The 288358-nt window shown below is 37.3% G+C and overlaps 3 protein-coding genes across 10 annotated transcripts; 2 read left to right on the top strand and 1 right to left on the bottom strand.

Moving 5' to 3' along the window:
* Positions 1–68749: 68749 nt before the first annotated feature.
* On the top strand, positions 68750–146841 carry PBK (PDZ binding kinase). Of its 3 annotated transcripts, XM_077152870.1 has the most exons (10): positions 68750–68953; positions 87352–87429; positions 90395–90488; positions 116571–116713; positions 117303–117472; positions 119108–119237; positions 135544–135720; positions 140471–140570; positions 143429–143515; positions 146474–146841. In XM_077152870.1, exons 2-9 carry the CDS (start codon positions 87372–87374, stop codon positions 143484–143486), a joined length of 930 nt encoding a protein of 309 aa, XP_077008985.1. In that variant the 5' UTR covers positions 68750–68953; positions 87352–87371; the 3' UTR covers positions 143487–143515; positions 146474–146841. The 3 variants fall into 3 exon arrangements, with proteins under 3 accessions (XP_077008985.1, XP_077008987.1, XP_077008984.1); XM_077152872.1 differs by lacking the exon at positions 143429–143515 and having other exon boundaries at positions 146474–146754; XM_077152869.1 differs by lacking the exons at positions 140471–140570; positions 143429–143515; positions 146474–146841 and adding an exon at positions 136522–137520.
* Positions 144474–175862, bottom strand: ESCO2 (establishment of sister chromatid cohesion N-acetyltransferase 2). Of its 2 annotated transcripts, none has more exons than XM_077152868.1 (11): positions 175460–175862; positions 172625–172690; positions 171064–171910; positions 168160–168247; positions 160171–160228; positions 157104–157224; positions 155938–156069; positions 152331–152420; positions 151577–151720; positions 148945–149120; positions 144474–145949 (listed from the first exon to the last, which is right to left on the bottom strand). In XM_077152868.1, the coding sequence occupies exons 2-11, from the start codon at positions 172672–172674 to the stop codon at positions 145817–145819; spliced, it is 1839 nt and encodes a 612-aa protein (XP_077008983.1). In that variant the 5' UTR covers positions 172675–172690; positions 175460–175862; the 3' UTR covers positions 144474–145816. The 2 variants fall into 2 exon arrangements, with proteins under 2 accessions (XP_077008983.1, XP_077008982.1); XM_077152867.1 differs by lacking the exon at positions 175460–175862 and adding an exon at positions 174418–175442.
* Positions 175863–175906: 44 nt separating this feature from the next.
* On the top strand, positions 175907–236851 carry CCDC25 (coiled-coil domain containing 25). Of its 5 annotated transcripts, XM_077152873.1 has the most exons (10): positions 175907–176059; positions 197522–197609; positions 201184–201200; positions 202192–202231; positions 216502–216553; positions 221902–221977; positions 226039–226142; positions 226366–226568; positions 229510–229555; positions 235882–236851. In XM_077152873.1, exons 1-10 carry the CDS (start codon positions 176032–176034, stop codon positions 235909–235911), a joined length of 684 nt encoding a protein of 227 aa, XP_077008988.1. In that variant the 5' UTR covers positions 175907–176031; the 3' UTR covers positions 235912–236851. The 5 variants fall into 5 exon arrangements, with proteins under 5 accessions (XP_077008988.1, XP_077008989.1, XP_077008991.1 ...); XM_077152874.1 differs by lacking the exon at positions 201184–201200 and having other exon boundaries at positions 197522–197569; XM_077152875.1 differs by lacking the exon at positions 201184–201200 and having other exon boundaries at positions 175910–176059.
* The last annotated feature ends 51507 nt before the right edge of the window (positions 236852–288358 follow it).

Raw genomic sequence — 288358 nt, 5'->3', positions numbered from 1 at the left:
CAAATTCTAGTAACTTGGTAAAAATGCAAATAATTTTTAGACTCCAGTCCATACTTTCTGAATCAGAAACTCTGGGTTTTTACCAGCTTTCCAGGTGATTCTAAAACACACTAAAGTTTGAGAACCACTGTGGACGTGAATATTGCACATCTGGAATATGAAAGTCTAAAAATGATGGAATTTTTTAAAGAAGTTTTAAAAAATGGCATGAAAGGAATTAAGAACTGAGACAAGAGAATGTCAAAGAGAACAGTTGAAAGAAAGGAGTATCCTAAACGTAATAAGAGCTTAAAAATTGGCTAGGTTAAGCCATTGTAGTAAGAATTCACAAAGGAGAATGAAGTTAGCAGTATATAAGAATGCAATAACAAAAATTATTTGGTAAATAGGATGGTAGGTAAGATGTAAGAGGCCATTGTAGCAGTCCAGGAGAGGGGATGGCCGCACAGAGAAAGAAGGTGGCAGTAGAAGTAGACAATGTGGGCCAGAATCTAAAGATATTTAAAAGGTAAAATTGATAGGAGTTGATAATTAGTTGAAGGTGGGAAGTGCAGGAGAGGTTTCTGGACACATCAACAGAAAACATCAGAGCAAGATGGTTTTTTGTTTTTGTTTTTGTTTTGGATATAGTATGGAGTGGGGGTGGGAGGGAAATCACAGATTCCGTCTGGGGTATGTTGAATTTGAGGCGCTCCTGAAACATCCAATCAGAGGAGTCAATAAGGCATTCCAATACTTAAGTCTTGAGGCAGAGCAATAGACTTAACAGTTGTTAGTACTCCATGTATTTAGATAGCACCAAAGCCATGGGTAAGGATGATATTGCCACAGGAGATAGGGTAGAATGAAAAGGTAAAATGACCTAAGACCTAAAACCAAGTATTTGGCTTGAAGTAACATTTTAGCTTTGTTTAAAAGTCCCATTTAAACACTTTTAAAGAATGGTTTGAATTGGGGAGTGCAAAAATTGCAGGTAGCTAGAAGCAACAAGCTGTGGAGAAATATACTGTGTTTAAGTGATACTTTGGTAACTGTTTTTGGTTTGTTAACACTGCTGGAATGCAACATACCAGACATGGAACAATTTTTTTTGTTTATTTTTTGTTTTTGTCTTTTTGTTTTCCACAGACAGGCACCGGGAATTGAACCCAGGTCTCTGGCATGGCAGGTGAGAATTCCGCTTACTAAGCCACCATTGCACCACCCTGGAACGGGTTTTATAAAGGGAGTTTATTATGTTATGAGTTTATAGGTCTAAGGCCAGGAAAATGTCCAAACTAAGGCATCCATGAAAAAAAATACCTTGACTCAAGAAAGGCTGATGTCTGTCTCATGGGAAGACACATGGCTGGCATCTGCTGTTCCTTGTTCCATTGCCTCCAGCTTCTTATGCCAGTGGTTTCCTCTCTAAGCATCTGGGGCCATCACTTAGCTTCTCCAGGATACAGCTCCGGGTTCTGGCTTCTCATCTCACGAGAAGGCACATGGCAACATCTGCCGAGCTCTGTTTGTTGTCTAGGCATCTGCTCTCTCTGTCAGCACTGCAAGCATCATCACCAAACATCCAGTTCTATATCAGCTCTGAAGCAACTGTTCTCCAAGCATCTGCACCTGAGGTTTCCCCAAAACATTTCCCCTTTTAAAGGACTCACATAAGTAATCAAGTCCCACCTTGAATGCGTGGAGTCACATCTCCATGGAAGAAATCCAATCAAAGTTTCCCACCATAAACAATAGGTCTGGCCCCACAAAATTGGATCGGGATTAAAACATGGCTTCTCTGGGGTACATAATAACTTCAAACTGGAACAGTAACTAACATTGGAAATACTTGCTAAGAAAAATGGAAAATTGTTAACCTCGCTGAACAAAAGTATGTTCCAAAGTTTTTTTTACTATCAGGAATATCATATTCCTATTTATGCCTCTTAAAAGTAACCCACAAGAAGTAGGAAATTGGAGAAGCAATGTTTTCCTCCTAGGAAATATTTCTTTATTAGTTAAAAAGGGGCGCTAGAAGGGGAAAAGTCAGAAACCTAACATATGTTAAGGAAACTAAGAAAACTTTGACAACAAAATCTGCAGAATCCATTTCTGACAGAATTGACCAGCAGTGCATCCAAATTTGACTCCAGGGTAGAATTTATGACCTATTAGAAGAATGTAAACCAGCATAACCCAAAGTTTGTTCAAGGTTCTGAGAAATAACAAAATCTTAGTTTTATCTAGGCCATTGTTTTTTTAACTTTTTAAAAAATCTATTTTTAAAAAGTCTATTTACTGGTGCCATTGGAACCCAGAAGCCAGAAAAGAAGGCAAGCAGATGTCATCATCCTTCACATTGACAGAGAAACTCAGATGGAAACTAGCTGCCTTTCTTCTGAAGAACTATACATTTGTGATTAAATAACCCTCCTTATTAAAAGCAAAAAAAAAAAATCTATTTTACCGATCTCTGCCTTTCGATTGGAGTGTGTTTTAGTTTCCTTGGCTGCTCAAGAAAATACCATGCAATGGGCTGGCTTAAACAATGGGAATTTAATGGCTCAAGGTCTTGAAATTAGGAAAAAGTCCAAATCAAGGCATCATCAAGATGATGCTTTCTTCGTGAAGACTGTCATACCAAGGCTGGTGGTGGAGATTCTTGGTCCTGGGCTCCTGTGTTAAGTGGCAATGCACAAGGCAGCCTCTCCTATCCTCTCTCCTTCTCTTATGGATTCTGCTGATGTTAAGCTTCTGGCTGCTCCCTCCCATACGCTTTCTATCTCTGTCTGAATTTCTCTATAAATGCAATTTTATTGAGATATATTATATATTCATATGTTATATAATCATCCAAATTTTACAATCAATGGCTCACAGTATCATCATATAGCTGTGCATTCATCATCACGATCAATGTTTGAACATTTTCATTACTCAAAAATAAATAAACAAAAATAAAAGTGAAAAAGAACACCCAAAACTTCCCATATCCCCTTTACCTATATTATCTATTTATTTGTTATCTTTCTTTTCTTACTCATCTATCCATACATTGGATAAAGGGAGTGTCAGTCACAAGGTTTTCACAATCACATGGTCCCATATTAAAGGCTCTATAGTTATTCAGTCATCTTCAAGAATCAAGGCTATTGGATTACAGTTTAAAAGTTTTAGATATTTCTCTCTAGCTACTCTAAAACACCAAAAACTGAAAAGGGATATCTATATATTGTTTAAGAGTAACCTCCAGAATGACCTCTCGACTTTATTTGAAATCTCTCAGCCACTGTAACTTTATTTTGTTTCATTTCTCTTCCCCCTTTTGGTCAAGAAGTCTTTCTTAATCCCATGAAGCCAGGGCAAGACTCATCCCTGGGAGTTATGTCTTACTTTGTCAAGAAGATTTACACCCTTAGGAGTCATGTCCTATAAAGGTGAGGGCAGTGAGTTCACTGATGGAGTTGGCTTAGAAAGAGGCCATATCTGAGCAACAAAAGAAGTTCTCTGGGGGTAACTCAGGCATAATCATAAGTAGATTTAGCTTCTCCTTGTCAGGAGTAAGTTTCATAAGGAAAAACTCCAAGACTGAGGGCCATCAAACTGACAGTCCCCAATGACTGCAAGAATATCAAGTCTTCTCCAAGTGGGGAAGTTTAATATTTCCACATTTCCCTACTCCCTCAAGGGAACTTTGCAAATTATTTTTAATCTTCTGCGTAGATTACTCTGGATGTGTCAAGGCATCACATCAACCTATACAAACCAACAACATCTCACTCCCTATTCAAGGTTTCCTATAGTTATGGTGTTCAAATAAGCTGACCACACAAGTTAAATTAGATAGGGTGCCACAGAAAATATAAATTTTCCACCATATGAGCATCTCTTCCTTTAGTCTCACACAGAAGTTGAAGTTTTAAAATACAGTCAATATCATCCTTTACCCTTAGTCTGATTTACTTAGTCCGACACAGATCAGCTTCATTCATATCTCTAACTGAACTCTAATCACTTTTTCAACTTTTTAAACAGTTGCTACATGGAGTAATGCTGACCTTCATAGCTGCAGAATTCTAGCTCTGAGCCTCAGGCATCACACAAATACCCAAAGTTCCAGGGGACAACCAGGTTATACACAAAGAGCTTAGCATCTCAGGATTTTAAAATAATAGCTACCACTCTGCAATAGATGTGACTGCTGTAGGAGCTTACATTCTAGGAACCTTTACAATAGAACTTCACCTGATAACCTGTGCTCTCAGATTAAATTCTCAGTTTGAAAATTACAGTTAGTCCGTATTAATGAGGCATTTGTAGTTTCTAAAACTAATATTTGTAGTTTCATTTCTGGATTATTTCATTCAACATACTGTTCTCAAGCCATCCATTCACCTAGTTGCATGCCTCACAACTTCATTCCTTCTGGTAGCTGCTCAATAATCCATCGTATATATACACCACAGTTCCATCTTCCATTCCTCAGTCATTGGACCTTTAGGCCACCTCCATCCATTGCAAAACATGAACACTGCCACCTTAAGCACCAGTGTGCAAATGTCCATTCGTGTCCCCACTCTCAGTTTCTCCAAGTATACACGTAACTACGGGGTTGCAGGATCACATGGCAACCTCACCTCTAGCTTTCTGCAGAGCTAACACACTGCACTCCAGAGGGACTGCACCATTCTACTTCCTTACCAATAGTTAATAGCTACATCTCTCTCTCCACATTTTCTCCAGTATTTGTATCTTTCTGCTCATTTTTAAACAGTTTTATTCCCATATCATACAATCCAACCTAAGTAAAAAATCAATGTTTCCCAGTATAATCACATAGCTATGACTTCACCACCACAATCTAAATGAAGACATTTCCTTTTCTTCTGTGAAGAATCCCATATCTTTTCTCCATATCCCTTGCTTATTGACATTTAGCTTTGGCATATTCTTTGTTACAGTCAATGGAAGCATATTACAATGTTACTGTTAACTATAGACCTAGTTTGCATTAATTGTATTTTTATATATGTGCCATTCCATTTTCAACACCATGCAATGTTGATACTCATTTGTTCTCCTTCATGCAAAAACATTCTTATATCTGCACATCTAATCATCAATATTGTCCATTCCAGGCATCACTAAGTTATGTCATTCCAGTCCTTAGCCTCTGTCTTTCCTTCTGGTGTCATACATGCCCCAGCCCTCCTCCCTCAACCATACTCAAACTCAGTTTCATTCAGTGTACTTACATATTGTGTTACAATCAGATAATATTGTGCTGTCCATTTCAGGATCTTTACAATAAGTCCTATTGAACATTTTGTACTCCTTCAACATCAAATGTCCAATCTCTACCTCCTTTCTATCTCCTGAAAACCTGTGTTCCTAACTTTGACCCTCAAAGTTCACTCATTAATGTTCGTTCCTATTAGTGAGACCATACGGTATTTATCCTTTTTTTTTTATCCTTTTGTTTCTGGTTATTTCACTCAGCATAATGTCCTCAAGTTTCATCCACATTGTTACATGCTTCATGACTTTATTCTCTCTTAAAGCTGCATAATATTCCATTGCATATATACATATGCATGCCACAGTTTGTTTAGCCACTCATCCGTTGATAGACATTTGAACTGTTTCCATCTCTTGGCAGTTGTAATGCCACAATAAACAATGGTGTGCAAATGTCTGTGTCCTTGCCTTCTGTTCTTCTGAATATATACCAATGGGATTGCTGGATCATACAGCAATTCTTATACTTAGCTTCCTGAGAAACATCCAAACTGCCTTCCAGAGCAGTTGCACCATTCTACATCCCCACTAACAGTAAATAAATGTGCCTCTTTCTCATCCTCTCCAGCACTTGTAGTTTTCTGGGTGTTTTGATAATTATTCAAGTGGGTATGAGATGATATCTCATTGTGGTTTTAATTTGCATTTCCCTAGTAGCCAGTGAGGTTGAGCATCTTTTCATATGTTTTTGAATCATTTGTATCTCCTCTTCTGAAAAATGTCTGTCCATGTCTTTTCCCCATTTTTTAATTGGGTTGTCTTTTTGTTGTTGATTTATAGAATCTCTTTATATATTCTGGATATTAAACCCTTATATGATATGTGATTTCCAAATATTGTCTCCCATCATGTAAGCTGCCTTTTTACTTTCCTAACAAAGTTCTTTGATGCACAAAAATGTTGAATTTTGAGGAGATCCCATTTATCTATTTCTTTACTCATTGCTCGTGCTTTGGGTGTAAGAGCTAGGAGACCATCTTCTATCAGAAGAGCTTTAAGATTTTCCCAAAATTTTCTTCTAAAGGTTTTATGATCTTAGCACTAATGTTTAGGTTTTTGATCCATTTTGAGTTAATTTTTGTATAAGGTGTGAGATATGGGTTCTCTTTCATTCTTTTGGATGTGTATATCCAGTTCTCCAAGCACCATTTATTGAAGAGGCTACTCTGTCCCTGTTGAGTTGGCTTGACTGCCTTGTCAAAGATCAATTGTCTGCAGGTGAGAAGGCCTATTTCTGAACACTTACTTTGATTCCATTGGTCAGTTTATATATCTTCATGCCAGTACCTTGCTGTTTTGACAACTGTACCTTTGTAATATGCTTTAAAGTCAGGTAGTGTGAGACCTCTCATTTCATTCCTTTTTCTCAAGATATTTTTGGCTATTCAGGGCAACTTCCCTTCCAAATAAATTTGGATATTGGTTTTCCTATTTTTGCAAAGTAAGTTGTTGGGGCTGTAATTGTATTGCATTGAATCTATAAATTAATTTGGGTAGATTTGATATCTTACCCATATTTTGTCTTCCAGTACATGAACGCAGTATGTCCTTTCATTTATTTAGGTCTTTGAAGTATTTTAGCAATTTCTTATAGTTGTCTGTGCATAGGTCTTTTCTGGCCTCTGTTAAATTTATTCCTAAATATTTGACTATTTTGACTGTTATTATAAATGGAATTTTTTCTTGATTCCCTCCTCAGATTGCTCATTACACTGTATAGAAACAGTATTATTTTGAGGTGTTGATCTTCTACACTGTCATATTAGCTCTAGTACCTTTGCTATACATTTGTTGGGATTTTTGACATACAGTATCATGTCATCTGCAAACAATGAGAGTTTTATTTCTTCCTTTCCAATTTGGATGACTTTTATTTCTTTTTCTTGTCTAATTGCTCTGGCTAGAACTTCCAGGACAATGTTGAACAACAATGGTGACAGTGGGCATCCTTGTCTTGTTCCTGATCTCAGAGGGAAAGCTTTCATTCTTTTCCCATGAGAATGACATTAGCTGTGAGTTTTCATATATTCCCTTTACCATGTTGAGAAAATTCCCTTCATTCCTATCCTTTGAAGTATTTTCATCAAGAAAGGATGTTGAATTTTGTTAAATGCCTTTTCTGCATCAATTGAAATGATCATGTGGTTTTTCTGCTTTGATTTACTGATGTGATGTATTACATTAATTGATTTTCTTGGGTTGAACCAGCATTATTGCATATCTGGAATAAATCCCACTTGGTCATCGTGTATAATTATTTTCATGTGCTCCTGGATTCAATTTGTGAGCATTTTATTGAGGATTTTTGCATCTATATTCATTAAAGAGATTGGTCTGTAATTTTCTTCTCTTGTAGTATCTTTGGCTTTGGTATTAAGGTGATGTTGGCTTCATAGACTGAGTTAGGTAGTGTTCCCTCCTTTTCAATTTGTTTGAAGAGTTGGAGAGGTTGGTACTAATTCTTTCTTGAATGCTTGATAGAATTCACATGTGATACCATCTGGCCTTGGACTTTTCTTTCTGGGGAGTTTCTTGATGACTGATTTAATTTCCTTACTTGTGATTAGTTTGTTATGGTTGTCTATTTCTTCTTGAGTCAATGTTGGTTGCTCTTGCTTTTCTAGGAAGCTGTCCATTTTGTCTACATCGTCTAGTTTATTAGCATATAGTTGATCATTGTATCCTCTCATTATCTCCTTTATTTCTATGGGGTCAATAGTATGTCCCCTCTTTCATTTCTGATTTTATTTTCTGCATCTTCTCTCTCTCTCTCTCTCTTTCTCTCTTTGCCAGCCTAGCTAAGACTTGATCAATTTTACTGATTTTCTCAAAGAACCAACTTCTGGTTTTGTTGATTCTCCTTATCATCTTCATGTTCTCAATTTTATTTATTTCTGCTCTAATCTTTGTTATTTCTTTTCTTCTGTTTGCTTTGGGATTAGTTTGCTGTTATTTCTCTAGTTCCTCCAGATGAACAGTTAATTCCTCAATTTTTTCTTTTTTAATATAGGCATTTAGGGCAATAAATTTCCCTCTCAGCACTGCTTTTGCTGTATCCATAAGTTTTGATGTGTTACATTTTCATTTTCATTTGCCTCAAGATATTTACTGATTTCTCTTGTAATTTCTTCCTTGATCCACTGGTTGTTTAAGAGTGTGTCGATATATAACCTCGATATACTTGTGAATTTTTCAGCCTTCCACCTGTTATTAATTTCCACCTTCATTCCATTATGATCTGAAAAAGTATTTTGTATAATTTCAATCTTTTTAAATTTATTGAAACTTGCTTTGTGATCCAACATATAGTCTATCTTGGAGAATGATCCTTGAGCACTTGAGAAAAATGTATTCTGCTGTCGTGGGGTGTAATGTTTCGTTAATGTCTGTTAAGTCTACTTCATTTATCATACCTTTCAAAATCTTTGTTTCCTCATTGAACCTCTGTCTAGATGTTCTATCCATTGATGAGAGTGGTATATTAGAGTCTCCAACTATTATTGTAGAGCTGTCTACTTCTCCCTTCAGTGCTGTCAGTGTGTGCCTCATGTACTTTGGGGCACTCTGGCTCAGTGCATAAAATACGTATGATTGTTATGTCTTCCTCATGAATTGTTCCTTTTATTAGCATATATTATCCTTCTTTGTTTCTTTTCATTGTTTTACCTTTGAAGTCTAATTTGTTGGATATTAGTATAGCTCTTTTCTGATTGTTGGCATGAAGTATCTTTTTCCAATTCTTCAGTTTCAATCTGTTTTTGCCCTTGGTTCTAAAGCGAGTCTTTTGTAAATAGCATATAGATGGGTCCTGTTTTTCAATCCATTCTGCCAATCTATGTCTTTTGATAGAGGAGTTTAATCCATTAACATCTCAAATATTACTGTAAAGACAATACTTTCTTCTGCCATTTTGCCTTTTGGTTTTTTATGTCATTTCTTTTTTTTTTTTTTTTTTTTGCTTTTCTCATTTTACCCTTACTGATAGTCTTCATTTCTACACTCTTCTCCAGACCTCTCTCACCTGTCTTTTCCTATCTACCTGTAGTACTTTCCTTAGCATTTCTTACAAAGTCAGACTCTTAGTCACAAACTCTCTTTGTGTCTGTGTGCATAGGAATATTTTAAACTCTCCCTCATTTTAAAAAATTCTTTATTGTAAACAACAAACAAACATACAAACGTTCTTGACATACAAACATTCTTGACATGTTACAATCAAGGGCTCACAAAATTATCACATACTTCATTCATATGTATTCATTTCCATGATCATTTTTTTTTGAACATTTGCATCTCTCCAGCAAAAGAAAGAAAAAACTCATACATGCCATACCCTTTACCCCTCCCTCTCATTGACCAGTAGTATTTCAATCTACTCAATTTATTTTAACCTTTGTTCCCCTTATTATTTGTTTATTCTTATTCATATTATTTTTTACTCATCTGTCCATACCATTGATAGAAGAAGCACCGGACACAAGGTTTTCACAATCATACAGTCACATTGCAAAAGCTATACCGTTACACAATCAACATCAAGAAACATGGCTACTGGAACACAGCTCTACAGTTTCAGATACTTCCCTCTAGCTACTCTAATACACCATAAACTAAAAAGGGGATATCTATGTAATGTGTAAGAATAACCTGCAGGATAACCTCTTGACTCTGTTTGAAATCTCTCGGCCACTGAAACCTTATTTTGCCTCATTTCTCTCTTTCCCTTTTTGGTTGAGAAGTTTTTCTCTCAATCCCTTGATGCCAACTCCCAGTTCATCATAGGATTTCTGTCCCACATTGGCAGGGAGATTTACACCCCTGGAAGTCATGACCCACATAGGCGAGGGGAGGGTAGTGAGTTTGCTTGTCATGTTGGCTGAGAGAATCTCCCTCATTTTTGAAGGACAATTTTGCCAGGTATAGAATTCTTGGTTGGCAGGTTTTCTCTTTCAGAATCTTAAATATATTATACCATTGCCTTCTTGCTTCCATGGTTTCTGCTGAGAAATCCACACATATTCTTCTTGAGCTTCCATTGTATGTGATGGATTGATTTTCTCTTGCTTCATTCAGAATTCTCTCTTTGTCTTTGACATTTGACAGTCTGATTAATGAGTGTCTTGAGGTAGGTCTATGTGGATCTATTCTATCTGGGATATGCTACACTTCTTGGATCTGTAAATTTTTTAACTTTTTAAACTTTTTGTTGTGCAGTATAATGTATATACAAAGCAAAGAAATAAAAAAAAAAAGCAACAGTTTTCAAAGCACTTCCCAAAAAGTAGTTACAGGACAGATCCCAGAGTTTGTCATGGGCTACCATACAATCCTCTCAGACTTTTTCCTTCTAGCTGCTCCAGAATATTGGAGGCTAGAAGTAAATATTTTTTTATCATCACAATCAACTTTTTTGTGAAAAAATAGCATATTACAAAAAAAGCTATAAATTTCAAAGTACAGCACCACAATTATTTGTAGAACATATTTCAGATTTTGACATGGGTTACAATTCTACAATTTTAGGTTTTTACTTCTAGATGCTGTAAAATACTGGTGACTAAAAGATATCAATATAATGATTCAGCATTCATATTCATCTGTTAAATCCTATCTTCTCTGTTTTACTCCACCATCACCTTTAATTTTTCCATCCCTCTCTTTAAGGGTGTTTGGACTATGGCCATTCTAAATTTTTGATATTGGAAGGATCTGTCACTAATATGGGGTAGGGAGATGGTACTATCTGATGTTCTGGAGAGGCTGGGCTAGGTTTCAGGACTTGTCTGGACCAGGAACCCATCTGGAGGTTGTAGGTCTCTGGAAAGTTACTCTAGTGCCTGGAACCCTTGTGGAATCTTATATATTGCCCTAGGTGTTCTTTAGGATTGGCTGGAATGGTCCTGGTTGGGGTTTGGAGGGTTATAGTGGGTAGCAAGGTCTAACTGAAGCATGTGTAAGAGCAACCTCCAGAGTAGCCTCTTGACTCTATTTGAACTCTCTCTGCCACTGATACATTATTAGTTACACTTCTTTTCCCCCTTTTGGTCAGGAAGGAATTGTTGATCTCACAGTGCCAAGGCTGGATTCATCCCTGGGAGTCATTGGATCTATAATTTTATCTCTTTCATAAGGGATGGGAAATTTTCAGTGATTATTTCCTTCATTATTCTTTCTGCCCCCTTTTCCTTCTCTATTCCTTCTGGGACACTCATGACTTGTATATTCATGTGCTTCATGTTGTCATTTAATTCTCTGAGACTCTGCTCATATTTTCCATTCTTTTCCCTATTTCTTCTTTTATGTGTAGGATTTCAGATGTCCTGTCCTCTAGTTCACTAATCCTTTCTTCTGCCTCTTCAAATCTGCTGTTGTAGGTCTCCATTGTTTTATACCTCTTCTATTGTGCCTTTCATTTCTGTAAGTTCTGCCATTTGTTTGTTTCAAGCTTCTAGTTCTTCTTCATGGTAGTCCAATGTCTTCTTTACATCCTTCATCTCTTTTGCCATAACTTCCCTCACCTCATTGATTTGATTTTTGACTTGATTCAGCATGTTTGAATGAACATTAATTAGTTGTTTCAACTCCTGTATCTCATTTGAAGTGTTAGTTTGATCCTTTGATGAGGCCCTATCTTTGTTTTAGCTTGCCTCATAATTTTTTGTTGGTATCTCAGCATCTGATTTCCTTGATTAGTTTATTCTGGAATTTGCTTTTGCTCTTTTACCTAGGGGTTTTTTTATTGGTTAGCTTAGTTCTCTATCTGTTTTTGTTTTGGTGTTCAGTTTAACTTATTTTCTCCAACACAACTCCTAGTTAACTGCCCAGAATTTTTCACCTCTCATTTTTCTGGTTCTTCCCTGCCTAAATGGGCCTTTTTATTCTTTTTGGATGGTCTCCCCAGATATCATTGGCCCCAATCAAATTTTCTCAGACTAAACAGACCCAGGTCTCAGGAGGAGGGTGTAAACAGTATCACGTTTCCCTGGGGATGAGACCCAACAGGTTATAAGAGACTCCTGTGAGGTTTCTAGATTCTGTGCTTTTCCTATTCTTACCAGTAGGTGGTGCTTGTCAGCCTGTAGCTCTCCACCAATGTAAACTGGTGCAGTGACTTTAATTCTAAGCTGACCCTGTAGCTACCAGGTGTGTGGTTGAAACAGAGGCTGAGATAGAAGGCAGTCTCAGGGCTTAGCTCCTGAGGTCTGCATTCTCTGTTTGAAGATTGGCTGCCACTTGAGCTAGAGCCTGTCCCCCATGCCTTTTTTCTGGTGAAGACATGCCCTTGAGGGAATTATGTCCTTCACTTGACTTGTTTATTTGACTCTCAGACCTATCTTAGCACTGTCCTTCCCCCAGTCAGGGCTAATTGAAAATTCCTGAGGCTTTCTCTAATGAGCTACTTAGAATATTTTTTTAATCCCTTTTCAGAGCCAGTTCCCAGCCCCCAAAGTTTGCCTGTCAAGAGATGGAGTTGGTACCTGGCTCTACGTGCCTTGGGGCACAGCCCTTTTCCAGTATTCTTAGCTGGGCCTACTCCAAAAGCCTCCATTTCTTTTTTCTGACAGCCCTGCCTCCTGTTTGCTTGTAGCCCCATGATTCCTTCTCTGCTTGCTCTCTGTTTATCTGTGCTTGGAACTTGTATTCAGTAGACCATATTTATTCATTAAAACTGCGATTGAAGCTTGGTTGGGCTGCCCTCCCTTGCTCTCAGCAGAGACCACTTCTTTTTCCCATGGGAAAGTGTCTCTTACTGAGCCTCCCATGCCAGTGGGAGAGGGGTGTCAGCCTCTGCATTTTAGGGGCTTTACTCACAGTTCCGTGGTGTGATCTTTGCCCTTTCACCCATTCCAGCCCTGTGTACAATGTGTGTCCATCACAGATGTCCCCCAAACATGAGTTCCAGACTGTTCTTTGCTATTTTCTAGCTGCCCTAGAGGATGAACTAAATTCCACTCCTCCCTATGCAGCCATCTTGCACTGTTTGAATTTAATTCTGCTTATAAAGGACTCCAATAATAGGATTAAGACCTATCAGTTACTTAAATGAAGTAACCCCACAAAAAGGCCCTAAGTGCAATGGGTTCAACCTAAGGAGTGGATTAAGTTTAAGAACATGCTTTTCTGGGGTATATACAGCTCCAAATCACTAAAAAGTGTTTAATCCATTTACATTTAATATAATTACTGATAAGGTAGGATTTATGTCTGCCATTTGGCTATTTGCTTTCTACATGTCATGTCTTCCTTGTTACTCTATCCCTTCATTACTGCCTTCTTTTATGTTAAATAGATATTTTCTAGTGTATCATATTAATTCTCTTGTCTTTCTTTTTTTTTTTTTTTAAGGTATTTTACTAGTGGTTTCCCTGGGGATTACAACTAACATCTTAACTTATAGCCATCTAGTTTAGATTAAGAACAATGTAAATTTCAATAATAATAAAAAAATCTTACTCCTATTTAGCTCAATTACTTCCATCCTCTTTTGTATTGGTATTGTCATACAAATTGAAACTTTTACATTATGTGCCCACAAACAGATATTTGTAATTATTTTTATGCAGCTGTCTCTTAAATAAAATAGAATGAAAGAATTACAAGGAAATATATTTATTCCACTGTACTGAGTTGAATTGTGTCGTCCACCACCCCCCCAAAAATATATTCAAGCCCTAACTCTTAGTACTTGTAAATGTCACCTTATTTGGACATAGGATCTTGAGATGAAATCATACTGGATTTGGGATTGGCCCTAAATTCAATGACTAGTGTCCTTATAAGAAGAGAAGACAAAAAGAGGCACATGTAGAGAAGAAGCTATGTAAAAATGGAGGCAGAGATTGGAGTTATACTGCCATGGGTAAAAGCATTCCAAGAATTGCTGCATACCAGAAGCTAGAAAAGGCAAGGAAGGAGTCTTCCTAGAACTTTCAGAGGGAGCATGGCCCTGCTGACACCTTGATTTCAGACTTCTACTGTCCAGAACTGTGACGAAATAAATTTCTGCTACCAAGTTTGTGATAACTTGTTGTGGCAACCCTAGGAAACTAATATAGATTTTGTAATGGGAAGTGGGGTCATATACCTAAAAATTTAGAAGTGGCTTTGAAAACAGGTAATGGATAGAGGCTGGAAGAATTTTGAGGTACATCATAGAAAAAGCCTATTTGGTAAAATATGAATGTTAAAGGTGCTTCTGATGAGCTCACATATGGGAATGAAGAGCACATTATTAGATACAGGAGAAAAGGCAATCCTTGTTAAGAGGTGACAGAAAACTTGGATAACTCTCATTTTAGTGTTGGGTGGAAAATAGAACTTGTAAGCAATGGACTTGGATATTTACCTGATGCTTCCAAGCACAATGTGAAAGGTTTGGCCTGGTTTCTTCTTGCTGCTCATAGTAAAATGCATGAGAAAGGAGATAAATTGAGGAAGAAACTGTTAAGCAAAAGGAACTAAAACTCAGTGATTTGGAAAATTCTTATCCTATCCATATTGCAAAAAAAGATGTTAAGGCATGCTTTGGAGAGAGCACCAAGTGTGTGGCTGGACAAACTTCTGTGAGGGAGATTAATAATGTCATGCATGGATCCAGTCAACCACACTGGCAGAAGCCAGGAATAGAGATAGTGTTATCCAGAAAAGATCAATGGAGAACCGTCATGTCTAATTACATGTATCCCTTGAGATAGATAGATAGACAGACAGACAGACAGACAGACAGACAGACAGACAGACAGATAGATAGATAGATAGATAGATAGATAGATAGATAGATAGATAGATAAACCCAAGAGGAGTTTAAGAATGTTATAATGTCCCAAATACTGCCAACTTGGACTGAAAGGGCACAGAGACAGGCCTAAGTGAAGGACAGCTGTCAGACTTCTGGGATTTAAAACCAGGAAACAGGCCATTTGAGTTACTTTCTGTGTACATGTGTTATCCTCCAAGAAGAAGGAAGAATAACTCTAGTCTGAGAGGTGGCCTCCACCAACACCTGAGCCAAGAGGGCAGGACCACCACTGCCACATACTAAGAAGGGTGAAACACCACCACCACAGGCTGAGAGAATGGAGTATAGAGCCACAGAAAATCATTCTCAGGTCTTGAAACCTAATGGAATTTGGCTTGCTGAGTTTCAAAATTGCCTAGGACAAGTGATCCCTTTACTCCTTCCACTTTCTTCCTTTCAGAATGGGAAAATTTCTGTTTTATGATTGTCCTGTCATTGTATTCTGGAAGCAGTTAACTTGTTTTCTAGTTTCACAGGTTCACATATGGAAAGGAATTTTGCCCCAGTATGGTTCATACCTGATTTAGCTAATGATATTTGGGACTTTTTGAGTTGACAATATTTAAATGACATTTTGAACTTAAAGTTGATGCTGGAATGGGTTAAGATTTTTGAGGATGTTCCAATGGGATGAATGGACTTTGTAAATGAGAAGGACATGAATTTGGAAGGAGGATGTGCAGAAAATAGGTTGTACTGGAAATTAATGCAACTGTCTTTTATATTTGCCTATGTAATAAGCTTTACCAGTGTTTTTTATTTCTTTATGTGGATTCAAGTTACTGTGTAGTGTCCTTTCATTTCAGCCTATACGGTTCCCTTTAGTATTTCTTGAAGGACAGGTTGCTGGCAACAGAGTTTGGTTTTTGTTTATCTGGGAATGTATTAATTTCTGCATCTCTTTGGGTTGTTTTGCTGGATATATAATTCTTAGTCAACAATTTTTATCTTTCAGCACTTTGAATATGAAGTTCTCTGCTTGCTGGTCTCCTTGGTTTTTGATAAAAAATCAGCTGTTAATCTTATTGAGGAGCATTTTTATATGATAAATCACTTCTTCCTTGCTGCTTTTAAGATTATCTCTGTCTTTGGCCTCCAAGAGTTTCTCTTTGAGTTTATCCTACTTTGAGTTCAATGAACTTCTTGGATATTTAGGTTAATATTTTTCATCAACTATGAAAAGTTTCTCACCATTATTTCTTCAAATAATCATTCTTCTGCTTTCTCTCTCCTCTCCTATTAAGTATATGCTGGTATGCTTAATGGTATATCACAGGTCTCCGAGGCTCTGTTTATTTGTCTTCTTTCTTTTTTATACTTTATATTGCTATATTGATATTTTCTATTTGGTTAAATATCATTGTCATACTCTCTTTTAATTATTTAAATATAATTTTTAGTTCTTTGAAAACGTTTATTTAAGTGATTTAAATCATTTGTCTAAAAATTCCAATGTCTGGGCTTCTTCAGGGGCAGTTTCTATTGTCTCTTATTTTTCTGAGTATGGGCCATACTTTTCTGATTCTTTACATGTCTTGTAATTTTTGTTGAAAATTGGACATTTAAATAATATAATTGGCAACTCTGTAAAAAATATTTCCCCCCACTCCTCAGAGATTTTTGTTAAAGCTGTTTGTTGTTGTTGTTGTTGCTATTTGTTTATTTAGACTTTACTGAACTAATTCTGTAAAGTCTATATTCAATGTGTGGTTCTAAAGTCTCTGCTTGGTTAGCTCAGTGATGAGATAGTGATTAGGTAGAGATTTCTTTAAATTCCCGTACCGGTAAGTCCATCCTTTGCCAAGAGGCTTTGTGGGTGAGTTAAGGAGTGCCTTCAATGCTCTGGAAGGTGGTTTCCTCACTCCCTTAGCTTTCAGTTCCTTTTCGCACAGAGCCTCTAGGTCAGTCAGAAGTGAGAGATTAGAGATATGTTAGCTTTTCAAAGCCACAATGGACATCTCATTCCCTAGCTTTTCTTCTTCTTCTTCATTTTTTTTTCTAACATGGGCAGGCACCGGGAATTGAACCCAGGTCTCAGGCATGGCAGGTGAGAACTCCGCCACTGAGCCACCATTGCCTGTCCTCCCTTGCTTTTCTTAGTTATTTGGTCAGCTACTTGTTTGTCTCAACTCTTATTGCTGCCTCAGGCAGCTGTGTTATTAAGCAATTGCCTCCAAGAAAAATCTTTTCACATTGAGCAAACTCTAAGTCAGGTCAAATAAAGGCAAGCCCTGCAAGTTGTTGTCTCTTGGGAATGGCCAATCAAGTCAAAGAGTAAGAGTTTTATGGCAGTGGGGCTTTGAGGGCAGCTCCAAACACAATTTTTCCACTTCAGAGACTACTAGACTACTGATTTCATATCAAGCATGATTGTGAGACTATTGGTTTTCAAGACTACCATTGAGCTGGGGAGAGAAGCATGGGAATAGAGCAATTTAAAATGCCATAAAGTTAATTCTTCTTACCAAGAGTCAGCCATTTTTCCTTGACTAAACACACCTTAAATGTTATAAGCCTTTGTTTAATTTCTAGAATTCTGAAAAATTTGTTTTGACAATTTTTGCCAGTCTTTTCATTGCTTTTATGGAGGTCCCTACTCTGTCTTTCCAGAAGTGGGTACACTGGAAACTATTTTTTAATCATAGAACTCTTCAGTTCTCTTTATTTAGTTGATTAGCAGATGAACATCTGCTAATATCATGTGCCCATTATTATGCCATCAGCTAACATTTATTGATCAGATTTGAAGAGCCAGTTACATACGCGCTACCTCCTTTGATTTTTATGATAACCATAATAACAAATACTGTTATTATCATTATGATTTTCTAATGAAAGAGATAAAACTTAGGTTACAAAATTTATTCAAAATCACAAAAGCTGGTTAGTCTTAGTTTAATGCCTTTGCCCTAAGTTGTTAAACATGCAAAAACTGCACTTTGGCGACAACAAAAACAAGTTCATGTAAACTTGGAACAAAAGAGAAATTTTTACAATATTTTGATGCTCAAAAATATCAAAGGCAGAAATGGAGGCTTCTCGGACAGACACTACTAGAACGAGTGTCTTTTTATTTCTTTCTGTAGACCTGTTCCCTTTGCTTCTCTGATCCACAAAATAGAAAGTATTCCCCATCACTCATAACCGTATTGTTGCAGGTCGAGCAAGGCAAAGAGAGAGTAACTGTATCTCTTACAATCCTAACTCACAAGGAAGAGAAATGCATACCTCAGCTGTAGGTAATCAACTGTGGCAGGACCTGTAAGATGCATAAAATGGCTGCTGAGGGCTTGCTGTTATGGTTCATGGGAGACATTAAGGGGATTAATATGAATTGGGTAAGGAAATCAATCAATTTTTGCTATTTCAAGATGTGGGAGGCAAAATTCTAAGTTGGTCTCCAAGAGTCCCACCCCTTGGTGTACACACTGTTTATAATCACCTCTCCTTGAGTGGGGGTGGGACATATGAATATGATGGAATATTTCTCCCACGATGAGGTAACATTATATGACAAAGGTGAAGGGATTCTGCAGATGCAATCAAAGTCTCTAATTAGTTAAATTTAAGAAAATTGAAAGGTAGATTATCCTGAGTGACCTGACTTAATCTGGTAAACCCTTTAAAAGAAGGTCTAGGGCCAAGAATTTGAAGCAGTTCTCTCCTGTTGGATTTAATGAAACAAACTTCTCTATTGTGAAGAGGGCCATGGCTGTGTCTCAGCCATACAATTGCAAAGAACTGAATGATACATCATTCAGTGAAATTACAAGAGGATCCCAGCCTCAGATAAAATCTCAGCCCTGCCCAACACTTAAGTACAGCCTTTGAGACATTGAGTAGAGGACTCATTTCTGAACTTCTGGTCCACAGAAAATGTGAGATAATAAATGTTAGATCATTTTAGGGAGTGGGTTTTCTAACACATTTGTTGAGGTATAAGTCACATATTATAGTATTCACTTATTTAAAATTTCTGATTCAATGGTTCTTAGTGTATTTACAATATTGTACAACCAACTTCACGATCATTCTTGGAAATTTTTACGACTCCAAAGAGAAACTTGGAAACTTTTAGCAGTCAACTTCCAGGATCCACTAACCCTAAGCAAACACTAATATACTTTCTATCTCTATCAATTCACCTATTCTGGACATTTCATTTATATTTCTTTTCTGACTAGCTTCTTTCACTTAGCATAGAATTTGCAAGGTTCATTCATGTTGTTGCATTTATGAGTACTTCATTTCTTTCTATTTATGAATAATATTCTATTATATGTATATACCACATTTTATTTATCCATTCATCAGTTGATGGACATTTGGGTTGTTTTCATCTGTGGTTATTGTGAATTTTCTTGTATAAGTTTTTGTGTGGACATACATCCATTTCTTGTGAGTATACATATATATATATATATATGAGTGGAATTCTGGGCCATATGGTGTATTAGTCAGGGTTCCCTACAGAAACAGAACCAACAGGAGAGATCTGTAAACATGAGATTTATAAGGGTGTCTCATGCAACCATGGGAATGGAAAAGTCCAAAATCCATAGGGAAGGCTGTGAAGCTGACATCGCTGATGAAGGGCCTAGCAAACTCCACAGGAGAGGCTCACTGGCTGAAGTAGTGAAAGAGTCTTTCTCCCTTAAAAGCCTTCAGCTGATTGGATTATCTCATTGTAGAAATCACACCTTAGTTGATTGCCTGTGTAATCAACCACAGATGCTATCAATTGACATGATTTAATATACCAGCCTTCCAGTTTATCAGCCAGCCATGAAATATCCTTGCAGCAGCTGTCAGGCCAGTACTTGCTTGACCAGACAACTGGCCATCATCATTTGGCCAAGTTGATACTAGAACCTAACCATCACGGTCCACCCCTTGTCAATTTGACAGCTAAAACACATCACCTTGAAGCACACTTAATTCCCAAATAGAGCACAATAACAGACATATATTTCACCTAATAATACTCAACTGTCCTGCATACAATCAGAAATGCACTACATCTCTCCAGAATAGGGTGTAAGTCCTTGGGTAACATTCACTCTTAAACTTCATATCCTATGATTTAAATACTATAACATGAACAATACAACTTATGTCATATGATAAGAGGAAAACAAGATATTTGCTTATGTAAAAATGCAAACATATTCATAACAAAACAGGGAGAAATTATTCATACAATCACAGCCCTGTTTCCAAAACTTGTTGTAGTTCATTTTATCTCTACCTTCTTCTACTATCCATTCCATGTTCCCTTTACCCTCAACAAACACTTCAGCTGGCTGTGATTCATTGCCAGGTAGGGTGACCCAGACCTTCATTCCTCAAGTTTATAGCCATTGGTAGCCCTGCCTGGATTGGATCATTGCAATTTTCCATTGACTTTAATCACAGGGCAAGATAGTACTAAGAGATGGCTTAGGGGATTGCCTATATTCCAGGAAAATTCTTCTTTACTTCCACTGTCTAGATGCAGTCCTATTTTCCCTTGATAGTCAGGACCAATCACCCCCTTTTGTGCCTGTTGATTCCATGGCATGAGAAGCCCAAAATGGCCAGGTGGCAGTTTTAACTTCCAGGTTCAATACCCCTATATTTTTGTTGGATTTAACTCCCATCCCCTGACCCACAAATGCCTTACCAATAAGTCTAGAGTAGTTGCTAATTCTTCCTCATTAGGTCCAATCAACTTGATATCATCAATATAATGGACCAGGGAGGGAGAAATACAATGTGGGAGGGAGAAATGATCAAGGTCCCTGCGGACAACATTATGACATAGGACTGGAGAGATGATATACCCCTGAGACAGGACAGGGAATGTATACTATTGGCCTTCCCAGCTGAATGCAAACTATTTCTAGTAGTCCTTACTGACAGCTACTGAGAAAAAAAGCATTTGCCATATCAATAGCTGCATATCAGGTACCAGGCGATGTATTGATTTGCTCAAGCAATGATACCACATCTGGAACAGCTGCTGCAATTGGAATCACCACTTGGTTAAGTTTATGATAATCCATCATCATCCTGCAAGTCTCATCTGTTTTCTGCACAGGCCAGATAGGAGAGTTGAGTGAGGATGTGGTGTGGAAATCACCACCCCTGCATCCTTCAAATCCTTAAGACAGGCAGTAATCTCTGCAATTCCTCCAGGAATATGGTATTACTTCTGATTCACTATTTTGCTAGGCAGGGGAAGTTCTAGTGGTTTCCACTTAGCCTTTCCTACCATAATGGCCCTCGTTCTATGAGTCAGAGAACAAATGTGGGGATTCTGCCAGTTGCTGAGTACACTGATTCCAATTATGCATTCTGGAACTGAGAAAATGACCATAGAATGGGTCCAGAGACCCACTGGACACACTGTGAGGTGAACTTGAGTTAAAATTCCATCGATCACCTGACCTCCATAAATCCCTACTCTGACAGATGGACCAGAGTGACATTTTGGGTCTCCTGGAATTACTGTCACGTCTGAGCCAGTGGACACAGGCTTAGGCGTGCACTGAATCACACTGGATGACAGTGTTTTTTGCAGGCTCTCTTTGACTATCTCTTTCCCTGATCACTTCAAACTGTCAGGATCCACTAATTTCCAGATGATAGCTCTATTATTTTTGACAATGACCTGGGAATAAATTGCTCTACCCTCTGATAGAATGAACTTTGGGCCATCTTACATGGGTAGTTTTTGATGCAAATATTTGCGATTTACTTTAACCAAAGAAGGGCTCTTTTTAAAATTTTTTACCTTAAACATTTTCTTTTTGAAATAATTTCAATCTTACAGAATTGTTGGGAAAATAATACAAACTCTGTACAGAGAATTCCAACATACTGCCATGCCATTCCTCCAGATACCCAAATTCACCAATTTTAAAATTTTGCCATGTTTAATGTCTAATTCTACCTGCCTCTCCATGTATCTGCCTGTCTGTCTATCAGCCTATCTCTATCATTTATCTGGTTTCTGAACACTTTAGAATAGATTATATATGTCCTGCTCCTGAACACTTAACATTTTCATTCACATTTCCTAAGAACAAAGGTGTTCACTTATATCATCATTTAAGTGCAGTTATCAAGTTCAAAAATTTAACATTGATATAAAGCTTACAGTCCATATTTCAATTTTTCTTATTTCCTAATAATGTCATTTTCAATCATTTCTCCTCCCTCATTTTATCTTTTCCAATATCATGTATTGCATTTAATTGTTGTTGTCCTTTCTGTTTTTTTAATTGTGGAAACATGTATACATAAAAACATGTATGTTATACAAACAGCATAAACTTTCTCATCTCAAGCACTCCCTATCATACCATTAAGTAGTATTAGTCAGAGTCACAATGTTGTGCTACCCTCAATCTTTAGAGCTTTCCTATCATTCCAAACAGAAAACCTATACCAATTCTGTATTAACTCCCAACTCCCCCTGTCTCTTGCCCCTGGTAACCTATATTCTAATTTCTGTCTCTGTGAGTTTGCATATTCTCTGATATTTATTTGTGATTACGATGGGGCTTAAGTTTAACATACTAAATTTATAAAACCTCATTTACTTTGATACCACCTTAACTTCAATAGCATACACAAACTATAGTCACATAATCCTCTGTCCCCCCACCTTTATGCAGTTCTTGTCAGAAATTATATATTTATACATTATAAGTCCCATCCCATTGGCTTATCATTACATTTTATGCATTTGCTTTTTAGATCCTCTAGAAAGTAAAAATGGAATTAAAAACCAAAAAATACAATACTTTTGATGTTTATATTTACCCATGTCATTATCTTTACTGGAGATCTTTATACGGATTCATTACATTGTCTAGTTCCTTTCCCTTCAACTTGCAGATCTCCTTTTAGCATTTCTTGTAATGCTATTCTAGTGGTAACAAAGTCCCTCAGCTTTTGCTGATCTGGGAATGTCTTAATTTCTCCCTCATTTAAAAAAATATATTTTTATTGATAAATCTTAACACATCAACATTCCATACATGGTGTACAATCACTGGCTCACAATATCATCACATAGTTGTGTATTCATAACAATTATGTATCCATACTTAGTTGTGTAGTCATCACATCATCTGGAAAAAAAAATAAAAAGAAAAAGTTCATACATACCATACCCCATACCCCTCCCTCATTGACCACTTGTATTTCTATCTACCTGATTTATTTTAATCTTTGTTCCCCCTATTATTTATTTATTTTTTATCAATATTTTTTACTCATCTGTCCATACCCTGGATAAAGGGAGTATCAGACACAAGGTTTTCACAATCACATAGTCACATTGTAAAAGCTATATCATTACACAGTCATCCTCAAGAATCAAGTCTACTGGAACACAGATCAACAGTTTCAGGTACTTCCCTCTAGACACTCCAAAACACCATCAACTAAAAAGGGATATCTATGTAATGCATAAGAATAACCTCCAGGATATCCTCTCAACTGTGTTTGAAATCTCTCAGCCATTGAAACCTTACTTTGTCTTATTTCTCTCTTCCTCCGTTTGGTCAAGAAGGCTTTCTTAATCCCTTGATGCTAAGTCCAAGCTCATCCTGGGATTTCCAAAATCCTGGGATTTCTGTCTCACATTGCCAGGGATACTTGCAATGCTTAAACATACAGTGAGTTTAGCTTGAGGCAAAAGTGTAGGGTGCTCCCTGGTTCTTTCTGTGTATGCATCTTATCCTGGCATGTGTGTGGGGGCCCTAGTATTTCCCCACTTACACATATCTGAAACTTCCCTCTTCCTTAGGAAACACTGTTTCTTCACATTCCTGGGAACTTCACTTTATGTCCCATAGTCATGAAACCTTTGTCTGAAAAGCTGCAATTTGACTGTTCTCTTACAGCATTCTGTAGGAGAGTTCTCTAATCTGCTTTCTATATGAAGAGTAAGTCATGGGACAAATGAGCCTATATCAAGTATCCTAATTCAGTCCTTTATTCTGCCTCAAGAGAGAGAGGCACAAACATACATGCTGTCAGTATGCACATGAGGGTTATTCTTCTCTGTCTGGAATCAGGACCAGGGGCCCCACACTGGGAGTGTGGGCTGGCTTTACCAAGTGGGTGAAGTGATGGGAGAGGGGCCAGCAAAAATACTGGAGAGCCAACCAGTTTTTTTTTTATTAATTAAAAAAAGAATTAACAAAACAATTAGAAATCATTCCATTCTACATGTACAATCAGTAATTCTTAATAACATCACATAGTTGCATATTCATCTTTTCTTAGTACATTTGCATCGATTTAGAAAAAGAAATAAAAAGACAACAGAATAAGAATTAAAACATTAATAGAAAGAAAAAAAAAACAAAACAAAAAACCTATACCTCACATGCAGCTTCATTCAGTGTTTTAACATAATTGCATTACAATTGGGTAGTATTGTGCTGTCCATTTCTGAGTTTTTATATCCAGTCCCGTTGTACAGTCTGTATCCCTTCAGCTCCAATTACCCCTTCTCTTTTTTTTTTTTAATTAACGGAAAAAAAGAAATTAACCCAACATTTAGAAATCATACCATTTCTACATATGCAATCAGTAATTCTTAACATCATCACATAGATGCATGATCATCATTTCTTAGTACATTTGCATCGGTTTAGAAAAACTAGCAACATAACCGAAAAAGATATAGAATGTTAATATAGAGACAAAAATAAAAGTAATAATAGTAAAGTCAAAACAAAACAAAAACCTATAGCTCAGATGCAGCTTCATTCAGTGTTTTAACAAGATTACTTTACAATTAGGTATTATTGTGTTGTACATTTTTGAGTTTTTGTATCTAGTCCTGTTGCACAGTCTGTATCCCTTCAACTCCACTTGCCCATTATCTTACCCTGTTTCTACCTCCTGCTGGACTCTGTTACCAATGACATATTCCAAATTTATTCTCGAATGTCCGTTCACATCAGTGGGACCATACAGTATTTGTCCTTTAGTTTTTGGCTAGACTCACTCAGCATAATGTTCTCTAGGTCCATCCATGTTATTACATGCTTCATAAGCTTATCCTGTCTTAAAGCTGCATAGTATTCCATCGTATGTATATACCACAGTTTGTTTAGCCACTCTTCTGTTGATGGAGATTTCGGCTGTTTCCATCTCTTTGCAATTGTAAATAACGCTGCTATAAACATTGGTGTGCAAATGTCCGTTTGTGTCTTTGCCCTTAAGTCCTTTGAGTATATTCCCAGCAATGGTATTGCTGGGTCGTATGGCAATTCTATATTCAGCTTTTTGAGGAACCGCCAAACTGCCTTCCACAGTGGTTGCACCCTTTGACATTCCCACCAACAGTGGATAAGTGTGCCTCTTTCTCCGCATCCTCTCCAGCACTTGTCATTTTCTGTTTTGTTGATAATGGCCATTCTGGTGGGTGTGAGATGATATCTCATTGTGGTTTTGATTTGCATTTCTCTAATGGCCAGGGACATTGAGCATCTCTTCATGTGCCTTTTGGCCATTTGTATTTCCTCTTCTGGTAGGTGTCTGTTCAAGTCTTTTTCCCATTTTGTAATTGGGTTGGCTGTCTTTTTGTTGTTGAGATGAACAATCTCTTTATAAATTCTGGATACTAGACCTTTATCTGATATATCATTTCCAAATATTGTCTCCCATTGTGTAGGCTGTCTTTCTACTTTCTTGATGAAGTTCTTTGATGCACAAAAGTGTTTAATTTTGAGGAGCCCCCATTTATTTATTTCCTTCTTCAGTGTTCTTGCTTTAGGTTTAAGGTCCATAAAACCGCCTCCAGTTGTAAGATCCATAAGATATCTCCCAACATTTTCCTCTAATTGTTTTATGGTCTTAGACCTAATGTTTAGATCTTTGATCCATTTTGAGTTAACTTTTGTATAGGGTGTGAGAGATGGGTCTTCTTTCATTCTTTTGCATATGGATATCCAGTTCTCTAGGCACCATTTATTGAAGAGACTGTTCTGTCCCAGGTGAGTTGGCTTGACTGCCTTATCAAAGATCAAATGTCCATAGATGAGAGGGTCTATATCTGAGCACTCTATTCGATTCCATTGGTCGATATATCTATCTTTATGCCAATACCATGCTGTTTTGACCACTGTGGCTTCATAATATGCCTTAAAGTCAGGCAGCGCTAGACCTCCAGCTTCGTTTTTTTTCCTCAAGATGTTTTTAGCAATTCGGGACACCCTGCCCTTCCAGATAAATTTGCTTATTGGTTTTTCTATTTCTGAAAAATAAGTTGTTGGGATTTTGATTGGTATTGCATTGAATCTGTAAATCAATTTAGGTAGGATTGACATCTTAACTATATTTAGTCTTCCAATCCATGAACACGGTATGCCCTTCCATCTATTTAGATCTTCTGTGATTTCTTTTAACAGTTTTTTGTAGTTTTCTTTATATAGGTTTATTGTCTCTTTAGTTAAATTTATTCCTAGGTATTTTATTCTTTTAGTTGCAATTGTAAATGGGATTCGTTTCTTGATTTCCCCCTCAGCTTGTTCGTTACTAGTGTATAGAAATGCTACAGATTTTTGAATGTTGATCTTGTAACCTGCTACTTTGCTGTACTCATTTATTAGCTCTAGTAGTTTTGTTGTGGATTTTTCCGGGTTTTCGATGTATAGTATCATATCGTCTGCAAACAGTGATAATTTTACTTCTTCCTTTCCAATTTTGATGCCTTGTATTTCTTTTTCTTGTCTAATTGCTCTGGCTAGAACCTCCAACACAATGTTGAATAATAGTGGTGATAGTGGACATCCTTGTCTTGTTCCTGATCTTAGGGGAAAGTTTTCAATTTTTCCCCATTGAGGATGATATTAGCTGTGGGTTTTTCATATATTCCCTCTATCATTTTAAGGAAGTTCCCTTGTATTCCTATCCTTTGAAGTGTTTTCAACAGGAAAGGATGTTGAATCTTGTCGAATGCCTTCTCTGCATCAATTGAGATGATCATGTGATTTTTCTGCTTTGATTTGTTGATATGGTGTATTACATTAATTGATTTTCTTATGTTGAACCATCCTTGCATACCTGGGATGAATCCTACTTGGTCATGATGTATAATTCTTTTAATGTGTTGTTGGATACGATTTGCTAGAATTTTATTGAGGATTTTTGCATCTATATTCATTAGAGAGATTGGTCTGTAGTTTTCTTTTTTTGTAATATCTTTGCCTGGTTTTGGTATGAGGGTGATGTTGGCTTCATAGAATGAACTAGGTAGTTTTCCCTCCACTTCGATTTTTTTGAAGAGTTTGAGGAGAATTGGTACTAATTCTTTCTGGAACGTTTGGTAGAATTCACATGTGAAGCCATCTGGTCCTGGACTTTTCTTTTTAGGAAGCTTTTGAATGACTAATTCAATTTCTTTACTTGTGATTGGTTTGTTGAGGTCATCTATTTCTTCTTGAGTCAAAGTTGGTTGTTCATGTCTTTCCAGGAACCCGTCCATTTCATCTAAATTGTTGTATTTATTAGCGTAAAGTTGTTCATAGTATCCTGTTATTACCTCCTTTATTTCTGTGAGGTCAGTAGTTATGTCTCCTCTTCCATTTCTGATCTTATTTATTTGCATCCTCTCTCTTCTTCTTTTTGTCAATCTTGATAAGGGCCCATCAATCTTATTGATTTTCTCATAGAACCAACTTCTGGTCTTATTGATTTTCTCTATTGTTTTCATGTTTTCAATTTCATTTATTTCTGCTCTGATCTTTGTTATTTCTTTCCTTTTGCTTGCTTTGGGATTAGTTTGCTCTTCTTTCTCCAGTTCTTCCAAGTGAACAGTTAATTCCTGCATTTTTGCCTTTTCTTCTTTTCTGATATAGGCATTTAGGGCAATAAATTTCCCTCTTAGCACTGCCTTTGCTGCGTCCCATAAGTTTTGATATGTTGTGTTTTCATTTTCATTTGCCTCTAGGTATTTACTAATTTCTCTTGCAATTTCTTCTTTGACCCACTCGTTGTTTAAGAGTGTGTTGTTGAGCCTCCATGTATTTGTGAATTTTCTGGCATTCCGCCTATTATTGATTTCCAACTTCATTCCTTTATGATCCGAGAAAGTGTTGTGTATGATTTCAATCTTTTTAAATTTGTTAAGACTTGCTTTGTGACCCAGCATATGGTCTATCTTTGAGAATGATCCATGAGCACTTGAGAAAAAGGTGTATCCTGCTGTTGTGGGATGTAATGTCCTATAAATGTCTGTTAAGTCTAGCTCCTTTATAGTAATATTCAGATTCTCTATTTCTTTATTGATCCTCTGTCTAGATGTTCTGTCCATTGATGAGAGTGGTGAATTGAAGTCTCCAACTATTATGGTATTTGTGTCTATTTCCCTTTTCAGTGTTTGCAGTGTATTCCTCACGTATTTTGGGGCATTCTGGCTCGGTGCATAAATATTTATGATTGCTATGTCTTCTTGTTTAATTGTTCCTTTTATTAGTATATAGTGTCCTTCCTTGTCTCTTTTAACTGTTTTACATTTGAAGTCTAACTTGTTGGATATTAGTATAGCCACTCCTGCTATTTTCTGGTTGTTATTTGCATGAAATATCTTTTCCCAACCTTTCACTTTCAACCTATGTTTATCTTTGGGTCTAAGATGTGTTTCCTGTAGACAGCATATAGAAGGATCCTGTTTTTTAATCCATTCTGCCATTCTATGTCTTTTGATTGGGGAATTCAGTCCATTAACATTTAGTGTTATTATTGTTTGGATAATATTTTCCTCTGCCATTTTGCCTTTTGTATTATATATATCATATCTGACTTTCCTTCTTTCTACACTCTTCTCCATACCTCTCTCTTCTGTCTTTTTGGTTCTGACTCTAGTGCTCCCTTTAGTATTTCTTGCAGAGCTGGTCTCTTGGTCACAAATTCTCTCAGTGACTTTTTGTCTGAGAATGTTTTAATTTCTCCCTCATTTTTGAAGGACAATTTTGCTGGATATAGGAGTCTTGGTTGGCAGTTTTTCTCTTTAGTAATTTAAATATATCATCCCACTGTCCTAGCTTCCATGGTTTCTGCTGAGAAATCTACACATAGTCTTATTGGGTTTCCCTTGTATGTGATGGATTGTTTTTCTCTTGCTGCTTTCAAGATCCTCTCTTTCTCTTTGACCTCTGACATTCTAACTAGTAAGTGTCTTGGAGAACGCCTATTTGGGTCTAATCTCTTTGGGGTGCGCTGCACTTCTTGGATCTGTAATTTTAGGTCTTTCATAAGAGTTGGGAAATTTTCAGTCAAAATTTCTTCCATTAGTTTTTCTCCTCCTTTTCCCTTCTCTTCTCCTTCTGGGACACCCACAACACGTATATTTGTGCGGTTCATATTGTCCTTGAGTTCCCTGATACCCTGTTCAAATTTTTCCATTCTTTTCCCGATAGTTTGTGTTTGCTTTTGGAATTCAGATGTTCCATCCTCCAGATCACTAATTCTATCTTCTGTCTCTTTGAATCTATCATTGTAGGAATCCATTGTTTTTTCTATCTTTTCTACTTTGTCCTTCACTTCCATAAGTTCTGTGATTTGTTTTTTCAGTTTTTCTATTTCTTCTTTATGTTCAGCCCATGTCTTCTTCATGTCCACCCTCAATTTATCAATTTCGTTTTTGAAGAGGTTTTCCATTTCTGTTCGTATATTCAGCATTGGTTGTCTCAGCTCCTGTATCTCATTTGAACTATTGGTTTGTTCCTTTGACTGGGCCATATTTTCAATTATTTGAGCGTGATCCATTATCTTCTGTTGGCGTCTGCGCATTTAGACAGATTTCCCTGGGTATTGGATCCAAAAGTTTGGAATATTTTTCTGTGAAATCTCTGGGTTCTGTTTTTCTTATCCTGCCCAGTATTGGCGCTCATGGCACACGTTTGTCTGCGGGTCCCACCAGTAAAAGGTTCTGTGGGACCTTTAACTTTGGAAAACTCTCGCCGTCCGGGAGGTTCACTAGCCGAAGCGGCTTGGAAGGGTTCGAGCCGGCCCGGGGTCCTAATGCGGGGAGGGTTGCTGGCCGCCGCAGCCCAGGAAAGCGCCCGTCAGAATTTCCTAGTCGCCCAGGCGACAAGCGTGGCGGGAGGGCACCAGCGGCAGCGGCCCACCCGGGAGAGTGCACGTTCCCGGGGAGTCACGGGTTTGGAAGGGGCCTCCCCCACCCGTCACCATTCTCCGCGGCCTGGGGATTTCCGATCCAATTCTCTCAATTGGTCCGGGGGGCCGCGCGTGGTGTGGGCGCCTGCCGCCACGGTTCAGGGGACCGCCTCTCCAATTCTCCCAGTCGGCCCAGGAAGGGGGAAGGGAGTGACTCCGGCCGCTTGCCGTCCCGCCCGGTGAAGCCCGCGCGCCTTGGCAATCTCACCCGAGCGGCTTCTCTCAGCCAGCCAGCCATTCCAGGATGGGGTACGCTGTCTTTTTTATCTCTGTTGTGGCTTTGGGCACTGTTCTGTATCGTTTCTACTCCCCTAGTAGCTGTCCTGGAGAAGAAACTAAGATCCGCGTGTCTTACTAAGCCGCCATCTTCTCCGGAAGTTGCCAACCAGTTTTAAGTTGATTTTTACATGATTCATGCTCACCTTGTTACTGCAATCCTTTATTTTATGGCACTTTGAGAAAGATGCTGTTCTTGCTGGTTGCTCAGAGCCTCTTTATGGGAACAGAACCCTGGAGTGGCTCACTCTACCATCTTGATCAGCAGAGCTCATCTTAGCATTTCCTTCCTTGTTCTCTCCAGTAAATGAGCTGGCCTATGGTTTAGTTCTTTGCACTCATGGAGCTACCAGCTTCCTCTTAACTGCATATGATCAATTTCTCCATTGTCTTTTTTTTTCACTTTTTAAATTATATAATATAACATATATACAAAGCAAAGAAAGAAAAAAGCAATGGTTTTCAAAGCACTCTTCAACAAGTAGTTACAGGACAGATCCCAGTTTGTCATGGGCTACCATACCATCATCTCAGATTTTTCCTTCTAGCTGCTCCAAAATATAGTCTAAAGGAATAAATATTTTTTTAATCACAATTGAGATTTTTTTCTTTTTTGTGAAAAATAACATATATACAAAAAAGCAATACATTTCAAAGCACATTGCAACAATTAGTTGTAGAACATATTTCAGTTTGGTATGTGTTACAAGTCCACAATTTTAGGTTTTTACTTCTAGCTACTCTAGGATACTGGAGACTAAAAGAAATATCAGTTTGATGATTCAGCAATCATATCCATTTGTTAAACCCTACCTTCTCTGTATAACCTCACCATCACCTTTGATCTTTCTATCCCACTCATTAGGGGTATTTGGGCTATGGCCCTTCTAACTTTTTTGTGTTGGAAGGGGTTGTCAGTAATATGGGGTAGGGAAGTGGAACTAGCTGATGTTCTGTAAAGGCTGGGGCCTTTAAGTTTTAGGACTTATATGGTCCAGGGACCCATATGGAGGTTGTAAGTTTCTGGAAAACTACCCTAGTACATAGGACGTTTGTAGAATCGTATATATCACCCTAGGTGTTCTTTAGGATTGGCTGGAATGGTTTTGGTTGGGGTTTGGCAAATTATGATAGGTAGCAATGTCTAACTGGAACTTGCATAAGAGTGACCTCCAGAGTAGTCTCTCAACTTTATTTGCACTCTCTCAGCCACTGATACCCTATCTGCCACACTTCCCCACCCCCTTCTGGTTAGGATGACATTGTTGGTCCCACAGTGCCAGGGTCGGACTCATCCCTGGGAGTCGTTTGCCACACTGCCAGGGAGACTTTCAGCCCTGGATGTCATGCCCCATGTAGGTGGGAAGGGTGATGATTTCTCCATTGTTTTTGAGAGTTCTCCTAGGCTTTAGAATTCCCACACTCTGTTTAGAATAAAGTCATTATTCAAAATGACTTTGGGGAGAGCTTCAGACTCAGTTCTTAAGGCCTCCTTCTCCTGGACAAAAATCTCTGAGCTACAATCCTGGAGCTGGTGCCAGGGACAGTGACCTGCCTCTTTCTGAGTAACACCTTTGCTTTAGGAGCAGGGCACTATGTGGGGGCAGAGTCTTTGATATTCTTAGCTTGCCTCTGCCCCAAAAAGGTGCTGGGGAAAGGGCAATTGGTGTCCCAGTATTCTCAGCATTATGCATCTGAGTAGAGTCTATACCCTGGAGTGGGGACTGGATGAAGGAAGGGAGGCCCTGGCCTCTTGACTGTACTCACCTGGAATTTAGCTGCTGTAAAACAGAACTGGGGGTGATGAAAAATTCTTGTGACATGTCCCTCTTAACTTATATCATGGTCCTCAAATGGGACTAGGGTAAGATTGAGCCATTTATTCTTGGCCTCACCTACCTAGAATAGAGTTTCTGTCACATGGAGCTGGGAGGAGGAAGGGAGGGAGCAGGTTGTAGTTTAAATTTCACAGACTCTGGCTGTTCTTACCACGTTTTACTAGACTTTCTCGAATAAATGCTCCTTCATTTGCTTTGTGTCCTTAGGGAGATTTCCAGAAACCTAAAATATTTTAAGTAATTTTCATCAGTTATGCTTGTTTTGCTGGATTATGCAGAGAAATTCATGCTGTCATTCTGGAATAGAATTTTAAGTGTTTGTTTACAGCTGCTAAAATTGTGGTAATTTGTTATACAACACAGAAAACTATTACACACAGAACTAGTGTCCTGGAAAATTTACTTTGTGAAGCACTGATGTAGGCCAATCAAGCCCTGGAATAAATTGTGAATTAGATTAAGTTAAAAATGATACAGTTTAGTGGAAAAAATACTTAATGTACTTATTTCAATAGTGAAATTTATACTAATTCCAAAGAGAAAGAACATACTTATGTCTTTCAGTAAATTGTGCCATGGTCAAATTTTACCACCACCACCTTATGACAGTATGCATTACAAGAAAATACATTTTGAAAGCTTAAATAAGTTGGTGCATTCCATTTAACCAATTAATTTCCAAAAAAAATTATTAGGAAACTGTTGTAGAGTTGTCTGCTTTAAATGTTTGCCACCTAAGAACATCTTTGAAAAACCACTCACACAAATCACTCTTCTAGATCAGAGAGGGAATTTAATCATCAATAAAGGAAGAAGATTATAAGCTCAAAGTTATGAAGGACAAATCTTTATTTCTTCTTTATGTTCAGCCCATGTCCTCTTCATGTCCTCCCTCAATTTATCAATTTCATTTTTGAAGAGGTTTTCCATTTCTGTTCGTATATTCAGCATTAGTTGTCTGAGCTCTTGTATCTCATTTGAACTATTGGTTTGTTCCTTTGACTGGGCCATATTCTCAATCTTCTGAGCGTGGACAGTTATCTTCTGCTGCTGGCGTCTGGGCATTTAGTCAGATTTCCCTGGGTGTCGGACCCAACAAGGTTGTAAGATTTTTCTGTGAAATCTCTGGGTTCTGTTTTTCTTATCCTTCCCAGTAGGTGGCTCTCATGGCACACATTTGTCTGCGGGTCCCACCAGTAAAAGGTGCTGTGGGTCCTTTAACTTTGGAAAACTCTCGCCGTCCGGGAGGTTCGCTAGCCGAAGCAGCTTGGAAGAGTGCCAGCCGGCCCAGGGTCCGAACGCGGGGAGGGTCGCTGGCCGCCGCCGCCCAGGAAAGCGCCCGTCCGAATTTCCTAGTCGGCCCGGGGCGCCAAGCGTGGCGGGAGGGTGCCAGCCGCAGCGGCCCACCTGGGAGAGTGCACGTTCCCGGGGAGTCATGGGTTTGGAAGGGCCCCTCCCCCGTCGCCGTTCTCCGCGGCCTGGGGATTTCCGATCCAATTCTCTCAGTTGGTCCAGGGGGCCGCGCGTGGTGTGGGCGCCAGCCGCCGCGGTTTGAGGGGACCACCTGTCCAATTCTCCCAGCCGGCCCGGGGAGGGGGAAGGGAGTGACTCCGGCTGCTTGCCGCCCCGCCCGGTGAAGCCCGCGCCCCTCGGCGATCTCACCAGAGCGGGTTCTCTCAGCCAGCCAGCCGTTCCAGGATGGGGTACGCTGTCTTTTTTATCTCTGTCGTGGCTTTGGGAGCTGTTCTGTATCATTTCTACTCCCCTAGTAGCTGTCCTGGCGGAGAAACTAAGATCCGCGTGCCTTACTAAGCCGCCATCTTCTCCGGAAGTTGAGGACAAATCTTTAAACCAAATATATCTAGCCTTATAAAAAATCATTTATCCCCAATATTTTACGATGGACCTGTGAAAGCTTTCTTACAAAGTGGTCTCATACAGTCTGTTACAGAGTGGTCTGGCATCTTGGGACACTAAATTTGCCAATTAAACAAATGAAAATGGCAACTTAATAATGAGCCATTTTTGGCAATACATGTCTCTCCCATATGTACTTTTTGGTTGAAACTGAAACTTAATCCTGTCAACATATCAAAGTAAAAATACTGATTAAACATTCACTTTACCAAAATATTTTTAAAACCATTCCTTTAAGTAGATAGCTATCCTATTATATTTACATTTTATACACAAGAACTTGCCAAAGGAATTTGGAAATGCAGAAGAAGGAGAGGAATTGAAAGATGAGAGTATGTACATTGACATTAAGCCATAAATGGAAATAAAGCATTTTTGAAATTATAATTATTGCATATAGAAGTAGGAATGGGTACGAGAAGTCAAATTTACACAACAATCTTTGGTAATACAGCTACTTTGTGAAATAAAAAACACCTATATTCATAAATAACCTAACTTAGGAGTAAAATCCCTGGATACTTTTATGTAGCATAGTATATCTCAGAAATTTTCCTGAGCTTGAAGAGCAGTACAGCTGCTCTGGATTTCATCCAACTTAGGCTAATATCTGTATAATTCTTTATACAGCTAATAAAGTCTCTGGAGCCTTCTTACTGTGATTAAATGCTAGCAAAGGCCTTGCCAGAGCCACTTGGCCAAGAACTGGCATGGTAGGTTTCCAGTAACTGAGTGGCCACTACAAAAGACCAGAACCAAGTTCTGTGGAAAATATTTCACATTTGAAAAAAGACTCAGCACTCATTTCTGGCATTGAGGGTTCTGTAGTCAAGGAATCCCCAGACACAGTGTTTGCTGGACGTAATGGAATGCATCATTGGTGCATTTTAATTCCATGTTGCTCCTCCAGAGAATTATAAGAGTTTTAATTTTGCTCTTCCTGTTTCCCCCTTTACAGGAGTAATCAAACTCATTTGAGACACAAATTATTTGGAATATGAGAAATAACTGGGGAAAAGCAAAAGATCTTCCAAAACAAATCATGTAAATGTCTTTATTTTTTTCTTTTCCTTATAACATACAATGTTTCGAAGTAAAACAATTCTGGCAAAATCTCTTCATCTGGACTTTAGGGTGGAGAGTAAAACTTAGATTTCAGCAAGCCAAAGGGAGATCTGGTTTGATTATATTTCCATGCTTTACAGACAGGTCAGATGGTTCTTTCCCAAAGTTTTCTTCCCATTTGAGAAGGCCCATTCACTTTTTAAAAATCAGCACATCCATGGCTAACTCAGCTATGAGGTTTTCTGTTTCAGTTTGGAGCTGACCAGTGTTATCATCTAGGAATCGGAGCTCTAGGTCTAATTTTGGTAACTACTCAGTCAGAGGCAAGACTAATAGCCAAAGAAGGACATTAACTCTGACAGGGTCAGAAAGTCCAGGTCAACCAGACAGGTATAAAATTAAGTAAAGCACAGGCTCAGAATCCAAAATTTAAATGATGAAATGATTGTCAAGAATACTCAAGCAAAGTCACAAACTGCTGGAATGAAAAGGATAGCACTTAAAAACACTTTTCCCAGCATCACCTGGTCTAACTAATCTCATCACAAGCAAAGCCAAGAGAAGGTACTTTCTTCCATGTATTAAAGAGTAACAAACCTGATACCTGGTACCAAGAATACAAAGATAAAGGAGAAATGGAGTGACCAAAGGCCCACAGAGCAACATGCCCAAGTTTTATTGTGACTTCTGTGATACGTATCTCATCCATGACTTCATCTGTGAGAAAGACACACGGCAGTGGTAGGAAGCACCAAGAGAATATGAAAGACTACTGTGTTAGTTTGCAGTTTGCCAGAATGCAATATACCTGAAATGGAATGACTTTTTAAAAGGGGAATTTATGAAGTTGCAAGTTTATAGTTCTAAGGCTGTGAAAATGTCCAAATTAAGGCAAGGCTATGAAAATGTCCAAATTAAGGCATCCGGGGAAAGATTCCTTGGTTCAAGAAAGCCAGTGATGTTCAGGGTTTCTCTCTCAGCTGGAAAGGTTCATGATGACATCTTCTAGCTTTCTCTCTAGGAATCTCCAATGGCTTCCCCAGGGCTCTTTCCATTCTGTTGGCTCTGTTGGTCTAAAACATTTTTCAAAAATGATTCCCTCTTAAAGGGCTCCAGTGAGCAACCCCACATTGAATGGGTAGAGAGACATCTCCATGGAAACCATCTAATCAAAAGTTACCGCCCACAATTGAGTGGGCCATGGAAACAATCAGAAGGCTTCCACCCAGCAATATTGAATGAGGATTAAACAATTTGGCTTTTTGGGGGTTTCTTTTCGAAACCAGAAAGCTGCTGGACAACTGGTTATTGACTTACGGACGTGAAAAAGTTGAATGATGAGCATGAAGTGAAGAAAGCTACATTATTCCTAAAAGGCTCATGACTTGGTGACATTAGCTTCTTTTGGAAGTGGGGGTGAGGGTATGGCTAAACCTAGAGGTTTTGATGATTCTACATAAGAAACAGGACTTGAAACAGTGGCCAAACTAATAGCAAAGATCAGCCCTAGCCCCTAGATAGTGATCTTGAAGTACCATTTTCCACTTACCACAAAAACATGGGTTTTTTGAAGAGAACTGATACCAAGTCTGGGTGTAAAATGTACAAGCCCAAAACATCTTGTCATATCCATTAAAAAGGACGCTATCAAAACCTATTAAAGTCATATAAAAAGACTAGGGAGTCAACTTGAAGAGACCCTCAGTAGCCAAGATGTTATAGTATGGGTATGAACAGAATAAAAGAATAATAGTTCCAAATGATTAAAAACATCATATCTGTTGGAATCCATATGCACAAAATGACATTAAAAAAATCCTTATTAGTCATCTTTGGAGGATGATGGGAGTATCAAATTCAAAATCTGATAAATAAATGGACAGAATGAAGTATTTATTCTGCTTCTTTTTATATGAACTGTGTAACTGGAAAATAAAATAGTTGAGAAGAAAATAAAATAAAAGGAAAAGCAATGACAGAATTAAAATATTATTTTGCAACCTCTAATAAATTAATGGATTTATGCTTTGAGCATCAGTAGTACTAACCTCGTAAAAAGAGACAGTCGGACATTATGTGCATCCTGATGAAGAAACACACAACTCCTTAGTTTAATTCATGAATCCATAAAAATATAAGGGTGTTCACTGCACACTTTTCAACTTCTCTGTATATTTAAATTTTTTAATTAAAAATTCACTGCTTATTTTGTCAAAAGCATTCACAACTGAACTTTGTAGTGAAATATAATTACTTTTACTTCCCTGCATACTTTTTTGCTCACCCTTGAATTAATAAATTATCTCTTTTTATTTTCTGCACATCTACTATTATTCAACTCCAAACCCTTTGCCACTGTCTAAATATCCTTGCAAACATTTGGATTCATCATGCATCTTATCTATTTCATTTATCATTGTTATCTACTGAATTTTCATATTTTTGTCATTCTCTTTTGAAACATTCCACTAAAGAGAGGAGGAGTTCATGCTTTCTCTGTCATCCAACTATACACATGTACCCTTCCAAATCAGTCTTTTCCAAGTATTTATGTTCAGAGAAGGAGGATTCTTTAGAGCAAGGTGACACTTTAGGACTAAGGACAAAAAGAAATCTAGACCTGCCCTAACAAAGCATAATACCAAGCCTAAGAGGACCAAGGGGATCCACCAGTAGTTGAACAGTTTGCCCCCCCCAAAATTTAGCATACTTTAAGAAAAGAAAATATAATCTAGACTCCTTACAAAAATATATCATCCATGGTGTAGGCAATAAAAATTACTAGACATATGTCAAAGCAGAAAAAATGGCCTATAATCAAAATAAAGAAGTCCCCAGATGAGTCAGTTATTGGAATTGGCAAAGTCTTCAAAACAGGTAATATAAGTGAGAAGAGGGGACAGTAAATGGATTTATATAGTTGAAAATTTTTATATATTATGTGGCGACAAAATATCAATTCTTAGTAGGCTTTGATAAGTTAAGGATGCATAGTCTAATTCCTATAGTAGCCACTTAAAAAGTGGAAGGGTATAGCTAAAAGAGCCAAAGGTGAAATTAAAATGGTATACTAAATGTACTTGTTTAACCCAAAATAAATCAGAAAGGATGGAACAGGGGAACAAAAAACTCACGGGATAAATTGAAAACAGCTAGACTTAAATTATAAATGTGAATGGATTACACATTCCAATTAAAAGTCAGAAATTTCCAAATAAAGTAGAAAAGCTAAGCCCAACTATGTGTGGTCTAAAAGAGAAACACTTTTAAAATATAACATGGATAGGTTGAAAGTTATCATACAAATATTAAGCATAGTAGACTTAAAAAAAAAGGAGTATTACCAGAGATAATGACAGGCATGCCATAATGCTAAACAGAAAAAAAAAGTTAATTCATCAGATAATCATAACAATCCTAAATGTGTGTACACCTAAAATTATAGCCATAAAACACATAAAGCAAAAATTATCAGAAATAAAAAAGAATATACAAATCAAAATCATTGTTAGAGATTTTAACACCCTTCTTTAATTGATATAAAAAGCATGGTGCGATGGTGGCTCAGTGACACAGTTCTCACAGGTTTGATTCCTGGTGCCTGCCCAAGCAAAAAAAGAAAAAGAAAAAAAACGTATAGAAAATCAATAATGATATAGAAGTTGAAAGATATTATCAGATAATTGATATTTAGTCTAATTGAATTCATAAAGCAATCCACCCCAGATTGCGGAATATATCTTTTCAACAAGTGCACCTGAAAATTTCCTTAATATAGACCAAATAAAATGGGATATAAAATAAGTTAATAAAGGTTGAAATTTTATAGAGTATGTCTTCTGACCAAAATGGAATTAAATTAGAAATCAGTAATACTAAGATATCAAGAAACCCTAAAATATTTGCAAATTAGACATCATGTTTCTAAGTAATTTTGTATTAAAGACATTACGAGGGAAATTGGAATATATTTTGAGCTGAAAGAAAATGAAAACATAATGTCAAAATTTGTTTGATGCAGCTAAAGCAATGCTTACAGAAAATATATATTATATTTTGATGCATATATTGTAAAAGAAAAAAGTTTATATTTAATGATCTGAATTTCTAGCATAAGAAATTTAAAAAGGAAAGCAAAGTAAATAAAACTCAACTAGAAAGAAGGAAACAGTAAAATTATAAGTAAAGATATATATATAATCAATGAAACATAAGATGGACAAACAATAAAGAAATTAACAAAGTCAGAAGTTGATTCTTTGAGAAGATTAATAAAATGTATTAACTTATAAAAAACTAGTCAATAAAAAAGACTAGTGATTGGTCATTGACAAAATAAGGAATGAGTAAGGAGACATCACTGCAGATCCTACAGACATTAAAGTGATAATAAAGAATATGATGAATAACATTATGTTAATAAATTTGAAATAGACACATTTCTTGAAAAATACAGCTTCCCAAAGCAGACCTAGGAAGAAATAGATAATCTGAGTATACTTATTCTATTTAAAATTTAATTTATGATTGTAAGTCATTAATGAATTTTATTAAAATTTTAAGAAAGAAATACCAATCTTATACAAACTCTTTCAGAAAATAGAGGAGGGGTTACTTCCCAAATCACCATAATACTGATATGAAAACCTGGCAGGGATCTTATAGGACAATTTTGTTCATGAACATTGTATTGGTTAGGGTTTTCTAACAGAATCATTAGTTGGGGTTTTTCTAAAAGAGAAACAGAATCAACAGGAAATATTTATAAACACAAAATTTATAAAAGTGTCTCACATAACCATGGGACCGTAGAGTCCAAAATCTGTAGGGCAGGCTGTGAAGCTGACGATTCCAATGGAGGGGCTGGATGAACTCCACAAAAGAGGCTCATCGGCCAAAGCAGGAAGAGTACCTGTGTCTTCTAAATCCTCCTTAAAAAGCTTCCAGTGATTAGATTAAGCATCACTCATTAAAGAAGACACTCCCCTTGGCTGATTACAAATGGAATCAGCTGTGGATGTAGCTGACGTGATCATGATTTAATTCTATGAAATGTCCTCATAGCAAAAGACAGGCCAGAACTTGCCCAACCAGACAAACAGGTATCACCACCTGGCCAAGTTGACACATGAACCTGACCATGACAAACATATATACAAAAATCCTTAATAAAATATTGTAAAAATGAATCCAGTAATATATAAAAAGGATAATACATCATGACCAAGTAGGGAATGCAATGTTGTTTTAATATTTAAAACAAATCAGTATAATTCACCACTTTCTCAGTGTAAAGACAGAAGACTATATGATCATCTCAATAGATGTTCTATTCCTGGTGCCTGCCCAAGGAAAAATATATATGAATAATTGAAACCTTCTTCTATCAGATAAGAGCCATCTACAAAAACTAAACTTACATCATTATTAATGGTGAAATATTGAACAGTCTCCTTTAGAGATTAGGAGAAAGACAAGGATACCTGATCTAACCACTTCTATTCAAAACTGTTTTGGAGGTCATAATTGTGCACATATAAGCAGTACCAATGCCTAAATGGATAGTCAGGTGCAGCAAGGATAAGTGATACCAGAGACGTATGGAAGAAAAGTTTATTAGCACTCACAGGTCTTAAAACAGAGAAGGGAGTCACATCTCACAGGGTCACATGGGGAAATATGTCAGGAGCAGACTCAATAGAGGAGGTGGCGAGCAAACTGATACAGTTGACTTTATAATGCTACATAAGTGGAACTGTAGTAGTTGGTCAAAGAAGAGTGGGAAATGGGGAGTTTGCATTTGACTTTCATGGAGCGTGAACCCAGGGAGGATGAGGGAAGGAAAGAGGGAAGTTACTTATCTTGAAATGCAGATGTCAGGTGGATGCTGAGGGACCTAACAACAGGGTCTGAGATGCTGAAGCATCATGATAGTAAGGAAGCCCCTATTTTATTTTAATTTACTACAAAATAAGAAGTCTGAAGTGATAAATGAATTTATCTAGCAACAGGATATAGGCTGAACATACAAAAATTGATTATATTGTTTACACCAGCCACAAAAAAATGGATGATAAAATGGAAAACAGGGCCATTTACAATAATATCAAAACCATGAAATACTTAGGTGTAAATTTTACAAAATGCATGCAAGTCCTCTACACTAAAAACTATGAAGCATTGCTGAAAAGAGCCAAATAAATGGAGAGATGTACAAATATGCTCAAAAATATGAAGACTCAATATTAAATCTTCAATTTTTCCTAGAGTGATCTATAGATTTAATGAAAGCCCTATCAAAACACCAACAGACATTTTTGTATAAATTGGTAAGTGATTCTGAAATTTATATGAAAAATCAAATAGCCAAAAGAGCAGTGAAAAAGAACAAAAAAACACTTTTGGGAGACTTTAAAAACCTGATTTAACGATGTACTATGATGTTAAAATAAGACAATATGACCCTCAAATATGGACAAGCAAAAAGATCCATGGAACAGGTTAGAGAGTTCAGAAATAGATCCATACATATATTGTCAATTGATTCGCAATAAAGTCACCAAGATAATTCAATGTGGAAAGCCTGTTCAATAAACAGTGCTGGCACTGGTGTTTATGTCAGCAGTGTTCAGTGATTAGCAATGGATGGAGGTGGCCTAAGGGTACAACTGAGGAAAGGATGGGGAAACTACTATGTATACATATAACTACTGAGTGACTGCAAGAAGAAATAAAGTTGTGAGGCATGCAGATGTGAATGAACCTTGAGGGCAATACGTTGAATGAAATGTCAGAAACAGAAAAACAAATATCATGAAAAAGTTAGAATGGGAATAGCCCAAATACCCCTAAAGAGTAGGAGAAAGATCAAAGGTGATGGTGGAGTTATTAGAGAAGGACAGATTTAACAAATGACTATGACTGCTGACTCATACTGATTTTTTTTTTAACTTCCATTACCTTAGAGCAGATAGAAATAAAAATCTAAAAATGTGGAATTTTAACCAATACCAAACTCTGAAATCTGTTCTACAACTAATTATTGCGATATACTTTGAAATTTATTGCTTTTATATATACATATTATTTAAAGAGAAGGAGGAGTATAACAGAGAAGATAGGATTTAACAAATAATTATGACTACTGAATCATTATATTGATATTTCTGCTGGTCTCCAATGTCTTGGAGCAGAAAGAAGAAAAAATGAAAAATCATGGAACTGTAACCCATACCAAACTTTAAAATCTGTTTTATAACTACGTGTTAAAATATACTTGGAAATTTATCGCTTTTTTGTATATATGTTATATTTCACAATAAAAAAAGATTTTGATATTCAGGAGTTGTAACTGTTATTTCTAAATTCTGAGATACTGAGCTATTTATGTATAACCAGGTCATTCTCTGAAACTTCAGGTATTTATGTGACACCTGAGACTCAGAGTTCGAGCTCCGAAGCTATGAAAGTCAGCATTACCCCAAACAGGAACTCTTTTTTTTTTTTTTTTAATGTTTTTTAAATTGTGAAAAGGTAACATACTAACAAAAAAGCAATAAATTTCCAAGTACATTTTAACAAGTAGTTATACAACAGATTTTAAAGTTTGGTGTGGGTCATGCTTTCACAATTTTTCATTTTTTCTTTTAGCTGCTCCAAGAAAATGAAGACCGAAAGAAATATATATAATGATTCAGCAGTCATATTCATTTGTTAAATCCTACCTTCCCTTTTTTTGTGAAAAATAATATATCTATACAAAAAAGCAATAAATTTCAAAGTACATTGCAATAATTCATTGTAGAATAAATTAAGAGTTTAGTATAGGCTACAACTCCATAATTTTAGGTTTTTATTTATAGCTGCTCTAAGGTACTGGAGACTAAAAGAAATAGCAATATACTGATTCAGCACTCATACTCATTTGTTAAACCCAACCTTTTCTGTATAATTCCACCACCATCTTGACCTTTCACTCACTCTTTAGGAGTATTTGGGCTATAGCCATTCTAACTTTTCATATTGGAAGGGGCTGTTGATAATATGGGGAATGGAACTAGTTGATGCTCTGGAGAGGCTGGCCCCTCGACAGTTCAGGACTTATCTGGTCCAGAGATTCATCTGGATGTTGTAGGTTTCTGGAAAGTTACCCTAGTGCATGGAGCCTTGGTAAAATCTTACAAAATGTCCTAGATATTCTTTTGGATTGGCAGGAATGGTTTTAGTTGGGGGTTGGCAAGTTATGATTGCAGCAATGTCTAACTGAAGCTTGCATAAGTATCCTCTTGACTCTATTTGAACTCTCCCACCACTGGTGCCTTATTTGTTACACTTTTTCCCCCTTTTGGTCAGGATGGAATTGTTGATCCCATGGTGCCAGGGCCAGACTTATCCCTGGGGTCATTTCCCATGCCACCAGGGAGACTTTTATCATTGGATGTCATGTCCCATGTAAAAGAGAGGGCTATGATTTTGCTTACAGAATTGGGGTTAGAAAGAGAAAGGCCATGTATGAGCGACAAAAGAGGTACTCCAGAGGTGACTCTTAGGCATACGTATATGTAGGCTAAGCTTCTCTGCTACATGTATAAACTTCATAAGAGTGAGCCTCAAGACCAAGGGCTTGACCTATTGGTTTGGTTTGTCCCTAATGTTTGACACAGTATCAGGAATTTCCCTGGTGGTAAAATTTAATAGTTGCATATTGTTTCTCCCATCCCTCAAGGAACTTTGCCAATACTTTTTGATTATCTGCTTAATGTACTCTGGGATGTATCAAGGCATTACATTAAACTATACAAGATTAAAGACTCTCATTCTTATTCTGGGCTCCCTGTGTTTGGATTGTTTAAATGATCTATCAAGATAGGTTGAATTAGATTATGTGCTACTGAAAATTTAGGTTCTGGACAAAATAACCCTTTTTCTCCTTTGGTCTCCAATAGTAGTGAAGTTCTAAAATCAGGCAATGTCTTCCTTACCCCTGTATTCTGAATTACCTTAATCTTGACCTGATCGGCTTTGTTCTTATTTCTAAATACCAGATTATACATATATAAAACAGTTGGTCAGGATCCAGAAATAACAATTACACCCCAGACTAAATGTGACTGCTATAAGAGCTTACAGTCTAGGCCCCAGTTTTCTTATATGTATTTTCTAAATGAGATCAAACAATATTTGCTCTTTTGTTTCTGGCTTATTTTGCCTCAACAAATGTTCCACATGTTCATTCACATCGTTGCATGCCTCACAACTTCATTCCTTTTTGTAGCAGCACAATGTTCGATCATATGTATACCCCCTCGTTTGTCAATCTACTTCTCAGTCAGTGTGTCTTTCAGCCATCTCCATCTGCTGGACCTCATGTATAATGTCCAAAGCCAACAGCCCAACAATTTTAGACAATTTCATTGTTCCCAAGAGAAAGGTAGCCAATGAACATACCCTCACCAAATAGAAAATCCAAACCTCCTCCTAACTCTTGTCCCTACTCCCATTATGTACCTCTGGTATTGCTGTGGTATTGTTGATGTTTTCCTATTAAACATAGCCCATAACATGCAATAACATTTTTCCACCTATACCCCGAAATTATACACTCTTTGTACAAGATTCATTCCTTTGAAGTAGCTCATGCAGGAACTTGTAGTGTTAATCAATGGGACACATGAGTCTATATAATCCCTTTCAATTATGTTCACCTTCAATATGGTAGTGTTACTTATAGACCCACTAGTGAATCACCTTCACATCAATCAATTCACTTATGATTAAGTTCAACCTCATTAGCTAACTCAAGTTTCTGTGTATCTTTAGGTCCCCTATATTCTATATTGTAAGCCTCTGATTTTACCTTTACCCTATTCATAAAAGCAGAATCATACAGTATTGATCCTTTTGTGTCTGGCTTATTTCACTCAGCTTTATGTCCTCAAGGCTTATCTGTCATGTGCTTCAGGACCTCGTTTCATCTTACTGCTGCATAATATTCCATTGTATGTATATACCATAGTTGGTTGATCCACTCATCTTTGATGGGCACTTGGATTTTTCCCATTTTGGTGATCGTGAATAGTGCTGCTATGAACAATCAGTGTGCAAATCTCTGTTTGTGTCACTGCTTTTGACTCTTCTGAGTATATGCCAAGTAGCGGTATTGTCAGGTCATAGGGCAACTTGATATTTAGTTTCCTAAGGAACCATCAAACTGTCTTCCATAGCAGCTGTACCATTGTACATTCCCACCAACAGTGCATAAGTTTCCCAATTTCTCCACATCCTCTCCAACATTTTTTGTTTCCTGTTTGTTTAATTCCAGCCGTTCTTATAGGTGTGGGTGGTATCACATTGTAGTCTTGATCTGCATTTCCTTTATAGCTAATGAGAATAAGCATCTCTTCATGTGCTTTTTTAGCCATCTGTATTTGCTCTTCAGGAAAATGTCTATTCATATCTTTAGCCCACTTTAAAATTGGGTTAATTGTTCTTCTGTTGTTGAGTTGCATGATTTCTTTATGTATAAGGATATCAAACTTTTAGCCAATGTGTGATTTCCAAATATTTTCTCCCATTGTGTTGGCTGCCTCTTCACCTATTTTGACAAAGGTGCAAAAGCATTTGATTTTGAGGAGTTCCCATTTATCTATTTTTTCTTTTGTTGCTTATGCTTTGGGTGTAAAGTTTAGGAAACTACCTCCTATTACTACGTCTTGAAGATGTTTCTCTACATTTTCTTCTAAGAGCTTTAGTTCTTATATTTAGGTGTTTGATCCACTTTGAGTTAATTTTTGTATGGATGTACAATAAGGGCCCTCTTTCATTCTTTTGGCTTTTGATATCCAGTTCTTCCATACCCATTTACTGAAAGGACTATGTTGTCCCAGTTCAGTGGATTTGGGAGCCTTGTCAAAAATTAGTTGGCCATAGACTTGGTGATCTATTTCTCCACTCTCAATTCAATTACATTGGTCAATACTTCTATCTTTGTGCCAGTACCATGCTGTTTTAACTACTGTGGCTTTATAATAATTTCAAATATCGGAAAATGTTAATCCTCCCACTTCATTCTTCTTTTTTTAGGGTACTTTTAGCTATTTGGGGTCTCTTTCCCTTCCAGATGAATTTGGAGCTAGTTTTTTCAAGTCTTCAAAGTAGATTGTTGGAATTTTTATTGGTATTGCATTGAATCTGTAGATCAATTTGCATAGAATTGCCATCTTAATTGTATTTAACCTTTCTATCCATTAGTAAGGAATATCTTTCCACCTATTTAGATCTTTGATTTCTTTTAACAATGTTATGTAGCTTTTTGTATACAAGTCCTTTACATCCCAAGTTAAATTCATTCCAGATACTTGATTCTATTAGTTGCTATTTTGAATGGAATTTTTTCTTTAACTGACTATTCAGTTAGGTTGTTGCTCATGTATAGAAACTTTACTGAGTTTTGCACATTAATTTTATATCCTGCCACCTTGCTAAATTTGTTTATTGGCTCAAGTAACTTTATTGTAGATTTCTCAGGATTTTCCAAGTATAATATCATGTCATCTGCAAATAATGAAAGTTTTACTTCCTCCTTTCCAATTTGGATGCCTTTTATTTCTTTTTCCTGTCTGATTGCTCTAGCTAGGGCTTCTAGTACAGTATTGAATAATAATGGTGACAGAGGGTATCCTTGTCTTGTTCCCGATCTTAAGGGGAAAACTTTCAGTCTCTCTGCATTGAATACGATGCTGGTTATGGGTCTTTCATATATGCCCTTCATCATATTGAGGAAGTTGCTTTTGATTCCTACCTTTTGAACTGTTTTTATCAGAAAAGGATGCTGAATTTTGTTGAATGCTTTTTCAGCATCAATTGAGATGATCGTGTGATTTTTTCCCTTTCATTTTGTTAATGTGTGGTATTACATTAATTGATTTTCTTATGCTGAACCATCCTGGCATTCCTGGTATAAACCCCACTTGATTGTGGTGTATAATTCTTTGAATGTGTTGTTGGATTTGATTTGCTAGTATTTTGTTGAGAACTTTTGCATCTAGGTTCATTAGGGAGAGTAGCCCATAGTTTTCCTTTCTTATAGCATCTTTACCCAGTTTTTGTATTAAAGTGATGTTAGCTTCATAAAATGAGTTAGGATAGTGTTCCTTTTTCCTCGATTTTTTTGAAAAGCTTGAGCAGGATTGTTGTTAGTTCTTTTTGGAATGTTTGAGAAAATTCCCTTGTGAAGCCATATGGCCCTGGATTTTTCTTTGTGGAGAGATTTTTTTTAATGACTGTTTGACTCTCTTTATTAGTGATTGGTTTGTTGAGATCTGTTTCTTCTCAGGAAAATGTAGCTTGTTTGTGTGTTTCCTGGAATTAGTTCATTTCATCTAAGTTGTCTAATTTGTTGGCATATAGTTGTTCATAGTATTCTCATGTTTTTTTTATATCTTCAGTGTCTGTTGTAATGACCCCCCCTCTCATTTCTAGTTTTATTTGCATCCTCTCTCTTTTTTCTTTTGTCAATCTTGCTCATGGTCCATTGATTTTATTAATTTTCTCAAAGAACCAACTTTTGGGTTTATTGATTCTTCCTATTGTTCTTTTGTTCTCCCATCCACCTAACTTTGCTTTAATCTTTATTTCTCTTCTTCTTTTTGCTTTGGGGTTAGTTTGCTGTTCTTTCTCAAGTTCCTCTGGGTGAGCATTTAGGACCTCGATTTTTGCTCTTTCTTCTCTTTAATATGGGTATTCAAGGCAATAAATTTCCCTCTCAGAACAGCCTTGCTGCATCCCATAAGTTCTGATATGTTGTGTTCTCATTTTCATTCATCTCTAGAAAGATACTGATTTCTCTAGCAATTTCTTCTTTCACCCACTGGTTGCTTAAGAGTATGTTATTTAATCTCTGTAGATTTGTGAAAGTACTCATTCTTCGGTGGTTATTGATTTTCAGCTTCATTCCATTGTGGCCAGAGAAAGTGCTTTGAATAATTTCAATGTTTTTAAATTTATAAAGATCTGTTTTGTGTCCCAGCATACAATCTATCTTGGAAAATGTTCAATGAGCACTGGAGAAGAATGTATATCTTGGTGTTTTGGGGGTGTAATGACCTATATATGTCTGTTAGGTCTAATTCATTTATCAAATTGTTTAAGTGCTCTATTTCCTTGCTGATCCTCTGTCTGGTTTTTTATCTATAGAGGAAAGTCATGTATTGAAATCTACTATTATTGTTGAGACATCTATTGCTCCCTTCAATTTTTTTTAATTTTTAAAATTAAAAAAAGATATGACGACAAACACAAACATTCTTAACATATGACCATTCCATTCTACATATATAATCAGTAATTCACATCATCACATATTTGCATATTCATCATCATGATCATTTCTTAGAACATTTGCATCAATTCAGAAAAAGAAATAAAAAGACAACAGAGGTGGACTTCCGGAGAAGATGGCGGCTTAGTAAGACGCGCGGGTCTTAGTTCCTCCTCCAGAAAAGCAACTAAAGAAACAGAAACAATACGAAACAGCTCCCGGAGTCACGACAGAGACCAAAAAGACAGCGTACCCCATTCTGGAACGGCTGAACAGGCAGGGAGAATCTGCTGCGGTGAGCTACCCGAGGGGCGCGCATTTTCCCGGCTGGGGCGGCTGGCGACTGGGGTCCCCTCCACGCACGTGGCTCCCCGGTCTGACTGGGAACGTTGGATAGTGGGGCCCTCCCGTCACGCTTGGCGTTTCGGGCCAGCTGGGCAATTAGGACCGGCACTCTCCCAAGCCGCAGCGGCCAGCGACCCCCACCTCCACGCGCGGTTTCCCGGGCCGACTCCCGTGCAGACAGACGAGCGCCACGAGCGCCACCTACTGGGCAGGAAAAGAAAAACAGAGCCCAGAGATTTCACAGAAAAAGCTTTCAACCAGCTGGGTCCCACACCCAGGGAAATCTGATCAAATGCCCAGACACCAGCAGAAAATAATGGATGACGCTCGGAAAATTGAAGATATGGCCCAGTCAAAGGAACAAACCAATAGTTCAAATGAGATACAGGAGCTGAGGCAACTAATGCTGAATATACGAACAGAAATGGAAAAATTCTTCAAAAACCAAATCAATAAATTGAGGGAGGACATGAAGAAGACATGGGCTGAACAAAAAGAAGAAATAGAAAATCTGAAAAAACAAATCACAGAACTTATGGGAGTGAAGGACAAAGAAGAAAAAATGGAAAAAACAATGGATACCTACAATGGTAGATCTAAAGAGACAGAAGCTACAATTAGTGAACTGGAGGATGGAACATCTGAATTCCAAAAAGAAACAGAAACTATAGGGAAAAGAATGGAAAAACTTGAGCAGGGGATCAGGGAACTGAATGACAATATGAAGCGCACAAATATACGTGTTGTGGGTGTCCCAGAAGGAGAAGAGAAGGGAAAAGGAGGAGAAAAACTAATGGAAGAAATTATCACTGAAAATTTCCCAACTCTTATGAAAGACCTAAATTTACAGATCCAAGAAGTGCAGCGCACCCCAAAGAGAATAGACCCAAATAGGCGTTCTCCAAGACACTTACTAGTTAGAATGTCAGAGGTCAAAGAGAAAGAGAGGATCTTGAAAGCAGCAAGAGAAAAACAATCCGTCACATACAAGGGAAACCCAATAAGACTATGTGTAGATTTCTCAGCAGAAACCATGGAAGCTAGAAGACAGTGGGATGATATATTTAAATTACTAAAAGAGAAAAACTGCCAACCAAAACTCCTATATCCAGCAAAATTGTCCTTCAAAAATGAAGGAGAAATTAAAACATTTATAGACAAAAAGTCACTGAGAGAATTTGTGACCAAGAGACCAGCTCTGCAAGAAATACTAAAGGGAGCACTAGAGTCAGATACGAAAAGACAGAAGAGAGAGGTATGGAGTAAAGTGTAGAAAGAAGGAAAATCAGATATGATATATATAATACAAAAGCCAAAATGGTAGAGGAAAATATTATCCAAACAGTAATAACACTAAAAGTTAATGGACTGAATTTCCCAATCAAAAGACATAGAATGGCAGAATGGATTACGACCCAGCAATACCACTGCTAGGTATCTACTCAAGGGACTTAAGGGCAAAGACACAGACAGACATTTGCACACCAGTGTTTATAGCAGCATTATCTACAATTGCAAAGAGATGGAAACAGCCAAAATGTTCATCAACAGACGAGTGGCTAAACAAACTGTGGCGTATACCTACGATGGAATATTATGCAGCTTTAAGACAGACTAAACTTATGAAGCATGTAATAACACGGATGGACCTAGAGAACATTATGCTGAGTGAGTCTAGCCAAAAACTAAAGGACAAATACTGTATGGTCCCACTGATGTGAACCGACATTCGAGAATCAGCTTGGAATATATCATTGGTAACAGAGACCAGCAGGAGTTAGAAACAGGGTAAGATAATGGGTAATTGGAGCTGAAGGGATACAGACTGTGCAACAGGACTAGATACAAAAACTCAAAAATGGACAGCACAATAATACCTAAGTGTAATGTAACTATGTTGGAACATCGAATGAAGCTGCACCTGAAATATGGTTTTTTGTTTGTTTGTGTGTTTGTATCTTTTGTTTTTGTTTTTTTTCTTTTTCCTTTATATATATATATATATATTATTAGTATTATTATTTTAATTCTCTTCTCTATATTAACATTCTATATTTTTTTCTGCTGTTTTGCTAGTTCTTTTCCTAAATCGATGCAAATGTACTAAGAAATGATGATCATACATCTATGTGATGATACTAAGAATTACTGAGTGCATTTGTAGAATGGAATGATTTCTAAATGTTGTGTTAATTTCTTTTCTTTTTTTTTGATTAATAAAAAAATAAAAAAAAAAAAGACAACAGAAAAAATCCATATATACCATACCCCTTACCCCTCCTTTTCTTTTTTAATTAATTTATTTTTTATTTATGATACATAACCCCATACAAACACAAACACTCTTATCATATGATCATTCCGTCCTTGTTATATAATCAATAACTCACACTATCATCACATAGTTGTATAGTCATCATAATGATCCTTTCTTAGAACATCTTCAATTCAGAAAAAGCAATAAAAAGAAAACAGAAAAAAGCCATACATACCATACCCCTTACCCCTCCCCTTCACTGATCACCAACATTTCAATCTACTAAATTTATTCTAACATTTGTTCCCCCTATTATTTATTTATTTTTAATCCATATGTTTTACTTGTCCGTCGATAAGGTAGACAAAAGCTCCCTTCAGTTTTCCCAGTGTTTGTCTCATGTACTTTGTAGCTCCTTGATTGGGAGCATAGACACTTATATTGTTATTTCTTCTTGGTGAATTGTCCCTTTTATTAATATATAGTGTCCTTTTTCCCTTATGATGTCTTTACATTTAAAGTCTATTTTGCCTGATATTAGTATAGCTACTTCTGCTTTCTTTTGGTTACAACTTGAGTGGAAAATCTTTTTCCATCCTTTCACTTTCAATCTATTTGTATCCTTGTTTCTAAGACATCTCTCTTGTAAGCAGCATATAGATAGATTATATTTCTTAATCCATTCTGCCACTCTGTATCTTTTAAGTGGTAAATTTATTCCGTTAATATTCAAATTATTACTATAAAAGCATTTCTTGAATCCACCATCTTATCTTTTGAATTTTGCTTGTCAGGTCTATATATTCTTTTCCCTCTTTCTTGTTTTATCCTTTAAGTTACCCTTACTGGTACTCTTCAATTCTGTGCTGTCCTCCAGACCTCCCTCTCCTGTCTCTTTTTCTTTTCAGCCAGCTTAGTATTTCTTGTAGGGCTGGTCTCTTGTTGACAACTTCTTTCAGCATTTGTTTGTCTTTGAAAATTTTAATCTCCCCCTCAGTTTTGAAGGACAACTTGACAGAGTAGAAAATTCTTGACTGGAAGTTTTCTCTTTCAAGATTTTAAATGTATCTTACCACATATATTAAATATGACATATTTAAGATCTGGGTTTTATAATGCCAGTTGAGTAGTCTGAACTCAGTCTTATGTGATTTTCCTCATACGTAGGATATCGTTTTTCTCTTGTTGCTTTCAGGATTTTGTGCTTCTCTTCAACATTTGACAGACTGATTAGTATGTGTTTTGGGGAAGGCGTACTTGAATTTATTCTATTTGGAATTCAATGGACTTCTTTGATTTGCATATTTATGTCCTTTATAAAGGCTGGGAAGTTTTCCCCCAGTATATTATCAACTAATCTTCTTAGCTCTTTACTCTTCTCTTCTTCTGGGACACTGATGATTCTTATATTTGTATGTTTTGTTTTGTCCATCATTTCCCTGAGATCCAATTCAGAATTTTCCATCTTTTTTTGCCATTTGCCCTTTTGTGCGTTTGAAATCAGTTTCTTGTCCTCTAGTTCATTTATTCCTCTTCAAATCTGCTGTTGTGTGTCTCTAGTATATTTTTTATTTGGTGTACAGCATCTTTAATCTCGTGATATCTATTATTTTTCTATTTATTTTTTCAAATTCATCTTTATGCTCTTCTATTGTTTTTTTTTTTTGTCTCCTTTATGTCATTAGCCATCCCACTGATTATGTAGTTTAGTATAGTTATATGAGCATCTTTGATTAGTTGTTCCAAAGTTTGGTTTTCTTCCAGAGTTTTACTGTGGTCATTAGGTTGGGCTATATCTGTCTGCATCATGATATGCTTAATGAGCTTCTGTTGCCTTCAAGGCATGTAAATATCTTAATAGGGTTACTTTGGAGGTTGATTTCCTTCAGTAGTCTAAAGTTTTGTGTTTGCCAGAAGGGTGTGGAGCAGGATGTGGGGCCTGGGGCACAAGAGTGCAGTGATGGGTTGCAGCGCAGGTGTAGGCAGGAGTCAGGAAGCTACACTGGCACTCGTGAGCCTGGGGTGCAGGGCATAGAGTTGTGGAGATGTGGTGTAGGGGTCCTGGGGGCAGGGTGCACCTCAGGCAGGCCTTGGAGCACAGGAACAGGGTGCGGTATGGGGGAAACAGAGGTAGGGTGCAGCAGGAGGCAGATGTGGGGCTAAGTGGATGCATGGGAGCTGGTGCACAGGCAAGATGTGGGTGAGTGCGTGGAGCATGGGGTTTTTTGGTATCAGGTTATGGGGTAGGTGGCACAGAGGTCAGGGCACAGGAAGGGCAGGGTGCAGGTGTGTCCTAGCACAGGTGGAGGGGTTCTGGGGGCTTGGGATGCAGATGTGTGAGTGTAGGGGCAGGTCACACTTCACGGGGTTTGCAGGACATGGGTCAGGAATGGGTGATGTTTGGTGGGTGGGGCCTGGCATAGGTGTGCCGGTGTGTGGGAGGTGTTGGGGCAGGGATGCATGTGTGTGCAGTGGGGGCTATGTAGCACAGATGCACATATGAGCACCTGCCAGGTATAGCAGCAGGGCACTTGTGCCAGGGGGTGGGGCAAGGGTGTGCACGTGTGCAGGGCAAGGAATCGGGATGCAGGTGTCAAGAGTTTGGTGCACAGATGCATGGGCATCTGGTGGGGAGGATGTGGCTGTAAGCATGTACGGATCTGTGGGGCAGCCCTAGGGTGCACAGGTCTAGGGACAGAGACCTGGTGTGGTCTGTAGCATGCGCAGACCTCAGGGGCAGCTGGCTAGGGTTGAGTCTGCTTGGGCAGGGGGGATGGATGGGGGGGGGGGGCGCATGTGCATCCCAGATGCGCAAGTCAGCGCTTGCCCGGAGCTGGGGAGCATGGCTTGGGTATGTGCATGCTTGTGTGTGTATGTGAGAGGTCCTTACACTGATGTACAAATGAACAGAGCTTAGGGGGGGACTAGGGCGGGGTTCCGCAAGTGAATGGGCTAGGGGCAGATGTGGCCTTGGTTTGAAGGTGAATGTAAGTGGCCTGGATTTGCAAGCGACAGCCTGCAAGGGGCAGGGAGTGGGAGGTGGGGGTCAAGGGGCTGGGCATGGCTGCATGAGTCTCTGGAAGGGCGCGGCAAGGCTGCACACTTGCTCAGGAGAAGTGGGTCAGGCTGGGGCAGGCATGCGCACAGGGCAGGGTGTGGGCTGGGGAACCTGTGGGGGTCAGGTAGGCAGGCAGGTGACAGGGTTCAGGTGCATGGGATGTGGGAGGAGTTGTGGGATGTGGGGTGGGGGCAGCACAAATGAAGGCAGCATTCAAGGAACACGGCTTGGCTTGTCCCCATCTCCCTGTCTGTGCATTCCTGATGGGTCCAGTCTCCATTTGGCTGTTTGCACTGGCTGAATGGTCCCTGATTCTCTGTATCTCAATTCTTTGGCTTTTGCAACCAGGGCTTCCCTATGTGATGTAGAAGATCCTCCCAGTTCACCTGCACCCTGGAATCACTATCCCAATCACTTTTCCATCCCTTCTCTAGCTGTTCCTTGAAGCAGGGGTGAACTCAACCTATCTATTCTATTCTACCATCTTCCCATACAGCAACTCTTTAAAAAGTTGAGAAAGGAATCAGACTTTGGCTAGAGATATGAATGAAACTGTTCTGGATAGGACTAACGTAAATCAGAATACAGGGTAAAGGATGAAATGGTCTATATTTTTAAACTTCAATTTCTGTGTGAAACAAAGAAAGAGATGTTTATTTAGTGTAAAATATATTTTTGGGGTAGTGCATTATCTAATTTAACTTGTATGGTCAGTTTATTTGAACTCCATAATTACATAAAATCTTGAATAGGGTGTGAGATCTTGTTGGTTTGACAGGTTAGTGTGATGTACCGATACATCCCAGAGTAATTTGGGTAGAGAATAAAAAAGTATTTGCAATGTTCCCTTGGGGAACTGAGTAGAAAGGAGGATATATTCAACTTCCCCATTTGGGGAATTCATGAGATTCTCATAAGTTGTGGGGACAAACAATTCAATAGCCTGAGCCCTCGATCTTGGGGTTCACCCCTATGAAACTTATTCCTGCAAAGGAGGAGCTAAATTTACTTATGATTATGCCTATAACTCACCCTCAGAGAACCTCTTTTGTTGCTCAGCTATGGCCTCTCTCTCTAAGCCAACTCAGCAGGTGAACTCACTGCCCTCCCCACTATGTGGGACATGACTCCCAAGGGTATAAATCTCCCTGGCAATATGGGACAGAAATCCCCAGGATAAGGCTGGGATTTTCTCAATCATGGGATTGAGAAAGTTTTCTTAACCAAAAGGGGGAAGAGAAAATGAGACAAAATAAAAGTTTCAGCGACTGAGAGATTTCAAATGGAGTTGAGAGGTTATCCTGGAGGTTATTCTTAAGCATTATATTTTATATATATAATATAAAATACACTTTTTAGTTTATAGTGTATTAGAGTGGCTAAAAGGAAGTACCTGGGACTGTTGAACTGTATTCCAGTAGCCTTGATTCCTGAAGACGGTTTGTAACTAACTATATAACTTTTATAATGTGACTGTGTGATTGTGAAATCCTTGTGTCTGGTGCTCCTTTTATCTAGGGTATGGATAGATAAGTAAAAAAATATGGATAAAAATAAATAAATAATAGAGGGGTGATAAGGGGTAAAAAAAAAAAAAAAGTAGATTGAAAGCCTAGTGGTTAATGAGAGGGAGGGGCAAGGGGTATGGGATGTGTCATGATCAGGTTCATGTGTCAACTTGGCCAGGTTGTGGTGCCCAATAGTCTGGTCAGGCAAGCTCCGGTTTATTTATTGCTAGGTGGACATTTCATGGACTGAAATCATGATTACTTTGGTTGCATCCACAGCTGATTGCACTTGTAGTCAGCTAAGGGGAGTGCCTTCTGCAATGAGTGATGCTTAATCTAGTCATGGAAGGCTTTTAAGAAGGATTCAGAAGAGACAGTCCTTCTTCCTGCTTTAGCCGGTGAGCTCCTCCTGTGGAGTTTGTCCAGACCCTTCATTAGAGTGGCCAGCTTCACAACCTGCCCTACAGATTTTGGACTTTTCCATTCCCACGGTTGCCCAGCCAGCCTCTTCTGAGAGTTCGTTGAGGACCTTCATCAGAGTTACCAGCTTGTGGCCTACCCTACAAACCTTGGACATGAGACACTTATAAATTTTATATCTACAGATATCTTCTACTAATTCTGCTCCTCTAGAGAACCCTAGCTAATACAGGATGTATGAGTTTTTATTTTTTTTCTGGAGTGATGCAAATGTTCTAAAAATGATCATGGTGATGAATACATAATTATGTGATGATATTGTGAGTCACTGATTTTATACTTTGGATGGACTATATATGTGCAGATATGTCAATAAAAATATTTTTAGAAAAACAGTACTGGAAGAACTGGATAAATACATGGGAACTAATGATATGTGACCCCCTACTTCATGCCATACACAAAATTTGAGATGATCATAGACCTAGATTTAAAACTTCAGTCTTTTAGAAGGATGTGAAAACACTAACCATAAAAAAAAAGTTGTTAAACTGAATTGTATCAAAATGTCAAACTTCTCATCAAAACGCATTGTCAAAAAAAATCAAAAGGTAAGCCACAGACTGGGAGAATATATTTGCAATATATGTGTCTAACAATGGACTTGTCTGGTATAAATGACTCCTACAACTTAAAAGACAAACAACCCAATCAATAATTGAGCAAAAGACTAGAAGACACTTCATGAAAGAAGAAACATGATTGATCAATAGGTACCCGGAAGGATGCTCACAGCATTAGTCTCAGGGAAATATAAATTAAAACCACAATAAGGTACCATTTTACACCCACTAGAAATAAACTTTCATACATTCTGAATGGAAGTGTAAAATGGTAAATTTTTGGAAAATAGTTAAGGATAATTGCAAACAGCATTCAGTAAGCAGAAGGACATTCCCTTTTCTCTAAGGTCCCCAGCCACCCTTTACATTCCAGGGAGGTACTGTGCAGTTAAAATGAAATTCCCCACCCCAAATATCTTTCCTTATTCACTGTATTGATTCACCCTAAGAAACTGAGAATCAAGAGAATAATTCTGGTTGAGTTAGAAAGCACAAAACAAAGACGTCGGGGTGCTGAAATTGCAGCCAGATGTCAGGGTTAGCCCAGAAATCTTACCCAATTACAGAGAATGTAAAACTTCTTCCTTAAGCAGTAAGTAGGTATTTTCCCTTAGAGAGGGTTTGAATTCCCTGTCACATCTCAGTTTGTTGGACCACAATAGACCAAGGAACTCATTAATCACAGGCAACTCAGATCCCACCCCATTTTCCAAAGCAGTTCTTGTTTTTCAAGCCCCATATTCCCAGAACCAGCAGATTTCACTCCTTAAGAGGAGGTAGGAAAAATCAGAAGGCAGCAAGTGGAAACCCATAACCATGAAGGATGGACAAAGCCTGGTGGATTCCAGCCTTCCCAGCACGCAGCTGTGTGGAGGTTTCCCAGCCACTGCTTTGCTCCAAGCCTGCAGCTGCACTTCTCTCCCAGACTCCCGGCACTTAGGAAGATACCTATTGCAAACAGAATTCACAAATATTCCCCATTCTTGTTTTCTGTTTGTCTCCAAACGTTTTCATCTCATCATCACCACTCCATCAAACCAATCTTTCTTCCACACACCCTAATGAGGTTGTTGAGAGTAGAACACACTCGAGTCCTTCTATAGAACCTGATTACCTCTCTTCATTTCCACTTCTCCAGCCCTTATCTGTTGCATGAGAGTGTAGCCTCTGAGGTCAGTCTTCTTGGGTTCAAATCTAAACTGTGTGAGCTATGTGACTTTGGACTTTGGTTCAACCTCTTAGTGCCACAATGTCTTCTCTGTAAAAAGGAATTATGATAATAGTAGGATCTACCTAATAACACTGTTGTTTAAACAACATAAAGCACACAGAACCCCTGATTATCATTACTACCATAGTCTTCTAACAGATCTTTGCATTTTCACTCATGTTTGTTTTGTGGATTTTGATTTTGAGTTAATTTTAGATTCACATGCAGTTGGAAGAAATAATGCAGAGAAATTCTTTTCACCCAGTTTCCCCCAACGGTAACATCTTGCACAACTATAGCACATATCACAACCAGGAAATTGACATTGATAAAACCAACCGAGCTAATTCAGATTTCACCAGTTTTGCATGCACTTATTTGTGTTTGTGTGCATTTGTGTTGCATGTATTTAATTCTATGCAATGTTATCGTGTGTGCATAGTTGTGTACCCACCACCACATGTGACAGAACAATTCCATTTGTATTACCCTTTAAGGTCATAACCACCTACCTTCCACCATCATCCCCAGCCCTCAGCCACAACTAATCTGTTCCCTGTCTCTACAGTTTTGTTATATCAATAATGCTATATAAATAAAATCATAGAGTATTAACCTTTTGAGACTGATTTTATCGCTCAGCATAATTCCCTTGGAATCCATCCAAGTTGGTGTGTCTATCAATAGTTTTTTTCTTTTTTTCCTTTTATTGCTTAATAATATTCCATGATATGGATGTACCACAGTTTGTTTAATCATGCACCCACTGAAGGATATTTGACTTCTTTTCAGTTTAGGGCTCTTACAAATAAAGCTGCCAAGAACATTTGCAAACAGATTTTTGGGTGAACATAAATTTCCTTTTATCTGAGACAAATGCCCAGAAGAATAATTGCTATGTCATATGGTAAGTGCATGTTTAGTTTTCTAAGAAATTACCAAGTGCTTTTCCAAAGTGGCTGTACTATTTTACATTCCCACCAGCAATGTATGTGTGATCGGTCCAGTTTCTCCACATCCTCATGAACATTTGGTGTTATCATTATTTTTTATCTTAGCCACTCTGACAGGTAGGTAATGGTGTCCCATGGTGGATTTTTTCGTTATTTCTTTTTAATTAGAGAAGTTATGAAAATTATGCTTAAAAGAAAAGGGTTCGGGTGCACGGATGGTTCAGTGGTAGAATGCTCACCCTCCATGCAGGAAATCCAGGTTTGATTCCCGAACCATGCACCCTCCCACCCCCGCCAAAAAAAAGAAAGACAGGGTTCTCACATACCACCCTATTAACACCTCACTCACCGAGTTGGTTTTTTTTTTTAAACTTTTAAAATTGTATAATATAACACATACACAAAACAAAGAAAGAAAAAAGCAATAGTTTTCAAAGCACTCTTCAACAAGTAGTTACAGGACAGATCCCAGAGTTTGTCATGGGTTACCATACCATCATCTCAGATTTTTCCTTCTAGCTGCTCCAGAATATGGGAGGCTAGAAGTAACATATATGTAGTATGCTGTATGGTGGGGTCACATTTCATTATTATTTCCATGTGAATAGCCTGTTATTGCAGCATCATTTGTTGAATTTTGGTCGTTTGTTTTGTTGGTTTCTTTGTTTTGTTTGTTTGGGAAGTGCATGGGCTGGGAATCGAACCCAGGTCTCCCACATGGCAGGCAAGAATTCCACCACTGAACCACCTTCGCACCCCTGGAATATATGTTTTTTTAATCATCACTTTTTTTTTTACTTTTTTTGCGAAAATAACGTATATACAAAAAAAAAGGCAATAAATTTCAACACACAGTGCAACAATTAGTTGTAGAACAGATTCCAGAGTTTGGTATGGGTTACAATTCCACAGTTTTAGATTTTTACTTCTAGCTGCTCTAAGATACTGGAGACTAAAATAAATATCAATATAATGATTCAGCAATTCTATTAGTTTGCTAAGCTGTACCTTCTCTGTATAACTCCTCTGATCTTTCTCCCACTCTTTAGGGGTATTGGACTATGCCCATTCTAACTACATGTTGGAAGGACTGTCAAGAACAAGGGATAGGGAGATGAAACTAGCTGATGTTCTGGAAAGGCTGGCCCTCCTTGGTTTTAAGAGCTCACTGTGGTTTTAATTTGCTTTTCCCTAATGGCAAATGATGTTGAACATCTTTTCATATACTTATTTGTCATCCATATCTCCTCTTTGGCAAAATATCTGTTCATGTCTTTTGTCCATTTTCTAATTTTTTTTTTTTTTTTTTGCTGTTGCATTTTGAAGGTTCTTTATATATTATAGATACAAAATCTTTATTGGGTATGTGGTTTGCAAACATTTTCTCCTGGTCTGTAGATTGTCTTTTCATCTTTCATTCTCTTCACAGGGTCTTTTGCAGAACAAAAGGTTTTTAAATTGTTAAGTTCCAATGTAGCAATTTTCCTTTTATGTGTCATACCTTTAGTGTCAATTCTAACAACTCCAAACCAGGCAAAACAAAACTATTAAGTTATGAATGCATGCTTACCATGTAAAACTATGTATATATTTTAAGAACACCAAAGTGATTACTATAAAAATAAAGTTTGTGTTCACTTTGGAGGAATGGAGAGAGAAGCGATAGACAAGAGAAGGAAAGTGGCTTGTGGAATGCTGACCTCATTCTTCTCCTGGGCAATGCTAGTGAGGGTTTGCATTGATATATCATTGAGCTGTACATATTCATTTTGCGTACTGTTCTGTATTTTTGTTCTATTTCACAAAAGAGGAGGTTTAAAAAAGTGAAGGAGAGTTATTGTATGGTGGTAGGTAAGCCTGGAGGACTCCAAATACTTAAGAGTTGCACAGTAGATATAGTGACTAGGGGTCTGGTTGTGAATTAGATTCTGCCAGTGTGATGTACTTGGTGCAGATTGTAAGGGGGAGAGAGAAAGAGGCTCCCTTCCTGCGCCTCCACCTACTCCACCGGTCAGCACAGATTTGGAGCTTGGGGAATTTTAGTTGTAATATTCCAGTGCTTGTCTAGTCACTAACTTCACTGAGTATAGGAAGACACTTCCAGTGCCTATGATGGCTTCCTGATCCCTGGAGCACAGCTCTGGTGGGATGTTCTTGAGCCTGACAGTTCCAGTATCAATCTCCTGCCAGGCAATGGGCACGTATGTATAATCCTCTTAAAGAAATGGGAAAAAATTAATAATTGTGAACAACAATACATTCTACTACAGTATCTAGATATCTTACATACACATGTAGCAACATTCATCATGGCAAACACCAGGAAAAAAATTGGGTTACAGACTTAAATGTAAAACATAATACAATAAAATTGTTAGAAAAAATATGGGAGAAAATCTTTGGAAGCTATGGATGGTTGACATTTTTTGAAAAGCCATGACAGTTAGTATGTAGCAGCCAGAGTGATTTTTCTGAACTAAAAATGAAAATGTGTCATTCCCTTGCTTAAATACTTCAATGGCGTCTAACTGAACTTAGATGAAAAGCTATAGCCGTCATTACAGCCTGGAAGGTCACCTACCTTTTCAGCCTCATCTTGTTCCACTCTCACCCACCCCAACAATACTCCAGCCACATTAGCTTCTTCTCCATGCCCCAGACATTCCAAAGACTTTGGAATTGCCTTTCCCACCATTTGGAAGGCCCTTCCCTTGGTTCCTCACTAAGCTGGCTCCTTGTCATCCTGAAATCTCATTTAAACATCCTCAGATCTTTTCGGATGACTCTGTGAAAGTAGGACCTTCACACAACCACCCATCCTTCTTTATCACAGCAGCCTGCAAATGTCATATGTCCTTCACAGCCTTTATCACTTTTTGTAATTACTTTACTTACTTATTTATCATCTACCTCTTCCAGTTTATGGTAATCTCACAAAATAAAAAGGGCCTATTTGATCTTGTTCATGTTGCCTCTCCTGTGTTTAGCACAATGTCTGGCACAGAGTAGATACGTCAAAATATTAGTTAAATGTTGTTGTTGGGGCTAGAGTTTGTGATGGTGTATTAAATTTTGTCTCAGCTTTAGGAAGAATTTCCTAAAACTAGAACTGTGTGGAAAGAAATGACTACTTGGAATGTCTGGAGCTCTGTCCTTGGAGCAGGATGACATAGAAGCATATCAAGACCTTCAAAAAGCCTGACAAAGCAATGTAGGGTTCCTTTCAACTCTAAAATGTGTGATGAAATGAGAGAAGAAAAGCTGCAGAATGGTTCTTGTGCCAGTTTGAAAGGATGCTTGTACCCTAGAAAAGCCATATTTTAATTCTAATACCATTTTGTAAAGGCAGCCTTTTCTTCTAATCCCTATTCAGTACTGTATGTTTGAAACTATAATTAGGTCATATCCTTGGAGAAGTGACTCAATCAAGAGTGGTTGCTAAGCTGGATTATGTGGAGATGTGTCTCCACCCATTTGGGTAGGTCTTGATTAGTTTACTGCAATCCTATAAAAGAGGAAACATTTTGGAGAATGCGAGAGATTCAGAGAGAGCAGAGCAGAATGACATAGCCGCGAGAAGCAGAGTCCACCAGCCAGTGCCCTTTGGAGATGAAGAAGGAAAACACCTCCTGGGGACCTTCATGAAACAGGAAGCCAGGAGAGAAAGCTAGTAGATTATGCCATGTTCACCATGTGCCTTTCCAGATGAGAGAGAAACTCTGTGTTCACCATGTGCCTTCTCACTTGAGAGAGAAATCTTGAACCAAGGTGTCTTTTCCTGGATGCCTTTCATTGGACATTTCTATAAACTTATTTTAATTGGGACATTTTCTCGGGCTTAGAACTGTAAACTAGCAACTTATTAAGTTCCCCTTTTTAAAAGCCATTCCATTCCTGGTATATTGCATTCTGGCAGCTAGCAAACTAGAACAGTGCTATAAGTGGCAAGTTCAAAGTTTTGGACAAATCCACTAATGTTCATTTGGAGTCTGGCCTGTCCTTCTAATCAGTATCAGCCCAGAATGTCCAAAAGCAGGAGCAGAGGGAAAACATACTAAAGAAGCAATGATGAGATTTTGATAATTGGGGGGTTAAGTAATCAAAAGAGAAGCTATAGGGAAAACAGGTAATACAAAAATGGGAGAGTGTTAGGGAGCCAAAACTAAACAATTTCCATCTTATTATTTCCTTTCTCTTCCCATGCTGGACTTAACCACTTCCGTAGTTGGTCAGCAGACAGTGATTCAAGGATCACTGTAAGTTGTCAGCTTGGTGCTTATGTCATATCTGGGTTATTAAAGGACAGATAAAATTCTATATTCAGCAATATTTATCTGTCTTGTCATTCACCTGTTTATTCACCAAATATTACTGAGCACTCCTTGAGGCATGTGGGGGAGGGCTATAGAACTAAAGAGAAAATTCCAATGCACAGTGATATGTGCTGGGTAGGGAGACTCAAAAGTCACTCTAGGAGCGTGGAGGAGAGTAACCTAGACTGGGGGAGATTAGGAAGGTGACCTGGAGCAGGTAGCACCTGAGCTGAGCATTGAAGGATGAGGAAATGCTGAACCAGTAAAAAAAGGAGTGTGAAGGGTTTTTCTGGCAGAGAGGAAAGCATGTACAAAGGCTGGAGATGTGAGTTAATATGGCATGCTCTGGGAACCAACACTGATGAAGAATAATCGGAAGCTAGATTTGTGGCTGGAAGGACCTGAGACAGAGATTCTGAGGGACAGATCATTGGAGCCCTTTTGTGTCAACTAAGGGGATTTGTAGTTTATTCCGAAATTAATAAGAAATGCTGAAAGATGTCAAGCAGGGCAGTAAATCGGAAAAATATACCTGTCAGCTATATGGAAAATGCTTTGGAGGGAAGGAGCTAATAGAAGCAAGTTTAGGAGACTGTTGGAATAATAAATAGTGAGAAGTGAGGATTTATGGTCCCTGATAAAGGAAGTCGGGGTGGGAGGGAGGGGAAAGATTTTGAAGATGCATTAGAATGAGTGGTCTGAACTTAGACGGGTGAAGGAAAGAGAAGCTCCCAGCTCAGGCCTTAGGAATGAATGGAGGTGCCCTGAACTAAGATCCAGAGGAAGAGCACTGTGGGGCCACTGCTTTGGACCTAAAGGTTTGGAAGTGCCTGAGCAGCACCCTAGGAACGTGTCACACTCATGGGTTGGAATATTTAGATGTGACAAAATAGTCTTGAAATTTTAGTATTTTTTCCTTCTTCTTTCTTGACCCTCCCCACCATTCTCCGAGTCATTCAGCACTATCCACGTGGCCTCAAGGAGAATGAATAACAAGAAAGAAATGGGAAAAAAATGTTAATACTCTTCTTCTTCTTTTTTTAAATGTCCAGTCTAGGCTCTCCAAAGTCAAAAAGAGAGGCCTGAGTGGAGCAGGATTTAGAGTTTATGCCATAAAAAGGTGACGATGCAGATGTTCTTTTGGACCTTACCAACCAAGAGTCAAACACAGAGTTCTAGGCTCTTGCTGAGTCAAGGAATCCAGGCTATTTATATACTGAAAGAAATACCTGATTTGGGTTGGAAGCTGCATCCCATGACAATTCACTAGTACATGAAGTTTTGAGATTAATGGTTACATTTCACAGGTGGTAACATTAAACATGTACAGTTTAGATGTTTCTGCAGATAATCTCTGGAGATACTTTTATAATTACAAGATGGGGAACAGCACAGTTGAGTACAAATCTTTACACAAGGGCCTTCAGTCTATGAAGACTTATGGCCTCTTCTTACACCTGTGTCAATAGCGTCATCTCTCTAGAGTTTCTTTTCACAAGTAATGCTTAATTAATAAGCTTTTGGGCTCTGGCTGTAGGCAGGTTTTTATGGCCAATATGAATGGAAAATAGAGTTAATAAACAGCATACAAATTTATAGATAGGTCAAGAAAAGATGGTGAGATCTATAATATTATGCCTCCACACATACACAAAATTAGACTGTGAATAGAAGGAAGGTGAGATAGGACACTGTTCTTCTATCCTTGGGAGAAGGTGACCAAGGCTGCAAAGGCCCCAGAGGTGGAGGAGGTGTCTGTGTGTGTGTGTGTACGCATGTGCGGAAGATGGAAGAAATTTTGAGCACATTCATTAAAACATTCTAAGCTCCATGTGGGTTCAAATCCTGGGTCAGCCATTTATTAGCTTTGTGACTTCAAGCAAGTTACTTAACCTCTCTGTGCTTCAGCTTCCTCATCTGAAAAATGAGGAAATTAGGGCTGACAATAATAGTAGCAGACATCACAGATTTGTTGTGAGAATTAAATGAGTTAATATCATATAAAGCCCTTGAAACAATACCTGGCACGTTAAACTAAACAAAGAGTTTACTATTATTTTTTTTGTTTGAAAAAAGACCCACCAGAGGGAGTGGAGAAGACTGATTTGTATGGGAGTTGGGAGGTGGGATGTGGAAAGTGGATTCCAGAACATAGTGTACAGATTACTTAAAACAAGAGGAAGAACATTTCCCCCTAAACCAGGGGATATATGTTAAGGAAAGCTGCGGATGTTGATGGATTCAATTTTTTTTTTGGATTTGATTTTGAAGGGTTGGAGGTTGAACAAGATTCTGTCCAATGACCCCTATTTTACTATGAATAGCTGAGGTGCACAGGGAGATGGTATAATTGAGAAATTAGGATTTAAGGGATGATTTTGATTACTGAATCATATTCCTTTCTGCTTTCTGGGATATTGGAATAGACAGGGGAATAACTGAAATCCCTAAACTATACTTCAGCTGCCCTGATATCTGAAATGAATGTAAAACCCCTTATCCTGTGCCTTTGTGACTATAAGAGCTGCTATGCCCTTTATCTGAGCATGTTCTTGTAGGACAAAGGCCCTAATGCTAATGAAGTAGACACTAACTAGCCTCAGCCCTGGACATATGTAAATCATATCAGCTAGATTCTGCTATTTAAAGATAACTTATCTTCCTTCCTTTTGCCTTACACCTTCAGAACTGAAATGATAGCTCTGTCTCCCCTCCTTTCAGCTTATGTTCTATTGAAGTGAACTCCTTTACTGCTTTGAACTTGCTATTCGAAATGAACTCATCTCCCCTTGCTAAAATCATTAAAAATCTCGAATCCTCTAAACTCGGGGAGACAGATTTTGGGCTGCTAGGCCATCTGCTCTCCTCCTATGTGCCTAGTAATAAACTCGTTCTCTCTTTGAAACCCCAGTGTCTCAAGAATTGGTTATTGAGCACGTGGGGAAGAAGAATCCATGGCCTTTGTCTGGCAACAATGAACTAAGGCACCTCTTACTGTCTAGTTACGACTTTAGCTCCTGATTGGTCTTCTTGCTGCCTCTTTCTTCCCTTTCCAGATTTCCAACAACCGTTTAACACAATATAGAACCCCGAACAACCCATAAATTCTTGCTGATTAATCTGGTGGTACATAGCTAAAAGCCCAAAACTCTCTCTTTTCAAAAAAAATTGTACAGTAGGACCTCATTTTACATGAACTCAACACATGCAAAATCAGGTTTACGCATTTGGCAACTGGAGAAAATAAATGCAGAGAGAGAGAGAGAATTAAGATTTTAAACATTATTTCTATGTTTAATTTTGTTTGCATATTGTCACTAGAGTGTTTGTCAGCCTTATTTGTTAAAAAAATAGGTGATAGGTATGTTCGTATAAGAAATTCTTGTTCCACTACATAGTGGAGTTTGTTATTATGCACCTCTTATATAGAGCTGGGCAGCACAGTAGCCTCAGGGTGGTGGTGGGAAGTGAGGGGCAAGGAATACTGACCCAGCCAAGGTCTCCAGGCAATACAGTCCCCCAGCTCACCGATGTTGGGCACATTCCCTGCCTCCCATTGGCGGTCACCAATTTTCTTCCTCTGGTGGGGAGGGCAGAGAGGACTTGGGATGGTACAAACTGCTGGGCATACTTGAGAGAGAGAGAATTAAGTTTAAAAAATAACATTTCTATGATAAATCTTGTTTACTTACTGTTTATTTGCCTTATTTATATAAAAATGTAAGGTATATTTATATAAGAAATACTTATTAATTATAGGGTTCCCTATTGTGCACAATTTTCAACTTAGGCAAAGCGTCTTGGAATGTATTGGTGGTGTAAAATGAGGTCGTACTGTATTTCATGATTGCACTATACAGGCAAGAGCACCCATTTGCTTCATAGGCCTGAAGACAAAAGTGGCCAATGCATGTACAAAACCTGCCCATTGATAGGCTGAGAAACTTTCTGCTTCTTATAAGTAAAATAGGCAGCAATGTCAATGAAATTTCAGAAGAACAGTACAATGAGTAAGTATGTGTGTGTATGAATGTGGATATGTACACTTGTGCATAAATAAATGTGAGCCGTCACTATGTGATAAAAATTCTTATTAAACAAACAGAAAAACACGGTCTTTTAAGGCCTAGATTGAGTGTTGATTTTCTCCAAACTGTTGACAAGGTCACCCTGTTCTGAATGTCTACTACCTTGCTTATACTCATCTTAGGGAAGCACCCCAATTGATTCTGTGTGTGTGTGTGTGTGTGTGTGTATGTGTGTGTGTGTGTTCTTTTCTTAAGGCCCTTCCCCATCTCTCCCCGCCCCTTAGATCTAAGTTCCTCCTGAGGAGATGGGGGAACAGGGGGGCTCTGACTTAATCTTCTTGGCGCTTCTTTTACTATTATAATGTATCATACTCAGTGGGCATTCAGTGCATGCCTGGCACACAGTAGGTGCTTTATAAGTATTTATTGAATAAATAAATGAATGCTGAACTGAATGTGGAAGTTACATGAGTTAGCAACATTTCTAAATATCTGTTTTTCTTCTCAGTCAAAAATGTTAGTCTAAAAAAAATAATGTTAGTCTAGGCTACTGCATTTGCGGTTACAGTGCTTCAAAGTCAAATAAATCTGTAATATTTTCGTTTCCTAGGCTGCTCAAAGCAGATACCATGAAATGGGTTGGCTTAAGCAATGGGAATTTATCAGCCTACAGTTTTGAGGCCATGAAAATATCCAAATCCAGGCATCAGCAGGGTGATGCTTTCTTCCCACAGACCTGCCAGGGACTCTTGGCTCCTCTGCCATGGGGCAAGGCCTATGGCCTCCTCTGCTGATCTCTCCCTTCTCTTCTGGGTTTTGTTGCTTCCATCTTCTTGCTTCCGTGGCATTCTCTCTCTCTCTCTCACTCTCTGTATTCATTACATTTATAAAGGACTCCTGTAAGAGGATTAAGACCCATCCTGAATAACCTTAACTGAAGTAACCCCATCCAAAGGTCCTACTTAAAATGGGCCCACACCTACCGGCATGGATTAGCTTTAAGAACATGTTTTCTGGAGTACATACAGCTTCAAACTACTACAAATAACATTTATCTTAAACAGAACTACACATTCTGACCACAGATCTAGGTGCTTGCAAGTGGGAAAGAGCTTCAGCTTTAAATACCGCATCTATATACAGTCCTGTAATCAGAATTTGTTCCTCTAAAAGGCTGACAATAGTTATATAAAAAATATCAGTTTGTCTTTTCCCGAGCTTCTTTTCCTTTTATTTATCTCCTATTTGGCAATAAGAAGGAGCCAGTTAAATCCCCAAGCGCCTGAAGGAATTGGCGGTGAGTTTACGGATATATTGTGTCCCTCGCGCCACGCCGTAGTGTGGAGCCGGCCAAGGGGTGGCGCGCGCGCTTTTGAAATCAAGGTTCCGTCTCAACGGCTGTTGCTGAATCCAGGTGCCGTTCCTTTGGGCGTTAAGTTAGCCCCGGCCTTATTTGGAGCCATTCGGGACCCAGTTTACTAAACGGCCTTGGCCTCGAACTCTCCTCACCTCGGCTTTTTCTACCTCAGGGTTTGACTTCGTCGCGACGCTTGTCTGTGGTAAGAGGACTTTTTTTTAGCTGTTTGAGTTCCGACGCGGCGCGCGGGGTGGGGGGCGCACAGCGCCGCTTGGCTAAAGGCCCTGTGTTTGCTTTGGTGCTACTCGGGACCTGGAAGGAAATTTTAAGATGTGGGGAAAATGACGTGCAACTGAAAAGCGTCTTAGGAATCATCTTTGTTTATTGAGATGCATAAGGAGTGCACATCTCACGGGATAGGGTGGGAGGAATCATCTTTGTTTATTGAGATGCATAAGGAGTGCACATCTCACGGGATAGGGTGGGGAGGAATCATCTTTGTTTATTGAGATGCATAAGGAGTGCACATCTCACGGGATAGGGTGGGGGTTGCATTTTTCTCGTAGCGAAGCCTGGGATTCTGTGCTTTCAATAGAAGCTAAATAAGGAAATATGGAATTTAGATCGATTGGGACCACTGATCTAGAAAGCTGCCGTTGTTTTACACATGTCTACAGCGAGGCCCAGGAAAGGCTCCCCTGAAGTGAGGCCTCAATCTTTTGCTTTAGGGACGTCTTTATTATGCACCAGATCCACTAGGCCTTGTGCCTGGTGGAAACAGCTCATTATCTCTACCCAGTGAGTTTCAATTCCTACGCGCTGGACAAAGTGAAGAATTTCCCGTAGAAATCAAGGGGGTAGGGCGAGAAAAAGTAGAGAGCACATTTACACCTTTACAGTCTTCTTTGATTCCCTCAACTACATTGCTTCTGTTTTATCAGGTGAGGTAACTGGGCATTATTTGGGAGGATTTTAAGCTCGTGGGCCAGGGAATAAAACAGTCTGGCTTTACCCCCTAAGAATCCTAATAGACAGTTGGGGGTGTAAGGTGTAGAAGACTTTAGAAGCAATCTGGCCCAGTTTTTCTCTGATTCTTTTATTTTTCCTTTTTCTTCTACCCATGTGCACCTAGGAGGTATCCAATGGTATCCACATATTTGCCTAGTCCCAGGATGGAGTAAAAAAAACTATTGATCCATTCAGATCTGTTTATTAGCTTGTTGAGCTCTGTTAACTTTTCAGAACTGCTTCTTAAATAGTACTACATGATTTAAAATACATACATATGTGTGTACGTGTATATACATATATATTCACGTGGAGTACTCCACAGAGCATTTATGCAATTCAGCTCACAGTTATATTACTATTAATTTCTAAGGAATCTTCATCTAAAATGTTCAAATTAATGCTACTATCTATTATTTAACAGTTAGTGTCTATAAAATGTATATGTAATGTATAAAGAATCCAAGACAGTTTGGACTAGTGGCCAGAAGTCCACTTAACACAGTTGAATATTTGAAGTCCACTAAACAGTTGAATATTTGACCCTGAAAAAAGTTGCCTTCAGATACCTGTGAAATGGATAGTATGTTTAGGTGAAAATAGCTTGGAGTAGAGCATAGGATCAAGTTCTGTCGTGCCCTAAAGTGTAATAGAATGGTAAAAGATTTCTATTTAAATCATGGTGTTTTTAATTGGAGGAAGAATTTTGAAAAAGAAGTACTTAGGCTGCTTCTGAACATCAAATCCTCTTTATGCTGAGTGGGAAAAGGCAGTGAGACATACAAGGCAATAAGATTTTCAGGACACCATACTTGCAGGCTCCCCCCCCACTTCTTTATTTAGAGAAGTTGTGGGTTTACAGAAAAATCATGCATAAAATACAGAATCCCCATATACCACCCTATTAACACCTTCATTGGTATGAAATGTTTGTTACAATTGATGGAAGCACAGTTTTTTAATTGTACCATTAACTGTAGTCCATGGTTTAATTAGGGTTCACTGAATAGTATAGTTCTTTGGATTATTTCATTTTTGTTGTATTACTATAAATACAATGTAACATTTCTCCTTTGTACCACATTCGGGTATGTATTTCATTGTTTTTAATTATGTTCACAGTGTTGTAGTACCATAACCACCATCCACTATCAAAACATTTCTATTGTTCCAGAGAGGAACCCTGTACATTTTAAGCCTTAACTTCCCTTATCCTGTCCCCACCCTGTCCCCTGGTAACCTGTATTCTCCATTCTGACTCTAGAGTTTGTTCCAATTATTTCATTTCAGTGAGATCATAAAATATTTGATCTTGTATCTGGCCTCTTTCACTCAACATGATGTCTTCAAGGTTCTTCCATGTTGTTGCATGTGATAGGACTTCATTTTTATGGCTGAATAACATTTCATTGTATGTGTATATGACATCAGTTGATGAATTGGGTTGCTTCCATCTTTTGGCATTTGTGAATAATGCTGCTATAACATTGGTGTGTGTTCTTGTTTGCTAGCTGCCAGAATGCAATATACCAGAAACGGAATGACTTTTAAAAAGGGGAATTTAATGAGTTGCTAATTTATAGTTCTAAGGCCGAGAAAATGTCCCAATTAAAACAAGTCTATAGAAATGTCCAGTCTAAGGCATCCAGGGAAAGACACCTTGGTTCAAGAAGGCCGATGAAGTTCAGGGTTTCTCAAGTGAGAAGGCACATGGCGAACACAGTCACAGATTTTCTCTCCGCTGGAAGGGCACATGGCAAGCAAGGTGTCATCTGCTAGCTTTCTCTCCTGGCTTCCTGTTTCATGAAGCTCCCTGGGAGGTGTTTTCCTTCTTCATCTCCAAAGGTTGCTGGCTTGTGGACTCTCTGCTTCTTGTGGCCTTGTCGTTCTTCTCTGCTCTCTCTGAATCTCCTTCATTCTGCAGAATGTTTCCTCTTTTATAGGACTCCAGAAACTTATCAAGACCCACACAAATGGGTGGAGACATGTCATCACCTAATCCAGCTTAGCAACCACTCTTGATTAAGTCACATCTCCGGGGAGATGATCTGATTACAGTTTCAAGCATACAGTATTGAATAGGGATTAGTCTACCTTTATGAAATGGGATTTAGATTAAAACATGGCTTTTCTAGGGTACATACATCCTTTCAGACCAGCACAGCGTGCTAATATCTGTTTGAATCCCTGCTTTCAATTCTTTTGGGCATATACCTAGTAGTGGAATTGCCAGGTCATATGGTAATTCTACACCTAACTTTCTGAGAAACTGCTAAACTGTCTCCAACAGTGACTTCTCCATTTTACATTGTCATCAGCAATGAATGAGTGTTCCTATTTCTTCTCATCCTAATACTTGTAAGTTTCCTTTTATTAATAGCAGTCATTCTAATAGATATGAAATGGTATTTTATTGTGGCTTTGATTTGCATTTCCCTAATGGCTAATGATATTGAGCATCATTTTGTATGCTTTCTGCCCTTTGTATATTTTCTTTGTAGGGGTGTCTAGTCAACTCCTTTTGTCCATTTTTACATTGATTGTCATTTTAAGTTGAAGGATTTCTTTATATATTCTGGATACTAAACCCTTATCAGGTATGTGATTTCCAAATATTTTCTCCCATTGTATAGGCTATGATTTTAGTTAAATGAAAAAGTCCTTTGAGGCATATAAGCATTTAATTTTTTAAAAAATATTTTTACTGACAGATCTTCACACACATACATTCCATACATGGTATGCAATCAGTTGGCTCACAGTATCATTGTGTAGTTATGTATTCATCACCATGATCATTTTTTAGAACATTTGCATCACTCCAGAAAGAGAAATAAAAAGAAAAAACTCATACATACCATACCCCTTCACCCTCTCTCTCATTGACCACTATATTTCCATCTAATTTAAAAAGTATTAATTTTGATGAGATCTCATTTTTCTGATTTTTTTTTTGTTGTTGTTGCTTGTGCTTTGTGTGTAAACTCTAAGAAATTATTGCCTAACACAATGTCCTGAAGAAGCTTCCCTACATTTTCTTCTAGGAATTTGATAGCTCCGGCTCCTATATCTGGTCTTTGATTCATTTCAGGTTGATGTTTATATAAGGGGTGTGGTAGGGGTCCTCCTTTTTTCTTGCAAATAAAAATCCAATTCCAAGAACCATTTGTTAAAGAGATGGTTCTTTCCCAATTAAGTGGTCTTTGCCCCCATGTCAAAAATTAGTTGGCCATAAATATGAGGGTTGATTTCTGAGGTCGCAATTTTATTTCATTGTTCTATGTGTCTGTCCTGTGTCAGTACCATGTTGTTTTGATTACTGTGACTTTGTAATAAGTTTTAAAATTGAGAAGAGTGAGTCTTCCAGCTTCATTCTACTTTATCAGGATGGTTTGGCCATTTGGTTCCCCTTACCCTTCCATATAAATTTGATGGTTGACTTTTCCATTTCTGAAAGAAGATTGTTGGAATTTTGATTGATATTGTATTGAACCTATAAATCACTTTGGGTAGGATCAAAATCTTAACATTATTTAATCTTCCAATCCATGCACACAGAATGTCCTTCCATTTATTTAGGTGGTCTTTGATTTCTTTTAGTAATACTTTGTATTTTTCTGTGTACAAGTCCTTTACATCCTCGGTTAGTATTATTCCTAGGTATTTGATTTTTTTAGTTGTAAGTGGAGTTTTTTTCGTGATATCTTCTTATTGTTCATTGATTGTATACAGAAACACTACTGATTTTGGGGCATTGATCTTGTACCCTACCATTTTGCTAAAGCTTGAGGAGTTTTGGTGTGGGTTTTTCAGGATTTTCTGTTTATAGAATCATATCATCTGCAACAAAGAAAATTTTACTTCTTCCTTTCTAATTTGGATGGCTTTTATTTCTTTTTCTTGCCTAATTGATCTGTTAAGAATTTCCAGTTCACTGTTGAATAACAGTGGTATAGTGGGCATCTTTGTCTTTGTTCCGGATCTTAGAGGAAAAGCTTTTAGTTTTTTACTATTAAGGAGAATGTTAGCTATGCGTTTTTCATATACGCCATTTATCATGTGAACAATTTCCTTCTATTTCTGGTGTTCTGTTGTTATTGAGAAAGGTTGCTGGATTTTGTAAAATACCTTTTCTGTTGCAATCAAGATGATCTTGTGTTTTTTCCTCTTCATTCTGTTAATGTGGTGTATTACATTAATCGATTTTCTTATGTTGAGCCACACTTACGTAACAGGGATAACTCCTACTTGATCGTGGTATATAATTCTTTTAATGTGCTGTTTGATTCAGTTTGCTAGTATTTTGTTGAGGATTTTTGCATCCTATTCATAAGATATATTGGTCTGTATTTTCTTTTCTTGTGGTATCTTTATTGGACTATGGATATGGGAGTAATGTTGACCTCATACAATGAATTAGGGAGAGTTCCGTCTTCAATTTTTTGGAAGAGTTTGGGCAGAATTGGAATTCAGCCTTGAAATGTTTTGTAAAATTCCCTAGTAAAACCATCTGGTGGTGGGCTTTACTTTGTTGGGAGGTTTTTTTTTTTAGAAATCATTCCATTCTACATATGCAATCAGTAATTCTTAACACAATCACATAGATGTATGATCATCATTTCTTAGTACATTTACATTGATTGAGGAAAAGAACTAGCAAAACAACAGAAAAAGATATAGAATGTTAATATGGAAAAAATAATAATAATAATAATAATAAAAAAGAAAAGGAAAAAGAAAAAAAACATAAGACACAAACAAACAAACAAACAAACAAAAACTATAGCTCAGATGCAGCTTCATTCAGTGTTTTAACATAATTACATTACAATTAGGTATTATTGTGCTGTCCATTTTTGGGTTTTTGTATCTAGTCCTGTTGCACAGTCTGTATCCCTTCAGCTCCAATTACCCATTATCTTACCCTGTTTCTAACTCCTGCTGGTCTCTGTTACCACTGACATATTCCAAGTTTATTCTCGAATGTCGGTTCACATCAGTGGGACCATACAGTATTTGTCCTTTAGTTTTTGGCTAGACTCACTCAGCATAATGTTCTCTAGGTTCATCCATGTTATTACATGCTTCATAAGTTTATTCTGTCTTAAAGCTGCATAATATTCCATCGTATGTATATACCACAGTTTGTTTAGCCACTCGTCTGTTGATGGACATTTTGGCTGTTTCCATCTCTTTCCAATTGTAAATAATGCTGCTATAAACATTGGTGTGCAAATGTCCGTTTGTGTCTTTGCCCTTAAGTCCTTTGAGTAGATACCTAGCAATGGTATTGCTGGGTTGTACGGCAATTCTATATTCAGTTTTTTGAGGAACCGCCAAACTGCCTTCCACAGTGGTTGCACCATTTGACATTCCCACCAACAGTGGATAAGTGTGCCTCTTTCTCCGCATCCTCTCCAGCACTTGTCATTTTCTGTTTTGTTGATAATGGCCATTCTGGTGGGTGTGAGATGATATCTCATTGTGGTTTTTTGTTTGTTTGTTTGTTTTTTATGTGCTGCAAATACACACACACACACACACACATATATATATATATATATATATATATTTATTAATTAACGGAAAAAAAGAAATTAACCCAACATTTAGAAATCATACCATTCTACATATGCAATCAGTAATTCTTAACATCATCACATAGATGTATGATCATTGTTTCTTAGTACATTTGCATCGGTTTAGAAGAACTAGCAACACAACAGAAAAAGGTATAGAATGTTAATATAGAAAAAGAAATAAAAGTAATAATAATAGTTAAAAACAAACAAACAAACAAACAAAAAAACCTATAGCTCAGATGCAGCTTCATTCAGTGTTTTAACATGATTACTTTACAATTAGGTATTATTGTGCTGTCCATTTTTGAGTTTTTGTATCTAGTACTGTTGCACAGTCTGTATCCCTTCAGCTCCAATTACCCATTATCTTACCCTGTTTCTAACTCCTGCTGGACTCTGTTACCAATGACATATTCCAAGTTTATTCTCGAATGTCTGTTCACATCAGTGGAACCATACAGTATTTGTCCTTTAGTTTTTGGCTGGACTCACTCAGCATAATGTTCTCTAGGTCCATCCATGTTATTACATGCTTCATAAGTTTATCCTGTCTTAAAGCTGCATAATATTCCATCGTATGTATATACCACAGTTTGTTTAGCCATTCTTCTGTTGATGGACATTTTGGCTGTTTCCATCTCTTTGCAATTGTAAATAACGCTGCTATAAACATTGGTGTGCAAATGTCCGTTTGTGTCTTTGCCCTTAAGTCCTTTGAGTAGATACCCAGCAATGGTATTGCTGGGTATATGGCAATTCTATATTCAGCTTTTTGAGGAACCGCCAAACTGCCTTCCACAGTGGTTTCACCATTTGTCATTCCCACCAACAGTGGATAAGTGTGCCTGTTTCTCCGCATCCTCTCCAGCACTTGTCATTTTCTGTTTTGTTGATAATGGCCATTCTGGTGGCTGTGAGATGATATCTCATTGTGGTTTTGATTTGCATTTCTCTAATGGCCAGGGACATTGAGCATCTCTTCATGTGCCTTTTGGCCATTTGTATTTCCTCTTCTGAGAGGTGTCTGTTCAAGTCTTTTTCCCATTTTGTAATTGGGTTGGCTGTCTTTTTGTTGTTGAGTTGAACAATCTCTTTATAAATTCTGGATACTAGACCTTTATCTGATATGTCGTTTCCAAATATTGTCTCCCATTGTGTAGGCTGTCTTTCTACTTTCTTGATGAAGTTCTTTGATGCACAAAAGTGTTTAATTTTGAGGAGCCCCCATTTATTTCTTTCTTTCTTCAGTGCTCTTGCTTTAGGTTTAAGGTCCATAAAACCGCCTCCAATTGTAAGTTTCATAAGATATCTCCCTACATTTTCCTCTAACTGTTTTATGGTCTTAGACCTAATGTTTAGATCTTTGATCCATTTTGAGTTAACTTTTGTATAGGGTGTGAGATACGGGTCCTTTTTCATTTTTTTGCATATGGATATCCAGTTCTCTAGGCACCATTTATTGAAGAGACTGTTCTGTCCCAGGTGAGTTGGCTTGACTGCCTTATCAAAGATCAAATGTCCATAGATGAGAGGGTCTATATCTGAGCACTCTATTCGATTCCATTGGTTGATATATCTATCTTTATGCCAATACCATGCTGTTTTGACCACTGTGGTTTCATAATATGCCTTAAAGTCCGACAGCGTGAGACCTCCAGCTTCGTTTTTTTTCCTCAAGACATTTTTAGCAATTCGGGGCACCCTGCCCTTCCAGATAAATTTGCTTATTGGTTTTTCTATTTCTGAAAAATAAGTTGTTGGGATTTTGATTGGTATTGCATTGAATCTGTAAATCAATTTAGGTAGGATTGACATCTTAACTATATTTAGTCTTCCAATCCATGAACACGGTATGCCCTTCCATCTATTTAGGTCTTCTGTGATTTCTTTTAACAGTTTTTTGTAGTTTTCTTTATATAGGTTTTTTGTCTCTTTAGTTAAATTTATTCCTAGGTATTTTATTCTTTTAGTTGCAATTGTAAATGGAATTCGTTTCTTGATTTCCCCCTCAGCTTGTTCATTGCTAGTGTATAGAAATGCTACAGATTTTTGAATGTTGATCTTGTAACCTGCTACTTTGCTGTACTCATTTATTAGCTCTAGTAGTTTTGTTGTGGATTTTTCCGGGTTTTCAACGTATAATATCATATCGTCTGCAAACAGTGATAGTTTTACTTCTTCCTTTCCAATTTTGATGCCTTGTATTTCTTTTTCTTATCTAATTGCTCTGGCTAGAACCTCCAACACGATGTTGAATAATAGTGGTGATAGTGGACATCCTTGTCTTGTTCCTGATCTTAGGGGGAAAGTTTTCAATTTTCCCCATTGAGGATGATATTAGCTGTGGGTTTTTCATATATTCCCTCTATCATTTTAAGGAAGTTCCCTTGTATTCCTATCTTTTGAAGTGTTTTCAACAGGAAAGGATGTTGAATCTTGTCAAATGCCTTCTCTGCATCAATTGAGATGATCATGTGATTTTTCGGCTTTGATTGGTTGATATGGTGTATTACATTAATTGATTTTCTTATGTTGAACCATCCTTGCATACCTGTGATGAATCCTACTTGGTCATGATGTATAATTCTTTTAATGTGTTGTTGGATACGATTTGCTAGAATTTTATTGAGGATTTTTGCATCTATATTCATTAGAGAGATTGGTCTGTAGTTTTCTTTTTTTGTAATATCTTTGCCTGGTTTTGGTATGAGGGTGATGTTGGCTTCATAGAATGAATTAGGTAGCTTTCCCTCCACTTCGATTTTTTTGAAGAGTTTGAGGAGAGTTGGTACTAATTCTTTCTGGAATGTTTGGTAGAATTCACATGTGAAGCCGTCTGGTCCTGGATTTTTCTTTTTAGGAAACTTTTGAATGACTGATTCAATTTCTTTACTTGTGATTGGTTTGTTGAGGTCATCTATTTCTTCTTGAGTCAAAGTTGGTTGTTCATGTCTTTCCAGGAACCCATCCATTTCATCTAAATTGTTGTATTTATTAGCATAAAGCTGTTCATAGTATCCTGTTATTACCTCCTTTATTTCTATGAGGTCAGTGGTTATGTCTCCTCTTCCATTTCTGAAATTATTTATTTGCATCTTCTCTCTTTTTCTTTTTGTCAATCTTGGTAAGGGCCCATCAATCTTATTGATTTTCTCATAGAACCAACTTCTGGTCTTATTGATTTTCTCTATTGTTTTCATGTTTTCAATTTCATTTATTTCAGCTCTAATCTTTGTTATTTCTTTCCTTTTGCTTGCTTTGGGGTTAGTTTGCTGTTCTTTCTCCAGTTCTTCCAAGTGGACAGTTAATTCCTGCATTTTTGCCTTTTCTTCTTTTCTGATATAGGCATTTAGGGCAATAAATTTCCCTCTTACCACCGCCTTTGCTGCGTCCCATAGGTTTTGATATGTTGTGTTTTCGTTTTCATTCGCCTCGAGATATTTACTAATTTCTCTTGCAATTTCTTCCTTGACCCACTTGTTGTTTAAGAGTGTGTTGTTGAGCCTCCATGTGTTTGTGAATTTTCTGGCACTCCGCCCATTATTGATTTCCAACTTCATTCCTTTATGATCCGAGAAAGTGTTGTGTATGATTTCAGTCTTTTCAAATTTGTTAAGACTTGCTTTGTGACCTAGCATATGGTCTATCTTTGAGAATGATCCATGAGCACTTGAGAAAAAGGTGTATCCTGCTGTTGTGGGATGTAATGTCCTATAAATGTCTGTTAAGTCTAGCTCATTTATAGTAATATTCAGATTCTCTATTTCTTTATTGATCCTCTGTCTAGGTGTTCTGTCCATTGATGAGAGTGGTGAGTTGAAATCTCCAACTATTATGGTATGTGTGTTTATTTCCCTTTTCAGTGTTTGCAGTGTATTCCTCACGTATTTTGGGGCATTCTGGTTCGGTGCATAAATATTTATGATTGTTAAGTCTTCTTGTTTAATTGTTCCTTTTATTAGTAGATAGTGTCCTTCTTTGTCTCTTTTAACTGTTTTACATTTGAAGTCTAATTTATTGGATATTAGTATAGCCACTCCTGCTCTTTTCTGGTTATTATTTGCATGAAATATCTTTTCCCAACCTTTCACTTTTAACCTATGTGTATCTTTGGATCTAAGATGTGTTTCCTGTAGACAGCATATAGAAGGATCCTGTTTTTTAATCCATTCTGCCATTCTATGTCTTTTGATTGGGGAATTCAGTCCATTAACATTTAGTGTTATTACTGTTTGGGTAATATTTTCCTCTACCATTTTGCCTTTTGTATTATATATATCGTATCTGACTTTCCTTCTTTCTACACTCTTCTCCATACCTCTCTCTTCTGTCTTTTTGTATCTGACTCTAGTGCTCCCTTTAGTATTTGTTGCAGAGCTGGTCTCTTGGTCACAAATTCTCTCAGTGACTTTTTGTCTATAAATGTTTTAATTTCTCCCTCATTTTTGAAGGACAGTTTTGCTGGATATAGAAGTCTTGGTTGGCAGTTTTTCTCTTTTAGTAATTTAAATATATCATCCCACTGTCTTCTAGCTTCCATGGTTTCTGCTGAGAAATCTACACATAGTCTTATTGGGTTTCCCTTGTATGTGATGGATTGTTTTTCTCTTGCTTCTTTCAAGATCCTCTCTTTCTCTTTGATCTCTGATGTTCTAACTAGTAAGTGTCTTGGAGAACGCCTATTTGGGTCTAATCTCTTTGGGGTGCGCTGCACTTCTTGGATCTGTAATTTTAGGTCTTTCATAAGAGTTGGGAAATTTTCAGTGATAATTTCTTCCATTAGTTTTTCTCCTCCTTTTCCCTTCTCTTCTCCTTCTGGGACACCCACAACACGTATATTTGTGCGCTTCATATTGTCATTCAGTTCCCCGATCCCGTGCTCAAATTTTTCCATTCTTTTCCCGATAGTTTCTGTTTCTTTTTGAAATTCAGATGTTCCATCCTCCAGTTCACTATTTCTAGCTTCTGTCTCTTTAAATCTACCATTGTAGGTATCCATTGTTGTTTCCATCTTTTCTACTTTGTCCTTCACTCCCATAAGTTCTGTGATTTGTTTTTTCAGTTTTTCTGTTTCTTCATTTTGTTCAGCCCATGTCTTCTTCGTGTACTCCCTAAATTTATTGATTTGGTTTTTGAAGAGGTTTTCCATTTCTGTTCATATATTCAGCATTAGTTGTCTCAGCTCCTGTATCTCATTTGAACTATTGGTTTGTTCCTTTGACTGGGCCATATCTTCAATTTTCCCAGCGTGATCTGTTATTTTCTGTTGGTGTCTGGGCATTTGATCAGATTTCCCTGGGTGTGGGACCCAGCAGGTTGAAAGATTTTTCTGTGAAATCTCTGGGCTCTGTTTTTCTTATCCTGCCCAGTAGGTGGCGCTCATGGCGCTCGTCTGTCTGCTGGTCCCACCAGTAAAAGATGCTGTGGCTCCTTTAACTTTGGAAAACTCTCGCTGTGGGGGAGGGTTGTCAGCCGAAGCGGCTTGGGGGAGTGCCAGTCCAAATCTCCCAGCTGGCCCAGGAATCCGCGCGTGAGTAGGGTCGCCGGCCTCTGCGGCTTCGAGGAGCGCCTGTCCAAATTTCCCAGCCTGCCCGGGGCGCCAAGCGTGGTGGGGGGGCGCCAGCCTCCGCAGCTTGGGGGAGCGCCTGTCCAAATTCCCCAGCCGGCCCGGGGCGCCAAGCGTGGCGGGGGGCGCCGGCCGCCGCGGCTTGGGGGAGTGCCTATCCACCCTTCCCAGCCGGACCGCGAAGCCACATGTTTGGAAGGGACCCCGGTCGCCGGTCTCCGCGGTTTGGGGGATTTCCGATCCAATTCTCCCAGCTGTTTCGTGTGGCCGCGCATGGTGGGGGGGGGCGCCAGCCACTGCGGCTTGAGGGAATTGCCTGTCCAATTCTCCCAGCCGGCTGGGGAAGGAGGGAGGGAGTGACTCTGGCCGCCTGCCACCCCGACCCGGGGAAGCACGCGCCCCTCAGTGATCTTACCACAGCGGGTTCTCCCAGCCAGTCAGTCTTTCCAGAATTTGTTGGGAGGTTTTTGATAACTGATACAATCTTTTATTAGTTACTGGTTTGTAGAGATCTTTTATTCTTTTTTTTTTTTTTTTTTTGTATGCTGTTCAGTGGGGGTCACATTTCATTCTTTTCTGTGTGATTATCTCATTTGCAGCACTACTGGTTGAATTTATTTTTCTTTTGGAGTGCATGGGCTGGGGATGGTTCTCCTGTGTGGCAGGTGAGAATTCTACCACTGAACTACCTGTGCACCTCTCTTAGTTCTTAAGTCAGTGTAGATAGTGTGTGTTTCTAGGAATGTATCTGTTTTGTCTATGTTATCTAATATTGACATACATTTTTTCTTAGTATCCTCTTATAGTCCTTTTCATTTCGGCAGGGTTGGTAGCAATGTCCCTCTTTTCATCTCTGATTTTTGTTATTTGAATCTTCTTTTTTTTTCTTTGTCAGTCCAGCTAAAGATTTATCAATTTTATTAATCTTTTCAAAGAATAAACTTTAGTTTTTTTTATTCTATTTTTTTTTAACAGGGTATATTTTCATCATGTTTATCCTGTTTGACATTCTCCAGGCTTCTTGGATATGCATATTCATATCTTCTGATAAGCTTGGGTAGTTCTCTGCCATTATTTCTTTGAATATTCCTTCTGCTCCTTTCTCTCTTCTCCTTTTAGGACTCCCATAATATTGGTATGCTTGCTGGTGTCCTAGATGTGTCTTAGGCCATTTTTGCTTTTTATAATTCTTTTTTCTTTCTGCTCCTTAGCCTGTCCCATTTCAGTTTTCTTGTCTTCAGGTTTGCTGTTTCTTTCTTCAGTAACCATTCTGCTGTTGAAATCCTCATGGGAATTTTTCATTTTAGTTATTGTAGTCTTCAACTCTGGTAGTTCTGTTTGGTGCCTTTTTAAAACTTCTGTCTCTTTATTAATATTCTCATACTGCTTCTTCATTGTTTTTTTGATATCCTTTAGTTCTTTCTCTGTATTTTCCTTCATCTCCTTGAGCATTTTTTTAAGAGCAATGAGACTAACTTTTTTTACTTTCTGTTGAAGTATAATAGATATATAGAGAAATGTACACCACTTGGTGAATTTTCAAAAACTGAACACACCCATGTAACCAGCACTCAAGTCAAGAAACAAAACTTGGCCAGCACCCCAGGAACCTCCTTTATATTCTCTTTCAGTCACTGCTCTGCCAAGGGTAATCACTATCCTGACATCCAATGACGTGGAGTTGCTTTCTCTCTTTTTTTTTTTTTTTTTTTTAACATGGGTAGGCACCGGGAATCGAACCCGGGCCCTCAGGCATGGCAGGCAAGCATTCTTACCTGCTGAGCCACCGTGGCCCACCCTCCCTTTCTTTTTATACCTCATATAATGGGTCTTGCCCTCTGGTGTCTAACTTCTTTAATTAGACATTATGTTTGTGAAATTCTTCCAGATGGTCACTATGGTAGATCGTTCATTCTTATTGTTGTAGAGTAGTCCGTTATATGATATATTATAGTTTATTTAATCTTCTGTTGACAGGTGTATGTTGTTTCTATTTTGGGGCTTTAGTACTCTTATGAACATATTTGAATATGTACAGTGTACAATTATTCTCCACTTGTTTAATTTGAAAATTTTCAAACATATAGAAAAGTTGAAATACTTGTGCAGTGAAGACCCATATATCCACCATCTAGATTGTAAATTAACATTTTAGTATATTTGCTTCATCACTTAGTTATTCCTCTACCTATCCATCAGTCTAAATATTTTTTTAATGCATTTAAAAGTAACTCACTGATATTGGTATACTTGGCTTCCAAAATATTTCAGTATACATATCATTGATGATAATATTTGTTTATGAATTTTTCTTTGAAGAAAAATGTACAAAAGTGAAATTCATAAATGTCAACTGTGCCATTCAGTGAGTTTGAGGAATGCATATACCTGTGTAACCCAAACCCGTATCAAAATATAAATCATCACCTCAGAAATTTCCCTCATGCCCCTTCCAATCAACTTCCCCCATTCCTTCTCATAACCTTTGTTTTCTTGTTCTCTCTTCCTCTCTTTTTTCACTGTAGATCAATTTCACCTCATTTGGAACTTCATATGAATGTAGTCACAGAGTATGCAGTCTTTTATCTAAGGCTTCTATCACTCATGATGTTTTTGAATTTCATCCTTGGCGTTGCATAAATAAATAATTTCTTCCTTTTTATTGCAGAGTAGTATTCCATTTATATGAATATACCACAATTTGTTTATCTAGACTCTTGTTGACAGCATAAGGGATGTTTCCAGTTTGGGGCTTTATGAACAAAAAATGCTATTAACACTCTTGTTTTGGATTTTTTGTGGACATATGCTTTTATTCCTCTTGGGTTCATACCTAGGACTGAAATTGCTAGGTCATATGTGCGTGCTTGGTTTCATACAAAACTGCCTGCCCTTTGTTTCAAAGTGGTTCTAATGATTTACACTCGTGGTACGATATTGAAAGTTAATGATTTTCATCATACTTGCCAGCATTTGATGTTGTCAGTCTTTTTAATTTAAGCTATTCTGGTGGATGTGTAATGATATCTCATATGTAGTGATAGAAAATTTCCATTACTCTAATAATTAATGATGTTGACACTTTTTTTCAAGTGTTTATTGATGATTCATATATCTTGTTCACAAGCAAGTGCTTGTTCAGATTTATGCCCATTTTTCAATTGTTTGTCTTTTTGTTATTGAGTTATTGGAGTTCTTTCTAAGTCTCAAATACCAGTTCTTTGTCAGATAAATGCTTTACAAATAATATGTGACAGTTTGAATCTGTTGGGTACCCCAGAAAAACCATGTCTTTTAATTTCCATTCAGTATTGCTGGGTGGTATATTTTTTATTGTTTCTGTGGAGAAATTGTGGGTGGAAATTTTTTATTAGATAGTTTCCATGGAGAGGTGTTTCTACCCATTCAAAGTGGGGTTGCTTACTGGAGCCCTTTAAGAGGAAACCATTTTGGAAATAAACACAGAACCTACAGAGCCCACGCAGCCAGAGACCTTTGGAGATGTATAAAGAAAACACCCCTGGGGAAGCTGTTGAAGAAGCCTGGAGAGAAAGCTAGCAGGTGTCACCATGTGACTTTCCAGCTGAGAGAAAAACTCTGAAGGTCATGGGCCTCCGTTGAGTGAAGGTAACCTCTTGTTGGTGCCTTAATTTGGACAATTTCACGGGCTTAGAACTGTAAACTTGCAACTTAATGAATTCCCCCTTTTAAAAGCCATTCTATTTCTGGTATATTGTGTTCCAGCAGCTTACAAACTAAAACATAGTGTCTTAAAGTCTGTGGCTTGCCTGTTTATTTTCTTGAATGTCTAAAAAAATTTTCCTTGAGCATTTTAAAGTTTTTTGTTTGTGTGTTTGTTTTTTAAGTTTTTCTTTGGCATGTCTATATTCTGGTTTTCTTAAAACCAGAATATTTTTTTATCCTCTTCTTTTGGATGAGCCATCATTTCCTATTTCTGTTTGCCTCGTAATCTTTTGTTGCACACTGTACATCTTAATATTTAAGAATGTTAACTCTTGGTTTATCCCCTGATAAAGTTTAGCTTTCATACAAAGTGGCGTGGAATGGGAGGAATGAAACTTACTAAACAGAAGGCTGCAAAGCCAGCTCAGACCTGTCTCCCGGACAGTGGAAGGAGAGGCTTTCTGATGTAAGCCTAGAATTGGTGCCAGTTCCTTTTATGGGTAAAACAAGTTTAAACAAGTAATCACCAGGATGTAAAACATGATAAAAAACGGGAGCTCTTGGTGGAAAATTTGAATTAATTAGACTACTCAGAGAAGCTGTAATCTCTAAAGTATCCAATCAGTGGAGAAAGTGGCAGTCTGTCACTTGGCACACCAGCCACTACATTTTGGTTGTGCACCCGTTCTTGTAAGAGTGTAAGTAAATTTTTTTCTTCTCCACAATTGGGTGAGCATTTTTACTCTTTCAGTATGCAGCTTTTTTTTTTTTTAACTTTTGTATTGTAATATATAACATTTACAAAGCAGAGAAAAGAAAAGAGCAATAATTTTCAAAGCACTCTTTCAACAAGTAGTTATAAGACAGATCCCAGAGTTTGTCATGGGTTACCATACCATCCTCTCAGATTTTTCCTTCTGGCTGCTCCAGAACGTAGGAGGCTAGAAAGAATAAATATTTTTTAATCATCAAAATCAATACTTTCTTTTTGGTGAAAAATAGCATATATACAAAAAAAAAATAAATTTCAAAGCACAGCCCCACAATTAGTTGTAGAACATATTCCAGAGTTTGGCATGGATTACAATTCTGCAATTTTAGGTTTTTACTTCTAGCTGCTCTAAGATACTGGAGATTAAAAGAAATATCAATTTAATGATTCAGCAATCATATTCATTTGTTAAAACCTATCTTCTCTGTATAACTCCGCCATCACCTTTGATCTTTCTATTCTTCTCTTTTGGGATGTTTGGGCTATGCCCACACACGCAGAATGTTTAAGAACCAGATCACACATTACCTGTACTCCCCAGTGACTTCCCTGATGTAAGACTGCTAATATTTCCCTCATTATTTGCTTATTCAACATCTACCATTTGAGGACCCATCTCCCATGACTATCTAAGCTTGCTCCCAAATGGTCCAGCTCCTTCACTTCCTTCTCAGAAAATACAAGGACTTCACATTCTCTGGGAATGGAAGGTATTAAGACCATTAACCTTGACGGGGATAAAGGGAGGGTTCCTTAGCCTTTTCATCTGCCAACCTGTTGCCCTTCGCCTCAAGGGTATGGCCTCTTCTGGTGTCTATTTACATGCACCACCGATATTTCCATTGGTAAGAGTAGATTAGTTGGTACTTGTTTTATTAATTCCCTGTGGGCCAATTCCTTCCCCTTGCTGTTAATTAATCCCCTTTCTTCCCAAATTTTTCCAAAGGTGTGGACCATCCCAAAGGCATACTTAGAGTCAGTGTAGACTGTACTATCTTTTCCTTCTGATAATTTGAGAGCTTGGTTTATTGTATACAATTCACAAGTTTGACCTGACCAATCATTGGGCAATTGTCTAGCCTATTATGTCACAAGTTAGCCTGTCCACAATTGCATAACCATTGTTCTTCTTTCCCTCCAGGACTCTAGAGAACCCATCTATGAACAATTTTTCCCCTTAGTCTAAGGGGAGATCTGCTAGGTCGGGCCGAACTTGGGTTTGATTCTCAATTAATTCCAAGCAGTCATGTTCAAGAGCTTCCACTTAGTCAAACCCTTTCCAAAGAAAGGAGACCGGGTTTAAGCTGTTGTCTGTGGTTAAAACCAAATCATCCTTTTCCATTAAGATTGCCTCATACTTCAGGATTCACTAATCTATTTTCTGTCTCCGTGGTTATGCCTATTCTGGATATTTCATACAGATAGATCACATAATATGTGGCCTTTTTGTGTCTGGTTTATTTCACGCAACATGATGTCTTCAAGGTTCATTCACGTTGTGGTATATATTAATACTGTTTAAATTCATGTGTCAATTCTTTTTTATTGCTGCGTAATATTCCATTGCATGGATATACCACTCTTTTATAAAACAAAAACAAAAACAAAACAGAATATGAGAGACCTGTTGACTATCACTGGGTAGTGGGAGTGGATAGTCAGTGTGAGGAAATATACTTTTAACTTTTTTGTATGAGGAGACATATGTTTTACTTTTTTTAGAAAATGCATATATAGCTTTCTAATTAAAAAATAAGACAACTCTCAATCACTAGCAGTATGACCTGAGTAAGTAATTTTACCTTTCTGGGTTTCAGTTTTCTCATTATAAATACAGTTGGACTAAATATTTGTCATAGTCTCTTTTAGTTCTCATGTTTTATCTTTATCTAATTAAATGAATGATAACATTAAGGGAATATTTTTTCATGAGTGAGAGTTGTGTTCTTTGTAAATGCAGTATAACTTTCAATTTATTTTCATCATAGGACGTAGAGTGGTTATTACAATGGAAGGAGCAAATAATTTCAAGACACCAAGCAAATTATCTGAAAAAAAGAAATCTGGTAAGATTGTTGTTTTCTATTAGAAATGTCTTGACGCTTTAATTATCATGCACAAACAATTTTAGCATATGTTCCTTTTATGGTATTGGTCTTGACAAATGAGACTAATTTTATAGGCTAGGGTTTTGTCATATATAATCTAATTTTATTAACATTCTAATAGGTTTGGGGGTTTTCTCTGGTGAAGAATGAACCTAATGTAAACTTTTAGAGAAGGGTTTCTACCCTTCCCTCTCTTATTTGTGCATTGCTCTTGTAAGAGGAAGATATTTTTCTAAGGCAATTCAACGGAAAGGAATAATCTTCAAAATACAGAACTGAAAATTTTATGTATATGTACATGCAGAAAATGTCAACCTTTAGCTTCAAAAGGGCAAAAAGAAAAAAATGTAGAAAAGTCAACAGAACCTGAGGAACCTGTGAGATATCATCAAACATACCAATTATACATATTGTGGGCGTTCCAGAAAGAGAGAAAGGGGTAGAGGGAATATTCAAGGGACTAATGACTGCATACTTCCCAGATTTAATGAAAGATATGACTATACACATCTAAGACACTCAACAGACTCTAAAAAGGATAAACCCATATAGACCCACGTGTGGCATATTATAATCAGAGTGTTAAATACCAGATGAAAAGAGAGAAGCAACATCATGTACAAAAAAGCTCAATAAGATTAACTGCCAATTTCTCATCAAAACCATGGAGACAAGAAGGCAGTGGGATTTCATATTTAAAGTGCTGAAAGCAAAAAAAAAGCTGGTGAGTTTGCTTGCTGTGCTGGCTTTGACAGAGAGATAGGCCACATCTGAGCAACAAAAGATGTTCTCTGGGGGTGACTCTTAGGCCTAATTTTGAATATGCTTAGTCTATCCTTTGCAGGAATAAGTTTCATAGGAACAAACCCAAGATTGAGGGCTCGGCCTATTGATTTGTTTGTCCCCATTGCTTGCTAGAATATCAAGAGTTTTCCAGATGGAGAAATTGAATTTTTCCCCTTTCTTGCCATTCCCACAAGGGAACTTTGCAAATACATTTTTATTCACTGTTCAAATCACTCTGCGATTTATTGGGGCATCCCTCTGGACAAACCTATAAAGTCTCATGCCCATTTCAAGGTTCCATGTACTTATGATGTTCAGTTAAACTGTCACATAAGTTATATTAGGAAATGCACTAGTCAAAATACGAATTTTGTACCAAATAAACATTTTTTGCTTTAGTCTCACACATAGGTTAAAGTTTTAAAATATGAATTACCATCTGTTTTCAACACCCCGCTATATTGATATTCCTTAGTTCTTCCTCATCCAAAAACATTTTTTAATTTGTACATTTAGTCACTATCATTGTCCACTCTAGGCATTCCTAGATTATACCATTCAGTCTTTATCGTCTATCTTTCCTTCTGGTTTCATTGTGCCCCCAGCCCTCCTCCCTCTATCATTCTCACATTCAGCTTCATTCGGTGTACTGACATTATTGTAATTTCACCACATTTTATGACTATATGTTTCTACTGACTTATTTTTCTCATGTTTATGAGTCATATTTTCTTCTTTCATACCCGATAACTTTTGATTGGATGCTGGACCCTTTTTTTTTCTCTCTATCTGTCATGTTCTTTATTTCCCATAGCATATTTATTTATTTATTTTAAAATAGCATTTGAGCAGAATGCCGAATCTTTATCAAAGTGCTATCTGAAATGGCTAAATAAAGCAGTCTACTTATAATGGAGTAATGCCCCATTTGGCTTGCTATCTGCATGGCTCTTATGGTTCTGTTTTATTTAAGTAACAGAGTCCTGAAGCCACTATTTAAATTTCTCCTACTTTAGAGGTAGAGCAGAATTGCTGTAGCCTGGGTGAAAGGTCTGGGAAAACATTGCCCCAAGCTACCCATGGTGATGACTCTGAAGGCTTTACCCGAGAGGATCCCATAAGTTTTTTTGTTTTTTATTAATTTTTTAATGTTTAAAAATATAGCAACAAGCAAACACAAACATTCTTAACATAGGATCATTCCGTTTTACATATTTAATCCGTAATTCACAATATCATCACATAATTGTACATTCATCATCATGATCATTTCTTAGAACATTTGAATGCTGGACATTTTGAGTCATTGAGTACTGGATTTTGTTATTCCTTTAAGGAGTATTGATTGACTTTGTTATGGTCTGCAGTTATTTTAAGATCAGCTTGATCCTTTTGAACCTTGCTTATTTTAGGCTTTGTTATGGCAGAGTCATAGAAACTTTTTTCTTGGGCTAAAAATTATCTGTACTATTAAGTTGCGATCCGTTAGAGGACTTTACCCAGTACTCTGTGTTACAAGGTTACCACACTCTGGTTCATGGTAATGTGCACTATTTCTAGACATGTGATGTGATGGTCTTCAAGCAGTAAGTTAGGGCAATGATAGGGCTTGCCTCATCTTTTCTTTTTTCTCAGCAGTCTGAGTCCTGCTTTGCCTGTTGTCAACTGTCTGAAAACCATTATGCTTTGTCAAGATTTTCAGTAGTTTATGGTGGAATGGCAATTCTAGGAACAGCTAATTCTTTATGAGCAGAAGCAGGAATCTTCTATTTTAACTTTTTTTATGGCTGTATAATGCTGTGTAGTACAGATATACTATTAATTTGCTTCTAATGACGATCACTTGGGATTTTTATTTTTTGCAACTACAAAGGCAAATCCCAGTATTCAAACATATATGCATGTATGACAGAAACAGGCTGTTTGCCTATCCTGCTTCAGTATACTATAGGATAGAACTCCAAAAGTAGAATTGTTGAAAGAGTATCCATTTAAAATTAGATAAATATATCAAATTGCTCTCCAAAGACTACACATAGTACTCTTAATATTTGGTATATTGAGAATGTTAGAATGCATTTGTAGAGGTTCTTTTAAATACTGATTTTTTTTTTTAATTTCTTTTTCTGATATTTAGTATTTTGCTCAACTCCATGTATAGCAATTCCTGCCTCTCCATTTATGCAGAAACTTGGCTTTGGTACTGGGGTAAATGTTTACCTTATGAAAAGGTGAGTATAAGATTTCAGATTAACCTTTTTACATGAACCATAGTTCCATTGTACTTCGAGATAAAAAGGAATATGAAAACTCAAATATTTATATTTGGGTATGTTCCTGATCCTACCTGTCTGCTATATTCCGGTCCCCAGAACCATTTATCACTTTGTCCTGATAGATTATTAAAAGGGAACTAATTAATGTCATATTTTTTCCTTGGCTTATGTGGTAAAGGTAAGAGGTAAGTGAAACAGGTATTTGTATGGTGATAACACAGGATTCTCAATAAGAAAAACCTTAGAGGAAGTCAGTATTGGGGGATGTCAATGACTGTTCTCTATTCTATTTGCAGTTGCCTTCTCAACATAGGTTGTTGGTGTTTTTCATCCTGGTATTGAGGTTAAATGAGAAGGGTAAAATGAATAATTTTAATGTAGGAAAATTGAGTTAAAAGAAAAATAAATAATATTGTAAATGTCAGGTCCTTTTTTTTTTTTATTTTTTTAAGTTTTTTTTTAGGGCCACGGTGGCTCAGCTGGCTGACTTCTCACCTGCCATGTGGGAGACCCAGGATCACTTCCTGGTGCTTGCCCATGTGAAAAAAAAAATGTTTCTTTTAATCTTTGCTCTTTACCTAGCTTCATGGTTAACTAAGTGGCAATCAACTCAGTCAGTATGTATTCCATATGCATTCTTAGAATAAGCCTGAGTAGTCCAATACTGCATATCATTAGCTTGGTCTAGATTTATACTGTTTTCAACTAGAATTTCTTTCTTTGTAAAAGGTTAATGAATTGAAAATAGTGTAGCAATTGTGTATAAGTGGGTATTTCTAAAGCATTTTTACAGTTTAAAACCCCCCTTTGTGTTTTTGTATGCTATTATTTTGTAAACATTCTTTTTTTTTTTTTTTAGTGCTTTTCTTAAATTTTTTGTTTGTTTGTTTTGGCATGGGCAGGCTCCGGGAATCGAACCTGGGTTCCGGCATGTCCAGCCAAATTCTGCTGCTGAGCCACCGTTGTACTGCCCTTATCTTAAATTTTGAAAGAAAAACTTCTAAAAGTTTCTTGCGGCTGTCTTAATTTTTTCTGCTCTTAAAATTTTTTAATGATTGTAACTATTATTAGCAAAGTTATATTGTCATGACTTAGTCAAAAAGCTTATCTATGTTGGGGTGGTGACCTGATCAAGATGGCACAGAGAAAGGCATCAGGGCTCTGTCCCCAACAGGAGCTTTAAATAATTAGTAAGGACTAGCAGAAACATACTTTTTAGGGCCCCAGAAAACAACTGAAGTTCTGCAGTAACAGAGCTACTGCTGAATCAAAAAAGAGTCTTAAAAGCAGTACAATCTCTTGACACTCTTGCTGGCCCCTCCGCCACACCCTTCACCAGCCCATGGCAGAACTGGCCCGCACTTCCAGTATGGACCCTGGTCCTAGTTCCAGAGGCAGTAAAGTGGCCCTTGTGTACACTTGCTAGCAGCATGTATGTTTGAACCAGTTTGTCTGATGATGGCATGAGGGACTTGTCCCAAAATTTGCCCAGTGTGTAAAAGGCAACTCAGAGAGCTTTCCTACAGAACACTGTAGGAGAACAAGTCTAGTGGTGCTGCCTGGGGCAAATGATTACTAACTATAATTGTAGTGCCCTGGACTGTGAGGGTCTGTGAGGAAACTTTCTTATGGAAGAGGAGACATTTATAATTGTGTAAATGGGTGAATTCCTAGGGCCCCATATTTATGCCTCAGACATATGTGCATGTGGGCATAAGCCTAGCCATCTCCAAACTTTGGGGTTATAGCATTTTCCATGAGTAATGGCTCAAGGCCCACTCCCTCCAAGTCCAGGTTTTGATCGCCCTTTCCACAAATGTGAATGGGCCTGCTGTCTCGGCCCAAGGAGATCTCTTCAGTCCAGGCCTTGGCTTCCATATTCTTGCCCTTGGAGTCATTCTTTCTTCACTTTGTCCCTTCTTTTTTCCTTTCAGTCCAGATTGGCAGTGGTTCGGCGCATACAAATTTTGTAGTTTTGTTGTTTTTGTGTACAGTTCAAGGAGCTCCAAACCATGACACAGTTGTACTTTTTGCAAATCTTTTCTGGTTAATTGCATTTCCAATCTTAACTTCTGACTGGATCAGTATTGAGGCATACCTCCTTTAGCAAAGGGTCGTTTGGTTAAATCCTCACATGGAGCTCTGTTGTCTGAAGATGCAGTTCCCCAAAGCTCAGGAAGGTCCCTTATAGAGCTGCTTCTGCATAGACTTAGAATTTTCCATACCATTGATATCTGGTTTCTTAGTGCTTGTGAGTTGAATCTGCAATCTGTCTTTCCCCTCTTGCATTTCACTGTAAGCTTCAAGGAGAAACCAGGCTGTACCTTTTACACTTTGTTTGGAGAGCTCCTCAGCTAAATATCCAAGTTCTGCTTACAAGTTCTGCCCTCCATCTGCTGTCAGAAAACAATTTTGCCAAGTACTCTGCCATTTTATAACAAGGATTGTCTTTGCTCCAGTTTCCAATAACACATTCATAATTTCCTTCTAAGGCCTCTTCAGAAGTAGCTTTCATGCCCATATTTCTACTTATAGTCTCTTCAAAGTAGCCTGTCACCCATCTTCCAGTTCATACAGCTCCTACACATTACCCAATTCCAAAGCTGTTTCCACATTTTGAGGTATATGTTATAGCAGCACCCCACTTTCTGGTACTGTTATTTTATTATAATTATTTTGTAAATTATTTTCCTAACTGTTAACATACCATACAATGGGTTGACCTAACAACAGAATTTATTGGCTTATGGTTTCAGAGGCTAGAAGGCTTGCTTCCTCCCTGGATTGGGTCTGGCTGGCCAGCAATCTTGGGATTCCTTGGCTTTTCCATCACATGACAGAACACATGGCAAAGTCTTCTCCTTTTACTTCTGGATTCTGTTGACTTTTCCAGTTTACTGTGGCTGCTTCTCCCATGTCTAATTTCCTTTGCTATAAGGACTGTATTAGATTACGTTGGGGTACATCTTATCTAATAACATCTTCGGTGGCCCTATTTACAAATGGATTCACACTCACAGGCCCAGGGATTGGGACCTGAACATGCCTTTTCAGGAGGACATGATGTAATCCATTGATTGCCCTATTCCTGTATACTTCATAAATTCTCAACTGTGGCAGTAAACGTCAGTCTAAAGATCCTCCTTTCCAAAGCCAAAGTCTCTATTCTTCAGAAGCTAGAGGGTGGAGGATGGGTACCTGTCCAGGGGTGAAGAATCAGGGAGGGTATGTAGGTACCCACCTGGTTTTTATTTTTATTTATTTTTTTTTAAATTTTTTTTATTAATCAAAAAAAAGAAAAGAAATTAACACAACATTTAGAAATCATTCCATTCTACACATGCACTCAGTAATTCTTAGTATCATCACATAGATGTATGATCATCATTTCTTAGTACATTTGCATCGATTTAGGAAAAGAACTAGCAAAACAGCAGAAAAAGATATAGAATGTTAATATAGAGAAGAGAATTAAAATAATAATACTAATAAAAATATATATATATAAAAAGGAAAAAGAAAAAAAACAAAAACAAAAGATACAAACACACCAACAAACAAACAAAAAACCATATTTCAGGTGCAGCTTCATTCAGTGTTCCAACCTAGTTACATTACACTTAGGTATTATTGTGCTGTCCATTTTTGAGTTTTTGTATCTAGTCCTGTTGCACAGTCTGTATCCCTTCAGCTCCAATTACCCATTATCTTACCCTGTTTCTAACTCCTGCTGGTCTCTGTTACCAATGATATATTCCAAGCTGATTCTCGAATGTCGGTTCACATCAGTGGGACCATACAGTATTTGTCCTTTAGTTTTTGGCTAGACTCACTCAGCATAATGTTCTCTAGGTCCATCCATGTTATTACATGCTTCATAAGTTTAGTCTGTCTTAAAGCTGCATAATATTCCATCGTAGGTATACGCCACAGTTTGTTTAGCCACTCATCTGTTGATGGACATTTTGGCTGTTTCCATCTCTTTCCAATTGTAGATAATGCTGCTATAAACACTGGTGTGCAAATGTCCGTCTGTGTCTTTGCCCTTAAGTCCTTTGAGTAGATACCTAGCAGTGGTATTGCTGGGTCGTAATCCATTCTGCCATTCTATGTCTTTTGATTGGGAAATTCAGTCCATTAACTTTTAGTGTTATTACTGTTTGGATAATATTTTCCTCTACCATTTTGGCTTTTGTATTATATATATCATATCTGATTTTTCTTCTTTCTACACTTTACTCCATACCTCTCTCTTCTGTCTTTTCGTATCTGACTCTAGTGCTCCCTTTAGTATTTCTTGCAGAGCTGGTCTCTTGGTCACAAATTCTCTCAGTGACTTTTTGTCTATAAATGTTTTAATTTCTCCTTCATTTTTGAAGGACAATTTTGCTGGATATAGGAGTCTTGGTTGGCAGTTTTTCTCTTTTAGTGATTTAAATATATCATCCCACTGTCTTCTAGCTTCCATGGTTTCTGCTGAGAAATCTACACATAGTCTTATTGGGTTTCCCTTGTATGTGACAGATTGTTTTTCTCTTGCTGCTTTCAAGATCCTCTCTTTCTCTTTGACCTCTGACATTCTAACTAGTAAGTGTCTTGGAGAACGCCTATTTGGGTCTAATCTCTTTGGGGTGCGCTGCACTTCTTGGATCTGTAAATTTAGGTCTTTCATAAGAGTTGGGAAATTTTCAGTGATAATTTCTTCCATTAGTTTTTCTCCTCCTTTTCCCTTCTCTTCTCCTTCTGGGACCCCCACAACACGTATATTTGTGCGGTTCATATTGTCCTTGAGTTCCCTGATCCCCTGCTCAAGTTTTTCCATTCTTTTCCCTATAGTTTCTGTTTCTTTTTGGAATTCAGATGTTCCATCCTCCAGTTCACTAATTGTAGCTTCTGTCTCTTTAGATCTACCATTGTAGGTATCCATTGTTTTTTCCATTTTTTCTTCTTTGTCCTTCACTCCCATAAGTTCTGTGATTTGTTTTTTCAGATTTTCTATTTCTTCTTTTTGTTCAGCCCATGTCTTCTCCATGTCCTCCCTCAATTTATTGATTTGGTTTCTGAAGAGTTTTTCCATTTCTGTTCGTATATTCAGCATTAGTTGTCTCAGCTCCTGTATCTCATTTGAACTATTGGTTTGTTCCTTTGACTGGGCCATATCTTCAGTTTTCCGAGCGTCATCCATTATTTTCTGCTGGTGTCTGGGCATTTGATCAGATTTCCCTGGGTGTGGGACCCAGCTGGTTGAAAGCTTTTTCTGTGAAATCTCTGGGCTGTTTTTCTTTTCCTGCCCAGTAGGTGGCGCTTGTCTGTCTGCGGGGCAGTCGGCCCGGGAAACCGCGCGTGGAGGTGGGGGTCGCTGGCCGCCGTGGCTTGGGGGAGTGCCGGTCCAAATTGCCCAGCTGGCCCGAGACACCAAGCGTGACGGGAGGGCCCCGCTATCCAACGTTCCCAGTCAGACCAGGGAGCCACGTGCGTGGAACGGACCCCAGTCGCCAGCCGCCCCGGCCAGGAAAACGCACGCCCCTCGGGTATCTCACCGCAGCGGATTCTCCCTGCCCGTTCAGCCGTTCCAGAATGGGGTACGCTGTCTTTTTGGTCTCTGTCGTGACTCCGGGAGCTGTTTCGTATTGTTTCTGTTTCTTTAGTTGCTTTTCTGGAGGAGGAACTAAGACCCGCGCGTCTTACTAAGCCGCCATCTTCTCCGGAAGTCCCCACCTGGTTTTTAAATAGCTTTCAAGCAGTTCATTGAGTCTGTTCAATCAGTTAGCTCTCATTTATTTTCCTGCTTTCCAGATTTTGTTATTGTCTCCTTGTCTCTTTATTTCCATCTGTATCAAGGGATATGTGTCTTAAAATATCCGTTTGCTGTCATTTTCGTGAGACTGGGGAGGAATCAAAATTATATGTGTATGTTCAAGCTATTATTTAAATCTAGAAGTCTATATGTATTTTTAATATCAAGTCAACTTTGCATTACTAAATTAAACCCAACATAATTTTTGTCTTTTCAGTATAAAGTGATAGATTTGGTTTGCTAATATTTCTTTAGGATTTTTGCATCTGTGAGTGAAATTGGCTTCGTAATGTCCTTTTTTCTGCTGTCCTTGTTTGATTTTTTAAATCAGGGCTATAGCATACTCACAGTTCCTTTTTGTTCACCGGAACAGTTTGTATAAGATTGATTGGTAGTTTCCTTGAAAGATTACTAAGCTTATAAAATCATCTAGACATTTTATTTCTTATGGGAAGATATTAACTAGTGACTGAATTTCTTCTTTTATCAATTTTCTTAGACTTTTCTAAGAATTTGTCCATTTTGTCTTTCAAATTTATTAGCATAAATTTTAGTTTTCACTTACATTTTTTTGCTCTGCTGTATCTAATTATGGCCCCATTTTTATTTGTAATATTATTTGTGCCTTCCTTTTTTTTCCCTTTGCAGTCTCATCACAAATTTGCCTATTTGTTAGTCTTTTCATTGTGTAAAAATGTTCTTGTTGTTTTGTAGATTAGGATATGTTAAGAAAAAAGTGAAGATGGACTTGTTCACTGAATTCTTAACATTGAAAAGCTACATTATGCCTTGAAACTTGAAAAATTTATATTTCATAATAAAATAAGATTAGAGAGGTCATCCCAAAATGCTAGTACTATCTAAAACTGTAAGTTTGAGAATAGTTTAGATAAATTTATGAATGATATAGGTATATGAATTAAGTTTAGAGACTCTTTGAATACAGATTTTCCTTTAAAAAAAATCCTGTGATCATAGAGCTATGCTCATGAAAGGCTAAAGAGTTAAGTGGATCTTTGGTTCAATCTATTATTTTGTGTTCTTATGAGTAACCTTTTTTTTTTTTTGTCTTTAGTTTGTCCTTATAATTAATTCACTATACTCCTAAATAAATGCCTACCTTTTCAGGTAAACCTTTCCCTAATTTTTTTTACCTGTGTATTTATATAGGCCTCAAGACACTGATACCTATGCTTCTATTTGACAGACCTAGAGCAGTTAATACCTGCTTCTCAGGTTTCTGCTTTAATGCAAGAAAAAATGATTTCTGTGCTTTGCATCTGGATGATTGTGTAGTAAAGATTGAATGGGGGAATATAGGAAGTACTAAATACGAGGGGAGGAGGAGATAAATTTTGCAACTCAGAAATAATCTTGTAAACAGCAGGCTCTTTTTACACCACAAATGGAATCCTATAATTTGAATTTAAAAAAAGTCAAAAAATGCTTGCAACTTATATATCCTTAAATGTCTGAATCTGCTTAAAAAATACATAATTTGCACTTTTTGTATTTGTTTAATATCTCTTTAAACTTAAATTCACATCTTTGATCATGTTGTAAAGGGATATAAGTTGAGTTGGTCAGTGTTGCATATTTATTGGTGAAGAACAGCGTGTTATTTTTCAGATAATTATATATGCACCAAATGTTTTATGTCTCTTCTTTAGATTAAGTTTTTTAGATTGGTATATATTACTTCAGCACTGTATAACTCAAATCTGGTAAAAATGGTTAAATGCTTGATAAATAGTTGATAGTCTAACATTCAACAGGAAAAATGAGAAATCAGTATAGCAATTATCAGTTTAAAATTTATAATATTCTCTACTTATCCTTTCAGTTCTCTTTTTTCTGCTCCCTTCTAGTGTATAGATATCAGACTTCTGTCAATGTATCAGAAATGTATCTCCCAAATACAAAGGAAGCATAGCTGAGGTGTTGATAGTCTAAAATACTTTAAATATTTAAAACAATATATTTTTATTGAAAAATCTTCACACACATACAGTCCATGCACGGTGTGCAACAGGTGGCTTACAATATCATCACATAATTGTGTATTCATCACCATGATCATTTTCAGAACATTTGCATCACTCCAGAAGAAGAAATAAAGAGAAAATGAAAAAACTCATACATCCCTACCCCTTACCCCTCCCTCTCATTGACCACTAGTATTTTAATCTACCCAATTTATTTTATCCCTTATCCCCATTCCATTATTTATTTATTAATTATCCATATTTTTTTTTACTCATTTGTCCACATCCTGGATAAAAGGATCATCAAACAAGGTTTTCACAATCACACTGTCACATTATAAAAGCTGTATCGTTATATAATCATCTTCAAGAATCAAGGCTACTGCTGGAACACAGCTCAGCAGTTTCAGGTAATTCCCTCCAGCCACACCAATATACCACAACCAAAAAAGGAATATCTACCCAGTTTCAATTCTGGACCATACCTAAAAATAAAAATAAAAATTGGGGGAGGGGGGAAGAGAGAGGGCATATATCTATATAACACATAAAAATAACCTTCAGGATAACCTCAATTCTGAAATCTCTTAACCACTGAAACTTTATTTTGCCTCACTTCTTTCTTCCCTCTTTTGGTCAAAGAAGACTTTCTCAATCCTCTGATGCCGGGTCCCAGGGAATCCTGGGAGTTGTGTTCCACTTTGCCAGGGAGATTTACACTCCTGGGAGTTGTGTCCCATGTAGCAGGGAGGGCAATGAACTCATCTGTTCAATTGGTTTAGAGAGAGGCCACATCTGAGCAACAGACAAGGTTCTCTAGGGGTGACTCTTAGGCATACTTGTAAGTAGGCTTAGCTTCTCCTTTGCTGGAATAAGTTTCATAAGGGCAAACCTCAAGATTGAGGACTCAGCCTATTGAGTTGGTCATCCCCACTGCTTGTGAGAATTCTAGAAATTCCCCATATAGGAAAGTTGAATATTTCATCCTTTCTTCTCAATCCTCCGATGTGACTTTTGCAAGTACTTTTTTATTCACTACCCATATTACTCTGGAATATATCAGGGCATCACACTAACCTGGACAAACCAACAAGATCTTAGGCCCTATTCAAGATTCCATATACTTACGGTGTTCAACTAAATTGACCATACAAATTAAATTAGGTAATACAGAATGAAAAGAGATGGCGAGCCAGTGTGGTGACTAAGTGAGGTGTGGGATTTAGTTCGTCCTCCACAGCAACTAGTAAGTAGCCAGGAACAGTACAGAACAACTTCTGGGGCCACATCAGTGACTGGACATACAGTATACCCCAGTCTGGATGAGCTGGACCAGCTGCCAGCCCACCCAGAACTGTGAGTTCCCCAAACCATGGTGGCTGGCGCTGCTCCCCAACAGTCTACTTCCCAGAGGGGAATGGAAAGACTTTACTAGCAGCAGGGGCTGAGCACAACCAAGTTTCAATTGTGGAATTAATTAACAAATACTGACTCCTAAAAATATGCACCCGACTCAGCTGAACCTTGAGTAAAAACTGAGGTTGCTGGTTTTCGCCTGGTACTGAGGGGGTAGGCTGACAGAAAAAGAAAAAAAAAAGCACGTTTTTTGGATCAGACAGCACAAAATACTGGAAAAGGTCTGGGCTCTGAAGGAAAGGAGGGGGCACATAGGACCTGGAGATACACAGAGCAAGTTACCAACTTAAGCTCTTGATTGACAAACCTGAGGAACAGGGATCCTGCTCTGAAAAGGTTTTTTTTTTTCTTTTCTTTTCTTGGCTGTGTTTCTGCAGCTTGACTGCTCTTTGGATATAATTGCAAGGTTTCTCAGGTTCCAACTGCCCCAAGCATGGGCAGAATTAAGCTTGTTTAAGAGTTTATGTGGAGGCCGTGCCTTCCCCAGGAGGCAATAGCCTCCAGCTCAGGTGGAATCCCTCCCTCAAGGAATTCAGACCACAGGGTCCGGAAAACTGATTAAAACCAGCCTACAACCTCTCTTCTGTCTCAACCATGCCCCAAGCAGAGAGAGTCTGCTGAAGTTAAAGGTACCACATCACCTTATGCTGGTGGGACCCGCAGGCAGACAAGTGCCACATACCGGGCAGGACAGGAAAAACACAGAGTGCGGAGGCTTCATAGGAAAGTCAACCTGCTGGGTCTCACCCTCCGGGAAAACTGATACAGGTGACTCTTTCCTCCTGAGAGGAGGCCAGTTTGCTCTGGGAAAACCTGACTGGGGTCTATAATACCTAAGTAGACCTTCCTAAGAGGGAGAAAAGAGAAAACAAGAACTGAAAAATTCTGATCTGTTAAACAAAACCTAAGCTAGAGGTCTAGAATAAGCTGAACTGAATGTCAAAGAACAGATAGACAACAAAGCCATCCAGCAAGAAAATCCTAGGTAAAAAAAGTAAAAACAATCTCCAGAATAAACTAATTAAGGAAATTAAATGTCTGGGCACCAGCAGAAAATAACGAATCATGCTAGGAAAATTGAAGATATAGGCCAGTCAGAGGAACAAAGCAACAATGCAAATGAGATACAGTACTTGAAATAACTGATTCAAGATGTTCGAACAGACATGGAAAACCTTATCAAAAATCAAATCAATGAATTGAGGGAGGATATAAAGAAGGCAGGGAATGGACGAAAAGAAGAAATAGGAAGTCTGAAAAAATAGATCACGGAACTTATGGAAATGAGAAGCTCAGTAGAAGAGATAAAAAAAAAAAAACAATGGGAACCTACAATGTTATATTTCGAGAGGCAGAAGATAGGATTAGTGAACTGGAGAATGGAACATCTGAAATCTGACAAGCAAAAGGAAATATAGGGAAAAGAATAGAAGAATATGAGCAGGGACTCGGAATTGAATGACAATATGAAGCACACGAATATACGTGTTGTGGGTGTCCCAGAAGGAAAAGAGAAGGGAAAAGGAGGTAAAAAACTATTGGAGAAAGTTATCACTGAAAATTTCTCAATTTTTAAATTTTAAAGAATTACAATTACAGATCCAAGAAATGCAGTGTACCCCAAACAGAATAGATCCGAATAGAGGTACTGCGAGACACTTTTTAATCAGAATGTCAGATGTCAAAGAGAAAATCTTGAAAGCAGCAAGAGAAAAGCAATTCATCACATACAAGGGAAGCTCAATAAGACTATGCGTAGATTTTGCAGCAGAAACCATGGAGGCAAGAAGATAGTGGCATAATATATTTAAGATGATAAAAGAGAAAAACTGCCAACCAAGAATTCTATATACAGCAAAACTATCCTTCAAAAATGAAGGAAATTAAAACATTCTCTGTCGAAAAAAATCACTGAGAGAATTTGTGACCAGGAGACTGCAAGAAATACTAACGAGAGCACTAGAGACAGACAGCAAAAGACAGGAGAGAGAGGTGTAGAGAAGAGTGTAGAAATGAAAACTATCAGTAAAGGTAAAAAGACGAAAAATTAGATGTGACATGTAAAATCCAAAAGGCAAAATGGTAGAAGAAAGTACTGCCCTTACAGTAATAACACTAAATGTTCATGGATTAAACTCTCCAATCAAATGACACTGACTGGCAGAATGGATTAAAAAACAGGACCCATCTATATGCTGTCTACAGGAGACGTATCTTAGACCCAAGGATAAACACAGGTTGAAAGTGAAAGGTTGGGAAAAGATATTTCATGCAAACAACAATCAGAAAAGAGCAGGAGTAGCTGTACTAATATCCAACAAATTAAACCTCAAATGTGAAACAGTTAAGAGACAAAGTAATACACTATGTATTAATAAAAGGAACAATTCAACAAGAAGACATAATGATCATAAATATTTATGCACCGAGCTAGAGTGCTCCAAAATACATGAGGCAAACACTGAAAAGAGAAATACGCACATCTACCATAATAGTTGGAGACTTCAGTTCCCCACTTTCATCAATGAGCAGAACATCTAGACAGGGGATCAATAAAGAAACAGAAATTTGAATAATACAACAAATGAGCTAGAATTAACAGACATTTATGGACGATTATGCCACAGAACAGCAGGATACACCTTTTTTTTTCAAGTGCTCCTGGATCATTCTCAAGGATAGACCATATGCTGGGTCACAAAGTCAATAAATTTAAAAAGATTGAAATCATACAAAACATTTTCTCAGATCATAAAGGAATGAAGTTGGAAATCAATAATAGGCAGAGTGCCAGAAAATCCACAAACATGTGGAGGCTCAACAACACAGTCTTAAGCAACCAGTGGGTCAAGGAAGAAATTACAGGAGAAATCAGTAAATGTCTCAAGGCAAATGAAAATGAAAACACAACATATCAAAATTTATGGGATGTAGCCAAGACAGTGCTAATAGGGAAATTTATTCCCCTGAATGCTGATATCAAAGAAAAGAAAGAGCAAAAATCGAGGAATTAACTGTCCACTTGGAAAAACTAGAGAAAGAACAGCAAACTAACCCCAGAGCAAGCCAAGGGAAAGAAATAGCGAAGATTAGAGCAAAAATAAATGAGATTGAGAACATGAAAACAATCAAGAAAATCAACAAAACCAAAAGTTGGTTGTACGAGAAAATCATACATCTGAGAAAAGATGATGAAACTTTCGTGAGGTTGACAAAAAGAAGAGAGAGGATGCAAATAAATAAAATTAGAAAAAGAAGAGGAGACATAACCACTGACCCTGAGGAAATAAAGGAGATAATGAGAGGATACTATGAACAACTTTATGCTAATAAACTAGACAATGTAGATGAAATGGACAACTTCCTAAAAAGGCATGAGCAACCAGCTTTGACTCAAGAAGCAATAGGTGACCTAAACAAACCAAACACTAGTAAATAAATTGAATTAGTCATTAAGAAGCTCCAAAAAAAAAAAGAAAAGTCCAGGACCAAGATGGCTTCACATGTGAATTCTACCAAACATTCAAGAAAATTAGTACCAATCCTGCTCAAACTTTTCAAAAAATATACCTAACTCATTTTATGAAGCCAACATCACCCTCATACCAAAGCCAGACAAAGATACTACAAGAAAAGAAAATTACAGACCAATCTCTCTAATGAATATAGATGCAAAAATCCTCAACAAAATTCTTGCAAATCAAATCCAGCACCACGTTAAAAGAATTATACAACATGACCAAGTAGGATTCATCCCAGGTATGCAAGGATGGTTCAACATAAGAAAATCAATTAACGAAATACCCCATGTTCTAGTTTGCTAGCTGCCGGAATGCAATATACCAGAAATGGAGTGGCTTTTAAAAGGGGGAATTTAATTAGAGTTGCTAGTTTACAGTTCTAAGGCCAAGAAAATGTCCCAATTAAAACAAGTCTATAGAAATGTCCAATCTAAGGCATCCATCCAGGGAAAGATACCTTGGTTCAAGAAGGCTGATGAAGTTCAGGGTTTCTCTCTCAAGTGAGAAGGCACATGGCGAACACAGTCAGGGCTTCTCTCTTGGCTGGAAGGGTACATGGTGAACACAGTGTCATCTGCTAGCTTTCTCTCCTGGCTTCCGGTTTTATGAAGCTCCCTGGGAGGCATTTTCCTTCTTTATCTCCAAAGATCGCTGGCTGGTGGACTCTCTGCTTCGTGGTGCTGCAGCATTCTCTGCTCTCTCTGAATCTCCCATTCTCCAAAATGTTTCCTCTTTTATAGGACTCCAATAAACCGATCAAGACCCACCCAAAAGGGTAGAGACATTTCATCACCTAATCAAGCTTAACAACTACTCTTGACTAAATCACATCATCCGGGGAGATGATTTGATTACAGTTTCAAACATACAGTATTGAATAGGGATTATTTTACCTTTATGAAATAGGATTTTGATTAAAACATGGCTTTTCTAGGGGGCATACATCCTTTCAAACCAGCACACCCCATATCAACAAATCAAAGCAGAAGAATCAAATGATTATCTCGATTTATGCAGAAAAGGAGCTTGACAAAATTCAACATACTTTCTTGATGAAAGCACTTAAATGGATAGGAATAGAAGGGAACTTCCTCAACATGATAAAGGGAATATATGAAAACCCACAGCTAACATCATCCTCTGAGGAAAAACTGAAAACTTTCCCCCTAAAGAAACAAGGATGTCTACTTATCACCATTGTTATTCAACAATATGTTGGAAGTTCTAGCCAGAGGAACTAGACAAGAAAAAAGAAATAAAAGGCATCAAAATTAGAAGAAAGAAGTAAAACTTTCACTGTTTACAGATGATATACTATATGTTGAAAACCCACAAAAATCCACAGCAGAACTACTAAAGCTGATAAATGAGTACAGCAAAGTAGCAGGTTACAAGATCAACACTCAAAAGTCTGTAGTGTTTCTATACACTAGTAATGAACAACCTGAGGGGACAATCAAGGAAAAAACTCCATTTACGATTGCAACCAAAAGAATAAAATATTTAGGAATAAATCTAAAGTCAAAACAGCATGTTACTTGCATAAAGATAGATATACTGACCAATGGAATCGAATAGTGTGTTCAGATATAGACCCTATCATCTGTGGACAGTTGATCTTTGATAAAGCAGTCAAGCCAATTCATATGGGACAGAACAGTTTCTTCAATAAATGATGCCTAGAAAACTGGATATCCAAATACAAAAGAATGAAAGAGGATCTGTATCTCAAACCCTATATAAAAATTAACTCAAAATGGATCAAATGCCTAAACATTAGATCTACAACCAAAAAACTTTTAGAATAAAATGTAGGGAAATATCTTATACATCTTACAATAGAAGGTGGTTTCCTGGCTCTTACACCCGAAGCACGAGGGTTGGAGAAATAAATAAATGGAAATTCCTCAAAATTAAACACTTTTGTGCATCAAAGAAAGGCAAATCAAAACCACAATGAAATATCATCTCACACCCACCAGATTGGCTATTATCAATTAAACAGAAAATGACAAGTGCTGGAGAGGATGTGGAGAAAGAGGCACGCTTATTCACCATTGGTAGGAATGTGAAATGGTACATCCATTGTGAAAGACAGTTTGGCTGTTGCTCGGGAAGCTGTATATAGAATTGCCATATGATCTGGCAGTACCATTGCTAGGTATCTATTCAGAGGATATGAGGGCTAGGATACAAACAGACATTTACACACCAGTGGTTATAGCAGCATTATTTACAATTGCAAAGAGATGGAAACAGCTAAAATGTCCATCAACAGGCGATTGGCTAAACAAGCTGTGGTATATACATACGATGGAGTATTATGTAGCTTTAAGACAGAATTAAGTTATGAAGTGTGTAACAATATGGATGGACGTTGAGGACATTATGCTGAGTGAGATTAGTCAGAAGCTAAAGGACAAATTCTGTATGATTTCACTGATATGAACTAACAGTGAATGAACTTGGAGAATTTCAGTTAAGAACAGAGACCATCAGAAGATAGAAAGAGGGTAAGTATTGGTTAATTGGAGCTGAAGGGGTACTGATTGTGGGACAAGACTGATTGTAAAAATTTAGAAATAGATAACACAATACTACCTAACTAACACAATAATGTTAGTACACTGAATGAACCTAAATGTGAGAATGATGGAGGAGGGCTAGGGCTACAAATGAAACCAGTAGGGAAAATAGATGATAAATCCTGAGATGGTATAATCTAGGAATACCTAGAGTGTACAATGATAGTAACTAAATGTATAAATTAAAAAACATTTTTGCATGGGAAGAACTAAGGAATGTCAGTATTGCAGGGTATTGAAAATAGATGGTAATTCATATTTTAAAACTTTGCGTGTGAGACTAAAGCAAAAAATGTTTATTTAGTACAAAATTTGTATTTGACTAGTGCATTTCCTAATATAACTTATGTGGACAGTTTAATTGAACACCATAATTACATGGATTCTTGAATAAGGCATGAGACTTTCTAGGCTTGTCCAGAGGGATGCCCCGATAAATCCCAAACTGATTTGAAGAGTGAATTAAAAAAGCATTTCCAAAGTCCCCTCAGGGGAATGGCAAGAAAAGGGGAAAATTCAATTTCCCCACGTGGAGAATTTCTGATATTCTCACAAGTAGTGGGGACAACCAAATCAATAGGCCTAACCCTCAATCTTGGGGTTTGTTCCTATGAAACTTATTCCCACAAAGGATAGGCTAAGCCTACTTAAAATTAGGCCTAAGAGTCACCCCCAGAGAACCTCTTTTGTTGCTCAGATGTGGCCTATCTCTCTGTTTCAGGCAATAATACAAGGAAACTCCCTCTACGTGGGACATGATTTCCAGGGGTGTAAACCTTCCTTGCAGCATGGGACAGAAATCCTTGAATGAGCTGGGACTTAGCATTAAGGGATTGAGAAGCCCTTCTTAACCAAAAGGGGAAGGAGAGAAATGAGACAAAAAAAAGTGTCAGTGGCTGAGAGATTTCAAACAGAGTTGAGAGGTTTTCTTGGAGGTTATTCTTATGCATTATGTAGATATCACCTTTTTAGTTAAGGTATATTGGAGAGGCTGGAGGAAAGTGTCTGAAAATGTAATGCTGTGTTCCAGTAGCCATTTTTCTTGAAGATGATTGTACAGTGATATAGCTTTTGCAATGTGACTGTGATTGTGAAAACCTTGTGTCTGATGCTCCTGTTATGTACAGTATGAACAGATGAGTAAAACATATGGATTAAAAATAAATAATTAATAGGCAGAACAAATGTTAAAATAAATTTAGTAGATTGAAATGATCAGTAGAAGGCTGTGGTAAGGGATATAGGAAAAAAAATAGGGGAAACAAAGGCTAAAATATATTGGGTAGATGGGAATTCTAGCAGTCAATGAGAGGGAGGGGTAAGCGGTATGGTATATATAAGTTTTTTTTCTGTTTTCTTTTTATTTCTTTATCTGAATTGATGCAAATGTTCTAAGAAATATTCATAGTGATGAATATACAACAACAAAAAATTAGATAATGTACTACACAAAATACAAATGTTACACCAAAAAATCATCTCTCCCTTTGGTCTCACACAGAAGTTGAAGTTTTAAAATATGGACCATATTACCCTTTACCCTGTATTTTGATTTAACTTAGTCCTATCCAGAGTAGCTTCATTCACATCTCTAGTCTAAATCTGATCCCTCTTTCAACTTTTTAAACATATCCTGTTTGGGGTAATGCTGACATTCCTAGCTTCAGAGCTCTAACTCTGGATCTCCAGTATCACATGAATACCTGAAGTTTCTCAGAATGACCAGGTTATATACAAACAGCTCACTATCTCAGTATTTAGAAATAGCAGTTACAACTCCTGAATATATGTGACTGTTCTAAGAGTTTACAATCTAGAACCCTTTACAGTAGGCCCAACCTGATAACCTATGCTCTCAATTTCGGTCACTGAGTTTGTATATTATCGTTAGTCCATATGTTTGAGGCATGATAATATTTGTTTCTAACATTTCATTCGACATGTAGTCCTTAAGTTTCATTCACCTGATTGCATGCCTCACAACTTTATTCCTTCCTGTGGCCACTAAGTAATGCCCCACAGCTCCTCCTTCCTTCCCTCGGTCATTGTACCTTTAGGCCACCTCCATCTGTTGTGAATTGCAAATACTGCTGCCATAAATACCAGTGTGCAAATGTCTGTTCAAGTTCCCACACTCACTTCCTCCTCGTATGTACTAAGCAATGGGATTGTAGGATCATATGGCAACCCCACCCCTAGCCTCCGGTGGAACCACCATACTGCTGTCTGGAAGGGCTGCACCTCTGATTTTCCCTAACAACAATGAATAAGTATGTCTTTTTCTCTGCATTTTCCCTGGCACTTGTTTCTGTCTGTTCATTTTTAAACAGTTTTATTTGCACATCATAAATCGAATCTAAATTAAAAGACATGCCTTTGCCATCATAATTTATATGAAGATATGTCCTTTTCTTCTGTAAAGAATTCATATCCCTCCCCCATGCATAATGGCATAATGCCTTTGTTACATTCCGTGGCAGCATGTTACAATGTTACTGTTGACTCTAGACCCTAACTTGTATTATTGAGTCTTCTTTTTCCTGTATACCATCTATTTTCAACACCTTGCAGTGTTGGCATTCGTTTTCCCTCATGCAAAAATGTTTTTATATTTGCACATTTAATCACCATTATTGTCCACTCTGTGCATTCCTATGTTATACTGTCTCAGTCTTTATCTGCTATCTTTCCTTCTGGTATCATACGTATCCCCAGCCCTTCTCCCTCAATCATACCCACATTCAGCTTCATTCAGTATGCTTATATTTTGCTAAAGTCAGATTGTTTTGTGCTATCCATTTCTGAATTTTTACACTCAGTTCTGATGCGCAGTCTGTATTCCTTCAGCACCAAATGCCCAATCTCTATCCTGTTTCTAGCTCTTGATAACCTATGCTCTTAACTTCAGCTCTCAAAGTTCACTCATTGATGTTCATATTAGTGAGACCATGTAGTATTTGTCCTTTTGTTTCTGGCTAATTTCTGTCAGCATATCCTCAGGATTCACCCACGTTGTTACATGTTTCATGACTTTATTCTGTCTTACGTTGTTTGTATATACCATAGCTTGTTTAGCCACTTGTCCGTAATGAACAATTTGGGGGGTTTCCATCTCTTGGCAATCATAAATAGAACTGCTATAAACATTGGTGTGAAAATATCCATCTTTGTCCTTCCCTTCATTTACTCTGAATATATACCTAGTAATGGGATTGCTGAATCATATGGCAATTCTATCCTTAGCTTCCTGAGGAACTGCCAAATAGCCTTCCAGAGTGATTGTGCTATTTTACATTTCCAACAACAGTGGATAAGTGTGTCTCTTTTTCCATATCTTATGTAGCACTTGTCGTTTTCTGTTTTTTGATAATGGCCATTCTAGTGGTTGCCAGATTGTTACATTGTGGTTTTGATTTGCATTTCCCTAATAGCCAGGGACATTGAGCATCTTTGCATGTGCTTTTAGGCATTTGTATTTCCTCTTTTGAGAAGTATCTATTTTTGTCTTTGCCCATTTTTTAATTGGGATGTCTTTTTGTGATTGAGTTGAGGAATCTATCTTTACTTTGGATATTAAACTCTCATATGTGGTTTCCAAATTTGTCTCCCTTTGCAAAGGCTGCCTTTTTACTTCCTGGCAAAGTTCTCTGATGCACAAAAGTTTTGAATTTTGTGGAGAACCCATTTATCTATTTTTTTTTTCAGTGCTTGTGCTTTGGGTTTAAAATGTAGGAAACCAGCTCTTATTACAAGATTTATTAGATATTTCCTTATGGTTTCTGCTAAAGTCTTAACTCTAGTGTTTAGGTCTTTGGTCCATTCTGAGTTCATTTTTATATAAGATGTGAGATATGGATCCTCTTTCATTCTTTTGCATATAGATATCCAGTTGTCCAAGCACCATTTATTGAAGATGCTGCTCTGTTCCAAATGGGTTGGCTTGGCCACCTTATCAAAGACCAATTGTCCTTAGATAATAGGGTCTATTTTTGAACACTCAATTAATTTCCATTGATCAGTATTTCTGTCTTTTTGCCAGTACCTTGCTGTTTTGACCACTGTAGCTTTGTAACATGCTTTAAAGTCAGGTAGCTTGAGACCTCCCACTTCATTTTTCTTTTTCAAGATATTTTTAGCTATTTGGGGCACCCTGCCCTTCTGAATAAATGTGGTTATTGCTTTTTCTTTTTCTGCGAACTAAGGTTTTGGTATTTTTATTGGTATTGCATTGAATCTATAAATCAATTTGGGTAGAATTGATATCTTTACTATATTTAGTCTTCCAATCCATGAACATGGTATGCCTTCCATTTGTTTAGGTCTTCCTTGATTCCTTTTAGCAATTTCTTGTAGTTTTCTTTATATAAGCCTTTTATGTCCTTAGTTAAATTTATTCCTAAATATGTAATCCTTTTGTTGCTATTGTAAATGGAATTTTTTTCTTGATTTCCTCCTCAAATTGCTCATCACTAGCGTATAGAAACACTACAGAACTTTTACATTGATCTTGAACCCTGCCACATTGCTGTACTCGTTTATTAGCTCTAGTAGTTTTGCTGTGGATTTTTCGGGGTTTTCAACATTTAATATCATATCCTCTGCAAACTGAGATTTTTACTTCTTCCTTTCCAATTTGATGCCTTGTATTTCTTTCTTTTTTTTTTTTTTTTTTGTCTAATTGCTCTGGCTAGAACTTCCAACACAATATTGAATGATAGTGGTGATAGTGGACGTCCTTGTCTTGTTCCTGATCTTAGGGGGAAGGTTTTCAGTTTTTCCCTATTGAGGATGATGTTAGCTGTGGGTTTTTCATATATTGCCTTGATCATGTCGAGGAAGTTTCCTTCTATTTCTATCCTGTGAAGTGTTTTCATCAAGAAAGTATGTTGAATTTTGTCAAATGCCTTTTCTGCATCAATCGAAGTGATCATGTGGCTTTTTTGCTTTGGTTTGTTGATATAGGGTATTATATTAATTGATTTTCTTATATTGGACCAGGCTTGTGTACCTGGCATTAGTCCCACTTGGTCATGATGTATAATTCTTTTCATGTGCTGCTGGATTCGATTGACAGTCATAAATTTTTGCATCTATATTCATTAGAGAGATTGGTATGTAATTTTCTTTTCTTGTAGTACCTTTGGTTGGGTTTGGTATTAGGTTGGCATCATAGAATGAATTAGGTAGCTTTCCTGCTCTTCAATTTTTTTTTTTTGAAGAATTTGAACAGGATTAGAACTAATTCTTTCTTGAATGTGTGGTACAATTCACATGTGAAGCCCTCTGGTCCAGAACTTTTCTTTTCTGGAAGCTTCTTGATGACTGATTCAGTCTCTTTACTTCTCTATTGCTTTTTGAGTCAGTATTGGTTGTTCATGCCTTTCTAGGAAGTTGTCTGTTGCATCTACGTTGTCTAGTTTATTAGTATATTGTTGCTCATAGTATCCTCTCATTACCTCCTTTATTTCTGCATTGTCAGTTGTTATGTCTCCTCTTCCAGTTACAGTTTTATTTATTGGCATCTTCTCTCTTTGTTTTGTCACCTTAGCTAAGGGTCCCTCTATTTTGTTGATTTTCTCAATTTCTGATTTTGTTGATTTTCCCAATAGTTTTCATATTCTCAATTTCATTTATTTCTGCTCTAATCTTTGTTATTTCTTTCCTTTTATTTGCTTTGGGGTTAGTTTGCTGTTTTTTCTCTAGTTCTTCCAGTTAACAGTTAATTCCTTGTTTTTTGTTCTTCCTTCTTTTTTAATATAGGCATTTAGGGCAATAAATTTCTCTCTCAGCACTGCCTTTGCTACATCCCATAAGTTTTGAAATGTTGTTTTCATTTTCATTTGCCTTGAGATATTTACTGATTTATCTTGTAATTTCTTCCTTGACACACTGGTTGTTTAGAGTGTGTCGTTTAGCTCCCATATATTTGTGAATTTTCTGGCCCTCTGTCTTTTGTTGATTTCCAACTTCATTGCATTATGACCCAAAAAAGTGTTTTGTATGATTTGTCTTTTTAAATTTGAGACTTGCTTTGTATCCCAGCATGTGGTCTGTCTTTGAGAACGATGCATAAGCACTTGAGAAAAATGTGTATCCTGCTGTACTGAGGTGTAATTTTCTGTAAATGTAAGTCTATTTCATTTATCATATTATTCAAAAATCTCTGTTTCCTTATTGATCCCTTGTCTAGATGTTATATCTGTTGATAAGAATGGGGAATTGAAGTCTCCCACTATTTTGGTAAAGGTGTGTACTTCTCCCTTCAGTGTTGTCAGTGTTTGCCTCAGGTATTTTGGGGCACTCTCGCTCAGTGCATAAATATTTGTGATCATGTATTCTTGTTGAATGATTCTTTTTATTAATACATATTGACCTTTGTCTCTTTTACTTGTTTTACACTTGAAGTCTAATTTGTTGGATATTAGTATAGCTCTTTCCTGGTTGTTGTTTACATGAAATATCTTTTTCCAGCTCTTCAGTTTCAGTCTGTTTTTGCCCTTAGGTCTAAAATGAGTCTTCTCTCTACCGCATATAGGTGGGTCCTGTTTTTTAAATCATTCTGCCAGTCAGTGACTTTTGGGTAGTTTAATCCATTAAGATTTAAATTATTACTATAAAGGCAGTACTTTCTTCTACCATTTTTCCTTTGGGATTTTGTGTGTCATTTCTTTTTCTTTTTCGTTTTACCGTTACTGTACCTTTCGTTCCCATAAGTTCTGTGATTTGTTTTTTCAAACGTTTGAATTATTTTTTATGTCCTCCCTCAGCTTGTCAATTTGATTTTTGATGAAATTTTGTGTTTGTGTTCGATCATCCTGAATTAGTTGTTTTAACTCCTACATCTTGTTTGAAGTGTTTGTTCCTTTTACTGGGCCTTATCTTTGATTTTCCTAGTGTGACTCCTTATTTTCTGCTGGTGTCTAGGCATTTGGTTTCCTTAATTAGTTTATTCTGAAGGTTATTTTCACTCTTTTACCTAGGGTTTTCTTGCTGGATGTCTTTGTTCTCTATCTGTTCTTTGAAATTCAATTCAACTTATTCTATCCCTCTAGCATAGGTTCTTTTTAACTTATCAGAATTTTTCAGTTCTTGTTTTTCTGTTTCTTGCTCTGCCTATACTATATGGAGTTTTTTTTTTTCAGGAGATTATCACTGACCCCAGTCAGATTTTCCCAGACTAGACAGGCCCACTTCTTGGGAGGAGAAAGTAACCAATATCTGTTTTCCCTAAGGTTGAGACCCAGCAGTTGGTCAAAATTTCCTGTGAAGCCTCAGGACTCTGTGCTTTTCCTATCCTGCCCAGTGTGTTGTGCTTGTCTGCCTGTAGTTTTCAGCACCCTGCCTGAAGCATGTTTGAGACAGAGGCTGCAGTAGTAAGCAGGCTTTGACTGCTTTTATTTTCTAGTGGGTGGGGGTTGGGGAGGTGGGGGGGACTCCTGAATTCCCTGAAGAAGGCCTCCACTTGAGCTGTACCCATCCCCCCTTTTCTTGGGGGAAGATATGTCCTTTAAGTAATGACTTCCTTTCACCTTTTCAGCAGCCATAATTTACTTTGCTCTTAGACATTCCTTTTTTCCACTTTGGCCTGGGGCAGTGCTGGAGCCTCAGAGTCCTTGCAGTTCTTTCTAATGAGCTGTTATGTTAAGAGGTAAAGAAAAAAGAAAAAAAAAAGCCTTTTCAGAGCTGGACCCCTGCTCCCTGTGTCTGCCAGTCAAGAGCTTAAGTTGGTATTTGACTCTGGTATCCCCAGGCTCTGTGTGCTCCCTTTTTGGGGGTCCAGCACTTTTCCAGTATTTTGTGGTGTCCAACTTCAAAAAGCCTCTGGGTTTTTGTGTTGTTTTTTTTTAATCTGTCGGCCCCACCCCTAACACCTGGTTACTGTAGTGCTTATTCCAGGTTTAACTGTGCTATGGGCCTGCTTTTAGTAGTAAGAATTTGTAAATTAATTCCACAATTGAGCTAAGCCCTTGCTACTCGTAATGTCTGTTTCCTTCCCCCTTGGGGGCAGACTGCCATGTCCGCAGGGGAGGAGTGTTGACCTCCCTGGTTTGTGAGATAGTTCTCTGTGGTACCTCAGCTGTTCCACCTGGTCCAGGCTGGTATACACTGTGTCCAGACACTGGTCCAGACACTGATGATCTCCTAGCACATGTTCCATATAGTTCTTGGCTATTTACTAGGTGGGAAGATGAAATAAATTACATACCTCATTACGCCACCATCTTACCCTGCTGTCCTGCCTTTACTTTTCAGATTTTTTTTTAAATAGCATGTTTCTATCATATCCTTTTTTATTAGTATATAGTGTCCTTCTTTGTCTCTTTTAACTGTTTTACATTCGAAGTCTAATTTGTTGGATATTAGTATAGCCACTCCTGCGCTTTTCTGGTTGTTATTTGCATGAAATATCTTTTCCCAACCTCTCACTTTCAACCTATATTTATCTTTGGGTCTAAGATGCGTTTCCTGTAGACAGCATATAGAAGGATCCTGTTTTTTAATCCATTCTACCAGTCTATGTCTTTTGATTGGGGAATTCAGTCCATTAACATTTAGAGTTATTACTGTTTGGATAATATTTTCCTCTACCATTTTGTCTTTTGTATTATATATATCATATCTAACTTTCCTTCTTTCTATACTCTTCTCCATATCTCTCTCTTCTGTCTTTTTGTATCTGACTCTAGTGCTCCCTTTAGTATTTCTTGCAGAGCTGGTCTCTTGGTCACAAATTCTCTCAGTGACTTTTTGTCTGAGAATGTTTTAATTTCTCCCTCATTTTTGAAGGACAATTTTGCTGGATATAGGAGTCTTGGTTGGCAGTTTTTCTCTTTTAGTAACTTAAATATATCATCCCACTGTCTTCTAGCTTCCATGGTTTCTGCTGAGAAATCTACACATAGTCTTATTGGGTTTCCCTTGTATGTGATGGATTGCTTCGCTCTCGCTGCTTTCAAGATCCTCTCTTTCTCTTTGACCTCTGACATTCTAACTAATAAGTGTCTTGGGGAACGCCTATTTGGGTCTAATCTCTTTGGGGTGCGCTGCGCTTCTTGGATCTGTAATTTTAGGTCTTTCATAAGAGTTGGGAAATTTTCAGTGATAATTTCTTCCATTAGTTTTTCTCCTCCTTTTCCCTTCTCTTCTCCTTCTGGGACACCTTCAACACGTATATTTGTGCGGTTCATATTGTCCTTGAGTTCCCTGATACCCTGTTCAAATTTTTCCATTCTTTTCCCGATATTTTCTGTTTCTTTTGGAATTCAGAAGTTCCATCCTCCAAATCACTAATTCTATCTTCTGTCTCTTTAAATCTACCATTGTAGGTATCCATTGTTTTTTCCATCTTTTCTACTTTATCCTTCACTTCCATAAGCTCTGTGATTTGTTTTTTCAGTTTTTCTATTTCTTCTTTATGTTCAGCCCATGTCTTCTTCATGTCCTCCCTCAATTTATCGATTTCGTTTTTGAAGAGGTTTTCCATTTCTGTTCGTATATTCAGCATTAGTTGTTTCAGCTCCTGTATCTCATTTGAGCTATTGGTTTGTTCCTTTGACTGGGCCATATTTTCAATTTTCTGAGCGTGATCCGTTATCTTCTGCTGGCATCTGGGCATTTAGTCAGATTTCCCTGAGTGTTGGACCCCACAGATTGTAAGATTTTTCTGTGAAATCTCTGGGTTCTGTTTTTCTTATCCTGCCCAGTCGGTGGCGCTCGTGGCACACGTTTGTCTACGGGATCCACCAGCAAAAGTTGCTGTGGGTCCCTTAACTCTGGAAAACTCTCGCCGTAGGGGAGGTTTGGCAGCCGAAGCGTCTTGGAAGAGTGCCAACCGGCCCGGGGGTCTGAACGCGGGGAGGGTCGCCGGCCGCCGCAGCACGTGAGAGCGCCTGACCAAATTTCCTAGTCGGCCCGGGGCGCCAAGCGTGGCGGAAGGGCGCCAGCTGTCGCAGCCCGTGAGAGTGCACTGTTCCCAGGCGGACCGGGGAGTCACATGTTTGGAAGGGACCCCCTGGTCACCGTTCTCCGCAGTCTGGGAATTTCTGACCCAACTCTTTCAGTTGGTCCGGGGGACCCCGCGTGGTGGGGACGCCAGCCGCCGCGGCCTGAGGGGACCGCCTGCCCAATTCTGCCAGCTGGCCTGGGAAGGAGGAAGGGAGGGACTCCGACCGCTTGCCGTCCCGCCCAGGAAAGCCCGCGTCCCTCGGTGTTCTCACCGGAGCTGGTTCTCCCAGAAAGTCAGCCGTTCCAGGGTGGGGTACGCTGTCCCTTTGATCTCCGTCGTGGCTCTGGGAGCTGCTCTGTATTGTCTCCACTCCCCCAGTAGCTGTTCTGGAGGAGGAAAGGTGAGGGCGGCAAGGCTGTCGAGGCTGGTGGCGGAGGAGCTGGTGAAGGCGGGGGAAGAGGGCACCGTGGTGTTTGGAGAGCCGCCGGAGCAGGAGGGGCAAGAGGGGAGAAGGAGGGCAGGCAGGTCGGCTGCTGCGGGGTGTGGGCGCCGCGCGGCGGGCCGGCGGAGAAAGAGAGGGGAGAAGGAGGGCGGGCGGGTCAGCTGCTGCGGGGCGTGGGCGCCGCACGGCGGGCCGGCGGAGAAAGAGAGGGGAGAAGGAGGGCGGGCGGGCCGGCGGAGAAAGAGTATCATATCCTTTTTTAAATGTGGAATTTCCTGTTAGTCATTTGAAAATGTATTATGGTTTTTATTCTTTTCTATCAAATTTTGATTAAATTTTTTTTAGATCACCAAGAGGTTTGTCTCATTCTCCTTGGGCTGTGAAAAAGATCAATTCTAGATGTAGTAATCTGTGTCAGAGTATGTATGAAAAGAGACTAACTGATGAAGCTAAAATTTTGAAAAGCCTTCATCATCCAAATATTGTAGGTAAGTTTAAATCTATTTAGTAGTAGCATCTGATATAATATTTTTATGTTTACCCAGAAATTATTTATGTATTTTTATTTAAGTTTATGTAATCCCTTAACTGGCTTCACTAATAAAAATGAAAGGTTGAGGGTGGAGATTGGCATGGATCATGTTAATGTGAAAATTTTATATTAAAAAATAATATGTAGTATTTTAGATACATAAGTGTATGTTTGAACTTGATGGGAATAGATACTCTCTTTATGACTCCTGGTCCATGGAGAATTTAGAATATAAAATGATCTTCATTCAGGTAATTTAGATCCATTTAGATAATTTTCTGGCTTTCCTTTCTTTGGTGCCATAGGGCTTGTGAAGCGATTGTATTTAGGGAGGCATGTAAAGCATTTAAAAATGTTTTAATTTGTGTATTAGCAAACACTGAAGGCATTTTAAATTAGATAAGTTTATTTAGTTTTATAAATAATAGCTGTTTATTAAACATTTGTCACTTGTTAGTACAGGTACATATTTTCAGTCACAGTGCTGTAAAAATCTTAAGTGGCGTTCTTCCTTTTCTAACAAAAAAAGTCATATTTTCTTTAAGGTTATCGTGCTTTTACTGAAGCCACTGATGGTAGTCTGTGTCTTGCTATGGAATATGGAGGTGAGAAGTCTCTAAATGATTTAATAGAAGAACGAAATACAGACAGCCAGGTTCCTTTTCCAGCAGCCATAATTTTAAAAGTTGCGCTGAACATGGCAAGAGGATTGAAGGTAACTATGGCATGATATATATATATATATACATACATACATACATATATATTTTTTTAATGCTGTTATATTTTAAGTTTCTCTTGTGGGACATGAAGAAATTAAATATATTATTTACCTAATTATAAAGTGTATTTTTTTTCCTTCTTCTTAAAGAGGGAGTCACCTTGTATTTAAATCTGTAGTCTCTTGATTACCAAAGTATTGTTTGGTGACCTAAAATAAGCTTGAATTTAGTCCTAACATCATGTTGCTGTTAACCAGTCTTTTAAAGATTACTTTGTGGAATGTTAAGTTTTGAACTTCATGAATGTACCTCTATAAAACAAATGAAAAAAAGAGCTCAGTGTTATGCAAATAAGTTATTGTGCCTTTGGATACAAACAATATATAAAATTTAAAGAGTCTTATCCTAAATAAGTTACGGATAAGTAATGATAGCTCCAGAAAATGGTTGGGTGACTGAAAAGTGGATCAGATAATGATGACTGATATCAATGTTGTACGTTAAGACTTCAAATAAATTTGATTTATTGTGTGTAAGATTAGAAAAATGTTGTGCTTCAAAATATATTTGAATACTTTTATAGAGAAGCCATGATTTTTAATTAGGATAAATAAATAATTTGAATTATCATTTAAGAAACAGTTATTTTTAAATATATCTGTCATGTAGTTAATAAAATACATTGTAAATTTATTTGGGCATATTTAATTTATGATCAACATTTAAATTAAATACTTTAAATGTTTGTCTATAAGGAGCAGATAGATAAATAAGAATTGTCTTGGCGGGCGGGCCATGGTGGCTCAGTGGCAGAGTTCTCACCTGCTATGCTGGAGACCCGGGTTCAATTCCTGGTGCCTGCGCTTGTAAAAAAAAAAAAAAGAATTGTCTCTGTGTCATTTCTAAGCTTAGCTCACAAAGTGGATGTTTAAATACTGATGCATGAACAATGAACAATTTTGTAGGGCATATTTGGTTGTGGGTGAATACCATTACTTGTTAATTCCAAGAAGAGTTTAATGTACAGGACAAAATAATCTTACATCACATTTCTGCTTCCTCTTCTGCTCTTGTGAATTTGTGTAGCCCTAAACCATCAGTTGTTTTGTATTCTCTCACCAATTTGAGGAAAGAATACTTCATTTTAAAGATTCCAAAATTATTTCTATAAATTACTATCCTTTAGTAAAATTGCAGTATTTTGAAATAGGATATATTTTCATTTAAAAAGTATGTATATCCCGGCCCATACACTTCCCAACAAACAAAAAAATTAAACATATGGTGCCGCAATTAGGAGATACTCACATGGAAAAAGAATGAAATGTGACCCCTACCATATAGCATACCAAAAAAAAAAAATAGTATGTATACGGGTTCCAAAATAAAGGTTAACTTATCTATAAATAGAGATCTTTTTTTAAAGAATCTTATATTTCTGATCATATCTCAGGCTAATATAACATGGCAGATTCTTTGCTCTGATTTCAAATAATTTGGATTGATGGGCAAATTTAAGCCTGTAGTTTAAGAAGGGAGTTTGAGTTGTTATTTTTGTTTTAAGGTCATCATATTCTTTTATTAGCTTATATTTTTGCTCATATATGTTAAATTTTCCACTATTTTAGTATCTGCACCAAGAAAAGAAACTGCTTCATGGAGATATAAAGTCCTCAAATGTTGTAATTAAAGGTGATTTTGAAACAATTAAAATCTGTGATGTAGGAGTCTCTCTACCATTGGATGAAAATATGACTGGTGAGTAATATTCTAATTTTTAATCTTGTATTGTTACAATTTTTAATAGATATTAAATTCACATGGTTCAGAACATGAAAACTACTTTTAAAAAGTATACATGTGATGAGTTCCGGGAAGATGGCTGAATAGGGTAGATTGAGTTCAGCACTGTTCCAAGGAAAAGTTAGAGAAGGGATCAGAGGGAGACCGAGATGGCGATTCAAGAGTGCAACTGATGTGGGAGAGCCTTCTGTACTGCATAGTGCAGCCTTGGTTGAAAAAGCTGAGGAACTGAGAAGCAGAAAGCTGGAACCTAAGGCTGAAGCATGGAACCCACAGGAGTGCACGGATGGGGAGACAGGGATTAGGAAGTAAGCCATGCTGCAGTTCTTGAATGCACTACCCTCACCAGTGCAGCCCTGTGACCTGCAACTCACTGCACACCCCAGACACCCGAACCCCATCACCTGCCCCCAGTCCCTGCACTCCAAGCACTCCTGCCCCACCAACCCCCAGCATGTGTACCTGCCGCACACCCCCACCCAAGTCCAGTGCAACCCACCTTTCCTGTACCCCTCCTGAGCACTACCTCCCCATCCCTGCCCCCTGCAGGCTGTCACCAGTGCATGAAGGCTGTAGACACTCACCATAATACCCAAGCTACAGTTGCCCCCCCCCCACCCATAATATCACACAGCCTCACCCTGCCCCCTCTGAGCTCTGCATATGAGTTTACAACACTTGTAGACCCACACATGCACGTGTCCTCTAGTCACATCCTTTAGGTCTGGAAACATCAGTTTATTGCACTCCTAGACCCGTGTATGCTCACGGCCTTCAGTCATGCTCCCCAGTTCTGAGAAAGCTCTGGCTTGTGCAGCTGGGTGACATCTGCCCCCAGCCTACAAAGGCATAACAGTGTACTGCTGTCATAGCTCTGTGAATGCGCACAAAGGGCTCTGTGTCCTAGACCAGTGCACACCAGGGTTAGGCCCACCAGACCTGTGAATATGCACAGCTACGATCTCCCTGACCACTGGGCACCCATGTTCACAAGCAACAATGTAACATCCCCAGAATGCTCTGCAACACATCGCTCTACTGTTGTGCCCTGCCTTGTACCCTGTACCCTGCTACACATCCTCCCTGCAAACACAAGCCCTTAGACTACTGAAAGAAATCAGCTCCCAAAGTAAATCAATTCAAGATATTTACATGCAGTGAAAACAACAGAAGATCACTAAGCGTATCAGAATACAGACAGATATAGCCCTACCTAACAACCACATTAAAACACCAGAGGAGACATAGATGTTGGAACAACTAATTGAAGATGTTCATATAACTCTACATAATAAAATAAGTGGGATGGCAAATGATATAAAGAAGATCAAGAAGACATAAAGAGGAATTTGAAAGAATAAATAGTAGAATAGCAGATAGTACAGAGATTAAAGTACAGAGATTTTATTTGACCAAATAAAAAACACACTAGAGGCACACAACAGCATATTTGAAGAGACAGAAGAAAGAATAAGCGATCTGGAGCCCAGGATAACTGATTTTGAACAATCAAAACAGCAAATGGCAAAAAAGACTGAAAATTTGAATTAGATCTTAGGAAAGTGATAGACAAAACAAATCACACAAATATAAGAATCATTGGTGTCCCAGAAGGAGAAGAGAGGAGTAAAGAGCTAAGAAGAGTAGTTGAGGATATAATTGGGGTATATTTCCCAATGCTTACAAAGGACATAAGTATACAAGTCAAAGAAACCCAATGAACGCCAAATAGAATAAATCCAAATAAGCCTTCCTCAAAGCACATACTAATCAGTCTGTCAATTATTGAGGAGAAACAGAAAATTCTGAAAGTGGGAAGAGAAAAATGATCTACTACTTACAAGGGAAATCACATAAGACTGAATTCAGACTACTCAACAGACACTAGGGGTCAAGAAGGCAGTGGTATATTTAAGATCCTGAAAGAGAAAGACTACTAGCCAAGAATTCTGTACAGAGCCAAATTGTCCCTCAAAACTGAGGGAGAGATTAAAATTTTCACAGACTAACAAATTCCTGAAAGAATTTGTTAGTAAGAGACCAGCCCTACAAGAAATACCAAAGGTAGTTCTGCCATTTAAAAAAGACGGGAGAGCAAGGTCTGGAGGAGGGCACAGAATTGAAGAATACCTGTAAGGGTAACTTAAAGGACAAAAAGAGAAAGAGGGAAAAGAATATATAGATCTGAAAAATAAAAAAGATAAGATGGTGGATTCAAGAAACACCTTTTCAGTAATAACTTTGAATGTTAATGGACTAAACTTACCAATTAAAAGATACATATTGGAAGAATGGATTAAGAAATATAATTCAGCGTAATGCTGCTTACAAGAGACTCATCTTAGACAAAAGGATACAAATAGATTGAAAGTGAAAGGATGAAAAAGATTTCCCACTCAAACTGTAACCAAAAGAAAGCAGTAGCTATACTAATATTAGACAAAATAGACTTAAAATGTAAAGACATCATAAGAGACAAGGAAGGACACTATATATTAACTAAAGGGACAATTCACCAAAAAGATATGATAATCATAAATGTTTATGCTCCCAATCAAGGAGCTCCAAAGTACATGAGACAGATGTTGGCAAAACTGAAGGGAGCTATAGTTATTTCAACAATAATAGTAGGAGACTTCAATGTGCCATTCTCCTCTATAGATAGAACAACCAGACAGAAGATAGAGAAGTTAAACAACTTGATAATTGAATTAGACCTAACAGACATATGTACCGTAGGTCTTTGCACTCCAAAACACAAGGATATATATTCTTCTCTAATGCTCATGGAACAGTCTCCAGGGTAGAACATATCCTGGGGCCCAAAACAGGTCTTCATGCATTTAAAAACATTGAAATTATTCAAAGCACTTTCTCTGATCACAGTGGAATGAGGCTGGGTCTGAATAACCACCAAAGAATGAGAACATTCACAAATATATGGAGACCAAATAACACACTCTTAAAGAACCAGTAGGTCAAAGAAGAAATTGCTAGAGAAATCAGTAGCTATCCAGAGATGAATGGAAATGAAAATACAACTTATCAAAACACATGGGATGTGGCAAAGGCTGTACTGAGAGAGAAATTTATTACCCTGAATGCCTATATTAAAAAACAAGGAAGAGCAAAAATCGAGACCTTAACTGCTCACCTGGAGGAATTTGAGAAAGAACGGTAAACTAACCCAAAGTAAACAGAAGAAGAGAAATAAAGATTAAAGCAGAGTTAAATGAATGGGAAAAAAGAACAATAGAAAGATCAATAAAACCAAAAGTTGGTTCTTTGAGAAAATCAATAAAATTAATAGGCCACTTTTAAGAATGCCAAAGAAAAAAAGAGAGAAGATGCAAATAAACAAAATCAGAAATGAGAAGGTTGTATAATCACAGACCCTGACAAAATAAAACAAATGAAAAGACGGTATTATATATGCCAACAAATTTGACAGCTTACATGGAATGCATAAATTCCTGGAAACACACAAACAAGCTACATTGACTTAGAAGAAATAGAAGATCTCAACAATCCAATCACAAGTAAAGAGATTCATTCAATCATGAAGAATCTTCCTACAAAGTAAAGCCCAGGGTCAGATAGCTTTCCAGGGGAATTATATCAAATATTCCAAAAAGAACTAACACCAATCCTGATCAAACTTTCCCAAAAAACTGAGGAGAAAGGAATGCTACCTAATTCATTTTATTAAACTAATATCATTTTTTATTAATTAAAGAAAAAAAAAGAAATTAACCCAACATTTAGAAATCATTCCATTCTACATATGCAATCAGTAATTCTTAACATCATCACACAGATGCCTGATCATCATTTCTTAGTACATTTGCATCGATTTAGGAAAAGAAATAGCAAAACAACAGAAAAAGATATAGAATGTTAATATAGAGAAAAAAATAAAAATAATAATAGTAGTAAAAAAAGAAAAAAAAGAAAAAAGAAAGACAGACAAAAAAAAACCTTATAGCTCAGTTGCAGCTTCATTCAGTGTTTTAACATGATTACTTTACAATTAGGTATTATTGTGCTGTCCATTTTTTGAGTTTTTGAATCTAGTCCTGTTGCACAGTCTGTATCCCTTCAGCTCGAATTACCCATTGTCTTACCCTGTTTCTAACTCCTGCTGGACTCTGTTACCAATGACATATTCCAAGTTTATTCTCGAATGTCCGTTCACATCAGTGGGACCATACAATATTTGTCCTTTAGTTTTTGGCTAGACTCACACAGCATAATGTTCTCTAGGTCCATCCATGTTATTAAATGTTTCATAAGTTTATTCTGTCTTAAGGCTGCATAATATTCCATCGTATATATATACCACAGTTTGTTTAGCCACTCGTCTGTTGATGGACATTTTGGCTGTTTCCATCTCTTTGCAATTGTAAATAACGCTGCTATAAACATTGGTGTGCAAATGTCCATTTGTGTCTTTGCCCTTAAGTCCTTTGAGTAGATACCTAGCAATGGTATTGCTGGGTTGTATGGCAATTCTATATTCAGCTTTTTGAGGAACGGCCAAACTACCTTCCACAGTGGTTGCACCCTTTGACATTCCCACCAACAGTGGATAAGTGTGCCTCTTTCTCCGCATCCTCTCCAGCACTTGTCATTTTCTGTTTTGTTGATAATGGCCATTCTGGTGGCTGTGAGATGATATCTCATTGTGGTTTTGATTTGCATTTCTCTAATGGCCAGGGACATTGAGCATCTCTTCATGTGCCTTTTGGCCATTTGCATTTCCTCTTCTGATAGGTGTCTGTTCAAGTCTTTTTTCCATTTTGTAATTGGGTTGGCTGTCTTTTTGTTGTTGAGTTGGATAATCTCTTTATAAATTCTGGATACTAGACCTTTATCTGATATGTCATTTGCAAATATTGTCTCCCATTGTGTAGGCTGTCTTTCTACTTTCTTGATGAAGTTCTTTGATGCACAAAAGTGTTTAATTTTGAGGAGCCCCCATTTATTTCTTTCTTTCTTCAGTGCTCTTGCTTTAGGTTTAAGGTCCATAAAACCGCCTCCAATTGTAAGTTTCATAAGATATCTCCCTACATTTTCCTCTAACTGTTTTATGGTCTTAGACCTAATGTTTAGATCTTTGATCCATTTTGAGTTAACTTTTGTATAGGGTGTGAGATACAGGTCTTCTTTCATTCTTTTGCATATGGATATCCAGTTCTCTAGGCACCATTTATTGAAGAGACTGTTCTGTCCCAGGTGAGTTGGCTTGACTGCCTTATCGAAGATCAAATGTCCATAGATGAGAGGGTCTATATCTAAGCACTCTATTCAATTCCATTGGTCGATATATCTATCTTTATGCCATTACCATGCTGTTTTGACCACTGTGGCTTCATAATATACCTTAAAGTCAGGCAGCGCGAGACCTCCAGCTTCGTTTTTTTTCCTCAAGATGTTTTTATCTATTCGGGGCACCCTGCCCTTCCAGATAAATTTGCTTATTGGTTTTTCTATTTCTGAAAAATAAGTTGTTGGGATTTTGATTGGTATTGCATTGAATCTGTAAATCAATTTAGGTAGGATTGACATCTTAACTATATTTAGTCTTCCAAACCATGAACACGGTATGCCCTTCCATCTATTTAGGTCTTCTGTGATTTCTTTTAACAGTTTTTTGTCTCTTTAGTTAAATTTATTCCTAGGTATATTATTCTTTTAGTTGCAATTGTAAATGGGATTCATTTCTTGATTTCCCCCTCAGTTTGTTTATTACTAGTGTATAGAAATGCTACAGATTTTTGAATGTTGATCTTGTAACCTGCTACTTTGCTGTACTCATTTATTAGCTCTAGTAGTTTTGTTGTGGATTTTTCCGGGTTTTCGACGTATAGTATCATATCATCTGCAAAAAAAAAAAAAAAAAAAAAGAAGTGATAGTTTTACTTCTTCCTTTCCAATTTTGATGCCTTGTATTTCTTTTTCTTGTCTAATTGCTCTGGCTAGAACCTCCAACACGATGTTGAATAACAGTGGTCATATGGGCATCCTTGTCTTGTTCCTGATCTTAGGGAAAAGTTTTCAATTTTTCCCCATTGAGGATGATATTAACTGTGGGTTTTTCATATATTCCCTCTATCATTTTAAGGAACTTCCCTTGTATTCCTATGGTTTGAAGTGTTTTCAACAGGAAAGGATGTTGAATCTTGTCAAATGCCTTCTCTGCATCAGTTGAGATGATCATGTGGTTTTTCTGCTTGATTTGTTGATATGGTGTATTACATTAATTGATTTTCTTATGTTGAACCATCCTTGCATACCTGGGATGAATCCTACTTGGTCATGTTGTATAATTCTTTTAATGTGTTGTTGGATACGATTTGCTAGAATTTTATTGAGGATTTTTGCATCTATATTCATTAGAGAGATTGGCCTGTAGTTTTCTTTTTTTGTAATATCTTTGCCTGGTTTTGGTATGAGGGTGATGTTGGCTTCATAGAATGAATTAGGTAGCTTTCCCTCCACTTCGATTTTTTTGAAGAGTTTGAGGAGAGTTGGTCCTAATTCTTTCTGGAATGTTTGATAGAATTCACATGTGAAGCCGTCTGGTCCTGGACTTTTCTTTTTAGGAAGCTTTTGAATGACTGATTCAGTTTCTTTACTTGTGATTGGTTTGTTGAGGTCATCTATTTCTTCTTGAGTCAAAGTTGGTTGTTCATGTCTTTCCAGGAACCCGTCCATTTCATCTAAATTGTTGTATTTTTCCTCTCTCTTCTTCTTTTTGTCAATCTTGCTAAGGGCCCATCAATCTTATTGATTTTCTCATAGAACCAACTTCTGGTCTTATTGATTTTCTCTATTGTTTTCATGTTTTCAATTTCATTTATTTCAGCTCTAATCTTTGTTATTTCTTTCCTTTTGCTTGCTTTGGGATTAGTTTGCTCTTCTTTCTCCAGTTCTTCCAAGTGGACAGTTAATTCCTGCATTTTTGCCTTTTCTTCTTTTCTGATATAGGCATTTAGGGCAATAAATTTCCCTCTTAGCACTGCCTTTGCTGCGTCCCATAAGTTTTGATATGTTGTGTTTTCGTTTTCATTCGCCTCGAGGTATTTACTAATTTCTCTTGCAATTTCTTCTTTGACCCACTCGTTGTTTAAGAGTGTGTTGTTGAGCCTCCACGTATTTGTGAATTTTCTGGCACTCCGCCTATTATTGATTTCCAACTTCATTCCTTTATGATCCGAGAAAGTGTTGTGTATGATTTCAATCTTTTTAAATTTGTTAAGACTTGCTTTGTGACCCAGCATATGGTCTATCTTTGATGATGATCCATGAGCACTTGAGAAAAAGGTGTATCCTGCTGTTGTGGGATGTAATGTCCTATAAATGTCTGTTAAGTCTAGCTCATTTATAGTAATATTCAGATTCTCTATTTCTTTTTTGATCCTCTGTCTAGATGTTCTTTCCATTGATGAGAATGGTGAATTGAAGTCTCCAACTATTATGGTATTTGTGTCTATTTCCCTTTTCAGTGTTTGCAGTGTATTCCTCACGTATTTAGGGGCATTCTGGTTCGATGCATAAATATTTATGATTGTTGTGTCTTCTTGTTTAATTGTTCCTTTTATTAGTAGATAGTGTCCTTCTTTGTCTCTTTTAATTGTTTTACATTTGAAGTCTAATTTGTTAGATATTAGTATAGCTACTCCTGCTCTTTTCTGGTTGTTATTTGCATGAAATCTCTTTTCCCAACCTTTCACTTTCAACCTGTGTTTATCTTTGGGTCTAAGATGTGTTTCCTGTAGACAGCATAGAGAAGGATCCTGTTTTTTATTCCATCTGCCAGTGTATGCCTTTTGATTGGGGAATTCAGTCCATTAACATTTAGTGTTATTACTGTTTGGATAATATTTTCCTCTACCGTTTTGTCTTTTGTATTATGTACATCATTTCTGATTTTCCTTCTTTCTTCACTCTTCTCCATACCTCTCTCTTCTGTCTTTTCGTATCTGACTCTAGTGCTCCCTTTAGTATTTCTTGCAGAGCTGGTCTCTTGGTCACAAATTCTCTCAGTGACTTTTTGTCTGAAAATGTTTTAATTTCGCCCTCATTTTTGAATGACAATTTTGCTGGATATAGAAGTCTTGGTTGGCAGTTTTTCTCTTTTAGTAATTTAAATATATCATTCCATGTCTTCTAGCTTCCATGGTTTCTGCTGAGAAATCTACACATGGTCTTATTGGGTTTCCCTTGTATGTGATGGATTGTTTTTCTCTTGCTTCTTTCAAGATCCTCTCTTTCTCTTTGACTTCTGACATTCTAACTAGTAAGTGTCTTGGAGAACGCCTATTTGGGTCTATTCTCTTTGGGGTGCGCTGCACTTCTTGGATCTGTAATTTTAGGTCTTTCATAAGAGTTGGGAAATTTTCAGTGATAATTTCTTCCATTAGTTTTTCTCCTCCTTCTGGGACACCCACAACACGTATATTTGTGCACTTCATATTATCCTTCAGTTCCCTGATCCCCTGTTCAAATTTTTCCATTCTTTTCCCTATAGTTTCTGTTTCTTTTTGGAATTCAGATGTTCCATCCTCCAAGTCACTAATTCTATCTTTTGTCTCTTTAAATTTATCATTGTAGGTATCCATTTTTTTCCCTCTTTTCTACTTTATCCTTCACTTCTATAAGTTCTGTGATTTGTTTTTTCAGTTTTTCTATTTCTTCTTTTTGTTCAGCCCATGTCTTCTTCATGTCCTCCCTCAATTTATTGATTTCTTTTTTGAAGAGGTTTTCCATTTCTGTTCGTATATTCAGCATTAGTTGTCTCAGCTCCTGTATCTCATTCGAACTATTTGTTTGTTCCTTTGACTGGGCCATATTTTCAATTTTCTGAGCGTGATCCGTTATCTTCTGCTGGCGTCTGGGCATTTAGTCATATTTCCCTGGGTGTTGGACCCAACAGGTTGAAAGATTTTTCTGTGAAATCTCTGGGTTCTGTTTTTCTTCTCCTGCCCAGTAGGTGGCGCTCGTGGCACTCGTTTGTCTGCAGGTCCCACCAGTAAATGGTGCCGTGGGTCCTCTAACTTTGGAAAACTCTCGCCGTGGGGGAGGTTCGCCAGCCGAAGCGGCTTGGAAGAGTGCCAGCCAGCCCGGGGATCCGAATGCGGGGAGGGTCGCCGGCCGCCGCAGCCCGGAAGAGTGCCCGTCCAAATCTCCTAGCTGGCCTGGGGCGCCAAGCGTGGTGGGAGGGCGCCAGCCGCCATGGCCCGGGAGAGTGCACCGTTCCCAGCTGGACCGGGAAGCCATGTGTTTGGAAGGGACCCCGTTCACCGTTCTCCGCGGCCTGGGTATCTCCGATCCAATTCTCCCAGTTGGTCTGGGGGCCCGCGCGTGCGGTGGGCGCCAGCCGCCGCGGCTTGAGGGGACCGCCTGTCCAATTCTTCCAGCTGGCCTGGGAAGGAGGAAGGGAGGGACTCCATCCGCTTGCCACCCCAGCCCGGGGAAGCCCACGCCCCTCGGCGATCTCACCGGAGCGGGTTCTCCCAGCCAGTCAGCCTTCCAGAATGGGGTACGCTGTGTTCTTGATCTCTGTCGTGGCTCCGGGAGCTGTTCTGTATCGTTTCTACTTCCCTAGTAGCTGTTCTGGAGGAGGAACTAAGATCCGCGCGTCTTACTAAGCCGCCATCTTCTCCGGAAGTCTGGTGTTTGAATCTTGAAGGGATATGTGAGACATCAGAGCTGGGCTGTGATGAGGAGCAAGCTGGTTTGAATCCAGGGTCAGGCATTGCAGTGGAGCCCAAAAGCCAAATGGGAATTGGGAACCAGAGTGCTGCCCGGCATGGAGGGTGGGGGCAGCTGGGCTAGACAGAAGTCGACGGACAGCCCTCAGGCTGGCTTAAGCAAAAGAAACTTTTTTCATCTGAGATAACATAAGTCCAAGAAGTGTGGCTGCAGGCGCTCAAGTGATGCTGTTAGGGCTCACCTCTCAGGCAGGTGTCCTCCACGTGGCAGGCAGGAAGGGCAGTGCAACTGCTAATATCATTTTCATACCCAAACTGGGTAAAGATGCTGTAAAAAAGGAAAACTACAGGCCAGTCTCCCTAATGAACATAGATGCAAAAATTCTCAACAAAATATTTACAAATTGAATCCAACACCACGTTTTAAGAATTATGCACCATGACCAAGTGGGGTTTATATCAGGAATGCAAGGATGGTTCAACACAGGAAAATCAATTAATGTAATATAGCACATTAGCAAATTGAAAGGGAAGAAAATCACATGATCATTTCAATTGATCTTCAAAAAACATTCAGAAAAATTAAACATCCTTTTATGGTAAAAACACTCCAAAAGATAAGAATCAAAGGTGACAACCTCAATATGATAAAGATAATATATGAAAAACCAATAGCTAGAATTGAACTCAATGGAGAGAGAATGAGAACTTTCCCTCTAAGATCAGGAATGAGACAAGGATGCCCACTGCATTAGCTAGTGTTCTCTAGAGAAACAGAATCAGCAGGAAATATCCATAGATTTAAATTTATAAAAGTATCTCATGTAAACATGGGAGCATAGAGTCCAAAATCCATAAGGCAGGCTGTGATGCTGACAACTCTGATGAAGGGTCTGGATGAACTCCACAGGAGAGACTTGCCGGCTGAAGCATGAAGAGAGACTGTTTCTTCTGAATCTTCTTTAAGAAGTTCCTTGTGATTAGATTAAACATCACTCATTGCAGGAGACCTTCCCCTTGGCTTATTACAAATATAATCAACTGTGGATGCAGCTGACATTATCATGGTTTAATTCTGTGAAATGTCCTCATAGCAACAGACAGGACAGCATTTGCCTAATCAGACAAATGGGTACCAACACCTGTCCTAGTTGACACATGAGCCTGACCATGACAGTCCACCCCTTGTCAACTTGGCAGCTATATACATTACCTTAAAGCATACTTAATCTAAAATTGAAAATAATAAAAGACACATTTTTTTCCTCACCAAACAATACTCAACTGTCCTGCATACAACTGAAAATGTGTTAAATCTCCCCAGCATAGGGTGCAAGTTCTTGGGTAATATTCATTCTTAAACTTGATATCTTACAACTTAAATACTATACCATGAACAAAACAGCATTATCGTACTTGTTTCTGTAACTGATCATGTAGTCGTAGTTCATATTTATCACTACCTTCGATGGATAAGGTATTCTATAAGTCCATTGATGGTAGTTTTGGCAGAAGCATTGCGTGCAGGGAAAGCAAACTCATAAACCATATCCAAAGTATGTGTTTATTCCAGTTAGAACAAATCGCTGCCCCTTCTATGAAGGGAGTAGTCCAATATAATCAGACTGCCACCATGTGCCAGCAGGTGACCTCAGGAAATGGTGCCATATTGGGGGCTGAGTGTGGTTCTCTGCTGCTGGCAGATTGGGCACTCAGTAGTGGCTGTAGCCAGGTCAGCCTTGGTGAGGGGAAGTCCATGTTGCTGAGCCCATGCATACCTTCCATCCCTACCACCATGACCACTTTGTTCATGAGCCCATTGGGCAATGACTGGAGTTGCTGGGAAAGAGGCTTTCTGGTATCCATAGAATGGGTCATCTTATCCATTTGATTATTAAAACCTTCCTCTGCTGAATTTGATTATTAAAACCTTCCTCTGCTGAATTGACCCTCTGGTGTACATTTACGTGGGGCACAAATATCTTCATGTTTTTATCATGCTTGGAAAGGCCTATCCACATACCTCTTCCCTAGACCTCTTTGTCACCAATTTTCCAATTATGGTCTTTCCAAGTCCTTCACCATCCAGCCAAACCATTAGCAACAGCGCATGAGTCAGTATACAGATGCACCTCTGGCCAGTTCTCCTTCCAAGCAAAATGAATAACCAGGTGCACTGCTCGAAATTCTGCTCACTGAGAGGATTTCCCCTCACCACTGTCCTTCAAGGACACCCTGGAAAGAGGTTGTAGTGGTACAGCTGTCCACTTTCTGTTAGTACCTGTATAGTATGCCAAACCATCTGTAAACCAGACCCGAGTTTTCTCTTCCTCAGTCATTTCACTGTAAGGAATTCCCCAAGAGGCCCTGGCTCTGGTCTGGGAAAGAGAAGGTAAAGTGATAGGAGTGGAGACCATGGGCATCTGGACCACTTCCTCCTGAAATTTATTTGTGCCTTCAGGACCTGCTCCAGCCCTATCTCGCATATACCATTTCCATTTTATGACAGAGTGCTGCTGCTGTGGCACACCCAACGTTATGGCTTGGTGGGTCAGACAACACCCAGCTCATGATGGACTACTCAGGTCTTATGGTAACTTGGTGGCCCTGATTAAGCGTTCAGTCTCTACTAAGGCCTGGTAGCACGTCAACAGCTATTTCTCAAAAGGAGAATAGTTATTTGTAGCAATTGGTAAGGCATTGATTACTCCAAAATCCTAAGGGTCTGCATCGTGATTCTTCTATCAGGGCCTGTCAAAGGTTCCAGACTGCATTTTTATTTGCCACTGACACTTCCAGCACCATTGGATCTGCTGGATCATATGGTCCAAGTGGCAGAGCAGCTTGTACAGCAGCCTGGACCTGTCGTAGAGCCTCCTCTTATTCAGATCCCTATTCAAAATTAGCAGCTTTTGTAGTCACTCATTAAATGGGCCAGAGTAGCTGTGCTGGTTTGAAATGATGTATGTACCCTAGAAAAACCGTGTTTTAATCCTAATACCATTTTGTAAAGGCAGCCGCTTCTTCTAATCCCTATTCAATATTGAATGTTTGAAACTGTAATTAGATCATCTCCCTGGAGATGTGATTTAATCAAGAGTGATTGTTAAGCTGGATTCGCTGGAGGCGTGTCTCCACCCATTTCGGTGGGTCTTGATTAGTTTCTGGAGTCCTATAAAATAAGAAACATTTCGGAGAAAGAAAGATTTCTGAGAGAGCAGAGAATGACATAGCCATGAGAAGTAGAGTCCACCAGCCAGTGACCTTTGGAAATGAAGAAGAAAAACGCCTTCTGGTGAGCTTCGTGAAGGAAAGCCAAGAGAGAAAGCTAGCAGATGATGCTGTGTTCACCACATGTCTTTCCAGATGAGAGAGAAATCCTGACCCTGTTTGCCATGTGCCTTCTCACTTGAGAGAGAAACGCTGAACTTCATTGGCCTGCTTGAAGCAAGGTATCTTTCCCTGGATGCCTTTGATTCTCCATTTCTAGACTTGTCTTAACTGGGACATTTTCTTCGCCTTAGAACTGTAAACTAGCAACTTACTAAATACCTCTTTTTAAAAGCCATTCCATTCTGCAGCTAGCAAATTAGAACAGTAGCACACCCAAATGAGGCATATGTTGCCAAAATCCAAAGAAACCAACTAGGCGTTGTGCCTCTGTTTTGGTCGTAGGAGGGGCCAGATGCAGCAACTTATCCTTCACCTTAGAAGGGATATCTTGACAGACCCCACACCACTGGACACCTAGAAATTTCACTGAGGTGGAATGCCCCTTTATTTTTGTTGGATTTATCTCCCATCCTCTGACACACAAATGTCTTGCCAATAAGTTTAGAGTAGTTTCTACTTCTTACTCATTAGGTCCAATCAAAATGATATCATCAATATAACGGACCATTTGATGTCTTGTTGGGATCAAGGTCCCTGTGGACAAGATTATGACAGGGTTGGAGAGTTGATAAACCCCTGAGGTAGGACAGTGAGAATATGTTGCTGATCTTGCCAGCTGAATGCAAACTGTTTCTGGTGGTTCTTACTAAGTGCTATTGAGAAAAAAGCATTTGAACAGAGACCATCAGAAGATAGAAATAGGGTAAGATAGTGGGTAATTGGAGCTGAAGGGATACAGACTGTGCAACAGGACTGGATACAAAAACTCAGAAATGGACAGCACCATACTACCTAACTGTAATACAATTATGTTAAAACACTGAATGAAGCTGCATGTGAGAATGATAGAGGGAGGAGGGCTGGGGACATAAATGAAATCAGAAAGAAAGATAAATGGTAAAGATTGAGATGGTATAATCTAGGAATGCCTAGAGTGTATAATAATAGTGAAATGTACAAGGTACAAATTTTTAAAATGTTTTGGCATGAGGAAGAACAAAGGAATGCCATTATTGCAGGGTGCTGAAAATATATGATAATTAATACTTTAAAATGTCACCTTATGTGTGAGACTAAAGCAAAAAATGTTTGTTACAAAATTTAGATTTTGACTAGAGCATTTCCTAATATAACTCATGTAGATAGTTTGATTGAATGTCATAAGTACTTGGAATCTCAGGTAGCACATGAGATTTTGTTGGTTTGTCCAGAGTGATCCCCTGATGAATCCCAGAATGATTTGATCAGTGACTGGAAAACTATTTGCAAGCCCCCTTCAGGGAATGGTGAGAGTGGGGAGAAATTCAACTTCCCCAAGTCGAATTCTTGATATTCTCACAAGCAGTATGGACAACCAAAGCTATAGGCTGAGCCCCCAGTCTTGGGGTTTGTTCACATGAAACTTAACCCCACAAAGGATAGGTCAAGTCTACTTAAAAGTTAGGCCTAAGAGTCACCCCCAAGAGAGCCTCTTTTGTTGCTCAGATGTGGCCTCTCTCTCCAGCCAACATGACAAGCAGTCTCACCACCCTCCCCTCTCTACATGGGACATGACTCCCAGGGGTGTGGACCTTTCTGGCAACGTGGGACAAAGATCCTGGAATGAGCTGAGACTCAGCATCAAAGGACTGAGAAAAACCGTAGAATGAGCTGAGAATTAACATCAAGGAATTGAGAGAACCTTCTCGACCAAAAGGGGAAAGAGTAAAATGAGACAAAGTGTCAATGGCTGAGAGATTCCAAACAGAGTCGAGAGGTTATCCTGGAGGTTATTCTTATGCATTAAGTAGATATCACCTTGTCGTTCAAGATGTAGTGGAGAGGCTGGAGGGAATTGCCTGAAAATGTAGTGCTGTGTTCCAGTAGCCACGTTTCTTGATGATGATTGAACAATGATATAGCTTTCACAGTGAGAGTCTGTGAATGTGAAAACCTTATGTCTCATGCTCCTTTTAGCTAGTATATCAACAGAAGAGTAGAACATATGGAATAAAAATAAATAATAGGGGGAACAAATGTTAAAATAAATTCAATTTGAAATAGTGGTAAATGAAAGAGAGGGGTAAGGGGTATGGTATGTATAGTTTTTTTTTCTCTATTATCATTTTATTTCTTTTTCTGTTGTCCTTTTATTTCTTTTTCTAAATCGATGCAAATGTACTAAGAAATGATGAATATGCAACTATGTGATGATATTAAGAATTACTGATTGTATATGTAGAATGGAATGATATCTAAATGTTTTGTTAATTTTTTTTAATTAATAAAAGTAAAAAAAAAACATTTGCCAAATCAATAGCTGCATACCAGGTACCAGGGGATGTATTGATTTGCTCAAGCAATGATACCACATCTGGAACAGCAGCTGCAATTGGAGTTACCACCTGGCTGAGCTTACGATAATCCACTGTTACCCTCCAAGACCCATCTGTTTTCTGCACAGGCCAAATAGGAGAGTTGAATGGGGATGTGGTGGGAGTTACCACTCCCTGCATCCTTCAAGTCCTTAAGAGTGGCAGTAATCTGCAATCCCTCTGAAGAATCTGGTAATACTTTTAGTTTAGTATTTTGCTAGGTAGGGGCAGTTCTAGTGGCTTTCACTTGGCCTTTCCTACCGTAATAGCCCTTACTCCACGAGATAGAGAGCCAGTGTAGGAATTCTGCCAGTTGCTTAGTATGTCTATTCCAATTATGCATTCTGTAACGGGGGAAGTAACTACAGAATGGGTCCAGGGGCCCACTGGACCCACCGTGAGACGGACCTGAGCTAAAACTCCATTGGTCATCTGACCTCCATATACCCCCACTCTGGTGGACCAGAGTGACATTTTGGGTCCCCTGGAATTAATGTCACTTCTGAACCAGTGTCTAATAATCCCTGAAATAATTGATCATCTCCTTTTCCCCAGTGCAAAGTTACTCTAGTAAAAAGCTGTTGCTCTCCTTGGGGAAGGCTTGGAGGAAGAGTAACAGTATATGTTTGTGGCAGTGTAACAGGGTCCTTCCCCAAAGGGACCTGGCCTCCCCCTCATTTAAGGGGTTCTAGGTCTATAAACTTCTCAAGTCTGGAAATTAACTAAGGGGCCATGACTGTGTTTTTGTAATTTAAGCTAGACTTCTGTTCACTTGACCTAGAATTTTGCTTGTTTCAGTGACTGATCCTGAGGCCTGTTATATTGGCACTGAGCCATGGAAACCCAAGGAAGCTTTAGAGGAAAATGGAATTATTACTGACAAAGCAGACATATTTGCCTTTGGACTTACTCTCTGGGAAATGATGACCTTATCTATTCCACACATTAATCTTTCATATGATGATGAAGATGAAGGTATGAATACATATATATGTGTATATATTTTTTAACAAATCCAAATCATGGGGGCACAGGGGTAGTTCAGTTGTAGAATTCTGCCATGCAGGAGATCCAGGTTCAATTCCCACTTCTAAAAAAAACTTCTTAAAAAAAGCATTTAACAGGGCTGGCCACGGTGACTTAGCAGGCAGGAATGCTTGCCTGCGATGCCAGAGGACCTGGGTTCGATTCCTGGTACCTGCCCATGTAAAAGAAAACTCAACAAATGGTGCTGCAATAATGGAATAGTCCCATGGAAAAAGAATGAAATGTGACCCCCACCATATAGCACACATAGAAAAAAAATTTAAATCTTCACTTTAAAGATTAGCTTGTAAAATTTAAATTGTATGTGATCTTTCCATTAAGTTACAATTTAAAAGAACAAGTTTGATATTAGTTGTGTAGTTTTTAAGGTATAGATTGTAATCATACTGATGACTAATTTGTAATATAATCTCATATAAATGAGATGGGAATTGATTGTTAATATGAGAAATTCCAAGGAGTAAAATGTTAACTTTAAAACCCCTTGTCTGAGAAAAAGATTGAAACTTATCATAGGAAGAGGGTAAGGATTGATAACCTATAACTCTAAGACAACAACTAATGTATTCAATGTAGGAGAGTTTAAGAGACTGACTGTGGTATGATAGAAGCATATTACATGATGGATTCTAGTTTCAGGTGTGTGAACTTGAGCAGTGACTCAACTTTTCTTCCATGACTTAAAATGATTTTGGTTTTTGTTTCAATTTACAACTCCTTCATGAGCAGATAAGACTTTTGATGAAAGTGACTTTGACGATGAGGCATACTATGCAGCTTTGGGAACTAGGCCACCTATTAATATGGAAGAACTGGATAAATCATACCAGAAAATAATTGAACTCTTCTCTGTCTGCACAAATGAGGATCCAAAAGATCGTCCTTCTGCTGCACACATTGTTGAAGCTTTGGAAATGGACATACAGTGATCACTTCATATTCATTACTATTTCAGCACAAAATATGGCTCATGTATATAACTGTTCTCTTAACTGTAATATCTTTATATAGTTACTATGATAATCTATAGACTCTGTATTACTGTAAAAAGATTTACTGCCTTACCTTTATATAGTTACTATGATAATCTGTAAATAAAAGTAGCTTATTTTAAGATCGTAGCATCTTGTTAATATTGCAATAACCATTTCTATTACTAAGGAATTTCTTGTATTCTTATGATGATAAGTATTTGAGATTATAGTGAGTTTACTACACATTTAAGAACTAGCTACTCAAGTAATTGAGGTTGTTCATACAGATTTAAAACACTATCAATAAAATGTGTAACAAACATTAATTCAAATTGAGTGACCATTACTTTTAATGATCTTTCTCATTCTTTATTTTAATAGATTATTGAAATGAACCGATTGTGCAGTACAGAATAAGCCTATATTTGCTTCTATTTTGAAACATTCAACCTTTCACTGCCCTTTTTTTGGCCAGTGTGCTTACTAAATATGATAGCTGGAATCTGAGAGAATGTAACTCAGAAGAATATCTATAGTATTTCCAGATTTTTTCGTTTTTTATTTTTGAGTAAGAGCACCTACAGCTCGTCTTCCTTTTATGGATCTCCCCAAATCTTTGGTTTTGCTTTATCTTATTAGATGTATTTTCTGCGCTGAAATTGCTTTTTCATTTTTTTATTTACTAGATTGTGTCTTAAGCATTTCACAGTTCTGGTGTAAAAATAATAAAACTTAAATGAGGCCATGTTATAAAATAAAGGATACTTTAGGTACCAAAAATATCTCAGGATTATCTCTTTGTATACTGTAATTGATATGTGTTGTTTAAAATTATTGAATGACTGTGAGTAGATTTCTTTCCCTTTCTTGGTCTCATTTTGTTCATCTGTGAATTTGGATCAGTAATTTGTATCTGTGAGCTACAGCCCCTGGAAATTTTTATTTTTACTTATTTTTTAAACTTTTACTTAAATTGTGAAATATATATACAAAACAGCAACAAATTTCCATGTACATTTTAACAAGTAATTATATGGAATGAATTTTAAAATTTGGTATGGTTACAGTTCCACGATTTTTCATTTTTTCTTCTAGCTGCTCCAAGACACTAGAGATCAACAGAAATATCAATATAGTGATTCAGCATTTATACTTATTTGTTAAATCCTGTCTTTTCTGTTATAGTACTCCTTCTCTTTAAATAATATATATACATAAAGGCAATACATTTCAAAAGTACATTGCAACAATTAGTTGAAGAACAAATTTCAGAGTGGGTATGTGTTACAATTCAATAATTTTAGATTTTTATTTCTAGCTGCTCTAAGGTACTGGAGGCTAAAAGAAATATTAGCATAGTGATTCAGCACTCATACTCATTTGTTAAACCAGACCTCTGTAATAACTCCACCATCACCTTTGATCCTTCTCCCACTCTTTAGCGGTATTTGAGCTATGCCCATTCTAACTTTTTCATGTTATAAGAGAAGAAATACATGAACTAATTTGTATTTCAGTAACCTATGGAGAATACGTTAGAGCCAAGACTGGAGATTGTCCAATGTGTGGGAAAGCAAGATGAGAGTGGTCAGGATAAAGGTGGTTACAGATTTGGAAGGAAGTAGATTCACAGTGTTTTGGAAATAGACAACAAAACATGATGAAGGGAAGCACAGATTTCTGATGTGTGGGCAATTGAATAGGTGGCATTCCCAACTGAGTGGGATGCCATTCACTGACATCAGACAAATGGAAACGCAGAGTTTTTTTGCCTTTGCTGTTGCTGCAGGGGTGTTTAATTTTGGATTTGTTGAGTCTGACTATGGGGCATTCAGTTGGCCTTATGAGCCTAAAGCTTGAGAAAATTTTAAGTTGAAGATTCAGGAATCATGGAGTAGACAAGTTAGCTCAAAGCATGGAGTGAAATGAAAAAACAATAGATTTTTCTGCAGATGCTTGAGTGTCTCCTTTGAATTGTATCAAAAGCAAAGGGAAGAGAACATATGGAATTCTACTGAAAAGCCCCAAATAGCTTGTTTATTTTTGTTTTGATTAGTTTTTTAAACCACATTTCAGTGGGTTTTAGTATATTGACAAAGTTGTGCAACCATTGTTACTATCTAATTCCAGAATATTCTCATCAGGCCAAACCCATTAGCAGTCATTCTCCATTCCACCCTACCCCCACCCCAGGCAGCTACTACTCTTATTGTCTATAGATTTGCCTGTTCTGGATATTTCATATCAATGAAATTTGCAATATGTGACATTTTGTGTCCAGCTTCTTTCACTTAGTGTAATGTTTTTCAAGATTTACTCATTTTGAAAGTATGTATCAGTACTTCATTCCTTTTCATGGCTGAATTGATATTCCACTGAATGGATATACCATGTTTTATTGGTCCATTCATCACCTGGTAGACATTTCGGTTGTTTATGAATAATACTATGGATATTTGTGTACAGGTTTTTGTGTGGACATATGTTAGTGATAGGCCTTTGAAATGATCCTTCAGTGTCTCCTGCTGAAGGAGTGTCCCACGCAAACCACTCCCCTTTTTCTGTTCTGGTGGAAGGCAGCTAGAGAGCGCCCTTCTCAAGCCCCATCGACTTGGTTGCCCTTCCTTTCATAGTGACCTCTGAGAAAGTCCTGTGGCTTCTTAGGACTTAAAAAACAATTCAAAAGTTCTAAATTACTATGAGGCCACTAGGACAATTATATATCCTCATATCGCTTTAGGAGAATTAGCCTGATCTTTCCAGTTTGCCTGTTTACATTTAATTTAGGGTGCTTTTTATACACACAATACTAATTTGAAAATTACTAAGTCTTTTATTTCTAGATGAATTTTTTTCTTAATGTCACTGCATCTATCTCCAGCAATGATGGACTAGATAACTAGTCTAATTGACTGAGAACAGTTAGAAAGGGTGGAAAAATTATTCTTTAAAAAATTTGCTTGAAGACATTAGGGCACTAACAAGGCATGGAAGAATTATGATCCAGGAGAAGTAAACCTGTACTGGTAGACTTGGCATCTATTTTCTATTCCAGAAGAGGTAGCTGAGAGGCTGAGGATGTACGTGGACATTTTTGTCAGCACCACTGAGCCAGAGGGACAACATATTATGGCCCAGGGCTCACCAAGGAGAGGGGTGGAGGGTTTGGGAAGACCCAGTGCTTTAGTTTGAGATCCAAAGAGATAGATGCTAGGATTAACGAAGGACCAGAAATACTCTGGCACTTACAGATACTGTAGCCTAACTTCAAATTATCTCAGTCACTATAAATTGTTAAAGCCAAACCAGTCAAACCACCAGGGACAAACCTGTAATCTGACCAAATTGAATTTGTTAACTTGATGCAGTGAGGGAGCTCATGGCATAGGAACCACGCAATGCCCTTGATAAGAGGGAGGAGGTAAGTCTTTTCATAAGGTTTGGGTTCCTGTTGCAGGATTCTGGGGATGATCTGAGGAAGGTGAGGATCATTTCTGGATTGATTTCTGTTTTTGAGGTGAAGGAGGTCCAACATTTGATAACCTTTGCTCAAATAGCAAAGTGGGTGTAGTGGGTTATATTGTTTCCCATAGCACCTGTGAGTGTGGCCTTATTTGGAAATAGGATCTTTGCAAATGTAATTAAATATATTGAAATGAGATCATCCTTTCTCATTTAAAAACAATGACTGTTTTCATTATAAGGGAAAGGAGAGAGAGATTTGAGATACACAAAGTCCGTGGGAATACAGGAAAAGACGAGTTATCCTGCCACAAACCAAGGAGCCAACAGAAGCTGGAAGAGGTAAGAAAGGATTCTCCCCTAAAGCTTTGGAAATTGCAGCATGGTACTGCCAAAAGCATCTTGATTTTGGACTGCTGGATTCCAGAACTGTGAAAGATTGAATTTCAGTTGCTCTAAGCCAGCAAGTTTGTGGTAATTTGTGCGGGATCCCTTGGAAATTAAGACAGTGGGTTTGGGAGCTTCATTGGTCAGAAAGGAGTAGTGATGAGAGAGGGGGTCCTTATGGCATTTTACAAACTGCAGCATGATCATAGATATTTCCTATTAACTTTGCAGATGACTTTGTCTCTGTCTGTTCTTCCTATCTGATTAATGGCAGGGCTGCTTTTTCAGTCTAAACTGATTTTCATACTTTCAGTTTCAGATAGGTTTTTACTGTCAATGTGGATTAATGCAATCCTGGATCACTAGTGTTCTTTAATCACCTGCCAAAAGTGAATTTAAATTCACTCTGGAAGAATAAATCATTCAAGGCCTCAATTTTTTTCTACAATGTTTCAGAACAACATCCAGGACACGCACACACACACACACACACACACACACACACACACACACACAGAGGGATACGAAGAGATAGGATGAAATAATTAAAAAACAACTGAAACCAAAGTACTATACCCTCCAAAAATTTCAAAGACATGAAAGAACAAAGAACTGTTCCAAATTAAAGAAGACTGAAGAGACTTCACAACTAAATCTAAATCACAATGTGTGATTCTTGACTGGACCTCATGAGAAAAAGCATAGCTATCAAGGACATTATTGGAACAACTGACAACATTTGAATATGGATATTGTATCAGTGTTGGAGTTTCTGGTTTTGATAATTGTACTATGGTTATATAAGAGAATATCCTTGTTCTTAGGAAGTATTAACTATTTCAAAGGGGGCATCATGTCTATAGTTCACGTTTAAATAGTTTAGGAATAGAGATATACACACAAATACATAAAAATAGAACAAATTATGAAGCAAATGTGGCTAAATGCTAAAATTGAGAGGATCTAATAAAATGGTCATAGAAGTTCTTGCAACTTTTCTGAAAATTTTGATTAATTTAAAAATAAAACAAAAACAAAAACTACAATGAAAACAGACCCATAAGGGGGTTCAGAGAGTGGCATAATTAGGCAGACGCTTCAAAGTAATCATGTTTAACTCAAAGAAATAAAACAAGATTTATACCTTTAGCATAGATATAGAAACTATTAAAAAAAAAAAACCAAATGGAAATACTAGATATACAATTAACAGGTTAGCTGACAAAAAAATTGAGCAAACTAAAAAAAAATAGGGCAAAAGAAAATATTAAGAAGGAAGCATTTGGGGGCAAAAGGATGGAAAATATGGAAGAGAATATAAGAGACTATAGTGGACTTAACAGTGGCCCCAAATGATATGTCTTCATTCCAATCCCTGGAAGCAGTGAATGTCACCTTATTTGGCTAAATGGTCTTTGCACATACAATTAAAGATATGGCTCGTGAGATGAGGAAATCATCTGGACTATCCAGGTGGGCCCTAAATCCAATGATAAATGTCTTTATAAGAAATACAGAAAGGAGAGACAGAGGAAAAGGCAATGTGAAGACAGAGGCAGGGTTGAGTGATGTGGCCACCAGCCAAGGAAGCCAGCAACCACCAGAACCTAGGAAAGGCATAAAACAGATTCTCCCCTAGAGCCTCTAGGTAGTGAGGCCTACTGACACCTTGATTTTGGATTTCTGGCCTCCAGAACTATAAGAATAAATTCGTATTCTTTTGAGTTACCAAGTTTGTGGTAATTTGTTATAGCAGCCCTAGATACTAATACAGAGCCAAGGGGATACAGTGAGAAATTCTAATGTACATGTTACTAATCCCAGCAGGAGAGAAGATGAGGATGGGGCAGAAGCAAATTTGAAAAGGATAAGCAGAAACAGACATAGACATATATGGACAAAATTTATGACAAAGGTGGCACAAAGAGCAGTGGGGAATAGGACATTTTTTTCAATAAATTGCGGTATTCAAATGGATATCCATACCATATAAAAACAAAATCTCAAATGGATTGCAGATCTATATTTGAAAGGTAAAACAATCAAGCTGTTAAAAATAATATCTTCATAATTTTGAGACAGTCTAAGATTTCTTAATCAAGACATAGATCAAGGAAAACACTGACAAAGTGAACTACATTACAATTAAGAACCTCAAGGTTAAAGCACCATTGAAAAAGCCAGAGTAGAAGACAATATTTCTAACACACTTAACTGACAGAGTAAGCATACAGAATGTATGAAGAACCAAAGATCAGTAAGTAAAAGATGCAACACAAATAGGTAAAAGGGCAAGACTTGAACAGTCACAACTTAAAATTCTCAACAGTAAAATAAATTATGGTATATTTGCATGATGGAAAAGTATTCAGCAATGAAAAATTAAGCTATATGCAGTAACATGGATGCATCTTATGAACATCGATTCAATTTACATAGGTACAAAAACAGATAAAACTAAAGTGTTAGATGTCAAAAGGGTAGTTACATTTGAGGAAGCTGATGTGATAATTCAAGAGAGTATTTCTGGGGTGCTGGCAATGCTTTATATTTTTAAACTGGGTAGTAATTATGAAGCTGTTTGTGTTGTACATTAAAAAAATAAACTTGTTTAGAATTTAGGTTAATATAAAAGTTGCAAAGATAGTATAGAGTTGCCATATATCACATACCCAGTTTTCCTTATTAGTAATATCTTAGTGTTGTACATCTGTCACAATTAATTAACCAATATTGATACATTACTATTAACTAAATTCATATTTCAATTTAGATTTCTTTAGTTTTTATCTAATGTCCTTTTTCTGTTCCAGGACCGCATCCAGGATATCATATTACATTTACTTGTCATTTCTCTTTCCTTGTTTTTGATGACTTTGACAATTTTCAGGACTTGTCAGGTATTTTGCAGAATGTCCCTCTGTTGGGATTTATCTGATATATTTCTCATGATTGGACTGGGATTATGGTTTTGGGGAAAGAGGAGCACATAAGTAAAGTGAAGTTCTCATTGCATCATACCATCAAACTATTAACATGACATCAGTGTTGATGTCAGCCTTGATCACTGGCTGAAGTAGTGTCTGTCAGGTTTTTTCCACTCTAAATTTTCTTTTTCCTCCTTTTTCCTACTGAACTCTTTGAAAGTTAAGTTACTATGTGCCACCCACACTGAGGAAGTGGGGAGTTATGCTCTATTTCTTTGAGGATGAAACACCTACATAAATTATTTGGATTTTTTCTGCATAAAAGAGATTATGCAGAGATTTGTCTATTCTCTCTCATTTATTTTTTCAATCATTTATTTATGTAAGTATGGACTCAGATACTTATTTTATAATCTGGATTATAATCCAATACTACTTTATTTTGTTGATCAAATTGTTCCAGCTTCGGCTACTGGAAGTATTTTCATTTGGTTCCTGTGTCCCTTTGACATTCAACCATCATTGTGGTTTTTGTTTTAAGCATTTCTTCACTTTCTGGCACTTTAAGATGGTTCAGGCTCATCTTATGTATTTCCTGCCTCAGCCCTTGAAACACCATTTCTCCAAGGTGGCCTGGTCCCTTTCATTTAGAGGTGCCAAAAGTATCAATAGTAAATCATGGCATGCATTTAAGAAAGAAACAAGGTACTTGAAATAAAACATGTCTAAGACATACTAAAGCAAACATCCTAGGTAGGATTATGTGGAAGCTGCCTCTTTCGGCAATCTCTATTTCTGTATTATCTGAATGTTTTACAAAATGCATGCATTCTTTTTATAATCATAAAAAAAAAATTAAAAAAGAAAATCAGCGCATTCTGTATAATAGAATAAGACAAACAGAATATTGAAATGAACTTTAATAGCTTCATCACACAAACATTCAGCAAACAATGTTAATAAAATTTTTTAAATAAAACATTTTAAACAATTTCTTAAAAACACAGCAGTGCAGAAAATACCATTAAAATGTCTGTATAAGTATACATATTTCAATACTTCCCTATTCTTTTTGGAACCAAGGCTTTTAAATTTTGGACCTGAGTTAACCTAAAAGTAAATAAAGATTATAGATGAACAGATTCTTTATTTACAACCTTGAAAACAAAATTGACAACTACTTCCTTAGAATCTTATTTCCAGGTAACAGTTAAGGGATTTTTCTAAATCAAAACAATCTGAACAATTCTTTGCTTTTCAAAGGATCCAAGAATTATACTAAGAAAATGTGCAGCACACTGAGGTTTATTTATATAATGTCATCATATCCTTTGTCCACTGCCTAGACGTATTTATTCACCTTGGTTCTGCTATACATTTTGTCAGGATTTTAGCCAGATGTTTCAGAACAAGTAAAGTATATCTTAAATAAGCAAAAAATTAAAATGAAATCAAGTGAATCATCTAATCGAACTCGGCATCCATTTTGTTAATGACATCAATTATCAGTAACAATTTCACTAAAGATAAGTAGCACAAGCATTTTCACACAACCCAAATTAATGAAATGACAACAGTGTACTTACTAAATTTAATTTTAATTAAATGTGATGACAGGTTTGCATTTGATTAATTTGATTTTAAAGATTAAAACATTAAACTCTAAAATTCTGTTCTATATAAAAGGCTATGAATATCTTATTCATTCCTTCCCACCTTTTCTTGTTACAAATTAGAAATTCAAAACACATTGTAAATATGTTTCAACTGAGTTGTTTCAGCAAAGTGCCTATAAAGTGACAACTTTGTATATAGAATTCAGGAATTACTTTAAAAAACTGGGTATGCAAATTATTTGTCTGGGTTTAAATTTGTCTGATTGCTTCTGATGAGGCAGGATATCATCGTGGCTCAAGTGTGTTTTAAAAAACAAAATTAATTTCTGTGGAAAGCCACCTTGCTTTGTCAATGTTCTTATAAGAGGCAAATAATTTTCTTTAACTACAGGTGCAAAGTTTTCTAATTAAGTATTCAGAGTGCCAGTCAGTATGTTATCCCAAGATTTCCCTTTCTTTGAACACTCAGATAACTTTCAACAATTTTAAACCTGACTTTTTAAACCATAAGTAACAAAAATGGAGGGTGGGGTGAGGGTGAGTGGAAGGGTCTATATTAATATTTTTAATTTTTATTTTGTTTAAATAGTTCCTTCTGTGTGATAAAGGGCTGTCTGTACTTATCCACAAAGTCACTATTTTAAAGTTGAAATTGGCTTTAACTATTAAAATTATATACAAGGAAATTAGGTGTATTGCAATACTTGGTTGCAAATAATTTGCCCTCTGGTGTTGGATCAGAAAATGCTATTTCATCAGTGCTGAGAAAACATCCAAACATGAAGCAATTCCTATAAAAGAAGAGATGATTCAACAATGGAACCAATGAAATTCTGGTGAAATATATAGCAAAATATTTATTAATTAAAATCAACATTATTTTTAAATAGTGACAAAATGACTTAATGCCTTTGATTTTAGAGAATGAAATCCTCAGTTATCATTTCACACCTGAGAGACCTGAGCTCTAAAAAAAATTCTGAGAGGCAAAGGCAACCATACTAACCACACCCGACTCCAGGTGGTCCGTGGTAATGAGCAACTACTATAAAGCTAATACTACTGGTTAAAAAGACAGATAATTAAACCAAAATAACTTTCACCAATTTTAACCAATAACTGTATTTTCCTTGACTATAAGACACACGTAGATCTTTCTTTAGTAGGAGAAAACTAATCTCCACTTTGACTACAACTGTCCTTGATCATGCTCAATTGGGACTAACAAGGAAGAAAATGAAATGATTGAAAGAACTGAACAAAACTGAGGGATATTCTATAAAATAATTGGCGTATATTTCTCAAATTCTTCTAGGTAACAAAGACAAAGGCTGAGGAACTGTCCCAGCTTTAAACAAACGAAGACTAAGGAGACATGACAACAAAATGCAGTATGATTCTGGATATGGGAAAAAAATGCTCTAAAGGAAATTATTGACAACACAGAAAACTAAAATGTCGTCAATAGATAAAAGCATTATATCAATATTAAATTTCCTGAATTTGATAATTTGTACTGTAGTTTTATAAGAGACCAACATTCTTAAATACTGAAGTATGAAGGCATAAAGGGTATAATGTATGCAACTTATTTTTAAATAATACAGGAAAAAAGAGAGAATGGTAAAGCAAATGTGACAAAATGTTACAACTTGATGAATCTTGGCAAAGGCATGTGGAAGTTCTTTTTATTATTCTTGCTACTTTAATTTTGAAATTATTTCAAAATAAAAAAGTTAAAGTATTGGATTCAACTAGAAGTTAAAATATATTAGGCTTCTAGTAGAATATTTGCTAAGTAAAACATTGGTTTGATTATATAGTTCTTGTCAGGTCTTTTAAAGTGGTTTCAGCTATAGAAAAAACACTACAAATAATTTATTTGCCTGAGCTCTAATTCTGTCCTTTTACTATAAGTGGGAATTTGTACAAATAATCCCATCTGAGTCTCAGTTGCTTCTTATGTAAAATAAATAGGAATAATGTTCTACTATTGTGAGGATTCAAACATTTATCACCTACATACACACACTAAAGAGAATTCAGCCCAAGATTCCTAATATATAGGATAATTGTCAATTATGTTACCTATGTTTTCAACTCAGATGTGTAAGAAAAGATAGATATGTTCTCAAATGAAGGTGTTTTATATTCTTCCTTTGAGGGCTACTTAACTTTTATTCATTTTGCTTAAAGATAACCTATTGCCTTATTACTCAAAATATCATCTGTACACTGGCAACATTCAGCATCACTTGAGAGCATTTAGGAATACAGAATTTCATGCCCTATCCTAGACCTATTGAATCAGAATTTGCATCTTAACAAAATGCCCTGGTGATTAATATGCACTTTCAAGTTTAAGAAGCACTAGCCGAATGCCAAGTTTATATATCTCTCAATATAAAACAGAATTATTTCATAATTAACTATCAAAGAAAAATCTTTACAGACACCAATTTTTCTCACTGTTAGCCTTTGTAAGTGGGTAACTAGGATTATGGTCCAGGGTTGGTCCCCAGAGTGGTCCTAGTTTTCATTCTTTAAAATGGCACAAAGCTCAAAAGGCTAGAATAGTGTTACTTAAATTGTGATCTTTGGGCTGACACTGGTTTACAATCTGTTAACTGTCCATGATGAGATAAGTACAGAAATTGAGAATAAGGTTTTGGAACTCATCCATCCAATCTAGATTAGCTAAATAAACAAGCAAGAAGCAAGCTCATTTGTCATAAGAGAAATTTTAACCCTATTTTATTTATCTATTCATCATGGTTTAGATTATTTATACTTTTTGACTATTATGAATAATGCTGTTATGAATATTTATGTATAAGTTTTTGTTTGAACATATGCTTTCATTTCTCTTGGGTATATACTGTGGAGTAGAATTGCTGGGTCATATGGTAACTGCTTAACTTTTTGAGGAACTGCCAGACTGTTTTCCATGGCAGCTACACCTAGCATTTCTACCAATGATTTTTGAGATTTTCAATCTTCATCAACACTTGTTATTTTTCCTGTTTTGATTACAGCCATCCTAGTGAGCGTGAAGTGGTAACACATTGTAGTTTTGATTTATATTATTTTCATGTTCTAAAAGGCTATTTGTATACATTTTCTTTGGAAAAATATCTATTCAAATCTTTTGCCCATTTTAAAAATTTAGGTTGTCTTTCTATTTTTGTGTTGTAAGGGTTCTTTATATATGATGAATAGTAGACACTAATGATTTGCAGATATTTTCTCATATTCTGTGGGTTATCTTGCTAATTCACTTTTATGTGTAGTTTGAGGAAATATGTGAGTATGAGGAAAAGTTATGAGTTATAGTAAGTTTTTATTAATTACCAGTCACACTCTCAATGAACACACATAATTGTATTTTTTAACCTATATTTTGTTTGTATTGACTATATTTACTGACATTTTCCATCTTCTGAATCTAATAAAAATTTGAGCTTGTATGTCCTATTTTTTGTTTTGTTTTCTAATTTCATTTTTTCTAGCAATATATTTTTATTTTATAAAAGTGATAGTCTGTGTCAGATTACACTAGTCCCTTCCACAGATAGTTTGAAAAGCACTGGGATAGAATATTTCAGACTTAGAGAGACTGTGTATTATCTAGTATTTTTTTTCCACTGTCAATATTTGCCTTAGCCTGACTTTGATGGCAGTTATATGGAATTTTCTTACCAACATCATTCTCTCTGGCTTATGAGCTAGGAATGGCTGTGGGAAAGCTAACCTGGGTCTAGATCCATTTTATTTTATATTTTTTACCTGAGAGTATCTACCAGTCGTCTTGCAATGCGCTTTCTTCTCTTCAGTCTAAAGACCCAGATTCTACTTATCCCGCACACTGCAGGTTCTGGTGAGTCTGAACACTGCCAAGCCCTATGACATTCTTTAGAGCTTGGGGATTCTGGGTCAGTTGGTTCAGACAGTACGCGGAAGGCCTGCAAGGTAACAGAAACATTTATAGCCAGCAACACAATGAGTTCACATTTCTTTTTAAAAATCATTCCTTAAAACTTAAGTACCTAAAATTAATACTACTATATCTCCACCAAAAAATATTAAAAATCCTCGGATATTTCTTTAATTCTTGTCTAATTATACAATGCTTAAAAAGTACTAGAGAGTGGGCCATGGTGGCTCAGCAGGCAGAGAGTTCTTGCCTGCCATGCCAGAGACCCAGGTTCGATCCCTGGTGCCTGCCCGTGCATAGGCATCCTAAAATGTATAAGTGATAATCTGAAAAGGCTGATAACTCTAAGGAAGATTTTTATATATCAACATGAAATTTGGTTTGTATTTCAAGTTGTTGTTTTTTTAAGACTCACAGGGGGTTGCAAAAATAGTACTGAGAGTTCCTGTGCACCGTTCACCCAGTTTCCCCTAATGAGTACATATTACGTAAGTATAGTACAATACCCACACCAGGAAATAAATATTGTTATAATTCCAAATGATCTTATGCTATTTTATCATATGTACAGATTTGTGTAATCACCATCATAATCAAGAACTGCTCCACCAGGCTGCCTTAATCTTAATCCTTAATCTCAGACAACCACTAATCTAACCTCTATCTCTATAGTTTTGTAATTCTGAGAATGTTACATACATAGAATCATATAATATGTGAAGTTTTGAGACTGGTTTTTCCTTACTCAGCATAATTCTCTTGAGATCCATTCATGAAGATTAATAGTTTGCTCCTTTTTATTGCTGAGCAATATTCCATGGGATGGACGTAATGGTTTCTTTTTAACCATTCACTCACTGAAGGACATTTAGTTGTTTTCAGTTTGGGATTTTATAAATAATGCTGCTATGAACATTCACGTAACAGGGTTTTGTATGGGTATGTTTTTCTTTCTCTGGGATGAATGTCCAGAAATAGTTACTTATTTATATGTTGAGTTTTTAAAGAAAACTGCCAGACTTTTCCCATGGTTGTTGTACCATTTCACATTCCCACCAACAATGTATTAGAGACTGACTTTCTCTGCATCTTTGCCAGAACTTGGTATTTCACCATTTTTAATTTGAGCTGTTGAGAGGTATGTATTTCAATAAGTTTTAACTACCATGGTACCAAAAAGCTTTGCTTTTGAATGAAGAATTTGTAAAAGAGAGTATGTATGGGTGTTAGCTATATTACCATTATCACTACATAAACAGCCCAATTCTTTTTAAGATAAAAGAAAGAAAGGCCAGATTGATCAGTTTTAACACTAGCAATACAAACCATCTGCTTTTCTCTCTAACTTTCGAGAACACAAAGAGAAGACTACAGATTTATATAGAGGATAGGGAAACAAAAGAAAATAAAGAGGAAAAAAAAGATGGGAGAAATGAGAGGAAAAAGGAGGCACTTTTAAAAAAGTATAAAATAAGTTTATGCCAGTATCATTTTAAGACATATTGAGACATAATTCTTTTTTTTTTTTTTTTTTTTTTTTTAAGGAAAGACAGAGAGAAGGAAGGAAGGATAGAAGGAAGGAAGAGAGGAAGAAAGGGAAACATCTTTTAAACATTTTCTTGTTTTATTGTATTTTGTTTCTCCGTTTTCGTTACATGGGCTGGGGCCGGGAATCGAACCGAGGTCCTCCGGCATAGCAGGCAAGCACTTTGCCCGCTGAGCCACCGCGGCCCGCCCGAGACATAATTCTTTTTAAAAGAAAAGAGATAATTGTGGGATATTCTGGATTCAGGTAAAAAGAGCACATCTGAACTATAATTCTTTCTAGCTGAAGAATACTCTGTAAGCTCTGAGGACAAAACCAACATCTCTCTATTCTAGAATAGAGGTGGGCAAACTTTTTCTGTAAAGGGCCTGATAGTAAATATTTTAGGCTTTGTGGGCCATGTGGTCTCTGCTGCACTTATTCAACTCTACCATTATAACACAAAAGCAACCACAGACAATATGTAAATGAATGAGCATGGCTGTGTTTCAATAAAATTTATTTGCAAAAAATAGGTTTCAGCCACACTTGGCGCCTGATCTATAGTTTGTCAACCTTTGTTCTAGAACACTGCATTTTAGGACCTAAAAAGTAGATTCTAATTAAGGGACAAGTAATGACTATTGTGCCAAATACATTAATCTGCAGTAAGCCACATGGTCAATAACTTGGCTCTACAAATTTGCCTATTTAAAATCTCTACTTTATAGTATAGATATGTAAATGACTACATAAATATAAGACTTTCTGATTTACTTATTCTATTTTTATAAGGCAAAATATCAAATATAATAAAAACAATTATATATATCCTTGAGGATATTGTGATATAAAATGTGGTTAACTAGCAATTTTAAATGCGTATTGAGACTTTTCCTAACTACTTTATTTTGCTCACAAATTAATTATGCCAGTAATTTAAAAGACATATACCATACCTGTTTGATGGGCTCTGCAATTAAACACCCAACTACTTTCTTTTCATCAGATATAAAGAGAAATGTTTTGGTTTTGTTTGGACATCTGGGAACAACTTGCTGGAATCCTAATTCATTATCAACAAGTTCTTGAACATCTTCTACCTAATGATTTTAAAAAAACCAAAGAGGTGAACTTCTCTTAAAAAGCATGATAGAAACTATTTATATTTATATACATAAAAAATATTTGATTATTACAATTTTGCCTCTTTTGTGTCTATTTCCTAAATTTGCATACTCCTAAATTATATCAGTATTGATTCATGTACCTGTCGTTTTGGAAACAAGGTTTAAAACCTATTTTAAAAATCATTTTCAGCAAAAATAAATTTTTGCTCCTGGGAGAGATAAGGAGTAGAAAGTGTCAAACAGATTTGATGTAGCTTTACCTATTCTTCAGGGTGGTTAAACAACTAACCCAAAAAACACAGACAATACCAACATAAGAAACAGGCTCTGGGGACCTTTAATTTTTCAAAATTAAAAAATTTACCTTATGTTTCACAAATGGAAGATGCAAGTAAAAGATAAAGCTTAACCACTTTCCTTAATCTCCACCTGACAGGAATTTGTTTCATAATCCTAAATTTACTTTTGTGTGAACTTTTATGAAAGTCATCATTACATGTACCAAAGTGGTTATCTATCAGCATAGTTGAATTCTTTCAAGGGTGAAGGGGGGAAGAACAAGGATTAAAAATATGTTCCATACCTTTCTGATAGCATAATTTGGATCACGTGGCAGGACCAACACAATTTTTCCATCCCAAAACTCTGCTACTACACGTTCTTTCTTCCAACCCTGCCAAAGTGGAAAAAGAAAAGTCAGTCTAATTTGGAAGAGAAAAAAACATTAAACACTTTGGTCTAGAGAAAATAAAAGGCTGAATGATGAACAACATAAAAAAAGGTAGAATGAAATGCAACTAAAGGAAGGTGGAAAGGAAATAAAAGGTGCCTACAATACTTCTCTTTCTAAGTCAACTCGGCAGGTGAACTCACTGCCCTCCCCGCTATGTGGGACATGAATCCCAGGGGTATAAATCTCCCTGGCAGTGTGGGACATGACCCCAGGGGTTGAGCTAGGACCCAGCATCATGGGATTGAGAAAGCCTTCTTGACCAAAAGGGGGAAGAGAAAAATGAGACAAAATAAAGGTTCAGTGGCTGAGAGATTTCAGAGTTGAGAGGTTAACGTGGAGGTTAATATTACGCGTTATATAGGTTTTAGTTTATGGTATATAAGAGTGGCTAGAGGGAAGTCCTGAAACTGTTGAACTGTATTCCTTGATTCCTGAAGATGACTGTATAACTATAGAGCTTTTACAGTGTGACTGTGTGATTGTGAAAATCTTATGGTTGATGCTCTGTTTATCCAGAGTATGGACAGATGAGTGAAAAAATAAGGACAAAACATAAGTAAATAATGGGGAAGGGCAGGATTAAGGGTAAAAAAAAATGGATAGATTGCAATATTAGTGTTCAATGATAGGGAGGGATAAAAGGTATGGAATGTTTGGGTTTTTTCTTTTTATCTTCTTCTGGAGTGATGCAAATGTTCTAAATATGATTATGGTGATGAATATACAATAATGTGATTAAAAAACAAAACAAAACACAAAAAAGTACTTAAAACCAGGTGTCTAGCCTTGAGGGGATGATGCCCTATTAGGAAATATTTACATAGTTTATCATAAAATAAATCAAATGAGAGTATTCACAGGAACATAAAGAGTGAAATGATGAATTATTAGGGGTGGGAAGCCAAAGGTTGATAGCAGAGTTCCAAGGGAAGGCTTAGTAAGAGCCCAATGGACTAAGGAAAGACTAATCCAGACAATCTGGAAGACTCATGTTCTTTCTCCTTTTAATAGCTTAAAGCATAGACCTGACCCAGCACATCTTAATTACCTTAACAGAAGAGGGAGACAGCAGCCCTAGGCTTCAGAGGCTACCTCTTAGATCAGAAAACTCCCACTGTTACATTTCCCCCTAAGTGTTCCCTCCTTCCATCTCTATAAACATGTGGCGTGTTAGAGAAGTAGGGTCTCTCTCCTGGAGACAGTGTGTGCTCAGTTCTTTGCTTACACATTTTCCTTCAATAAACCTTATTTTACTTTTACAATGTGTTCTGTTGGTAATGTAGGTATATTTCTGTCCCCTATGCTTGACTAGACTATGAGCTCACTGTCTTATTTATTATCTTGCTATCAGTGTCCAGCATAGTGTTTTGGCATGTGAACCTAGTATTTAATTTAATATTGAACTAATGTGGCATTTGACAAGGGTTTTAAAAATCTTGATGGTATTTCAATGAACATAATAGAGAAGGAAGGCCATTCCAGGTTAAGATAACCAAATAAGTAAAGGTGCAGAGAATGGCAAAAATCTAGTGTGATGGTAAAATGTATGGTTGGTTAAAAATTAGACCAAAATATTTGGAATAAATTTAATAAGAGCTATATGCCAAAAACTATAAAATTTTCCTGAAGAATATAAAAAACATGAATAAATGGAGAGGTGTACTACTTCCTGAACTGGTGGACTCACTATGAAACAGATTTCTTTTTTCCCCTTAGAGAAGATGGTATCAGTTTGATTATAATTTCAATCAAAATTCCTAAAGGTTTTTTATTTTGGGAGTACTTGATGATTAGCACATTTTACAGTTTATTTGGATATGTAAATGTATAAGAAAAGTCTCTGTTTTAAAGAAAAGAAGAAAGGGGACTTTCTTGATAAGGTATACAAACAGTATAAAGCTACACTGAAAAGAGTATGATACTGGTACAGAAACAAATAGATTGATGATATAGAACACAGTGTCCATTAACAGACCTATTTATATGTGGGAATGCAGTATATGTTAAAGGTGGCATTGCTAATCAGTGGGGAACAGATAAAATAGTCAAACAGTAATGTTTGGGACCCTTGACAACTCTTTAGGAAAAACACAAAATTAAGATCTATCTATAATATTATGTATAAAAAATTCCTAATGGATTACAAAACTAAATATAAAACTTATAGATATAAAAATATTAAGAAAATATAGGAAAAATGTTTTAATAATCTTGGGATTGAGTGACTTTCTTGAGATAAGAAACCCAGAGGCCACAAGGTACATAAAAATTTTTAATTTTTTAAGATACACCATAAAAAGGTTAAAAATCAAGTGATGATATTTGCTTATAAATGCAGAGTATATCTTTAGAAAATATACAGAGGAAATTGTTAACATTGGATGCCTCCAGAGATGGGAATTGGGTGTTTGGAGGACATGAGGATCAGTAGAAGGGTTAGAGGAAACACTTTTTATTGCATTCCTTTTGTACCTTGTGAATTCAGAAGTACATGAAAGAAAAGAAAACCCATAAATAAATTAAATTACAAAAAAATGGGACAGGGAGATAATATGCAAAACACAGAGTTAATATACAAAATATATAAGGATTAACACACCTAGTATGTACCCATAAATTAAAGAAAGCAGTGTAACATAAACAATACCTAGGCCTAATCAAAAGAGTTTGGTTTATTCCAGGGGGTGGAGCTTAAAGCTTAAAGAGGAAACCACCATGAGAAGAGGGGAGCAGGGCTAGACTATAAAGTGCTCTGTTGGCCACAATAAAGAGGTTGGATTTTGTTTTAAGTGCAATAGGAAGCTATTAAATTTAAAACAAAAAAATGACAGAATTATATTTTAAAAAGAACTCTCTAGGCTGATGTATGAATGAAATACTAAAGAGGGCAAGAATTTAAACTACACTCATACACACATGCCTCTCATGAATATATTGTAAGGTTAAGGCCAGATTAAGAAGCATTTAACTGTCATTGAGAACTTTTTCCCGTAAGTATGCAGAATCACACAGGACCTATGTTTTTGGAAGTTACTCTAGGAACATTATGGGAGATCAGAAAGGAAGCTATTTTAATAAACAAGAAAAAGTATTATGAAGGCATGTATTATGGCAATAAAAATTAGGAAAAAAGGATGCATTTGAGTAGCAGGTATACTCATAAAGATGAAGCCAATGATAGGATGTATTTGGGCTAGAAAGTTACTTAATAGAAAAATAGGATCTCTCCTCTCAGAGAAGAAAAAGCCTGATCTGAATAGAAGAGCTGCTTTTTCTTAGGCTTTCTATAAAAACAAACTAAGGTGGGGAGACGGGGATGACGTAAGTCTTTAGCCTCAAATATCAGAGACAACGAAATCACTGGTCAAGAAATATTTATAAGTACATAGATCTTTCGATATTTAATCAATAGAAATGTATCTTTTAGAATAAATTAAAAGACTATCTTTTGACTTACCGTATATTTGATTCCTTCCAGAAATCTCCGGTGATACTGAACATGCTGTAGTTCATCTTCAGGGTTAGAAGCTGTATAGATCATGCCACAAGACTTACACATAGTAGCCCCAAAATATTTCTGACCTGCATCCTAATTGAAGAAAAAAAAAGGTCATCTTTCACAAATAGCTGTAAATTAAGGCCATATAAACCATTCATTCAAATCTCTTATTTTTCTCTTATGCTGCCACAAATGAAATACCAAATGAAAGTCTTTTTCTTCCTCCGCACAAATAAAATGGAATGGGGAGAGGCCTGCAAATGCAATAAAATGATGAAAAAAATGGAATTGTCTTTGTGAATGGATGGTGTAAAATCAAAATTCTTTAGTTAGACCCATTGTTGTAACAAGGAATAAATCATAAGAATTATAGCTAAGATGAATAATGGAACTTCTTTATGAAGGTCTTAAATGAGAAACCTAAAAAAGTCTTATATCAGAAGAAGTTCAAAAATTTCAGGACTTCTATACTCATTATATAATATTCTTTCATTACATAGTAACAAACACTAAAAATTTTTTGCCTGAAGAACTGGTAGAACATAATAAACATGATATATAATAAAGTTCATAAAAAGCACAAATAAATTCATGAACAGTAAATTCTTGTACATAAGTTAAGGATATTCAATGTCATGGCTTATTACTTCCATTCTATCACAAAGTATTGCTTAATGACACTAAGAATATGAGATTCTGAATTGTCTAATATAGAGGTCAGCAAACTTTTCCTATAAAGGGTGAGACAGTAAAGATTTTAGGCTCTTTAGGCCACATATGTTTCGTTACATTTTTTTTTTCAATCCTTTGAAAACATAAAGCCATTTAACCCAGGTCTAATACAGCATGAATGTTCTCATTAATATTTTGTTGATCAACAATAATTTTCCATAACTGGAGTCAATGCATTTACCAGCATTCTACTAAAATACTAGCATTGCCCAATACTTTGCATTCGAAAGTCTACAGACTAGCTTTATGTGCTACCACCAAAACAAAGTTAGCATTTACAAAACTCAGAATGTCTATAACCCATGTTAACAATGCTAAAATAAGACATGTCTGACTTCATGTTTACATGTGAGAGCCACATTCAGGAGGAACTTTGTTTTGAATTTACTCACTATGATGAACTGGTCTTTACTTTCTTTATTTGTGTCTTTGGTATTTTTCTGTGTATTGGTCTGTTTCAAGAAGTTAGTAGATATGACAGATCCCACACAAGACTGTTCTTCAGCTAGAGACCTTGAAATAGAGAGGTGAAAAATATTATTGAGAGCAGGCCACGGTGGCTCAGCAGGCAAGAATGCTTGCCTGTTATGCCAGAGGACCCGGGTTCGATTCCCGGTGCCTGCCCATGTTAGAAAGAAAAAATATATATATTATTGAATAATTTTTAAACATTTAAAGAATTAGAATGAAAAGAAAACAGAGATATACAAAATAAGGTTTGCAGAACACCTTGCAATTTTTAGTGCTTTCTATCCAACAATAACTTTATAACATAATAGGGGCAGGAACAATGAGGAACCTAAGGCCCACTCAAAAAGGATAAGTAATCAACTCAATGTCAAGTAATTAGTGAATAACAGCATAAGATTCAAATCTTGGTCTTCTGACTACAAGCAAAAGGGACTTTTCTCTATGGTATCAGATACGCATATATAATATCTCCTTATAAGTTGACTTGACCCTTAAAAAATAATCTTTTTTTTTTGCTTTATCAAATCTTAGGACAATTACCTAACTAAGTCTAAAGAAACTCTTAGAGTACCCACAGCAAATAAGTGGACTCTAATACTGACTCTAAAATACATAGGAAGGCAGAGTCATCAGCATATTATGATCCAACAACTTCTTACTTGGTTAGTAAATGAACCTAATAAATTTACTTTTCCTCATACCTAAAGCAGTACCACACTATTATGAAATTCTTAGGAAAAAATGAAAAAGAAATATTTTGGCTGGATATAATTGAAGCAACATTTCCCATTAAGCATACTGGGAATGGTTTATAGAGGTTGTAAACTGGAGACCCTCAAGCCAAATCCAGCTAGCAGATGTGTTTTGGTTGGCTCACACAGTGTTTAAAACTTTGGATTAGCTACAAGTATTTCAAAATCCTGGAATTTACTTAAAGATGTGTATTTCAAGAAACACTATACAATCACCAGGCCACATTTCTTCAAGGATCTCCTAGCTGGAGATATACAGTTCATTTGCTATTAGGTGGGCCCTGCATTCTCCAGTTGGCTCCAGTCTCTGTTCAAACTGACTATCTCTGTAGGTATTTGGATTTACAGATCTTGCCTTAGAATGCAAAAACCTTGCTTTTCCAGGGACCAAAAGTGTGGCAATCCCTAGAGAACAAAAGTAAAAGTAAATAGTCAAGGAAAAAAACCAAGTTCCCAAAGTAAAAGGTTCAGATAACAGGAAAAAAAACTAATAGGTAAAAAAGGAAGATATCGGAAAAAAAACGGCCAGTGTTTTAAACTAAGTCAAGCTGTTTTATTACTGTGTGTTTAGAAGAGTGACTTTAAAACTGATTTGGCAAGGCTTTAGTAAAAATATATTTTGTATCATAACCAGTAAAGACAAACATATATAACTAAAATAAAATTTTCACTAAATATACTTACCATATGGGTGATGTACTATTCTACTAAAAAAAAAAACAAAACACTGGATATGACACCCTTAAACTGATTTGGCAAACTACTAATGGGTTGCCATCAGTAGTATGAAGAACTCTTGTTTAGACTATTGACCCTTTGGCCTTCTGCAGCTTTTGCTAAGTAATTTTGCTTGTCCACTCCTTCAGGACCATATAATCTATTTATTTCTAGCATAATAATTATAACACTTTATTATACTTATTTGTTTAAATGCTTATTATCCTTTAATCATACATTCCTTGATAGAAGAATCATGTGTTATTTATCATCACATAACTAGAACTCAGTATAGCTCAACATCACACAGGAGATGCTCTACAAATGTTTGTCAAATAAATGAATAAACAAACAATAAATGTGAGACTATGAAACTGGAGACTGCTATCTAACTAAAGTGAAAGTAACATAGAACCACTTGAAATTACTGATATTTAACTTTTTTTGAGCTACAAAAAGAACAATTTCATATGATTCTTATACTATATTAAATTTATCACCTAATTGTCATATGCTTCCATCCTTAATAAAGAATCATGAAAGATGATGGCAGGTAAGAAAAGGGAACAGTGAGAAAAGTGGGGAACTTGGCCTTTGAAGGGGTAAAAATTGCCCATCTGACCCAATCTCCTTGGTGATTAAAGATGAGGTGACCTAAGAATAGGAAAACTTAGCCAGGGAGTTCCTTACTTAATACCCAAAGTTTCATCACCAAAGTAAGAAAGAAGAATCAACGCTGATTACGCCGAGGATGTTCAGACTATAAGAAACTTCTTATTTAGAGTTCTGCCAAATATCATGCTACCCACTCATTTATGCTTCCCTGCATCCAGTCTCAGCTTTGAATAGTAAAGTGGTTAACATTAAGCTACTGCATGTTACTTACTCCTCTGGCCAGAGGTTCCTCATCTATAAGATGGGGTAGTAATGATACCAATGTCATGTGGTTATAAGTTCTTATTAAATATTTACTGTTATTAATATATTGTTTCCCTAGGGGAGGCAATATAGCCTAATGGGCTTTGGAGTCAGATATGGATTCTAGTCCTGGCTCTGCAACCTACTAGGTGTTCAATGTTGGTTAAGTTAATAAGTTTGCTCAGTTGATAATGGAATCAAAAGCATCTAGTTTCTAGGTTGTTGTAAGGACTTAGTGAAATAATGAAAATAAATGACCTATTGTTTGCCAAGTACTGTACATTAATGATAACAACAATTATTTCTCAAGCCCACAAAGATCTTTCCCTTCTCTCAATTCAAAGTTCTTCTGAAGTTTGTATGAAAGGGTCAAATTTCTTCTTCTACTCTCAATAGTCCCTTAGTGGAAAAGAAAAAAATACTTCCTAAATTGAGTAGTATAAAAAAGGAAAACAGACTCAGAGGACCCATATAATTAATAAGCCTTTAAAAGTTCTTAAACTATTTAAGCCTGGCCATGCAATATTTAATTTTCAGGACCAAAAAATACATCAAAATTGTTTAAATTGACCACAGACATTTAAATAAGAATAATCCCTACCTTTTTGTATTGACTGAAGGCACACTGAAGATGGGATAGACAATGGACTCAGAAGAAACTGTGAAGGAGGAAAAAAATGGTAATTATTTGTGTTATAAAATCAAATCAAAGCTTTAACTTATCAGATTTTAGAGGCACATAAGGCCAAAATACTCTCATATTACCCGATTGTGAGACTTATTATAAAGTTACAGTAATCAAAACCATGTCTTATTGGCAAAAGGAAATAAATGAATGAATCAATGAAACAGAACAGAGAGCCCAGAAATGACCCAAACAAATATATTCAACTGATTTTTGACAAAAAAGGGTAATTCAATGGAGAAAGGACAGTCTTTAAAAAAAATTAACACAAAGTGGATCACATAAATACATGTAAATTTCTCTTTTATTTATATTATCATAGAAGAAAATGTGAATTTTATCCTAGAGGTTTTACAAGTTTATTTTTAAAATAAAAATTATGAAACCTCTAGAAGAAAACATAAAACTCGCATGAATTTGGACTGGGTGATGAGATTTTAGATAGAACACCAAAAGCATGATACATTAAAGTGAAACTGATTAAATTGGACTTAATTAAATTAAAAGATCTTGCTGCGTGAAAAGCATTGTTAAGAAATGAAAAGACAAGTAACAGATTGGGAGAAAATATTTGCAATTACTTATCTGATAAAGGATTTGTATCCAGAATATACAAAACACACTCAAAACTCAACCATAAGAAAACAATCCAACGAAAAATGGACAAAAGATCTAAACAGATACTGCACTAAAGATATAAAGATGGCAAATAAACACATGAAAAGATTCTCAGCACTATCTGTCATTAGGGAAAAGCAAATTAAAGCCACAACAAGATGCTACTACACACTTATTAGGATGGCTAAAATCCAAAAAACTTAACAATTACAAATGCTGAAAGAAATATGGAACAACAGAAACTCCCATTCATTGTATTGTGTGGGAATGAAAAAAAGGCAGTCACTTTGGAAGACAGTTTAGCATTTTTAAAATAAAATTAAACATAACTTTAAACATACTGTACAAGACAGCAATCGTGCTCCCAAGTATTTACTTGGAGTGGTTTGAAAACTTATGTTCACACGTATGTTTGAACATGAAGGTTTATAGCAGATTTATTCATTATTGTTAAAAAATTGGAAGCAACCAAGGAGTTTTTCAATAGGGAAACGGACAAATAAACTATGGAACATCCACAGTTCAGTAATCAAAATAAATGAACTATTGATACATGCAACAACACTGATGAATCTTAAATGCAAATATATCTCATGATTCCATTTATGTGATACTCTGGAACAAGTAAAACCACAGGGATAGGAAACAGATCAGTGGTTGTGAGCGACTGGGGGTAAAGGTAGTAGTTGACTACAAAGGGCATGCCAAGGGAAATTACAGAGTGGAAGAACTATTTTACGTAGCAATGGTAAAGTTGATATATGACTATACATTTGTCAAAGCCCATAAAACTGTATTTCACAAAGAGTAAACTTTAATATATGCAAAAAAACCAACCAAACAAACAAACACCAGAATTTCAAGGGGACCCAAGATGGCGTGCAGACTGTGATAAAGGAATCAACTGTATTACAACTGTATGGCATAACTGTACTGAAGGAGGTAGCGAAACAAAGAGGGAAGCTAATCTAAGTACAAATTGGTGTTCTGACTAGAAATTGTAAGGCTAAAGACAAAAAGCCTATACTTACACTCTGTACACACAAACTGCGTACTAATGGCTTAGTATCAATACATATATTACCTAGCTTTGGATGTTGAGAAGGCCTAGAAATATAACACTCCAGGAGCAATAAGCATGCCCAGTGTCTAGATCTTCAGTTCAAAATATTATCACCAATAAATGGAATCATGGCTCTTTGGAGAAATGATGATTCTGGGTTTGAGGCAGGAAAAAAAAATACAAGATGAATCTGGAGCATCTTGTAGTGCCAGAAAGTAAGGAAGTACTCTAAAAACAAAAGGATGGGAGTATGTGCTTTAGTTTGCTTAAGCTGCTGGAATGCAATACACCACAGAGATGGATGGCCTTTTTTAAGGGGATTTATTTAGTTACAAATTTACAGGTCCTCTGAGGAAAGACAACTAGCTATCACTTGGGTTTCTCTGTCACATGGGAAGGCACATGGTGATAGCTGCTGACCTTCCTTCCCAGCTTCTGGGTTCAAATGGCTTTTGCTGGGGTGAAACCTTTCTGCATCTCCAAATGTCTCATTCTATATAGGATCTGAGCTGTGAGCTGAATTGTGCTGAGCTATGTTGAGCTGCTGAGCATTCTTTTGACCTCTCTCTTTTAAACCTCCACCTAATTAAATAAATTTTACTCACTAAGGAAGGTACTCTTCTTAGCTAACTGCAGATTTAATCAGCCATAGAAGAATTTAACATGATGATTTAAGTCCATAACAACAGAACTGGGCTCAATCACCTGGCCAAATTGACACTTGAACCTAACTACTACAATGTCCACCCCTTGTCAACCTGGCAACCAAACACACACATCACCTTAAACCATACTTACTTCTAAATAGAAAACAAAAACAGACATATTTTTTTCATGTAACTGCTCATCTGTTTTGCATACAATGCACTAAATCTTTCCATATAGAAAATATATTCATTGCACCATAATATTACAAAAGGCTTAAATATTTTCAGTAACAATACAAACATAATACCAACTCAAAAATAATACATCTTCTCATCAAACTCAATTACAGGCATGCTCTGTCCTAAAGCAAAATTCTCCTCTGGCTGTGAACTTAGAACAAGTTAGCTGCTTCCAATACACAAAGAAGGAGCAATCATAGGATAAAGGATACCACTACCAAAGGGAGAAACTGGAAGGAAACTAGAGGTCAATGGACCTAAACAATTCTGAAAATCTGCAGGGTAAACTCCATTAGATTGCAAAGCCTGAGAGTCATTCATCCTCGGGGCTTTACAAAGCAGCAGTTCCGCCCTTTCCAAGGGCCTATGCAGAGGTCCTGTTCTCTCTAAACTCTGTGATGAGGGTTGCAACATTAAGGAACATTGGGAGACCACTGCTTTCATGCCCCACACTTCTCAAGCATCTGTGTGGCATCTGATTTTTGCCATCTTCAGGGCATACGCTCAACTTCAGAACAGGGTGGCAGCAAGGCTCCCCCCCCACCAATCCCTGGGGAATGTGCTCCACCGTCTCTGAGGCAGAGGACACCAAGAACTTTTCCTGAACATTGAGGCAGAATGCCCGCTCTCTGCCGCCAGGGCAAATTCAACCCCTCCACACATATAGGTAGATCTGTTCTTCTGGCGCGAGGTTTCTTGGCTTAAAACTTTACCTTCCATGGTTCTGCCTCTGAGGTTATTTTTCCTTCTATCTGTCCATTTCCCATCCCTTCCAGTCCAGACTGGCAGTGGTTTAATTATTCAGTCATTACAGGACAAGTCAGGATTGGAAATGGAGTTATTCAGAAAGGATTTATGAAATGTCCTATTACCTGATGGCATTGATGTCTGTATGCTACATGCCAAGCCAACATTTTTTGTTGCAAAACTTGTAATGACTGAATGGTTCCATGTTTGGTTAAATTCTGATGTGGGGCACTGTTCTCCGGGGTCTCATTTTCTGGAAGCCCAGAACTTTCCAGACCATCAACCTCTGGTTTCCTGTAGCTAAACATTCAGTTCTCAGCCTATCCCTCTCTTGTTGCATTTTATTTTATTTTTAAACTTTTTTTATTGTATAGTATAAAATATATACAAAGCAAAGAAATAAAAAAACAATAGTTTTCAAAGTACTCTTCAAAAAGTGGTTACATGTTACAGGATAGATACCAGTTTCTCATGGGCTACCATACGATCCTCTCAAATTTTTCTTGCTAGCTGCTCAAGAATATAGGAGGCTAGAGGGTTTAAATACATTTTTATCATCACAATCAACTTTTTTTCCTTCTTTTTTTGTGAACGATAACATAATATAACATATATACAAAAAAGCTATAAATTTCCAAGCACAGCACCACAATTAGTTGTAGAATATATTTTTTTGTGAACGATAACATAATATAACATATATACAAAACATATATACAAAAAAGCTATAAATTTCCAAGCACAGCACCACAATTAGTTGTAGAATATATTTCAGACTTTGACATGGGTTACAATTTCACAATTTCAGGTTTTTACTTCTAGCTGCTTTAAAATACTGGAGACTAAAAGAGCTATCAATTTAATGATTAGCATTCATATTCATTTGTTAAGTCCTATCTTCTACGTATAATTTCACCATCACCTTTGATCTTTCTATACCTCTCTTTGGGGTTGTCTGGGCTATGGCAATTCTAAATTTTTGATACTGGAAGGGTCTGCCACTGATGTGGCGTAGTGAGATGAAACTATCTGATGTTCTGGAGAGGCTGGGCTAGGTTTCAGGACTTATCTGGACCAGGGACCCATCTGGAGGTTGTAGGTGTCTGGAAAGTTATTCCAGTGCCTGGAAGCCTTGTGGAATCTTATATTTTGCCCTAGGTGTTCTTTAGGATTGGCTGGAATGGTCCTGGTTGGGTGTTGATAGGTAGCAAGGTCTACCTGAAGTTTGAGTAAGAGCAACTTCCAGAGTAGCCTCTTGACTCTATCTGAACTCTCTCTGCCACTGATACTTTATTAATTATACTACTTTTCCCCCTTTTGGTCAGGATGGAATTGTTGATCCCATGGTGCCAGGTCTGGATTCATCCCAGGGAGTCATCTCCCACGTTGTCAGGGAGACTTTCACCCCTGGATGTCATGTCCCACGTAGGTGGGAGGGCAATGATTTCACTTGCAGAGTTGGGCTTAGAGAGACTGAGGCCACATCTGAGCAACAACAGAGGTCCTCCAGAAGTAACTCTGTTGCACTTTATTTTAAACTGCGAGGAGAAATCAGGCTGCATCCTTTACACTCAATTGGAAATCTCCCCATCCAAGTATCCCAGATTGTTGCATATAAATTCTTCCTTCCATCCAGCACCAGGACTCAATCTTGCCACACTTTCTGCCACTTCAAAACAAGGTTCCTCCTTAATTTGGCATGGAAGTATCTTTAGAGCCCATATTTCTACTAACAGTCTCTTCAAAGCAATCTAGTCTTTCTCTATCAAGCTCCTCACAATTCTTCCAGAATCCTCCTCTCATCCATTCAAAAAGCCATTCCAACATGTTTTGCATTTGCAAAGGCAGCAGCACCCCACTTCTCTGGTACCAAAATCTGTTTTCACTTGCTAAAGCTGCTGGAATGCAATACACCAGAAATGGATGGGGTTTTATTTAGTTACAAATTTACAGTTCCTCTGAGGAAAGGCAGCTAGCTTTCATCTGGGTTTCTTTGTTACATGGGAAGGCACTCGCTGATGTCTGCTGGCCTTTCTTCCCAGCTTCTGAGTTCAAACAGCTTTCCCCAGGGTGATTCCTTTTTGCGTCTCCAAATGTCTGGTTCTGTGTTGGCTCCGAGCTGTAAGCTTAATAGTGCTGGGTGGTGTTTGAGCTACTGAACTCTCTACTGACCTCTTTCTTTTAAGTCTCTAGCTAATTAAATTAAACATCACTTATTAAGGAAGGCATTCTCCTTAGCTGACTGCAGATGTAATCAGCTATAGATGAACTTCACATGCTAATGATTTAAGTTCACAGCAACAGTACCATCGCCTGGCCAAGTTGACACCTGAACCTAACTACATAGCATGCCAAAGGAAACCAAAAAGCTGGAACAATTTGGTCAACAAAATAATGAAATATTAGATACTAGCCCAAAATATAAAATAAATATCCGAGTCCATTTATTTATTTAAATGGGTGAATAAATAAATAGGAGGGAAGTGACAAATCCTCCTTACCAAAGAATTCCAAGTAATATATGCAGATATTCCTACTCCAGAAGAAATAACTTAATCTCTCTTCCCATAAAAGGGTGAGCTGGATTTAGTGACTTGCTTCCAGAAAATAGAGTAGGGAAAGGGTTAAATAGTAACTTTTCAGTGGAGAAACCTGGCAAACATTACTTTAAACCAGTGATGAGGGTTAACATCTCCAGTGATGTCATGTGGATATCATGTATCCCTGACGTGACAAGGATACTTCATGTCAGTGGTATCCTTTCCAAATCCCAGTCTAATAATGAGAAAAATATCACATAAGCACAGACTGTAGGATACTTGGCAGGCTATATGACCAGTACTCCTCAAGGATGTCAAGGTCATGAAAAACAAGGAAAGATCAAGAAATTGTCACAGACTGAGGAGACTGGGGAGACATGACAACTAAATGTAATGTGGTTCCTTGAGTGAATCCTGGATCTGAAAAAGGACATTAATGGAAAAACTGGTGAAATTCAAATAAAGTCCAGAGTTTAGTTAACAGTTATATAACAATATTAGTTTCTTAGTTTTGATAAAGGTATCATGGTGGCTTAGCATGTTAATAATGGGGGATATAAGGTGAGGGATACATAGGAACTCCCTGTCCTATCTTTACAACTTTTCTGTAAATCTAAAATTATTCCAGAATAAAAAGTTTACATAAAAAAGATAAAAGTTAAAATGGCAGTTTATTAGAGAAAATATAAATTGAAAGAAGGCTACATAGCAAACAAAAAGCTTTATTAAATAGCACACGTTAGCTCTGCATTGAAAAATAATTGCAGTTCATTCTCTAGAAACAAGACCAAGGCAGGACAGTGTCTAATAGGCTATGGGTAAATCACTTAACCCAAGCCTGTTTTCATATCTATAAAATGGGCATGATCCACAGAACCTATTTCATAGGGCTGGTATAAGAATTAATTGATAAACTATAGTTGTTAAATAATAAACCAGTTATTTGTATCTTACTTCACGACTTTTGCCATATCCTTATACTAACCATCTGTATTATTTTTTATTCACTAGATATTTTTCTTTAAATTGACATAGATAATATAGTAAAATGAAGTTATTTTAAAATAAAATTTTATAACTACTGTAAATATAAAGCCATTAGTTTTCAGTTACTTTCATTACATCAGTGCTAGGAGCACAACCCATGGGAAACATTGATATGATGTATACTAATGCTTAAGTACCTGGCACATATTTGGTACCCTGTAAATATTAGATACAAACATTAAATATCAGAATCATGATTATTAATGATCATTCCATACATCATTAGAGCCTCTCATGGGCCACTGCACCAGATCATGCTTTCAGGTTTTCTTTTGTTTGTTTCTTTCCTATGAGTTTTTTATTATAGTTAGCATGTCTACTCCTAGAACCCTAATTTATTTCCAAGTTTATACATATAATCAATGAGGTGAAGTTAACCAAGAATTCGATTAGTAAGCAGAATGTTAATTAACCTCTTTATATATTCACAATTTAGTAATTACTGCTTGACTGAACAATAAAACCACTAGTTAATAATAGACTTTGGAGCAAAGAAGGATTTAAAAAACAAGACTAACTCTTTTAGCAATGTCTTCCCAAAATCACACAGCTAATTAATGGTAAAGCTCGACAAAACCCCAAGGTCTCTGATGCCCAAGTTAGTATTTTTTCTATGGTTTAGGAAGTTCTGTTCACAACTGGGCTTTGATCACAAATATGTAACGTAAGTTGTTCTATTCCTTCTATTATTTTGGGTAAAAGGTAGAATATGTATGAGTTTACAAAGCCTAGTTAATTAACTAGGCCACAGCCAAGAACAATCAAAATCAGTATTTTGTTTCAAGTTCCAGCCTAAGGTCTCATCTACTGCTTTTCAAAATGCACTGCATTGCTCATCATAGAAAACGGTGTCAAAGATAAACACAACGATACTAACCACAGGTGCACGTGTTGGGGGAAAAAAGACTCAGAAAATATTACTGTATATGAATTTCATACTGACACGTGTAATGAAGCATTATTATAAGCAACTAAAGTCATTTTGAGAATACAAAAAACTTACCTGCCTCCTTGCTCTCACTAGGAGAATCCTCTGAAGGAAAATGCTTACTTTCATCAAATTTACACTCTCTTGAAGAAACTGATGAATCCTGAAAATAATAGGTAAAAGGAAAGCAAACTAGTAAGCCTCAATTATTTTCTTTAGTGAATGAATTCCAATAGATCTGTTTCCAAAACAAAATATCCTGTTTATTATAAATTGCATGTCACAATGTGATATTAAACACTCAATTTTCAATCTATTTTAAGGAAAATTTTCCCTTTACTCACTAAATGTACATTACCTTTCAAAATTTCCTATTTTGGTCTGTAGCTTGTCATTCTGTCAAAAATGTATCATACTTCCCAATAAAGATAGCAGAATGAAGATTATAAAACATCCCTTCCATAATAATGTAAAGAACAACTACAAAATATAGTAAAAACGGCAAAAATTTCCCCTGCAGCCATCACACTGGACAGTGTCAGCTTTTGTCATAAGCTTTAAAAATGGGCAGTTAAGGAAGGAAAAAGAACATTCTTCAGTGACTGGAGAGGCTTCTAACATAGCAGGGAAGTGGATAAATCAAAGTAAAAAAAATCCTGAAAAATTTCACTACTAATACTAATCTGGTAAAATTTAGGGAACATATAGCTCAAGGGAAAAGGAAACACTCTTGATTCAAATACAACTCCTATTCAAGACCATAACATAGCAGAGGTAGGACAATCCACCAGTTTATCATTTCCCAAACTCCATTATGAGTTGGTAGAAAGAAGCGCACCCCCTCATAAAAATCAGATTCATCTTAACTAGTAGAGATGAATCCTAGGACTGGGAAAATGGCAAAATCTTAAGATGAGAATGCAAAGTCCAGGTCTTCAAATTTAAGATGCACAAAAGCTCAGCTTCTCAGACTACTGAAAACTAAGACAGAATCCCATAACCATTCCCTTAAAAACTGCAGCTCAGAAAAAAATAAATAAAATAAGGTAATAAAGGGTGCTGCAGAGAATTCACTACATCATTGTATCAAGGCTATATCTTCATTACCAAACAGACATGAAGAATACTAATCAGAGTCCTACCCCTTTGTTTTGCTGGATTGAGAATTAATTCTAGCTTGGGTTGCACCCAAAACTTTGTTTTTAATTGGGGTAAATTTATTTATAGTGAAATACAGATATAAAGTATGCAGTCTGATGAATTTTTAGAAACATATATACCCATATAGCCCACACCTCTATCAAGATACAGGAGTATTTTGTTGGGAGATACAAAACATAAACAATTAATAGAATTAGTTTGGCTTAGCCAGCAAGAATATCTCATTTAACAAGATACTTGGCAATACTTGATAAAGAGGAACAAACATTTACAGTGGGTACTGCAAACTGAAGTGCACATAGGGCAGCACGTGAGCAGAACCGGCCTGATCTAAATATGTACTCATATACTGAGTAGACGGAAATGAAGAGCCCAATCTGCCAAATGTGGGTAGCCAGATACTCAGATGTGAGAAATTATTGCCATGCAAGAATGAGGGCTTAGCTTTGACAGACTTTTCACTTTTTCATGAGATACACTCTAGAAATCTAGATTTTATGTGGTATCTTACAGTTTGAAAAAATGCTGGCTTGAACTTTTTTTTAATTATGTAGGCCAAGCAAAAAACATCCATGTTTTTAAATTTAGATGACTACAAGAGGTATGAACTAGGGCTAAGGCTGAGAGAAGGCAGTGATGAGAGGTTGTGATGAGGAAGAAAATGACTATAAAGAGAGTTTGAGTTGCTCAATATGAGTCTGACAGCATCCTAGGCACTGTGTGAACCTTTGGTTTCTCCAGCTGCAAGAAATGAATGAGAACAAGTCACCAGAGACATGGAAGTACTGAACTAAGGAGACAGCTTTTCTTAAGGCCTGCTGCCACAATTGCTTTCTGCCCTTAGCTGTGTGTGGGGGGGGGGGGGAGGGGTCGGGGGGGGGAGGGAAAACTCTCTGATGAGATTACAGATGGGAGAGCAACAATAAGTTTATACCATTGTTGTCTAATGTGGTAGCTCCTGGCTAGCCACATAGCTATTGAGAAATTAAAATGTGGCTTGCCAGAACTGAGATTTGCTATAAGTATAAAATAAACATATATTTTGAGGATTTAGTACAAAAAAAGAGGTAAAATATTTCATTAATTTTTCATATTGATTAAACTGAAATGGTAATATTTAAAAAAATATTGGGTTAAATGTTTTTTTTACTATTTTTTAATGTGGCTACTAGAAAACTTAAAATTACATGTGGCTCATGTTATATTTCTATCAGATGGCACCAGTCTAGACTGTGTTAAATACGAGCAAGATCAAAAGAAAATGCATAGTATAGCAACCATGAAAGCATACTATATAAAATAAATAAAAACCCAACTACATGTTAACAGTGATTATCTACAAGCAGGGGGATTACAGACTTTAAAAAAAACTTTTTTGGTATTCTCTAAATTTTCTAGAATAATCTATTACTTTTAACAATAAGCTAAACAAACAACAAAAGCTCAAAATGATTAAACGCTAGAAACCCACGCCCTGAATTTTCTTATTTCTACTTTCTAAAAACACTGACTACTAACTAAAGGTAATTAAGCTTCTCTGAACATTAGTTTACTTATAAAATGTATAATTTAATGTCTACAAAATGAGAGTAGGCTTCCTTAAGTCAATAAAGGGAGAAAATTCTCATCTTCCCACCCTGCTTTTAAATTTTTTTATAGTGACGAAACTCTAAACTAACTATCTGGTCTCATAAAAGCAGTCTTCAGGACTATAAAGAAAATAAAATTTTGTTCAATTATGTTATATATAGTATTAATACTGAAATTTCAACATTCAGTCAGCTTAGTTTTTAAAGTGATATATGTAGCCTTCTTTACCTTTATTAATTTTTCTTCATTTTTACTTCTTGAACTTGATAGCTCAATGTTCAGTTCCTTTCCTAGTAACAAGCACTCTGGTATTTGCCTTGTCTCAAAAGTTTTTCTTTCACTGACAGTCTCTAAATCAGAATCTTCAATCACTTTTGATTTATTCTTTTGGGTGGATTCCAGCAATTGTTTATTTTCCAGAGACAATTTCTTAAAAGAGGATTTTTTTCTATTAACAAAAAATGCTGCTCCACCCTGGAGTGTAACTTGTGGTTTTATTTTTTGGCTTAGAACCCGAGGAGCATTCAGATTATTTTCAGTTGAATAACAATTATTCTCTTTCTCCACAAATGGCTTATAGGCCACTCTATTTTGCATGGAATTTTTAGAATTCTTTGACACAGGCTTCATGCACTTATAACTTGGTTGGTACTTAGCAGTTAAACTCTTCTGTGTTTTTTTGTTCATCTTCTTGGAGCGGATAGGTTTTCCCTGTATTTTTTTTGTCACACTAGGTAAAGGTTTATCTTCATTATTAGTTTTTAGACAAGTGGGTCTACTCTCTTTTACCAGCTTTCTCTGTAATGGATTGAGGTACCACATATCTTTGTTGTAAAAGGATAGAGTGGACACAGCAGATTTAAATGGTGAGCCTTGATTTGCAGATGGCAATCTATGTTTTTTAGTTGTTGGAAATGATGTATTAATCGGACTTGAAATGAAGTGGCCTTGTTGAAAACAATGCACCTCTTCTTCAGTTTTATCACTGCTTTGGAGAATGTGCTTTTTATTAGGTGATGGAAATATATTTTCAGAAAAGTCCAATATTAATTTCTTTGATGGAATGTCTAATAGGCTACAAAAAGAAACCAAATCCACTGATAAGTATCATTATTTTGCTTCAAAACGTATGATAATCTACTACTAAGTAATAAAAAAAATCTATCTACAGGTCATATTAAAAATAATACAACCCTTCCCCAAATCATATATAAACACATTATTTATTGATTTAACAAGTAGGAGTCTTAAATTCTGTTTTTACCAAAGCATTCAAATACCTTTCAAAAGTAAGATCTGAATAATGTTCATGAAAATAAACACTTCTTACAAACAAGCGTTGATATACATATATGTGTACATATGCGTGTTTTAAAATCTATATCTAAGTCTGGGGCCTGTTCTGTTGGAAATAATTTATAACTCTGTACAACATGTAGTAGGTACTGAGTACCCAGACTTTCTAGGATTGTTTACAGACAAACATCTACTATGGAAAATACTACCCTAAATATTATAGAAAATGGAAAACTGCAGGGTAATAAAAGATCTGGCATATTTCCTAGCCATAGCAAACATAGTCTTTTTTTGTGATTCCCTCCAAAAAAATTAAATAATTCACTATGAAAGCTTACAGTATTTCCAGAATAGAATTAGAATACAGACTATTACTATAGTCACAAAGGGTAGGCTAGTGGAAGTATGGAAATTTAAGGAAATGGAAAAGAGGAGAACGACAAGAGGTAAATTCTTCTTTTTTAAGAGTTTCTATCCACACAATGAGACTCACGTATCACAGCTCGAAGAATATTGTTTCCTTTTCCTTGGGAAAGCTGCCATCTTCTAAGTTGTATACCTAAAAGCAATAGAACAATTAAAATAACCTTAATTATAAAACATGAAACTTAACCCCACAAAGGATAGGCTAAGCTTACTTAAAATGAGGCCTAAGAGTCACCCCCAGAGAACCTTTTTTTGCTCAGATGTGGCCTCTCTCTCTCTCAGCCAACAGGATAAGCAAACTCACTGCCCTCCCCCTCTCAACGTGGGGGACATGACTCCCAGGGGTGTGGACCTTCCTGGGAACAAGGGACAGAAAACCTAGAATAAGCTGGGACTCAGCATCAAGGTATTAAGAAAATCTTCTCCACCAAAAGGGCGAAATGAGACAAAATAAAGTATCAATGGCTGAGAGATTCCAAACTGAGTCGATAAGTTATCCTGGCAGTTATTCTTAAGGATTATATAGATACCACCTTTTTAGTTAAGGTGTAATGGAGAGGCTGGAGGGAACTGCCTGAAAATGTTTCTTGAAGATGATTGTATAATGATATAGATTTCACAATGTGACTCTGTGATTGTGAAAACCTTTTGTCTGATGCTCCTTTTATCTATCTACCTTATCGACAGACGAGTAATACATATGGATTAAAAATAAATAAATAATAGGGGGAACAAATGTTAAAATAAACAGTAGATTGAAATGCTGGTGATCGTGCGGGGGAGGGGGAGTGGGTAAAAACAAACAAACCAAAAACAAATATCAAATGAGTATAAAACCTGATACATAAAAATTATACTTTAGAAGTCCGGGAAACGTTTCAGATGGATGATGGTCTATAAAGACTCAGAAAAAAATGGTTTCTTAAAGAGCAAATGACTGTGATGTTATTTAAAAAACCTATACCGCAGTAGCAAATAAGAACAGGAAATAAAAGCAGGGATGATACAAATACCTCAAGCTGTAAGTGGTCCCAACCAGGGAGGAAACATTTTTTGCCTTGATTCAAGGTACAATCCTCTTTAATTAGTCTAATTTATAGCACACTTAAACTCTTCACCTTCTGGGAAGCCTTTCCTGAAACCATCCTCATCCCACCACTCCCACCGTTAGGTACTCTTGTTCTATACTTCCACTGCACCCTATACTTCCATATTCCACCTGACGCATTTTCTTGTTTAACTGTCCATCTCCACAGCCTGTATGTTCAATGAAAGCAGAGACAGTTTCTATTTCACAAGCAGCCGACAAGCAAACGGTTGAAACATAACCGTCTCCCATTTTTCAAGTTGAGAAGCTTTTAAGTAAGCCGCCTGGTTTTCTTATTTATAAAATACTGACCATTTTATAAAATGCAAAAGGCTGCCGAGAAGAAATATAATCTCGTACACTAATTCTCGAGCACACAGTATGTTGGTCAATAAAAGTCAATTTCCTTTTCCTTCTTTTGAACGAGGTATATTCCAAAAAATTACACACACGTGATTTGAAAGCTGAATAAACAAAGAGAAGGATGGGGGTCTCCGGGAATTAATGTCGAGTTGCGGCTTATAAGAAAACCCTTCTAGAGCTGAATGAGAGACAAGATTTTCTCTGAATCCTGTCAGGGCAAAGTGACAAGAAGGCTCCGGCGTCAGAGAGATGGAAAACCGTGACGGGGAAGTGCAGAGAAAGTGGTCTCGAACCCTCCAGCCAGAGGAGCCCAGAGCAAGAAATCGCTTTCCTTCACATGCACCCCCATCGTCCCTTAGTCTCCGGTTCTCCTCAGTCTTCAAACCCCCCTCTAGGGCCCTCCGCAGTACCTGCGACTCAGAGCCAAGCCACTTCTCCTCAGCCGAGCTAGGCGCTCGAGTGTATTCAAACTATTGCGCGCCAGTCGAGGCTGAAGTCGCTGCGCGCCAATTCGCTGTTTCTCAGAGCCTTCCAGGGCTGGCCCGCTGATTGGTCGCTCACTAGCTCTGGCACCACTAGCCCACGAAGCTCTCTCCAAGATTCTCCCGCCCTTGGGAGGCATAACTCTTCTTCTCAGGGAAACCAGGCCTCCCACAATCCTTTGCACCAGCGCCGGGGTCCAATCCCGGGGATCTTGTCGCAAGTGCACTTGGGGAATTGTAGTTTTCGGCAGAACGTAGAGGCGCCCATCAGAACTCCAGAGACGTTCTGGGGTCATTTGCCGTCAGAGTTTTTGTAACGTAGCCTCTCCACAATTCTCAGTACACTTATTTTCTACATTTGGAACTTGATAATTTAACTTTTTAATTCTTATTTTTTATCTTTGAAGTTAAATTTAAAAAAATAATAATAAACCAGGGCACTAATATGTACTATGTGCCAGGCATTCTCAGACCCTTTACAGGTTTTATTTCATTTACTTCTCACCACAATCTATAAGGTATATATTTTCATTCCCATTTTACAGGGAATAAAACGAAAGGTCTGAAAGTAGTTCCTACTTACAGAGTGTAGCTAGGTTCTTTTTATGGGGAGCTGGGAGGTTCCTAAAGCGCCAGCATGTTTTTAGTTCTAAATAAATCTAGGTAAGAGATGCACTCAACTTCATAAGCTCCAGAATGAAGTAAAATAAATAATCAGGTTAAAGCTAAGTGCTGTGGGAGCATTACACACGTATCCCTATTTTACAATAGAAAATTTTGAGGATCAGAAGCTTGGAATTTGCCCAATTTCAGAGGTAAAATAGATGGCAGATCTTACATTTAAACCCAGAACAGTCTGAGTCCAAAACCGAAGAGGCACAAACCTCTCATGAACATCAGTTACAACTTGCTTTCGTTGAGCGCTCAACCCTTTAGGCCTATTAACTCATTTAACCATAGCAGTACATACTTGTTCAGCTGCTACATTAATCTTCATTTTGCAAATAAGGAAGTGAAGCATAGATAATTGATGTGCCCAAGATGGGCTTTACAAGTGGTGGCGCTAGAATGACAATAGTGGGGGAATTTGGGTTCGTTTAAAATTTAATGAGCTCCCATGACGCTTCGAGCATGCGCTAGGCTCAGTGAAACTTTCAGCTGTGAAAAAGAGCCCACAAACAAAACCGTCAGGACCTCAACGCCAATAAACAGGAGGTTCTGAAAGTAAAGTCTGTCGACAGAATTCTTCTGTAACCGCTTTAAAAAAAAGTTTTTCGTTATGTTTCTCATCCACAAGACGTCTTTAATGCTGTTCCTTCACTAACTCGTAAACAATGTAATCCCCTCTAGGCCAACTCCTTTTTTCCCTGCCAGGAATAAAGATGGCGCCGATGGGCCGGCGTTGTGACGCGCCCCGACGTCTGCGGGAAGTAGGCGGAGGAGTTCCGGGGAACCAGTAGGTCCCTGTGCTCCTGGTATCTTGAGCTTCCAGAGTTGAGCGCTGCAGCTCCGCGCGGGAGACGCCACGTCGCTGCAGGGATCATGGTATTCTACTTCACCAGCAGTAGCGGTGAGTGGGCGCCACAGCCTCCCGCGTCCCTGCCTGACAGCAGGACTCTGAAGCCAGGCCTCCCAGGCCTCCGCTGTGCCTGGACCTCGTCCTGAAGCGTTCCTTTGGTGGTGGGTGCCTCTTCCCGGACCTTCTGTGTCCACCGCGGCGTCGGTCCTTCACCTGCCGCCTACTAGACCCCGGGCAACCCCTCCGTCAGGGATCCGGGGGGTGCGGTGGGACGATGCCCTCTGCTCTTTTTTTGCATATAGGGGCTGTTCTCAATCGGAAAAACCTCCTGCCGCGCTGAGGAATTGGGCAAAGTTCTGGGCTCCTGCACACTTTCCCCTTCTCCACTTTCCCCCAGCCTCCCCTTTGAGGTCTTCATGCAGACTGCGCCCTGGTAATCGTCTGCTTTGAGGATGGAGACTCTTTCCAACAATTTTGCCTTACAGGAAGTGCTTTAGCGCCTGGGATACAACAGAAAGCAATAAAAAGACTCTCCATTGGCAGTACAGCTTCTCACTGTTCAGAGTTGCAATCTCAGAGCTTGGAAGTAACATGATAATATTTCTGATAGCGTACTAGGAAAGGATGCCATTGATTTCTCTGTACAGTTCCCTTCGCCTAGAATCAACTGCCAGTTAACTTATAACTCTGTTAAGATAGCTTTGGCCTATTTTTTCCAAGATGCCTTTCCTGAACTAGCTCCCACCCTTGAATTGCTTAGGTGTACCTCTTCTAGGAGTTCCTTAGCATCCCATATACACTTTTTTAAAAAGCATTTTTTTATTGTGAAACAGAACATATATATATATAAAAGAAAAAAAAACCCAATAAATTCCAAAGCACATTTTAACAAGCAATTTTAGAACAAATTTCAAAGTATGGTAGGAGTTTTAATTTCCTAATGCTGTCGGAATGCAGTATCCCAGATATGGGTCGGCTTTTATAAAGGTGTTTGTTAGTTTACAAGTTTACAGTTCAGAGGCCATAGAGTGTCCATTAAGACATCCAGGGAAAGATAGCTTAACTCAAGAAAGGCTGATGATGGGGTCTAGAACACCTCTGTCAGCTGGAAAGGTGTGAGACTGGTGTCTGCTGGTCCTTGGGCTTCTGGTTTCAAACAGCTTCCCTGGGGGCATTTTCTTTTTGCATCTCTAAATGTCGCTGTGTGTGCTTTTCTAAGATGTCTCCCTTTTTAAAGGACTCCGGTAAACTAATCAAGACCCGTCTAGAATGGGTCGAGTCACAGTAACATCTAATCAAAAGGTCCTATCCTCAATTGGGTATGTCATATCCCATAGAAACAATGTAATCTGAAGGTCCCACCCTACAATATTGAATCAAGATAGAGAATAAGGCATTTCTGGGGTACATAACAGTTTCAAACCAGAACATTTGGGTTACTGTTCCACCATTTCAGGTGTTCTCTTTAGCTTCTCTAAGGTACTGGTGACCAAAAGATACCAGTATAATGATTCAGTAGTCCTACTCATTTGTTAAATCCTGTCATCTCTGATACAGCTCCTCCTCCTTTGATCCTTCTCCAGTTTTTAGGGATAGTTGGGCAATGACCATTTTAACGTCTTCATGTTGAAAAGAGATATTGACATTATGGGTAAGTGGATGCAACTGGTTGATACTCTTGGGGAGACTAGTAACTCCAGGTTTCAAGGATTATCTGGCCTAGGAACCATCTGAAGGTTTTAGGCTTCTGAAAAACAAATTTAGTGAGTGAAACTTTCAGATAAAGCCCTGGAATTTAGTGCTTATAGGAATATTGTTGGTTAGGGCTTGGCATACTATGGCAATTAGCAATATCTAACTAAAGCTTGCATAGGAGTAAACTCCAGAAGAGCCTCACAGTTCTACTTGAAATCTCTTAGCCACTAATACCTTATTTTGTTATATTTCTTTTCTCCCTTTTGGTCCAGTAGGCATTATCTAATCACAGTGCCAGGGCCAGGCTCATCCATGGGAGTCATGTCTCATGTTGTTTTGGAGACTTACATTCCTGGACGTCATGTCCCATGTAGGAGGGAGGATAATGATTTTATTTCCAGAGTTAGGTGTAAAGAGGAACAACAAAAGAGGTTTTCTGGAAGTAACTCTTAGACATTATTATAGGGAGGCTTAGCTTCTTCATTATAGATATAAGTTTCATAAGAGTAAGCCTCAATATCTAGGGTTTGGCCTTATTAACTTGGAGGTCCCTAATGTTTGAGAGAGTATCAGGAATTTCCCAGGTGGTAAAGTTTAATAGGTCCATATTTTTTCCCCAGTCCCTCAAGGGAATTTTTTTAAAAATATTTTTTGACTTTGAAATATAACTTCTTTGGATATCCAAAGAAGCAATAAATTTCAAAGTGCATTGTAAAAGGTAGTTACAGAACAGATTTCAAAGTTTGATACGGGTTACACTTCCACAATCTCGTTTTTTCCATATTTTTTCTCCATTCCTTCAAGGGACTTTGCCAATACTTTTTAATTATCTACATATCATACCCTGGATGTGTCTGGATATTACATTAAGTTATACAGAATTTCAGGCCCTCATTCCCATTCTGGGTTCCGTGTATTTGGGTTGTTTAAATGAGTTATCCAGTCAGGTTGAGTTAGGTTATGTGCTAAAGAAAATTTAGGTCTAGGACAAAATAAACCTCTCTTCCTTTGATCTTGAACAGTAGGTGAAATTCTAAAATATAGATGATATCATCCTTTACCTTGTATTCTGATTTATCTTAATCCCAACCAAATTGACTCTGTTCTTATCTCTAATTGAAGCCCAATCTCTATTTTGGTTTCTTTAACAGTTGTTGCATGTAGCAAAGCTGACTTTCAGAGCTGCAAAACTCCTACCCTGAGTCTTGTGTGTCACACAGGTACCCAAAGTTCCAGGAAAATACCAAGTTATACAGATACTAGTATAACATCTCAATATCTAAAAATTACACTTACACAGCTTCAGACTAAATGTGACTGCTGTAAAAGCTTACAATCTAGGCCCCAGTTTTCTCAAAAATGTCTTCTAAAAGAGACCATACTATATATATATTTTTTTCCAGCTTATTATGCACCACATAATGTCCTCAGCATTCATTCACCTCATTGCATGCCTCATGACTTCATTACTTTCTGTAACCACACAATATTCCATAATATTTATCCACCATAGTTTGCCTTTCTGCTTCTCAGTCAGTGTATCCTTCAGCCACCTCCATCCATTGGGCATCCATAAATAATGTCCAAAGCAAACAATCCACGTCTCACATTATCTTCATTTAGTTATACAATCATCAACACTCTCAATTTTAGACAATTTTCAATACTCCAAAGAGAAAAAAAACAAACATAAACACACCGAGACCAAAAAGAAAACCCAGACCTCCTCTTACTCTTGTCCCTCCCCTGAGCCCCAATTATTTACCCTTGGTAACACTGTGGTACTGTTAATATCTTTCTATTAAATATAGGCCATATCACACAATAGTAGTTTTCCCCCTACACCCCTCTATTATTGACTCTTTGTATCAGATTCATACCTTTAGAGTAGTTCATGCAAGAACTTGTTTATATTTGTAGTGCTAATTGGTAGGATACAGGCTCTATACAACCCCTTCAATCATGTTCACCTTCAGTATGGCAATATTACTTATAAACCCACTAATGAACTGCCTCCACTTCTATCCATTCCCTTACATTTAAGTTCAACTTCATTAGCTAACCATTCACCCATCTCTAACTTCTATGTCTCTCTAGGTCCCCTATATTCTACGTTATAAGCCTCTGAATTGACCTTCATCAAGGTCATAATAGCAAAATCATACAGAAACTATCCTTTTGTGACTGTCTTATTTTACTCAGCATTATGGCCTCAAGGTTCATCCCTGTTGTCATATGCTTCAGAACCTTATTTCTTCTTATTGTTGCATAATATTCCATTGTATGTACATGCCACTTTTTTTTTTCAACTCATCTTGATGAACACTTGGGTGTTTCCATCCTTTGGCAATCGTGAATAATGCCACTATGAACATCAGCATGCAAATGTCTGTGACACTGCTTTTAACTCTTCTGGGTGTATACTGAGTAGTGGTATCGCCGGCTCATAGGGCAACGTACTATTTAGATTTCTGAGACCTGCCAAACTGTCTTCCACAGCAGCTGTACCATTCATTATACATTCCCACTCGCAGTGAATAGGTGCTCCAAGTTCTTCACATCCTGTCCAACATTTGTAGTTTCCTGTTTGTTTAATGGCAGCCATTATTTTTTACTACTCAATTCTTTTAGTTGTGATTGTGAATGGGATATTTAAACTTCTCCTCAGGTAGGTCATTACTTGTGTATAGAAACATTACTGATTTTTGCACGTTAATCTTGTATCCTGCCACTTTGCTGAATTCGTTTATTAGCTCAAGTAGCTTAGTCATAGATCTCTCAGGATTTTCCAAGTATGGGATCATGTCGTCTGCAAATAGTGAGTTTTACTTCCTCCTTTCTGATTTAAACACTTTTTATTTCTTTTGCCTGATTGCTCTAACTAGAACTTCTAGCAAAATGCTGAATGATAGTGGTGACAGTGGGCATCCTTGTCTCATTTTGAATCCCAGGGGAAAGGCTTTCAGTCTCTCACCATTGAGTTTGATGCTGACTGTGCATTTTTCATACATGCCTTTTATCATATTAAAGAAGTTTCCTTTGATTCCTACCTCTTGAAGTGTTTTTATGAGAAAAGACTGCTGAATTTTGTCGAATGCTTTTTCAGCATCGATTGAGATAATTGTGATTTTTTTTCCTTTTGACTTGTTAATATATTGTATTACGTTGATTGTTTTCTTGTGTTGAACTGTGCTTGCATGTCTGAAATAAACTCTGCTTGACTGTGGGTATGATTCTTTTAATGTGCCATTGGATATGATTTACAAGTATTTTGTTGAGAATTTTTGCAACTACATTCCTTAGGGAGATTGGCCTATAGTCTTTCTTTCTTGTAGTCTCTTCATCCAGTTTTTCTATTAGAGTGATGTTAGCTTGATGAAATGAGTTAGGTAGTATTTCTTTTGACTCAATATTTTGGAAGAATTTGAGCAGGAATGGTGTTAGTTCTTCTTGGGATGTTTGATAAAATTCACCTGTGATGCCATCTGGCCCTGGACTTTTCTTTGTAGGAAGATTTTTTGTTGTTGTTATTTCTGCTTTAATCTTTGTTATTTCTCTTCTTCTACTTGTTTTAGGATTAGTTTGCTGTTCTTCCTCTAGTTCCTCCAGGTGAGCAGTTAAGTCCTCAGTTTTTGCTCTTTCTTCTTCTTTAATATAGGCATTTAGGGCAATAAATCTCCCACTCAGCACTGCCTTGCTGCATCCCAGAAATTCTTGTATGTTGTGTTTTCGTATTCATTTGTCTCCAGATATTTACCGATTACTCTTGCAATTTCTTCTTTGACCAACTGTTTGAGGGTGGGTTATTTATGCCCCATATGTTTGTTTCTAATTCTCTGGTGGTTATTGATTTCCGGCTCCATTCTGTTATGGTCTGAGAAAGTGCGTTGAATAATTTCATTATTTTTAAATTTGTTAAGACCTGTTTTGTGTCCCAGATTATGATCTATCCTGGAGAATGTTCCCTGAGTACTAGAGAAGAATGCATATCCTGGTGTTTTGAGATGCAGTGATATATATATATGTCCATTAGGTCTAGTTCATTTATCGCATTGTTTAGATTCTTTGTTTCCTTACTGATCCTTTAGAAGAATGTTGTATTGAAGTTTCCCGCTATTATTTCTGAAGCATCTTTTGCTCCCTTCAGTTTTACCAATGTTTGCTTCATGAACTTTGTAATTCCTTGATTGGGTGCATAAACATTTATGATTGTTATTTCTTCTTGGTGAATTTTTCCTTTTATTGTGTGGTGTCCTTCCTTGTCTCTTATGATATCTTTGCATTAAAGGCTATCTTATCTGATAGCTGTTTCTGCTTTCTTTTGGTTACCACTTGCCTAGAATATCTTTTACCATCCTTTTACTTTCTTTCTGTTTGTACCCTTGGGTCTAAAATGAATCTCTTATAAACAGCATATAGATGGATCATACTTTTTAATCCATTATGCCAATCTGTACGTTTTAATTGGTGAGTTTAGTCTATTCAAAGGTATTACTGTAAAGGCAGTTTTTGGATCTACCATCTTATTTTTAGGGTTTGTTGTCAGCTCTTTCTCTATTTTTTCCTTCCCCTTCTTTTTATCCTTTAAGTTTTTTATCCTTTACTAATGCTCTTCAATTCTGTGCCCTGCTCGAGACCTTTCTCTCCTATCTTTTTTATTTTTACTGACATAACTCCATTTAATATTTCTTGTAGGGCCAATCTCTCTCTCTCTCTCTCTCATGAAATTTAACATATGTACAAAAAAAAGCAATAAATTTCCAAGTACTTTTTTTTTTTTTTTTTTTATTGGTAGGCACCGGGGACTGAACCTGGGTCTCTGGCATGGCAGGCGAGAACTGTACCACTGAGCCACCGTGGCTCGCCCCCAAGTACATTTTAACAAGTAATTATAGAACAGATTTTAAAGTTTGGTATTGATATGGGTTACAATTCCACGATTTCTCGTTTTTTTCTTCTAGCTACTTGAAAACACTGGAGACCAACAGAAATATCAATATAATGATTCAGCAGTCATACTCATTGGGGCTAAATCCTGTCTTCTCTGTTATACTCCTCTTTCTCTTTAAATAGCACATATATATAAAAGCAATAAATTTAAAAGTACATTGCAACAAATAGTTTTAGAACAGATTGTAGAGTTTGGTATGGGTTACAGTTCCACAATTTTAGGTTTTTATCTCTAGCTGCTCTAAGGTACTGGAGGTTAAAAGAAATATCAGTATAATGATTCAGCACTCATACTCGTTTGTTAAACTCAGCCTTCTCTGTATAACTCTACCATCACCTCTGATCTTTCTCCCACTCTTTATGGGTATTTGAGCTATGCCCATTCTAGCTTTTTCATGTTGGAAGGGGCTGCCAATAATATGGGATAGGGGGATGAAACTGGTTGAAGTTCTAGAGAGGTTGGCGTGTCGGCATTTCAGGACTTAATTTGGTCCAGGGACCATCTGGAGCTTGTAGGTTTTGGAAAATTACCCTAGTGCATGGAACCTTTGTAGAATCTTATATAATACCCTATATATTCTTTAGGATTGACAGGAATAGTTTTGGTTGGGGTTTGGCAAGTTATGATAGGTAGCAATGTCTAACTGAAGCATGCATAAGAGTGACCTCCAATGTAGCCTTTCGGCTCTATTTGAACTCTCTCAGCCACTGATACCTTATTTGTTACACTTCTTTCCCTCCTTTTTGTCAGGATGGTATTGTTGATGCCAGGGCCAGGCTCATCCCTGTGGATCATTTCCCACACCGCCAGGGAGACTTTCATCCCTGGATGTCCTGTTCTACATAGTGGGGAGGGCAATGATTTCACTTTGCAGAGTTGGGCTTAGAGAGAGTGAGACCACATCTGAGCAACACAAGAGGTCCTCTGGAGGTGATTCTTGGGCATACCTTTAGGTCGGCTAAGCTTCTCTGCATACATAAGCTTCACAAGAGCAAGCCTCAAGATCAAGGGCTTGAGGGCCAGTCTCTTGTTAACAGTTTATCTCAGCATTTATTTGTCTGTGAAAATTTTAACTTCTCCCTCACTTATGAGGGACAGCTTTGCTGGATAAAGAGTCTTGGCTGGAAATTTTTCTCTTCCAGAATCTTAAATATACCACTGCCTTCCCGCCTCCGTGGTGCCTCTTGAGTAGTCTGAACTTAATTAATTTTATGCGACTACCCTTGTATGTGGTAAATAACTTTTCTCTTGCTGCTTCCAGGGCTTTCTGCTTCTGGTCGGCATTTGACAGTCTGATTAGCCTTTTGGAGTGGGTCTATTGGATACATTTTACTTGGAGTTCATTGGGCGTCTTTGATTTGCATATTTGTGTCTTTTATAGGGGTTGGGAAGTATTTCACCTCACTTTCACAGACATAAAATAATTAGCTGGGTTTACATTTAGTTTCCCATTGTTCCTTCTATAAACAGTAAAATATAATTGAATTATATTTCAGAAAATATTTCAATCTGGATTCCACTTTTAAAAAATGTTTTTAATTGTAAAATATAACATATACAAAAAAGCAATACATTTCCATGTACATTTTAACAAGTAGTTATAGAACAGATTTTAAATTTTGGTGTGGGTTACAGTTCCATGATTTATTGTTCTTCTAGTTGCTCCATGGTACTGGAGACCAACAGAAATATCAATATAATGATTCAGCAATCATACTCATTTGTTAAACCCTATCTTCTCTGTTATACTCCTCTATCTCTTTATAAATACAATAAAGCAATAAATTTCAAAGTATATTGCAACAATTAATTGTAGAACAGATTTCAGAGTTTGGTATGGGTTACAGTTCCACAATTTTAGGTTTTTACTTCTAGCTGCTTTAAGGTACTGGCGGCTAAAAGAAATATCAATATAATGATTCAGCACTCATACTCATTTATTAAACTTGATTTTCTCTGTATAATTCCACCATCACCTTTGATCTTTGTCCCACTCTTTAGAGGTATTTGGGCCGGAATGGCTTTTAAAAAGAGAATTTAATAAATTTTAAGTGTACGGTTCTAAGGCCATGAAACTGTCCCAATTAAAGCAAATCTATAGAAATGTCCAAATTAAGGTACAAATAGGAGGTTACCATCATTCAGGAAAGGTCGATGAAGTTCAGGACTTTTCTCTCAACTGGAGGGGAATGGATGGCGAAGTCTCTCAGCTTTCTTTCTTGGCTTCTTGTTTGATGAGGCTCTCTGGGAAATGTTTTCCTCCTGGCAGCATGGGCTCTTGGCCTCTTGGCCCTGTACAACTCTGTGTGGCTTTCTGTGGGTTTCTCATGGCTCTAAAAAGGGGGACTATCTCTAAAATATTTCCTCTTTTAAAAGATTAATGGGGATGTTAAAACACTGAATGAAGCTTCATCTGAGCTATAGTTTTTTTTAATATATTTTTTGTATTTTTTATTTTTATTTTTTTCTCTATATTATTTTATTTCTTTTTCTGTTGTCTTGCTATTTCTTTTTCTAAATCAATGCAAATGTACTAAGAAATGATGATCATACATCTATGTGATGATATTAAGAATTACTGATTGCATATGTAGAATGGAATGATTTCTAAATGTTGTGTTAGTTAATTTTTTTTTTAATTAATAAAAAAAGAAGATTAATGGGTGGAGTTGCAACTCCATGGAAGCTATCTGATAAAAAGTGACCCATAGTTGGGTTGGTCACATCTCCAGGGGAGCAATCAAAATGCTCCCAGCCAGCAATATTGAATGAGGATTAAAGGACATGGCTTTTCTGGGGTCCACCACAGATTCAAACCAGTACACCTACCTTCTTTCTATAACTCCACCATCTCCTTTGATCTTTCTGCCACACTTCAGGGTTATTTGGGCTGTGCCCATTCTAACTTTTTCATGTTGGAAGCGGCTGTCGATAATATGGGATAGGGGGATGGAACTAGTTGATGTTCTGAAGAGGCTGGCCCCTCTGCATGTCAGGACTTATCTGGTCTAGGGACCCATCTAGAGGATGAAATCTTCTGGAAAGTAACCCTAGTGCATGGAACCTTTGTAGAATCTCATATAACACCCTAGGTGTTCTTTAAGGTTGGCAGGATTGTTTTTGCTGGGGTTTGACAGGCTGCGATAGGTAGCAGTGTCTGACTGGAGCTTGCATAAGAGTAGCCTCTGGAGTACCCTCTCTACTCGAACTCTCTCAGCAACTGATACCATATTTGTTACACTTCTTTTCCCCCTTTTGGTCAGAATACCATTGTTTATTACAGGGTGCCAGGGCCAGGCTCATCTCTGAGAGTCATATCCTACATTGCCAGGGGGACTTTCACCCCTGGGTGTCATGTCCTACATAGGGGGGAGGGTAATAATTTCACTTGCAGAGTTGAGCTTAGAGAGAGAGAGAGAGGCAACAACTGAGCAACAAAAGAGGACTTCAGGAAATATCTCTTAGGTATACGTATAGATAATCTAAACTTGTCCACTACATAAGTAAACTTCACTAGAGCAAGCCTCACTCACAATCAAGGGTTTGGCCTATTGATTTGGGTGTCCCTAATGTTTGACACAGTATCAAGGGTTTTCCTGGTGGTAAGTTTTAATAGTTCCATGTTTTTTTCCCATCCCTCAAGGAACTTTGCCAATGCTTTTTTTTTTTAATGCAATTTTTATTGAGATATATTCACGCAGCATACAGTCCATCTGGAAGCTCACAGATTCATCATCAAGTAGTTCATCACCATATTCAGTTTTTTAAATCATCACATAGTTGTATATTCATCACCATGATCAATTTTAGAACATTTGTATCACTCCAGAAAAAGAAATAAAAATAAAAATACCATAAATTATAGACCCATACCCCTTCACTTCATTGACCACTAGTATTGCAGTCTACCAAAAATCTTTTAACTGTCATCGCACCCATTATTTAATTATTTCTGTCCTTACCATTTACTCATCTGTTGGGTGAGATTGTTTTGATTAAGGTGAATCCCCAGAGATTTAAGCACCCAATTGTGGGTGGGAACTTTTGATTAGGTTGTTTCCATGGAGATATGACGCCACACGTTCAAGTTCTGTAACTTTCTGGAGTACTTTAAGAGGGAACCTATTAGGGAAAAATCTTCAGAGACAAGACAGAGAAAGATAGGTGGTGTGCAGAAAGAAAATACCCCAGGGAAGCTCTCTGAAATCAGAAGACATTTGAAAGGAGAATCAAAGAGAGAAAGTTAACAGGCATAACCATGTGCCTTACCAGCTGAAAGAGAACCCCAAACATCATTGGCTCTTTCCTTAGTCCAGGTATCTTTCTCTGGATGCCTTAGTTTGGACATTTTTATGTCCTTAGAACTGTGAACTTCTAACTTAATAAATTCCCTGTATAAAAGCCAAACCATTTCTGGTATATTGCATTTCTGGTGGCATTAGCAAACTAAAACAATCCCTCCCTACCCCGTACTGTGGGATGATGAAAACTGGGAAAAGTAAAGGACAAAATTAGATGAAAATTAAACTTTCTGATCTTCATTACTACAGGCTATATGGATGACCAGGTTTGGATGTACTCATTTCACAGCAAATACCAGAAAAATAAAAATTTGGATAGAGTAGATTGTGAGATATGTTTGACTGTGTGTAATAAAGTCATTGATTTAAGATTATTTTAGGAATTTTATATGATCAATTTTCAAAGAAAATGCAACTAATGACAAATTATGCAGAAAAGAAAATTATATAAACAATGAATCTATATGCATCTGTATTAGCTAATGTTCTCTAAAGAAACAGAATCAGCTGGAAATATCTGTAAGTATAAATTTATAAAAGTGTCTCACATAACCATGGGAATGTAGACTACTAAGTCTCTAGGGCAGGCTGCAAGCTGGAAGCTTCAATGAAGTTTCTCAATGAACTTTCAGGTGAGGCTGACTAGACAACTGTGAGGATGTAAGAGTCCAAGGTCTGTAGGGCAGGCTATACTCTGGAAGCTCCAGTGAAGGTTCTCAGTGAATTCTCAGGAGAGCCTGGCTGGCAGAATTAGGAAAAGTCATGTACTCTTCTCAGTCCTCCTTAAAAGCCTTCCAGTGATTAGATTAAGCATCACTCATTGCAGAGGACACTCCCCTTAGCTGATTGTAAATGCAATCAGCTGTGAATGCAGCCAATGTGATCATGACTTAAGTTCATGAAATGCCCTAAAAGCAACAGACAGGCCAGTGCTTACCCAACTAAACATCTGGGCACCACCACCTGGCCCAGTTGACACATGAACCTGACCATGACAGTCTACCCCTTGTCAACTTGTTTGCCAATGTTTTGATTATCTGCTTAATATACTCTGGGATGTATCCAGACATTATATGAAGCTTCACAGGATTTCAGACCCTCATTCTTATTCTGGGCTCCCTGTGTTTGGATTGTTTAAATGATCTATCTAGACAGTTTGAGTTAGGTTATTTGCTACAGAAAATTTAAGTTCTAGACAAAATATGTATTCCGTATATACTTTTAGCATTGCTCTTATCACTTAGTATTAAATGCTGTCTGCTTGTCCTAGATTGTAAGCCTCTTGAGGGTACGGGCAGAGTCTCTTAATCTATCATAGTTCTTGACTCATAATAGTTACTCAATAAATGTTTATTGTGTAAAGGAATGCTATTTTTTTAAACTTACTCATAGCATTGTCTGGTTGCTTGTTAAAGGCAGACCTAAGTAAAACCAGCTCCGTGTTGTTTGTATGGGTTTGAATTGGGCAATAATTTCTCTTTAGAAGTGAGAAGATTAAGGCCCAGGGAAGTTGTGCCTCACAGTTATTTAGAAGCATCTTCACAGATCTGTACTCGTGCTACACCATCACACTGTCACATCTCATTATTTTCTTAGTAGTTACACTTCAGCAGTCAACCATAAGCTATTTCTCTGCCTCTATACATTTGGTTTGTCTTAATCATATTACACAGATTACTAGAAATAAAATACAAACTAGCCTGAGAAACTGCACACTTTTACCTATGTGCAGTAACATCCTTGGTCTGCTAGCCCTAATCTGTGTTAGTTTGAAGCTGCCAGAATGCAATATACCAGAAATGTAACAGCTTTTAAAAAGAGGAATTTATTAATTTGCAAGTTCACAGTTATAAGGCAATTACAACACTTAAATTAAGGAACCAGCTGTTTATTTATTTATAGGCATGGGCAGGCACTGGGAATCAAACCCAGGTCTCTGACATGGCAGGTGAGAACTCTGCCAGTGAGCCACCGTGGCCCACCCATAATTTTTTTTTTTTTTACCATGGATAGGCACTGGGAATCGAACCCAGGTCTCTGGCATGGCAGAAAAGAATTCTGCCAATGAGCCACTGTTGCACCGCCCCCCATTTATAAGACTGACTAGTATTCTGTTGTATAGATATTGTACAATATATATTATTTTTATGTTATTATATTATTATATGTATTATTGTAGAGATAAACCACATTTTGTTTATCCATTCATCTGTTACTGGACACTTGGGTTGCTTTTACTTTTTGACAGTTGGGAATAATGCTGCCATGAACATTGGAGTACAAATATCTTTTTAAGTTCCCAGGTTGCCAGGTCATATAATAAGTCTCTGTTTAGCTTTCTGTAGAACCATCAAATGTTTTCTAAGGTGGCTGCACCATTTTTTACATTCCCACCAACCTTGTACACAGGTTCTTATTTCTCTATATCCTCACCAATACTTGTTATTTTCAGTTTTTTTTTCATAATAGCCATCCTAGTGGGTGTGAAGTATTATCTTGTGCTTTAATTTGCACTTCTCTAATGGCTAATGGGGTTGAGCATCTTTTCATATACTTATTGGCCATCTGAATTTCTTTGGAGAAGTGTCAGTTCAAATTCTTGGTCTATTTTTTAATTGGTTTGTCTTTTTGTTGTTGAGTTGTAGGGGTTCTTTGTATATTCTGAATATTAAAACTTATCAGATATATGGTGTGCGGTTTGCAAATACCAAACATGTTGGGACAGCTCTTTAAATGGATAAGGGGATGATTCTGGAAGAGTTGTGAGGTGCTTGATAGAGAAGGTCTAGAATGCTGTGACGAGATGGTTGGTAGAAATGTGGACTCTAAAGATACCTTTGATGAGGTTCTAGACAGAAATGAGGCATGTGTTATTGCAGACTGGAAGGAAGGCAATCCTTGTTTTAAAATGGCAGATAATCTGGCAAAATTGACTAGTGGCTTTGGTTGATTTTAAAAAAGCCATGAACTTGGATATTTAGCAGAAGACATTTCCACATTGAATGTGGGAAGTGTAGCCTGGTTTCTCCTTGCAACTTATAGTGAAATGTGACAGGAAAGAGATAAGCTGAGGCAGAAAACAGAAATTGATGTTCTGGAAAATTCTAGGCTTCCAGGATGGGAGACCCCAAGAAAATAGTGCCCCCCACATGAGGATTTAACCAAATGTAGAACCAGTCAGCCTTTTCAGAAAAAGCCAGGATTGGAGATGGAGTTATCCAGGAAGGATTTGTGTGGAAACTCCTGTCTGATGATCTGAGGCTACTACATAGAAAGCCAACAGAGTGTGGCAGGATCTGTATAAACAGTACCACTGTTAGTCTGGATTGAGAGGGACAGAGAAGGGACACAGTGGAGGAAAAATAACTTCAGAAGTAGAACTATGGAATCTGAAAGTCTGAAGTCAAGAGGCCTTGGACCAGGAGAGCAGACCCACCCAAACACATGCAGAGGGTGAGTTTGCTCTGAAGGCAGAGGATGGTCCTTCCACCTTGTTTGCTGTAGCAAAGTTGTGCTTCCTCAGGCCTTGGAGTGGGTGGATCACTTCCTTGTGGATTGGGGAGATCCTGCCTGCCACCACATGGAAGGGTTGAGTGTGTGCCCCAGAGATGACTGAGGACCCAGATCCTGATATTTGGAGAGGATGGAGCTGAGGAAAAGGTGGTCTCCCAATATCCTCCAATGTTGCATTTGGAGAGAGGCGGGCGCTGTACAAGCCCTTGGAGATGGTGGGACTGCTGCTTTCTAAAGCCCTGGTGATAAATGACTCTCAGACTTTGAAATCTAATGGAGTTTGCCCTGTAGATTTTCAAAACTACTTAAGTCCAGTGACCCCTGTGTTCTTGTCAATTTCTCCCTTTGAAAATGGGGGTATTTATCCTATGACTGTTCCTCCTTTGTATATTGGCAGAAAATAACTTGTTTGAGTTTTTACAGGTCCAGAGCCAGAGGAGAATTTTGCCTTAGAACAGACCATGTCTGTAGCTGACTTTGATGAAACTTTGTACTGGTTTTGACCTTGTATTGTATTTGTATTGTTACTGAAATGTTTTAAAGCTTTCTGATATTGTGATGGAATGAATGTATTTTGTATATGGGAAAAACTTTTCTTTTTTAGGGTCCAAAGGGTGGAATGTGCTGGTTGAAAGGATTATGTTCCCCCAAAAAGCCATCTTTTAATCTTGATCCATCTCATGGAGGCAGCTGTTTCTTTTAAACCCTATTCAGTACTGTATTTTGGGAACTTGATTAGGTTACCTCCACAGAGATGTGGCTCCACCATTCCGAGGTGGGTCTTGATTAGTTTACTGGAATCTTTAAAAGAGGGAACCATTTGGAAAGAGCCATGGGAGAGCCAGGAGATCCATAAGAGCCCACACAGCCAGAGAACTCTGAAGATGAAGAAAGAAAATGTCCCTGGAAGAACGTCATCAAACAAGAAGCCTGGAGAGAAAGCTGCTAGCTGACGTCACCATGTTCACCATGTGCCTTTCCAATTGAGAGAAAAACCCAGATCTTCATCAGCCTTTCTTGAATGAAGATAACCTGTTGTTGGTGCCTTAATTTGGATATTTTTATAGACTTGTTTTAACTGGGACATTTTCTTGGCCTTATAACTGTAAACATGCAACTTAATAAATTCCCCCTTTTAAAAGCCATTCTGTTTCTGGTTTATCATATTCCAGCAGCTAGCAAACTAGAACATATGATTTCCAAATACTTTCTCTCATTCTATATGTTGTCTTTTCACTTACATAGTAATGTCCTTTGATGTACAAAACTTGCTAATTTTGATGAAGTCCATTTCATCTATTTTTCTTTTGTTGCTTGTTGCTCTTGGTGTAAAATTTAAGATTTGTTTGCCTTCTACAAGGTCCTAAAGATATTTCCCTATGTTTTCTTGTGAGATTTTCTAATATTATCTCTTATGTTTAGGTTATTGATCTATTTTGAACTAATTGTATATGGTGAGAGGTAAGGGTCCACATGCATTCTTTTGCATGTGGATTTCAAACCATCATTTGTTGAAGTGACTGTGCTTTCCGCCTTGAGCAGACATGGCACCCTTGTTGAAATTCAACTGACCATAGATGTATGGATTTATCTTTAGACTCTGAGTTCTGTTCCTTAGGTCTATATTTCTATTCTTATGCCATTACCGCACTGTCTAAATTACTGTAGCTTTGTGAATCCTCTTCCTTTTTCTTCTTTTCAAGATTGTTCTGGCTATTCAGGTCCTCTTGCAACTCCATTTGAACTTGAGGATCAGCTTTCCCATTTCTGCAAAAAAAGCTACTGGAATTTTAATAGGAATTGCACTGAATTTGTAGATCACTTTAGGCAGCATTGACATCTTAACAATATTAAGGCTTCCAATCCATGAACATATGATGTCTTTCCATTAATTTATGTCTTCTTTAATTTCTTTCAGCAGTGTACTATTGTAAATGAAATAGGTGCTATTGTAAATGAAATTGTTTTCTTGATTTCCTTTACAGTTTGTTCATTTCTGGTGTATAAAACTCAAGTGACTTCTACATGGTTTATCTTGTATCCTACAATTTTGCTGATTTTGTTTATTAGTTCTGGTAGCTTTATTGTGAATTCTTTGGAATTTTCTATATATAGGCTCATGTCATCTTTAAATAGAGATTATTTTATTCTTCCTTTCCAATTTGGATATCTGTCGTTTCTTTTCCTTGCCTGATTGCTCTTGCTGGAACTTCTAGTACAGTGTTGAGTAACAGTGGTGACAGCGGGCATCCTTGTCTTGTTCCGGATCTTAAGTGAAAAACTTTCAGTCTTTCACCGTCAAGTATGATATTTACTGTGGGGTTTTCATAAATGCTCTTTATCGTGTTGGGAAATTTTCTTTCTATTCCTAGTTTTCTGAGTGTTTTTATCATAAAAAGATGTTGTATTTTGTCAGATGTCTTTTCTGCATCATTGAAATGATCCTTTTTTCCCCCCTGCTTTTCATTTTATTAATGTAGTGTATTTCATTGATTTTATTACATTGAATCATCCTTGCATTCCAGGAATAAATCCCACTTGGTTGTGTTGTATAATCCTTTTAATATACTGTATGATTCAGTTTGCTAGTATTTTGTTGAAGATTTTTGCATCTAAATTTATAAGGGATATTATATTAGTATGTAATTTTTTTTTCTTGTGCTGTCTTTATATGACTTTGGGATCAGAGTAATGCTGGCCTCATAGAATGAGTTAGGAGGTAGTCACTCTTCTGATTTTTTACAAGAGTTTGAAACATCTTTAAATGTTTGGTAGAATTCAGCAGTGAAACTGTCTGGTTCTAGACTTTTCTTATTTGGAAAGTTTTTAATTACTAATTCGATTTCTTGTTATAGGTCTGTTGAGATATTCTATTTTTGTGTTAGATTAAGTAATTTGTATGTTTCAAAGAATTTGTCCATTTCATCCATGTTTTCTAATTTGCTGGTGTATAATTGTTTTACTACCTTCCTATAATCCTTTTAATTTCTGTGAAATTGGCAGTTATGTCCCCATTTTTTTCCTTCATTTTAGTTTGTTTTTTTTTTCTCTTTTTTCTTACCACTCTGGTCTAAAGATTTGTCGATTTTATTCATCTTTTCGAAGAACCAACATTTGGTTTTGTTGCTTGTGTCTATTATGTTTCTATTCTCTTATTTCATTTTTCTCTGCTCTAATCTTTATAATGTTTAGCTCTCTATTGTGTTCAGCTCTTTATTGTGTCCAAGTTAGCACTTTCCTAACTTCCTTTAGTTCTTATATGGATTCCTTTAGCTCATTGCACATTTTTGAGACAGTTGATTAAAAATTTTTAACTAATAGTTCCAGTGTATGTTTCCTCAGGATGGTTTCTGGCAATTTTATTTTTTTTCCTGTGAATGGGCCATACTTTCCTGTTTTCTTTGTGCATTTTGTAAATTTTGTTGAGAACTGGATATTCTGAGCATTATGTTGTTAAAACTTTGGGAATCTAGTTCTCCCAGTCCTTGGGGATTTCTAGGTTTTTGTTATTGTTGAAGTTGGAGCCTTCAGTTTGTGACTTTTTCAAACAATTTTTGCCACCAGTGGAGCAAAAATAGAATGGAATAGAATGAGAAGTGTGAGAGAAAAATAAAAGTACTGCTGTGATAAGACTTCTCCCACTTTTCTGAGGTATATTGCGGCAGTGGCCAATCTCAGAGCTGGCCCCCTAGCGATCTGAAGTAGCTGATCAAAAGTTGTGATCTGTGATCACACTACACACACCTGGATTTTGGAGGACTAGGCCCTTATAGTCCACCCTGGCACCAGCAAGCTGCACCAGGTGCCTGGGCTTCATTCCCCACTGCTACATGGGGAATGCCATGTAGGTTGGGGCATGGAGGCTGGTAGCCATTTTTTGAGGGGGGAAATTCACTGCTACTTACCACAATTTATCAGCCTTTTCCTCCAGCGTTACCCTGGATGCTACAAAATGTTCCACTAGACTCCACAGTTTCTGAATGCTTGATTCAGTTCCTGTCAGTTCAATAATTGTTTTGATGGAAGGATTGATTCATGGAGCTTTCTATTCCTCAGTCTTCTCACAGTTCTCCTTATTTCAATGTTTAAAAATTATTTTTGTTCTGATTACAAAACTAAAAAGGTATCTGTGCATCTGGTAGGCAATTATCAAAGCATAGAATTGTTAACAATTCAGTATGTATTCTTCCACGGGTATAGAGAAAATGTGTATGTAAATAAACATAATTGTAAATATGTGTATGTATATACAATTAAATATCATTTGTATGGGGATCCAAGGCCCAGGATTCCCATCCGTATGGAGACCTGGTCATTGCACACAGCCGCCTACATGACCGGAACAGACATTAAAGGTCATCAGACCTCCTCGGGGGAAAGAATATACAAATAGTATTGTGAATAAGGAATTGAAACTCCCCTCCCCTGGTCACTGCTGATACCTCCACAAGACCCAGCTGAAATTCTGTCTCATACCCTTATCTTAAACCCTTATTACACCCTGTGAAATTTCCTTGTCCTAAACTCTTATAAGCCCTTGCATTCCCCTCATCCTCTTTGTGGAGCATTAACTTCCGTTTCCCAATCAGCCACCATTGGGAAGAATCCTTTCCTGTTTGTAAGTCCCAATGAAATTCGTGTCTTAACTCCATTCATGACATGTCCTTTGGTCTTCAGGCTACCCTGATCCAAACCCCTCAAAAGGTGGGTTAAAACAATTTTTGTTTCACAAATTGAATCTTACTTTATATAGATAAATGAAAATACTGTTCTGGTACTTAATTTTTTCACCTACACTTTCTTTTTAGTTGGTACATGGCATTTTATTTATAGATAATCTATAATGTATTTAATCAGTTTGTATCAGTGGGTATTTAGGTTGTTAAAAAAAAAGCATTGATTGGTGGAGACTTTCTATAGGATATACTCCTATGATGTCATTGTAGGTTCAAAAGGGTATACATATAAAATATTGCTTTACTGAACAGAGAGAATCTGAAATACTTATAGCTTTTGTTCTAGTTTGCCAGCTGCCGGGATGCAATATACCACAACTGGAATGGCTTTTAAAAAGGGGAATTCAGTAAGTTGCTAGTTTACAGTTCTAAGTCCGAGAAAATGTCCCAGTTAAAGTAAGTCTATAGAAGTGTCCCATCAAAGGCTTCCAGGGAAAGCTACCTTGGTTCAAGGAGCCCAATGAAGTTCAGAGTCTCTCTCTCTCAAGTGAGAAGGCACATGATAAACTCAGTCAGGGTTCCTCTCTCATCTGGAAGGGCACATGGCAAACACGGCATCATCTGCTAGCTTCTTCTTCTGGCTTCCTGTTTCATGAAGCTCCCCACAAGGCTTTTTCCTTCTTCATCTCCAAAGGTCACTGACTGGTGGACTCTGCTTCTCGTGGCTATGTCATTCTGCTCTGCTCCCTCTGAATCTCTTTCATTCTCCAAAATGTTTCCTCTTTTATAGGACTTCAGAAACTAATCAAGACCCATCCAAATGGGTGGAGACACACGCCTCTACCTAATCCAGTTTAACAACCACTCTAGATTAAATCATATCTCCAGGGAGATGATCTAATTATAGTTTCAAGCATACAATGCAGAATAGGGATTAGAAGAAGCAGCTACGTTTACAAAATGGGATTAGGATTAAAACATGGCTTTTCTAGGGGACATACCATGTCATTTCAAACCAGCACAGCTTTTTTCTCCACATTTCTGGCATTTATTACATGTCCTACTAAGGGCTTTTCAAGCTAATATAATGTTCAGTTATGGACAAACATTTCTGACAATTAGTCAATGCTAATACATTCTTTCAAGTGATTTCTTTTAACTACATCCATGTAATTATGACTATTATAGTCATCATAACTGCTCACTAAAGGATTTGGGAGTTTTCCCTATTGAAGAGAGGCAGCTAGAACTGAAGATATAAAGAGGTGTCTCACTACTGAAGTATAGGCCATCCCTAATGTAAGAATGGTTGCAGACCTGTATGTATAGAAGAGTGCCACTTCCTGGCCTTCAGAACTCTGCTCATTTGTGTTGGTTCCATGCTCTGGAGCTACAGCAAACTGCCTAGCCCTACCCTGCGCCATTATCCAGCTTTGTAGACTAAAGGCCCAGCGACTATTTATTTAGTAGTTTAGATTCAGTTGAGGTCAGAAAGTTTAGGAAATTAGCTCATAAAGCCTAACAGCCAGTTGTGATTTCAATAGGAAAATTAACTTCTTGTTTGATTCCAGATTGAGGGTGCCCATATTAAAACACACCACCTCGGTAAAGCAAATGCCATTCCTAAAGTAAGCTGTACCCAGAGCAGTCAATGTGATGATGTATAGTGGTTCCCGATCACTTGGGGAGCTTTCAGAAAACACAAATGCCCACCCTCATTTCTCAGGGTTTTGGATTTATTTGGTTTAAAGTGGAGTTGGGCATAGTTCAATGATTCTTTTGTATAATCTGGGTTCAGAGTCACTGATATAGAAGAAACTTGAGGGCCATGGTTCCTCTGTGTAGAACAGGAAACCCATTATAATTTGCAGCAAAACTGGAATGAAACTAATATTGGCTAAATAAAATTAGGCAAAATAAAACTTGGGCATAGATAGGTACTTATTTTCATGTGATTGAGGTAAGTAGGCTGTTTTTGTTTTTAGTGTCTTTTGACTGAAGCTAAAAGTATAATACTGAACTGGCAATTGCATTGAACTATATCCTTTAGAAAGTAGGAAAAGTAGCCATTTATAAGGGTCAGCAACCTTTCTCTGAAAAGATATGAAGATTTACTTGTCCAGACAGTAAATATTTTAGACGTTGTGAGACACATACAGTCTCTAACGTATCCACCCCCCCCCGCCTCCGCCAACCCTTTAAAAATGAGATAAAACATTCTTAGCTTGAGGACTGTACAAAAACAGATGGCAAGCTGGATTTGGCCCACAGTCTGCCAACCCCAGATCAAAGCATTTGTCACATTTTCCCCATGAAACAGTTTTGTTGGTGATAAAGTTATCTAATTATTTTTGTGTTGTTGTTTTTTTTGTCTTAGTTAATTCATCTGCTTACACTATTTACATGGGAAAGGATAAATATGAAAGTAAGTTTTCAAAAGCCTTTGATTTTGAAATTTCCAACAGGTAAGTGTTCCTTTTCTTTTCTACCCATGGTTTGTTGGATGTGCATTTCAACTGGCTACTCTAATAAGTCAGCCTTTAAGAAACAAATCAAAAACTGTTCTAAGGAACTCAAATAACTGACAAAAGTTTTAAATTTCCTAGAATTTAGTTCTATCAAATAATATTTGAAGTAATTGGACCATCTGTTGCTGATTAGAAACTATAAAGTTTTATGGTATCACTTGGTTTAGGCTGATATGAATTAGAGTTAACCTATATTAATTTAGATCATATAAAAATCTTCAGATGTTTGGACTTTGAGATAATTTTCTGTACATTTTTACCACATTTATGATTAGTGGAAACATTTCTGTTGGGTTTTTTGAGTTTAAAGGTGGCTCTGAGCCATGAAATACTACAAATTGATGCAGTAGTTTTTCAAACTTTGTTGGCAACTAGCCTCAACTTGAAGTACGTTGTATCTCGATATACACATCATATAACCAAAACAGACATTTAGAAAAAAAGTGCTATAGGCTAAGCCCTCAATTTTCTGTTCTGTTTTATTTCATTAAAAAAAAAAGCTACTTTCAGCCTGATAAATTAATTTTTGACTTATGAATTTGAATCTAAAGGTAAAAAAACAAAACACTTCTTTAGGGGATAGCCTTTTTGAGTGCATGGGTGAGGAGAGAAACCAAAATGAAGTTTAGTTTTCTCAGTGATCAAAAGGGCATTGAATTTATAGCACTGACCCTCAGAGTATGGAACATTGAGGTATGTATGGAAGAAAAGAACTGAAATAAGGGAGCTTGGAGAAAATGATGGAAGTACTCTTCAAGCTGGAAAACATAGCTAGCTACTCTTCACAGAACTAGTGAAATTTGGAAAAGGCATAGCTTTGAAGTCAGGCTAACTGGCTTAAAATCCCAGCTCTTTAGGAAATTAGCGAAAATTAACTGCTTGAAGCTCTTGATTGATTCCTTAGATGAAGGAGTCATGGGCCAGTGCGTGCTTTGCAGGGTTGGTAAAGGTTAAATTAAAGAACCTGTGTAAAACTAAAGTCAGTACCCAGTAAATGGTAGTTAATGATCACTGTAGTTTCTTTAGCTCCCCAGATCCTTCTTTTTCACATTGAAAGACAACTTCAGGGCTAAATGACTGCCTCCAGTTGACTGAAAGCTGGCAAATTCACTATAATTATTCTTTAATCTTCAGGTATTGCTTTTTTCCCCCTTGTTAAAACCATCACTGTCTGTTTCAGGTGCAATTTGAAATTGACAGTCCTTTAAGCTTGAGCTTTAAGTGCCTTTAAAACAGGAAAGGGTAACATTTTTCATCAAGACACTTGACAGTAATGAAATAAGTAAGGCCAAAAATGAAAAGATATAGTAGAGCAATTATAGCAATTATACTGTAAGAAAGATCGGTATAAGCAGCTTAGAACCTTCTCTAACACTGGTTGCCATGAAGCAGAATCAAATGAGCAAGATAATCACATCCTAGCCAAGGAGAAAAAAATAAACAATAATATAACTTTCATTTTAAAATGATTTTCCTGATAATAAATTTATGTCATCAACTCTAAAGGTGACTTAATGACTCTGCAGTATATTAATACTTGAGTTATATATTTGTCCTAGGAATCCATATATTGTCATAAGTGATTTTTATTTATTGTCATAGCATCCTTCTGATGTAGCTGAGATGGGGAGGCTGTCTCCTTCTTATTTTGAACAGTAAAGGAGTAGCATGAGTCATATCATCTACTATAGATATGAATCTAAATCTTCTGACCAAATCTCCTTTTCTTGCTACTGCATCAAGGATGGGAACCCAAGGCTTAGATTAGTGAGAAGCACCTAAAGCAAAGGCACTATTGTTGTGCAGATTTTGCACTGTACAACATTAAGGGTGGGGCTTTATATATTTCTTAATGATTTTTTTGATATTTGCTAATGAAATGTCTTGAGGAAAGGCTGCCTTAATTCTAATTCACAAAAATGGGCTAGCAGTGGTACTGATCTGAGAAGTTGTGCCAGTGACATTCCTACCATGTCTTTTTTTTTTCCCTTCTATTTTAATTTGCTGGGGTCTTATCTGTGTATAAGGCCATATGCCAACTTCTGTGAGGTATCCAAAGAAGATTTAGTCTGTTCTTTCACAGTATACAGGAAGGGGCATGCACAAAAATGAGTATAGGCAAAGTGAACTAATTATATTAATAGCAAATGTTGTAGAAGTAACAGTGGGCATGGAGTGTAAATGTGATAGTGAGAGCTGAGAAGGCTTTGTGGTGGAGTGGGCTAGGATAGGTTTGACATCCTTTAAATGTCTGGTGTAGGAATTTAGATCTACAGATATAAATCCAGATATAGAATTTATATCTTCAGATGTAAATTTTAGATTATATCTAGAGCCTTCTAGAGTGGAATTTTGCTGTCATTAAAATATATATATTGGGTGGTGTGATGGTGGCTCAGTGGCAGAATTCTTGCCTGCCATGCCAGAGACCTGGATTCAATTCCTGTGCCTGCTCATACAAAAAAAAAATATATATATATATATTTATATATACACACACACAAAACATACATGGATAGAACACTTTTTTTCCCCAAGAACCCTTGGTGAAATTTGGGGATGTCAACTTTTCTTAGTCTATTTTGTAAGAAAAGGCATTATATCTTTTAAAGATATTCTCTAACAATCTTAGTACATTACACTTTATTAAAAATAAGAACTAGATAGAAAATAAGTGATTTTTAAATTTAATGACTTATTTTTCTCTAATATGCTTTTAGGTCTGTTTTTCTTTTTGCTAGCCAGCAGGTGTCATTAGGGAGCTGCATATTACCTAGGGACATGAGGTTTTTTGTTTTTTTTTTAATTTCTTTTTTCTTTTCTTTTAAATATATTTTTTGTTGTTTTTTCTTTCATTTTTAATTAGAGAAGTTGGAGGTTTACCAAAAAATCATGCAGAAAGTACAGTTCCCATTATTAACACCTTGCATTAGTGTGATACATTTGTTAGAATTGATGAAAGAGTATTATTCTAATTGTAGTATTAATTATAGTCCATTTTTTATTTTAATAAAATAAAAAAGTTTATTTTCTTTTTTATATTTATAGTGATTGTTTTGTTCTTTATTTTAGGGTTTCCCGTTTGTGTTGTATATATACAATTAAAATAACTTTTATTTTAGTAACATATATACAACCTAAATTTCTCTTTTTAACCACATTCAAATATATAATTCACCAGTAATTGCATTCACAATGTTGTACTACCATCAACCATCCACTGCCAAAATTTTCCATCACCCCAAATAGAAACTCTACATGATTTAAGCATTAACTCTCCATTTCCTACCCCTCTAGCAATGTATATTGTCATTTCTAACTCTGAATTTGCTTATGCTAATTACTTCATATCAATGAGATTTTTAAATTTCCCTTTACTTTTTCAGACTATCTGTTAGCTGTTTACTCAACTTCCACTTAAACTAGTGGAAAGCCCCTCAGAAAACTTGTTGTGACTACAATTGTTAAGAGTGCCCTTATGTAACATTTATCATTTTGTTTTACTATACAGTAAACATCATCTTCAAGGTAGGTAGATAATACTTCGAGTACATTTTAATCATATAAGAATCATCTTTTTGGTTACCTTACAGTTTTAAATTAGTGTTTTAGTAATATTTAAATAATATTTCAGTATTGAACATACTTAGTTATTAATATGACTATTAAAGGTATATATTATAACCTTTTTGAAATGATATTGATACACTTTGAACTAATACTTCAGCTTTTAGAAATATACCTTAAGGAAATTGTCAGAAATATGGATATCATTTTTAAAAAATTCTATTGAAGCATAAATAATCCAATTGTTAATAATAAGAAAGTTAATTCCCATGATGAAATTTAGTCATTATTTACAAAGAATGTTTTAAAATTTTATTCTTATATTAACAAATATATAGTTTAAAAGGTCAAATAGTAATAGAAGGCTTATAATAAAAAGCATCAATTCTATACCCCATCCTTCCCGATATCCGTATCCCACCCCCTACAGACAACTACTTTTAACTCTTTTAACTGTTCTGGAATTTTATTTCATATGTAAAAGAAGCTCAGGTGATCTTTATTTTCTTTTTTATATTTATGGTGATTTTTTTGTTCCTTAATTTTCTATAATTTTATAATCAAGATTTTTTTTATGTAAAATATCCATGGTTTTAAACTTTCAGCAAAACTGTTTTAACATATAAGTACTATTATAGTGAATTGATTTTTCTGAGACATTATCTGATTTCTCAGATGCTTCGATTTGTCAGTGTTAGTTTTATTATCTTCAAATGGAAATATCTTTGAACTTTAAGTTGTAAATAAAGTTTATATGTCTGAGTATTTTTATTTTCCTTTATTTTCAAGCATCGAAGTCTCTAAATCAATCTTTCTCTATTAAGAGGAAAAATGGTGTATAAGGAGTTGATATTCCTCCCTTTTGCAGCTTTATTATAATAAATGACATATCTTCCTTCATTTTAACATTTTTTTCTTAACCTTTTCTTTGTTCTCTTGTATCTCACTGTAGATGAAGATCTAATAAAGTATGGCTGGCCTGAAGATATTTGGTAAGTAACAATTTGGGTTCTGTTTCCTGTGGATCAACATTTACTTTCTGAGAGTAGGGTACTTAACCAGCCACCTGATTCTTGTGATCAAGACTAGAACTAATAATGCTTTGTATTTTTGGCTATGGACATTTATTGGTAAATAGTTAACTGATAGCTCCCCTCATTTTTAATTACCATGTAAATTGAGAATGATGTTTTAGGGTTAGACTTCACGCCTGAAAGCAAAGACCTCTGCAACATAAACGTTCCTGTACTTCCTGTTTGTCTCCTTATAATAAGTTGTTGACACTACTGCATATTCAGAGCACTCTTCTTTTATATATATATATATATATATATATATATATATATATATATAATTGAAATAGCTTCATGTACCATACAGTTCATCCAAAGTATACAATCAGTAGCTCACAATATCATCACATAGGTGTGTATTCATAACCATGATCATTTTTAGAACATTTGCATCACAAAAAGAAAGAAAAAGAGAAAAGAAAAACCTCACACATCCCATACCCCTCTCATTGACCACTAGTATTGCAGTCTACCCAATTTGTTTTTTTACCCCTTATCCCCCTATATTAGTTTGCTAAATGCTACTGGAATGCAATATACCAGAAATGGGTTGGCTTTTATGAAAGGAATTATCAAGTTGCAAGTTTATAGTTCTAAGGCCATAAAAATGTCCAAACTAAGGCATCCATATAAAGATACCTTGACTTAAGAAAGGCTGTGGGTCTAGAACACCTCTGTCAGCTGGAAAGGCATGTGACTGGTGACTCTGGTCCTTTGGCTTCTGGTTTCAAACAGCTTCCATTGGGGCATTTTATTTCTGTATCTCCAAAGTCTCCACTGTGTTAGCTCTGAGATCTGTCCAAAATGTTTTCTCTTTGAAAGGACTATAGTAAACTAATCAAGACCCACCTTGAATGGGTAGAGTTACATCTCCATCTAATCAAAAGTTCACACCCACAATTGAGTGGGTTGATCCCCATGGAAACTAATCAGAGGTTACACCCTAAACAATATTGATTCAGGATTACAGGACATCGCTTTTCTGGGGTACACAATGTTTCAAACTATTTATTTGCTTATTTTTGTCCTTATTCTTTTTCCTTCCATACCCTGGATAAGGGAAGTGTCAGTCACAAGGCTTTCACAATCACAGGTCACACTGTAAAAGCTATATAGTTATACAGTCCTCTTCAAGAAGCAGAGCTACTGAATTGCAGTTCAACAGTTTCAGGTATTTCCCTCTAGTTATTTTCATACACTAAAAACTAAAACAGGATATCCATTTAATGCATAAGCATAACGTCTAGAATAACCTCTTGATTCTATTTTAAATCTCTCAGCGAATGAAACTTTATTTTGTCTCATTTCTCACTTCTCCCTTTTAGTCAAGAAGGCTTTCTCAGTCCCATAATACTTGGTTCCAGCTCATTTCTGGGAGTCAAGTCCCATGTTGCCAGGGAGATTTACACCTCTGAGAGTCATGTCCCACATTGGGGTAAGAGCAGTGAGTTTACCTGCCAAATTGTCTTTGAGAGAGAGGCCACATCTGAGCAGCAAAAGAGGTTCCCTGGGGCTGATTCTTAGACATAATTATAAGTAGGCTTAGCTTCTCCTTTGCAGGAATAAGTTTCACAGGGGTGAGCCCCAAGTTTGAAGGCTCACCCTATAAAATTGGTTGTTCCCAGTGCTTGTGAATATATCAGGAATTCCCTAGGTAGGGAAGTTTAATATTTATTCCTTTCTCCCCACTCCCTCAAGGGGATCTTGCAAATACTTTTTTATTCACTGCCCAAATTATTCTAGGATGTATTGGGGTATCACAATAGCCTGTGCAAACCAACAAGATCTCACTCCCTATTCACAATTCCATTATGATGTGCTGACCATACATGTTAAATTACAGAATAAACTGACCATGCATGTTAAATTAGATAGTGTGCTACCAAAAATACGAATTTTGCACCAAATAAACATCTCTTTCTTTGGTCTCCCAAAGAGGTTGAAGTTCTAAAATATGGTCCATATCATCCTTTACCCTATATTCTGATTTACCTTAGTCCTATCCTTCATATCTCTAGTTGAAGTCTGATAACTTTTTCATCTTTTTTAACACTTGCTCTGTGGGGTAATGCTGAGTTTCATAGCTTCAGAGCTCTTACTCTGAAGTTCCAGGAAACAGCCAGGTTATACACAAAGAAAGAGATCAGCATCTCAGAAATTAGAAATAACAGTTACAACTCTGGAATAGATGTGACTGCTGTAAGAGCTTAAATTCTAGGAACCTTTGCAGTAGGTCATAATCTGATAACCTATGTTCTTTTTCAGTTCTCTGAGTTTGTATATTATAGTTAGCCTATATGAGTGAGGCATGAAAATATTTGTCTTTTTGTTTCTGACTTATTTCATTCAACATACTGTCCTCAAGGTTCATTCACCTAGTTGAGTGTCTCACAACTTCATTCCTTCTTGTAGCCGCTCAGTTGTCCACTGCACATATACCCCACAGTTCCCCTTTCCATTCCTCAGTTGATCTACCCTTAGGCCACCTCCATCCATTGTAAATAAACCAACACTACCACCATAAATGGCATCGTGCATATGTCTCTTTGTGTCCCCACTCTCAGTTCCTCCAAGTATGTGGCATCCAGCCCCCCAGCCTCCTGTGAAGCCACCACACTGCCCTTCAGAGGGGCTGCACCATTCTGCTGCCCTACCAACAGTGAATAGGTATCTCTCTTCATATTTTCTCTAGCACTTGTATTTCTCTGTTCATTTTTAAGCAGTTTCATTCACACATCATACAATCCAATTTAAGAAAAAAATCAGTGGTCCCTGGTATACTCACGTAGCCACGCCTTTGCCACTACAATCTATATGATGACGTTTCCTTTTCTCTCGCAGATAATCCCATACTCCTCCCCCATATCCCCTGCTTACTAGCCTTTAGTTTTGACCTTTAGATACATACAATGAAAGCATATTACAATGTTACTGTTAACTATAGACCCTGTTTTGTATTGATTATATTTTTTCCTATATATCATCCATTTTCAACACCTTGCAGTGTTGACACTCATCTTTTCTCCCTCATGCAAAAACAATCTTATCTTTGTTCACTTAATCACCATCATTGTCCACTCTAGGCATTATTGAATTATACCTTCTCAGTCTTTATCCTCTGTCTTTCCATCTGGGTTCATGCATGCCCCCAACCCTCCTCCCTCAACCATATTCACACTCAGCTTCATTCATTGTACTTAAAATATGTGCTGCCATCAGATAGTATTATGTTATGTTATCCATTTCTGGATCTTTACAGTCAGTTCTGTTGAACACTCTGTACTCCTTCAGTACCAAATGACCAATCTGTACTGTCTTTCTATCTCCTGATAACCTGTGTTCTTAACTTTAATTCTCAAAGTTTGCTCATTAATATTAGTTCATATTAGTGAGACCAGCAGTATTGTGCTTTTTTTCTGGCTAATTTCACTAAGCATAATATCCTCAAGGTTCATGCTGTTATGTGCTTCCTGACTTTATTCTGTATTACACCTGTGTAAAATTCCATCATTTATATATACGACGGCTTGTTTAGCCACTGACTGTTGAACATTTGAGCTGTTTCCATCTCTTGGCAATCATGAATAATGCTGCTGTAAACATTGGCGGCAAATGTCCATTTGTGTCCTTGCCTTCAGTTCCTCTGCATATATACCTAGTAATGGAATTGCTGGATCATACAGCAATTCTATACTTAGTTTCCTTAGGAACTAGAGCACTGTTCTTGAATGAATGGATGAGTGTTTAACAAGAAGCAGTGAAGGAAATAGACACAGCATCCATGTAGATGGAATAGATGCATCATTTGACCAGATCCTGCTTTAAATGAAACGTTCTGGTTTCTTTTACTTGTCTTCTAAACTCCCTAATGAGTTTAGCTCTGTCTTGATCCAGCTTGTGTCCCACCCTCCTTTTAAACATAATTTATGAAAAATTTAAAAATATATTATTGTTAACTTTATTTTGCTGCTTTATAAAACCCAGTTCAAATAACAACAAAAAGAAACCTTTGTTTTGACTGAGTTTTCTTTTTCTAACTTTTAGAATATCTTATGTACTTCTACCACTCAGTTCCAGGATCTCTTAGGTGTACATGAACCCTTGATACTTTCTTTTTCTTCCTTGTAAAGCTCTCATATTGAGTTTACTTTCTTTTTTTCTAGCTTCAGCTTCCATCACTCACTCTATCCTAGTGATGTCTCTCTCCTGAAGCCTAATCCTGCCTGTAGAGTAGAAGGATATCATCTTCCCAACTCATAACACATTCTACCAAATACTGTCCCTGATGATAAACACACAGATCGTATTTGCTTCTATACGATATGATAGTAATAGTGAGCATTATTGAGCACTTAACTATATGCCAAATACTGTTAAATGTTCACCTGCATTAATGCATTTAATCATTGCAACAACCCTATGAAATAGATAATGATATTATGCACAATTTTCAGATGAGGATACTAAGGTTAAGAGAAACTGAACAGATCTGCTCTGGTTGTTATTTGTCCCACTACCCTCAACTCAAGCAGCTATAGTGCTAAAATCACTGCTTCTCTCTTCCTCTGGGCTATTACTTTTGGCTGCAGGACATCTCAGGCTGTTGCTGCTGTTCTTTCTAGACCTCTTCAAATGTGGGCCCAAGCCCTTCACTTAATTTCCCATAGTGATAGCAGAGTTTGGGCCACCACTTTTTAGAATAGTTTGTTGAATTTTCAGTAAGATATATAATATGGAGCATTTAAAAGGGAAAGTGCCACCAGAGGATAATTTAAGCTACTGCTAGATGTGGCTGTGCTTATAATTCCCAGGCCTCTCTGCAGGAACTCCCTGAAGGCCTCTTCCTCTCTTGTTCCAGTCTACCCCATCATGAAGGGGCTAATTAATATACCCCAATAGAAATGTTTTCCTGTCCATCTGCCCTCACTAAACTCCACACCCAGAAACATAAGGAATTTTAAAGGCATTTTTTTTATCTACTTCTCTCCCCACCAACCCCCTCCCATCCCAGCACAGGAACCAATCTTCTGAATTCAAATATCTCATTAAAGTGGACCCAGTTTGGTGCCTGCTTACCTCAAGTGGCCAGTTTGTACTGTTGAGATGTTCTAGGTTGTTTGATGGCTAACTTTCTAGGGTCCTACACTAGAAGCTCCATGCAGACAGTGATCTATCTGTTTTGTTGACAACTATATTCCTACTACCCAACAAAGGACCTCGCACATAGTAGGTATTCAGTTTGCTGGCTTACTAATTTACTGTATCTCTGCCTACCAGAAATGTTCATCACTGGGCATTTCCTTACAATAATTGCATTCTGGTTTTCTTCATTTCAAACACCTGCCATCTTCAATTGGATTATTTTTAGTTCTTAAAACCCAAAACTCTAGACATTCTCAAGGGAGATAATAATGATTACACCTATTAATTATAGTTACCTGCTGTAAGTTTTCAACATAAAATTGAGGTATAAATAAATACCTATATAATAAAGGTTATATATTTGGATATACTGTGAAAGTCAACTTACTTCAGTGTTTTACCTGATGTTAAAATAAGTAAGTTGAAGAGAAATTTCGAATTTACAACCTGCACATGATGTATTATGACTTGGGATTTTCATTCCATGAAGGCCACCTATATCTTGGAATGTTATTCACCAAATTGGTGTCTGCAGTACTTTGACATGCATTTTGACACTCTTTAATTGTCTTGAGATTAATGAATATTGTTGAAACCAAGTGGGTTGTACTTTCAGACACTATTCTAGGTCTTATGTGAGCCAGAAGAGCCACGGTAAGTTAAAAACACCCCCAAATCATCAAGACCAGTTACAGTTCATATATAGTCAGTCTTGAAAACATTCATGAGTGTGCTAAGAATGATTCAGGAGTTTATTTACATTGCAGGGTAGATTTTTTTTTTTTAGTAATGAAAATGTTCTAAGAATTGATTGTGATGAGAAATCCAGCAAAGATTTTTAATCTGGTTTACTGACTATTCTGTGTCATGTAGACTCAGAGTTTATCCCAGAAAAGCTCCTGAAGCTCCTTATAGCATAGAATTTCGTAGGATTAATTGAGAATGGAACTAAATTAATCTTTTAAATGAAGGAAGTTTTAATGAAGGGAGTTTAAGCTACTGCCTTAAAACTCCCTGAGTAGTATTTCCATGAACCCTATCCACTTCAATTAAATGACCCAGCGTCTTGGGCCCTGCATCTCTGAATACTCAGGTAATTTATGCTCATTCATTGAAGTTTCTGGTCTCTGCATTCACTAAAGGATAACTGTGTTTAAGCAAGAAGAGGAAGATAAGGGATAAGCACAAGAAGACTAGGGAACTAGTGAGCATAATTTAAGCTTTCAGTAAGCATTTTAGGGAGTTTTAGGGGGTTGCTTTTTTTTTTTTAATGCAATTTTGAGTGTACTATCAAGGGTTCAGAGTATCATCATATAGTTGTTCATTTAACACCACAATTTTTTAATATTTTCATTACTCCCAAAAAAATACATATAGGAATAAAAATAAAAGTGGAAAAGATGGCAAACATCCCATGCCATTTAACCCTACTATTATTTATTTATTTTTTGTCCTAATTTTTTACTTATCTGTCAATGTCTGGATAAAGGGAGTATCAGCCACAAGGTTTTCACAATCATATTTTCACACATATAGTAAAAGCTGAATAGTTCTAAATCATCTTCAAGTGTCAAAGCTATTGGAATACAGTTCAGCAGTTTCAGGTATTTCCTTCTAGCTATTCTAATACATTGACTGAAAAGGGATATCTATATAATGCATAAGAAAAGCCTCTAGAACAACCTCTTGACTCTGAAATCTCTCCGCCACTGAAACTTTATTTTGCTTCCTTTCTCTTACCCTTTTTGGTCAAAAAGGTTTTCTTAATCCCATGATGCTGGGTCTAGGATCATTCTCAGGAGTCATGTCCCACGTTGACAGGGAGCTTTACACCCTAGGGAGTCATTTCCCACATGGGGGAAAGGCAGTAAGGTAACATACTGAGTTGATTTTGAGTGAGAGGCCACATCTGAGCAGCAAAGGAGGTTCTCTGGGGGTGACTCATAAGCATCATTATACGTAGGCTTAGCTTCTCCTTTGCAGGAATAAGTTTCATAAGGGTAAGTGCCAGGATTAAGCACTTGGCCTATTAAATTGGTAGTCCCCAATGCAAGAAATCAGGAATTTCCCAGGTGGGGTAGTTTAATATTTCCACATTTTCCCCCAGTCCTCCAAAGGGGGCTTTGGGTAAAAAAAAATGAAGTAATTTATTCTCTGCCCAGATTACTCTGGGATGTATTAGGGTATCACACTAACCTGTACAAACCAGCAATATCTCAATCCCTATTCAGAGTTCCATGTATTATGGTGTTTGAGTAAGCTAACCATAAAAGTTAAAGTTAAATTACATGGTGTGCTACAGAAAATATAAATTTTGGACCAAATAAACATCTCTTCCTTTCATCTTACACAGTTGAAATTTTTAAACAGCCCATATCATCCTTTACAGTTTAGTTTGATTGACCTTATTAATCCTAACTAGATCTGCTTCATTCATATCTCTAATTGAAGTCTGATCTCTTTTTCACCTTTTAAACAGTTGCTGCTTGGGGTAATGCTGACTTTCAGAGCTGCAGAACTCTACCTCTTAGTCTTAGGTGTCATGGAGATACCTAGAGTTTCAGGGAATGGTCAGGTTATACCCAAAGAGCTCAGCAACTCAGAATTTAGAAATAACTGTAACAACTAAGGAATAGATATGATTGCTGTAAGAGCTTTTAATCTAGGAACCTTTACAATAAGCCTTCCCCTGATAAGCTATGATCTCAGATTCAATTCTCAGAGTTTGTACATTATTGTTAGTCCATGCCAGGGAGGCGTTATGATGTTTGTCTTTTTGTTTCGGGCCCACTTCACTCAACACACTGTCCTGAAGGTCCATCTATCCAGCTGTATGCCCCACGACCCTATTCCTTCCTACAACTGCTCAATATTCCATCATATGTCACAGACCACAGTTCACCTCTGTGTTCATCAGTCACTGTACCCCTAAGCCACTTCTATCCATTGCAAATTGGATACCCATTTGCAAATGCCCACTCCCACGTGCAGTTCCTCCAAGCACATATCCAGCCTCCTGTAGAACTGTCACACTGCCCTCCAGTTGGGCTGCAGCATTCTACCTCTCCACAAATAGTAAATAGGGAATAGTATGTCCCTCTCTCCAACAGTTTCTCTAGCACCTGTATCCCTCTGTTTATTTTTTAAATGGTTTTATTCATACACCATATAATTCATCTTAAATAAACAAACAGTGGTTCCCAGTATAATCACTTTATCATTCACCACCACAATCTATATAAGGACATTTCAGTTTCTTCTGCAAAGAAAGAAAAAGAGAAAAAAGCGAAAAATGAAGAATAAAAAAATAAATAAAAAATAAAACATAAATTAAAATAAGAAGGAGAAACACCAACACCAAGAATCTGGTACCCCTCGCTTATATCCCCCTCTTATTGACATGTAGCTTTGGTATATTGCCTTTGTTACACTTACTGGAAGCATGTTACAATGTTACTGTTAACTATAGACTCTACTTTGCGTTAATTGTATTTTTTCCATATATCATCCCATTTTCAACACCTTTCAATGTTGACATTCATTTGTTCTCCTTCATGTAGAAACCTTTTTATATTTGTAAATTTAATCCACTCTACACATTGCTAAGTTATACCATCTCAGTCTTTATCCTCTGGCTTTCCTTCTGGTGTCATTCATGACCCTGGCCTCCTCTTTCAGCCATACTCACACTCAGCTTTGTGCAGTGTACTTACATTATTGTGCTGCCATCAGATAGTATTGTGCTATCCACTTCTGGATCTATACAATCAATATTGTTGAACATTCTCTACTCCTTCAGCATCAAATTCCTGATCTCTACCCTCTTTCTAGCGCTTGAAAATTTGTGTTCTCAACTTTAACTCTCAAATTTTGATCATTAGTGTTAGTTCATATTAGTGAGACCACACAATTTTGGTTCTTTTGTTCCTGACTAATGTCCTCAAGGTTCATCCACATTATTATATGCTTCATGACTTTATTCTGTCTTACCTTCTTGATAATCTTCATTTCTGCACTGTTCCTCAGATGTCCCTCTCTTGTCTTTCCTATTGCCTGTAGTTTTCCCTTTTAGAATAAAGCAGGTCTCTTGTTCACAAACTCTCAGTGTCTGCCTGAAAATATTTTAAACTATCCCTCAGTTTTGAAGGACAGTTTTGCCAGATACAGGAAAGATCTCTTTTTCAGTATCTTAAGATATATCATACCACTGCCTTCTTTTCTCCATGGTTTCAGCTGAGAAATCTACACAGAGTCTTATCAAGTTTCCCTTGTATGTGATGAGTTGCTTTTCGCTTGCTGCTTTCAGAATTCTCTTTTTTGTCTTTGACATTTGACAATCTGATTAGTAAGTGTCTTTGAGTATATCTATTTGGATTTATTCTGTTTGGGGTATGCTGTGATTCTTGGATCTGTAATTTTATGTCTTTCATTAAGGATAGGAAATTTTCAGTGATTATGTCATCTGTTATTCTTTCTGCCCCTTTTTCTTCTCTCCTTCTGAGATACCTGTAATTATATTCGTGTGCTTCATGTTGTCTTTCAGTTCACTGAGACTCTGCTCATATTTTTCCATTTTTTCCCCCAATCTATTCTTTTGTGAATGGGATTTCAGATGTCCTGTCCTCTCGTTCTCAAATCTTTTCTTCTGCCTCTTCAAATCTGCTGTTGTAGGCTCCATTGTTTTTCATTTCTTCTATTGTGCCTTTCATTCTCCTAAGTTCTGCCCCTTGTTTTTTCTAACTTTGAGTTCTTTATGTTTACCCAAAGTCTTCTCTGTATCCTTCACACTTTTGCCGTATCTTCCCTCAACTCATTGATTTGATTTTGATGTGATTTTACATGTCTGTTTGAACATCCTTAATTAGTTGTTTTCAACTCCTGTATCTTGTTTGAAATGTTAGTTTGTTCCTTTGGCCATATCTTTGTTTTTCTTAACATGACTCATAAGTTTTTGCTGGCATCTAGGCATCTGATTTCCTTTATTAGTTTATTCTGGAGGTCATTTTCACTCTTTTACCTAGGGTTTTTGTTATTGGCTTTGTTTTCTCTCTGTTCTTTGGTTTTCATTTCAACTTATTCTAGACCTATAGCATAGCTTCTGTTTAACTGATCAGAATTTTTCAGTTCCTGTTTTTCTGGTTCTTGCCCTGCTTAAATGGAGTTGTTTTTTCTTTGTTTTGAGGAGGGTCTCCCCAGATATAATCGACCCCAATCAGATTTATCCTGACTAAACAGGTCCAGGTCTCAGGAGGAGGGTATAATCAGATTCAGGTTTCCCCAAGGATGAGCCCCAGCTGTTTATCAGACTTTTCTATGAAGCCTTTAGACTCTGCTTTTCCTATACTGCCCAGTAGGTGGTGGTGCTTGTCAGCCTGCAGCTCCCCATCAGCATAAAGTGATGCAATGCCTTTAATTCTTAGTGGACCCTCCCTCCCAGGGTTGTGGTTGAGATAAATGCTGAGGTAGAAGGTGGGCTTAGATTGCTTCTGTTTTCCACCCCCTGCGGCCTGAATTCCCGGATGGAGGACTGCCCCCTGAGCTGAGTTTGCCCTCCTTTTTCTTGGGGAGGATATACCCTTTAAAGAATCATCTACCCCACTTGACTCATTACTTTGTCTCTCAGACCTGTCTTGACAATTGAAAATGCCTGCCGTGTTTTCTAATGAGCTACTCAGAATAGTTTAAAAAGAAAAAGTGAAAAAAAAAAAAGAAATCCCTTTTCAAAGTCAATCTCCTACCCCCAGGGTTCACCAGTCAAGAGCTGAAGTTGGTGCCTGGCTCTTTGTGCTCCCCTTTCCAGTACTCTAAGCTCAGCAGACTCCAAAATCTTCCTTCTTTATTCTTTATTTTTTTGTCTGTCAGCCCTACCTTTCTCTGCTGGGATTAAAACTGCAGTTGGAACTTGGCTGAGCTACCTTCCCTTGTTCCCAGTACAGACTACTTAAAGATACGCCTTTAGGTAATTATCTCCTACACCTGACTAATTATTTTGTTTTGCAGACATATGTTAATTTGGCCCTTGTCTGAGGCAGTGCTGAAGCCTGAGAATGCCTGCATTTCTATCTAATGGGCTGTTAGGAAATAAACAAACAAAAATCCTTTTCAGAGCTGGACCTCATTGCCGCAGCATTTGCCAATCAAGAGCCGCAGTTAGTACCTAGCTCCATGTGCCCCTTTTCCAGTATCTGGGCTTATCATGCTCAAAAAGCTTCTATTTTTTGCCATCAGCTCCACCCGCTTCTCTGCTGGGCGAAACTCTGGGTTCCTTTCATGCTTGCTCCAGGTTTATCTGTGCTGGAAACTTGTATTCAGCAGTCCGAATTTGTTAATTAATTCCGTAATTGGAGTTTGGTTGAGGTATCTACATTGTTGCTAGTAGAAAGGGCTTCTTTTCCCCTTGGGAAACCAACTCTGAAATAGCCTGCCATGCCGGTGTGGGGGAGGGGAGCTAGCTTGGGAGATTTAAGTGCTCTATGGCATCTTGGCCCTTCCACCCATTCCAGACTGGTGTGCGATGTGTGCCTGGTCACTGAAGCCCCACAGACAGTTGCTCCAGATAGTTCCTGGAATTTCCTAACTGCCCTGGAGGGCTAAATTCCATACCTCACTAAGCTGCATCTTGCCAGGAGGTTGTATTTTGAGAAACTTGTTCAAGGTAGTTTGTTTACAGAGCTGGTTCTTTTTTTTTTCCCACCATCCAAAGCCCCATTCCATCCATTCCCCCCTCTCTTTGTAGAGCTATATCTATGAGTCTGAAGTTGATGTATGTTGAGAATGATATTCTTGTGTATATTTTGTTACTTTGACTACTTATGCATTTATTAAATATATATTGAATTATTCAGCTATTTCTTTTGACAAAATTTCATATCAGAGACTTATAAGAAAAATCAGAATTTAGTCCAGCCACTGAGGTATGTATGGAAGAGTTGTAAGTAGAAAGCTGGCTTAAAGCAGGTAAATCAGAAGGTTAAATGGGAAAAGCTTCTTCTCAGTTGAGCTTGGTTAGTTTGGGGGTTGCAGTGGTTTTCCTAAGATCCTGAAAGAGGATAATGAGATACGTGACTTTTGAATTTGCCAAAAATGTCTGAAATTTTCTGGATGGGAAAATGCCAAGCTGAGGGTAATCAGCAGATATCTCTCACATGGAAATACAGATGAGTAAATGAACCACTTGGAGAAAAACAAATCAGTCTGAGGTTATGTCCATTTCTGGCCATGGGTAATGTTTAAAAATGGAATCCTGGAGTCATCACAGACTGTTTGCCAAAAATGCATAATATTTTACTATTTCCAAAGTAAATAGCAAGATGTTTAACTACTTTAAAGAGGGCATTAGAACATGATAATATTAACCTTTATATAGAATCACATATCTACATTTTGTACTGTGTGTTAGTATATGACCATTTTCATTTCTGGAAATACATAAATGCTAAGAAAATATCTAGGGAAATATATAATGGGATATGATGGTTCCTCCTTAGAGTTTTACTGAAAATTCCTCAGTCTGTAAAGGTAACGACTGAAGTGATATGACTAAAGTTAACAGACTCACAAAATGACAGTCATGCAGTACCTTGTCCATTGCTTGATGCCAGGATTCTAAGGACATCTCTGAGTGTTGGAAAGAGAGAAATTCAATTTCATTCAGTCAGTTATAAACACAAAAAATTTAATATCTAGTGATAAACCCTTCCAACATGAAAAAGTTAGAATGGCCATAGCCTAAACACCCCTAAAGAAAGGAATAGAAAGATCAAAGGTTAATGATGGAGTTATATAGAGAAGATAGGATTTAACAAATAAATATGATTGCTGAATCATTAAATTGAAATCCCTTTTAGTCTCCAGTGTTTTGGAGCAGCTAGAAGTAAAAACCTAAAATTGTGGAAATGTAACCCATGTCAAACTCTGAAATATGTTCTACAACTAATTGTGGTGCTATGCTTTGAAATATTGCTTTTTTGTAAATATGTTATTTTTCACAAAAAAACAAAGGAAAAAAAGTCAATTGTGATGATAAAAAAAAAATTTAAACCCTCTAGCCTCCTATATTCCAGATCAGCTAGAAGGAAAAATCTGAGGGGGTTGTATGGTAGCCCATGACAAACTCTGGGATCTGTCCTATAACCACTTGTTGAAGAGTGCTTTGAAAACTATTGCTTTCTTATTTCTTTGCTTCGTATATATGTTATACTATACAATTAAAAAGTTAAAAAAATTTAATATTACAAAATGTTGGGTAAAAAAGGAAGTAAATTTTAAAAGATTCAGTTGAATTGGTACATGATAGAGCCTTAATGAAAGGTAAACTTAAAATATTCAGGAGAGAGAATAGGGGCACTCCTAATGTTTTTAAAGCAATATCATAAAGGACAATAACTGTGTTCTCCCAGACCTGTATAGCATCATTGTCAGAATAACGGGCTGAATGAATTGTTGAACCTTACCTATTTTATGATGTGTCCTGCTAAGTATCATTTTTTTAAGTCATGACCTAACTCTTAACTCTTTGCTTGACTATCTCTTTGAATTGTTTGGCCATTACTTGAAACACAAGAAAAAGAACCCCTCACATTTTTTTCTCCAAATTGGTACCCTCTTATAAACTTGAATATTTCTGTCAGTGGTCCTGGGAGTGGTTTCCCAGACTTGTAGCATTGGAGTCTCTATGACTCCTTACCTGAAAGTCCTTTTTCTTTTTTATTCTAAGTCCCATACTTCAGTCAGCAGCCAACCAAATCTCAGTTTTTGCATGAAGCCTTTGGTCATTGGTAGCTCTTTGTCACTTGAAAAATCACCCATCTCGGGCATTTCAGATATGTTTCTACTGCTCATCTTGGCACTTAACCACAAATAGCTTCATAACTGTATTTTTTTACCTCCCTGTAGTCTTAGTGAGCCTTTATTTTATACTCCAAATGGTGCTTAGCACATGGTAAACATTGAATGAATAGTTTTTGGATTGGATTGCTTTAAGTGCAAGTGGCCTAAGAGATGGTTGCCTTGTGTCTCTTGCTAAAAGTGGTTTTCATTCTTTGTAGGTTTCATGTGGACAAACTCTCTTCGGCTCATGTATACCTTCGATTACATAAGGTAACTGGATTTAAACGTGGATTCATATCTTTTTCCTTAGTGCTGAGCATCATACCATGTTCATTATCCTTTTTCAGTAATTAAGTTGCCTTTAGTAATAAATATGTTCAAAAGTCTAAGTAAAGAGAGTTGTCTTCCACATGACGCAGAAAATCACTAAGGGGTATTCTGAGTGATTTTAGATATTTGGAAAGATATACCATAAAGGGTAATGGTATACATTTCCCAACTTTGAAGCCCTGCTGGATTCTCTTGTTTAGGTGTGTTGTATGTCACCTCTGCTTCTCTCTTTTATTTGTGTTAACATTATTGAACGTCTTATCTCTTCCACTGGAGATAATGTTTTGGTTCTTTTTACTTAGACTCATGTGATTTTCCCGTTTCATTGATAGACAGATGTTGCCAGTTATCAAGGGCCTTTTTGGAAGGTTTAAAACTTAAATTTTTAAAACAACATTATAGTAATAAAGGAAATAAAGATTTAATGTTCTGCAGTGATACAACACTCTGGTATTTTTCCAATCTGTCTTTATTCATATATATATATGTATTTTATACAATCAGTTCACAGAGTATATGTAGTTATTATGTGTAAAAGCAATCATATATATATATAAACTTCTAATTTTGGAATAATTTTAGATCTACAGAAAAGTTACAAATATTGTACAAAGGTCCCCATATACCCTTCACCCATTTTCCCCTTGCATTCCTGTTACATTCCTTTGGTACATTTGTGAAAACTAAGGAACCAGCATTGGTATGTTACTGTGAACCAAATTCAAGATTTTATTTGGATTTCACCAGTCTTTCCATTTGTATCCTCTTTCTATTTAAGGATCCTGTCCAGAACACCAGTTTACATTTAGTTATTGTGTCTTCTTAGTCTCCTCTGGTCTATGACTGTTTCTCAGTGTTTCTTTGTTTTTCCATAACCCTGATAAGTACTCATCAGGTATTTTGTAGAATGTCACTCAATTTGGGTTTGTCTGTTGTTTTACTCATGATTAGACTAAGGGATGATACACACACACACACTTTTTTTTTTTTTTTGAAAAATACCAGAAATAAAATGCCTTTACATAATCTCAGAGGATATATATGTCAACGTGACTTATGTCTAGTGATGGTAAGCTTGGTCACCTGGACAACCTAGTATTTGCCAGGTTTTTAAGCTATAAAGTTGCTCTTTCCCTCCCTTTTCATGATTGTTATTTGGGATCAGATCACTAAGTCTAGCCTGTACTCAAGAGGGAGAAGTAGAATTAAACTCTACTTCCTGAAGAATGTATCTATCTTTACATTGTTTGGAATTCTGTAAGGAAGATTTGTCTCCTCTCTCTCATTTATTTATTCATAAATAAATAAATTTTTTTTCATACGAAAAATCCTTGGACTTTGACTCTGAATCACCCTATAAGACCTGATATCAGTAAATGTTCATTTACTTGTATCAGTATGAATTCATATAGTTATTTTATGCTTTGGGTTATAATCCTGTACTGCATTATTTATTTTGTTGCTCAGGTTGTTCCAGCTTGTGAAAGCTGCTTTGTTCCTTTGACTTGCCCCATCCTTTTGTGTTTTGTATGCTTCCTTACTTTCTGGCAGTACAAGAAGGTTTTCCCTGCCTCAGCCTTAGAATCAGCCATTTCTAATGGTGAATGGTATTTAGGAGCCAAAATCTTGGTGCAGGGTATGCTCGTTACTAATGGAGTGTCATTATTTCTAGGCCCTCAACAAACAGAGCTAGGTAATATATTTATACATATACTAAGCCATATATATGGATATGTAGCAATAACTGTTTCTCTATCTATCCATCTCTATCTATACTTAACTAGACCATAAGTTCATTTGAATGTCTCTGAATCTAATCCAGTATCATATGGTTCATCCCAATCTTTCCCCCTCACTTATCTATAGCTTCCCTCTCCAACAGTGAGAAACCTGGCTCACACCGTCCACCATCCATTTACTTAGTTATTTGACTCTAGTATACCTGTAAGTAGTTTCAGAATTGCTAACCTGTATCACCATGAGAAATAACTTTTATCAATTACACTGCTTATGTACAGTTTTTCATCTTTGTTTGTTTTGTTTTTTGCCTTAAAGTTTCCAGTCAAAACACCATTTTCTAAAGTTACTGTTAAACTTTTTTCTCCCAGGCCCTTTAGTGAGAGTATGTCATACGTTTATAATACAGTTAAATTCTTTTTTCTCAGTCTATATTCCTTCCTAAGATCCCTTGGCCCTCTGGTTGATTATAATAGTTTTTAAAGGTATGGTTTATAAATTTTTTCATATTACTTTATTATTTTCGTATATATTATTTTGATTGGCTGTTTTGAGTTGATAATAACACCACAATTAATATGAAACCTCTTTGTCAAGGTATAAGTTGTCATTATGAATCCCTAACAAGAAATATCTTTATAAACTGTTTTTGGTTTTTTTTAAATTATTTTCTTGCTGTAAGTCCGGGAATGGAATTACTGGGTCAAAAGATACAAATCTTTTTTGCCAGATTGACCTCTAAAACTGTTGTTCTTGTTTATAATATTTTCTATATATAGGTTTTCCAAAATCCTTTTGGGTCTTATAATTTAAAAAAATAACACCTTTTGACCATTTTAAGAAATAGAAAATACTGTTCATTATGGTTATAATTTTCACTCCTTAATTTACTGGCAAGGTTAAACATTGTGCCCCATATTTACTTATACGTACTTTTGAGGATTGTATGTGAAAGAAAAGAGTAAGATGATGAATTCTGAATTCTCCTAGGCAACCTCTTGCCAGTTTAGAACTGCTTTAAATTTAGAGAAAATAGAATGTCCTGTTAGCAAGTTTCCTTTGGTACAGATTATTTTCCCCTTGGATTCTGCTGTATCAAAAATGGAAATAATGGTGGCAGGCCTTTTGGGTCTCAGTTAATTTTATTAACAATTATTACTTGTTTGAACATAAGTTTGATTTCACTTTCTTTTGAAAGCAGATAATATGCTCAATTTTAAAATGTGTGTTCCTTGAGGGGCTTGTACAGCTTTAATCTCCTACAGTAATTAGCATAGCACATGGTATTCAGAAGATACTAAGTAAGCATTGGAGATACAATAAGACTACATGGTTAAAAGCAAATACAGACTCTAGAGCCAGGTTGCTGGTTTCTGGCTCTGTTGCTTACCAGCTGTGTGACTTTGAGCAAGTTATGTAACTTCTGGCTCTATTTTCTCAACTGTGAAAGGGGATTGATTAATAGTACCTATGTTATTGGTATTAAGTGATTTAGCATATTTTTAGGACTTAAAATAATGCCTGGCTAAGCTCTATATAAGTGGTTAGTTGCTTTTTGTTGAATTCAGTTGAATATAATACAACCCTTGATGCTGATATTCAGCAGTGTTCTTTCTTAGGTTATCTTTGATTTTAAAATCCCATTAAAAAATCTCACATAGATGGCACAAAGTCCACAGTATAAATTTTGGCCTTTACATATTGAGAATCCTTAGGTGCTCCAGTCAGTTCATGCACTCTGAGTTCATACAGAGTGCTAAGCTGGATTTTTATATTGTTTTTTGGTCTGCTAATATTAGAAGTAGCAAAAAGAGAAGAGGAGAATGCTTTAGTTCTAGTGACAGTCACAGATATTAAGAAGGGATATCAGGCCATAGCCTTCATCAGGAACTAAGAAACTAAGTGTTTCCCAAGAACTCCATATATACCATAGTCTAGGGCCAATTTTTAGAGCCTGGCTTTAGATCTGGGTTCATTTCTCAGCTGTCTCACTTACTAGATATGGGGGTCCTTGACCTAGTTACTTAACGTTGCTAAGCTTCTAAGCTTCAGTTTCTTCATTAATGAAGAAAGACATTTCATATGGCTGTTTACTCAGTACTTGTACTTAGTAGATAATAAGGAAGTGGTAGATTTTTTTTTAATTATTCATTTTTATTTATTTAGTATAGGATCAACCAGCTACTATATACTTTATAATCTCCTGATGGCATCAGTCTATTATAGCCCAGTGTAAAGATGATATCGCAATTATGACGTTGTGTTATCAAGATAATGTTAAATGCAGAACCCTCTGTTTAAGTGGTCAGAGGAATGTAGAGTATAAAATAAGTTTTTAAAGTAGTGACAAACTTAAAAGCACTTTTTTGGGTCAAATTTATGTATTTGAGAGATTCCCATTTAATAACATTTCAAATAAAGGAAAAAAATAGAAATGGAATGGAATAAACTTAATTTGTCTCAAATATTTAGTTAGGTGGAACATTGCATTCCAGACAGAGGTGTTCGGTGCCTAGTGAAGCCAGTACTGAATTGATTTCCACTTGCTCTTGCCTCTGAAATATCTTTGTTCTTTTGGAATGACTCAGCCTATTTTAACATGATATATGTAGAGTAAAAAAATCAGTGTTGTTTATGTGTTTAGATTTGTTCTGATCTTTATCATATTAAAATGCTTGATTGAAAATGTTTTAATCATTGTTGCTGAAAACTTAACCTTAGCTTTCTTTTTAAAAATGAATGTTTACTTTTTTCTTATAGGATTAAATCACGCCCATTAAAAAAAAATAGAGGAAGTATAGAAACATTAAAAAAAAAAGTAGTTCCCAAGTAGCCTCCTGCTAGAGTATTTGTGCAGAGAGAACCTATTGGAATGGCTTTTCCTTTCTATACAATGCACAAGGTAACCTTTACTCAGGTGGCGGTTAACCGTTATAGAGATGGTCATGAATTTTCCCTGTTATCCTTCCACAAGGTTCTTGTGGAAGTCTTTCAGAAATATGAATTTTGAAAGTCTAGGGAATTTAAGTGAGAGACATAGAAGTTCTTATGGAGAAGGACTGAGATCTAACACACAAAGAGTTTTTTTCCTGATTGTGGCTGAAGAGCAGTTACTACCAGATAATTGAAACCAAGAACTACAGGATCTTTATTTGAGAGGAACGTTGTAGGACTGCAGCTAAGAAGACTCAGTTTTAGAAACAGGCACCAGTTCTTCACAAGGTTTCTAGAAGTAAGAATGAAGAAGAAAGAGGACAAAAATTACTCAGACATAATTGTAGTTAATATTTTGGCATTTTAATTCCATATCCTGCTTATTTTTCATTTAGTAAGTTCTAGGTATTTCCCACATTACTACCTTTTCTTAGTGTAAATAAGCATTCTTGTAATGAACTCAGTAAACACCTCATTTTTCAGTGTGCTATAATACAACTGACAGAGCCCTGATTTTAACAAAAATAGTGCCTTGTAAAGCAGCAAACGCCCTATGAATGCACCAGTATTGATCAATAACAAAGTAGTAAACCATTTGATTTATTTTTGTTTTTCAGGGGGAGAACATAGAAGACATTCCAAAGGAAGTTCTGATGGATTGTGCACATCTTGTGAAGGCCAATAGCATTCAAGGTCAGTTTTCCTTGAGGTGTTTTCAGAATTATGCTTTCTCTGAGTCTGAAATGGGTTGCATTTTAGAGAATATATTACTGACTTTTGATTGAGTCAAAGGAACAACACGTAATAGGTCTTTCCCCTGTTTTGTTCTTTAAGATGGCATTGTTCTGCCTATCAAATAACTAAAGACTAATTCTTCCTTCCTAATTTTCAAGGCCCTATCTGAGCCTCAGCTCCTTTTCTGTATTTTTCTTAGTTTGTCTAGATTTCTCTAAATAAAGCGGATCTTTAAAGTTATTTGTAAAAAGACTTTTAGAAAAACTTGTTATGTGAATAGCTAAGTAAGAAGTTTATTTTGTGTCTTTATTTTGAATGTTTGATGTCTATTGTCATCATTTGTCGTTAGATTTTAGTTCTCAAGTCTCCAGATCATTCTTTACTACTTTTTGTTTCTCTCCTTCCCAATTATATTGCTTTATTCTTTTAAGTTGAGAAGGTATCAGGTCACTTGATCTTGTCATCTTTATTCTCCCCCTATCTCCCGTCCCAGTTAGGAGAGCCTTTGTTGAAGTCCTTGGTTTTCAACTGAGAGCACTTAAGCAAACAAAAACAGTACTCCTCTATCCTCCCCTCTCCCCCCAGAGAATCTTAATTAGTCTTAGTTGATCCCTGAGTATCATTTTTAAAAGCTTTCCAGATGATTCTAACGTGCAGAGAGTTGAGAACAATTGTCCTAAGTGTTTTCGGTAGAGTCTATGGTACTGTACTTGGTGCTTGATTATTTCCACTGTACCAGGTTTAATCTCTCAATAGTTAGTGAAAGCCAAGGAAGAGGATTATTTGGGTTGAGGTGGAAGGTTAGGAAGGAGCCAGGAGGTGGTGTTCTACTAAGATGACTTAGTTAATAGACCAGATTTTAGATGTAGGAACGTAAACCCAGATAGGATAGAGTCTGGTTTGATAAGAAGTTGAGGGATAATTCAAAAAGTTGGAAGGAAATATGGTTTGGGGAGAAGATAAGGATGGGGCAGACAATAATAACAGATATGAGGTATTAGTGATTACAAGACAAAGGCTGGGTAGTTTATTCCCTTTACCATCACTTAGACTGTATTTCTTGAATGGAGCTCAAGCAGTTTTAATAACTAGTCAGGTACTTAGCCAAAGAAAGTGGAGGTCTTGTCTTTTAGCACCAGTGATTTTTCAACTCAATATATCAGTAAATTTCAGTTTGTTTTAGGACATTCCATTTATATTTATAGAATAGAATTTTCTAAGATTTCCAGCTATCTTCTGAAATAGTATAAATAAATAGCTTTCCTTCTGCATTGTAACCTCTTTTACACATCCGTGTCCCTTTCGTATGCCCCTGTCTAGCAAATGTTGCTTTGTTTAAATGTTCTGGAGTCTTTATTTTTGGCTCACCCTATTTTTAATCTCTTTATTGTATAGTTGTTCTAGAGAAAACAGTAAAAAAGAGGGAAAAGCACAGTTTATTCTTTTATCTCCTGTCAACCTTCCACTGTGATAGTTCACTTACAAAATGAGGAGCTAAGACCAGGGGTCTCATTCTCGTGAATCAGTAGTATAAGATACTGCTGAGGAGTGAAAATAGTCTTGGGCTATGAGAGTTCCAAAATGCACTCCATTTACATTACTATCTAGTTAAAATTTCTTTTTCTTCCCTATTTGACCACTTCTGTGCTCAGAACCAGGGGAGTTCAGATTAAATCTGTTCATCATCATAGAATCTGGTCAGCCTGTTCTGTATTGACCCTATAATCTCTGTCAGATTATGTTTTCTAAAATCTTAGAAAGTTTTTGTACTCTGCTTTGCCTGTACATTTAGGTACAAGCTACTGAAGATGGCATTTAAGCATCTCTGTGATCTGACTGCAGACTTTTTCCCTTTTGTATATTTGACAGTTTAGCCAAAGTGAACATTTGTTGTTTTTCTCTGTCTCTCTTTTGTTTATATTGTTCCCTCTGCCCTCAGCTCTCTCTTCCTTCTCAGTCATCACATTTCCAGATTGAAGTTGAGGTTCAAGTTCTACTTAATAGTTGTAGTAATGCTAGGTATAGCTAACATTGCTCATGGGTCAATTATGTGCCTGGCATTGTGCTAAACAGTTTGCAAATGGGGTGGTGCGACGGTGGCTCAGTGGCAGAATTCTCACCTGCCATGCCAGAGACCCTGGTTTGATAGCCAGTGCCTGTCCGTGCAAAAAAGAAGTTTACAAATGCTTTTATTTATCAACTCCAGTGTCAGATATTGATTATTTTCATTTAATAAACCAGAAAATGGACCTTGGAGAGATTTAAGTAACTTGCCTAGGGTCTTAGAGCTCAGAAGTATAGTGGAGGCTAAACATCCTGTCTTGATTACTAAGAGATATTGATGTCTTCCATGAAACTTTCCCTTTCTCCAGCTTTAAGTGACTACTGCCTTCTCTGTACCAACAGAGCATTTTTCCTGGGTCTTTCCAATATCATTTATCTAGTTCTACTTTTAATTGAATTATTTATGTACTTATCTCTCCTCCTTTAGAGTCTTCGAAGGCAAGATCCATTGTGTGATCCATGTTTGTATCTCCCACAGTGCCTTGTACATAAAGATTTTTCTTTTTTTTTTTTTAATTTTTTCAAACTTACAGAAGAATTACTAAATACATAAATAAAAATGAATCCATATGCTTTTCACTTCGATCCGTCAATTTTTACATTTTTCTTTATTTGCTTTCTCTCTGTTATGACATATTCAATATTAATTTTTTTAGCTGACCCATTTGAAAGAAAATTATAGACACCATGACCCTTTATCCTTCAGCCTGTATCTAAGAACAAGGACAATTTCTTAAGTACCTGCCTTACAATGATCATCAAATTCAAGAAATTTAACTGTGGATAAAATACTATTACCTGACATGTAGTCTACAGTTAAACGTCACTAATTGTCCCAATATAGCTTTTTTTTTCTGATCCAGGATCATGCATTGTATCTTCTTGTCATATTTCTTTAGTCTCCTTTAATTTGGAGAAGGATCTTTGTCTTTCAAGACATTGATACTTTTTTAAAAGTCTGGACCAATTGTAGAACATCACTCAATTTGGGTTTTTCTGAAGCTTTCTCCTGATTAGAATCACATTATGCATTTTTGGGCAGAAATGCCACATTACTGAAATTTTGCCCTTTGCAGTCAGGAGTCCTGTGATGTCATTTTGTCCATTTTGGTAATGTTAACTTTGAACACTTAGATAAGGTGGTATTCAGATATTTACCATATTTTCTAATGTGTGTGGTGATTTAATAAACATTTAAATATATTGCCATCTAATTGAAAAAGATCTTACAGAACATGGAACAAATGTTAAACTCTGATCCTTGGAATTGCCTGGGAAGGAGGGGGTGGAGAGGAGTGTGGTGATGAGGGGATAGGAGGAGTGAACAGAATACCTAGCACTCCCTTTCATCCACAGCATCTCTGCTGTGATTATTTCTGCGTCTTCTTGTTTTGTTTTTGATAAAAAGGGTTCTACTGCTAAAAGAAACAATACACCAAAACCCTACTAAATTAATCCAGTTTCAGCCATGTTTTAGATGAGATTCAGACGGTCAGGGAGACTGTGACACAGCAGGTTTGTGGTAGTATCAGGATAGAGTCCAGGCCTCTTGAATCCCAGGCCATGGCTTTTTACTTTATGTTGCTTTTTAATCTTTATTGAATTAAGGACTCCTTTGAGAATCCAGAAAGACCTTTTCGGTCCTTTTCTCTTTAAAAGATGCACATAAGAAGAAATTTTGCATTCAGTTTTAGGGAGTTCTCAGAAGTCCCTGAAGCTAGTCCAGTACCCCCTACTTTCCACTGTAAACTTTTGTATGAATATTGTTTAATGGCAGCTTTACTATTTGCCTTTTGTGAGTGGTATTTAAAAAGTGTTTTGTGGTTTGAAACAATTTATGGCTTGTTCATTCTAAATCTTTTCCTTTGTGGGATTATGGTAATTTGCCAGTGGGTAAGGAAACACATTGCTCCATCTCATCCTGCCTGCATGTTGAAGACAGTCTCTCTTGGCAGGCTGCAAGATGAACAACGTTAATGTGGTGTACACACCGTGGTCTAACCTGAAGAAAACAGCTGACATGGATGTGGGACAGATAGGCTTTCACAGGCAAAAGGATGTAAGTGTTTTGCACCACTGAAGGAGGTGGATTCCTGACGCTGAGGGTAGTATCCATCTTTTCTAACACATTGCTGTTCACGGATGCGCATGATGTATGTTTTCTAAAGGGAATTGGACTGGTTATTAACTGCTGAGTCCCTGGAAAGTTTCTCCCCTCATCTGGGGGAAAAAGAATACATAATAAAGATTCAGTTTTCCTCTCCTCTCCGTCCCCCTCAAAGGTTAAAATTGTGACAGTGGAGAAGAAAGTAAATGAGATACTAAATCGATTAGAAAAGACAAAAATGGAGCGGTTCCCAGACCTAGCAGCAGAGAAAGAATGCCGAGATCGTGAAGAGAGGAATGAAAAAAAAGCCCAAATTCAGGAAATGAAAAAGAGAGAAAAAGAAGAAATGAAGAAGAAGAAGGAAATGGATGAACTTAGGTATGTTGGAGCTGTGGTATTGACCATAAGGATTCTTTGCTGCTAATCATCTAATAACCCTTAAGAATAACATTGGTGGAGGGAGGAACATATAAAGAGCTCAGAAACTTTAATGAGTAAGAAATAGGCATTTTTATGTGTTAATCAAATGGTTCTGATTGCCTTTCAGTAGGAACAGGATGTGTGAGTGTGTAAGATAAAATAATTTTATTCCTAGATAACCTTCATAGATTATCTTTAGAGTTTAGTTTGTAAACTTTTTAAAAGCTGTTTTAGAAGTCTTTTTTTCCCTACATTTTGGCAGTTTTAAGTAATTAATGTATTGAGGTCTATCTCAAAGCACAACTTTTTTTGGCATGGGCAGGCTCCGGGAGTTGAACCAGGGTCTCCGGCTCGGCAGGCAAAGACTCTGCCACTGACCCCACCATTGCACCGCTCTCAAAGCACTTTTTTTTTTTTTTAAGGCATTCCTTTTTCTTTTTAACCTTTTTTATTGTATGGTATAACATATATACAAAGCAAGGAAAGAAAAAAGCAATAGTTTTCAAAGTACTCTTCAACAAGTGGTTTACAGGACAGATCCCAGAGTCTGTCATGGGCTACCATATGATCCTCTCAGATTTTTCCTTCTAGCTGCTCCAGAGTATAGGAGGCCAGAAGGTTTAAATATTTTTTTATCATCATAATCGACTTTTTTTTCCTTCTTGTTTTGTGAAAAACAACATATATACAAAAGAGCTATAAATTTCAAAGCACAGAACCACAGTTAGTTGTAGAATATATTTCAGACTTTGACATGGATTACAGTTTCACAATTTTAGATTTTTACTTCTGGTTGCTCTAGAAGTTGCTCTGGAGACTAAAAGAGAGATCAATTTAATGATTCAGCATTCATATTCATTTGTTAAATCCTATCTTCTGTGAATAACTCCACCATCACCTTTGATCTTTCCATTCCTCCTTTTAGGGGTGTTTGGGCTATGGCCATTCTAAATTTTTCATATTGGAAGGGTCTCTCACTAATATGGGGTAGGAAGATGGAACTATCTGATGTTCTGGAATATGGGGTAGGGAGATGGAACTATCTGATGTTCTGGAGAGGTTGGGCTAGGTTTCAGGACCCATCTGGAGGTTGTAGGTTTCTGGAAAATTACTGTAGTGCATGGAACCCTTGTGGAATCTTATATATTGCCCTAGGATTCTTTAGGATTGAGTAGCCATGTTTCTTGAAGATGATTATATAATGATACAGCTTTTGCAGTGTGACCGTGTGATTGTGAAAACCTTGTGTCTCATGCTCCTTTTATCTATAGCATGGACAGATGAGTAAAACATATGGTTTAAACATAAACAAATAATAGAAGGAACAAATATTAAAATAAATTGAGTAGACTGAAATATTAGTGATCAATGAAAGGGAGTGGTAAGGGGTATAGAAAAAATAGGGCGGCAAAGGTTAAAATATATTGGGTAGATGGAAATACTAGTGGTCAATTAGAGGGAGGGGTAAGGGGTATGGTATCTATGAGTTTTTTCTTTTTTCTTTTTACTTTTTCTGGAGTGATGCAGATATTCTAAGAAATCATGGTAATGAATATACAACTATGTGATGATATTGTGAGTCATTGCTTATATACTAAGAATGGAATGTTCATATGTTAAGAATGTTCGTGTTTGTATGTTATTTTTAAAATAATAATAAAATTTAAAAAATAATAATGAGTTCATGCCTTCAGATTGAGATAGTACAGAAGGCTGGGGTGTGATGTAGAATGTGTGCTTAGGAGTCAGATTTGGGTTCAAACCTGGGTTCTCTATTTGTTAGCTGTAAAACTTTGACAACTTAACCTCTCTGATTCTGCTTCCTTGTGTGTAAAATGGAGATAAAACTCCCTACCTTATAAAGTTGTCATGGGAATTAGTAGTAATTTTTTTAAATCATCTAGCACAGTGCCTGGCAAATAAAGGATGCTCAGTAAATGGTAAATATTGTTATTATTAACTGATCTCGTTGATCTTCCCCTTGCCGCACCTTTCTCCTCTGCTACATGTAGAGTGAGTGCATGTATGTGGTCTCATTTCCTCTCTTTTGTCTCTGTATTTTTTTTGTCTCTGTGTATTTTTTAATAGACTCCCTGTAACTATTGAATAGATTTTATTTCCCCTCCTTGTAAGCTTTTTGAGATCTTATTATTTTCCAGTTTTCTACCCATCCCCACCTCCACCATGCTTAGCACAGAGTCTTATACATCATGGATATTTAATAAATATACTTGTTGAATTTATTTTGTCTTTCCTCTACTCAGGAATGTATTGTGGGTTCTTGCTGATCATATTGTGTTAACTCACATAATTAGGACCGCATAATTGGGCCCCGAGCATCTGGTCTGATTTCCCACTTTTTTGCTGTAAGACTCCACTTGAGTTAGTTTGATCTATGAAATGTCATTATAACTATCATCTCTTTGCCTTTCCTAATACTGTTTTCTATATCTGCCATGTCCTCCTCACTTGAATTCTTTCTCTTTCATGAAGGGTGCACCAACAGCTCTTGCCCATACTGATGATTTTTGCCCTCTGAATTCCTATAGCATTTATAGTCTTTGCTGTATAATTCAGTTATAAATTATCTGATCTTGGTTATAGATGGATTTTCTCATCTGAAAAATAGAAATAGCACCTACTTCACAAACTTGTTGTGGAGGTGACATGAAATAGAATATGAGAAAGCACTTTGTAAACTATAAAGTTTTTGCACATCTTATTTATTGTTTATGGATATTTATCCTTTGCATGTTGCATTCTCCTTGAAAGTAGGGATTATATCTGAAAGCTTTTGTGTTTCTTCTAAAGACCCTGGGCAGTGTTTAGATATGTGATAAATGTTCATGAAATATTTGTTGGTTGGATGACCTAATTTTACGTGTGTTTTCTTTTCCAGAAGCTATTCATCATTAATGAAAGTCGAGAATATGTCTTCAAATCAGGTATGTTCAAGTTGTTTTCTAATGCTGACCTTTAAATAATTCACTAAGGGTTTGTAATAATTAGGTTATGTTGGCCATTACTGCTTTACATGTCACAAATAGCTTGATATGATTTGGCAAGTGTTAGACACTAAGGCTGGATTCTATTAGGTATTGCCTCTCTTTCCCTGTGAGACTTTTCATGTGTGTCTATTTTTAAGTAGATCACCCTCTGGATAGAGATTGTCATATCTTGTCTACTGTGAAGGGTTGATCTGTTAATATTTATAGGACTTTGTTCCACTCCTGTTTTTCCTCTTTTCCGTTGCAAGAATGCAAAAGTGCCTTTTATTTATTGATGTTCTATATTCATGTGACAGTAGACTCTTGTAATAGAGGTGAAAACAAAATTACCACCTATCATTAACTCTAAGACCTTATACTGTAGGCTAAGTGGCAAGATTTGTTCTTTATTTTCATGTTCTTCGGGACCTAGCATAAAAACATGCAGCGTAGTACTGAAAGAATCTTCCTTTTTTTTTTTAAATGTATTTATTAATTAAAAAATAAAGAAACAAAATAAAACAACATACATAATCAGTAATTCACAATATCATCACTTAGTTGCATATTCATCATTTCTTAGCACATTTGCATTAATTGAGAAAAAGAAATAAGACGAACACAGGAAAAAAAAAAAAAAAAGATTATACCTACCATACTCCTTACCCCTTGCTTTCATTGATCACTAGCATTTAAACTAAATTTATTTTAGCATTTGTTCCCCCTATTATTTATTTTTATTCCATATGTTCTACTCCTTTGTTGACAAGGTAGATAAAAGGAGCATCAGACACAAGGTTTTCACAATCACACAGTCACATTGTGACAGCTGTATCACTATTCAATCATCCTCAAGAAACATGGCTACTGGAACACAGTTCTACATTTTCAGGCAGTTCCCTCCAGCCTCTCCATTACATCTTGAATAACAAGATGATATCTACTTGATGCATAAGAATAACCTCCAGGATAACCTCTTGACTGACACTGTCTCATTTCCCTCTTCCCCCTTTTGGTCAAGAAGGTTTTCTTAATCCCTTGATGCTAAGTCTCAGCTCGTTCTAGGGTTTTTCTCAATCCCTTGATGCTGAGTCTCAGCTCATTCCAAGATCTCTGTCCCATGTTGCCAGGAGACACACACCTGGGAGTCATGTCCCACGTAGAGAGGGGTAGGGTGGTAAGACTGCTCGTTGTGTTGGCTGGAGAGAGGGGCCACATCTGAGCAACAAAAGAGACTCTCTTGGGGGTGACTCTTAGGTCTAAATTTTAAGTAGGCTTGACCTGTCCTTTGTGGGGTTAAGTTTCATATGAACAAATCCCAAGACTGGGGGCTCTGCCTATAGCTTTGGTTGTCCACACTGCTTGTGAGAATATCAGGAATTCAACTTGGGGAAGTTGAGTTTCTCCCTGTTCTCACCACTTCCCGAAGGGGGCTTTGCAGATACCTGAAAGAATCTTCTTAACATCAGTATTTATTATTTTATTGGAACTATGTCAAAGACTTGGAATCCATAAGGACTGTCTTTCCCAAAATGTATTTTGAAGTGTTTTGAGATGGCACAGTTTAACTATTATTGAGCATTCTTTGCAGAAAGTTGAAACTGGGTGGATATATTTGAACTATTGCATGTATTATAGTATAGTTGACAAATATATGCTTTAGATTTGTGTGGTCCATTATGGTAGCCACTTAATTGCATATAGTTATTTAAATTTACATTAATTTAAAATGAAATAAAAATTTCAGTACAGTACAGATATAGAACGTTTCCATCACAGCAGAAAGTACTGTTGAATAGTGCTGCTTTAGATACTTGGAAATAATTAATAGAATTTAAGGTCCTGTAAAGATCATCTAGTCAAACCCTATATTTAGTTCATCAATTAGAATTATGCAAATTTTAGATCTTGTTTATATCTATATATCCTTCTACAAATGAATAAAAAACAAAATTTTTTATTCATTTTTTTATTCATTATTAAGGAACTAATTTCCTTAGTTCCATCTCTTATGAAGAGCTAAATTTATGAGGCTTCCTCATGAATCAGAGACGTATCTTTAAAATTTATTCTTGAAAAATTCCAGAGTGACGCGATATTCATAGGGCCTTGAATTTGAAGTTTAGAGTCTTGAGTCCTAAGTTCAAATTGAAATTGTCATTTATTAATTGGGTAAACATATTAAAGTCATTTAACCTCTCTGAGGAAGTGTTCATCATCAATAAAATGGTGACATATTATCATATATGTGGAAGGCTTTCCTCAACCCACTCATTTAATGAACATAAATAGTCATTCCTTCTTAAACGTGTAGTCCCTAGTTGCTGTTTTCCCATGAAGTGTGGGTGTCAAAAGATGAAATATATTTCGTCCTTTTTGAAAGCTGTTCTTCGATTTCTTGAAACTTAGAGGCATTTAACACTTCAACAGACATCTTTAACATACCCCAAATTTAATGTCTTTGTTGTAGGTATTTGTTGCTTATTGAAACTTTCTACTATCCAGAGGTTAGTTTCTACCAGAAATCTGACACTCATATTGTATTATGACCTTAGACACCTTCATTTGCATCATTATGGATTTTAAAATGTAGATGTTCTAGTGAATAAAAAAGTATTTGCACAGTCCCCTTGGGGGAATGGTGAGAAAGGGGGAAAATTCAACTTCCTCAAGTGAAGAATTCTTGATATTCTCACAAGCAGTGGGGACAACCAAAGTAATAGGCTGAGCCCCCCCAATCTTGGGGTTTGTTCATATGAAACTTAACCCTGCAAAGGATAGGCTAAGCCAACTTAAAATTAGGCCTAAGAGTCACCCCCAAGAGAACCTCTTTTATTGCTCAGATGTGGCCTCTCTCAGCCAACATGACAAGCAAACTCACTGCCCTCCCCCTCTCTACATGGGACATGACACCCAGGGGTGTGGACTTTCCTGGCAACGTGGGACAGAAAATCCTAGAATGAGCTGGAATTCAGCACCAAGGGATTGAGAAAACCTTCTTGATTGAAAGAGGAAAGAGAGAAATGAGACATGCAAATTAGAACATTTACATCAATTCAGAAAAAGAAATAAAGAGAAAACAGAAAAAAAAATTCATACGTACTATACCCCTTACCCCTCACAATCACATAGACATTCTCAAAATAAAGTGTCAATGGCTGAGAGATTCCAAACAGAGTTGAAAGGTTATCCTGGAGGTTATTCTTACGCATTAAATAGATATCACTTTTTCAGTTAAGGCGAAACAGAGAGGCTGGAGGGAACTACCTGAAAATGTAGAGCTGTGTTCCAGTAGCCATGTTTCTTGAAGATGATTGTATAATGATATGACTTTTGCAATGTGACTGTGTGATTGTGAAAACCTTGTGTCTGATGCTTCTTTTATCTACCTTATGGACAGATGAGTAAAATGTATGGATTAAAAATAAATAAATAATAGGGTGAACAAATGTCAAAATAAATTTTGTAGATTGAAATGCTAGTGATCAGTGAATGGGAGGGGAAAGGGGTATGGTATGTATGAATTTTTTTTCTATTTTCTCTTTATTTCTTTTTCTGGATTGATGCAAATGTTCTAAGAAATTATCATGATGATGAATATACAACTATGTGATGAAAAAAAGGAATGTTCATATTGTATGTTGATTGGTTTTATTAGTAAAAATTTTTTTTAAATATAGATGTTCTGGAGTTGAGAACTTTTCATATATACATAGAAACAACATCTGATTAGCAGTATGGGTTAAAAGAGTAGACTAGGAAATGGAATTTGTATAGCAAAAGAATAATAAAACTGTCCTACCTCTGATAGTTGCTACCTTTATTCCTGTGGTCCAGGTTTGAATCAAGTTCAAGTTTCCAAGGAAATTTTGCACTGGGTGTTTTTTTTCCTCTCCCTCTCTTTCATTGGAAAGGGCTGTACAGCTTTTTTCCATACTTCTGAGTTTCGGGTGCAAAAATATATTTTGCAGGGCAGTGCAATGGTGGCTTGGTGGCAGAATTCTCACCTGCCATTCCAGAGACCTGGGTTCGATTCCTGGAACCTGCCCATGCCAAAAAAAGAAAAGAATTAAAAATAATATTTTTGCATACTCCTTTACTCAAATATAAAGTGCTTAAACACAGTGAAAGCAAAAATCTAATTAAGAGCGAAGATTATCTCGACTTTAAGTTACTTGAATTTGAAACAGTCATTATAATACACTCCTGCTTTAGTGGGGAAGTTTTTTTTTTCTTCCTCCAAAGAGTTAGTAGTTGAGTGTTTAGCTACTAACTTACCTGTAATATGGGCAGTATTATTGCTGTATAAGTGATTTGCCTGACAAAGATTTTTTTGTTTTGTTTTGTAGATTATTCAGTGGACAATTTTGTTGACTAAGCATGTGGTCGATTTAATGGGAGTATATGTACACTTCATTGGAGGGGAGATTGAAATATATTGTTAGGTGGGATTTGAACAGCAGGCACTTCTGGATTGCTGAAATAACTGCAATTTAAATATACGTTTTGTTTCTGTTACCTAGAGGTGTTATGAAGGCCATGGCTGACAGAGTTGTAAAATAGTGGTTTTATCTCTGTCCCAAATCATCAGGTCCTACACGGTTTAAGAAAGTGGCCAATGGAAAGAAATAGAAGCAACAGTGGAGGTGATTTGGGCTATACTGAGTTCCATATGCAAATGAATGTGAGATCCTCCTGTAAACCAAACTTACTGCTAATCACACAATGCCCTCTAATATTACTTCCAACCCCCAAATATGGCCCTACTGGGTCACTTGGTGACTATAATTCCCTAAGAGAAATTTAGATATGCTCTAAATTCAAGGTAGTGGCCCAAGTGAACTAGGGGAAAACAGGGGTCTTGGAGGAAAGGCTATTAAGGATCTTTCACCTGTTAAAGATAAATACATGCCCTAGAGCTGCTCCAGCACCCTTAGATTATTTTTTTAATATTAAATATGAATTAAAATATACAATCACATGACACTTGACTGTGAAATGTTTGTAAGCAAATAGATTACGTTTTGTTATAAAGCTGTGAGCTTCATAACTTTGTAAAGCAAGATACAAAGGAAATACATGAGGAAAATAAATTACTAGTACAAAAAAAAATAGACATTAATTCTCATAATCATCTTCTGTTAAGGGATATAAACCTTATGATCTAGTTGGGCAATGTGGTCAGATAATTTTTCAGTTAAAAGCTGGTGTATATCTAAGAATATACTTGATTTTTATTTAGGCTTATATAGATTCACTAGGAAAAATATTAGTCTTTCATTCTGAAGTTGATTTTAATTTTGAAATCTTGGTGTCATTTAGAATAATTCTCTTCAATATAATTTCTTTCTACTCCTTCTAAATCTGGTATCAAGAACCATAAACAATTACTTTTGACATCACTTTATTTGCTTATCACTTTATAAGTGGTTGACAAGAAGCTTATTATATTGAAAAGCATCCTAACTCTTAAAGTAAAGAAAATCTAAAATATAAAATTTTTCAGTTAAAGTCTTCTGGGTCTCAGATAGGTATTTGGAAGTTATTGTAATCGCACAACATAGGGCCCAAACACATGGGATCTCTGCAAATTTCACTTAACTTATACAGAAGTAATGCGCTTTCATTGTCACCAACCCAAATTCTTATTGACTGTTTCACCCTCAGTGTTTAAGATCTAAAACTGACCTTCAAAGATATATGATGACTCTTTAAAACATTGCTGTTGCTTTTATTTCAGTTAAGGGCAGTCTCAGTATAATATAAATGTTGGTCTGTTCTTTGGGTAATTATCGAAGGCATTTTTACTGTGGCCTTAATTGTGCTAATTGAAAGGAAGCACAGAGAACCACTGAATGAAACTGGAGCCTAAACCTTGCTTGATAGAGAACATGGCTTTCTACCTGTATCTCGTATTTCCATACCTTCTTTAATAAGAGCTTTAAATTTTTAATAAGGAACAATCACATTTTCTTCCAGTCACATGTGTTACAATTGGGCCTTACTTCATAATTTGAATATCTTTGGTAACACATGGCTGTGTGATCAGGCCATGCTATGTAATGACACCTTAGAGGATATAGTTTCTAATTCAGCTATCCCAAGAAACTAACAATTTTATATGGAGAAAAAGTGATGAGTAAATTTAATTATTTCACTTTTTGTTTTCTGAACACTGAAATTAGGGATGAGAAGGCAACTTGTTAGTTAAGACTAATTGTAAATTTTAAACGTTGTTACATATTTTCAAAACTTTTATTGGTTCATTTTTTTGTTTCTTACAGGACGGCAATGATTCAGATGAATTCATGTGAATGGAGAAAAGGACCTTTTAAAGATGTGAATTTAGGGACAGTTGCAGACGTTCTGATTCCAGCTATGGTCTGAATTACAAAAAACAACCAACCAAAAAATTCTACCTTCATTCTACATAAATATTAATTTCAGAGATTTTTTTAAGTCCCCTTTTTTGCTGACAGAAAATGATCATATATATATTTATATAATAGTTGGACCTGAGCTATATAGATATATAATATAGTTGGACTTGAAAACAGCATATAACTTTAGGAAAGTGAAAATATTTTTGCCAGAACATCTCTGGGTACCTCATGAAAGTTGACTGCCTTTGTTCCTGAGATAGGCTTTAGAAAGAGCCATCTCTGAAAAGTATTTGTTACTATGGTCTTTCCTTGAAAAACAAATGTTTTGAAAAGCTTTTCATGTTCTTAAAATATCTTCTCCTATGTTAATAAGAATGTGTTGGTGGGCTGTATATGTGACTGATCCCCCTCACACACCTGACTTCCTGATTAGAAAAAAGAAGCATTATGATTTTGAAGATGTTAGTGGTATTTTCAGAAGATCTCTGGCTTCAGTGTTCATGTACCACTGTGTTGTCTTAGTCTATTAGCTTTGTAATCCTAAGGCTTTCAGCTTATCCTAGCTTCTTAGTTCTATCATATTTAAAGAAAGAATTGGCGTTAGTAAAGGTCGAGTCTTGTGGGAGTTTTTACCTGAACATAAATTACAACTTGCAGGCTCTGTAGTCATTTCTCAGCACTGAGGCAGGGAAATAGGAGAGGGATTGCTCTGTGAATCATTTTGGAAATGTAGGTTACTTGAGTTTTGTCTTGGGATACAACTTGAAGCAAAAGTCCACATTACAATTATGATTTTAGAAAGAATTAAATATTTTATTAACCAGCCAAATTTGTTCACTTACCTTGAAATATAATTTATTTTGAATTGAAACATGAGTTTAGATTTCTCTCTTGTAGACTCAGTTATTTAAGGTGTAACATTAGTACTGATTTGAATGACCAGCTATCTAGTGTGATTTGAAAATAGAAGATACAGTTTTCTTGCAGAGTGTAAAGCAACTCCTCTATTAAAAGACAAAACAATGAAAGGGAAAGAGAACAAAGCTTGCAGTACAGGAAGGACACAAATTCATATTTAACCACACTCAGAGGTCTACACACAGCATTCTTATTAATTATATTCCAAGCCAGCAAAAATCTCCTACTAGAAATATTCTACCTATAGCAGCATTTTGATACTGTGGATGGAACCAAAAGACTTCAGTGTTTTAATATATCCCATGGGTTATGGAAGATGACTTCAGAGATTAGTGACTCTGTGTGTGTGTGTGTGTGTGTGTGTGTGTGTGTACGTGTGTCTAACAATATTCAGGCTGGAGTTCTGCAATTTAAAAAATAATAAAGTAGGGCGGGCCACAGTGGCTCAGCAGGCATAGTTCTCGCCTGCCATGTCGGAGACCCAGGTTTGTTTCCCAGTGCCTGCCCATGCAAAATAAATAAGTTAATAAAGTATCAGTTTTTACTCTGAAGGACATTGATATATGAATTTTTAGAATTCGCTTGTTATAAGAATGGAAGCCCCCCTTTGTGAGGGTGATGTGGCAGTAGATTAATTTATTATAGGACTAGTTAGGCAGGTTCTGAAGGATTATTATTCCGACACACACACACCCCCATTGCCCCAACTGAAAAATGTTTCTCTTTCCCAGATACCCACCAGGTCAAAGGAGATAACCTTTCTCAGATACACATTTTAGTTGGTAAAAATAAGTAGTTGTGCTTTTTCAATCTCTTGCCTGATTACTATAAACACTTAACTTTCTGCTGCAAGCAGCTAAAATGGGGTAAAGTCTCTAGCCATACCTACTTCTGAGGACTCCTCTGTACCTCATGTTTTAGTTTGCTAGCTGCCAGAATGCAATATACCAGAAACAGCTTTTAAAAGAGGGAACTCATGAAGTTGCAAGTTTACAGTTATAAAACCATGAAAATGTTCCCAATTAAAGCAAGTTTATAAAAATGTCCAAATTAAAGCACCAACCAGAGATTACCTTCACTCAAGAAAGGCTGATGAAGTTCAGGGTTTCTGTGTCAGCTGGAAAAACACATGGCAAACATGGTGACACCTGCTAGCTTTCTCTCCAGGCTTCTTGTTTCATGAAGCACTCCCAGATGGCATTTTCCTTCATCACCAAAGGTCTCTGCCTGCTGGATTCTGTGGTTCTCATAACTCTGCTCTGTTGCTCTCCTATTGTTCTGAAGTTTTCTCCAAAATGTTTCCTCTTTGAAAGGATTCCAGTAAAGTAATCAAGACCTACCTGGAATGGGTAGAGTCACATCTCCCTCTAATCTAAGATTAATACCCACAATTAGGTGAATCACATCTCCATGGAGATAATCTAATCCAAAGATTCCACCCGAGATTATTGAATAGGAAATAAAAAGAAATGGTTGCTCCCACAAGATTGATTAGGTTTAAAACATGGCTTTTCTAGGGTACATAAATCCTTTCAAACCGGTACACTCACATTATAACACACATAGATAGAGCTTTTGAAGCATACATCTATTTTTCCTGTCCTATGAGAGAATCCTGGGATCCGTATTTAAACAGTCTGTAATTCTCACTTTATACTGGTTTAAAGTGTTAATCCTGTTTCTGGACTCTCCTAGTTTAATTCCTGGTTCTCTTCTCAAAATTCTCTTAACTTTTCAGCCATTCTGTGCTGATTTCTCCTTATCTCTGGCTGTGTTTCCCTTAGTCGCTGGGAAAATAAGGACTTCTTTTGAAGACATAGGTTCAGTGCTGACCAGTCAAAACTATTGTCACTGAAGTCATCTTGTTTCTGTTGGCATGTTTCTTGAACTTTCTATAGGAAAATTCCAAATTGTTGGTATTTTTATGAGTTATGACCTCAATTAAATTGGAATATCCTGGGGTTTTGATTGACTAGATTTCTCTATTTGGATGAGTCACCTTTCCAACTCTGTCTCCAAGCTATAGGATCTGCATGTAGGTAAAGTTTTCTGGCTCATATTGCCCATTTAATTTACTTCACAAATCTGCTATTATCTTCTTTACAGCTTCAGAATTCACATTTCTACTCCACCTTGGTGGTTTAGGGTCATGATCTTTGGGCAAAGGTTTGTCACTGAACTTGCACTAGAACATTAAAAAAAAAAAAAAGACAACAAAGTCATGCCCTTTATGGGGTGGTTTATCAGAATAGTGAAAGCTTTGTCATTAGCAGTATAGTTGATAGGCTTTAGTTGAACTCCTTTTTTGTTGTTACATTGTTTTCAACTCTTTCTTAAAGGGTTGGTTTCAGTAAGCCTTCAAAAAGACATTATTAGAGAAGTAGGTTTACAAAAAAATTATGTGGGAAATACAGAATTCCCAATAACACTCTTCCCCCCCACACATACACATACACAGTTTTCCCAATTATTAGCACTTTGCAGTAGGGTGGTAACTTTGCTAGAGTTGATGAAACTATTATTATAGTTATACTGTTAACTGCTGTCCATAGCTTACATTAGGGTTCACTGATTGTGCTATACAGCTGTATAGTCCTCTAGGTTTTTTTTTGTTGTTTTTTTTTAATGCTTATTCTAGTAACATATATACAACCTAAAATCTTCCCTTTAACCACATTTAAATAAATATATGTGAGTGCTGTTAATGACATTCACAATGTTGTGTTACCATCACTATCATCCATTACCAAAACTTTTTCGTCATCACACACATAAACACTGTTAATTAAGCATTAAGTCCTTATTCCCTACCCCTACCACTACCCCTGCCATGGGTAACTTAACGTTCTAGTTTCTGATTCTATTAATTTGCTTACCCTATTTGATATCAGTGAAATTATACAATATTTGCACTTTTGTGTCTGGCTTATTTCTTCAACATGACGTCTTCAAGGCTTATCCATGTCGTCACATGTATCAGGACTTTTCATTCTTTCTGCTGCTAAATAATGCTCCATGTACCATATTTTGTATGTCCATTCACCTGCCCATGGACATTTCAGTTGCTTCCACCTTTTGGCTATTTTGAATAAAGCTGCTGTAAACATTGGTATGCAAACATCTATCTGAATCCTTGCTTTACAATTATTTTGGATATAGACCTAGAAGTGGGATTGCCACGTGTTATAGTTTCTTTGACCGCTCAAGCAAATACCATGTAATGGGTCAGCTTATACAATGGAAGTTTATTAGCTCATGCTTTTGAAGCTAAGAGAAAGTCCAAATCAGAGGGCATCGTCAAGGTGATGCTTTATTCTTGAAGACTGGAGTTCTGGGGCTGACTGCCAGCGGTCCTTTGTCCTTAGCTTATCACATGGTATACCAGTTTGAAACTGTTATGTATCCCAGAAGAGCCATATTCTTTAATCCTTATTCAATGTTATAGGGTGGGATCTTTTTAATTAAGTTCTTTCCATGGAGAGGTGACCCATCCAGTTGTGGGTGGGAACTTTTGATTAAGTGGTTTACAAAGAGATGTATTTCCACCCATCAAGGTGGGTCTTAATCCACTTACTGGAGTCCTTTAAGAGGGAATAGTTTTAGTAAAAGCTCAGAGCTGACACAGATGTTTGGTGATGTAGAAAGAAAACGCCCCTAGGAAAGCTGTGTGGAACCAGAATTCAAAGGACCGACAGACACCAGCCTTGTGCCTTCCCAGCTGATGGGTGTTGGAGACACTAGTGGCCTTTCTTGAGTCAAGGTATGTCTATCTGGATACCTTAGTTTGGGCATTTTTATGGCCTTAGAACTGTAAACTTGTAAGTTAATAAATTCCCTTTTAAAAAGCCACCCCAGAGAAGATGGCGGCTTAGTAAGACGTGCGGGTCTTAGTTCCTCCACCAGAACAGCTACTAGGGGAGTAGAAACGATACAGAACAGCTCCCGGAGCCATGACAGAGATCAAGAAGACAGCGTACCCCATTCTGGAATGGCTGACTGGCTGGGAGAACCCGCTCCAGTGAGATCGCCGAGGGGCGCAGGCCTCCCCAGGCCGGGGCGACAAGCGGCCAGAGTCCCTCCCTCCCTCCTTCCCGGGCCAGCTGGGAGAATTGGACAGGCGGTCCCCACAAGCCGCGGCGGCTGGCGACCCCGCTCATGCGTGGCCCCCCGGACCAACTGGGAGAATTGGATCGGAGATCCCCAAGCCGCGGAGAACGGTGACCGGGGTCCCTTCCAAACACGTGGCTTCCCGGTCCAGCTGGGAACGGTGCACTCTCCCGGGCTGCGGCGGCCGGCGACCCTCCCTGCGTTCGGATCCCTGGGCCGGCTGGCACTCTTCCAAGCCGCTTCGGCTGGCGAACCTCCCCCACGGCGAGAGTTTTCCAAAGTTAAAGGACCCACAGCACCTTTTACTGGTGGGACCTGCAGACAAGCGAGTGCCACGAGCGCCACCTACTGGGCAGGATAAGAAAAAACAGAACCAAGAGATTTCACAGAAAAATCTTTCAACCTGTTGGGTCCAAAACCCAGGGAAATCTGACTAAATGCCCAGACGCCAGCAGAAGATAACGGATCACGCTCAGAAAATTGAAAATATGGCCCAGTCAAAGGAACAAACCAATAGTTCAAATGAGATACAGGAGCTGAGACAACTAATGCTGAATATACGAACAGAAATGGAAAACCTCTTCAAAAACGAAATCGATAAATTGAGGGAGGACATGAAGAAGACATGGGCTGAACAAAAAGAAGAAATAGAAAAACTGAAAAAACAAATCACAGAACTTATGGAAGTGAAGGATAAAGTAGAAAAGATGGGAAAAACAATGGATACCTACAATGATAGATTTAAAGAGACAGAAGATAGAATTAGTGATTTGGAGGATGGAACATCTGAATTCCAAAAAAAACAGAAACTATAGGGAAAAGAATGGAAAAAATTGAACAGGGGATCAGGGAACTGAAGGACAATATGAAATGCACAAATATATGTGTTGTGGGTGTCCCAGAAGGAGAAGAGAAGGGAAAAGGAGGAGAAAAACTAATGGAAGAAATTATCACTGAAAATTTCCCAACTCTTATGAAAGACCTAAAATTACAGATCCAAGAAGTGCAGCGCACCCCAAAGAGAATAGACCCAAATAGGCGTTCTCCAAGACACTTACTAGTTAGAATGTCAGAGGTCAAAGAGAAAGAGAGGATCTTGGAAGCAGCAAGAGAAAAACAATCCATCACATACAAGGGAAACCCAATAAGACTATGTGTAGATTTCTCAGCAGAAACCATGGAAGCTAGAAGACAGTGGGATGATATATTTAAATTACTAAAAGAGAAAAACTGCCAACCAAGACTTCTATATCCAGCAAAATTGTTCTTCAAAAATGAGGGAGAAATTAAAACATTCTCAGACAAAAACGCACTGAGAGAATTTGTGACCAAGAGACCAGCTCTGCAAGAAATACTAAAGGGAGCACTAGAGTCAGATATGAAAAGACAGAAGAGAGAGGTATGGAGAAGAGTGTAGAAAGAAGGAAAATCAGATATGATGTACATAATACAAAAAACAAAATGGTAGAGGAAAATATTACCCAAACAGTAATAACACTAAATGTTAATGGACTGAATTCCCCAATCAAAAGACATAGACTGGCAGAATGGATTAAAAAACAGGATCCTTCTCTATGCTGTCTACAGGAAACACATCTTAGACCCAAAGATAAACATAGGTTGAAAGTGAAAGGTTGGGAAAAGATATTTCATGCAAATAACAACCAGAAAAGAGCAGGAGTAGCTATACTAATATCCAACAAATTAGACTTCAAATGTAAAACAGTTAAAAGAGACAAAGAAGGACACTATCTACTAATAAAAGGAACAATTAAACAAGAAGACATAACAATCATAAATATTTATGCACCGAACCGGAATGCCCCTAAATACGTGAGGAATACACTGCAAACACTGAAAAGGGAAATAGACACATATACCATAATAGTTGGAGACTTCAATTCACCACTCTCATCAATGGACAGAACATCTAGACAGAGGATCAATAAAGAAATAGAGAATCTGAATACTACTATAAATGAGCTAGACTTAACAGACATTTATAGGACATTACATCCCACAACAGCAGGATACACCTTTTTTTCAAGTGCTCATGGATCATTCTCAAAGATATACCATATGCTGGGTCACAAAGCAAGTCTTAACAAATTTCAAAAGATTGAAATCATACACAACACTTTCTCAGATCATAAAGGAATGAAGTTGGAAATCAATAATAGGCGGAGTGCCAGAAAATTCACAAATACGTGGAGGCTCAACAACACACTCTTAAACAACGAGTGGGTCAAAGAAGAAATTGCAAGAGAAATTAGTAAATACCTCGAGGCGAATGAAAACGAAAACACAACATATCAAAACTTATGGGACGCAGCAAAGGCAGTGCTAAGAGGGAAATTTATTGCCCTAAATGCCTATATCAGAAAAGAAGAAAAGGCAAAAAAGCAGGAATTAACTGTCCACTTGGAATAACTGGAGAAAGAACAGTAAACTAACCCCAAAGCAAGCAAAAGGAAAGAAATAACAAAGATTAGAGCAGAAATAAATGAAATTGAAAACATGAAAACAATAGAGAAAATCAATAAGACCAGAAGTTGGTTCTATGAGAAAATAAGATTGATGGGCCCTTAGCAAGATTGACAAAAAGAAGAAGAGAGGGGATGCAAATAAATAAGATCAGAAATGGAAGAGGAGACATAACTACTGACCTCACAGAAATAAAGGAGATAATAACAGGATACTATGAACAACTTTACGCTAATAAATACAACAATTTAGATGAAATGGACGGGTTCCTGGAAAGACATGAACAACCAACTTTGACTCAAGAAGACATAGATGACCTCAACAAACCAATCACAAGTAAAGAAATTGAATTAGTCATTCAAAAGCTTCCTAAAAAGAAAAGCCCAGGACCAGATGGCTTCACATGTGAATTCTGTCAAACATTCCAGAAAGAATTAGTACCAACTCTCCTCAAACTCTTCAAAAAAATCGAAGTGGAGGGAAAGCTACCTAATTCATTCTATGAAGCCAACATCACCCTCATACCAAAACCAGGCAAAGATATTACAAAAAAAGAAAACTACAGACCAATCTCTCTAATGAATATAGATGCAAAAATCCTCAATAAAATTCTAGCAAATCGTATCCAACAACACATTAAAAGAATTATACATCATGACCAAGTAGGATTCATCCCAGGTATGCAAGGATGGTTCAACATAAGAAAATCAATTAATGTAATACACCATATCAACCAATCAAAGCAGAAAAATCACATGATCATCTCAATTGATGCAGAGAAGGCATTTGACAAGATTCAACATCCTTTCCTGTTGAAAACACTTCAAAAGATAGGAATACAAGGGAACTTCCTTAAAATGATAGAGGAAATATATGAAAAACCCACAGCTAATATCATCGTCAATGGGGAAAAATTGAAAACTTTTCCCCTAAGATCAGGAGCAAGATAAGGATGTCCACTATCACCACTATTATTCAACATTGTGTTGGAGGTTCTAGCCAGAGCAATTAGACAAGAAAAAGAAATACAAGGCATCAAAATTGGAAAGGAAGAAGTAAAACTATCACTGTTTGCAGACGATATGATACTATACGTCGAAAACCCGGAAAAATCCACAACAAAACTACTAGAGCTAATAAATGAGTACAGCAAAGTAGTAGGTTACAAGATCAACATTCAAAAATCTGTAGCATTTCTATACACTAGTAATGAACAAGCTGAGGGGGAAATCAAGACACAAATCCCATTTACAATTGCAACTAAAAGAATAAAATACCTAGGAATAAATATAACTAAAGAGACAAAAAACTTATATAAAGAAAACTACAAAAAACTGTTAAAAGAAATCACAGAAGACCTAAATAGATGGAAGGGCATACTGTGTTCATGGATTGGAAGACTAAATATAGTTAAGATGTCAATCCTACCTAAATTGATTTACAGATTCAATGCAATACCAATCAAAATCCCAACAACTTATTTTTCAGAAATAGAAAAACCAAGAAGCAAATTTATGTGGAAGGGCAGGGTGCCCCGAATTGCTAAAAACATCTTGAGGAAAAAAAAACGAAGCTGGAGGTCTTGCACTGCCTGATTTTAAGGCATATTATGAAGCCACAGTGGTCAAAACAGCATGGTATTGGCATAAAGATAGATATATCGACCAATGGAATCGAATAGAGTGTTCAGATATAGACCCTCTCATCTATGGACATTTGATCTTTGATAAGGCAGTCAAGCCAACTCACCTGGGATAGAACAGTCTCTTCAATAAATGGTGCCTAGAGAACTGGATATCCATATGCAAAAGAATGAAAGAAGACCCGTATCTCACACCCTATACAAAAGTTAACTCAAAATGGATTAAAGATCTAAACATTAGGTCTAAGACCATAAAACAGTTAGAGGAAAATGTAGGGAGATATCTTATGAAACTTACAATTGGAGGCAGTTTTATGGACCTTAAACCTAAAGTAAGAGCACTGAAGAAGGAAATAAATAAATGGGAGCTCCTCAAAATTAAACTCTTTTGTGCATCAAAGAACTTCATCAAGAAAGTAGAAAGACAGCCTACACAATGGGAGACAATATTTGGAAATGACATATCAGATAAAGGTCTAGTATCCAGAATTTATAAAGAGATTGTCCAACTCAACAACAAAAAGACAGCCAACCCAATTACAAAATGGGAAAAAGACTTGAACAGACACCTCTCAGAAGAGGAAATACAAATGGCCAAAAGGCACATGAAGAGATTCTCAATGTCCCTGGCCATTAAAGAAATGCAAATCAAAACCACAATGAGATATCATCTCACAGCCACCAGAATGGCCATTATCAACAAAACAGAAAATGACAAGTGCTGAAGAGGATGCGGAGAAAGAGGCACACTTATCCACTGTTGGTGGGAATGTCAAATGGTGCAACCACTGTGGAAGGCAGTTTGGCGGTTCCTCAAAAAGCTGAATATAGAATTGCCATACGACCCAGCAATACCATTGCTAGGTATCTACTCAAAGGACTTAAGGGCAAAGACACAAACGGACATTTGCACACCAATGTTTATAGCAGCGTTGTTTACAATTGCAAAGAGATGGAAACAGCCAAAATGTCCATCAACAGACGAGTGGCTAAACAAACTGTGGTATATACATACGATGGAATATTATGCAGCTTTAAGACAGAATAAACTTATGAAGCATGTAATAACATGGATGGACCTAGAGAACATTATGCTGAGTGAGTCTAGCCAAAAACTAAAGGACAAATACTGTATGGTCCCACTGATGTGAACCGACATTCGAGAATAAACTTGGAATATGTCATTGGTAACAGAGTCCAGCAGGAGTTAGAAACAGGGTAAGATAATGGGTAATTGGAGCTGAAGGGATACAGACTGTACAACAGGATTAGATACAAAAACTCAAAAATGGACAGCACAATAATACCTAATTGTAAAGTAATCATGTTAAAATACTGAATGAAGCTGCATCTGAGGTATAGGTTTGTGTTTTTTTTTTGTCTGTTTGTTTGTTTGTCTTTTTTTTCTTTTTCCTGTTCTTTTTTTTTTACTATTATTATTTTTTTTATTTTGTTTCTCTATATTAACATTCTATATCTTTTTCTGTTGTTTTGCTAGTACTTTTCCTAAATCGATGCAAATGTACTAAGAAATGATGATCATGCATCTATGTGATGATGTTAAGAATTACTGATTGCATATGTAGAATGGAATGATTTCTAAATGTTGGGTTAATTTCTTTTTTTTCTTAATTAATAAAAAAAAAAAAGCCACCCCATTTCTGGTCTATTGCATTCTGGAAGCTAACAAATGAAACCACATGGCAAGGCACGTGATGTTTCTGGTCTCACTCTTTTCTTTGGGGTTTTATTGATGTTCTTCTGGCTGCCCCCTCTGTGGCTTTTACTCTGAATTTCATTCCACTTATAAAAGACTCCATTAATAGAATGAAGACCCATCCCAATTGAGGTGGGCCACATCTTAACTGAAATAACCTCATCAAGAAGTCCTACTTACAATGGGTTCACACCTACAGGAATGGATTAAATTAAGAACATGTTTTCCTGGGGTACAGAGCACTCCAAGCTACTACACTGAATCATATTGTAATTCTATTTTTTTCTGAGGAACCATCAAACGTTTCCACACTGGCTGTACCATTTTACATTTCCACCAACAATGAGTGAGTATTCCTTTTTCCCCCACATACTCTCCAACACTTGTTATTTGTTTTTTTTTTTAAGTAATCATTCTAGTGAGTGTGAAATGGTATCTCATTGTGGTTTTGATTTTCATTTTTGTAGTTGTTAGTGAGGTTGCATATCTTTTCACATATTTATTGAAAAGTTTATTCAAGTCTTTTGCCCATTTTTAAATTGGGTTGTTTGTCTTTTTGTTGTTCATTTGTAGGATTTCTTTATATATTCTGGACATTGAACCCTACCAGATACGTGGTTTGCGGATATTTTGTCCGTTCTCAGGTTGTCTTTTAACTTCCATGTTGAAGTCCTTTGTACACAAGTATTTTAGTTTGATTTATCTGTTTTTCTTTTGTGGCTTGTCTTCTTGTTGTTGTTGTTGCTTGTCTTTTAGTATAAAGTCTAAGAAACTATTGCCTATCACAAGCTCCTGAAGATGTTTCTCTATGTTTCTTCTAGTTGTTTTATAGTTGTTATATTTAGGTCTTTGATCAATTTTGAGTTAATTTATGTATGTGCTGTGAAGTAGGGATCCCCCTTCATTCTTTTGCATATGGATGTCCAGTTTTCCCAGCACTGTTTGTTGAAGAGACTGCTCTTTATCCATTGAGTGGATTTGGGACCCTTGTCAAAAATAAATTTTTGAAAATTTATTTCTGAACTCTCAATTTGATTTCATTAGTCTACATCTGTCCTTGTGCCAATACTGTGATGTTTTGATTACTATAATAAGTTTTAAAATCAGTATGTATGAGTCCTCTAACTTCTTTCTTTTTCAAGATGTTGTTTGGGTCCCCTGACCCTTCCATATAAACCTGATGATTGGCTATTCCATTTGTGCTAAGAAGGCTGCTGGAATTTTGGTTGGGATTGCATCGAATGTTTTCATTTTTATTTGCCTCAAGATATTTCCTAATTACCTTTGTGATTTTTTCTTTGCCTCATTAGTTGTTTAGGAGTATATTGTGTAATTTCCACATATTCGTGAATTTTCCAGTTCTCCCTCTCTTACTAATTTCTTGCTTCATTCCATTATGGTCAGAAAAGCTATATTGTATGATTGCAATATTTTTTAATTTATTGAGATTTGTTTTGTGACCTAACACATGGTCTTTTCTCTTGAATGGTCCATGTGCACTAAAGAAGAATGTACATTCTACTGATGTTGGGTAAAGGGTTCTATATGTGGTTGTTAGGTCTAGTTGGTTATGGCATCGTTTAAGTCTTCTATTTCCTTATTAATCTGTCTAGATGTTCTGTCCATTATTGAAAGTGCTGTATTGAAGTCTCCTATAATTAATGTCAGACTGTCCATTTCTTCCTTCATATCTGTCAATTTTTACTTCATATATTTTGAGACTCTGCCATTAAATGCATGTATATTTATAATTATGTCTTCCTGTTGTGTTGACCTTTTTTGACAGTGTATAGTGATATTCTTTGTCTTGTGTAACAGTTTTTTCCTAAATCTGTTTTATCTGATATTAGAATAGCTATGCTAGCTCTCTTTTGGTTACCATTTACATGATATATTTTTTTCCATCCTTTCACTTTCACCCTACTTGTACCCTTGAATTTATGGTGAGGTGCTTATATATAGCATATAGTTCGGTCATATTTTTTTATCCATTCTGCCAGTCTCTGCCTTATGACTAGAGTGTTTCATTCATTGACATTTAAAGTAACTACTGATAATGCAGGACTTAATTCTGCCATATTGCTATTTGTTCTTCAGAAGTCAAAACCATTTTTGACCCTCAATTCTTCTTTTACATATATATATATTATTATAAACAACAGACGAACATACAAACATTCTTGACATACACACATTCTATACATGGTGTACAATCAGTGGCTCACAATATCATCACATAGTTCTGTAGTCATTCTGTTTGGGACTCATTGGACTTTAATTTGCATATTCATTTATTTGGGTAAGTTTTCTACCATTGTTTCTTTGACTATTCCTTTTGCCCCTTTCTCTCTTTCTTCTTCTAGGTCTCCATGATCATTTTTTCCTCAATTCTTCTTTTAATGCCAGTTTTCATATTTGTTTGATTGTCCATATTGTCCCACTTTGAGACCCTTCTCATTTCTTCTGTATATATTTTTCATGTTTTTTTTTATTATGGTTACCATGGGGCTTAAATTCAGCATCCTAAATATATAACAATGATGTTTTATTTGATACCAACTTAAATTCAGTAGCTTTCGTTTATCTAAGAATGTCTTAATCTCTTCCTCATTTTTGAATGATCCTCTCACCAGATATAAAATTCTTGGCAGTTATTTTCTTTCAGCACTTTAAATATTTCATCCCACTGCCTTCTTGTCTTCATGATTTCTGATGAGAAATAGGCACTAATTTTATTAGGACTACCTTGTTTATAGTGTGTTGCTTTTTTTTCTATTGCAGTTTACGGAACTCTCCTTGACTTGGCATTTTACAGTTTTCTATTGTGTCCTGGCATGGTTCTCTTTGAGTTCATTCTGTTTGGGACTCATTGGGCTTTAATTTGCATATTCATTTATTTTGGTAAGTTTGGTAAGTTTTCTACCATTGTTTCTTTGACTATTCCTTTTGCCCCTTTCTCTCTTTCTTCTCCTTCTAGGACTCCCGTAATGTATTTGTTTATTGGTAGACTTGATGGTGTCCCACAGGTTCCTCAGCTTCTGTTCACTTTTCTCCATTCTTCACCTCCTCAGCCTGAATTATTTCAATTGTCTTATCTTCAGATTCATTGAGTCTTTCTTCTGCCTGCTCCAATCTGCTGCTGAAGCCCTCTAGAGAATTTTTTATTTTAGTTATTGTGGTCTTCAACTCCAGTATTTCTTTTGGTTCTGTTGAGTGAGATTTCTGTCACTATTGAGATTCTCATATTTGTGCATGTTTTCCTGCTATCCTTTAGTTTTTCCTCTGTGTTTTCCTTTATTACCTTGAGCACAGTAATGATCATTGTTTTCAAAGTCTTTGTTCAGTATGGTGTTCTTCATTGATTATTTCTGTATTGTTTTGTACCTTTCGATGGGTCATCATTTCCTGTTTCTTTGTCTCATAATCTTTTGTTGCACACTGTACATTTTAGTATTTTAAATTGGTAACTGTGGGATTTAGTCCCTAAGTTATCCATTCCTTATATTTGTATCCAGCTAGTGATATGACAGAAATTTCCTTGAGTGCCAGGAGCTAACAAAAACAAACAACTGAAGCAAAAATACATCTCACAGTCTGCAAATTGACTGTGTGTTGGCTGATTCCAACCTTCAGAGTTTAGTCTTCCTATAAAGAGCATCAGCCTGAAGCAAATGTGAAGTCTTGTCTGTCTTTCCAGAACCTTTGTGTTGTCCTGGACTTGTGTTTGCTCTTGACCTAAGGAATACCCACTAGTACAGGAATTCAAATGTCGCCTCTACTCCCTATGAAATAGACTTTATCCCCCTCCCAGGTGCTTTGTTATTTGATGTAAAGCAGGCAATCCTTTATCCAGGCCACTTCAACCTAATTGTTTCTTAAACTGCTTTATTTATTTGCAAGCTACTTCTGCTTGCTGGGCAAGTCCTGAAAGGATGAATCTGAGAGGAGTTTCCTAGTTCAGTCTTTCATACTGCCATCTGATAGATTGACACCAACATACCACATTACCACATTACGTGCATGGGGGTTATTTCTGCTTCTTCTGGATCAGGGCTGGGGACCCACATGGGAGTGCAGGCTGCCTCCACACCCTGCCAGGAAGGGGTGGGAGTAGGTCCAACAACTGCACCATCAGCTTTTCCTGCTGTTTTTTGTTTGTTTGTTTGTTTGTTTGTTTTTGGCTTGGGCAGGCTCCAGGAATTGAACCTGGATATCTGGCATGGCAGGTGAGAATTTTGCCACTGAGCCACCATTGCACTGCCCTTCCTACTGTTTTTTAAAGCTACATTTTCTTAGATTCAGTACATGCCAAGTTATTGTAACCTTTTAACGTTTTCAGATTTCTGAGGAAGATGGCTTTGCCAGCTTTTGCTAGTTGCTCAAAGATTCTTTGGAATAAGGGCACCCTGGAGCATCTTATACTGCCATTTTGATCAGCTTGAGTCCTCAGTAAATCTTTTAACTGAAAATATTCTCCTTACTCTTTATAGGAGGACTAAATTCTGAAGGTGGGAACCAGGAAAGAAGGTGTGAGCTACACATAAGGCAAAATTAGAGAGGGAGAACTCGGCTTCACACTCCAATTTAAACAAATCCTATTCCTCCCAGTTTTGCATGTGTCTGAAAGAGGAAACTTGTTTTTCAAGTTGGGGCAGTTTATAGGGAAAATCAAGCAGGGTGGCAGAATGGAGAAATGAAACAATTTTCCATTTTCTCCTAAGCTGTGATAATGAAGCCTGATTTTTCTTCATTTAGTTAGAAGTACAGTAAAATAAATAACACATTCTCATATAATGTATTATAATAATATAAAAATTATTATAGTGAATAGGTGGCTTTTTAATTTTATACTATAAAAGAATAAAACTTAGAAACTTTAATTCCAGAAACTAAATTTCAGTCTCGATTCTCCCTAATTCCAGTGAATTTGTAACAACTTAGAAATGAGGATGGCATTGCTGTCGTCCGGACAGATTCACATTCAAGTTAACTGACACTGAGCTCTTGCTCTGCCAGGCACACGTTGTCCAATACAGGCAGGAGATTTTTATGTGCATTATATCATTTCAAAAATGAAATGATGCCAGCGCATCCACATGTCCTGGATGAATTCTGTGTAAAATATAGTAAAAGCTCATAGTTTGAGTAGAACCATGTGTGTTTGTGGGATTTCAGTTTTACTTTTCTCCTCTAAGCTCAATCTTAATGATAGGAGGTATATACTGATTATAGGCAAATAAAGAGAAGGAGGTCCTTGTAATATATGTGATGATGTCCTTCAAATATTATTTGCTCCAGTAGGTCAGGAGTAGCGAATAAATTACACCAAAGGGAAAATTGTACAAGAATTCCAGAAAGAGGCTTAAAGAGCCTGGCCCCAAAGAGCTATGATGTTTGAGTACTAGGATTTGGAGTTTACAGCCTGATCCCACCCCCCAAATTCCTAAGTGTCTGCCTGAGAGTTTGACCTGGATGAGTCTGCATATATGAAGACATGCTGGAATGGTATTAATAAGTGTAGTGGCTCTGACCTAGTGTTCTGTTTATAGATACTAAGCCTTGTAATGCTAGCACTTACTCTAATATTGCTCAAAATATGTGCAGGGAGTGTTGGGGCTGGGGGAGCCACACAAACACGTGCTGGTTCCTGTTGAAACTATAAAAGCATATTTGAATTCTTGGCATGTTTGAAAATGTTTGGGTTATTGTTTTTCTCTAGACAAGGCAACCTATGTCCTTTTGGTTTAACTGCCTTAGAGAATTCTGGGGTTTGAGTTTTTCAGTAAATCTATATGTGGAATATTCTTACAGAAAAATGTGGAGATCCATGTATGTACACTAGGTGGACTTTGTTGAACGCTAAAAATACAAATGGCTTGTATTAGCCATGGTTTATCATTAGAATATATATACCTCTGTTTTGCTATCTCATATTGATTGCTTGGTTTTACCTTGCTGACTTCCCAGTTATATTAATTACTGAAGGAATTGCAAGGTTGCCACCTTAGTGGTTATGACTAAGTTTGCACCATAGCCAAACAAAATAACAACAACAAAAACACGTCTCTGCTATTGGTGAGCTCTGATGGGCATGAACTTGGCATTTTCTGCATTTGCTAACAACAAAGGAATGGAAGCCAGGGAAAATTAATGCTCACTTCATAGAAATCCCATGTAGCTCTTGTTAGTTTTCAAACCTGGTGAGTGGGTGTCAATATTTAAGCCTGAAGGAAAAAAAAGGAATTTTCCAAAGTTAGTATTGTTTTTCACTCCACATAAACCCCATCCTGCAAGCACTGCAGTAAAAACATAAAACTTATGGCTTGACATTTCACATCCTGTCTACATGAGGCCCTACCTGCTTGGGCTCTTGCTGGTGTTTTGGTTTCTGCCTCAGCAGTTTGTCTTACATAGTAAAGGCTAACATTTGCCTATGGTTTCAGGAGCGAATTGGGGTTTTCAAGTATTAAAGGCTGATCTGTCAGTTTTAAACCTTTTTGGCCTTTGATGAATACACAACCTGAGATGAACAAGTTAAAATTACAGACTGAAAAAGGTAAAGAAAAAATATTTTTAGAAGCACTCTGGAGTAGTACTCTTTCATCCAGGCCAGCCTTGCCAGAATTACCTTCAATTGTGAAATTGTTGCTTCTTTATATTACATCCCTTCAAAATTGAAGTTTTTATTTTATGTTAATGTACTCAGCATCAGTGGGGCATCTAAAACATTTCAAAACGAGGATTGCTTTTAGAAGAGTCTTTGAAAAAGGATGAAAGGTCTAAAATAGACCAAGATTTAATTTAGTCACCAAAAAAGGCTTTTCTACTGCCTATGATTAGTAAACATTTCCTGTTTTCAACATGAAGAAAGAGGGAGGTTCATGTTCCCACCTCCCACCCCCAAGGTGCCTGGCTACCTTTTTTGCCATGATGGAACGCGTCCTGCTGCCACATTTTAAATGAGTTATTAATCAGAGCCATAATACACAGCAAAACCTTGGTGAATAGAACAGAATACATCAATTACCTGGACTTTTTCCCCTCCTCACTTTTCATCAAAATGAGACAGTCTTTGAGAATGAGGCTGAAATATCAGAATTAAAAGAGAGTAAAATAATTTTCATTTATATGGATGGGTACACTCAATTCAAAAGGTATGAAAGTGTACAGTTCTCCTTGACACAACCATTGTTAGCAATTTTTTTATTAAAGATGAAAGCTCTTGATCTGGACTCATTTCATCTCTGGGATTCTGCCTGCTTCTTAGCCTAGATAAGTCTGTGGCTCGGCCAAAGAGGGAGAGGAAAGGGGCTTCTCTATGCCTTTACCTGCTGGGGCATTTAATTCAAGGGAAGAAATTAGGTTTTCCAGACATCATTTCTGGCACCTGGGGTTTAGGGATAATGTGTTCAATAATGAAGAGGATTAAGAGAATTAGGAGTCTCTTGGTGTCCCAACCCTTGAACCAGTCTCTGCTTGGAAACTAAGTTCAAAAGATGGATTGTCTCTCAGCAAACTCCTGTATTCCAGTTTAAATCTGAGCTCAATATAGCATCAACCAAGAAAAGTTAGGAAGCCACTTTGATGTCAGCGGTGCTTGGGAGTGGGGAAGAAGTGGTAGGAGTTGAGGGAGTGGAACTAGGATTTGACTTAAAATGTCAATGCCCCAATCCCCTTTGAGTCTCCCCGACCCCAGCCTGCTGTGTCAGTTACCCCGTGCCCTAGTTCTTCTTTTATCCCATTAGAAAAGATGGAAAAAGAGATCTTGTGTGGGTTAGGATTGATATAATGAAGGAAAAGGAGCCATTCACTCTAATTCCACTTTAAGACGTGAATTAGAACCTTTAGAAAAGTAGCAGAACCTTTAGAATTTAGTTCTACTCTTCTATGCATCTTGTCCTATCTGGGCTTCCATTTGCCCGTTTGAAATTGAGGAATAGGAATCAAACAGGGATTGTAAATTCCAGTACCTATAGTCAGGTGGGTAACAGAAATGAGAAAGACGAGGTGGGGTAGGTAAGGTCATACATGTTGTGTGAGTAGTGAGGACTGCAGTGAACTAGAGAGTATATAACTCTTCTGTAGGGGGCAGCTGCTACCCAGTTCTGGCTAAGTATTGTATGGGGAGGGAAAGCTTTAGAAGAATAAAAGAGAATCCAGTATAATTCATTTATTAAAGACACCAAACTTGATGGGACAGGAAAAAAGAAATGATTTTTTTTCTTTTCAACCACTTCCTTCAACAGTGCTCTGATTTCTCTTTCCCAACCTTTGATGGCATCTTGAATGAATAGATTAAATTCCATGACTTTCTTATCACTTTCCCATACAAGAACAGTTCTGTTTTTGAATTGACTCCTGTGTTAGTCAGGGTTCTCTAGAGAAACAGAACCGACAGGAGAAATCTGCTAAAAAGGTGTCTTACATAGCCATGGGAATGGAAAGGTCCAAGATCTGTAGGGCAGACTGTGAAGCTGGCGGCTCTGATAAAGGGTCTGGATGAACTCCACAGGACAGGCTCACTGGCTGAAGAAGCAGTGAGAGTCTCTCTTCTCCTTTAAAAGCCTTTGATCAGTAGCCACACCTTAGTTCACAGATAGTAGTCAGCCACAGATGCAATCAACTGCCTGATGATTTAATCAAACAGCCACAGAATAATCCTTATAGCAGTGATCAGACCACTGCTTACCTGACCAGGTGGATACCAGGGCACAATCATTTGGACAAGTTGACACCAGAACCTAACCATCGCAATTCCCTTTTAGGTGTTAAAAATTCCAGTCTGCTTTAAATGGAAACTTCAGTCTCACATATAAATCAAACTTCCAAACCACTTTCTAGTTCAGGTATGACTCCACTCTGCTTCTTCCAATTCTTCCCCCTATTCTCCCCCTCTTCCCTAGCAGTTGGCTTTCCTACAATTGGGGCAGAGGCTAGAGGAGGTAAGTTTAAGGAGGGTTAGCTGCTTGATCCTCCAGGATAGGGAGAGGGATTAAAGAAACAGAGGGAAAGTCTTTTGTGATAAGTAATACTGTAATCCAATTATTGGTGCCCCAATGCCAACTCTTCATGGGACCCATTTGTGAGTACATCAGGTTCACCAAAAGGGTTTTCAGTGCCATAGTTCTCTGATAGGTGAATGCTCTTTTCCAACTAAATCTTTGCAATTTTCTTCAAGTCCTAATGGTACACCCCCAGCCTCTTTTTGAGACTGAAGTTCTTTTGTCTTGGCAGGCAGCCCTCTTCAGTGAAGTCTTAACAAGATGACTCTAGCCTGGCACCCCACTATATATCCTCTTGCTTCCACTTGAACAGAGTGAAATTCTACTTGCCAGTGGCAAGTGCAGACTGCGCAACTGCTACCACTTTCTCCTCATCCTGCCATTATGGGTGGCTCTAGCTAGCTTCCTGTCTATAGAATTCTCCAGGTGAGAGGCAGGATTGGTCCTTGTGTAAAAGCATGCAAAGGTGGCTTGCTGGCCCAGCAAGTTACCAGCAAGGAAATGAGGTGCTAGTTTCTCCTTCTGACCCACACACCCTCACCTCCACCCCAGGCTCACCCAATGGTTGTCTTGAAGACCTCTTCCTTTGACTTGGGATACTAGGTACAGAAATTTCATAGCTCTCTCTCCCTTGGTATAGCTCTTCTGTACTGTCTATTGGGGTGATTGGTTTTGCTATCTTTAGTAAATCCTGCATTGGTATGCGTTTAGTTTGTAAGCTGCCAGAATACAATATACCAGACGTGGAATGGCTTTTAAAAGGAGGAATTTATTAAGTTGCAGTTTACATTCTAGGCCATGAAATTCTAAGGACATAAAATGTCCAAATTAAATCATGGCTATAAAAATGTCCAAACTAAGACATCCAAGGAAAGATACCTTGGTTCAAGAAGCCGATGATGTTGGGGATTTCTCTCTCAGATGGAAAGGCATATGACCATGTCTGCTAGCCTTCTCTCCAGGTTTCTTCAACGGCTTCCCTCGGGGGTGTTTTCTTTATGCATCTCCAAAGGTCTCTGGCTGTGTGGGCTCTGTTGGCTCTGACTTTTTTCCAAAATAGTTCCCTCTTAAAGTAAGTAATGCCATCTTGAATGGGTGGAGACACATTTCCATGGAAATCATCTAATCAAAAGTTGTCACCCACAATTAGGCAGGTCACATCTCTATGGAAACCATCAAAAAGCTACCACCCAGCAATATTTAATGAGGATTAAGGGACATGGCTTTTCTGGGTTACATAATAGCTTCAAACTTGCACATTCCACCCTTTGGCCCCCCGAAAGACATGTTCTTTCCAAATGTAAAATTCATTCCATATCAAATAAAAAAGCCTTAAATAATTTCAGTAGCAATAGAAATACAATACAAAGTCAGAAACAGTACAAAATCTCATCAAAGTCAGCTACGAGCATGGTCTGTTGTAAGACAAAATTCTCCTGGTTCTAGACCTGTAGAACTCAGAACAAGTTATCTGATGCTAATATATAAAGGAGGGTCAGTCATAGCATACATATTCTCATTTCCATAGGGAGAAATGGTAAGGAACACAGGAGTCACTGGACCCAAGCAGTTATGGAAATCTGCAAGGCAAATATACCATTAGATTTCAAAGTGTGAGAGTCATTTGTCCTTGGGACTATAGGAAGTGGCAGTCCCACCCTTTCCACAGGCCTACACAGTGGCCTGGCTCTCTCCAAATGCAACCTTGGGGGACACTGGGGAGACCTCCGTTTTCTCGGTTCCACCCGCTCCAAACATTAGGGTCACATCTGAGCTCTCTGCCATCTCCAGAGCACACGCTCAACCCCTCCAGAACAATGTGGTGGCAGCCAGGCTCTCCCCAATTCCACCCTCTCCAAGGTCTGGAGCATAATTCTTCCTGGACATTGAGGTGGAAGGCCCACCCTCTGCATTCAGGGCAAACTCACTTCCTCCAAGTACTTGAGTGGGCCCACTCTCCTGACTGAGTTTTCTTGGCTTCAGGCCTTAGCTTCCATGGTTTTGCCTCCAAAGTTATTTTTCCTTCAAATTGCCCCTTTGCTGTCTGTTTTAGTCCAGACTGGCAATGGTTCCTTATATACAGATCCCACAACACTCTTGTTAGTTTTTTATGTAGTATGCTGGGATCATGCCCATCAGACAAAAGGATTTTCCACAAATCCTTCCTGGATAACTATCTCACATCCAGGCCTTTTCTGAAATGGCTGACTGTTTCCATGTTTGGTTAAATGCTCATGTGGGGCACTATTCTTTAGAGTCTCCCTTTCTAGAAGCCCAGAAGTTTCCAGAATATCAATTTCTGGTTTCTTTGTACCCAAGAGTTCAGTTCTCAGCTTATCTCTTTCCTGTCATATTTCACTATAAGCTGCAAGGAGAAACCAGGCCACATTTTCCACATTTAATTTGGAAATCTCCTCTGCTAAATATCCACGTACGTGGCTTTTAAAATCTACCTTCCATCTAAAACCAGCAGTCAATTTTGCCAGATTCTTTGCCACTTTAAAACAAGGCTCACTTTCCTTCCAGTTGCCATAACACATGCATCAATTCTGCCTAATGTCTTATCAGAAGTATCTTTAGAGTCCACATTTCTACCAACTATCTCTTCAAAGCATTCTAGGCCTTCTCAAGCTCCTCAGAACTTTTCCAGAATCTTCCCCTTATCCATTTAAAAAGCTGTTCCGGGCGGGCCGCGGTGGCTCAGCGGGCAAAGTGCTTGCCTGCTATGCCGGAGGACCTCGGTTCGATTCCCGGCCCCAGCCCATGTAACAAAAAAACAAAGAAACAAAATACAATAAAACAAGAAAATGTTTAAAAGATGTTTCCCTTTCTTCCTTCCTTCCTTCCTTCTATCCTTCCTTCCTTCTCTCTGTCTTTCCTTAAAAAAAAAAAAAAAAAAAAAAAAGCTGTTCCAACGTGTTTGGAATTTGCAAACCACAGCACCCCACTTCTCTAAAACCAAAATCTGTTTTAGTTCATAAAAGTGCCAGAATGCAATATATCAGAATGGAATGGCTTTTATTTTATGTTATGTTATTTTTTTGGTGGGGGGAGCATGGTCTGGTAATCGAACCTGGGTCTCCTGCATGTAAGGCGAGCATTCTACCACTGAACCACCCATTCACCCCAGAAATAGCTTTTAAAAAGGAGATTTTTTTAAGTTGCAAGTTTATATTTCTAAGGCCATGAAAATGTCCAAAATAAGGCAAAGCTATAAAAATGTCCAAACTAAGGCATCCAGGGAAAGATACCTTGGCTCAAGAAGGCCAAGACATTTGGGTTTTCTCACTCAGCTGGAAAGGCACATGGGGATGACTGCTAGCTTTCTCTCCAGGCTTCTTAAAATGCTTTATTTCTTTATCTCCAAAGTCTCTGGCTGTGTGGGCTCTGTTGGTTCTTTCCAAAATGGTTCCCTCTTAAAGGGCTCCAGTAAGCAACACCACCTTGAATGAGTGGAGCCACATCTCCGTGGAAGCCATCTAATCAAAAGTTACCACCCACAAATGGGTGGGTCACATCTCCATGGAAACAATCAGAAAGATCCAACCCAGCAATACTGAATGAGGATTAAAGGACATGGCTTTTCGGGGGTACACAACAGATTTAAACCAGCACGATATGTCTTGTACCTTTATTTAGAATGTGAAAGTATTCATCACATTGGTCTCATCATGGGACTTTGTGAATATCTGATACCATGAATCTGATATTATCTGATATGAATCTGATACGAATATCTGATACGAATCTGGATTTTTAAGTAAAATTTCCAAATTGTTATATGTTGGGTCAAAATTGTTTGACATTGTATAGGCCAAACAAGACATGTTTGTGGGATGCACATTACCCTTAGGCTATCAGTTTGAGTATTCTGGATTACAATGAGCCCTAAAATCTCTAAAATTTGTGAATTTATGATTTTCCTAGATTTAATAAGAGCAACTGGAGGTCATCTGAGATTTTCTCCTTATGTGTAGTCTTCCCTCCGCTAAGGAATTCTGGATTTCAGGGGTCTTCTGGGAGATGTATTATCATGAGTTGACCCCAGTCCTGATGAAAATGAAATTAAGGGAAATACCAGCAGGTGGCAGGAGAGAATAAGCACAGGTCTCTATTTCTTTTGTGGGCTGTCCCACAAAAGAACCCTTCTTTTAGGCTGTCCTTGTTGAGTCCATATTGTGTCTAGTTGGATTGGAGATTGAACTCAGGACTCCAGGTATCCCCTTGTGCCAGGAATCTACCCACCCATCTGGAAAAGCTGTTTCAGGGGGCTTCAAAGTTCTTTCCCATTGAAATTTTAGAAATGTAGGGTGGAAGTTGGCTGAAGCTTCTAAGCTTCAATATCATATATTGATTAAAAAATAAAATTGCTGTCAAAACATAATGCTTATATTTTAAAATAAATCTCATTTCTGAATAAGGGTCTTATCTTTTCTTCATAAGCATAATGTACAACTTTCATCGAGTCATAGTCAGTGGAAGTTGAAAGGGAACTTAAAGGACATCTAAACCAATCACACTCTTCTCGGCCCTTTACAATATTCCTACTCAGAATACTTCCAGCCTCAGCATGAATGCCTTCAGAGATAGAAAGCTCATTACATTCTGAATGCATTCTATTAAAACAAACAAACAAGCAAAAAAGCCGAAGTCTGCCTCATGGTGACTGCTCCCCATTGGACCTGGTTCTGTCTTCTGGAGCCACACAGTGCAAGTTGATTCCTCTTCCATATTACATGTTGCCTTGAAAGGTTTGCAGATAGCTGTTGAGTTCTACCTGCGACTGCTCTAAAACATGCCACATTCTATGATCCAGGTTAACAGAGCCCTTATCATATAGGTCAAGTCCTCCTAACTACTCCCTCCAATTCCAAATCCCATTTGCCTAATTCCCATAGAAAGGTATGTCCCAGCACTGCATAGTCTCCACCCTTTAGCCCGGCTGACTGGCACAGAGAGGGGTGGAGACCATTCTTCTCCAAATGTAGCCTGAATCACTTGAGTCTGATTTACGTTGTCATTAAATCCCTTGTTCAACATATCATGTTGATTAGACTATTCTGGACTTTTGGGTTTTTTGGCCTTAGTGTAATACTTTAGATTTTTCATGTATATACTATAAAATATAACAACATACAAAAGCGTATGAAGATATATGTTCATTTTAAAGGGTAATCATATAAATGCATTTTATCACCTAGGCTAAGCATAGAGCAGTACCCTTCTCCAGAGCCCCTTTTAAGCTCTTCCCTAATTACATTCCTTTTTTCCCTCTGCAGCTCTCCTGACTGTGAAATCATTGCCTTGCTTTCCTTCATATTTTGTATTCCCTGTGTGTATTTCCATAAACAATGTACTGTTGGTTCTCCCTGTTTCAAACTTTATATAAATGGAATTTTATTGTACTGTTTTCTTCTACAACTTGCTTCCTTCAGTCAACATTATGTTTTTGATGCATTTTCTGTATTAAATAATCTTGTTAGAGTCTGCCTACTGAATTCGTTCTGGTTGTAATTATTTCCTCTAGCATACTCCCTTTTCCAACTTTTTATTACGTTCATATTTGTCAATATTCCTTCTAAATTGTCACCCCCAAATTTTGTAAAATTGTTGAAAGGGATAGAGCTTAGAATAGCTCAACAATTTTCAGAAACATCCCTTCTGATTAAAATTAATCCATTATTCAGCACTCTTTGTACACACTCAACTGATTATTAATCCTCCTAATTTTACCTTAATCCAGCCTATATTTTTTTACTTGCTCACATAGTGATTGAAAACTGCCTTCTTGAAATCCAGATAAAATATATTTATGCCAACAACCTTGGCCAAACAAAACAGGAAATGAGGCTTAGAGAACATATTTGCTCCTAGTAAATTCTGTATTTTCTAAATAGCACAAAGCAGCCTTTGGCTATTAGTTCTATAATTTTCCCTAAGACTGCTATCAAGCTCACCAAGCCTGGAGTTCTGGGAATTCACCCTCAACCTTAGGAAAATCAGAACTACACTTTCCTACCTCTGGTATTTGCTTTCCATATTCCTCAAAGTTAACAACACTTGAGTGACTTCCCTTCAGGGTTTTTTGTATCTGGGGTTTCTTTCATCTGGGCTGGGAAAGGACAAGAGGCAACCGATCCACTGAAACAAGAAATGCATTTTTAGTGCAGAGACGGGAAGAGGATGTAGTTCTTAGTGACTGATTTCAGAAAAGTGGTAGATGAAGTGATTTGTAAGAAATCAGCAGTGGAAGTGGGATTCTTGAGGAGGAAGAGGAAAGGTTGAGGTAGTCACTGGAGTAATGGGAAATCAAAGGTGTGCCCTCTCTTACTAAGCCAACTCGACAGGTGAACTCACTACCCTCTCCCCCCATCCCACCCCCATATGAGACATGACTCCCAGGGGTGGAACTCTCCCAGGACTTCTGGAATGAGCTGGGACCTGGCATCAAGGGATTGAGAAAATTTTCTTGACCAAAAGGGGGAAGAGAGAAATGAGACAAAGTTTCATTGGCTGAGAAATTTCAACAGAGTCAAGAGGTTATCCCAAAGGTTATTCTGATGCATTGTATAGATATCCCTTTTTAGTTTATGGTGTATTGAAAGTGGGTGGAGGGAAGTACCTGAAACTGTTGCGCTGTGTTTCAGTAGTCTTAATTCTTGAAGATGATTATATAACTGTAGCTTTTCAATATGACTGTGTGATTGTGAAAACATGTGTCTAATGCTCCCTTTACCCAGGGTATGGACAGATGAGTAAATGTAGATAAAAAATAAATAATGGGGGGATAAGGGGTAAAATAAATTGGGTATATTGAAATATTAGTGATCAATGAGAGGGAGGGGTAAGGGGTATGGAATGTATGAGTTTTTCTTTTTATTTCTTTTTCTGGAATAATGCAAACGTTCTAAAAATGACCATGGTGATGATTACACAACTATGTGATGATAATATGAGCCACTGATTGTATATCCTATGGACTGTGTGCTGGTTTGAAAAGATGTATGTCCCCTAGAAAAGCCATGTTTTAATCTAAATCCCATTTCATAAAGGCAGAATAATCTCTATTCAGTACTGTATGTTTGAAATTGTAATCAGATCATCTCCCTGGAGATGGATTTAATCAACAGTGGCTGTTAAATTGGATTAGGTGATAACATGTCTCTACCCATTTGAGTGGGTCTTGATAAGTTTCTGGAATACTATAAAAAAGGAAACATTTTGGAGAATAGGAGATTCGGAGAAAAACAGAGAGTCCACGAGCCAGTGACCTTTGGATTTGAAGAAGGAAAACGCCTCCCAGGGAGCTTCATGAAACCGGAAGCCAGGAAAGAAAGCTAGCAGATGACGCTGGTGTTCGCCATGTGCCCTTCCAGCTGATAGAGAAGCCCTGACTGTGTTCACCATGTGCCTTCGCACTTGAGAGAGAAACCCTGAACTTCATCGGCCTTCTTGAACCTAGGTATCTTTCCCTGGATGGATGCCGTTGATTGGACATTTCTACAGACTTGTTTTAATTGGGACATTTTCTCAGCCTTAGAACTGTAAACTAGCAACTTATTAAATTCCCCTTTAGTACAGGGCTGAGGAAACAATGACATTCATTAAAGAGATAATAGGGGTAATACGGAAGCCCGGATGAATACGTGGAACTCACAGTACCGTGGGCAGGAGGTTGGGGCCTTCATTCCCCCGCTCTGCCTCATCCTTGTCTGGTCATTTATTCCTCCTCTCTGGGCTCCAGTCATCCGAGGTCTTGAGTAAGGCCCAGAAATCTTTTCCTGTAAAAGCTCGTCAAATGATTCGGATGATCATATGCGTTAGAAACCATGCACTCAACTAGATGGTCACTGCACCTCCTTCCAACTTTGGTTTTTGGAATCTAATCTTGCTTGATACTTTACCTTTTTCTAAAGACTGCATTTGTTTCATTAAACAAACAAATTTGATAGGTGGTTTGTTCAAGCAGTAAGGAAGGAAAGCCAAATTTCCTGAGGGCATATTCTGTGCTGAACACCTTACTGACCTCATTTTTGTACTCTCCACCCAGAAAACACTAGTAGGTGCACTTTTAGCAACTTTGCCTTTCTCCATTTTCCTTGATCTGAAGCTATAGAACTCCTCTGCTGGGCATCTTCTCACATTTTTCCTTTTTTATTTGCCTTTAATTTTTTTAATTAAAAATTTTATACAAGAATCATACATATGCCGTTGTAAAAGCCTATAATGAAATATAGCAATCATCCACCTTACCCCTTTCCACATTACAATCCTGTCCCCTTAACTGATACTGAGAACCATTTTCATCCATTTTTTTAGTAGTTATCTTTATAATACGAAAATAAAATGCTATACCACTTTTTTCTTGATATTTCAGTGCTAAAACTGATGTATTTATTAACTTTGATGTTATGATAGTATATGATTTATTAGCTATCTGATTACTTCCTCTACCTATCATCTATGTCCTCATCTTCTCAATATAGTTGATTTACTATTTTTAAAAATTTAAATAAATAGGGTTTACATCAAGACTTGTAAATATTGTTTGTGACAGAGTCAAGTAGTATATGATTATATCTCCTATCCTGTATAACTTTTTTCTTTAATTGCCATTTTTTTAACTTGCATAATTTTCCATATTTCCTTTCAGAAGTTCCATCATGTATCCTACCATATCATTTATGTTATAGAGGCTATGTTTTTCTTAGAAGTCTCCCTTTCAGAACCCTCCATTATTCCCCATTCTGGATTGGTTGCTCTCTATGTCTGCTACAGTATTCTCTGAGAAGTCTGTACCATTCCTCTAAGTTACAACCCCATTTCTTGGAACCCATGACTTTTTCTATCTGAGTTTACGCTGCTGTTTTGCCGGTTCCAATTCTTCCACAGTTTCCTAAGCAATGTAGATGGGAAGTACATTTTTAAAAATCTGTGCTTGTTTGAGAAATGTCGTTCTTCTGCTCTCACACTTAGCTGATCAATTGGGTATAAAAATGCATACTGAAAATAATTTTCTCTCATAATTTTAAGATGCAATTGATCTCGCAAACACATATATGTAATTTTTTTTCTCTATTCTCTCTCTCTCCAGAAGTTTTTAAGATCTTTTATTTATGTTTGGTGTTCTGGAATTTTTAAATCAAACTCTTAGTCTTAAGCCTTTTAAAATTCCATGTGCTGAGCCCTTGACAGGTTCTTTAAATCAAGTGGCATGTACTCTTTAGTTTGGGAAACTTTTTTTTGCATTATGTGATTGCTTTTTTCTTTTCCATTTTCTCTTTCTGGAATTTCTTAGTCAGTTGTTGAGCTTCTTGGATTGATCTAGTTTTCTTATCTTTTCTCCCTTATTTCTAATTTTTTTGTTCTACTTTCTCAAAGATCTTCTCAATCTTATCTTCTAACCCTTCTATTTAGTGTTTTGTTTTAGCTATTAATATCCAGGGTCTTTTTTATTATCTGATACTCCTTTTCATGGCATCTTGTTCTTCTTTTTATGGCCTCTCACATTTTTCTGAGTATATGAAATTGTTCGTATTTAATAACAGGAAACTATAAAAATTGATTGGAAGTTTTGTGTTGCTTATCACTTTGGGGTGACTGGGATAAGATCTTGCCATTTCTTTGGGAGACCCCTTAAAATGTTAGTATGTGTAGGTTTTTCCCTTAGGGACTGTACAGTTTCTCTAAATAATTCTCTGTTGGCCTATATGCGGGGAAAGATATCCATCAAAGGTAGGACAAGGAAAAAGAGCTGGAGACCCAACTGCTATATAGTCAACCTTTCAATTGATACCTCCTTTCAGCTCTGAATCCCATCCTTACTATCTGATGCCTGAAGCCCCGAATCTATAACTTCTGTGTTTTCTCCTAAGAATAAATCCTCTCGCCAGCATTAAAAGTAGGTATCTCATTCAGCATTCTGGAAGTTTTCGACCTATGTCCTCATTTTCCTTCATACGTCACCCTGCCCTCCTCTTGACCAAGTATCTTCCAACTGAGCCTTTCCAGGGATCTGTGGAGTGAACTGGCTCTTTTCTCATAGGTTTCACTCTTAACCAGTGCATTTCTTCTCCTCAGTGCTAAAGTAGTAATTTCTCCTCCTATCACCAAAGCCTTTTCCTTCTTCTGCAAATTTCTGCTGTCACCAGGTTCCATCAATTCTTCTTCCTAGTCACCTCTCATATCTGCTTTTCTCCTTCTCTGCCTTCACTTCACTTCCACAAGCCAGACCCTGTTGTCTTTTGCCTAGTTCACTCCAACAGCCTCCTTCTGAAAGTCTCTTCACTATCTTATATTTTTCTCTCCTTCAATCAGTTCTACACTCTATAGTTACACAAATCTGATCACTGCATTCCCCTGCTGAAAACCTCCATTAAAGTGAGACTTAGGACAATATTTAACCTTCAGAGCATAGCACACAAGACCTTCATACTCAGGCCTGCACTTGCCTCTTCAGCCTCTTGCTACCTTCTCCTCCCCGCTGAACATACTTCATCTCTTGCCACATTGACCTATGCCTATTCTTCTATTAGACCAGGCTCTTTGTTGCTGCCAGGACTTTGCACATGTTGTTTTTACCCTTCCATTCTCTTTTCAAGAAGTCCTACCAATCCTACAAGCCTCAGCTTAGGTGTCACTTTCTCTGGGATGTAATTCATGCCTTCCATACTGCCCAGGGTATATCCCTAGGCTAACATTTTTAATACTACTTTAAAATTGCCTGTTCACATATCCTAAGTTACAAGCTCTTTCAGAGTACCGATGACAGTTTGATTACTATTGTATCAGCAATATCTGGCATATAGAAGGCATGAAGTAAATACTAGGAACAAATGAATATATAAATAAGTGACTGAATACTCATTTTAAGATGAAGAAAGTGAGATTTGGAGAATCCAAGCCAATTATTTAAGGTCTCACAACATAGGAAGTGGCTGAGCAAGGATTTGAACTAAGGTCTCTTTGGCTTCCAAGCCTAAGAGCCTCTATTGATGATGGAGACCTCTCATCTTTCCAACTGCATTTGCTTTCCTAGACCCTGCCCTTTGGCTCACAGATGTTGACATTGGCTCCCCTGGCCCAGAGGATTAAATTCCCAGTGTCCTCTGGGGTGGTTTTACTGTCAGCACTTATCTATAGCTGATCTTTTCTGAGTCTGCCAAAGTCCTGCAGTGGGTTCCTGCTAGCCCTAAAGGGAGGCAGATTGGGGCCATCCCTTTTACTATACCAGGCTTCTTAGACCTGCCCCTTTTATTCCCCCTCCTTTCCTCAGACCCTCTCAGGGTACTAATTTTCTCTGCCCCTGACTCCCAAAGAAACAACAAAATGAGGATTTTTTGTGGAGCATGCACAGTGCATCTGCAGAAAGGGAAGAGTGAGGGAGTCAGCTTATTGGTGCCTCTGCCAATTGTTCCCTTAATGAGTTGGGGGTGCAAGTTTCATTTTGGCCTTGATCCCAGGATGCTGCCTTCTGGGGAGAAGTTGTGACTGAAGTTGAGATCATTTTGCAGCTTTTGAAGGGAAACATCCCCTCAGAAAACATGATGTAACCAAGGGTGATTTGCTTACCCTGGGGGTGCTGGCAGCAAAGGCCCGCACCCTTCTCCAGATCTCCAGCTCTTCTCCCTCAGGAGAGAGGCAAGAAGAGCATCAAAGCAGGAATTTTGCTTCTGAAAGGAGTGGGCTCAGGGTCTTCAGGCTGTGGGTGCATGTGGGCATGTGTGTTTGTGAGAGAGAGAGACAGAAATAGACATAAAGGAGAGAAAATTCCAGAACTAGGGACACGACATAAATATCATGCAGGAGCTCTACAAATGCTTTTATTAACTATCTCCACAGCTAGAATCACAAATTCAGGAAGCTTCCTTCTAGCCAAGCCTCGCCCAGGTCTTTAGCATTGACCCCAGTGAAGGCAAGGGGAGTTCTGACCTATATTTATTTTGCTGTCCATAATGCCTTACTCTTTTTTTAAACATTTTTAAAATTGTGAATTATAACATGTACAAAAAAGCAATAAATTTCCAAGTACATTTTAACAAGTAGTTACAGAACAGATTTTAAAATCTGGTATAGTTTACAGTTCCACTATTTTTTGTTTTAGAAATATCAATATAATGATTCAGCAGTCATATTCATTTGTTAATCCTGTCTTTGTTATACTCCTCCTTTTCTTTAACATATATACATAAAAGCAATAAATTTCATAGCACATCAGAACAATTAGTTGTAGAACAGATTTCAGAGTTTAGTGTGGGTTACAATTCCACAATTTCAGATTTTTATTTCTAGCTGATCTAAAGTACTGGAGACTAAAAGAAATATCAATATAATGATTCAGCACTCATACTTATTTGTTAAAACCCTGCCATCTCTGTATAACTTCACCATTACCTTTGATCTTTCTTCCACTCTTTAGGGGTATTTGGGTTATGCCCATTCTAACTTTTTCATCTTGGAAGGAATTGTCGAGAATATGTGATAGGAGGATGGAGCTAGTTGATGTTCTGGAGAGGCTGGCCCCTCTGCATTTCAGGACTTATCTGGTCCAAGGATCCATCTGGAGGTTATAAGCACCTCCAGATTGATTTCTAAAAATATACTAAGAAATTCTTTGGAAGTCAGGAGAACTGGGCTGTAGTTCCACCATGAATGAACTCTGTGACCTCCAGCAAATTGCCTCCCTTGGCTAGGTCCCAGTTTTCCCAGGCTTTACCTGCATCTTAGGAACAGACCTGACTGTTCCATGCCCATTGGAGACCAGGTTTTTCTTTCAAGGAAGCCCCAGCCTGTTGCCTTTAGTCACCATTTCAATCATCAGACCTTGGTTCTCCACCCAGCTGCTCATGCCCTCCCTTGGACCACAGATGGGGGGCCTCACTCTTCACTTCTCAACTTTCACTTTTTTTGCAATGTGTTAGAAATTGCAGAGCTTCTGTTTTCCCTTCATCTGCACTAACAAATATTAAGTGTTGCCCCAAGCACTATTTCCCAAGGTTCAGTTGTCTTCTGGGAGACCCAGGTGCACAGAATATCATTTCCAGGTGGTTCCTGGGCATGACTCCTTTCTCCCTTGATATACCCAGGATTGTGATGGGCAGAGGAGGCTCCTTTCCTGCAATGCTGCTGGGCCTTCATAGCTCCGGGTTCCTTTTACCCCTGAAGCATCATGGCCAAGTTTCTGTTTCCCTGTGTTCAGGGACTTCGGGCCAGGACTGTGGCTCTGGGCCACGTTCAGGTTTTCAGTTTTCTGTGGGTTCTCAACAGGAAGGGCTTTCATGTGGGTGCCAGCTGGACTCCTGGCCCCAGCTTTGGGGCCTGGCAGGGCCTGAGGAGGGTGATCTGCAAGTGTGAGAAACACTGTTTGGGAGTTGGTAGATGGGAAGGAAATACAGGAGGGAGGGAGTTCAGGCAGGTCAACGGATTTGTCCAGGCTCAGAAAAGAGAGACTATCATTGTTTGGGAAAATGACAAGATATAGCCCTTTCCAACCAAGAAGAAGGCCTTGGTTTGTTGGGAGGGGAAAGCTCATTGGGAGGGGTTGGAAAACAGTGTTTCCCCAGCTTGCCTTCGTTCCCTCCTCCCCAAGCTCACTGAGCCGTAATCAGGTCAAGCACCCAGCTCCCTCTGCCAGACACAGTGGCATTGTTTAAATTCACTGCCTTCCCCCAGCCCCTCATACCCTCTGTGTTCTGACAAAGGAGTCCCCGAGGGACAAGGCTGAGAGGACAGAGGCCCAAGGTCCAGGAGGCAGGGTCACTCCCTCCGCAGCCCTTTCTTCCCTCCCACTGGTTATTTTTCTATATGGGAACTGAGGGGGAAAACAAGCTGAGCTGCTGGAAAACCTGAAGTCTGTTTTTGTTTACATAAAGTCACTTTCAGAGCAAACTGCTCCCTGAAAGGTCAGCAGTAATCCCAGGCAGCGCTGGTCCTGGGGAGCTGGTTGGGGAGGTGTGGGGAGAAAGGAAACTGTGGGCCACTAGGGTCAGATGACTTCACCAGAGTGGGAACAGCAGGGTAGGAGGCTGGGAGGGTTGCTTCCTGGAAATAGAGCTCTGGAAGACATTCTTTACCACATAAAACTTAATTAGGGCTTGAAGTAAGCTGTTTATCTGCCTCCCAGAATACCCAACAGCACACTGGAGCAGCCAGAATCCCGGGCAGGATACAAGTGGGCCTGGCTTCTGAGGCTGGGTCTACCGCTGACCAGGGGTGCTGCTTTTGGCTTCACCTCTCCAGGTCTCAGTTCATACAAGGGAACCAAAGTAGAAGAGCCTTGAGATCCCTTCTAAACCATATAACCTAGGCTTTTGGCAAACGTTTCCTAAGCATCCTCCATGAGCTTGTTATTAGGCTAAGCCTGGGAGGGGTTTCAGAAATGAGTTCCTGATAAGGTGACCAACTGTCCTGGTTTGCCTGGGATTCTCCCAATTTTAGCACTGACTGTCCCATGTCCCAGGAAATCTCTTGGTCTTGGGCAAATTGGGATGGTTGGTCACCACTGCTGAATCATATTCCAACATATGTATAAGTTACGTTTTATTTATCCATTCATTGATTGATGGACACTTGGGTTGCTACCATCTTTTGGCAATTGTGAATAATGCCAGTATGAATGTCAGTGTGCAAATATTTATTAGGGTCCCTGCTTTCAATTATTTTGCATATATAGCTAGTAAGAGAATTGGAGTCATATAGTAATTCTTTATTTAGTTTCTTGAAGATCTGCCACAAGAAGGAGCTGTCTTCCAAGCGACTGCACCATTTTGCATTCCCACCAGCAATTAATGATTGCTGCATCCTTTCCAACACTTGCAATTTTTTTTGTGGTAGCCATACTAGTGAATGTGAAATTATATCTCATTGTAGGTTTGACTGGAATTTCCCTAATAACTAGTGATGTTGAGCTTCTCGTCATGTGCTTTTCAGCCGTTTGCATATCCTCTTTGTAGAAATGTCTAGTCAAGTCTTTTTAAAAATTTGGGTTATCTTTTTAGGGCGGGCCGCGGTGGCTCAGCGGGCAAAGTGCTTGCCTGCTATGCCGGAGGACCTCGGTTCGATTCCCGGCCCCAGCCCATGTAACAAAAACGGAGAAACAGAATACAATAAAACAAGAAAATGTTTAAAAGATGTTTCCCTTCCTTCCTTCCTTCCTTCCTTCTATCCTTCCTTCCTTCTCTCTGTCTTTCCTTTAAAAAAAAAAAAAAATTTGGGTTATCTTTTTATTGTTGAGTTGTAGAATTTCTTTATATATAGTAGATATTAAATCCTTATTGGGTATGTAGGTTCCTAATATTTTCTCCCATTGAATAAGTTGTCATTTCACTTTCATAATAAAGTACCTTGATGCAGAAAAGTTTTTAATTTTGAGGAAGTCCCTTTTATCTATTTTTTTCTCTTGTTGCTTGTGCTTTGGTATAAAGTCCAAGAAACTAGTGCTCAACACAAGATCCTGAAGATGCTTTCCTACATTTTCTTCTAGGAAGTTTTATAGTCCTGGCTCTTATATCTAGGTCTTTGATCTACTTTGAGTTAATTTTTGTATATGGTGTGAGTAGGGGTCCTCTTTCATTTTTTGCATATTTGTTGCAAGTTAGTATTCTTTCCCAATTGAGTGGAGTTGGCAGCCTTGTCAAAAATTAGTTGACCATAGGTGTGAGGGTCTATTTCTGAATTCTCAATTCAATTCCATTGGTTGATATATTTATCCATGTGCAATACCATGCTGTTTTGACCACTGTAGCTTTGTAATATTCTATAAAGATAGAAGTGTGAGTCCTCAAACATCCTCCTTATTTTTCAAGATGCTTTTGACTATTCAGGACTCCTTACCCTTCCAAATATATTTGAATATTGGCTTTTCTATTTCTGCAAAGTATATTGTTAGAATTTTGATTGGTATTGCATTGAATCTGCAAGTCATTTTGGGTAGAATTGACATCTTAACATTTAGTTTTCCAATCCATGAACACGGAATGTCTTTCCATTTATTTAGGTCCTTCTTGATTTCTTTTAGTAATGTTTTTTTTTTTTTTTTTTTTTTTTTTTTTTTTTAAAGAGAGAGGGAGGAAGGGAAGGAAAGACAGAGAGAAGGAAGGAAGGATAGAAGGAAGGAAAGGAAACATCTTTAAACATTTTCTTGTTTTATTGTATTTTGTTTGTTTGTTTGTTTTTTACATGGGCTGGGGCCGGGAATCGAACCGAGGTCCTCCGGCATGGCAGGCAAGCACTTTGCCCGCTGAGCCACCGCGGCCCGCCCTCTTTTAGTAATGTTTTGTAGTTTTCTGTATATAGGCCTTTTATGTTTGTTAAATTTATCCCTAGATATTTGAGTCCTTTAGTTGCTATTGTAAATGAATATTTTTTATTGATTTCCTCCTCAAAATGCTCATTATTAGTGTATACAAACAGTAATGATATTTGAATATTGATCTTGTACCCTGACACTTTGCTGAATTCATTTATTAGCTCTAGTAGCTTTGTTGTCAATTTTCAGGACTTTCTATATACGGGATCATGTCATCTGCAAATAATGAAACTTTTACTTCTTCCTTTCCAATTTAGATGCCTTTTATTTATTTTTCTTGCTTAACCATTCTGGCTAGAACTTCCAGTACAATGTTGAATAACAGTGGTGACAGTGGGCATCTTTGTCTTGTTCCAAATCTAGAGGAAAAGATTCAAGTCTTTTACCATTGAGTATGATATTAGCTGTGGGTTTTTCTTATATGCCCTTTAGCATGTGGAAGAATTTTCCTTCAATTTCTATTGTAAATGTTTTTATCAAGAAAGGATGCTGAATTTTGTCAAATGCCTTTTCTGTATAAAGTGAGATGATTATGCAGTTTTCCCCTTTTGATTTTATTAATGTGGTGTATTGCATTAATTGATTTTCTTGGTCAAATCACCCTTGCATACCTGGGATAAAACCCACTTGATCATGGAATATTGTTCTTTTAATGTGCCATTGAATTCCACTTGCAAGTATTTTGTTAAGGGTTTTTGCATCTATATTTATAAGAGAAATTGGTCCATAATTTTTTGTTGTTGACTATAGTATCTTTATCTGGCTTTGGTATTAGAGTGATGTTGGCCTCAAAGAATGAGTTAGGTAATATTCCCTCCTCTTCAAGTTTTTGGACAAGTTTGAGTAGGATTGATAGTAATTCTACTTGGAAATATTGCTAGAATTCATCTGTGAAGCCATTTGGATCTGAACTTTTCTTTTTGGGGAGGTTTTTGATGACTGATTCAGTCTCTTTGCATTCAATTGTTCTATTAAGATCTCCTATTTCTTCTAGAATTAGTACAGATTGTTTGTATGTTTCTAGGAATGTGTCCATTTCATCTAGGTTGTCTAATTTTTTGGCATACAGTTGTTTATATTATATTCTTATAGATCCTTTTTATTTCTGTGGGGTCAGCCGTAATGTCTCCCCTTTCATTTCTGATTTTGTGTCTTCTCTCTTTTTTACTTTGTTGGTCTAGCTAAGTGTTTGTCAATTTTATTGATCTTTTAAGAGAACCAACTTTTGGTTTTGTCAATTCTATTGTTTTTAATTCCCAATTTCATTTATTTGTGCTCTAATCTTGGTTATTTATTTCCATCTGCTTGCTTTGGGGTTAGTTTGCTTTACTTTTTCTAGTTCTTCCGGGTGTGCAGTTAGGTCTTTTATTTTAACTCTTTTTTTTTTTTTTTTTTCTTTTTTAGGGCTATAAATTTCATTCCCTATGCATTTAGGGCTATAAATTTCCCCTTCAGCACTGCCTTTACTGCATCCTATAAATTTTACTATGTAGTATTCTTGTTCCCACTCTTCTTAAGATGTTTACTGATTTCTTGCAATTTCTTTTTGACCCACTTATTAAGAGAGTGTTTTTAACTTCCATATACTTGTGGATTTTCCAGTTCCCTACCTGTTATTGATTTCCAGCTTCATTCCATTATGGTCAGAAAAGATGCTTGATTTTAATCTTTCTAAATTTATTGAGACTTATTTTGTGACCCAACATGTGTTCTATCCTGGAGAATGATCCATGTCCACTTAAGAAGAAGGTATAACCTGCTGTTTTGGAGTACAATGTTCTGAATATGTTTGTTAGGTCTAGTTTGTTTATCATATTATTCACTCTATTTTCTTATTGATCTTCCATCTATCTATTGATGAGGATGGTGTATTGAAGTCTCCAGCTATTATTACGTAATTGTCTATTTTTCCCTTCAGTTTTGCCAGTGATTGCCTCATGTATTTTAGGGCACCATGGTTAGGTGCATAAATATTTATGATTATTTATTCTTGGTGTATTGCCCCTTTTATTAATATATAGTGTTCTTCTTTGTCTCTTACAACAGCTTTTGACTTAACACCAATTTTGCCCAATGTTAGAATAGCTACTCCAGCTCTTTTTGGTTACTATTTGCATGGAACATCTTTATTTATCCTTTCACTTTTAAAGTATTTGTGTCTTTGGTTCTAAGGCAAGTCTCTTGTAAACAGTATATAGTTTGACCAGGCTTTTTAAAACCCCATTATGCCAACCAGTGTCTTAGATTGGGGAATGTAATCCATTGACATTCGGTGTTATTACTGTAAAGACAGCACTTAATTCAGCCGTTTTATTCTTTGGTTTTTATGTATCATACCTTCTTTTTGTCTCTCTTTTCCTTTGTAGTCACTTTCTTTTCTGTACAGCTGATCTTTTGTGATGTATGTGATGGATCCGTTTCTTGTTTCTGCTTCTGTATATTTTAAAAATACTTTCTTGTGGGTTACTCTGGGGTTTTTATTATGCAAGTGACATATATAAGCTACTAATTTGAAAGGACACCAACTTAGCTTTAATAACATACACATTCTCTACTCCCATTTCCTATTTTTCCCCTCTCTTTGTTCTTTTTTTTTTTTTTATCACTTTACAATTTTGTATTTTCTGCATCCGTTATTGGGAAATATGCCTTTTTCTTATTGAACTGTATTTTGATTCTTATGTGGATTAAGGAGTGGAATTATATATTAAACATACAGTACTACTGAATTTTGTATTTTCCCTATTAGTTATCCTTACTGATGACCTTCGTTTCTTCACACTATTCCAAGCCATTTTCTCCTGTCTTTTCCTTTCAACCTACAGAACTCCCTTTAGTAATTCTTGTAGGGTAGATCTTTTATTGACAAGCTCTCCCAGTTTCTGTTCACCTGAGACTATTTTAAACTCTCCTTTTTGTCGCATGGGCAGGCACTGGGAATCGAACCAGGGTCTCTGGCATTGCAGGCAAGAATTCTGCCATTGAACCACTCTTGCACTGCCCTCTCCCTCATTTTTGAAGGACAGTTTTTGTCAGATAAAGGATTTTTGCCTGTCAACTTCTCTCTTTTAGAACCTTAAATATATCATACCCCTGCCTTCTTACCTCCATGGTTCCTGATGAGAAATTGTCCCTAAGCCTTATTGCATTTCCCTTGTAAGTGATAAATCACTTTTCATCTTACTGCTTTCAGTATTCCTTATTTTCCTTTGACATTTGACATTCTGATTAATATGTGTCTTATAATAGGTCTATTAGGATTTATTCTTTTTGGAGTGCGTTGTGCTTCTTAGGCATGTATATTTATGTCTTTCATAAGAGTTGAGCAGTTTTCAGCCATTATTTCCTCAAATTCTGCCTCTTTTCCCTTCTCTTCTTCTTCTGGGACACCCATGATGTGTATGTTTGTGTGCTTCATGCTGTCACTCAAATTCCTGAGACACTGCTCAATTTTTTCCCATTCTTTTCTCTATCTTTCTTCTGACTTTATGACTTCTTTTGTCCTGTCTTCTAGTTCACTGATTCTTTCTTCTTACTGTTGAAATCTGCTATTGTGTACCTCTAGTGTATTTTTAGTCTTTACTAGTGTATTTCAATCTCAACTATCTCTACTTTTATTCCCACAATTTGTTATGTTTCTTTTTATACTTTCAAATTCTTCTTTATGCTAATATATTCTTCTTAATGTCCTTTGTCTCTTTATGAATATTTTCTTTCATCTCCTTGAATTGATTATGAGATTTGTTTGACGATCTTTGTTTAGTTGGAACAACTTCTGAGTCTCCTCTGAAATTTTCATTTGATCCCTTTGCTGAGCCATATCTTCCTGTTTCTTAGTATGGCTTGTAATTTTTTGCTGATGTTGAGGCATCTGATTATCTTGATAGTTAACTCTGAAAGGCAGTTTCTCCCTCTTGTCTAGGGTTTTATTGTCCATTAGCTTTGTTGTAAGGCTCTTCTTTGATGCTTGGTCCAACCTATTCTAGAGTAGGTTGAATAGCCCATGTTTAACTGTTCAGATTTTCTCAGCTCTTCTTCATTTGATTCTTGCCCTGGGTAGGCAATGTAGTTTTTAAGATTGCACTTTTTATGTAGTTGTTTCATCTCCAAGACAGAGTTTCCTTTCTGTGTTAGTTAGATTCAGTTGTCAACTTGGCCAGGTGAGCATACCTAGTCTTGTTGCTGTGGGCATGAGCCAACGGTAGGTGAACCTCATCTGTTGCCAATTACATCTGCAGTCAGCTAGGAGGCGTGTCTGCTGCAATGAGTGATGTTTGACTTAATTGACTGGTGTTTAAATGAGAGAACACAATGTAGCACAGCCTAAGTAGCTTGGCATTCCTCATCTCAGTACTTGCAGCTCAGCCCAGGCCTTTGGAGATGCAGAAAGAAGTCACCCCAGGGAAAGTTGTTGGAACTCAGGGGCCTGGAGAGAAGACCAGCAGAGACCATCCTGTGCCTTCCACGTAAGAAAAAACCTCAGTGGAAAGTTAGCTGCCTTTCCTCTGAAGAACCAACAAAATAAATCCCCTTTTATTAAAAGCCAATCCATCTCTGGTGTGTTGCATTCTGGCAGCTAGCAAACTAGAACACGTTCCTTTGTTCCATCTCCAGGAATCTTGATCTGTTCTGTTCCTTTTTGTACAGACTTTCTTGCCAGAATTCCTCAGTGTCTTGCATTCTGCCTTGAGTCTTTGTGGACTTAGGTCCCTGTGCCTAGATATGCATGGAATTCTAACTCAGTGCTGTGAGTCACTCTATAGTCTCTGTCCATAGTGGGACAGAGCCAGGCCATGCTGCCTCTGTGTGACTCCCAAGTTGTGGGGACCAAAAGAGGGGATGAGGAATGGAAACCAACCAACAGTCCAGGGTGGAATTTTCCTACCTGATATTTTTATGTTTCTGTGATTCAGCATTTGTGGGTCCTTCTTCAGTCTCTACCATCCTCCAGAGTTCTAAACAAGTGGTATTTGTCCTCTTATTCATTTAATCTCTGGCAGGCTTTTTCAGGGCTGTCATGTTGTGTCGATGAAGTCACTATCATATATCTCCTTTTGCAAAGTGTCTGTTCAAGTCTTTTACCTATTTTTGAATTTGGTTGTGTCTTTTTCCTCTTGAGTTGCATGAGATTTTTTTTATATGTATATTCTGAATACAAGTCCTTTGACATATATATTGCAAATATTTTTTCATGGTCTATGCTTTGCCTTCTTATTTTCTTAAAGCTATATTTTGAAGAACAGAAGATTTTAATTTTGCTGAGGTCCAATTTGACAAATTTTTTTTTGTGTGTAGTTCATGACTTTCATATAAGAAAAAATCATTACCTACCAAGGCCATCAAAAATATCTCTAATATTTCCTTCTAGAAGTTTTATAGATTTAGTTCTAATGTTAGGTCTCTAAGCTTTATCAAATAAGTTTTTGTGTATGGTGTGTGGTAAGATCAAGATTCATTTTATCCAAATGGAAAAAATAATAATTTGTTGAAAAGACTTTTCTTTTCCTATTGAATTACTATTGTGCTTTGAGGAAAACCAATGATATTATACATGTGGATCTATTTTTGGATTCCCTATTTGATTCTATTGATCTATATGTCAGTCTTTACACCAAGATCATACTCTCTTGATTACTGTAGTTTTAGAGTAAGTCTTGAAATCAAGTAGTGTAAACCTTCCAATTTAACTCTTCTTCAGAATTGGGTCTAGGTCTTTTGTATTTTCATAAACAATTTTAGAATTAGTTTGTTAATCTCTATAAAAAATCTGGGATTTTAATTGGGATTGTGTAGAATCTATAAAGGAATATAGGGAGAATGAACATTTTAATAATATTGAGTCTTCTTATATATGAACATGATTTATATCTCCATTTATATAGATACATTGGAATTTTCTCAATAATTTTTTTAGTTTTAATATAGAGGTCATACATATCCTTCATTAAATTTAATTCTAAGTATGTAATGTTTTGTGATATTGCTTGATGCCATTTTAAAATTTAAGTTTCCAGTTTTTATTTTCCTGATAAATAGAAATGCAATGCAGTTTTGTATATTGGTCTTCTATGTTGTGACATTACTAAATTCACTTGTTAATTGTAATAGCTTTCTTGCATATTCCCTAGATATACTACATAAACAGCCATGCTGTCTGAGAATTAAAAACAGCTTCCTTTCTAATATTTATTTCTTTATTTGCTTGCATTGTTTCATTAAGGAGAACTTCCAGTAAAAATATTAAATAAAATCCATGAAATATAAAATCCTTGCCTTGTTTCTGATCTTAAAGGAAGAACATTTAACCTTTTCACCATTAAATGTAAATATAAGGTTAGCAGTTTTTTTTTTTGAGCATTACATGTCCGTTATCAGTTGAAGAAGTTTTCTCCTATTTGTAATTGTTCTGAGGTTCTTTCCTAAGTCATGAATGGATATTGAATTTTGTTAAGCGGTTTTCTGCATATATTGATGTGTTTATATAATTTTCCTCCTTTACTGTTTTAATGTGGTGAATTATATTGGTGTTTGGTGAAAACACTGGTTTTCAAATGTTGAGTCTATTGATCTATATGTCAGTCTTTACACTAAGATCACACTCTCTTGATTACTCTCTTCATTCCTGGAATAAGTCCCATGTGGTCATGAAGCATTATCTTTTAAATATATTTTTGGATTTTATTTGTTAATATTCCTAACTGTATTTAAGAATTTTTGTTTCTATGTTCATGAAGATTATTTTTCTGCAATTTTCTTTATGATAATGCCCTTGTCTGCTTTTGCTACCAGGTTTATGCTGGTCTAATAAAATAAATTAATAAGATGCTCTTACTCCTCTATTTTCTGAAAGAGTTTCCATATACTTTCCCTGTATATTTTATGTAATTCACCTGTGAAACCATCAGACAATGTTCTTACTGTGAGGACTTTTTTTTAAATGAAAAATACAATTTTTTTGCAGATACAGCACTATTTAGATTTTCTATTTCTTCTTGAGTTTTGGGTAACTTGTATTATTCAATAAATGTGCCTACTTCATCTAAGTTATTGAATATATTGGCATAAGTATATGTTCACAATATTCCCGTGTTATCCTTTTTGCATAGCAGGCATTGGGAATTAAACCCAGGTCTCTGGCATGGCAGGAGAGAACTCTGCCTGCTGAGCCACCATGGCCCACTCACCCTTATTATCCTTTTAATGTCTGTATGTTCTATCATTATAGCTCCTCTTTAATCATGATATTGAAGTGAAGATTGTGTGTTCTCTTTTTTTTGTTCATTATTAGTCTTCCCAGGATTTATCAATTTTATTAATTTAATCAAAATGGCTTTTACTTTCTCATTTGTTTACATGTTTTCTATTTTATTGATTAATGTTCTTATCTTTATTTTTTTTCTTCTACTTACTTTGGATTTACTGTGCTCTTCTAAATGTAGCTTCTTAAGGTTGACTTTAACCTTTCTTTCTATCTAATATATCTATTTAAGTTATAAATTCCCCTCCAAGAACTGCTGTAGCCACATCTTATACATTTACATATGTGGTATTTCTGTTATCATTTATTATAAATAGTAGTTCATTTTTTCCTTTGGTCCTGATGTTTTTTAATAGTGTGATATTTAATTTATAAGTATTTGGAGATGTTTTAGATATCTTATTTTATTGGTTTTAAATCAGAGAACCTAGAAGATCATAATCAGAGAACATGTTATGTAAGATTCCAATCTATTAAAATTTATTGAGACTTAATTTATACCCCTTCTATCATGATGAAAGTCCATATTTCCTTCAAAAGAGATGTTTTTAATGTTATTATTTGGTGTAGTATTCTATAAATATCAGTAGGGTCAAGTTGGTTAGATCTTTGTACTGATTTTTTGTCTACTTGTTCTGTCAACTATTGAAAGAAAGGTGTTAAAATATCTAGCATATTGAAGGCTCCAACATGGTGGCTTAATGAGGTGTGGAATTTAGTTCATCCTAGTAAATAGCCAAGAACAGTACAGAACAATGCTGGGGCCATATCAGTGGCCGGACACACAGCATACACCAGTCTGGACAAGCTGGACTGGCTGCAAGCCCACCCAGAACTGTGAGTTCCTCAAGCCATGGAGACTGGTGCCCCTCCCCCACAGCCTGCGTCTCAGAGGGGAGAGGAAAGAGACTTTACTAATGGCAAGGGGCTGAGCTCAACCAAACTCCAACTGTGGAAATAACAAATTCTGACTACTAAAAATAGGCCCCCAGCTCAGCTAAACCTTGAATAAGAGCTAAAGTTACTAGTTTTTGCCCCCATGCAGAGGGGACAACAACAAACAAATGGAGGTTTTTTGATCGGATAACACAAAATACTCGAAAGGGTTTGGGCCCTGAAGGAAAGGAAGGGGCACATAGGACCCGGAGATATGTAGAGCAATGTACCAACTTAAGCACTTGATTGGCAAACCCGAGGAGTGGGGGTCCTTCTCGGAAAAGTATTTTTTTCTTTTCTTTCTTTTTTTTCTTTTTCCAACTGCAAGGCTTTTCAGACTCCAACTACCCCAGGCAATGACAGAATTAAGCTTGTCTGAGAGACAAAGAGGCTGGTCAGGTGAAAGGAAGTAATTCTGTGGAGGCCATGCCTTCCCCAGGAGAGGGGTGGGGCCCAGCTCAGCTGGAATCTTTCCTCAAGGGATTCAAACCCCAGGGTCTGGAAAACTGAAGTTTACAACCTCTCCTCTGTCTCACCCATGCTCCCAGCAGGGATAGTCTGCTGAAGTTAAAGGTACCACATCACCTTATGTTGGTGCGACCTGCAGGCAAACAAGTGCCACAATCTGGGCAGGATAGGAAAACCAGTCTAGAGGCTTCATAGGAAAGTCTTTCAACCTGCTGGGTCTCACCTTCCCTTAGGGAAAACTGATGCAGGTGACTCTTTCCTCCTGAGAAGAGGCCAGTCTGGTTTGGGAAAATCTGACTGGAGTCTTTAATACCTAAGTAGATTCTCCTAAGGGAGAAAAAGAATGCACCATACAGACAGTGCAATAAACAAGAAAACAAGAACTGAAAAATTCTAATCTGCTAAACAAAACTTATGCTGGAGGTCTAGAATAAGCTGAACTTAATGGTAATGAACAGATAGACTACAAAATCATCCAGCAAGAAAATCTTAGGTAAAAAAAGTGAAAACAATCTCCAGAATAAACTAATTAAGGATATTAAACATCTAGATGCCAGCAAAAAATAACAAATCATACTAGGAAAATTGAAGATATGACCCAGTCAAAGGAACAAACCAACAATTCAAAATGAAATACAGGAGTTGAAACAATTAATTCAAGATGTTTGAACAGACGTGGAAATCTCCTAAAAAATCAAATCAATGAATTGTGGGAGGATATAAAGAAGGCAACAGATGAACAAAAAGAAGAAATCAAAAGTTTGAAAAAAGTCACGGAACTTATGGAAATGAAAAACACAGTAGAAGAGATGAAAAATACAATGGAAAAATACAATGTTAGATATCAAGAGGCAGAAGATAGGATTAGTGAACTGGAGGATAGGACATCTGAAATATGACAAGCAAAAGAAAATGTAGGGAAAAGAATGGAAAAATATGAGCATGGACTTGGAGAATTGAATGACAACATAAAGCTCATGAATATACATGGTGTGGGTGTTCCAGAAGGAGAAGAGAAGGGAAAAGGAGGAGAAAACTAATGGAGGAAATTATCACTGAAAATTTCCTGACTCTTACAAAAGACTTAAAATTACAGATCCAAGAAGTGCAGCATACCTCAAACAGAATTGATTCAAATAGACATACTCCAAGACACATACTAATCAGAATGCCAGATGTCAAAGAGAAAGAAAGAATTTTGAAAGTAGCAAGAGAAAAGCAATCCATCACATACAAGAGAAGTCCAATAAGACTGTGTGTAGATTTCTCAGCAGAAACCATGGGGGTGAGAAGACAGTGGTGTGATATATTTAAGATACTAAAAGAGAAAAACTGCCACCCAAGAATTCTATATCCAGCAAAATTGTCCTTCAAAAATTAGGGGGAAATTAAAACATTTTCAGACAGAAAAATCACTGAGAGAATTTGTGACCAAGAGACTGGCTCTGAAAGAAATACTAAAGGGCAGATAGGAAAAGACAGCACTAGAGGCAGATAGGAAAAGATAGGAAAGAGAGCTGTGGAGAAGAATGTAGAAATGTAAAGGTAAAAAGAAGAAAAATTAAATATGACATATAAAATCCAAAAGGCAAAATGGTAGAAGAGAGTACTGCCCTTACAGTAATGACGCTAAATGTTAATGGGTTAAACTCCACAATCAAAATAAGGCGAATGAAAATAAAAATGCAACATATCAAAATTTGTAGGATGCAGCAAAGACAGTGCTAAGAGGGAAATTTGTTGCCCTAAATGCCTGTATCAAAAAAAGAAGAAAGAGCAAAAATCGAGGAATGAACAGTTCACCTCTAAGAACTAGAGAAAGAACAGCAAACTAACCCCAAAGTGAGCAAAAGGAAATGGATTAAAAAGCAGGACCCATGTATATATGCTGTCTACAGGAGATGCATTTTAGGCCCAAGGATAAACATAGGTTAAAAGTGAGGGGTTGGAAAAGATATTTCATGCAAACAACAATCAGAAAAGAGCACGAGTAGCTATACGAATATCCAACAAATTAGACTTCAAACATAAAACAATCAAAAGAGGCAAAGAAGGACACTATGCATTAATAAATGGAACAATTCAACAAGAAGACATAACAATCATAAATATTTATGCACTGAGCAAGAGTGCTCCAAAATACATGAGGCAAACACTGAAAAGACAAATAGACACATCTACCATAATAGTTGGAGACTTCAATTCCCCACTCTCATCAATGGACAGAACATCTAGACAGAGGATCAATAAAGAAACAGATTTTTTTGTTTGTTTTCATTTTTTTAAAAAAAATTTTATTAATTAAAAAAAATTACAAGAAACACAAACATTCCCAACACATACACTCAGCAATTCGCAATATCATCACATAGTTGCATATTTATCATCATGATCATTTCCAAGAACATTAGCATCAATTCAGAAAAAGAAATAAAAAGACAACAGAAAAATATAACAAACAGAAAAAAAAATTTACAGGCCATACCCCTTACTGATCCCTTTCATTGATCACTAGCATTTCAAACTAAATCTATTTTAACATTTGTTACCCCTATTATTTATTTTTATTCCATATGTTCTTGTTTCTTGAAAAGGTAGGTAAAAGGAGCATCAGACACAAGGTTTTCATAATCACACAGTCACATTGTGAAAGCTATATCATTATACAATCATCATCAAGAAACATGGCTACTGGAACACAGCTCTACATTTTCAGGCACTTCCCTCCAGCCTCTCCATTACATCTTGGATAACAAGATGATATTTAATTAATGCATAAGAATAACCTCCAGGATAACCTCTTGACTCTGTTTGGAATCTCTCAGCCATTGACACTTTGTCTCATTTCACTGTTCCCCCTTTTGGTCGAGAAGGTTTTCTCAATCCCTTGATGCTGGGTCTCAGCTCATTCTAGAGTTTTTCTCAATTCCTTGATGCTGAATCTCAGCTCATTCTGGGATTTCTGTCCCATGCTTCCAGGAAGATCCACACCCCTGGTAGTCATGCCCCACATAGACAGGGGGAGGGTGGTGAGTCTGCTTGCTATGTTGGCTGGAGAGAGAGGCCACATCTGAGCAACAAGAGAGGTTCTTTTGGGGGTGACTCTTAGGCTTAATTTTAAGTAGGCTTGACCTATCCTCTGTGGAGTTAAATTTCATATGAACAAACCCCAAGACTGGGGGCTCAGTCTATAGCTTTGGTTGTCCACACTGCTTGTGAGAATATCAGGAATTCAACTTGGGGAAGTTGAGTTTTCCCCCGTTCTCACCATTCCCCGAAGAGGACTTTGTGAATACTTTTCCACTCACTGATCAAATCACTCTGGGATTCATCAGGGCATCACCTGGACAAACCAACAAAATCTCATGTCCTATACAAAGGTCAGTGTACTTAAAGTGTTCAATCAACTATCTACATAAGTTATATTAGGAGATGCACTAGTCAAAGTATAGATTTGTACCAAATAAACATTTTTTGCTTTAGTCTCACACATTAGTTGAAATTTTTAAATATTAAGTACCATCTATTTTCAGCACACTGCAGTAATGACATTCTTTTGTTCTTCCTCATGCAAAAATATTTTTTAAATTTGTACATTTAGTCACTATTATAATACACTCTAGGCATTCCTAGATTACACCATCTCAATCTTTATCATCTATCTTTCTTTGTGACTTCATTTATGCCCCAGCCCTCCTCCCTCTATCATTTTCATATGCAACTTCATTCAGTGTTTTAACATAATTGTATTACAGTTAGGTAATATTGTGCTGTCCATTTCTGAGTTTTTATATTCAGTCCTGTTGCACAATCTGTATCCCTTCAGCTCCAAGTACCCAATATCTTACCCTATTTCTATCTCCTGATGGTCTCTGTTACCAAGGAAATATTCCAAGTTTATTTACTAATGTCAGTTCATATCAGTGAGACCATACAGTATTTGTCCTTTTGTTTCTGGCTAATCACACTCAGCATAATGTTTTCAAGGTCCATCCATGTTGTTACATACTTCATAACTTTATTCTGTCTTACAGCTGCATAATATTCCAAATTATGTAAATGTCACAGTTTGTTTAGCCAACTGTCTGTTGATGGACATTTTGGCTGTTTCCATCTCTTGGTAATTGTTAATAATGCTGCTATTAACATTGGTGTGTAAATGTCCATTTGTGTCCTTGGCCTCGTGTCCTTTGAGTAGAGACAGCATATAGATGGGTCCTGTTTTTTAATCCATTCTGCCAGACTATGTCTTTTGATTGGAGAGTTTAATCCATTAACATTCAGTGTTATTACTGCATGGGTAGTACTTTCTTCTACTATTTTGCCTTCTGGATTTTATATGTCATATCTAATTTTCCTTCTTTTTACCTTTACTCATAGTCTTCCTTTCTACACTTTTCTCCACACCTCTCTCTTCTGTCTTCATATCTGTCTCTAGTGTTCCCTTTAGTATTTCTTGCAGAGCTGGTCTCTTGGTCACAAATTCTCTCAGTGATTTTTTTGTCTGAAAATGTTTTAATTTCTCCCTCATTTTTGAAGGACAGTTTTGCTGGCTATAGAACTCTTGGTTGGCAGTTTTTCTCTTTTAATAATTTAAATATATTATCTCACTGTCTTCTCACCTCCATGGTTTCTGCTGAGAGATCTGTGCATAGTTTTATTGGGCTTCCCTTGTATGTGATGGATTGCTTTTCTCTTGCCGCTTTCAAGATCCTCTCTTTCTCTTTGACCTCTGACATTCTGATTATTAAATGTCTTGGAGTATGTCTATTTGGATCTATTCTCTTTGGGGTACGCTGCACTTCTTGGATCTGTAATTTTAGGTCTTTCATAAGAGTTGGGAAATTTTCAGTGATCATTTCCTCCATTAGTTTTTCTCCTCCTTTTCCCTTCTCTTCTCCTTCTGGGACACCCACAACACATATATTCATGCGCTTCATATTGTCTTTCAATTCCCTGAGTCCCTGTTCATATTTTTCCATTTTTTTCCCTATTGTTTCTGTTTCTTTTCGGATTTCAGATGTTCCGTCCTCCAGTTCAGAAATCCTATGTTCTGTCTCTTGAAATCTACCATTGTAGGTTTCCATTGTTTTTTTCATCTCTTCTACTGTGTCTTTCATTCCCATAAGTTCTGTGATTTGTTTTTTCAGACTTTCAGTTTCTTCTTTTTGTTCTTTCCTTACCTTCTTTCTATCCTCCCTCAATTCATTGATTTGGTTTTTGATGAGGTTTTCCATGTCTGTTCATACATTCTGAATTAATTGTTTCAGCTCCTGTATGTCATTTGAATTGTTGGTTTGTTCCTTTGACTGGGCCATATCTTCAATTTTCCTAGTGTGATCTGTTATTTTTTGCTGGTGTCTAGGCATTTAATTACCTTAATTAGTTTATTCTGGAGATTGCTTTCACTTCTTTTATCTAGAGTTTTCTTGCTGGATGAATTTGTTGTCTATCTGTTCTTTGACATTCCATTCAGCTTTATCTGGACCTTTAGCTTAAGTTTTGTTTAACAGAGGAGAATTTTTCAGATCTTGTTTTCTTGTTTCTTGCCCTGCTTGTGTGGTGCCTTCCCCACACACACACACTTAGGAGGGTCTACTAAGATATTATAGACCCCAACCAGATTTTCCTAGACCAAACTGGCCTCCTATCAGGAGGAAAGAGTCACCTGCATTGGTTTTCCCTGAGGGTGAGACCCAACAGGTTGAAAGACTTTCCTGTGAAGTCTCTGGACTCTGTTTTTCTTATCCTGCCCAGTATGTGGCACTTGTCTGACTGCAGGTCCCACCAGCATAAGATGATGCGGTACCTTTAACTTTGGCAGACTCTTCCTGCTGGAGGCATGGAGGAGACAGAGGAGAGGTTGTGGCCTGCTTTTAATGGCTTCAAATTACCAAGCCCTGGTGTCTGAATTCCTTGATGGAGGGATTCCACCTGGATGGGGCTTCACCCCTACCCTGGGGAAGGTACAGGCTCCAGATAAGCCCCCAAAAGAGCTCACTTCTGCCTATGCCTGGGGCAGTTGCAGCCTGAAAAAGCCTGCCACTGTATCCAGAGACAGTCAAGCCTTTGTAGATACACAGCCACAAAAACCTCTGTTTTCTCCTTTTTTTTTCCCCCTGTTTTTCTGTCAGTCCTGCCCCCTTGGCACTGGGGCAAATATGGGCAACCTCCGCTTTGATCAGGTTCACCTAAGCAGGGGGCCTATTTTTAGTAGTCAGAATTTGTTAATTAGTTCCACAATTGGTGTTTGACTGTGCCCAGTCCCTGCTGCTGGTAAAGTCCTTTCCTTTCCCCTCTGGGATGTGGCTGGTGGGGAAGGGCGCTGGCTGCCAGAGCTTTGGGAATTCACGGTTCTTGGGAGTGTTCACAGCCGGTCCAGCTGGTCCAGACTGGGGTACACTGTGTGTCTGGTCACTGACGTGGCCCCAGGAGCTGTTCTGTACTGTTTCTGTTTATTTAGTAGTTGTTCTGGAGGATGAACTAAAACACGCACGTTGTTAAGCCGCCATCTTGACCCGGAAGTCTGAGAAACAGAGAATTGGAATAATACAATAAACAAACTGGACTAAACAGACATTTATAGAACATTACACCTCACAACAGCAGGATACACCTTTTTCTCAAATATTCATCGATCATTCTCAAGGATAGATCATATGCTGGGTCACAATGCAGGTCTCAATAAATTTAAAAAGATTGAAATCATACAAAACACTTTCTCAAATCAAAAGGAATGAAGGTGGAAATCAATAATAGGCAGAGGGCAAGAAAATTCACAAATACATGGAGACTCAATGATACACTCTTAAACAACCAGTGGGTCAAGGAAGAAATTACAAGAGAAATTAGTAAATATTTCAGGGCAAATGAAAACGAAAATGCAACATATCAAAATTTATGGGATGCAGCAAAGGCAGTGCCAAGAGGGAAATTTATTGCCCTAAATGCTTATATCAGAAAAGAAGAAAGAGCAAAAATGGAGGCATTAACTGTTCACTTGGAAGAACTAGAGAAAGAACAGCAAACTAACCCCAAAGCAGCAAAAGGAAAGAAATAATGAAGATTAGAGTAGAAATAAATGAAATTGAGAACATGAAAATCATTGAGAAAATCAACAAAATCAGAAGTTGGGTCTATGAGAAAATCAATAAGATTGATGGACCCTTAGCAAGATTGACAAAAAGAAGAAGAGAGGATGCAAATAAATAAAATCAGAAATGGAAGAAGAGACATAACCACTGACCCCACAGAAATAAAAGAGGTAATGAGAGGATACTATGAACAACTTTCTGCTAATAAACTAGACAATGTAGATGATATGGACAACTTCCTAAGAAGGCATGAACAACCAACATTGACTCGAGTAGAAACGGATGACTTCAACAAACCAATCACAAGTAAATAAATCTAATTAGTTATTAAGAAGCTCCCCAAAAAGAAAAGTCCAAGACCAGGTGGATTCATGTGTGAACTCTACTAAATATTCAAGAAAGAATTAGTACCAATCCTGCTCAAACTCTTAAAAAAAATTTAAGAG

Source organism: Tamandua tetradactyla, chromosome 3 (assembly GCF_023851605.1).
Source record: "Tamandua tetradactyla isolate mTamTet1 chromosome 3, mTamTet1.pri, whole genome shotgun sequence".
Classification (NCBI taxonomy): Eukaryota; Metazoa; Chordata; class Mammalia; order Pilosa; family Myrmecophagidae; genus Tamandua; species Tamandua tetradactyla.
The sequence above is the reverse complement of the archived record's forward strand: the minus strand, read 5'-3'. Positions and strand labels throughout refer to the sequence as shown.

Excerpts from the sequence above, each read along its gene's own strand:
- PBK (XM_077152869.1), top strand. The coding sequence starts at position 87,372 with ATGGAAGGAGCAAATAATTTCAAGACACCAAGCAAATTATCTGAAAAA. Across the intron at positions 87,430-90,394 it reads ATCTGAAAAAAAGAAATCTG|TATTTTGCTCAACTCCATGT; the intron begins GTAAGATTGTTG and ends TCTGATATTTAG. Across the intron at positions 135,721-136,521 it reads ATATGATGATGAAGATGAAG|ATAAGACTTTTGATGAAAGT; the intron begins GTATGAATACAT and ends CTTCATGAGCAG.
- ESCO2 (XM_077152868.1), bottom strand. The coding sequence starts at position 172,674 with ATGGCAGCTTTCCCAAGGAAAAGGAAACAATATTCTTCGAGCTGTGAT. Across the intron at positions 157,225-160,170 it reads CCTTCAGTCAATACAAAAAG|GTCTCTAGCTGAAGAACAGT; the intron begins GTAGGGATTATT and ends CTCTATTTCAAG. Across the intron at positions 149,121-151,576 it reads TTGCAGAGCCCATCAAACAG|GCCTTCCGCGTACTGTCTGA; the intron begins GTATGGTATATG and ends GTTACCTTGCAG.
- CCDC25 (XM_077152873.1), top strand. The coding sequence starts at position 176,032 with ATGGTATTCTACTTCACCAGCAGTAGCG. Across the intron at positions 176,060-197,521 it reads CTACTTCACCAGCAGTAGCG|TTAATTCATCTGCTTACACT; the intron begins GTGAGTGGGCGC and ends TTTTTGTCTTAG. Across the intron at positions 202,232-216,501 it reads GGCTGGCCTGAAGATATTTG|GTTTCATGTGGACAAACTCT; the intron begins GTAAGTAACAAT and ends CATTCTTTGTAG.